The 219,645-nt window shown below is 36.4% G+C and overlaps 20 protein-coding genes and 2 long non-coding RNA genes across 34 annotated transcripts; 9 read left to right on the forward strand and 13 right to left on the reverse strand.

The window, feature by feature from the left end:
- Positions 1-21,025: 21,025 nt before the first annotated feature.
- LOC119074654 (CCR4-NOT transcription complex subunit 9) lies at positions 21,026-26,172 on the reverse strand. The gene is made up of 6 exons (XM_037180933.1): positions 25,700-26,172; positions 24,825-25,205; positions 24,550-24,744; positions 24,393-24,484; positions 24,140-24,329; positions 21,026-23,282 (listed from the first exon to the last, which is right to left on the reverse strand). The coding sequence occupies exons 1-5, from the start codon at positions 25,754-25,756 to the stop codon at positions 24,149-24,151; spliced, it is 906 nt and encodes a 301-aa protein (XP_037036828.1). The 5' UTR covers positions 25,757-26,172; the 3' UTR covers positions 21,026-23,282; positions 24,140-24,148.
- Positions 26,173-27,424: 1,252 nt separating this feature from the next.
- Positions 27,425-30,905, forward strand: LOC119074625 (protein DDI1 homolog 2). Its single transcript, XM_037180892.1, has 6 exons — positions 27,425-28,011; positions 28,076-28,288; positions 28,351-28,552; positions 28,618-28,740; positions 28,824-28,986; positions 30,460-30,905. Exons 1-6 carry the CDS (start codon positions 27,759-27,761, stop codon positions 30,871-30,873), a joined length of 1,368 nt encoding a protein of 455 aa, XP_037036787.1. The 5' UTR covers positions 27,425-27,758; the 3' UTR covers positions 30,874-30,905.
- Positions 30,906-35,121: 4,216 nt separating this feature from the next.
- LOC119074638 (nuclear receptor subfamily 2 group E member 1-like) lies at positions 35,122-50,691 on the forward strand. 2 transcript variants are annotated; one of them, XM_037180915.1, is made up of 8 exons: positions 35,122-35,394; positions 44,223-44,310; positions 44,362-44,429; positions 44,500-44,615; positions 49,490-50,065; positions 50,127-50,249; positions 50,323-50,474; positions 50,538-50,691. In XM_037180915.1, exons 4-8 carry the CDS (start codon positions 44,603-44,605, stop codon positions 50,613-50,615), a joined length of 942 nt encoding a protein of 313 aa, XP_037036810.1. In that variant the 5' UTR covers positions 35,122-35,394; positions 44,223-44,310; positions 44,362-44,429; positions 44,500-44,602; the 3' UTR covers positions 50,616-50,691. The 2 variants fall into 2 exon arrangements, with proteins under 2 accessions (XP_037036810.1, XP_037036809.1); XM_037180914.1 differs by having other exon boundaries at positions 44,383-44,429.
- LOC119074634 (protein yellow-like) lies at positions 38,511-39,984 on the reverse strand. Its single transcript, XM_037180908.1, has 2 exons — positions 39,248-39,984; positions 38,511-39,174 (listed from the first exon to the last, which is right to left on the reverse strand). Exons 1-2 carry the CDS (start codon positions 39,975-39,977, stop codon positions 38,675-38,677), a joined length of 1,230 nt encoding a protein of 409 aa, XP_037036803.1. The 5' UTR covers positions 39,978-39,984; the 3' UTR covers positions 38,511-38,674.
- Positions 50,692-57,099: 6,408 nt separating the features above from the next.
- Positions 57,100-59,070, reverse strand: LOC119074641. Its single transcript, XM_037180917.1, has 2 exons — positions 57,871-59,070; positions 57,100-57,794 (listed from the first exon to the last, which is right to left on the reverse strand). The coding sequence occupies exons 1-2, from the start codon at positions 58,708-58,710 to the stop codon at positions 57,339-57,341; spliced, it is 1,296 nt and encodes a 431-aa protein (XP_037036812.1). The 5' UTR covers positions 58,711-59,070; the 3' UTR covers positions 57,100-57,338.
- Positions 59,071-59,943: 873 nt separating this feature from the next.
- On the forward strand, positions 59,944-60,986 carry LOC119074692. Of its 2 annotated transcripts, none has more exons than XM_037180978.1 (4): positions 59,944-60,419; positions 60,499-60,633; positions 60,702-60,812; positions 60,879-60,982. In XM_037180978.1, the coding sequence occupies exons 1-4, from the start codon at positions 60,207-60,209 to the stop codon at positions 60,915-60,917; spliced, it is 498 nt and encodes a 165-aa protein (XP_037036873.1). In that variant the 5' UTR covers positions 59,944-60,206; the 3' UTR covers positions 60,918-60,982. The 2 variants fall into 2 exon arrangements, with proteins under 2 accessions (XP_037036873.1, XP_037036871.1); XM_037180976.1 differs by having other exon boundaries at positions 60,118-60,419; positions 60,891-60,986.
- Positions 60,987-62,982: 1,996 nt separating this feature from the next.
- Positions 62,983-65,675, reverse strand: LOC119074588 (zinc finger protein 2 homolog). Of its 2 annotated transcripts, none has more exons than XM_037180826.1 (7): positions 65,437-65,675; positions 64,356-65,346; positions 64,053-64,107; positions 63,868-63,986; positions 63,471-63,604; positions 63,257-63,416; positions 62,983-63,185 (listed from the first exon to the last, which is right to left on the reverse strand). In XM_037180826.1, exons 1-7 carry the CDS (start codon positions 65,566-65,568, stop codon positions 62,989-62,991), a joined length of 1,788 nt encoding a protein of 595 aa, XP_037036721.1. In that variant the 5' UTR covers positions 65,569-65,675; the 3' UTR covers positions 62,983-62,988. The 2 variants fall into 2 exon arrangements, 1 of the variants encoding a protein (XP_037036721.1); XR_005087210.1 differs by having other exon boundaries at positions 63,143-63,185; positions 63,471-63,643; positions 63,848-63,986; positions 65,437-65,673.
- Positions 65,676-67,574: 1,899 nt separating this feature from the next.
- LOC119074547 (tetratricopeptide repeat protein 28) lies at positions 67,575-134,523 on the reverse strand. 2 transcript variants are annotated; one of them, XM_037180717.1, is made up of 11 exons: positions 133,912-134,523; positions 118,168-118,371; positions 75,244-75,570; positions 75,045-75,173; positions 74,757-74,979; positions 71,408-74,693; positions 71,211-71,350; positions 70,155-71,146; positions 69,965-70,092; positions 69,495-69,901; positions 67,575-69,434 (listed from the first exon to the last, which is right to left on the reverse strand). In XM_037180717.1, the coding sequence occupies exons 2-11, from the start codon at positions 118,189-118,191 to the stop codon at positions 67,678-67,680; spliced, it is 7,413 nt and encodes a 2,470-aa protein (XP_037036612.1). In that variant the 5' UTR covers positions 118,192-118,371; positions 133,912-134,523; the 3' UTR covers positions 67,575-67,677. The 2 variants fall into 2 exon arrangements, with proteins under 2 accessions (XP_037036612.1, XP_037036611.1); XM_037180716.1 differs by having other exon boundaries at positions 71,211-71,362.
- Positions 91,261-99,467, reverse strand: LOC119074731. The gene is made up of 3 exons (XR_005087234.1): positions 99,228-99,467; positions 93,023-93,025; positions 91,261-91,273 (listed from the first exon to the last, which is right to left on the reverse strand). It is a non-coding gene; the product is annotated as an uncharacterized LOC119074731 (long non-coding RNA).
- Positions 121,332-122,292, forward strand: LOC119074684 (piggyBac transposable element-derived protein 4-like). Its single transcript, XM_037180967.1, has 3 exons — positions 121,332-121,430; positions 121,481-121,738; positions 121,901-122,292. The coding sequence occupies exons 1-3, from the start codon at positions 121,338-121,340 to the stop codon at positions 122,186-122,188; spliced, it is 639 nt and encodes a 212-aa protein (XP_037036862.1). The 5' UTR covers positions 121,332-121,337; the 3' UTR covers positions 122,189-122,292.
- A 5,581-nt stretch (positions 134,524-140,104) lies between the features above and the next one.
- LOC119074622 (zinc finger protein 700-like) lies at positions 140,105-141,689 on the forward strand. Its single transcript, XM_037180887.1, has one exon. The coding sequence runs from the start codon at positions 140,203-140,205 to the stop codon at positions 141,598-141,600; it is 1,398 nt and encodes a 465-aa protein (XP_037036782.1). The 5' UTR covers positions 140,105-140,202; the 3' UTR covers positions 141,601-141,689.
- On the reverse strand, positions 141,675-144,202 carry LOC119074662 (Golgi SNAP receptor complex member 1). Its single transcript, XM_037180943.1, has 5 exons — positions 144,042-144,202; positions 143,766-143,929; positions 143,616-143,705; positions 143,256-143,551; positions 141,675-141,975 (listed from the first exon to the last, which is right to left on the reverse strand). Exons 1-5 carry the CDS (start codon positions 144,184-144,186, stop codon positions 141,873-141,875), a joined length of 798 nt encoding a protein of 265 aa, XP_037036838.1. The 5' UTR covers positions 144,187-144,202; the 3' UTR covers positions 141,675-141,872.
- Positions 144,203-147,529: 3,327 nt separating this feature from the next.
- LOC119074709 lies at positions 147,530-148,516 on the reverse strand. Its single transcript, XM_037180996.1, has 3 exons — positions 148,262-148,516; positions 147,754-147,918; positions 147,530-147,696 (listed from the first exon to the last, which is right to left on the reverse strand). Exons 1-3 carry the CDS (start codon positions 148,409-148,411, stop codon positions 147,667-147,669), a joined length of 345 nt encoding a protein of 114 aa, XP_037036891.1. The 5' UTR covers positions 148,412-148,516; the 3' UTR covers positions 147,530-147,666.
- Positions 148,517-150,798: 2,282 nt separating this feature from the next.
- LOC119074705 (uncharacterized N-acetyltransferase YhdJ-like) lies at positions 150,799-152,088 on the reverse strand. Its single transcript, XM_037180993.1, has 4 exons — positions 151,990-152,088; positions 151,294-151,559; positions 151,144-151,225; positions 150,799-151,086 (listed from the first exon to the last, which is right to left on the reverse strand). The coding sequence occupies exons 2-4, from the start codon at positions 151,553-151,555 to the stop codon at positions 150,999-151,001; spliced, it is 432 nt and encodes a 143-aa protein (XP_037036888.1). The 5' UTR covers positions 151,556-151,559; positions 151,990-152,088; the 3' UTR covers positions 150,799-150,998.
- A 3,077-nt stretch (positions 152,089-155,165) lies between these two features.
- LOC119074602 (T-complex protein 1 subunit zeta) lies at positions 155,166-157,336 on the forward strand. The gene is made up of 3 exons (XM_037180854.1): positions 155,166-155,411; positions 155,661-155,949; positions 156,011-157,336. Exons 1-3 carry the CDS (start codon positions 155,275-155,277, stop codon positions 157,175-157,177), a joined length of 1,593 nt encoding a protein of 530 aa, XP_037036749.1. The 5' UTR covers positions 155,166-155,274; the 3' UTR covers positions 157,178-157,336.
- A 7,997-nt stretch (positions 157,337-165,333) lies between these two features.
- LOC119074559 (dentin sialophosphoprotein) lies at positions 165,334-185,167 on the reverse strand. 5 transcript variants are annotated; one of them, XM_037180761.1, is made up of 8 exons: positions 184,739-185,167; positions 174,052-174,153; positions 173,495-173,983; positions 173,100-173,405; positions 170,433-173,034; positions 168,012-168,766; positions 166,894-167,124; positions 165,334-165,971 (listed from the first exon to the last, which is right to left on the reverse strand). In XM_037180761.1, the coding sequence occupies exons 1-6, from the start codon at positions 184,877-184,879 to the stop codon at positions 168,717-168,719; spliced, it is 3,690 nt and encodes a 1,229-aa protein (XP_037036656.1). In that variant the 5' UTR covers positions 184,880-185,167; the 3' UTR covers positions 165,334-165,971; positions 166,894-167,124; positions 168,012-168,716. The 5 variants fall into 5 exon arrangements, with proteins under 5 accessions (XP_037036656.1, XP_037036655.1, XP_037036654.1 ...); XM_037180760.1 differs by having other exon boundaries at positions 166,894-167,127; XM_037180759.1 differs by lacking the exon at positions 166,894-167,124.
- Positions 185,168-185,969: 802 nt separating this feature from the next.
- On the reverse strand, positions 185,970-197,128 carry LOC119074728. The gene is made up of 3 exons (XR_005087231.1): positions 196,718-197,128; positions 191,419-191,427; positions 185,970-185,980 (listed from the first exon to the last, which is right to left on the reverse strand). It is a non-coding gene; the product is annotated as an uncharacterized LOC119074728 (long non-coding RNA).
- On the forward strand, positions 186,350-189,930 carry LOC119074679 (CDP-diacylglycerol--inositol 3-phosphatidyltransferase). Its single transcript, XM_037180963.1, has 5 exons — positions 186,350-186,508; positions 186,644-186,778; positions 186,949-187,102; positions 187,318-187,478; positions 187,560-189,930. The coding sequence occupies exons 1-5, from the start codon at positions 186,451-186,453 to the stop codon at positions 187,730-187,732; spliced, it is 681 nt and encodes a 226-aa protein (XP_037036858.1). The 5' UTR covers positions 186,350-186,450; the 3' UTR covers positions 187,733-189,930.
- On the reverse strand, positions 192,902-196,060 carry LOC119074580 (xaa-Pro aminopeptidase ApepP). 3 transcript variants are annotated; one of them, XM_037180810.1, is made up of 13 exons: positions 195,943-196,014; positions 195,665-195,850; positions 195,327-195,459; positions 194,959-195,259; positions 194,699-194,899; positions 194,444-194,640; positions 194,296-194,385; positions 194,045-194,226; positions 193,834-193,983; positions 193,464-193,771; positions 193,304-193,393; positions 193,148-193,233; positions 192,902-193,083 (listed from the first exon to the last, which is right to left on the reverse strand). In XM_037180810.1, exons 2-13 carry the CDS (start codon positions 195,796-195,798, stop codon positions 192,967-192,969), a joined length of 1,989 nt encoding a protein of 662 aa, XP_037036705.1. In that variant the 5' UTR covers positions 195,799-195,850; positions 195,943-196,014; the 3' UTR covers positions 192,902-192,966. The 3 variants fall into 3 exon arrangements, with proteins under 3 accessions (XP_037036705.1, XP_037036706.1, XP_037036707.1); XM_037180811.1 differs by lacking the exon at positions 195,665-195,850 and having other exon boundaries at positions 195,943-196,060; XM_037180812.1 differs by lacking the exon at positions 195,665-195,850 and having other exon boundaries at positions 195,327-195,447; positions 195,943-196,001.
- A 3,344-nt stretch (positions 197,129-200,472) lies between the features above and the next one.
- Positions 200,473-204,393, forward strand: LOC119074561 (zinc finger protein Xfin-like). Of its 3 annotated transcripts, none has more exons than XM_037180770.1 (5): positions 200,473-200,536; positions 200,598-201,146; positions 201,294-203,910; positions 203,980-204,066; positions 204,132-204,393. In XM_037180770.1, exons 2-5 carry the CDS (start codon positions 200,653-200,655, stop codon positions 204,306-204,308), a joined length of 3,375 nt encoding a protein of 1,124 aa, XP_037036665.1. In that variant the 5' UTR covers positions 200,473-200,536; positions 200,598-200,652; the 3' UTR covers positions 204,309-204,393. The 3 variants fall into 3 exon arrangements, with proteins under 3 accessions (XP_037036665.1, XP_037036666.1, XP_037036664.1); XM_037180771.1 differs by having other exon boundaries at positions 200,478-201,146; positions 201,294-201,428; positions 201,939-203,910; XM_037180769.1 differs by having other exon boundaries at positions 200,478-201,146.
- Positions 204,394-208,513: 4,120 nt separating this feature from the next.
- Positions 208,514-210,594, forward strand: LOC119074591. The gene is made up of 2 exons (XM_037180831.1): positions 208,514-208,612; positions 208,846-210,594. The coding sequence occupies exons 1-2, from the start codon at positions 208,534-208,536 to the stop codon at positions 210,474-210,476; spliced, it is 1,710 nt and encodes a 569-aa protein (XP_037036726.1). The 5' UTR covers positions 208,514-208,533; the 3' UTR covers positions 210,477-210,594.
- A 2,720-nt stretch (positions 210,595-213,314) lies between these two features.
- On the reverse strand, positions 213,315-216,108 carry LOC119074631. The gene is made up of 2 exons (XM_037180897.1): positions 214,687-216,108; positions 213,315-213,455 (listed from the first exon to the last, which is right to left on the reverse strand). The coding sequence occupies exons 1-2, from the start codon at positions 215,902-215,904 to the stop codon at positions 213,372-213,374; spliced, it is 1,302 nt and encodes a 433-aa protein (XP_037036792.1). The 5' UTR covers positions 215,905-216,108; the 3' UTR covers positions 213,315-213,371.
- Positions 216,109-219,645: the final 3,537 nt, after the last annotated feature.

Genomic DNA, 219,645 nt, shown 5'->3' on the forward strand with positions numbered 1-219,645 from the left:
TGGAAGCGAAGAAAATGATTTAAAACCAGGGTTGAGGTTGAATGAATTAATTTTGTGAAATGGCTGACAAAAAAGTGGTTTCTTACTCACGGAAATTGCATTTGCATGCAATATTCAATCGTACTAATATTTTCGTCATGCGCCATTTTGTTTTTAAAATGGTAAAACTATGAAATAATAGAGGTTGAACGGTGTTGCGCGTTGGTCAATGAATGGGTGGGACAGAAAAATCTTAGGAAACAGTGGAACAATGTACTTTTGAACAACTTGTAAGAACGAACTTGATTTTTTCAATTTTCGTTTTTTTAGATGCAGACACAGACGTGTAATAGAAAATCGAAAGCTTCTATCGAAAAGTTATTTTTTTTTAAACTATTAACTCTTTATTAGTCGGTACCAAGTACCAATCCATTTTGAGATAAACTTCAAATTAAGCCATTTCTTAATCGGGAATTTTAGTTCGCACTTCAGCCGTTCGATTTTACCTCGTTTTGCCACATTTTACTATTTTAAACAAACAGAATAGCTGACAGAGTGCTGATCAGAGATGTAGAATGTAGACTAGCAGACCCTAAGGCTCTGAATTGAACTTATTTGTTATTAAAAAAGCACTATGCAGAGGCTTCAGTGCAGAGTTCTTCTTTGCTAGCCAAATATAAAAGACAAAGGCTCAATGTAAGACTAACAAAATATAATCTCCCAATCCTGGAGTTGAATTAAGGCGCTTACTTCCATGATATAACAAACTTAAGAATTAACTTAAGAATTAAATGCTGTATGTGACAACAGACACAATGTCTTCCCAGACTGAGGCTATCTTTCTATCAAAAAAACATTTCGATGAAAAATGCTTAATATTGTTCGAGTCATGTAGGTGACAGGTAGGAACATCAATAATACCATCAGTTCGCAACAGTAAGACAAAAGAAAATTCAATTAAATTAACCTCAATCCATTGAACGAAACTAAACGCCATCTTGAAAATACTGCGACACATTATAATTCGCACGATTGGCGAATTCGCTGGTCACGTGACATGGTAATACGATCATGCGTATGTGTGCAAAAAAAAATCTTTACACCACACCCACATTATACTACTGAAGAACGATTAAAAGTTTTAGACCGATCTTAAACAATGGATAAATTTAGTGTTACACTACGGAGTGATCCTGGAATGGGTTGTTGAATGTTCTCTGGATATTCTACATGCTTTTATTGAACAGAAAGCTTGAATTTGTGATAGTTCGCTCTACTAGAATGTGACTACTGATTTTTGTGAATTTATGGAGCAGTTCGAGAAAAATTCAGAGGAAGAAAGCTTACATTAAATAAGGTTCGGCCAGAATCAAGGGACTTTATTATTTGGTAGAAAATTATTTTTAAAAAATTTCTTTAAAAAGCTCCTCAATTTTTAGGGAAATTTCCCGTACTTCATATTCCAAAAAGTTAGGTCTTGAGCCTGGAGTAGAGATATAATTGTGTTGGAAATCCCTGATCCGAACAACGTCAAAAGGGCATTCAATCGTAAAGTGAGTAGTCGGCAAGAGATATTTAACAGAACTTTTTTACTAGCAGATTGTGCGAGTATTCGATAGAAGTATGTTGATTAACGCGGGTCCACAGGAATATGCGAAATATTCTCCATGCATTTAGCTGATGACGCGATAGCAAGCTCGAAGTATTTTCTTCAAATTAGGAAGCAATTAAACTAATTGTAATTTATGCGAGACCAAATGATCGATCAAGGACTTCTAGGCGGTCTTAGCTTATTTTCCAGGAGATGAGGAATGTAGAAGAGGAAAAAGTTACCAACAAGAATCACTTGAGAATTTATAAATTTTATCGAACAACCATAAAGTAGACGACCATTTTTGCAGTAAAATTGTTCTGATTTTTTTCTGTTCAAGTAGGAGGAGTACCGAAACCATCAATATCCACTTCTTAAGTATTTAACGCACATCAGATACTCAACGTACATACAAGCGTTCCGAACAAAAATTTTTTGGATCTCAATGACTATTCGGATATTAAGTGTATAACCCCATTGCTGGTTGCGCATACCGTTTGCGCACACTTTTTTTTTGGTCTTCACATGTACACTAGCCGAAAGACACACATTTTTTCATTTAAAAATGTATGAATCGCACACAATCGACGCCGATGTGGAACTATGTAATCATTCACCAAACCTCCGAAGAATATCAAAGTATTAAATCCGTGTGTAGTATACGTTCGGCATTTGAATGGATCTGTTTTTCGAGTATACAGAATATATACATGCCATTAACACATTCGAGAGTAAAAAAAAGTGATTAATTAAATAAGACAAGCGGAATGGCTATAACTAACTTTTTCGCACATTTTTTTTTGGTATACAGACGCAAATGATTTGATAGAAGTTTGATATTTAAATGAATACATAAGAAAAAGTCGTCGTCGTAGGAAATGGGTACCTATATCTTGCTGAAATTACTGATGTGCGAGTGTGTAGAGGATGGTCATGATTTTTTTTGTCTTTGCAAATTTCACAATGATGGCGGATTTTTAAAGATTTATTAAAGACTTATCATAACATATCAGATCATCGAACAAATTCCACATTAACGTTTCAAATCAAATATCTTGCTACTGAACGAGCTACTACAATTCTAAGCTCTAGTCTCATTTCAATTTATCTCAAGTATGCCAAAGGTCTACCGGAGGTTCGCGTCTAGGCGCGAGCTCGAATATGATGAATTACTGATGTCAGCGCACTATTTTTGAAGAACCACCTTCACTGCAACGACATTTAATGGACATTACCAGAGTTATTTCACCGGAGCGCAAAGAATGAAGTATTGACAATATACAAATTTTGTCGCCTCTACTGGCTTCCTATATAGTAAAGAAAAAGGTATTCCCAAGCCGAGCGAAGCGAGATTGTAACTCTACGATAGAAATTTTGCGTCATACACATTTTTCAGTTGTGATTCCGATTTACGATGTTTTTCAGAAAGATGGAAATTTGCCAATAGATGCGAACTCGAGAGGAAAACATTCTTCAAGCGTTACTCGAGTGCAACGCGTTTTTGGGATTATTATATAAATCGCGCACCCCCTCGTACTAACGCGATTCAGAGTGTTTACAGATAAACTAAAGACTTGTGTGGAAGTGTGATCGCATTTTTTGAATAAGTTCGAACTCGATTTTGGGTGTTTTCCGAGAAGCTGGAAATGTGTGAGAACTCGATTTAGAATGTCAATGGAAAATTTACGATTTTTCTGATAGCTTCCACGCGTTTATTTTCTGTGGAAGCATTCTAAATGGGATGTTGAAATGTAAAAATATTTTTTTTAAATTGCGTTTTGAAAGTTCAAAAATAAAAAAATAACCTTTTGATCCAGACGATCGCGACGACCGCTCATAGGTGGATCCTCGCCTGGAAGTAACTTCCGTATCGCACAATTCTTCGTTCTTTTGCAATATAAAGTCCAGTCCGAACCAATTTCGAACTTAAGGTTCTTCTGCCTCAGAAATCATTTGAATTGAATTCCCCCCTTTTTTCCAACATTCGAGCACTCTTCCACGTAATTCAATTCGCATCCATTCCCACAATTATAGATTTAAAAAAAAATGCACGCGAGTTTCCCTCCGAGAGTAGGAATCTCCCTCGGCGCGAGATTCGGTACGGTGCTATTTTTCAGTCATTTCTAAGCTTCGGTCAAACATTTCAGCGAAACGGTTATTAATGGGACTATTAAAATTCGCTTATCCCTTCGGGAATTTGCCCTGTACAAAAATAATCGAATTATTACTTGTTATCCTCGTTTGGCGCATAAAAGCTGCTTAGAACATGAATTATACGAATAATTTTAATTTTATATCGTAGATAATGGACGTACACAACAAAGGCGAAAAAAAGTTACTTTCATATTATAACTAGAATGATTTAATGTTTTCTGCAAACAACCTTCAAGTATCATCCCTTACTTAACGTTTCAAATAAACGAAAATTGGTGTTCAGTAAAATGATGTCAAGATATCCGTAATGAATATTTGATTAATGAATTTCAGCAAAAGGTAAAATTGTCTAAAAAAAAATTAATTAAAATTTTTCGGCTGAGAGACAGTAAATAAATAATAATCAAGTGAAATTAGAAATATGGAAAAAGTCCCATCACCGACCGAAGAGGAAACCCAAATTAATGGATCGAATGTACTTATAAAAATGAGAGGTCCTACCAGAGAATGTGTCATGAAAAAAAACGATGAAATGTGTGTTTTCTATTCCAAATAAAATGTGTTCGCAAACGGGACTACATTTCTATTCAAAAAAAAAATTGTATTTCAATGGATTAGGGTACGTTTCTATAATACAATACAAGAGGGGTCGTAACACAATATAATGAAACTTTTTGGTCTAAGCTAGTTAAATGATAGAATGTGTACAGAGCAATTTTATAGTTACGTGTATGTTTAGCTACTAACATGTTCGCTTGGATTATAAGTAAATATAAATATTTATTTGATGAGGTTGGATATGGACATGGGAAAGATTAAAATTTATCTGACAGTAAAAAATCTGAATTAGGATTTTTGGAGAGGATTTTTTAATTTGTCATCGTTCTACTCGTTACTCGTTCCACTTCAATTTCATCTCATTACAGTGGTCTGTCTATTTTAAAATTACAAATTGTTATTTATGCTACTAAGTGACAACTCGGCTTCGACTCGGGTCGCACTTGAAAAAGAATGTATGATCAGTGATCATCACTCTTTCACCCTCAGTGCACTTGAAACTATTGAAAATACAATAAAATACTTCCTGAACATTGGACAAAACTCAGATACTTTCTCTATTTTACATAAATCTCTTAACGCACTTGCACGAATGTGTATCGTACTAAATAGTGCATGTAAATGCTTCGACTGTTATTTGAAGACCGAGACTTACAACTAAGTACGAGTCATGGAATTTGAACTACTTCCACTACTTTTACACAATATTTAACAATTCACCCAAAATATTGGGAAACACAATTAAAGCCAGTCCGGTTCATATTGATGAATACTATTTTTTAGCCTTCGCGCTGACTGTTTGATTATGAAAATACAAATCATATGAATGTGCGCAAAATCTGTTACTTTCGTTATAAATGTTTCATAGGAAAGCATATCGCTCGTGTAAATTTCAAATCTATTACTTCATTGACCATTTTGAACTTTTGCCTGATTGCTATAAAACTCTCTCACCATTAATAACTTCGACTAGTTGCACAACATTCACAGTATTTATCTCTTTGTATTTCAATATTGAACCGACAGAGACAGGCCTGGACTGGGCGTTCGGCCGATTCCCGAAGGACCTTTTGCCTTAGTCGGGCGAAGTCCCGACGAGGCTTTTTTTGAATTCCAACCATTTATTGTTCAAAAAAAATTAAGCTTATTATAGCGAACATAGACAAAACCTTTAATTTCCTTTACAAAAATTTGTACTTAGGCCTTTCCGTTAATTCTTTCTTCAATTTCCAATCAAAATTTTCTTACTGAAGCCTTTCTCTCAATTTCTTCTTTGTTTTCCGATCGAAATTTTTCCACTGATGCCTTTCTGTTTGTTTTGCAAAAATGCCTCAGTAGAAAAATTTTGATTGAGAAGGGCCCTCTGTAGGAAAATTTTGTTTGGAAGTCGAAGAAAAATTAACAGAAAGGCCTCAGTGGAAAAATTTCGATTGGAAATCGGAGAAAAATCAACAGAAAGGCCTCAGTAGGAAAATTTCGATTGGAAATCAAAGAAAAATTAACAGAAAGGCTTCAGTAGGAAATCAAAGAAAAAATTGAGAGAAAGCCCTCAGTAGAAAAATTTCGTTTGGAAATCGAAGAAATCAAAGTTTATATACTTTCACTAGCGAGCGAGGTGAGCGAAATTTTGTAAATAAATTTTTCGTTAGTTGTAGTTAGTTTCCACAATCTTTATTTTAATTTTGCACCTCCAAATCGCTGCGCCCTAGGCAAACGTCCCAATTGTCCGTGTGATGTGGCGGAACTGTGTGATTCACTTACACTGTGGAGTGTGGAAGTTACACAATATTAATCAGTGATACGAATCGAGGGCCTAATTGGAAAAAGTCGCCCGAAGTTAAATTCGAAGTTTAAGCTGTGTACATGGCCAAAGCTAACAATTGTCACAGTTTCTAACGTACATCTTCCCCGGTAAAACCTCATCAGCAAGAAGTCATTCCATTTTTGTCGTCGCTGTCGAAAATCGATGATAATAGTCGTATGGCTCTAAATCATATCCTGTTTATTTATCTCGTTTCTAGCGCCTTTTACCGTCAGATGGAACGAACAATGCCATGCCATTCATAAAAAAAGATTAAAATTGAAACGAAGTGTTATTTCTCATAGTATAAAACAGCTATGAATAATTGAGTATAAGAATGTCCTAGTAAAGGATCCTCACGAAAAAGAGGAAGAAGAAAAAAAAAACGGAGAATAAATCAAAAGTCAAGACGATAAATAACCGCAATCAATAACGGATTTTCCATGGTTTATTTTGATTTGTAGCTTTTGCTTTTATAATTTTTCTGCCGTTTGAAACGAGATATAAATGTTGAATCATCTGCACAAACATTATTTTCGCATATAATATTCCCAAACAGGACATGTCCCATTGTTTGTTGCAAAAAAGAAATCATTGTTGATAGTACACAGTATTGTAACCGTGTTATATATGCTCGGTTCGCAGACCATACAGCACCATATATACATTGTAAATTAACTTAAAAATAATAATTCCAATTCACATAACTGGTTTATTTTGACCGTTTTACTTCTTTGAGAATATCCTTAACGTCAGAGCCGAAAAAATTTTCAACACCAGAACATTCCTCTGTATGCTAAGTCCATGAACGATAAGTCTAAAAATATCTGTGCCATGTCCACTCTGTGCACCATTTCATATTTTATAATATTTGATCAACGATTCAAGATGATTGGGGTGACCAGGAAATGCGTGTATACACGACCAAATACTCGCTTGACCTCATCAGGGGTCAGGCCATACAGGTTTTCATCTTATGCTATTCCATAGAATTACCAAAAAAAAATTCAATTTTTTATTGTCATTTTTGTAGCAAATTAAACCGGAAATTGATTTGAAAAGAAAGTGACAATCGTTGTTACGTGTCATTTTGGGAAGGCATCAAGATGGATGTGAAATGCAAATGTATAATGTGAGAGGCTTAAAGGTTATTGTCATCCTATAAAAATTTACATTTTTTTCCCATTCATTCAACGATTAAATGATTGTCTTTGCTTCTTAGATAAAAATAGACGAGAAAAACCCTTCCTGACATACTGTAATAGGTATAGACAAAATGGTGCATTGTTTAACTATGACTTGTTTGAATTTAGTTGGGAAAAGGTTGTTTTTATTTGACTGACAGAATACATTGTCACATGATATGTCCTTGCTTTTTTTAGAATTTGAGTAACGAATTACAGCCCAGACCACAAGTGAACAAACGTATAATACTTCTGTCATTTCTCAACACGTCATAGTTGAACAGTATCAAAGAGTTTCTTGAGGACTAACGGGATCCTACAGATAGAGAGTATTTTGTATTATGCGTTTGTTCACTTGTGGTTTCTGGTCAGTAACTCGTTACTCAAATTCTAAAAAAAAACAAGGATACAACATGCAAATCCGGAGTTACTTTGTCGTTGTTATTTTGACCGCAGTTACTTTGTCCAGGGTTTTTTTTTGACCATGCACCCTACATGCGTCGAAACCCGTACTTTCTCAGGAAGTAAAATCTATTACATAACTCGGGATCTAAATGAAAAGTCTCGTTGTCGTGTGGTTATTGACCTCGGCCTCGCCTCGGATCAAAAAAATGCACACGAAAACTCTATTTTTCATCTTTTTATCCCTAGTTATGTAAAGTACTATATTTCCACCTTTGCGAAGAAACCATCTCACTTTTTAAACAACATTCGATAGCATCCCAGAAGGATCATTGTACACGGATTGCAGGGGTTAATGAACAATGATTTGTTTGTAAGAGTAAGAGCATATTAATTTGGGAATGCAATACCGGATTTGTTATTCATCAACTGTTTTATTCATAAGACATTTAACTCTGCACCTTCATTTGGTAACAGAAATGAGAAAAGAAAATAAACAAGAAATCAGCCCACCCCATAGCCTCCCAAAATTTAAAACATTATTTACAGAAAATGTCGTTTTACTGAAGGTGTGTGTGCTGGTCATGTAAAAAGGCCTGGTATTCATTCAACATTCATAATGAAGAAGTCGAATATTTATTTACGAACGAATTATTGTTTCATTCAAACAATTTTATCAATGGTTCCAACTACCAACGTAAAACTGGAGAGTGCACTATATACTTAGCAATTAGATGTACCTAAACCATAGCATAAAAAAAAAACACCAAAACACAACATTTTATACATGACGAGGTATTGTTCGAAAGAATTTCTTGAAGAAGAAAAAAAAACCTTTACAGCGAGCGCGGCATTTTCGTCTAGATATTGGACGCAGTATTTGCTCTCCATTTACAATGTCATTATCATTAATTATATTTTTTACAGTTGCATAAGCACATAGGAAAATATTTGTGAACGATACCTTGCATTGTGCACTTTGTAGGTGGGCCTATTTCATTTTAGACGGTTCTGTTTTGTGTTTATATTTTTTTTATTCATTCAAATATTTAAGAAGAAACGAAAATATTTTTTTTTGTAGCTCCAATTTTTCATTTTACATTTTTCTGTTGTTTAAGTTTTTTCAGATTTTTCTTTTCAGTCATTTTCATGTTCAGCCAAATAATAAAACGGTTGATGAAAACTGACTCTTTTGAACGGTCTTAAGATTTTCTCGAAACTTGGTATGCAAAGGATTTTAATGTGGGTTCAAGAGTAAATGTGAACCATATAGCTATTTCCCTAACAATTTGGACTATTTGTGCAGAAGACTTGTACATTGGAAATCCTAGTAGAAACCAAGATCTGTGCGATCTGGGCAAAATTTCAGTCAAAACGCAAGCTAGACCTAATTTCTATGTATCCTCATTTTTACACACGTCCACACAAGTGCGTTCATCCATTTACAATACTACTTCAATGGGACTGTTATACATAATAGCTATTTTACTTACGTGTTATAGCAACAATATTTGCAAAATATTGCAAAATATTGCAAAATATGTACAGCAGTGGGATCCTCAATCTTTCAAACGTTAATTTACGCACTAGTGTGTAAATATATGAAAATCCATTTACGCACTACTTAGATCGCGCTGCTGTACATAAAACAAATATCGCACCCAAAATACATACATTGATGTATATCTAGTGTTTTCTACAATGTGAGCGCTCCTCCCATTGAAGTAACTCCATTTATGAGACAAGTCGTGAAGTTGTGACCGTTGCATTGAAAAATGGATGAAGTATATCATTTCATTTTTACGATGTGTTTTGTTTAGCCTTTAGCCACCGCAAGCACCATTGTCACCATTGTTATGACGAATGATTTACTTTCGTTCGAAATTAAATAAGGCCCGTCATTGGGAAATGACAGGACAGTTTCCCGAAAATGTATGGAAAAATTTATCACAAAAATTCACCGAAAAAATTCGAAGAAACTCACCTCTTATGCTTTCCATTGTATTCGGGCATAGTCTCTTTAGGTCACCAAGGCATATTTGAACACTAAACACTTTTTACTCGATGCAAAAACAAAAAGTTTTTTTTTGTTTTGTCGCGACAAAAACACAGAAAATATTTCGACACAACTGTGATACTACTATAAGTACTAGAATGAATGTTTGCTGTGTTCACTTCGGCGGTAAAATATTTTCATTCAAAAAAGTGGCCAACACTTCAACGATGGTAGACATTTATTAAAATTGTAACCTCTACCACTTCTTTAGTAAGCTAACTGATATCAAATGTGTTGGAAGTTTAATTTTTACTAGACTAGCGTCACCTTTTCCTCTTTTGAGGTTTTTGTGGGATTCTCTATCACAACTCCAACAAGATACAAACGATTCGCTTATTAGCTGAAAGATGTCGACAGATGTCGTGGCAGAGTTGTGACAGTCGTGGCAGAAAAGTTCCTGAAATACGAACAATACGGAAAACGAACGAAAAATTTTCTCTGTCTGTCTTCAGATTTTTTTGAGTAGTAAAATCATAGAAAATCGAGAAAATTTTGGAAAATCCAGAAATATTGAAGAAGTTTCTAAATATTTTTGATTTCTAAAAAATTAAGTAACCTTTTCTCAAATGGATATTGGGTGAATATTGATTGCCACAAACATTTATGTTTCAAAATCTAGAAAAAGTTTGCTTAAATGATCAAAATGAAGTGTTTTTCTTCGAACTTTACATGAAGATATACCGAAAAATAGTAAAATTCGTCAAATTTAATCATATTTAGTAATTATTTTCCAAAAAATAAACTTTAAAATTAATTTTTTATTGGTTCTTAAGCAAGAACACAGCATTTCCATCCAATAAAAACTCATTTCAAACAAAATTGTCGAACAAAATACTCGAAAGATCTGCATAAAATTTCCTAGGAGTCGGCCATTTTTCAGCGTGCCGAAAAAAAAATTGGGAGCAGTGAAAGTTTGAAACTTCATTTCTGGCGAGTAAAAAAACTTTTTTTTGTCTTTACGTGGTTTTCGATACTTTGGAGTGTTTAGAATGTGGGAAAAATAAATTTTCAAGAAAATTTTTTTAAACTCGAGTTTTGGTAGAACAACGAAAACAGGCTTGCACTTGGCCTAAATGTTTTCGGTTTTTCGTGAATAACTCGATATTTTCAAGTGGAAATTTTTGGTACCCTTTCCACAAATATTCCTACTATATTCCTATACATAACCCAAAAACTCAATTTGAGACAAACCAAAAGTGTATCTTTTCCCATACAGTCGGCGAAAAATAGATTTCCGGATTTTAGGGATATCATCGTTTTGCTATATTCTCTCATTTCGCATGTTATTTCAAATGGCAAGAATCAGAGAAATGATAATATCTCTAAAAAAATCTGTATTTCTCCAACTGTACATTGTGGACGTTCACACGCGCACAGATAATGACTGCAGTATATATTCCTAGCTTCAGAATTTAATAGGAAGATCGTTTTTTTTATGCATCAAAAGCTTTGGCATACGACATTGACAGCCAAGCGCCAAGCGTATGACCTCTCATTTCCGTTGTCTGATACCTAATAAAACTGTTAACCGCAATAAATCATCATTTTTAATATTCAACATATTTTTAAGAAGCACAATCAGTGATTTTATTTGTCGGTTATTTATATATTCAATTATTATTCAAAGTTTTCTTATCTTCGTAGATCTCACCAAAAATCTGAACTAATTAAAATTTCATTTTTATTTTATTTTTTTATTTTCGGTGATGAATAGTCATTGATAACTGAATAACACTTTTGTTAAATGGTGATTATTATTGGAGAAAGACTGTGGTGTTGAAAAGCTAATTGGTCAAAGTTCATTGGAATATTTTCTTTTTCTGTCGTTTCAATATAAAAATTCCGTTCTCATGCTCATCATAAACCAATAATTTTTAATTTATTCTCGAGTTCATTCAGATCGTTAAATTTATATATTTCATAATACATATACAGAAAAGAGTGAAAACGAAAAATATTGTTTTCCCATACAAACATCATCTAGGCTTTCATTTGTTGTATTAAAATTAGATTTAATTCAAAATAAAATCCAGTCTATAATTTGAATATAATGGATAAGTAAACCTATTCTATAGTTATTAATGCGGCCATAGAGAACGATATTTTTTCCCATATCCAAACAACCGTAATATACACACATCCCCTTTCTATGAACTGTCCCAGATAGTATTGCGAAATTTTGGGTTACACAAAAGAAACAATTTTTTTGTGTGTCGTTTTTTGTATGCTGTTAACCCATCCATGCCGTTTTTTTTCTCTCCTGTCACAGACCCACGGAACAGGATAAAAAAAAGTGTAACCGAAAAAAAACGACGGTTTTTGTTTGAAAAACAAGAAAAGTATGTGGAATTGAAGAGACGCTACAACAAAACTCTTTGAGATGAGAAAGGGGTGAGACTGAGAAGCGGGCGATTAGACAGATTAACAAGGAAGATAAAAAAAAAAGATGTTTGTGCCTGTACTGTACCAGAATATTAACGAACTTTTGGGTGTTGGTCCGGTTGGTCATGATGGGTCGAAGTTTTTTTTTCGCATCATTTAGATTTAGATTAAAGATGTTTTATGACCGTTGAGTGTCTTTGAACCAGAAAACTTAAGAAAATCGGTATGGTTTTTTGTCGGTCTCTGTTGTTCGTCGAAGGATTTATAGGTTGGCCTGTCGCAGGTTTGTGCACAATATGGTTTTGCAGGGACTTTGGATTGAATAGTGGTTTCTATTAACGTTTTTATGATTTTTTAATATATTTAAAAAGTTGTTATTTGGACATGAATGGCAAATAAAAGAAATTCAAATTTATTGGGATTCTGTGAGAAATCTTGTAGCGTCTGTTTTATGAAGTACAAAAAAGCCATTCAGTTAACGAAAGACATAGATGTTTTAAAATATGGAGGTTGGCCAGTGTCTGCGTGCATGGATGAGCGGATAAATTGAATCATTCCTTTGTTAGAATGAAATTGCGAAATTATACGATGAGAATAATAAGTAGTGAGCTGAGATCCACTCAGAAATACAGGAAATGTGTGATTAGCAGCAATTGTTCGATTTTTTAACAGAGAATGAATGTTGGTTCGAATAATCGTTATCGAGACTGTAGATTTGAAGAGATCAGACACATCTTTTTTCTTGTCGGAACTTTGCCAGGTGACAACAAAATCTTAGATTCAATAACGCGATCAGACTGGTTTTTAACTGTATCTCTGAATATCATGTACCTATCACAGCTCCTTTTTTAATATGTTCCAAACAGAAAATTTTGAGCAGATTATGTGAAAAATGTTAATCAGAGGTGAAGCCTCGTATGTGAAGTTAAGGCACAAGTTAGCAACAAGGTATGGCACAGTGTGATTCTCACTTCGAAGAACGTCTCTTTTACGCACTATTTCATAAGTTTAAGAGAACACTGATTCATCGAACGTTTGAAGCGAATTAACAGCGTGAGTTAGCCATTATTCATCTATAGTACATTTCGTCCTTCGTTCAAAATTTTGAATTCGGCGGTATTCTCACTCGTCAAAAAAAAAATGGAATCACGTACGTACTGTACTTTATGTACTTCTGGTGGGTAAGTACTCATTTCTTTGAAAAACATAAAGGTTTTCAAATGAGAAATGCAACTGAACTGTAAGAGTTGTAAATGGGTTACAAAGTATGTAAAGCAAATCAGATCAGGTGCATTCTTCCTCGGATATCCCGTATCCCAGTGAGTAATAGTAGATTACGTAACTGTTTGGAAAATTTTATGTTTGGCGTCCTACGACTTTCCCATCTTCTAATTGTTTTCGGGGATCCTCAATTCATAAACAATAGTACATTATTGGCTTAGACATTGTCAAGGGGTATGGAAGGTTTATTTCGAGCCGAAAGCAATACTGTGTTGTCTTGTGACAAGAAAATGCGAAAAACCGGTATTGAGCAAGACAGTAATGACACATTTTTTGGCCGCAAGACAACAAACTCCTTTGTTATTGTTTTTGTAGCTTTGTACTTCCTACACATCTAAGCGTTACATAATTTACATCACTATGAAATTTTTAAAATATCTTCCTCAAAATTCCTTCCTTTTACAAAAAGCCTTACTTTACGCTTTGAAAAAGGATGAACGAACACCTTGAAAAGAACAAAACCCTTTACTTAAACGCTTTGTAAAAGGAAGAATCCCTTAGGAACCAAACGTTCACGGAGTAAGAAAAACTTCTTCCTAAATGTTTTGAAAAAGGATGAATCAATCCCCTAGTAAAGAATAAAATGACTTCCTGAAAAGATTTGTAAAAGGATGAATCTCCGAGGAAACAACAAAAACGCCATCCTTAAATGCTTCGTGGATGGCGAAGGATGAAATGGTATGCATACGAGTCACAGTTAATAGATTATGGTTAGCTCGCTTAGTGTGTGTTTACTACGTAGGTGGAAGCACGGATTTTCAGGGGTATCAATATATCAATGCATGTATGCCAACTTCTAAAAACTAAAAATCAAAACCCACTGGTGGTGGCTCGCTTGACAAACGAATAAAGCGAGAACATATTCCTTACTCTATTGTTTGCAATGTTCTCTATTATCGAAAATTCTCTATACGCTACGTAAGTGCCACCTATAGTTAAATAAACGTAGAATAGATTACCTATATGGGTAACTCCAGGGTTAGTTGCGTTACAAATTTCGTCATTTCTGAGGAATAAAGTGAGCTGTGTTGGCTGTGTTTTGCGGTAACAAATCAGTCTATAAATTTTCTAATACTCAGGAGACCCAGTGCTTTCATGCCAACAAGAATTGGAATTTTTAGTCTGCGAAAGGTGACTTGTGTTTTCGAAATATTTCCACCAAATGTAAACTGATTTCTGTACACTTCTTTTTCCCTGAAAGTTATGGTCAAGACGCGCAGTTTAAGCCCAATATGAGGTTGGTAGCCCGAAATTAGTGGGAGATATGTCTATTAAAGTGATATTTAAAGCCAGAATTTTTTTTTTTTTTTTTTTTTGAAATCGGTGGCCACAGAAAATGTTGCTTTGGCTCAAAACCGTTTAAAAAAATGGTTACAAAATTTTTCGAGATAACCTCGACGAGTCAAAATTCGAGGATGACACTTATCACCACTGGGAAGCTGATTTCACCTACTTCACTCACCCAACTAACCTGATCGACCCAAAGTTATTTTTCTCGTGAAGTCACAAGCTGTAGCTTTCGAATGGCACCGATCTTCAGTTTTTATTTGAAAAAAATGTAATTTTGGCAACGTTTGGGTCGAGGTGATTTCACTTTACTTCGAAGCAGAATGAACCAAAAACCTTCTAAAAATTTAATTTCGTGTCATTTGGTGCAATTGTGGAATTACAGCGTTCGTTTCGACAGGGAAACAAGTTTACAGAAATCATTTGACATTTCATTTATTGAGAATATCTTGGAAAGTCGAATACAAAAAAACTCTTTTTGGTCATTTCTCCCAGAGACGTCTTGCCAATGACCTCATTTTGGTGTCGAACTACGCGTCTTGTCAATAGATTTCATCAAAAAAAATTTTTAGTGAAATCGGTTCAGATTTCGTGAAATTTCAAAAATTTGCTAAAAACAAGCATACACTTTTATGGTAGAATCTCCCCGAGATTTTCGGTGGCATATACCATACGACGCGCCTGGTCAACAGCTTTTAAGGAAAAAAAAAGTTTACTGAAATCGGTTTTCATTTGGTGAAAATATTTCGAAAAGTCTCAAATTAGCTGGAATTACCCATATAACCACCCAAATGTGAAGTTAGTTCAGGTGAAAATAAGCCGCAGAGAATGAAGTACTATGAAAAAAAATGTGGCGCCTCTACGAGCCAACCAACTTGTCCCATGAAACTAAAGTTTTATAATAAAGACCAATGTTCATTCGAACTATTTTTGTCATTCGGGTGCGAATCGGGTGTTTAAGAGTAAGGGAATGGGATAATCATTAAAATTGGCGATTCATTTTCAGAATACTAACTTCCGAAATAATATCGAACTGGCGCTATTTTTGTTTATAAATAAATGTAATTAATGCATACCACACGTACACGTACAATCAGTCATCATTTATCTGATGTCTGATGCTAACACCGTTATTTCTGAAAATTTTCATAAATCATTAATGCCATGTCTACTGCCATGTGTGTTTTATAATATTTCGAATCGCGCGTTCCATTTTTTTTTTCTTCTTCTGGTAATCGAAAATATAGTTAACCATAATCATCGTATATAATTCATAAACAATCTCTTAAAAACTATCAAAAACTATGAATGAAAAGCATATATTATACGTCTCGTGCATATAACTTAAAAACTTAAATAAAAATAACATTTATCCACCTACTTGAAAGAATGCGATCCGTAAATAAAACCGATTTGAGCAATGAAAATTGTTTTAAAAAACATTATTTGTTTTCATTTTCGGATGATGGAATGTCGCTGCGGTTAAAGATCTTAAATAAAAAAGAAAAGAAAAGAAAACGAACTGATTAAAAATGAGAAAGAGATGTGAATTGTTTGGTATTATGTATATATAATACCTCTAGACTTATTACACTCATTCTACTATATATGCCATGTACGCATTCCTTTCAATAAAAATGGTATGATGCAACTTTATGTTACTGCCTAATTACTGATGAAATGAAGAAAAGAAAAAAAAGATTGAGGAATGCGTTATGTAAATATTTGTCGGTTTCTTACCGTTATTAATGTGCATTTGTACGAACCGAAATATTTACGTTTTACGTGCCGATAAACATACTTTCTTCCTTATAAGCAAAATGTCTTGTACCAAAAATTTCAATCCAACACAATATGTACAATTCGATTTGCATTAATTAAAAATTTCCATCGCTCACCTCATTTTGCTCACCGGGACGACATTTTTGCTAAAACAAACAAAATATACCCTCAACCGATGCGTGTTACATTCGATTATACTCTGTCGTCATTGGTTCGTATATAGCTACACACAATGCAATTTTATATTTACATTGCAATTAATCTGCATATAAAAGAGGCGCATATTATACATACAATTCGCATTATAATGCACATGATTCGCTGCCGATTGCGATATTGTCACCAACACTTGAAAAACAGTAAAACAAAATGGAGTTCAATCTCTGCGCGTTTAATTCATGATTGTGATGATTCGTGATACGTGACATTATGTAGGTCTATTTTCATGCTTTGTGCCAATGTGCCACGGCAGAGTAAAGTAACCCAGGCATGGGCGCTTGTTTGACTAGGGACCTGATATATCTAGTAGCCTTATTTATTTTCCGAATTAAATTTTTTAACTTATTTCAGTGTTCATTTGAGTTCATTTTCATAAGGTGTATTAGGTCCCTTAAGTGTCCATTCCACTCAACAAAAGGTACTCCGTGAGAGAGCCGTGAGAGAGCAAGCTGTCAAATAAACAAATTCTCTCACTCTCTCAATACTCTCACACGGAGTACTTTTACTTGGTAAGACGTAAGAGGAAACTAAGCATTGTTTGACGTTTCAAAAATGAACCGCTACTGCCTGGTTTATTTTACTTTGCCGTGTTTGTGCATTTTGCGCTGATCGAGTTGTTAACGTTGAGGCTCACATTTCGTTAGAAAATCTTTTAGAAATGATTAGCCATGTGTTCTGAGCGTTGAAATTTGCTCAAGAAGGGTTTGCTTTTATCATGTCACATACGACTACTCTCTATTCATCTGTTATCGATAACGACGACAAAAACGGCTGCTAGGAATTTCGCGCCACGTCATTCACAATAATTGACAAAATGACACATTTTGTATAAGGAAAATGTCACTTTGTGGGTTATTGTGAATGACACGGCGCGAAATTCCTCAACACCGACAAAAACAATGACAAGCTCTGGGTAATATGGTTAGTTATATAGTAAAATGCATGTTAAAAAAATTGAAGTACAAGATTTTAAATAAACCGATTGAAAATACTTTCATCGACTTTCATAGACCCGATAATAATACTAGTGATATGCCTGCCGTCTGTAACATGCTGTATGAGAAAGTATTTTGAAACTAAGGGATCAAACGCTAGGCAATATTTTCAACAAACGAGAGATTTAATAACTGCAGGGAACATCAGCGAAATTTTGATATGAATTATGATAGGAATAGTTACACGCACACGCGTGGTAGTGGTAAAATCGTATAAAAGAGTGCAAGCAGTTTTGCTTGTGTGAATGGACCAGCTGAAGTAAATTCGTGTACTTTCACTGACTTCCCTTGTATATATTATGGCGATGGCAATCATTTCGCTTTTTTTAATATAATGTATTTTACATCACCTATTAAAGAGAATATGTAGAAGTGTTTATATGTAAGACTGAGAGGCTTTTCGAGCAGTGTTGTACGAGCTAGAATACATTCATGACTATGCACGTGATTTAGTAAGCTTTACAAAACTATTTTATTGTTGGTCCTACATTTTACTTTCTCTTTATTCCACATACACCCGAAAATTTTAGCTTAGAAACTTTTATTCCCATTACCTGCATACCACAGTTTCTCAATCCCTTAGAGTAATTATACCTAGAGAGGAAATTACGAACAGAATTACGTAAAATTTGTGGTCCCGACATGAAATACGTAATATTTGATAGTGTGGGTTTTTCCCTACTAAATTGGTGGGCAAATTAGCGCAAAAATTTAAATAGAAGGATTTCCTACTAGAAGGATTTTTTTCAAAATGTGAACCTTTTACATACCACTGATATGAACTGATATCAACGAACACATTGTGTTTAACAGGTTTAACACAACGAAAATGATAGAAATTGACCCGTGTTGTTTTATGCAGCAAATTAGTTGGGCAATCGGTCTCTTGAAGGAAAACTACAAATCAACAAACAGATGCAAATCGCGCAATTTTTTATTAAGCGCATAAAATCACCAGAAAAATGAACAGGTTGCCCTTGACTCCTTTACTTTGGCATCCCGTAATAAATCACATTTGCACCATATTTAATTATTATTATTGCGAATGATTTCAAACAAAATTTCAAAATAGAGGGACGCGATTTAGAAAACACAAAACTGACAACTATCAAAATTGTCAACGCCTACATGTGTTAGTAAAAGCTCTACGTAAAATTGTACGAAATGTGAATCTTATACAAACTGATGTCGGGACCACATTTTATCGTACGAAATACCTCTCTAGGTATAATTACTCTAAGCTCAATCCACATAAAAGAATTCCTACACACCAAGTACGTACTTCGTACATGTTACGCACATTTATACTGATACTGTCTTCATAAACGCATGTGTAATCGACCTTTGCTTCAATGTGGATTTTATGGATTGCATCTGTGAATTGAATAACGTTGAAAACAGGAAAAAAAATCTAAGCTAAGTTCATCGGGTGTAGTCACATTTACTCAGCTTCATAAGTTTTCCTTAGAGAGCTTGACGAAATTAGTTCTTTATAGATGTTAGTTGATGATCTTCCTAGGGTGCTAGCTTAGCCAAGACCGTTGTGCTGAATTCATGTCATTGCCATGTACAATACATAACTTCTGTAAATTACGATAATTCCATGATGAGAAAAGTAGTGATCATGTCACAATGAAAGGTGCATCACAAATTTCCGCGGGTCAACCGTTGCATAAAGTTATCTCCCTATTCTTCGTCACGATCTTCATTATTCCCTCAATGTAAATTGTGGGCTTAAGTTCTAAGTAATGGAATTGGTTGTATGAGTCCCCAGCGAGGGAGGAAATATCTAAAATAGTTGCAAAATGTCGAAAGGAAAAGCTGAAAATTTACTTTATCGTTGCATTGCTGGTCAATTGCTGGACTTTGTGTTGCCTGTTTTTTTCAAAAAATTTCAAGCTGAAAATGATTTATAGATTCAGGTAGTTTCTTCGGTCCGGAGATATGGTAAAAAAAGGACAATTTGTTAGTGGTTTTTCAGTTCCTTCGCATATATTGTGAGAGAAGTGTCGTCATTAAAACAGTAATGAAAGGTCCAATACGTCCAATGGTCTTAACGAATCAGGGGAGAAAACCTTGATGAAAATCGATCAACTAGATCATGAACCTGATTCCTTGGAATGAGAGTCGATACTGCTTCTCAGCCGTAGTATGAGCAGTTTCTTTTAAATTCCCAAGTAAATTTTAATCGACTTTCAGATAGACTTTTTCTTTAAAGGTGAATGAAAACTGAGGAGTAATAATAATATGAAAATTGCGAAAAAAATGCAATTTGAAAATTTTAGTTTTATTTCGTGAAGTCCGGCCAGAGCCTATTTGTGGGCAGTTATTTTATGAATTTTCCAAAAAATCCTAAATTGCAGCAGATCTTGGAAAATTGCAGCAAATTTCAGCATTTATTAATTTCCCCAAAATAAGCTCTGAGTACGGCAGCTAGAGTATCTCTTTAAAGCGAAAATTATGGAGTTTTCTGAGCACAAGGAATCTTTTTCTAGGAAACAAACAAGAGTAAACATTTCATTTTTATCCCAAATTGTGCACCCACGAACTACAAAATAAGAATCATAATCCAACTCGTGCATAGCAAAGATAAACCCAAACTCCCTCTGCAAGCTGATGCATAATGTTAGTCTTACCACGCAGATACATATATTAATGAAAATCCGTTACGCCACTGTAGGGAGATATGCATTAGAATACGCTACGAAACGTATACCGGTTCGGAGATTTTTTTTTTTTGACAAGTACGACGTTTCGTCAAAGTAACATTCTCTAAACCAGTGTAGGATATTTTAGTCAAGAAGGCGCCCGAAAACGAGTTTCAACGTGAAGAAATACTAGTTTACGAAGGGGTGAAGCGAGTAAACAATATTTTACGCACTTCTTATAGAATTGCTAAAAGTTTCCAATGTGCAGAATGAGCACCAGCTGGTGTGAAGCAAAAACACTTTGCATTGTAAACAATTCAAAGACAACCTACACACAGTGAATTTCTACGTTAACGTCATCTATGCGCGCACATAACACATATGAATGAAGTAAACACATTGTTCAGAATGTGTTTTGATTGTTTAGCATACAATAAGTGTGTGTTAGTAGATCCAGCTGGTGATATTCAGCTGGTGCTCATTCTGCACATAGGAAACTTTTAACAATTGTAGTTAAAATAAAACGGAGAGTTTTCATTAATTATTTTCTCTTAAAATTTTTATTTTCTCCTTTACGATATCCTACAATTAATAAACTGGTATATAGTCTAGTATTTAACCAAATGTACAGTTATTACAGATAATTTACAGCTGAATTTTAACATCTTTTAGTTCACATTTTTAATATCAATTTTTAGTTTTAATTTTTTCTTCTTGATGATTTCTATTTTATTTTTTTTAATGAATCTACATTTTTGCTTATATTGACGGGTGCATTTACCGGGAATTAAATTTATTCCCATTTATCTTTGTGTTGATATAGAAATTTTTAACATTACACTTAGCATTTGTCCAACTAATTTTTTTTTCAGTTTTTTGTTTTGTAGAATTTGTCAATTTCTTAATTATAAATAATTTTTATAAAAAATTACCACATATTAAGAGGGGTGTCGCCCATTTCCTTTATATATATCATTTTTGTCTAAGGATTTTTTATAACTTCTTTCGTCAATTTTGTACAAAAAATATATCAATTTGATAAAGTCAATAATTTGATTGAATTTCATTATTTGTCGTTTTAAATTTTACGGTATCTCCTGTACATAATATAATGCCAATTCAACAATTTCGTTATTTCTAATCCAAACAATTGATTTAAAATGGAAAAAGTAGGATACAGTGACGGTCAATCGAATTTAAGTCGAAATTTGCATCAAGACCCTGGATCCCGGTCACCAATGGACACTGTTGTACGACTTTCGTTATTGATAGTTATCTTTACTTTTGGTTAAAAAAAAAAATCGGTCGTGCCTGACAACACAAATTTTCCAATTTTCCCTTTTGTCAGGAACAACAACAATTTTATTTTTCAATCGCATTCTATATTGGTATCCAACACCTTCCTTTTGATACCAATTTGGAGTTGTTACGGAGTGCGAAAGCTGAGATATACTCTACGACTACCCTCGATAGGGTCCTTCTACTGAAAACAACAGTCGTAGAACAAGTATTTTTCTCATTTCAAAATCTTACAAGGTGTAGTACAAGATGTACAAAGCCCATTGCCTATGGATCAGCTTTATTACCAGCTGACTCATACAAACAGGCTTATACGTTTTTATAATAGTCATACACATGTCCGAAGTAGTGATAAAACCGTTATGCACAAGTGCACTAGCTAGTAAGACAGCTGAAGCAAATTTCGATATAAAAATTGACAGTTATTGCAATTCAAAATAATTTTTTTTAAATAAACCGAACTGAACCGAAATATTTTTCCACATTTTTTTTAACGAATTTTATCTAAGATTTTTGTCGATTTAAAATGTAAAATTTTTCAAATTTAGGAATAAATTTGTAGCTACAATCATAAGGCTACCATTTTTCAGCGAATCGTTAAGTTATACTTAAATCATACGCATAACAATTTTTGTCAATCGACAGTATTTAGTTACGTCATTTTGTTGGTGCATGTTTTTGTTTCTCTCGAATCTAAAATATTTCTCTTAAAAAATGTCAAAAAAATTGCTATCTACACAAACTGAAAGGACCCCGGTGAACGTCAAACAAAGGTTCGATCATAATTTCGATGATATATTCCAAACTTTTTGCGAAAAGTACTGACACGTGACACCCAGTAGGTAGTATGAAAAATTGTAAACTTTGAATAAGGTACTGTGAGACTGGCATGCCATACATCCTCATTCGAGTGTTATGATATTGAAATTTACTTGTGATTTCACAGTTCAGATGCAAAGTAGACTTTGTCAATGTAGCACCGGCAGTAGTGAATTAATAGTTTTGATACTAAATCATCCACTTACATCACGCTCACGATTCCACTTTTGTGTTCAGTAGTCACAAACGTAGCGGTAGCGGAGTTATGTGACGCCAGTTCCATACTCATATAAAAAACCAACCAAAGCATGCATGGAAGTCAAAATTTGGCAAAGATTTTCGAATTGAAATTCAAATATCAGACTTTTTGTTGGAGCAAGTAGACGCTGGTGAGCTAGTCAGACCATCAGTAAACATAAAGAACAATATGACAAACGGTAAAGGTACCACGAAATGCAGAACGATAAACATCTGGAAGGTTTTCGGTCATTTGAATGAAGTAGTAAAAGAGTTTAAGAGCTATCACTGTCGAATCATTTAAAGAAATTACGGTGAAATTACAAATCTTCATTATCCATTAAATTTAAACAGTTTTTATACGCTTGTGCCAAGCGATTAGTATAACAATACAAACAGGTTAACTATTATTTGCTACATTCTGTCTCTACAACTACAGCAAATGGCTTAGTAAAGTAAAAAGAAGGAGAAAAAAAAACTTAAGCAAAGCTGACATGTCACTTAAATACAATATTGTTTCATTAAAAAAATATCTTAAATTCAAGTAAGTGCATCGGCGGCACAGAGAAAATGATAAAGGATACGGCCTTGGAGGTTCATCACTATTCCTGAAATGTTGAAGAAAAATTCGATTAAAGATTTTATGTGGAGAGTGGCAGGTGATATCGCTGTATTTACTCCACGGGCAGTTGTTCTCACAATTTCTATTTCGCGATAACTTTTCGAAAGTTTACACTTCAAGGACAATTAATTGGTAGTATTTCGTTGAACGATGATTTTTGCTTAACGAGGTACAAATAGCATCCACTTCAGTAGTGACACTATTTGCACCCGGGTCTCCGGTTGCAAATAACGTCTACGTCTAACAACATCTCATATCATGGATATTATCGTTGGAAGAAATGCGAACACTCTTCCCATTACCAACTGTGACAAAATCAGTAATAATTGTCCACTGATAACGCAGTAAAAATATCAAATTTCTGATCGGTACAGCTATTCGCCAGGAGTCGGGGCAAACAAATTTATGTTTGAGATTGAACTTTGCATACTTCTTAAGGCCCTCGAAAAAGTTTTATTTTTTAATAAGAGGAAATCTCTCCAGCGAAAATAGCAGTAGCGGAGCGACGGAGTTCAACGACTCAGTCTGAAGTATTACTTTAAACCGTCAATCTGACTCTTTGGATCTGGTAATGTTTTCGTTAGAATTTCCCATCGAATCTGTGGTAAACTTGCTTTAGATCACAGACTATCGCTGATTTCTTTGTAAAAATTCATGGGTGACATTGTGACTCTGCATTGGACGTTTAAAAATTTAGAAAAATTATTTCTGCAAAATGATCGCTTTATCGATCGGCGCGGAACGAAGACATTGCCCCATCAACGGAAAATTCTGAATTCTAAACCGTAACGATCAACCAGCGAAGTTGACGCATTCAATTTGATAAAATCAAAAACCATTTACCTTTCCGGCTTATGACGGCAACGGTGACATTCCCATTTGTCTGGGATCTGGCGGTGCCACGGAGCCCGGTTCCAGATTCTTTAATAGAAGTGACATCCAATGCTTCGTTGATTTGTCCTCTTGAAGACAAACAGCGAACGTTGCGTCACGCAATTGATCGGGTAGACATTGTCGTAAAGCTTCTCGAGCTCTGGTGAAGAACAATCAAAAAGGTCAACAGATGGCAAAATGAGATGTTGACTTTGTCTCTTACCTGACATTATCCGATAAGCGTAGATAGCAGCGTACAACATGCTTTAAGAGTCTGGCCGACGGTTCTTTGGCTAATTGTAAGACCATTTTACCCTGAAAATGTTAGAATTAGGTCAATCGGAGCGTTACTGAATGTTTAATGGCCTTGTAGACCTTACCAGTATTATAGCTACATGAGAAAATCTGTCGTACGTTTGGCATATATACGACAGACCACTGTCATCGAGTAATATTTTCTGCAATATGAATGTGGCCACCGTTTTGCTGAGCTCTGATCCGGCTTCCATAATTCGTAAACATAACGGAATGATTTCGGTGGTCAACAAAAAGGTGATAACTTCTTGTTCGTCAGTCTGTTGAGAAATTAATGTGCAAACCAGTTGAGCAAACGTTTCGCTGAGCAACTGCACTGTCACAAAACAAATCCACCTACCTTCACTAGTGCTCCAATAACACCTAAGCTCGTTAGACGAAGATACTCAAACGGACGAGTTTTCGATGTTGTGTGGAGGAACGGATAAAGGAACAGCGGAATCTGAGCCTGCAGGAACACAGTCCGTGTTTCCGGATGTGATGCTACGCATTGTAACAGGGCCAGAGCGTTGCAAACTCGATTTGACTGTGGGGCGGTTAATGTGGCTGGACTGATGGTGGGATAAATGTTGACGATTTCCTGTAACAGTGCACCGATGGTTCCGAACGAATGCCATAGCATTGGGGCCAAATCGGGCACACTTTCACGTTTCTTGCTCAGTTCCAATAGAGCCGTTTCACGTGTATCTGGATGTGATAGTTCGTTGATCCACTGGTAAACCTGCAAATCGAAAAAACAATTCAAAGACTGCAGTAGGTAGCGCGGTGTTTTGTATCAATTTGCAACAGGAATGAATTAATTGCATCTTCAAGTTGTTGCACTGTTTACACAAGTGTTCATCAAATTTAAAATTTAGCAGAAGTCTCCGGTAAAACACAAACGATTTTTCATACAAACATGGTGCGAGCTACAAGTTAGCTAAATCGAGCCACACTACTGGACGTATAGTAGTGTATCCTCTCGATTCAAAAGCTTTGACATTTAATCAGTCCAAAATACTCCACTACCGAGAAAATCAAACGTGTTTGAACGTGATTATTATTGCGCAAACAGAATCTACTCAAAATTACTCCACGTAAATCAGCAATTAATTAATGCACTGGCACAACCACAACAACAACATTGCCAAATGAAAATGAAAAAAAAATGAAATTACGCATTTGAAATTACCGAATTCAATTACAGAAACATTACAAAAACAAAATTCAACTCACGCTATCCATTGATTCTCCCGAAGACAGCTGCAAATTAGCTGGACTTTGAGTACTCATATTGCGAAATCAACGTTACTAACTGTTCGAAATAGGCTGAGTCACTTTGTTCTATTTGTTATTCAATTAATATTTTTATGCAACTCCTGCACACCAATTTTTCTTTTGCTTAATTACCACAAAAAGAAACTTATTCTTTTGCATGAAAATATACACTGTGCATTGGCGTCAATCGGTCACGTATACAATTTGTGTAACGATTTAACTCGTATTTTGTTCGCAATTTGAATTGGTTTACTTTAAGTTACTAATTTGATCGATTGAATTTACTAAATAATTGATTATTGGATCAATCTATGTGCAGATACACTTCAATTTTTCTTTTTCTCGTTTCTCAAATTTCTTCATGAAAATTCTTTCGTTCAGTCAATTTGACATTTAAAATTTGCGTATACTACGACTACGACAGTTCGAGAAAATTTTTCGTTCGAACGTTTATTAGCAAACATAGCGCCACCTGTGAGGAAAAACCAAAAGTTTACGAAGATTTAGAGGATTTTGAAAAAAAAAAATTAAATTGTTCGAATGTTAGGATGGGTTGGAGTTGTAAGTCTGTTTTGTACTGTAAAAACGATTTTTGACAAGCCGAAACGAGAGCATCGGTTTTGCGAACATTTTGTCAACATTAATTATTTGATTATACCTATACCATATACTGTAGACTCTATAGGTTTGTTCCAAATCAAGTCTGTAAACTTTGGGGAGGTCACGCAGATCGCAATTTTGTTAGATACGTGGGAAGACACCACTTCTGATGATTCTACATATAAAACTGTAAAGTTTACAGCCTTGGTTCCATCGTACTGTAAAACTGATTTTTGACAAGCCGAAAACTAACGATAGCATCCACAGAGCAATAACCTCAACGCGTTTTCTATGATCACTTTTGCTTGAAGTACATTGGCGTAGCTGATGTGAATTCGGAATATAAATACAACCTCTAAACCAGAACATTAGAACATTCAAGCAAGATTTAATTCTATTCACGTGTAAAGTAGAGGTAACTAGCAGCAGTGCGGTCTGGAAACGGCCGTGGTATCTCTCGTTGAATTGCTACTTTTTAGATACAAACACAATTGTTTATAGTGCTCGTGGTATAACTCTGGTTAAGTTACAAATAAAAAATTCAAAGATCAACGCAAAGTTAGCAACTTTTTCGATTTTTTTCCAAAATTTCAAGGCTTTGAATACTCGCTATACCACTAATGATGAATAATTCACATTTCGTCAAACAAAATTTTGAAAATCTGCGCCATTTCTCGAATGTCTACAAAAAATCTACTACAATCCCGTCAGTGACGTGACAGATTTTTGATTAAAAGAACTCGTTCAGCAACTACAATTCTTTCACCAGTTTCGTTAAGTGTCAAACAACATCGAAACTTTTTGTTGTGAAGTGACAGTTTTGACATTGACATTTTTGACGTTGTCATTGTTAACATCTGAAATTTTTTGTCATAACCTCAATTGAAAACGTGAACTGAACACAAAAATTGTCTTAAAACAATTAATTTTGAATAATCGTTCATCATTTGGCCTAGCGATCTGTGTTCATTGTTTATGTTTTAAGCAAGGTAACCTTGGTTTGAAGCAAAGAGCAAAAGGAGAAGCTAAACTTCTTTGACTGAATGCGGGAAAGAAAATATTTAACGAAACTCATCGATTAATTCGTGAACGATCCCCGCCAAACATCATAATCGTCATTCTCTACACTGTTGATGTGAACTCAAATTTGTTTATTTCTTATCTTGAACACTTTTGTCATAATGCACACATAGTATACATACACCATCCTACGTACAGCATTTTCTGGTGAAGAAAGAAAGAATAAAATTTCGTTTGTATTAACGCTAAATATTGTAGTGATAAAAATAGAATTTGTGCACCACCAACAACAACAAAAGAACAGCCGATCTTCATCTTTTTTTTGTGTGAAAATATTTGCCAAGTCATTCGTCCGCTTTCCCGTCGAACTTCCTTCACAAAAAAAAAAACTTCAACCATGAAAGTCACAATAAGCACACTAACCGACTACATTTTCACATTGGATGTGTCGGAAGACCTGGAATTGGAAAACTTTAAAGTCTTCTGCGAAGTGGAATCAGGCTTCCCGTCAGCCGAAATAGTCATATCGTTCAACGGTGTGTTGATGAGCGACGAGAAAAAGTCGCTGAAAGACTATGGCATTGTTGACGGAGACGTTGTTGTGCTACAACACATGGGTGCTCGTTCACGAACGAATCAGGGAGCGCCAAGTAAGTTATCGATTGAATCGTCGGGATCATTGCAAACAAATTGATTTACCGGTACAATCCACAGATTTGAGTGGAATCGATTTCAGTTCCATTAGAGTACCTGCTGCAGCGGGCAGTGGCAGTAGCAGTGGCAGTGCCATCCGTCCGCCCATATCCGTTCAACCTGAAGACGATCCGGCAACGGTACGCGACATGTTTCATCAAAATCCTGATCAACTGGCTCTGCTCAAACAGAATAATCCTCGGCTTGCCGATGCACTGTTGTCGGGAAATTTAGGTATAACGCTGACAACGTGGAGATTGATTAACTGATGCTGATGTAACCGTTTTGTCATTTAGATACGTTTGCGAAGGTACTCCGCGAACAAATAGCTGTACGAACGGAGAGACAACAGCAACGGGTGCGCATGATGCAGGCTGATCCGTTCGATCATGAAGCTCAAAAATTAATTGCCGAAGAAATTCGGCAGAAAAATATTGAGGCTAATATGGAAGCCGCTATGGAATACAATCCAGAAACATTCGGAACGGTTGTGATGCTGTAAGTACATAACCATCTGTCTTGAGAGCAATGACGTAACGACTAAAAAATGTCTATTAACACAGGTACATTAATTGTCGCGTTAATGGTACACCGGTGAAGGCATTCGTTGATTCGGGTGCACAGACAACCATTATGAGTGCTCGATGTGCGGAACGATGCAACGTTATGAGACTGGTAGATACGAGGTTCGATTTGTTTATTATTTTTTAATTGAATGGAACGCACCTTTGAATCGTTTTACCAACGGAAAAAATTGCTTGTTTTATAGATGGGCTGGCATTGCCAAAGGTGTGGGTGTGCAACGTATCATTGGTCGCATTCATATGGTGCAGATTCAAATTGAAAATAATTTTTTGACCACAAGTTTTTCGGTGTTGGAAGAGCAACCGATGGACATGCTGTTGGGACTGGATATGTTGAAACGACATCAGGTACGTGGTATACATACGTAGTTTATTCAGATTTTCTAAATTTCTTCCTGAACACGTGAATAAATGCTTACACTAGGACATTCGAAGGAAATGTCTTACTGTTTCAGATCTTTTATTTGTCGAACAATTGTTGATCAATATTTACAGCAAATGCTGTTAGGTCAGGTTCTGCATGCCCTTTTCAGTTTCCATTCTTTCCTTCAATCTTTTATGAATCGCTACTTTATGGAAATAATGGAGGTGTTGGGTTGACTATATTACACTGCTTTTCATAGCAACATAATACTAGAGAGTTCTGACCTGTTGATAGTTACCACCGAGAGTGTAACAAATTTTTAATAGGTCGCGGTCGGTAGTTATATGCCACTAGTCTTCAAGGAGTAGGAGTCGACGAGATTATGGTTGCTTGGGAGAGAGCGGGAGAGTAACCTTCGAGAGTTATGAACCATGACTTGCTCTCCATTCCATAAAAGAATTACCTGACAGTGTCAGGACCTATTTTAAGAAATCGGTTTCTGAAATATTTCTCAAAAATTTCTTGAATTCAGGAAAATTTACTAAATTTCTCAAGGATTTTTCAAATAATTTCTTTAAAAAATTCGTCACTGCCTTCCCCGTAAAATGAATGGGTAATCTACTAAATCATAAAGTTTACGTCGAAGTGAAGTTTATAAGTGCATCATATAAGTGAAGTGAATCCTTGCCAATTTTCATACAGGTGACGTCAGTGAAATTTCGACATAAATTTGCTTAACCTATTTTCAGCTGGGGGGAAATACATGCATGTATGTGTTTGTAGTAGAATCGTTCGTATAAAGACGTAAAGATCAGTTTTGTGTGTATGAACCAGCTGAAAAACAGCGGAAGTAAATTTATGTCAAAACACTGATGTTTCCAGATAAATAGTCTTGGGGCTTTTGAATTTGAATTTTTTGCAACTTTTGCTTTGAACACTACTGAAGACATTCACGCAGTTACATGCTCTTTGGCGTTGAATTTATATCCGTAACATGATTAAGTCGCAGAACACGAAGTTTTGTGGCTATCCAATTACTGACACAAATCCTTGCTTTTGAGGCATTCAATGTGTGTAGTACACATTCATTCATTCGCATTAGTTAAACGGTACGACATGTATGAGCGCTCACACGTTTAAAAAGAAGGATCGCTCACTTGGAACATACTTGTCTTCACCCTCTATGGGGTTACTTTTTGCACGAACAGAGAAATAAGGAAGCTTACCAACCGGAAGTTCTCTTAAATTGTCAAATTTTCCTTCTAGACAACATTGTCCAGTGAATGGTCCTCTTAGATGTCTCAACTATCGTGCTGAGCAAATTCCGAAACGTCAATGATCGTTTGCCTGAAACTCGTATTTCTTGCATCGATTTCGATCGATATCTCCGTTAAAAGAGTCCGTTGGACAAACATTCCTTCCTTCTATATTAAAGCTTTCCATTCCAAACTTTGCAGTGCAACATTGACCTTCAAACGAATGTTTTACATATTGGCACCACCAACACAACAACACCGTTTCTACCTGAAAACGAACTGCCTGAATGCTCTCGCCTAACCGGTAGTCCCGAAGAAGAAGCGAAGCAAATAAATGATACGGCGAAGCAGTTGGAAGAACGCGAAATAAAGGAAGCCATCGAAAAGAGCAAAAGAGAACAAGGATCTGGCAGCTCATCGACAGCTACCACACCAGGTACATCATCGACAAATTCTGCAACTATTCGGCCGAGTGATAATTTCACTGAAGAATTAGTTAAGGAAATCGTAACGATGGGCTTTCAGCGAGACAAAGTTTTAACTGAATTGAGAACAGCTAATGGCAATAAAACACAAGCCATTGCAGCGTTGTTCGCGAAATCGTTTAAATTTTAGGCGATTCGTCATTTTGTGATGGACGAACAAAAGCAGAATCGATTTTTCTTCATACAATACTTTGATTGTTTCTCTACTTCATAAACTTGGTTTTCATTTCATTTTTCTTTATTGCTTTGTAAAATGGGGTGCTGGAGCACATTAAATAAAAACGAACATGCAAGACTGAATGTTATTAACAATTTTATTTTTTCTTATTGTTTCAGTTTGTAGTTTAGTTGAAAATTATAAATTACTTTCCAGTGGACAAATAATAAAAACGATGAATGAATTTTGAAAAATTTCGTTTCTTTTCATTTATTACAGATTATACCCACCTGAGTTTGCATAGAAATAAAGGTATTGTCGTCCGACGACGACATTAATTATAGAGGCAAATTAATATCAAATTGTACCACAATAATAATTATTAAATGCAAAAATAAGAAACGCCGTTCGGGACATCGCCGATACATCTTTTCTTTAGTTTTATTTTCTTTCATTTGTCATTTCCTGAAAATCCTCAAATCCTGAAAATTATCCATTTTTCCATCAGGAACACAGAGTATGTATAACAATTATTTAATGAACTGTCGTGGCCTGTACATGGTCTAGGACTTCTCACCAATTTCTCTGCCAAATGCCACAAAATCTCACTCTAAGTCTAAATTCGAAGCTTCAATTTGAAAGGCATTGGCGTAGTTCTGAAAGTATACGCAGATATTGGCGTTAAACCTACTAACCGATACGAAGATTTAATGATTTTTCATCTGTACGTGAGTAACCGTTTTTATCCTCAAAACAACGCATCAATTTGTTTCACCAACGCACTGACAGTGCATTGGTTTCACAATTTTTCAAAATCAAAACAAAAGATTCTTGTTCAGCGAAAAAGTGGCAGAGAATGTCGCTTTGTCAATCATCCTTAAAAAATTTGATTTCTATCCAAAAATTACATAGTGTCCCATGACCGTCAGAGAGCATCCTGATGATTTTCTAGAAGAACTTTTATTTTTGTTAATTTTATCACGGCAGAGTAAAGTAAACCAGACAGGAGCGCTTGATTTGACTAGGCAACTGAATTATCTTCTTCTTCTTCTTCTTTTTCAGCCTGTTTCTATCCACTGCTGGATGTAGGCCTCTCCAACTTCTTTCCATTTTGTACGATCCATTGTCATTTGCTGCCAGTTTGTACCTGCAATATTCTTAATTCCGTTTGTCCATCTCTCTGGTGGTCTACCTATAGCTCGTCTTTTATATGGTCGCCAACTCATGATCTTTTTGGTCCAACGTTCGTCTGTCATTCTTGCAATATGTCCCGCCCAGCTCCATTTCAGAGATGCTATTCTTTCCATGACATCAACGACCCTGGTCTGTTGTCGAATCCATTGATTCGTCATTCTGTCTCTGAGTGTTATTCCAAGCATACTCCGTTCCATGGCTCTTTGTGTCACTCTCAATTTATCTTTGGATGCTTTCGTTAAAGTTAACGTTTCCGCTCCATAAGTGAGCACTGGACGGACACAAGTGTCGAAAACTTTGCGTTTCAGACTATTATTCATTTTACTTTTGAAAATTAGTCTGAGTTTTCCGAACGCTGCCCATGCAAGACCAATCCTAAGTCTTATTCCTGCAGTTTGGTTGTCCAGACCTAACTTCAGTTTATGTCCTAGATATACATAGCTGTCGACTCGTTCAATGACAGTGTCACCAATTTTGATCTCTCTATCGTCCCCGATGTTGGTCATGACTTTTGTTTTCGATAAGTTCATCTTGAGGCCAACTTTGCTTGCCTCTTCACTTAACTGTTGTAGCATAAGCTGAGCCTGACCTAGATTCGCTGCTATCGGTACAATGTCATCAGCGAATCGGAGATTGCTCAGGTACTCTCCATTTATCTTTATTCCTATTTTACTCCAGTTTAACTTTCTAAAAAAAACCCTGCAGAATCGCCGTGAATAATTTCGGTGAAATGGTGTCACCCTGCCTTACACCTCGGCCAATTCTGAATTTCTTCGTGCTCTTATGAAGTTTTATACATGAAGTAGCATTTTTGTACACATATCGAATTGTGTTGGAGTACCTTGAGTCTACTCTACATTCGTCTAATGCGTCCAATATCGACCATGTTTCCACTGAATCGAAAGCTTTTTCGAAGTCTATGAATAGCAAGACTATGACGATGTTGTATTCACGACACTTCTCAATAAGTGTTCTCATCACCTGCAAATGTCGTTTGTGCTGAAACCAGATCTAAAAGCAGCTTGTTCAACAGGTTGGTAGAAGTCGAACTTGTAAGTGTTCCTCTTCGTAATGATTTTCATAAACAACTTGTAGAGTGTTGACAATAGGCTTATGGGTCGGTAATTTTCCAGCTTTGTTATGTCTCCTTTTTTATGCAGCAATGTAATTACCGCATTTTCCCAGGCTTCTGGTACTTCGTCCCATTGGAGACATTGATTAAACAAAGCCGTGATTGCCTTTAATAAGGAGTCTTCACCTAGTACTGGAACACCATCTTCTCCGGGAGACTTTTTGTTTTTCATCTCGGCTACTGCGGCCTTGACTTCATCAACAGTTATGTCGGGAATATCCTCCGATCCCACGTTTCTTATTATTGGTCTATCTTCGGTTTCTTCCGTTGGACTCTGTCTTGCTGAAGAAAACAAATTCTCATAAAATTCTGTTGCAATGTTTAATATCGCATTTCGATCCGTTTGAACTGAATTATCTAGTAGCCCTTAAAATTATTCACGGTTCATTTGAGTTCATTTTAATACAGTCTATTTAATTGGCTTTTCAAAACTTAACCGCTCCTGCCTGAGGTATTTTTCTGCCGTGATTTTATGTTTTAAACCTACCGCCCGAGCAATTTTTCACTAACAATAAAATACAAATATCTTGAATTTTTCCATCCAATTTTCAAAAACTCTTTTGTTGTGGATTACTCATGAAATTGCGACATAAACAACGTTTAATTTGACCTAGGTCATCTGGGTGAGATTTCACTTCAAAGTTGACCAACTTTTCGCTGGAAAAATGTGAGTTCTTTCAAATTCGACGTAATAGCAAAATAAACTTTGGGTCTTTCCCGACAATTTGTGGCTATCTCATTGTACCTTGTACCAATTGGAAAATGTTTCCACGAAAATATTGCCCTTTTTTGGTCCTTATCATCTCCACTACTACTCAAAAATTGCTCGGCCCTTAAAACATAAAATTTAAAAAAATTCTTCTAGAAAATGATCAGGCTCTAAGGGTCATGGAACACATGTGATTTTTGGATTAAAATCAAAATTTTTAAATCAACTCACCCTACTTTGACTCAGAACTCAGAACCTAATAAGTCTATAAAGCTCACCTTTAGAACTTAAACTATTAAGGATGACATTTACTTCAAGTGACTAACGAAACTTCAAACGAAAACAGCTCGAAACTCCGTCGACAAGTTAATTAGACAAAGTTCCATGAACCTCGATTCAAGAAAAAATTAGATTTTGAGCTGATTTTTCATGAGTAAGGCAAACGCAATACGTTGGTTGAGGCCGAAAACCGGAGTTTCGCAGACATTTTATCGGAATTTCACGCGTGAAAGCCTACAGCCCGTCGGTTAAGAAAGACACGTAAATTGCCATTTCGTTCATCATGGCAATGGAAAATTAACAACAAAATCCACCCTTTCGATAAACTGTAAAGGTGATACTCTCCACGTATTAACTTTATGGTAAACGGACACATTAAATGGGTGTCCACCAACAAATAAATAAAATGAAACGTTAAATATTGTAGATGCGACTAGTTCCGCTGTTTTACTGTAGAATTGAATCAAATTCCACTTTACATAAAATACTAAATTTAATCCATCAGGTTAACGCATCCATTGTCCGACTAATATTAATGGAAAATCGACGAAAACTAATAAATATTTGATCAACACTTTGCATATATTATTTGACCATGTAACAAACAACACAGGTAGCACATAAGCACATTCTAATTTAATGGTCAGTGTTCTATGTCATATCCCTATGCTATAATGGTTTCGGAAGTAATTAACAAAGGGCGGGATCATATGATTGTCGACTTATCCGTGTTTTATATGCAATAAATGGGGTGAAAAGTCACGACTATATATAGCTTAGCCACACCCCCCAGAAATCATTGATTTCATTACACCGTACGATCAACCTATAAAACACCATAAGTATATAGAAAGGGAGTTTAATGATAAATATGATTCGATGATGCAGTTAAACTGTGCAGTTCAATAGTCACACGCACAACCTGTGGTAAAACGCCAACCTCGGTCGGTGTTTCAATTTTGTTCGTCGTTCAGTAGAAACTTTCTAATCGTTGAAGTTTCACTTGAGACTCTTTTTTTTCGATTAACACTTCTTTTTTCAAGTGAGAAAACATTTGATTGGACAATTTTCTAGTTGATGTGTGGAAAATAATATTGAACTGATTTGTCAGTCTTTGAATTGTGCAGTGAAGTTAATTAAATCTTGCATGGAAAACAATTGGAATATATTTTTAAACCAGGTAAATATTAGCCCAGAACAGCCCATAACATCAGACACACCAATTTTCATTGTCTGTACGGAGACAGATAGATTCGATTTCAGAATTTAACTCATTATCGGTTATCGATTATGACAAATACAGTTTTATTACCGAAAAAATAAATTCAAAAATGAAGTAAAATATTTGATATCCAATCGTATCCAATGAAGTAATAGATTCATTCATATAAATTGTCCTGATTTGAATGAATATGTGAAACTGTTGGATAATTGAATGTTGCAATTCCAGTCTAACTATTTTAAAAACACCTTATCTGAGAGACTTAATATGGAAGGCATGTTGAAATCTTGGTCCTCCACTTAAATCAAAGCACTAAGTTTTCGTTGAGAAAATAAGTAATAGTGGGGCTGCATGTCCGACCAGTTTGAAAACGTAGGATTATTATCCAAAAATTGAAAACATATCCAGAGTAAGTTCTTTTCATATGATGATAATTGTTTCGCGTAGCAGAGTCGGTCTTTTAAATCTACAACGACACTAAACACACACCCTAAGCATGTGTCACGACAAACCTAATTCTGTGTTTTGACATTCTAGTACTCATTAAATTATTAAGTCGTCTTAATTGTGAAAAACCGAACTCATTTGGATGTGGTAGGTGCGGTAGGTGTCAAATAGATGTCAAGTAGAAAGGAGGTAGAATTTGCTGAAAAAATCAATGTGGGTATTGTCTAGTGAAGGACATCTGGTTAGACTTGTCAGTTTAAAACAATGACAGTTTTCGTTGGTGTAACAAATTTTATGGGCTTAGATCACTGGTAGAAAATGCTAGCTAGCTCGCGAAGAAATGTGGGCTCGCCATCATTTTTTTTTATTAAGCGGGAAATTTGTATTATGATTTTGCTGAAATCGCGGGAAGAAAGTGGACTTTTCCACCATCGGTTTAGACCTTCAGTAATAACACATAGACTCTTTCAATAAACAGCACACCCATCAAGAAGGGTTGTAATCCTAATCTCATAGTCAAAATAACAATGCCCCCGGAAGTGAGTTTTACCGCTCATATCTATTAAAAGTAATGACTCACTAGTGATAAAAGAGTCACTTCCGCTGAATATGCCACTCTCGCCTATTATAGTAAAATATGTTTCAAAATAGACCAATACACACGCGGGGTGTGCACATTCCTCGTAATTCACACCTGGTGTACACACACCTCACAAACAATTTACTACTTCCAGAAATTCCGTAAAAAGATAAATCAAGTGCAGGTAGTGCTAGCAGAGATTGGCTACATCCAAATTGATTGTGTAACTTCGAGAAATTTTGTTTCAAAAATCTTTTTGTTTGTGCGTCGATCTGTTTTAGGTACTTCAAAACAAGTTACAGATTCGATTGTTGAATTTGTTGAAATGTTTCTCGTCTGTGAGTAGGAAGCCCTAATCAATATAAAAACGTCCAGACAATTTGAAATTAAAATTACCGCAAATATCATAATTTACGAACGCTGCGACAATAAAGAATTTGTTTAGATGATGATTATTGGCTCGTATTTAAACGTACCGTAGCAGAGGATTTATGCAAAGCTAATAAGTAAAATTTAAATTTATGAATAAAAAAACGATCATTATTCATTATCGGTCTATTATTCGTTTCGTATTCGATGCAATAATACAACAACCCATCCAGAATATGTCGATAGACCCATTCTAGCCGAAAAATTGAAAAAATAACATTTTCTTCCGAATCATGGTGACAATTTGATTTTTTTCAAACATAATCAAACATTTTTCAATCGAAACATAAATAATTGAATTTAATGGGTATATACGCTTTTCTTGTATATGCAAATGACATTGTACGCGTAAATGCTAAACCTGGAAATATAATGATCTACTCTGTGGGTTCCACAGCTGCAAAATTTTCCGCAGAGCTCGTATAATCACTTTCTATTTGACTTCTCCAAGAATTTCAAGAGTTTCTTTATCGTAGGAAAATTTTGTTGAAAAATTCTATTATGGATTTTATGGAATGAAACACTATATTACGTGAGCGCGCAAGTGTTCGCTTCGATACGCAAAATGTCTTTCTCAAAAATTGTCTTGCCATGTTGTTGTTCAATGAACAATGTTCATCTTCTACGTGAAACTAGCCATTTAGGCGCTAGCTGAAAGTACATCATGATGAGCTTGTACAAATTTTAAATAAAAAAGTTTGACTGTGCAAAAGGGTTTATGGGGTCGAGGCAAAACTTTTTTTGTTCCGACACAACACAATATTAACGGTAAATTTAAAAAATATTTTTCCATCATTTTCTGGAACATTTCAAAAATGTATAGAGAAGACTCGTTTTTGTCAAATATTTTTAAAATTCCATTGCTCTAAATCAAAAGGGTGAAGGGGTTACCGACTAGAGAATGTCACGCCTCTACGAGAAAATACCATACAAATGAGGAATTGTCTGTAAATGTTCAGTAAAATATTATCGAAAATGGGCAAATGATGTCACAAAATTTTGAATAAACGGTGAACAATCGGAAAAGTGATGTATGGAAAGTTGTAGTATTTTTCAGATGATCAACACATCGTCTATAGATATCCACTATGAATTTGATGCATTTTGACTCGGCACTTTGAGTGTAACTTGTTTGTATTGAAGCTATTTAAACGATTGATATTTCATTTGTTATATCACACGTTTGATTGTAATAATTAAAATATTATCAGACTTTACCGCCATGGTATGCAAGGCATTTTTTACCTTATGGGCGCCACGGGCTTTTTGGAAAATATATAGATAAATTGTCGGTTTTTCTACGGCGCCAGTTTAGGCATGTTCACTTGCGATAAGCGATACTATATCAATCGAATGTTTTTTCGAACGACCCTTTTCCTAAGTCGGGTGAATACCCGAGTGGGTGGTTTAAGATTTTTCTATGCTATCACTTTACAGCTTATATTCGTGCGAATCAACAATTACTTTCAGGTCGCCCACACTTTGAAAATCCAAATAACTTGGTAGACTTCTTTCGGACTTTTGTTATTTTGTTATCATTACTTTTCTAAGGAACACTTACTCCCTAGTGTGGATTATGCAGGACAAAAAAAAAACAAACAGAAAATACATAGTGCAACATAACTGCTCAACTGTAGATGACGATCGCTGCTGTTGGTGTTATTGCATTTATATTTTACCACCAGACTTACTTCTATCGAGTATTGTCGATCAAAAAATCGTCAAAACAAAAATTTGGACCCACTGACGTAATCTACTATTTGTTCATAGAAAACTATAATTTTAGCGACTATTGTAAGCGTACACATGTCCAGTATGTCTCAAAATTATAACACGAAAATTATATTCAGTGGGATTAGTTGCTTGAATCAGATGAAACTTAGTTGATGTTAGAGCTAGTTTACCTTTGCCATCAAAAGCAAAGTTTTTCGGCCACAAAAGGTCTACGTAACTTTGAGCTACAGTTTTTTGTTCGGCAATGTGCGTCATTTCAGGATCTGTGTCTGTTGATATTACACTGCAATTCGGCAAATCTGCGTAGTACAAACGACCTTTGCTGGTCATGGCAAAACCATCCGATTGGCCTGGTTTTTCACCCAAAGCGATTACGTCGTTCTCGTTTAAAGTTCCGTTCAATTTCAAATGTGGATTTTTCAGAGTGTCACTTTCAACCTTGTACAAAGTTTTGCTGGCCAATGGAGAATATAACAAATAACTAAATTTGAATTTTATAGGAGCCAGACCGATTCCAGTTATCCCGAAAAGACGTGATGTTTGTACTCCTATTTAAAAAAATAAAAATTTAATTCGAAGAATATTTTACTAAAATTCAACGTAAGTTTTATGCGACGTTACCATTAATAAAAAAAATTGATTCGTTTGGATCTGGTGCCATTGATGGATGTTCAGCTGTCCAGGATTCTCTTCTTTTGTGATCGTAAATAACCAATCTGGACAAAGAAATATCAGCTATGTAAGCCCAACAATCATCTTTCGTTTCACAAGCTACTTGAATGTCCTTTACAATATTGGATTCTGGTGGAGCCACGTCGTCCGGAAACGTATAAGTAAATATTTTATCACTCCGACCATTTTTAACGTCAAATATAACCAATTTGGCTGGACACAAATTGCGAGTCGTTTCTTCCAAAATATCTATTCTACCAACATCGACTACCCACAGTCTTCCAAACTGATCGATGTCTAGTGCATGGGCCAATTGTAATGCATCACAATCACCGATTTTATTCATTTCATAATTAGGAAATGGTTGCAGTATCGGACTCGGGAAGAAAAATTGGTCCCACCAATGTAATTTGTCTTTATATGGAATGGTACTCAAAGTAACTGGGACACCTCGCAGGTATCGAGGGGTTACGAGCCACATACGATCTTCGTATATTGCCAACAGCGAAATCAAATTGTTCTGCGGTTTATATTCTGCAGGATTCAGTTGAACGTTAGATGGAATATTATATTGGATTATTTTCCATTGGTACAGGACATTGTAGGCCCCCCAGCTCTGCACTATTGACAATAATGATAGAAAACTAGTAACTGTTGCGAACACAAAGTCTGACTTCATTTTTGAACTTATTTCCCGGAATGATTTAGAACATAATTGGTGATTCCATTTATATACTTGCATCTCTAACGCATTTTCAATTGGAATGTGCAGTGGAAATGTTGTTAGTTAATCAATGACGTAACTTGGTCAACTATAGTAGACCCGAATGATTAATTTAGTAAAAGTGAAATAAACTGTCCCTGTGAAAGCTTTCGCTCAAGTTCCTAATTTAACTAATAAATCAACCTAACAATATAAAGGTAAACATGCAATATGAAAAATACTATTCCTACCACGGACTAAAAGTCTTTTTTAGCATATTCGATTCCAGACCTCGCCTTCGGCTCTTCTAACACGCTAAAAAAGACTTTTAGTCCTAGGTACGAAATGTGCTATTTTGTTGAACTGTTGATTGATATATTCAGGATAAAAACAATATACAGTTAATCGAAGCAAGAAAACAATAGAGGTATACCGATTTGAACACGAACAAGTCTAGCGAATCATAGTCGAAATGAAATTTCAACTCGTCACCAAACTTACTAAGAGAACATTGGCTAATCGAAAGTATAATTTCAATTAAATTGTTCAGTGACACCTTCAATCAAATTGAATTTATGTTTTCAAAATGAATACATGACAACACCAACATAATTAACAATGCATTGAGATCAAAACAAAAATCCGCACCAGCATTTAACAGCCCATAAATTGCACAGTTTGATTACGGATTGAGAAACAAGCAGGTTCATACTAAAAAAGTGTGGATTATTGATTGTCGGAATATTTCTCCACATCTGCTAAAATAGTTATTTGCATAACAAGGACGGAATACAGAAAGGCTTCAATTACCTATAACGTTCATGCCACGTGTTCATACTTACATTCTATGTGCACCGAAATAAATTCCCATAAAAACTCTACAAAATGTCTACTTACAGTGTGCACGAAATTCCTTTTCGGAGAGTTGCGGGAATCGTTAATAATTTGTACAGTGGCTCGTCATCAACTATAGGTACAATCCGAGGAACAATCCCACATTTAAAAAAATGTAAATCGAACTTCCGAAGATTGTTCTATTCAGTCAATGGATAATATGAATAAACTCGATAGTATGAACGTGATAAGTCTGCATTTTTAAAGCCGATAAGTTCAAAAGAATGTAATGTTTAACTCTTTCTCGAAATTATTTGATGTAAAACTTTCTTTACATCGGTTACATAAAGAGTGCGGGTGACACCATTTACACTGTAACTATAAACAAGTTTCTAATTCCATTCGCCTAGGCGGTTGGCCTGTAGAGGCGCCACATTTTTAGACCCGTACGAAGTACTGGGGTCTTATAGGTTTACGCATACGTTTGTAACACGTCGAATTGGACTCCCTGAGTAAGGGGAAACCTATTGTGGTTGTCCAGAGATGCCAAATCAGCAAGAAAAAAAATGTCCGTCTGTCCGTCCGTCCGTCCGTCTGTCTGTCTGCACGATAACTTGAGTAAAACGCATCCGATTTTGAAAATTCTTTTTTTTCCCGTTTGGTAATGTCAAAAGACAGGCTAAGTTCGAAGATGAGTGATTTTGGATCGACCCCTCCTGAGCTGGGGCCCAATAAGTGCTTTACGGTTTTTCGAAGATATCTCCGGACATTTAAACGCTGTACTCGTAAATGATACATCGAATGAAAGATATTTACAATACCGATCGACAAAAAAAAAGTTTATGGAAATCGGATGACCGACTTGTGAGTTAGACCCCTTGGTGTGAAACAGGCACAGGGCGGCAAGCAGTTTTTGCTTGTAGGTCGGCCAAATTTGAACATATTTCGTTCGTTTTAGCTTTATTAGATAGGTATTGACCAATCAGGGAAAAAAAAGTTTATGAAATTATGTTCTCCGGAGCGTGAGCTAGGTCTCTTGGAGTGAGCTCTTATCTGGTATTAACGAATGTAAAGCGTCGGTACTATTTTCGGTTTCCTAACAAAATGGCTGCCGGCGGCCATATTGGATTTTATTAAAAGTGATATAAAGTGGGAAAGGGAAAGTGTGAGGGGTTTCAGGGATTCCATATATGGACATCTATATATACCTATATACAGCTACATTGAGCTATATACAGGCATATAGAGCTATATAATAGCATATTCCTCTCTGAAATGTTTATTTACAGTGAAATATAGGTAAATATAGCGGTATATAGCTGTTTAAATAGGAATTTATGAAATTTGACTTCGTACGGGGCTGTCTATATTGCCTCCGGCAATTTAATTGTATATGATAACAAGGCAAAGAGTGGATAATGTAAGTGATTTAAAAGGAAGAATAGTTTTTCAGCAGAGAAGAAAATGAAGTAAGAGAAATGAAGAGTTTCACATTAAAGGCTTTTGATACGAATAGGTGTTTCGTACGGGTCGGCGTTAGCTATGTTTTTATAGTACTTCAATCTCACTGGACTATTTTTTTGTGTAACAACTTCACATTGATTCATCACCATGAAATGTCACGTCACAGCAGTGAAGTTTGTTCATGAAAAAATAATTCAGTGACAGCAGTCTTTTTATGAAGAAAAGTACTAAATTGTAATAGATTTTACCTTTAGTTTCTAAACTTCATTCTCCTATCGCAAGACAACAATAATTAACAGAAAAAAAACACTTTTTGACCACTTTTGACTGTTCTGGCTTAGACATGGCACATTTGCCACATTTCTTGGATGGAAATACTTTTTATGAGTGCCACAACAAAATGTGGAACTGTGAAAAAATGTGGTTCACAAATGTGAAATGTGAAAGTCTGGACAGCACAGTACCCACGACAAAACACACCTCACTTCATTTCCGACGAAATAATTGGACAGATTCTGATACTTTTTCCAGATCAGATTAGACTAAGAAAACTGATCGACCCGTTTCCCACCCAAATCGTTACTTTTGACAACCAGGTCATACAATTTTCTTGTCCTTATTATTTTATACTTAAAGGCCAGCCTTTTTTAATAAAAAGAGCGTTTAGTTTAACTGTAACGATTTCAATGGATTGCCGTCGTTTAACATTTAAATATTATTTACCAAGTCAGATATCAAAGGTGCGTGCCACTTAGGGCGGAGGGTTCACGTTTCGAACACTCGCACATGTGTAATTAGATAACTGAATATTTTATTAAAAAATCGAGAATAGAAACGCACTTTCCAGCATAGCTTTCGATTTTTAATAATAGAAAAACCGCATTTTCTCCGGTAAAATAACGTTTGTGTGTTTGGATGAGTATTACGAACATTGTGTATTATATCACATGTTGTTCAAAAACTGAAACGTTGGTATGGGTGGTAATTTGTGTCGCCGTTATCCCTCTTCACAATTTATACATACTTTTACCCTTTTTGTGGAAAGTCCAGGAGGGTTGTGGTATATCGACAGATTGTTTTTGTTTTGTTTTGATTTTTACTACACATTTCCGATTATGTTTTATTCAACAAAACGGTAATTTCCTTTTAAAGTTTTTACACACACGCACGCAACAGTACGTTAGGTAGTTAAAAAGTCATTTTTTTGATTATAACAAACAATATATGCAACCGATTTGATTGACAATAATTTATTAATTTATTGTATAATATGGCTCGACTTCAATAAACCGCATATTTGATTTAATAACAAGTGTTTGACTTATTGTACGGTTATAGTGTGTTTGATATAACAAGGTATCGAACGCTAAAAAAAGGGGATTTTTTTTAGTGGTCGATAATAGTGTGCATGAACCCTCACATGAACCATTTGTTTTCTCGAAGGGATTGCGATATTGGAACAATATTTCAGCGAATATCTGAGTACCCGCGGGTATTGAAATAGCTGATCATTTATAGCCTGTAGATGTAGGAAAGACAAATGGCTCTGCGGTACCTTAGGCTGGCCATAATACTAGGTTGAAGGTTCAGGTGGGCGTGATTTATTCAGGAAGTCATGCTTTCTTTAGGAAGTCATGGTTTCGTCGGAAAGTATTGACTTCATCAAGAAGGTGTAGTTTTTTTAGGAAGTCGTGGTTTCTACGAGAAGTCGTGTTTCGTCAGGAAGTCGTAGCCTCTTAAGATTTTGTAGGGCAAAATTTACTTCACAAAATTTGAGGTGAAGAAACGACGACTTCCTAAAGAATCTTCGCATTTCTTTAAGACCCTCCGTTTTTTTCAGAAAGTCTTCGGTACACATATCGTCGAATTTTCAGTGCATTAGTAAAATCATCCAATTTGATTAATCTCTAAAATCTTTCACAGAGCAATGGACGATTCAAAATCTCGAACATCCTTTCCAGCCCTATGCAAGGTGTGTGGCGATAGAGCATCAGGAAAGCATTACGGTCAAGTAAGATTTTTCATAGAGCGACTAACTGTGTACGTGAGCATTCAATTTTAGAATTCGATCTTTTCGATATAGTTAAGCTGCGATGGTTGTAGAGGATTTTTTAAACGAAGCATTCGAAGGTGAGGATAACATTTTTACTGAAAACAACCAATCGAATGTGAAATTTGATTCATTCTTTTTCTAACTTAGAAACCTAGAATATGCATGCAAGGAAGGTGGAAATTGTGTCGTAGACGTATCGAGACGGAATCAGTGTCAAGCATGTCGCTTCGCCAAATGCATCAAATCAAATATGAGAAGAGAAGGTATGTGTTTCTTATCCCATTACCAATCATTTTTACAGAAGAAGCAAAGTTATATGCGAAGTGCTTTACCTTAAAATTGTGTTGACACAATATGTATCTTCTCTATACGTATACAAACGTTTGGTGAAAATCCAACAAAAGACTGAACTTAAAATGAAAGTATGTTTCTGACTTTAAGTGTTATACCACTGTCTGTTGCACACTTTGTTTCTCACCATAACATTTTTTATCCAACCCCAACAACAAAAATGTATTGGAAATGCATGTTTGGAATTCCTCAAAATAATGCCTACATGTGTACAATTTACCAGCAATATTGAACGTAATCACGGTGTATGTACATAAATGTACCATACCCTCAATTATACTACAAAACACGAAACTTCAATGATAATATAGAACGGTTAAAATGTGTACAAGGGAAGCTGAAAGCGTTGCATTGCAAATTGATGTTTGAAACCGATTGTTACACATGTAATGTTGATCGCTTGTATGTGACACATGCATTATATCACGGCGTAGTAAAGTACTGTCTGGTTTAATTTACTATGTCGTAACGATATCCGACAGAAAAAGGCTGAAAACTTTGTAATTTACATTTGTCAGCTCCACTTGTAATGTAATGCGATATTTATTGAGCTTCTCTTGTTTTAAAAAGAATGCTGCGCTCGAAACTCGGGACTCTCTTGTTCCCTCACTAATTATGTACCTTGAATTCACTGAAGATTACAAGATTACATAGCCCATATGTTGATCGAGAACATTTAATTCCCTCAATCTAGGCGACTGTATACGAATATGAAGAAGTTGCAGCCTGGAACTAGCAATATTAGCCGTTTTACTATGCAATCTAGCACTTCATTATGATCGCAGTATTTTCAAATTGATTTCAAATCTTTTACTTCATTTGTTTTGAATAAACGTTGACCTATATAAGATCGCATTAGTCAAAGCTTGTCGATTATTATCGAATTTGTTATCGATCTAATTGCTTCCCGTTTGAAATTGTTAATCCGTGCAATGGCAATCTCCTTTGCTTGTGTAAAAAAAGATTTCCGAAACCAGTCATTTAGCTAAACGAGCCATCAGAACAGTCGGAGCGTTTGCTGCGACTGAGCCCCGTACAAACCCGTATATCTATTGCGTACGTGACCCTAGTGCGTCTGTCACCCTACTTTGACCGTAAGCCTATGCGCCGGTTAAAGTAGTTAAAGTAAAATTATTATGTAATGTGTACTGTACATCTTAGAAATTGCACATAGCGCAATTACGAAGCCCCGTACGACGTTCCTTTCAAATAAAACCAAAATTTCAAATAGCCCTAAAATTTTAATTTATTGAGTATAAATACACATAGGGCCTAGTATCGGCCTCAGTCCGAGGATCCAAATTTAATTTATTTTTCAACTACATTCTATTCGGCCTTTGATTACCTTCCAAATGAAACAAAAATTACGAAAAACGGATGAAATTTGCTCGAGTTATATGTAAAATACACATAGGACCCTAGTAACGGCCTTAGTCCAAGGACCCAAATTTAATTTTTTTTTTCACCAACATTCTATTCGGTGTTCGATTATCTTTCAAATGAAACAAAAATTACGAAAAACGGATGAAATTTACTCGAGTTGTATGTAAAATACGCATAGGGCCCTAGTAGCGGCCTTAGTCCGAGGACCCAAATTTAATTTTTTTTTTCAACAACATTCTATTCGGTGTTCGATTATCTTTCAAATGAAACAAAAATTACGAAAAACGGATGAAATTTACTCGAGTTGTATGTAAAATACGCATAGGGCCCTAGTAGCGGCGTTAGTCCGAGGACCCAAATTTAATTTTTTTTCAACAACATTCTATTCGGCCTTTGATTACCTTCCAAATGACACAAAAATTACGAAAAACGAATGAAATTTACTCGAGTTCAATGTAAAATACGCATAGGGCCCTAGTAGTGGCCTTAGTCAAAGGGCCCAAATTTAATTTTTTTTCAACAACTTTCTATTCGGCGTTCGATTACCTTCCAAATGAAACAAAAACAAGAGGAGATTGACGCGGCAGGCGCGTTAGCAATAGACTCGCACGTTCCGAAACTACAATTTTCGCAATATTTCCACACATTTAGTATAGTTGAGTGTAACTGCTATTACAATCACAGTAGTCCTTATTACATAAATTAAATTTCGAAAATGGTACAATTGTGAAATCACATAATATGAAGAGTACTTACTATTAATAGTTAAATATTGATAGTCAAATGTCGAACAACGTAGGCGCAAGCGGATCATACATTTTAATCAGTCAAGTCTTGACGCTCGCCTAGTTAACATCTCCGCTAAAACATTCTCTTTCAACTATCAACTATTGATAGTTGACTATCAATAGTTGAGGAAGAATGTTTTAGTGGAGATGTTAACTGGACGAGCGGATCATACATTTTAATCAGTCAATTCGTGACTCTTGTCCAGTTGACATCACCGTTAAACATTCTACCTATCCAATATTGATAGACAACTATCAATAGTTGATAGTTGAGGGAGAATTTTTTGGCGGAGATGTTAACTGGACGAGCGTCATATATTGACTGATTAAAATGTATGATCCGCTAGCTACTAGATTGTTCGACATTTGATAGTCAACTATTGAATGTCAACTATCACACCATTATGTGATTTCGCAATATTTCCATATATTGCGTAATTGAATTTATTACATAATATTACAAAAATTTACAGCAGCACTAGTCTATGCGCAGCGCTCGTTCGGTGAACATCTTTGTTGAAGCATCTTAAATATTTGAGTTCTCATCGAAAAGGCTCACCCTCTATCACATATCAGACATACGTGAGAATGGTAGTTGGGCAGAGTGAATTCGATTGGGACTAAAAATCTTAATGGAGTGATGTGTGTCGTTGCGCGAGACGCTGTGACCTATAAATTTTTGAGGTCTGATCGAAAAGGCTCACCCTTCATCAATATACCAGACTCAAGTGATAATTGTAGATGGGCAGAGTCAAAAAGATCGGGATCAAAAGTTTGGATAGTTTGAGCGTGTCGCTTCAACCGTCCTTTCATATTTTTCTAAAGTTACGACACACGGACAGACAGACGGACGGACGGACGGACGGACGGACGGACGGACGGACGGTCGGACGGACGGACGGACGGACGGACGGACAGACGGACGGACGGACGGACGGACGGACGGACGGACGGACATGGCTCAATCGTCTTATAATATCATACTGATAATAATTGCCCACTACGATATAGGCCGTTTTCGATTATTTCACTTACTTACACGATGGTGGGCAAAACATAAAGACTCTCACGATTTACTTCGTATCGTGCGAGTCTAATTACGAAAAACGGATTAAATTTACTTGAGTTCTATGTAAAATACACATAGGGCCCTAGCAGCTTTTCACTTCTAAGGCCCTAACTCACGGTCCACTCACCCGATTTTAAAAAACTTTTTTTTCCTGGATTGGTATTAACAATACCTATCATTTGCCGTGTCATTTACATTTCCATCGTTTATTTTGCCATAAATATCACCAAAAGACCTTAAATCACTTAGGTGGCCCTAACTCACGAAGGGCCGACCCGAATATGCCCATCTTCGAACTTAGCCTCACTATTTTGACTATCTTTCAGGGAAAAAAAAAATTTTTGAAATCGGATTTGATTTACTCAAGATATCGACGTGACGGACAGACGGACAGACGGACAGACGGACAGACGGACAGACGGACAGACGGCCCAAATTTTTATTGCGGATTCGTCATCTATGAACATAGGCAAACACTTTGCCCTTACCGTCTGCTTCGAATTCCATCAATTACACACGGCATCGTAATCCTATAAGCCCCTTCGTACTTCGTACGGGGCTAAAAAGCATTTCAACTCCAGATTCTTCTCCGTCGATTCTGCCATATATCTCGGTCCGTAACAAAATCTCCGCTAAACACTAACTGAAGTGCTGACCAAAAATTTCGTACTATAATCCTCACTCGGCTCAGCATCACTTCCACTTAAATAAACAAGTCAAAGTAATGTTGTAACAGTAAACAGAAATATAATTTTTATTGTGAGAACTTATACAACTGATCAAACACACTTTTGTGCATATATAACAAATTGACGAATCAATTAGGGAAACCAACTACTGTGTTGGATGGTGTTTATGCATGGGGTGAAAGACAACACTTTACCGAACGCCAACTTTTATTTTTAATTGTTGCATTCGGTCAATGTGTCTACTAAAGAATACCCTGAAAGTGATTCAGCAAGAGAGTAATTTATTCCATTTCCATTGAGAGACTATCGATTCGATTTGTAGGAGAAGGTGAGGCAGCATGTTCTCTCTGTATACGAATTCCCATTACTACTATTGAGTGGTTTCCCTCTATAATGATGTACACAATTTTACACGATTCATTTTACGAGAAAGACAACAGAAGCAGCAACGAGAGAGCGAGAGAGATATATACCGCATCCGTAAGCATCGATTCAAATAGTTATTTACGTATTTGTTCTGGACGGCATATTTCAGGCGATTTCGCGAGTTGTAGCCGGAATGAACAGAAGGCGACAAGTGAAACTGCCTAAAATAAACCGTCCACAACGGATGCATATACAACTTTTCATGTAAGGGGCCGAAAACCCGAGAACATTTTTGCCGTTTTCGGCCCTGACACATGAAAAGGTCTTTTTGACTCCTTGGACTGCTTGCGCGTACTATATCGTAATTTTCCCTGCTAAAAAACAATGGTATCGAATTTCGGCGTTATCTTTCGTCTGTTCTAACATGGCGCGTGTAGTTATTTTGAAGTGGATTTTGAATTATTTAAATATTGATCAAGACTCAATTACAGCCGTTCAACATGAAAGGGCACCTCGAACATGCAACAGTACACACCATCCCGACGTTTACAGAGTTTCAATGGATCCATTTTCACAAAATCGACTAAGCACACAAAATCAATTATTTTCACCACTGCCACTGCATCTGCAAGCCGCCAATTTTGTATCATTTTCGCCGATCGACCTACCGAAATATCCTCCAACGAATTCGTTGATGGATTCGTTCAATTTCGGTAACTCGGGCATGTTTCCATTTCCAAGCCATCGACACATGCCGTTTTTACATAACAAATTTGATCAGACAAAATTACCGCCACTGTCACTAAGCGACCGGAAATCGAATTTTCGTGGCAAAGAGGACGAAGTCAGCAGTTCAGAAGAAGTGCGTAGGGAAAACGACGAGATGAATGATAAGCGTGAAGTGATTTTCGAGTTTGCAGCGAAATTACTGTTCTTGGCAGTGAAAGAAGTTTGCGAAATGCCATTATTCACCCAAATACCAGTGAGGGATCAAACAATTTTATTGGAAGAATGTTGGTCGGAATTGTTCGTTATCACTGCTGCCCAATATGGATTTTCCATCGAAAGTAAGTGACTGGATGAGGTTTTGAGTGAAGAGGAAATAAGTTGAAGAAACCGAATTTACAGATGTTGTATTGCAACCAGATGACAAAACGAAGAGACTTCAAAAGGCTATTAACCAAATCGTCTTTCATCAAATTGATCAAACAGAAGCTTCGTGTTTGAAAGCTTTGGTATTGTTTCGGCCAGGTATTGTTTACTATACTACCGAGCACTAGAGTACTTAGTGTAACTAACGTCTCGCTACATTTACGCCTTATAGATTGCCCGGATTTATTAACTACTCACAACATAACGTTGCTGCAAGAACAAGCGCTCAACATACTTCTCACAAAAAGCGGTCCAACTCGAATGGGTCATCTTTTGCTGGTGCTACCATGCATTAAAGCTGCTGCTGATCGAAATATCGTTCAAGTAATTTACATTTAAATGAGTCCAGTTGAAATTTTTTATTTTTTAAATGATCTTGATTTGCAGGAACTTCTGTTCAAAAAGACTGTAGGAGAAGTGGCAATCGAACGGTTATTGGGAGAATTGATTAATTTTAATTTTTAAATTGTAAACTTTTTGTATGTGACATCATTGTCTGAAAGTGCTAGTCATGAATATATATCTTCATTGTGAAAATTATTTGGAAAAATATTTTCAGTTCAAATTCCATAGACGGTATCTATTTGATTCAAGAGGCTGAAATAAGGCCTAAAACACACGAGCAATTTTGCTGTGATGTGAACAACAATTTCATTTTTGTAAGATTAGGATGCAAGTTGGTAATGGTGTTTCTTGTGTGAAATCTGTTGATCCGAGCCGAGGACGAGGCCAAGAAACATTTCCGGCCTAATCAGAATTCAAGTTCACAGGTCTCGATGTAAATCTAGCGCCTAAAATCCCTATGTTTTCAACAACAGCTTCTTCGTCACCAGCCGAACTTTCTCGAAGTGTTTGTTGGTTTACTCACTCACACACTCGTATCATGTGAGCAGTATATATCACTTAATTTAAATGTCCAATGTCTATTATCATCGCAAATTCGACAAGCTTGTCAACTAAGAGAACTTGAAACTTGTTATATCAAAACTTGGGAACTTGAATGTTGATATATGTAAAGAAAGATTTACGTTTCCACATCTTGAATCAAGCTTCAAGTTCACAATTGAATTTACTGTAATACCAACGCACTTCAAGCAAAAGTGGTACTCTAAATAGGGTACTGAAACTTGACAGTGCTACATACAAAATTTTACACTGTAAAAAGAGTGTGGATAAAATTTCATACAAAAAGTACTCTATTTGACAGCTGTCATTAATAACACTTTTGCTTGAAGTGCGTTGGTAATACACATAATACACGTGCGAGTGAGTATACCAGCTTATGCAAACACTTCGAGAACGATCAAGGAGCTGTAGGTGATTGTGTCAAGTGTCGAGATTTTGATATGCCAAAACTCGAGAACTTGTTATATCAAGCGTGACACAAATCTTGATATATGAATCCTGTGCTAACATCATGGTAAAAAATCAATGTGCAGTTTTATGTCAGAAGACCAGAGAGCATTCAATCTTATACGAGTGCCAAAGTACGCCGACGACAAAATGACTAAGAACAGCTTAGGTACTACAATTTCGATCGAAGGCGTTTGGTTTATTCAACCAAGTTTCTTGAAAGTTACTATTTGATACCAGTTCACTTCTCAAAATAATTTATTGATTTTCGAGGCAAATTATGTAAAGTATACGAGAAGTGTTGTCAGTATATGAAATAGTTATGATGCGTATGCAAAGTATTTTAATTCTGCAATAAGTGATCCACTAAAGACAATTTTTAATCGTTAGTTAGATGGACTGTACACCAATTGGGGTCACTAATTCCGCTGACAGTTCCATAAATAAAAATGTCATTTTGTGGCTTACGACGAACTCTGAAAACAGGATCATTTTGATTACGCTGCAGTGCTCCATAGATTGCTATAAAAAATGATAAATTTGAGAGAAAACTTCATCAAACTACGTCTAAAAGCGGTCTAATTTCAATAGATGGGGATTCTTTGGAAATCTCGCGACGAGCTCCAGCAAATAGAAGTAAATTCGAAGAAATTGGAGACTTGGAAAAATGGGAGAGATATAAAAAATTGCATCTAAATGTGTTCAGAGTTTTATAAATGAGTTGTCGTTAGAAAGCCTCGTCAAATATCAAACTGGGTTGAAGCGAAAGGTGTTTTTTTACCCATCATGTAGTTTAAAGTTGGGGTGGCAAAAACTTGATTTCAATAAATTTTTATTTCCGTTTTATATATAAAACCAAAACGCAATTTTCTTATCTCATGTCACGGTAGACCATCAAACTTTACATTGATAAGAGTGATACGATTGTCTGACAAATCCAAATTACCGAAAATTAGCGGTGATGGATGATCCTGATTGTGCGGCGTTAAACTACCTAAATCGATTCGATGATCCACATTTTTGTTTAAACTAGTTCTGAATACCTGCATGTGAACCTCATCTTCGTCATAAGGAAAAATGCTGCGAAACCATTGCATTTCACCTTTTTCAATATCGTCTAGTTCCGGACTTTCCTCAGTGTAAATTACAGTTTTCGTACGCAAATCAACGAACTGTGGGAATGCATTCAAATCTATAGTGGTCAGATGGCCACCTTGGCTACTCAAGTCTAATTGAATCAAATTAGGTAAAGCAGCGAATGTGTTGATATTGATGGTCGCAATGTGATTTCGTTTTAAAGTCAAATAGTGCAAATTTTCAAGTCCCTCGAAACTACGTTCACCCAGAGTGGTGAGTCTGTTACGAGATAAATCTAATTTCTTCAAATTTTTCAAGGCCGCAAATACACCGTCTTCTATGCGTTGAATGTAGTTTCGTTCTAAATACAACGATCTCAGGTTAGTCAATCCACCGAAAATATTTGCATTGAGCTCTTCCAATTGGTTTCGTTTTAAACTCAAAAGAATCAAATATTTTAGATTCTTCAGAGTAGAAAACGTCGTCGTCGAATTTATATTTCCGTTAAAGGTTAGCCATTTCAGTTGTTCCAATCCGGTAAAATCTACACCATCAGTGTTAAGAACAAGCATCAATATTTCCAAATTGTTTAAATCTCGAAAAAATCCGGCATCCAACGATGTCACTGATGGATTCCACAAACTTAAAGATTTTAGTTGGGGCCACGTAATGTCTTCAAACACATCGTCAAAACTACAGGCACTAATATAGATGGAGGTGATGTTATCCCTTAAAATGTCGCTGTCGCCATAGCTGCTATTGGTTTCACAGCTAACACGTTCATCCTTGATAACGATACTCGGTTTACTGTTTACCGACCTACAATCCAGGTGCAATTCCGTTCCACGTTTAATTTCACAATATTCAGCGCGTAAAAGCAAAAATATCCAAGTCAATGTCAGTAAAGTTAAGTATTTCATGTCGTACACTTTAAATTAGCAAACGAAGACTAATCAAATTTGGTTTTTGCCAAATTATTTTACATTTAGCTCTATCTACAAGTCTCCTGACCTTAGATTAAGTGCTCCATCAAACAAATTATGCTGAGATTAAGGAGAAATGTATTCAAAAATCGTGTGGCAAAATCACGTCTTTTTATATGGAAATAATTGCCAAACAGCATCGTACAAAACTCAAAATTTCAGTTTTTAGTGAGGCTAACTTTGGATCTGTGTAAAATATTTACATATAGATGTATGTACTAGCACTTGTAGACCGAGAGCTTGCCCATAACGCTAAATGCATATAAGTCATGATATACTATTAAGAATGTGTTTTCGACGATTGGGTTTAGGCAATTATTCGAGTTGTAGCCTACAAAGTATTTCGTGTGTTTAATTGACCTCATCCACGCCTCGGATCAACCAAATTCACACGAAGACTCGACTTTTCAAATTTGAACATTTGAACTTCAACGAGTGACTGCAGAAAAATTTGTTTATTTTTTTTTCGTGTTTACGAGGTCATTTAATAGGACAAAAAGCTTACATGCGAATGGCCAATTTCCATAAAACAAACGAGCTAAACTTTTTCACTCTCTTTCGGCGAATCTTTTTTTCGACTATCGTCCCATAGCTGATCGGCTTTACTAATCATTTTATCTAAAGCGGATTCTTTGTGCTTCATAAAATATCCCTGGATCTCTGCTGGGCTCACTGGATCTCTGCCAAACGACATCACCTTCTTGGCAAATTCGACCGAGTTTCGTATCGAATCGGCGGTCGTATAAAATCGCTTGAACATTTCCTCGATCAGAGATGTTGACTGCAGCATTTAATTTCTTGTTTGAAGTCGATGCGGTCTGGGTGGATTAATGCCTTATCGAGTCTTTGAGGGAACAATAACATTGAAAATCTAATAAATTCGATCGCAAAAGGTTGCTCTTACCGATCGACGTGATTTGTGGTCATGAATGCGGCTTTCTGTACTGATGTCTCTTCACTGGAAGCAAATGATGCATCGATGTCTTCCAACAATATGATCGAATTTTCTGGCACAACACTGGGATTAATGAAAAGAAGAAAATGGTAAAAATGGTACCCGATGTAAATCTACCTTCAGTTATTTTCTTTAATAAATGGTTCAGCCGATCATCAGTTAGACCTTGTTCGCTTAAATTCAGTGTGCAAATACTAAATTTAAGCTGGAGCTGTTATGAAACTCGATTTGCCGCAACCAGGTGGACCGTACAAAAGGTAGCCGCAGCACAAAACTGACGACTCTTTTCAATTCGCTTTGCAAGTTTTCGAAAGTGAACAATTTGTCCGGATTGCTTCCAAGTAATTTGACCGTTTGCGACAGAGTCTGGTAGTACAAACGAAGCAAATTCTGTTATTCGGTGTCACGCAGAGCTTTATCCGTTGAAATTAACAGGCTGAACAGAATGGTCAACTGTTTGCCAGTCTAAAATGCGAATGTCGTCGGCAATGTCCGTCAGTAGGGTAAAAAAATTGAAAATTTTCGATTAGTAAATTAGACTCAAGGTCGAAAGAGTCATGCCACACTCACGTCGTTCACGAAGCGGTACACGCAATTGTTAGTGCAAGGGTTGCCATGGATCAGTATATCGAATTTACTTTGTTGGAAACATTCTGTACATTCTGTACTACTTCGGAGAAAAGAGCCTTGTCCTTCTCCAACTGAAATTAATTTAATGACTCTTGCATAGTGGTATAAATAAGAGCCATAAAATCTCTGTTTTGCGATCTGTTTAAACTGTTTAAAGAGAACGCAGTCAAAGCCCGGGTAAAAATATAAGTCTCAAAGGTTCTAAATACGTAGTCTCTCTGTATCAAGTCCCATGTATTTTGAGACCATGAGACTATGCATTTCGAACCTTTGAGACCTTTATTTTAACTCGGGAGTAATGACCGAAAGTAATAACGAAAACTAAAAATGTTGAAATGTTGAAATACATACCATTCGTATGAGAGAACACCAAGTGTTCGCTATGAGAAAACATGTAAGATTCCTGACCCATGATCAAAGTACCAATCAGGTGGTACAATTTTCAAAATTCGTTAAGAACAGAATTTGCCGATCATCCTTCACAAACATATTACCTTCGTGCAAAATGTAAAATGTACCTTTTCCTGTTCTGCTCGAAAAAAAAGTCATTTTACATTGTCCTTTTCCTGTAGTTTCATTTCCACCACTTCCAGAGCATTTGCAACATAATCGTAGAGCTGGTGGTGTGTATACTCAAAATGTGCGTCTCTTCAAGGCCTACAAGGCTAGCTGAAAACGTTCGACTAATCGCGAGAAAACGATTTTGGGCCCCTTTTGGCAAACCCTTACTTCATGACCTATTGACCTCGAGCGTCAACAACAAAATAAAGTTCACTAAACGTAGTACTACGTTTTACTCGCAAAAAGTTCAACGAATCGAATGAGCTATAAGTCAATAATATCTGTGACCCCTTGTTCCATAATGTCTGATTTCGTTCTATGTTTTGGCGATATCACTCTTAAGTCCCTTACGCAAATTAGGACAGTCTAGAACTTGAAACCGGTATCTTAGTTCTCGATGTCGTGAACAAAGTTCTAGACTTCGTCTCGAACCGTTTACCGAGATACCTTTTTACAATTCTAGCAGCATAAATATCTATTATTGTAAATGAAAAACTTTCTCATAATGAGAAGACGAATGTAGCCCGTATGGAATCGTGAAACTTTGCTTTCTCCATCAAGGAGAAATTTCTACTTGCAACATCATTTCAACTACGATTAGGTTGCGCAACAGTTGCAAAACCTTCGAACAAGAACCTTTACCAATCAATGATCGGCGATCATCTAGCCACCAGATTTACAATCAGGAGGTCACACCAAGAATCTGTTCGTTATTTTAAAATTTGTTTCGACATTGTGTCTTGCAGACCCATTTGATTGCTTCCCATTCCGTTACCGGACCGGTGAAACAAAACTTTATTCTGAGTAAAAATTCTTTAGTCTGTTTTCGATTCAATTGACCCGTGGTGTTTGATCAGGCCGTAAATACACAAACAATTGTGCGTTGATCGGATCGACAATTATGCTGAGAACAATGTCATCTGACATTTCCCACAGGCAATGGGGAAAATACAGCATAATTGTCGATCCTACCAAGTCAAAATTGATCGTGTGTTCTCGACCTTATCCTTTACTTTACACTTGTGTGATCGTATTAACTGCATGAAAATTCGACACAAGAATAGTTCTTTGAGAGAGGAAACACAACCAATCAAAACCGAAGTTCGTTCAACAGGCCACTGGTACAAACTCATCCGGCTTTCGCTTGTCTGTTTGTGTAACGATGAAGAGCTGATTTTTTCGCTTTTACTAATGGACACTTATCGTTATTTGACCTAACAGTCATGGAGTTAAATCTTTCCGCCATAAATGGCGCCATATATGGCAATATAAATATTGTACAGTTTTTGCTTGTATGGGTGTGTGTGTGTGTGTGTGTGTCTTTTTACAAGGACACGCTGTTTCTTTTGCACTTTGACCAGTTATAGGAACCAAATTTTTTTCAATTTAAAAATTTTCACTTTATTTGTGTCACATCATTTACAAAATAATACAAAACAAATTTAAAGATTAAAAATAGCGAAATAAATGTGTTGTTCCACCCACTTTACAGCGTAATGGCGGTCGAGTGATCACAAAAGAAATTTACAATTATGGAAAGCGACACTACCGTTACTCTAGTTGAAATTACAAAACAAAAATTATCTGCCGCCATTCTTCTCCCCTACAGCAAACAAAAACTTACAACTTTCAATTCCGATAGTATCCCATTCGAACAACGTCACCGACGACATCATTTAAGGTTCGCTCGTAGGCGCGTTTTCCCGCCTCGCTCAATAGTGTGTACAGTTCCTGCTGTTCGCCACCTTGACCCACATTGTCGCACATCACGTTCCAGTTCGTAAGTTCGGTAGCCTTTGCGTGAGACAATTGCTTATAGAATGGAGCCACAAGCAGCACAAAACTGCCGACTCTTTTCAATTCGCTTTGCAAGTTTTCGAAAGTGAACAATTTGTCCGGATTGCTTCCAAGTAATTTGACCGTTTGCGACAGGGTCTGGTAGTACAAACGAAGCAAATTCTGATATTCGGTGTCACGAAGCGCTTTATCCGTTGAAATGAACAGGCTGAACAGTACATCGATGGCTGGTGTTGTGTATCCAACTGTTTGCCAATCCAAAATGCGAATGTCGTTGGCGATGTCCGTCTGTAAGGTGAAAAAAAAATGAAAGGTTTCGATTAGTTAATTAGACTCAAGGTCAAAAGAGACACGCTAGACTCACATCGTTCACGAAGCGGTACACGCAATTGTTGGTCCAAAAGTCGCCATGTGACATAACCCCAAACTGAGCATGCGGTTTTTCCTCGAAACAGTCCACAAAATGCTTCTTGATATTTGTCCTGATCTGACGGTAGATATCCTTGTGCTCATCCGATTTCAGCACTGAAATACTCCGTTCGAAGGAAGTATCAAACATTTGCAGCAAATCTGGAGTGTCCAAGAATTTTTCGGCAATTTCCGTGAGTTTTTTGAATTCAGCAAATCTATCCGGATGTTGGTCTTTCATTGCAATGGAAATGGCGTGAAATTTGCCAATCTCACGGATTCCAAGCCGGATGTTTTCAACCGGGCACGCCTTTGATCTGTCCCACATACTAAAGCCTTGTGAGCGCAGATCTTCGAATATCAGGGCGTACTCTTCTTTGTTGTCGTCGGCCACAGCAGCGTAGCATTTCGGGATCAACGAAAATTGATTTTCCTTCGGAAGATTCTTTTCGACTTGGAATTTGGTGAAAATTGGCATCAGTTTGTTGTAAAAATTCGCTTCGTTGGCAAATGTAAAGCTGGAGTTGAATCCATTTCGTTGACTTTTATTTTCCGGAGCTAATTTGTACACCAGACGCAGATTCTTATCAGTATTTCGTTCCGAAATGATTGCCCGAACAATATTGCTGGTGAAACCGTCTCCAGGATTTGAACCATTTTCGAACCTCATTGTAGGATTTGCGAAGCCATTTTTTTCGCTGATCTCATTCAGAAGATTTCGGACAAATACAGGAACTTGACGTTCAGACATTGTTTGCCGTAGCGAATTTCGTAAAACACCAGTATGCAGTTTCATAGTTAGTTAAAACCGGCGACGTAATAGTTGCTTTCAAAAATTACAAAGAAATTTCTAGTTTAACAATGACTTCACAATGACTGTACAATGATTCGACTAGACGCTTCGAGTGTTCTCACGAGAATGGTTCTTATTCTATCACCAATTCAACTCAATAACTCGTCACTCTACCTAAATGCCTAAGACCTCACTGGTCCGTGTTACCGCATGCATAATAGATCCGTTCTAGAACAATTGCCTAAAATGTTGCATTACGATGAAATCAATTAATGTTTTGCGAAAACTGTGCCATCTGTTATCGACAGGGACGACGAAAAATAATCGATGAGCTCGGCTTATGCGGTCATTTAGCACTTTTTTACTCTTCAGGTTTGAATATTCCATAATTTTCAAATGTAAAAACGATGAAATCTGAAAAAGAGGAAGGTCTGAGTTTTTTGTGTTTTTTACTGACAAATTTATAAACGGACAGATATTTGTTGTTTAAAACGACGAGATTCAACTTTATCTCTGTATCGCTCTTAGTTCCAATTAGTGTCTTCTGATATTGAAGAAATGAAAAGAAATGTTAGAACAAACGAAGTAAAAGATTTTGTAGCAAAGAAAGTTACTTTAATCAAAAGCAATACGCTTGCCGTTACTGAATGATTGCGAGTGATGGATCGTTTTAGGTAAGGCAGAATAGGTCGAATGCGATCTTAAACCAGTTTCACCTGAAAGTCATAAAACGGCCTGACCTGACCTGAACCCTGGTTAAATCAAATCTGTGAGACTTCAGGTTACTTAAATTTTTGATTCAAATTTGCAGGTAACCTGCCCTGCTGGACCTGACTATTATATTCTGGTTTCAGGTCAGATCAAAACTTAATCAAAAAATCGCCTGAGTCGCCTTCACTTCAATCATGGACATTTCTAAATCCATGGTCAGGTCATCTCAACTCGAAAACTTTTCCTGATTTTAACTCTGTAGACTGACATGAAGCGAATACTCATGCGATTTAACGTACTATTGAATTTTGATGATACACAGTTAATGTCCAAGTTCGCATCGGCTGGTTTACCAGCTGCTCCATTCATACAAAAGTTTACACGCCCGTAGATGGATAAGCGCGCCGTATAAGCACGAAACAGTGAGATTCAGATTGTATTAGTGGACCAGCTGAAGCAAATTGGGCACAAATTCGATTGACATTAACTGTAGTACTACCAGAAACTCGACATCTTTAGAAACTAGGTCTTTCCAGTCGTTAGGCGCTTTTCCCTATATTGTAGAAAATGAATTATTTATCCGAAAATTTAGTCATATTCAGTATGTGCTCAAGTGTACGAAATTCTCTAGTGACGCTAATGATGATTTTCGTTTATTCATTGTTAATATTGACTACGAAATTTGGTATAAATATGAATTCAAATCGATGGTTTAGCTCAAACGTTCGTTTTTCGCTTATCTTCCGTGTAACAGTGTTTCTCGAGAAAAGTTAAAAGAAAAACTAACAATGAAAGTGGTTCTGTTCCTTTTAAGTTGCTGTTTGCAACAAATGTTTGCCAACGCATCTCTAGCTGCATTCTTGGGCTTGAACCTCGGCCCTGAATGTATGACATTAACGGAAATTTACAAAGCTACAGAGTATATGTGTAGTCCCGACCAGCGCAAAAATACAGACCTGTGGAATGCTGTCATCGACTGCCACAGACCGATGGATGATGATGTAAGTGTATAAAATGTTACACCACTTCTCCCTTGATGCACGACTCACAGTAAATTAAACCTAGTAATTTTGTCTGTAGTTCATGAAAGCCAGTGGTGAGGCACAATGCCCAATACCGAAATACGTCTTAGAACCGAACAATACTCAATCCATCAATGACGTTTTCTTTAATATCTGCGGTCTAGTAGACGGAAGTTGGTGGGAATTCGCTAAGGTGAGATTGAATTCGCCGTAATTCAGTCCAATAATTGAAAAAGCAAAAAAAATGATCTTAATTGACAGACTGGTTATTGTGTGATTGCTGGACAAAGTGAACCATACATTATGTCGCACAGTGAGGAGGTACGAAGAGTAAAAGAAACATGGGGTGAAGGAGTACCATGCGCAGTTGGGGTAATATAATCGCATATTATTGTTCAGCACGTCTGTGACAATGATTAAAAAAATTTCATTTTACAGGAATGCGTTAAGGCTCTTAACATACCGTCGTTGGAATGAGTTGTGTTGATAGAAAAATTGTGTTCTCATTTTTTGATATACTGAATAAAGTCGTTGTGACGAAAAATATTTTGATTCTCCCTTCTTAACCTTATCTGCTATCGCCAACCTAGCCAAGTATAAGCTCTGGCTAGTAATTTACTTTGTTGATCTTACTAGTTGGAGGTATGATCCACATGCATCTGATAGATGTTGAATCAAACACTAGAGAAATACTGTTATGTGTACAGGTGAAGTAATGTTGCGATTTACGGTTGGCGTTTCTAAAATGTTCGAAGGACGACCAGTCACCAGTGGTTCTGATATGGTTCTTGTCTTTGTTTTTTGCATTTTGCATTTAATACTTCTCGATTGTTTCGACAATAACAACCTACGAAATTGAACAGAAAACTTAATGAACACTTGTTGGTTCGAATATATAATTTAATAACACCGCAGCTGTATGTAAATTACCTTCATAGCTATTACTATTTGCAAACTGAATCAATTATTTTTTTTTTCAATTAATTTGTTTTAATGGTAATGCTATACATTAAAGGTATTTTCTGCTCATCAATTTTTAGTTAGACTACATAATTGCATGTGAGTGAGAGTTCATACTGCACTGTACATTCCTAACCACTTTGCTCTTTTAAAGTTTTGACTGTAGGTGATATAGGACAACGTAGCCAGAATTTAATAATGTTCTGATCCCTCTTTCCGGAGGAGTCTTTTTTATATGCCTAGAATCCTAAAGCATTTTCAACAAAATTATGGCTCACGCTGTCTGATATGGTGATCAAAGATCGAACGAAATGTATTTTTATGTCATTTTCTTTTAGAAGTGACATGGACGTTGTGCCAATAATGGAAAGATGATGTAATTACGGAGAAAACAGGGCATTATTGGAGTCATCTACTCATAGACATGACGAAGTTCTAGGGCCTCGTCTTCTACAGATCTACTAAAAGATAATCGGAGCGATGTCTACCGTGAGGTAAAACAATACCGAAAAATGGAATACGTAGAGATTACAGACGCTGACTTATTTTCTCGTGCATAGACAGTATTTTCATCTTTTAGTTGCTTGGTCGATGTAGGGAAGATCTAAGAATTTCATCGATGTAGCAACATTTTTCCATTTTTTTCAACTATCCGTATGTCAGAGTAGATAAGTTCCACACTCAATAAGATGTGGTTGCTTCATAACTACATGGACTCAGCTTCCCGTTGACATCCTTTGTAGCGTGTGCAAGGAAATCGCATAAGAAAAATTAACTTTATCGGTGTTCGATCATCATCCACTGGCTACACATGACCAGAAAAAAATAATTTGGAAATTTGGCTTTGCACCGTAGGGTTCCATATCTTCCTGGGTTCATAAAAATGATTTCTCTGGAAAATATGTGGATATCGGTGGGATGTTCTTCAAGAGAATTCGGGGAAATACAGGCTAAAAATCAGCCAGGTCAAAAAATCCTTTGCTTCGTGCCTGCATTTTCCAGGGACTATTTTTGAGAAATTTTTTGAGATTTTTGAGAATTCTTTGAGAAATTTGAGAAATATTTCTTTAAATTTCTCAAAGTTTTACAAAATATTTTTCTAATTCTTCTGAATAAAATTTAGGAAAATTAACTTTGTTACGTGTCTAACAATGTAGACAATATTTTTAACGTTTTTGGAACTGATTTAGACAGCTAAATACTTGAAAAATTAATATCGAAGGCTTTAATTACTTCTTCTTACACTTTTTCGACTGTACGAGTTCTCTGGTTACTTTTATGTCTGTCTGCACATAAAATTACATTGTTAAACCAAGTTTTAAACTTTGAAGAATTTGAGAATTTTTTGAGATTTTTGAGAAATTTGATTTCTCAAAAATAGTCCCTGCCATTTTCTGTAATCAATTGTAACACCGAATGTAATCATTCACTTTTTGGATATTGCGCTGATAGAATTACTGATTAACCGAGCCAAAAATGTGATCCAGGTCGAGTCGGGGAGATAACAATTTTGTTTTCTTACCTTTTATATCATCTCGATGAGGTAGAAGAATGACTTTCTAAACGCTTGGAAACCACTTGACTAATTTCAATCGTCATTTGCTGCGTATATTTCAGTTACATATGCAATTTTAATATCATTATTGTTACCGGTGGTCCCGACAACCGATGGTTTGCTCGCTACTCGATCTAATTCGTCCTTACGATGAATTTTCATGTGATTCCTGAGCCCACTCCTTTTGTGAAACGATTTGTAACACTGCTGGCAAAAGAACGACTTGTCGGCTGTTGAAGTAATGAGCAATCAAGATTGGTTTTTCGGTAACGAAAGCAATCGTCCGGTTTCTACATATTACCTGTATGTGTTTCTTGGTGTGACAGACAATCGCTTCGCTGTGAAAACGTTCGACCGCATATGCCACAGGCAAATGGACGACAACCGTTGTGGGTGCGAGTGTGGTTTTTTAGTGTACCTAATGCAGCGAAACGCATTGGACAATATTCACATGCATAGGGCTGGAAGAGAGACATTCAGAACCAATTTTTCGGAAAAATATTGGAATTTATCACCCGTTCGCCGGTGTGAATTCGATTATGTTTAACCAGAGAGCTGGATGTTGTAAATGACGATCCGCATAATTCACACACGAATGGATGCAGTCCGCTATGCTTCCGAGAATGTGCATCCAATTCGCCCTTCGACACTGAAATTTGAGATTTGTTTCAATCGCGCACTTTCCGACAATTAAATTCATCGAAGTGGCTATTCGCACTCGAATCAATTGTGAGACTATTCTCACGCGAGAAAATGGAACATAAAGAGTTCAAGCTCCCTTTTCAACACGCAACATAAGGGGTTATTGCTTCTTTTTACAACATGGAACAAAAGGATAAGTTCCTCGTTCCCACAATTGACTATTCACACTCGTGTGCGAATAGCAACAGCCCAAATTCATTCCCATTTTACCAAACGAATACGAGCATATCGGACATGAATACGGTTTCGTTTTGTTGTGTCGCATCACATGTTGATTGAGGTTGGTGCTCTGACTAAATCCTTTGCCGCAAATCGAACACAGGTACGGACTATGGAAAATAGTTTTTCGTTTAAGACAAAAAAATTCAGCAAAAAAATAATGTTGCGATCATCACCGTTCACCGTTATGAATCCTGATATGATCTTTCAAAGATGATGAGACACTGAAGCCTGTTGGTAGGAAAATTATGAACAGTTAAAGATGTTCAAATCCTGTAGCACAGTGTAGCGTTTGCGACTGTTGTTACGAATATTAAACGAGTGACTAACCCATTTCATCCGCCAGCAGGCTATCTTAAAAGAGCCGACGTACCAACTGAAAACTGAAGCAGTCTCACCTTTTCCGTTATTTCCGAACAGTACAGTCACAAACGTCGTTCACACTGTGCTACCTTAAAGTCCTCAAAATGTGTACCAACCTTTCCAACAGTGAGGACACAGATATTTTCGACTCGGTTCATGTTCCGTTTGAATATGTATGGCCAGTTCCTCAGCTTGCTGAAACGTTTGACTGCAAACTTTACACGAATGTTCCGACGGTTCGTTGTGCGTCTGCATGTGACAATCGAGATTCTTTTTGCGAACGAAAACTTTCTTGCAAATGCCACACTCGAAACTTTTTATCGTGCACTTGTTCAGCTTTATGTGGATGTTGAGCGACCGTTCCTTAGCGAATTTTCCGCCACATTTTTGGCAATTGAATTTCAGTTCGGCTGTTTCGTGTCCCGTCACAACAATGACCGGTACGATTTCATCTTCAGCCTTTGCCGCTTCTTCGTTGCTGAGAGTCTCTTCATCATCCAGAACGGGGATTGTGGATTCGTGCAGATCGACGACAACAGGTAGAGTGTCGAGTTCTGGCCCATTACAAAAATCCTCTTTTGAATGACTGTGATCACCAACTATCAAATCGGCTGTACCATTGTCATCTTTCGCCTCATTTTCGGGCCCATGAAATTTAGCCATGTGCCGTTCAGACAAAGCGATGCTGCTAAAGGTGTCAAAGCATATGTGACATTCGTATATGACGTTGATCGGATTTGGTAAGCTTGTGCTCGATGTCAAAATTAACACTTTGCGTCCATCCAGGACACTTGGCGATAAACTACTTGCACTTCCATCATTCTCCGTTTCCATTTTATAATCTTCAACCAATTCGGTACGCGCTATTGTCCGTTCGTCTTCGTCCACCTCGATTATTTCGTAGCCTTCGTCATCAGTTGTACCAGACAACACAGGTGAATTGGTCGTAATCTTTGACTCAAGTTCTGATTTAACGTTCAGTCGACTTATGTATTGCCTCAATGTGTTCTCGGATCGTTCTGATCGACTCTTAAAGGTGAACGCACGATTAATCTCTGCCAAGCAACCAATGCAAACATTTTCGGGAAGACCATCATCTTTCAATGCCTGTTTGAAATTCAGAAATTAAGATCGTTGGGTGTGGAAGCAAGGAAGAGAGAAATCCCACAACAAGACATTTCGTAAGTATTGACTTACTCGAATCGAAGTAATCGATTGTAACATCGAAACAACATCATTTGCAGATGAGCTTTGCTCGTCAAAAATGCACAATAAAGCTTGTGATTCGGTCATGCACGTACGGCATATCGTGTCAAAGTTCAGAGTCATCGTAGGCGTACTTTTAATTCATTTAGTTTTAGTCACAAATTTAAGTTTTGTTTGTTTATTATTGACTCGGGAAAACAAAAATAAATCTGTGAAAAACAGAAATATGTCACCAATGTCATTAGAGTTCGGTGACGGCAGCTAGCGACATCTGACGCAAAAAAGACGTTTGCTAGTGAATATGATAGGGGTATTCAAAAGAATTTACAAGAAAAGGTTGAGTGTTACCGGTTTGGTGATATAATTACTGTAAATTACGTCGCCTAATATTGGATTAGAAGATTAGTACATATAAGAAGAATGTAAATAACAAACGAAATGGAGACGATGGTGACGTAGAAAATTGTTCAATGTGCAGATGTGTAGAATTGGATTTAATTGATTGAATGCAAAAAATAATCAAAATATTCCTAAGTAATGCTCACTACAGCTCAAACCTTGTCTGAAACGATAAAATCTAATTTGAATCAGGTTGGTTTGAGGCTTTAAAACGACTCTGCCACTGTTACCCGCTTCATCGAGGCTGTTTACTATAGTCCAGCTGATAGTGTGTATAACAATGGAGTTGGAGTAAGTCTAGTATCATAATTAAAAATCCTTAGGGCTTGACAAAACCTATATTCATTCATAATTTACGTTAAGCAAGATGTCCAACAAACAGATTCATGTTGATGGATAGTCACTCACACAAATGTCCTCGTATCTAGATTGTGATATTTTTGCCACGGATGCGGACTGCTTCAGGGTATGTATAGATGTATTGTGAGATAAAAATCGTATGACTGCTGTAACAAGAACTCTCTAAGGTATACAGAATACAATGATGAGAAGTTCTTAAGAGTGAGTCTTTGAACAACTTGAAAACAAACTATCGGCGATTTTTAAAAGCTAAACGTTGAACGATTCAGGGGACTTTTCTGAGTAAGTTACAGGACAAAATTTGTATTGAAATAATTGCGGTTAAATGCTGGAACCGGTCAAAAATTGATCTACCGGAAGTATTCGAAAATTAACCAAATACAGAAAAGCCGAAAATTTTCCGAATCCTTCCGGTTAGTGGCCAAGTGTAAAATATGGTTATGAAATTTAATACAGTGCCGCACTGGCCATATTGAGAAGACAGGCGTGTCCTGAAGGACCTAAGGAACAGTAATATGACAAATTTTTTTTTTTGCAAATTTTATAGACCTTAACCACCCGGAGATTCTTTTAGCAACCAGTCCGTCCCTGACTTGATATTGATATTGTCTCATACGCGATAAAACATAAAATAGAAGCGATGGAAATTGGAGTTCTAGAGAATTTTTGTAGTAGTGTACACTTGACCCAAAATTGTGGATTCCTAGTGGAGTTGCCGCGCTAGGTTTATGGTGTCACGAAAAGTAGAGGTCCAACAACATCAATATGTCCCCAGGTAAAACACTTCGAGAAGTTGGTAATTTTTTCGTCTTTGAACCAATTTTTGACCGGTTCCAGCATGAAAATGAAATACAAAATTTGTCCTACAACTTACTCATAAATAAAAGTCCTCTGAATCGTTTGAAGCCTAGCTTTAAGAATACGCGATGGCTTGTTTTCAAGTGTCATGCAACTTGTCCGAAAGAATCATAAAATTGAGTTACATATTTCTGGCCAAGACATTCTTCAAATCGATTTTTTACCATGAAGCCATGATGGCTCATTTTTTGCCAAATGGAGAAAAATGTAGATCTGGTTGTGTTCTACATTTTTCTCCATTTGACAAAAAATGAGCCATCATGGCTTCATGGTAAAAAATCGATTTGAAGAATGTCTTGGCCAGAAATATGTAACTCAATTTTATGATTCTTTTCGCAAAATGACCGCAGATGGTAATCTTATAGAGTGTTCCAATTGTGGTCCTCAGCCTCAACTGTTCGAAAACTGTTGACTTCATATGCAAACAATTTATACCCACGGACTCAACAGTTCGAGAACTGTACTAACTGTTTGAAATGGAAATGATAAATACCCAAAACAACATACTTCATGCTTCAAAATTTATTGCAGAATGGTCTATGGCGCATTTATACATCATTATATGTAAACTTTCGGTTATAGGCTTGTTTGTCCAACCTACACCATATCTTCGATCTATAAATTAAACTTATTTCTAATTTGTTTCACCTGAACCGTACTATTTACATCGGTCTTATAATTGCCCGAACACTGCGAATCTGCCACACTCCGGCCATCGCCTTCATCACGGCGAGACAGATCGGTGAATGGACTACCACGGCCCGTTCCACTCTTGGAAACCGGTCCGTCATTTATTTTATTCACATTTTCCATCAGTTCAATGTCGTTCGTTTTGGCTTTAATTTTATTTTGTCGTTCCAATATATCAGCTGTTGTTAGATCACTCGCCTGTATCACATTAGGAATGACGTTGCTCAGCCAGGGTTTGCTTGACTTTTTTATCGTAGCACTTGCTGACTTACAATTACACACCGAATCGGTGCTGTTGTTGCTGCATTTACTGCATCGTTCACTGTTGCCATTACTTGTTGGCGTTCCTCCATTTACCACCGTTGGCAGTGACAAATCCAAATCATTTGTGTTGCTGCTTTCGCTCGATTTTTCCACGTCGCCTTCATCGTAATTTTTGCTCAACAACAATTTGGTCAGTGGTGGTGCTAGTCCTAGGCCTATGTTTCGTTCGTGATACACCTCCGAAATGGTTGGTGTCATTTCGCGGTTCATCTGTCGCATAATCGAATCCTGAATGTTTTTCGTGTGATTCGACATTTTGTGCTCTTTAGAGTTGATTTTCATGAGGGCCATACTCTTTTTTGGATCTATGGTGTCGGTGTCGTTCGGCGAGAAGTACAAATTGTTGGTATTGAAGGCGACGGAATTTTGATCGTCGGGTAAGGTTATCGGTTTCCTTGCCTTATTCGAATTCGTCGCATTTATCTGTGTGTGCGCATTCAGTCTGTCTATGAATCCAATCTGATCGGAGATTTTGCGTGAGAGGAATTGCTGTAACGGTTTCTTTCCCCTGAAAGCCGTTAAGTTTGATGAAGCCGGTAAATCGAATCCCTTTTCAAATTCGGAATCGGAACTGGTTGATTCGAGTCCAAGATTGTTGTACACAGGGCCTAATGGAGTTCTTAAGTTATCCATCAATGGATGCGTTTGTCTCGGTGGTGGTAAGGGAGGCATGTGGTGCGGTTGATTAGCGCGACGTAAAACGGTTGCATGACCAGAACCTTCCCAATCAGTAGTTGAACTAGCTGAACTGGAACTATCAGGACGCCTTGAGTTCTGCGTTTGACCATCGCGACGCATTCCATGGTCCACTGAAGATGATGATGAATACAAATTTCGAATTCTAGTTTGATGAGCCAACGCCAACGAAACACTACTGTCAACAACAACTGGAGGACTCGGTGTGAATGCTGCGTCACTTTCGCCTCCACCACCTGGCCGACTAACTTTTACAGGTCGTAGACTTGAGAAACCCATTTTTGGCTTTGGTTCAAATTTGTTCAATGTCTGCGACATGTAACCATCGGAGAGTTCACTGTCGGTTGTATTTGTTTGCCGGGTGTCGAATGCCGGCATTTTCATCGATAATTCGTTTTCTGTGCGTCCACCATCGGGTTCACCTCGTCTTCTAACGTACGATGTGAATGCTCCGCCTGAAGTGATCAGTGCTCGACGAAATGGCAACGGTGGACGTGCGCTTTTAACGCTACCAACTGGCGAAACACTTCGCTGCTGATTGAGCGCTGATTGAGGTTGCAAGCACACTGAATTTGCAGAACTTTCTTGTCTTTCTTCGTTCAACGACTCACAACTACTACTGGAATCCAGACCAAGACTCTTCGGTGCACCATTTTCAGTATCTAAATACGAGAGTACATTAGAGTCATTCCCCTTTGCTAACACTCCTGCATCACACTTACCGAATAGAGCTAAAAGTGCTTGTAACACAAATTGACAATTTCGTCTGTTCGCTTGTTTGCCTGTACGAAGTGTGACCTGGTCCTGGCCAACTTCCATTAGATCGAATCCAAGTGATGCCAACAATTCGTGCATGTCTCTCCACAATCGGACACTTAAAGGAATATCCACACTCGTCTCTAGGTCAGGACTACCTTTCGGCGGGAACTGGGCGATTATGTTCCTCATGACACCGATAATATCATCAGATATTTCCGAGTTGTTGACCAGCTTGGACAGAGCATGAAGACTGGTGGTTGATAGACCTAATAGTGCTTGCAAACTAGCTGAACATTGGCTTAATCGATCTTCCGGGTCTGTTTGTGGAAAGAAAACGCTCGCTGGTATGGCGTTCGCAGCTGGTTCAAACCTTTAAAATTGATTCAGTTTAGAGGAGTGCGGTTACATATCCGTAATAGGTGCAGGTACTTACCGAAAACCTACGGCCATTAAGAGATCTTTCCATCCATTTACCGATCCGGCTTTGTTGTCGATGCTCTTTTGAGTCGTGTACATGGCATTCTTTTGTCCTCGATGAATTCGTTGAAGACTTTTCTCCACCTACAGCAACAGATCACGTTGTGGAATTGAATTTTCGACAAATTTATTCGGTCAACACTTACCAAGTGCAAGCAAACTCTGAGCGCATCACGACACTTGTCTGGCGATCTCATTAATTCGCCAAGAGCATGCCCTATCAGTGCAACTTTGTTCGACAGACGAATGTTTCCACCGATCAATAGAAAACCTGCCCAATTCGCTGGATGTGCAAAGTGTTTTGTATGCTGAACCGTTTGCATCGCTTCTGCTAACGCACGTGATGCTCTTGCCCCTTGGAGTAATGCCGAATAAAAGGCTCGGAGCAAAATCTTTGCAGCTGTTTCTGGAACAGGCCATAACGAAACCAAAATAGCTCCCGCTCCAGCACTCAACCAACTTCCAGCCAATTTGGCTACTCCGCATCCACTAATCGGCTCGATTGAGTGGTATGAACTGAGTACAACTAGCTTTGCATTCAATTTCATCGACTGAATGTCCGATGATGAAAGCACAAAGTCAGACAATGGTGGAATTTCCATGTTCGAAACCGCCAAATCGTTTGCATCGTCTTCATTTTCAAGGTCCACTGATGTCGGTTGATAGAATCGTTTTGACGATTGTGGTTGACCGCACATCTCACCCGGGCTTAGAACAACAGCTCCAAGTTTCCAGCTCAAATTTGCAGCGATGTGAACACATTCAGCGCTAGGCAATTCTGATAACACAGCTTCTTTTGTGGCATTCGATGAAACCAACGCCTTAGCACTTAACATATCGGAGACCATAGCAGCCTCTTGGAGTGCAGCTGGTGATTCTGTCCATCCCCATGTCTCCGATAACGTTGCCGGTATTCTTGGACCACCCACAACCAGTGAACTTTTTAAATTGTCCGGTGGTTCACGAGATTTCATTCGACTTTTTTGTCGTAATGTTTGCAGGGATGGAACAGTAATCAAACTGCACCTTTCCGATAGATACTCTCCACCATCTTCTCCACTGCGTAGAACCGCGAACGGAACTAAATAAAGTTCACTTTCCAATACGAGAATCAAGTCCTTGTGACCAACGCGTGCAGCTGAAACAAATCGTTTTAATTTCATGTGCCTAGAAATGACGCACAATGTGTTTGGTATACTCACTCATTGCACTGTTGGGTAACAAGTCATCGAACGGAGCTAACAATAAGTTGTAAAGTTGATGTAATGAAGTCGGTCCCTGCCATGGGGGAACTATGGGAACTCGTCGCGATCTGGTTGATCCCTGCAGACTACCGATCGATCTGAAAGACATACTTTTCTTAGAAGTTACTAGTTACTGTCTCTGTCTTTAGACTTACCTTGTGGATCCTTGGAGACTAGCCACCGATCCACCGACACTTCCCAAACTGAATAACGAACTGAGCGAATAATTACTGGAATTCATCAAATGATTGCGATTGACCATACGCAAGAAGCCGTCTCGTTCACTAGCAAAGTCGTCCAATAAATTTTCCGACGAACGCCAACCACTTCCATCGCCTTCATGTAGAACGGATTCAGAATTGACTCCTAGACTATCACGTACCATTTGTATGTATCGCTCAAGCAAACTGGAGGTGGTTTCACTGTCTGTTCCTTTACTATCTGCAGTCATTTCTAACGTTTCCTCGTTGATTTTGGACATGTTGAAACGAACAATCCTTTTTTGCGGTTGCAAGAACCACGTATACAACTCATCTTCGGCAAGACTGAAGTAAATTATATTTTGTTTCAATTTGTTCACTGTGTCGAAGATCGACTCACTGCAAGTGACCGTTTTTCTCGATACGAATCTTGCATGTGCATTGGATCGAGCCTTACATTTCTCGGCTACAACCAAAGCCTCTTCGTGGCGTCCCATCATGACTAAGGTTTTCTGTAAAACATGATAGCAGGCAGTTTGTAGATCGAACAGCATGGATCTGCACTCCGACGATCTCTGATCATATCGGATAGACTCTATAACATCAGCGGCTGTTTCCAATTGCATCCGAGCATTTTCGTTATCGTTCGAAGCCAGCAATACCAAGCCCAGTCGATGACGGATTTTAGCCTCTTCAGTCTCACATCTGTTAAGGGACTGTGCAATGGATAGGCCTTGTCGCAGAAAGTTAATCGCTTGGGGTAGCTGGCCAATTGTGTGAAATACTCGGCCTAACGAGCCACAGGCAAACGCTTTCGTCAAACGGTCAGTTGTTAATGCCAATTGTTTTTCGAAAAATGTGATGGCTTCGGGGTACGATTTTAATGCTTCGTATACTGTTCCCAAGTTACCGCAAGCTCTAGCCTGCAACGATTGCATTTCCATGCTGTCACATAGTTCCAAGTCCATTTGATGGAGTTTCAGTGCACCATCCAAATCACCCATTTGAAGAAATACGGAACCTAGTCCCGCTGTTGAGTCAGACGTTGTCAGTCGATCACCCAGTTCATTTGCGATATCTCTCTGATGCTCGAAACACTTAACAGCTTGCTCGTAATTTCCCAATAAACTGTGAATGCTACCCAAGTCTCCATACGAGGCGGCTTTAGCCTCTAAGCTTCCAAGTTCATGTGAAACTACCAATCTCTTTTCCAAGCAAACCAGCGCTTCCTGCAAATTACCCAGCGCTCGATGACTGTTACCCAGTCCTCTGTAGGCAATTTCTTGATCTCGGAAACTGGATATCGTACTTGCTAGTTGCAAGTGTCTTTCATGGCATTTAATACCTTCTTCAAAGTCACCTAATGCGTCGTAACAATCTCCGAGATGGCCTAGTGCTCTTGCTCTATCGTGTTGAACAGTAGGCAGATTAACTTGTTCCAATGTTGCCATTTGTTGCTCTAAGTAGCCAATAGCTTCTTCAAAATGCCCCATGTTCAGTCTGCCAATGCCTAAATTGCCATAAGCTTGTGCTTCGATAGCTCGATCCTGGAGCTCTTGTGCTCTTTCTAACTGTTCTTGGTAGCATTGAACGGCATGATTATAATTACCGAGTGCCATATGAACAGCACCCAAATGGCCGTGAGCACGTGTCTGACCATAGACGTCCATCAGTTCCTGTCTTAATGTCAACTCTTGAGTATGATAACCGAGCGCCTTATCGAACTTTTTCACCAAACGATGTGCCAAACCCAATGCTCCACATGCTGCCGCTTCCATAGAACGCTCTCGTCCGTGTCTAGCCAAAGCCAGTTGCCGTTGATACATTTTCGTGGCTTCGTCAATATCACCAGATCGACATAGAACATCACCGATGTTACCCAGCGCTCGGAATTTTCCCGGCAAATGATTGGTCATGTGAGCGATAGCAAAAAAGTATTTCTGACATTCTAAGGCTGCCGTGCTATTATTCAGAGCAAGATGTGCCAATCCTAAATTGCAATACGCTCGGCCCATATTCATTTTATCTTGCAGATCTTTAGCTAGTGCAAGATCTTGATCGTAATATCTGATTGCTTCTCGGTAGTTACCGATGCAATAATGAGCGTATCCTAAAAAATGGCATGCCTTTCCTTCAGCATTTACATCGCCCAGTTCTTGCGACAACATCAAATAAGACTCGTAGTATGGAATGGCCTGAGAGAATTCTTTTCGGGAACTAAAGCAATTCGCTATGTTGAGCAAAGCACATGACTCACCGGCGGTATCTTTGAGTTCTCTAGCAATATTCAAATGAGCTCGATAGTGAATCAGTGCCATATCGTGTGCAGCTAGTGCTTGATACGCTACTGCGAGATTGCCATGTGTGGATGCTTCAGCACTTCGGTCATGTACTTCTTTACTTATTGTCAATTCCTGTTTGTGGTATTTAATCGCTGCTTCGTACAGACCGGCCGCTGAATATGCATTTCCAATGTTCCCATACGCTCGACCCATTCCTCCTCGGTCTTGAAGCAATCGAGAAATGGTCAAATGCGCCTGGTGTAATTTCAAAGCAGCATCATGTTCGCCTAGTAGTTGATAAACGATTCCCAGATTAGAACAGGCTCGTCCCTCGCCAATTTTATCCCGAGATGCAAGTGCCATTTCCAATTGTTTTTCATGCCATTTTTTCGACTGCAACGTATCTCCAGCACATCGACATGCATGTCCTAAACCAGCATAGGCGCGTTGCTGATACGATCTGGCCAAATCACGATCACCCAATTGCTGTGCAATTCTCAAAACTTGCTCGTGATATGTTATCGCTTGCGCAAAGTTTCGTCTATAATGATGACTAGAACCAAGATTACTGTACGCTCTCGCCTCTTCCACTTGATTGTTCAACTTTTTAGCCAATCTCAAATGTTGCGTATGACAATCTACAGCTGAATCAAATTCTCCCATAGCCAAATATACTGCACCCACATTGCCAATCTCACGTGCCTCTTGCAACCGATCTCCAATCTGTTTCACCAACTGTACACATTGCTTATGACTCGCCAACGCATTCGGATAGTCACCAACGGCCGTATAGACATGGCCGAGAGACGTTAAAGCTGCTATACCTGCTTGGGTGTCCTTACATTTCATAGCCAATACAAGTTGGTAGCGATGAGCGGTCAAAGCTTCCTTAAATGAACCTTGACTAAAATAAGCCGATCCCAAATTTCCATGTGCTCGACATTCACCAGCGGTGTCACCTATTAATTACAAAATGTTGGATTGGTACAAAGGTGGACAAGAAATCGAAACACAAAACGTACCCAGACTTTTAGCGACCGCCAAGTCTTGTTGCATGTATCCGATTGCTTTATCCATTTGATTTAGTGCCCAGTTTGCCGAACTCAAAGCGCTGAAAACCGAACCACGCAATTTCAGCGAACATGAACCGATACGTAATGCTGCTTCAAGAACTGACACAGCTGAATGATATTGACCAGCCTGTAGTAGCTCCTGTCCCACAACTGATATGACCACGAACGGTGACTGTGTCAAAGAGATCAATGTAAAAATTCAAATGACTTTTTGATTTAAACAAACTGTAACCATACCTGATCCAACTTCATAGCTCTCAGCTGGGAAAATGTGGGTTCCAACGAGTTTCTTAGCGGACTTTTGATCGTTGCTTCAATGAGACCAGCCAACAATTGTTTATTCGTTGAGTCCTCTCCCAAACCGGTCTGTTTGATAAGTAGATTATGTAAAGCCTTCGAGTCAATATAAACATTCAAGTGAAACTTCTATACGTACACTAAACGATGCCAGAGCTTCTCCATATCTACCCAGACATTGCAGTGCAACTCCCTGTCGAAAATATGCTTTCGGCCACTGTGGACACAATTCACGCGCCTTCGTTGCATCCTGTAGAGCTAACGAAAACTGGCCCTGCTTCAGTCTGGCCGCCGATCTGTTGCTGTATATAATGTGATTGCCGGGATCCAAACTCAATGCATCCGTGTACAGCAGCACAGCCGTATTGAAGTCTCCATTTTGGCAGGCCGCATTCGATTGGCGAACTTTTTCTAGGAAAAGCGCACGGTTTGCCACAGGCAGTTCGGGTGTTCCTTCGGGTTCATTCTGTAACACAAAAATGTAAAGAGAAAAATCACATTCCGAGATCACTTTCGATATTTTTTCTGATAAAATTCTTTTCGTTGAGCAACATTTTAAACCACTTTTCTCAGATTGAATATGGCAAATGGGGCATGCATTGTAACTATTTTAATTACTTAGATAATTAAATTATTATAGTTCGATAGAGTGAAACTCTAAATGCTCGACTTCATGCTGAGTATGGCTTGTCGATATAGATTTTCATTCTTGTTAATTTAGCATCTCTGATCGTTGCCATTTATTTATAAATAAATTCAATAATTCAGTGGAATTGTAAGCTAGTTTTGCCAGTTTTTTTTTTCCTTCTCTTCATTTCTGTTAGACTTTAACAATATGGTTATGGTTAATATAGCGTTAACGTGATTCCTTGTTTACAATTAATTAATTAATTGTTTGGTGACTTTGGAAAATGTTTCGTTTCTTTATATATGTGGATTTTGAGTTAAATATTTTCATTAAAACCGATATTTTATGTAATTAAAATGTTGATGGTATATTTAAGCCTCTCGATTTAATCGGAGGCAAAGTTTTACTTTATATGCAAACATTTCCTATGTCTTCTTGGAAAACACAAAATAGAAGCGAATAAACCACTCGGGACCATGATTTCTATCTGATAAAACTTCCGTTCAATGCTTGAAGAACTGAAAATTTTTCATTTATTTGTTCGTGCACGACCACATTCCAAAATAAGTGGAGAACATAGCAGACGCTGCGTCTTTAGTCCCGTACGATCCCTAGAGAGTCGGTAACTCTCAGGCGTACTTGACCCTATTACCCGCGTAGTCTATGAACCAAAAACCACTTATGATCATGAATTTATAATGGAATCTTTGGAAACACCTTTGTTGATGTGGAAAACACGGGTGCATAGGCAACATATGAGTGTACAAATTGAATAAAACCAAAGGCTCTATACCAGGCAAAAGTTGACCGATTTTTAAACTTCGGATTCGTTCCTTACATCCGCCGTTTATACAATGACAACAAATGAATGAGGGTGATATGGATTTTTATTGTGCGCGAAATTTTTGAAAGCGCAAATGATTTTTGTGGAAATTTTTTTATTTTTATATTTTTTAAGGTATTTTAGGTTTTAGGTATTTAGAGTGATATATATTTGATCACCCTAAATACCTAAAACCTGAAATACCTTAAAAAAAATAAAAAAAAAAATTTCCACAAAAATCATTTGCGCTTTCAAAAATTTCGCGCACAATAAAAATCCATATCACCCTCATTCATTTGTTGTCATTGTATAAACGGCGGATGTAAGGAACGAATCCGACGTTTAAAAATCGGTCAACTTTTGCCTGGTATAGAGCCTTTGATAAAACTTAACCCAGCATTCTACAAAGACGACGTTTCATTCAATTATACAATAACATTCCCAAAAGTACAGAAAGTATAATCCCAAAAGTACAGAGCCCAAGAAAATCCTCACAAATCCTTTAAATCACTCGAATTCTAGACTGCCACCTCAATAATCGCAAAAGTTCAGAACGGAACCCAAAGAACAATCACAAATCCTTAAAATGCCTTGATTTATTGAACTGGGAAGTTCTGGAGTTTTGAGAACAAACTTACTGCCTGCCTGCCACCTCAGTAATCCCAACAGTGCATAAGAGAACCAAATCTTAAGTTTTAGAATACGTCTGAGGGTCTGCCACGTATAAAGTGTGGTAAGGAAGCTATACGCCAGACACGTATGCGAGCTAACGTACGACACGTATTGTTATACATACGTCTTGTATAAAATACGAGTATCACGTTTCTTATCTTAGTCATCGTATATTATACAGTGACTATGTATACGTGACTGGTGTATAACTACCTTACCACATTTGATACGTGTCAGACGTAATTCTTCCTCAAGTGGTCAATACATCTCATTCGCTTCAAACGTTAATGCCAAGAACCTTGACCAGTTCTGCAAAATAGCATTTTTTTCACCATATCTCCCAACGTACTCGACCGATTTTTCCCATTTTTTTCTGTGACACCACAATTCACACCGTAAGTGTGCCTAAAATTTAAATTTTAAGTGAACGATTCGATGAAAAAGTGAACCGAAAGATACATGTCAACCATGTCAACGCTTACCGTGGATTTACATAGCAACGTAAAAGTGACAGATGCAATGTTTTTTAAATACTGCAACCCGAAATTTCATTCATAAAATTAAAATTATGAATGAAATTTCGAGTTGCCGTATGAGAAAATTTTTGCATCTGTCACTTTTACGTTGCTATGTAAATCCACAGTTACTTGTATGAAAATGATGCTACGTTAGAAAGACCTCCGCACTTGCCATTTTGAATTTCGACCGCGCTTACGGTGTGAATTGTCATTACCATTCAGGTAAAAAAAATCAAAATCGGTTAACATTTACTCAAGCTGTCGTATACCGGTCTGCGTCAAATTTTATATGTTATATATGGCATAGCGGTCATAGCGGCCCTACATACCACCAGTACTTCGTACCGGGATTAAAACAGACCACTGACAAAGAAGAATTTTTAATTTATACCTATCCGTTGAAATTTAAAAGTTTACCCACAAAAAAACGATACGGGACCCATAACACAATTTTCTTTGTCACGTTGTTGTATAGAAGTAATTTTCTTTGAAATAATTTATTTAGTTTCTGTTAAAAAATCATTTATTTCAAAAGACCATACCTACATTGAATGCGTATTTCAGCAACAGCATCCCATCAATATCGTCCGTGTGTGTTTTCTTTTTACATTTTCGTTTACCTACAGTACTTTATATAATTATGAATTATACAGACAGATGTAATAAGAAAATAATTGGTTTTCATAAAATCAGAGGCTTTTTTTCAGCGAAGTATAATATTGTTGTGGTATAAGATTATTAAATTATTGGGAGTTAAGTACATTTTAAATCTGTGGAATGCTGAATATTATTCTTTTGTTCTTTTTGTGGGAATATATTTGTATATATGTGCAACTCTAGCATGGGGTTTTGTTTTATTCGTGAGCTATTAAAAATATGAATTGCTATCTACATTGATCGCTATCTTCTTTTTGAAAAAAAAATGGCTACACAACAATAAAAAACAAACCAAAAAGACGAAGAACAATTCTTAGAAAGGAAATAAATGCCGCATCCCAATGTAGTTCTCTCCACCGACAGTAGAGATGCCTTGCTCAAAATCTTCGGTGAAAGTCACTTTAGTTTTATCAGGTGAGTATTATATAAGTGAAACGACGTTTGAGTTGAGTTGAGTAGATTGAGCCTTATTCCGTACTAGATTCCGTACCGTTTCGCTAACAATCCAAATATTGAAGTGACAAAGCGAAGATGTTCCCAGATATACAAAATTTTTACTTTACCCACAGACGAGAAAATATTGCTCGCTGTAGATCGATTGAGGTCATAGATCCAGTTTAAACTGAAGGTTCAGGTCAGAAGATGCAGTTATAGGAAATGAAAGGCTCAACTTTTTGGAAAAGATTGTGGATTTAAGTATAAATCAAACTGCGACAGCGTACCACAACCTATTACACAATTACTATAAGTCTTCTAACTTTTATCCATTTCAAACATTTTTACATGCTACATGCGTCGAAAACCGTACTTTTCATGTTTGAAGCACGTCTTTTGACGCCCTCAACATGTAATAGATATTACACACTTCTCACGAAGAAGTCGAGGCTTGCCGAGACTGATAGTGACAAAAGTGTACTCTATTTTAATACATAAGCGAAAACGAGACAACAACATAGAACTGAAGTGTAATTTTGGAATTATTCTTCTAGTTAAGTAGTTTTGACATCCGAACACCGCGCTATCACTAAAGGTGAAAAGTAAAGTTTTCGTGTAAATTTTGTTGATCCAAGGCGAAACCGAGGTCAATAAACACACGAAAACGAGACTTTTAATTTTTATCCCGAGTTATGTAATGGATGCCCTCAGTATGTAAAATTATATGACTCGTGATAAAAATGAAAAGTCTGGTTTTAGTGTGCTTAATGACCTCGGCTACGCCTCGGATCAACGAAATTCACACGAAAAGTATACTCATGTATAAGTCATGTAAAATACTGTTGATTCATACAGAACTTTGGTACTTTATTTGTTAATTATTTGCATTATCAGACAGCATCAACCCGACCGAATCGCTTTATTCTTGTCGTTGCTAGAGAGAAACAGATTATATAGTCGTCCCCACAAGGTTGAGATTAAACATAAATCCATCCAGATAACTACAAATCATTCAAAGAATTTTCTTACTTTCTGTTGATGCTTTGTGAGCGCGTACACATTTTCAATCATTGAAATTAAAATGTCTGCATAGCAGAAAGGAAATTACATCGAAAGCATAAAATCGAATGTAAATGTAAAATAAGATTGCTTGCACGGATATTATTTCGAATGGATGTTATAAGCAGCAGTAGAGCAAAACAATCTTGAATTTCAACAATTTATTAAATGCCTTTGTCGTATTCAATAGTCAATGTGACAGGCAAATGTTTATTCATTTACATTTAATGTTCATCAGTGGTAAAAAATTTACTTTAATTTGTTGCAACTGAGTCTTAAATTGCAACAAAATTACAATGTTGTACTGTTTTCAGTTGGATATGGCAACAATTGCAGATACACAACATTATGCCATTAATAATCCTGAAAACATTGAACAGTTTCCGAGGAAAATAAATATTATTTGCATTGAATCAAAGGTGCAGGGAAAACGAGACACGGGTTTACAACAATAATGTTTCGTTTTTTTTTTGATGAACAGAATCCCAAATGTACAATCATAGAGAATTTAAGAATGTTATTAGAAATTCTAGGTTCAGACTTTGATTAAAAGCATTCACCTAGTCGGTTGGCCTGTAGAGAGGCGCCACATTTTTTTTATAGTACTTCATTCTCACTGTACTATTTTTTTGTGCAACAACTTCACATTGATTCATTCCCATGAAATGTCACTGCAGTGAAGTTTGTTCATGAAAAAATAATTCAGTGACAGCAGACTTTTGATGAAGAAAAGTACTAAATTGCAATAGATTTTACCCTTAGTTTCTAAACTCCATTATCCTATAGAGAGAAAAAGAGAACTAATCTAGTACTTTAAAGAGCATTCGTAGATACTATGAAAAATACTAAAACTTTTAGATCATAAAATATGGACATCTTTACTACGTTAAACGTTAACACTTTTACTGTGATAAACCTGATACATTTGTAATCGAAACTTTTGCATCTAACATAGCACTGCTAAACATTTGCACATCAAAGAAGTGCCATCAACGTTAATTTTTCATCTATCACAAGGTTTGTTTATTACGATTCGCGTATCGCGTGCAATACAAAGATCTTTCGTAATTCTCTTGACTGAAAGTCATGGGTCTTACGGATGATAAACACTCTAAAATGTTTGTCACACAATGTTCACTACTATGATTGAAAATACATGAATGTATGACCAAAAACCTTAAATACAGAAAATGTTTGTCACACTTTGTTCATTCCTTGATAACACGATAACTCGATTAATTCTCAATGGATTTGCAAAAACTTTTTTTTATTCGACGGGTAATTAAATTCCTGAGGTTAAGTTCGAAGATGGGTTATAACGGACGGGTGATCTCTGAGATATTCTTAAAACAATTTTTGTCTTGTCGCTTGATAACACGATAACTCGAGTAATTTTCAATGGATTTCCAAAAACTTTTTTTGTTCGACGGGGAATTACATTCCTGAGGTTAAGTTCGAAGATGGGCTATAACGGGCGGGAGATCTCTGAGATATTCTTAAAACAATTTTTGTCTTGTCGCTTGATAACACGATAACTTGAGCAATCCTCAACGGATTTCCAAGAACTTTTTTTTATTCGACGGGGAATAAAGTTCCTGAAGTTAAGTTCGAAGATGGGCTATAACGCACGGGTGATCTCTGAGGAATTCCCAAAAGAATTGTTGTCTTGTCGCTTGATAACACGACAACTTGAGTAATTCTTAACGGATTTCCAAAAACCTTTTTTTTATTCGACGGGGAATTAAGTTCGAAGATGGGCTGCAACGAACGAGTGATCTTACAGATATTCCCAAAAAGTTTTCCTCTCGTCGCTTGGTAACACAATAACTTAAGTAATCCGCAACGGATTTCAAAAAAAAAAAAAATAACTAGATTATCTGTCTATATAATAGTCATAGAGGTAGACTACCTAGAGGAATTATGCCCCGAAATTCATTGAAAAATTATATCACACACACCACTAACACGAAAACGTCAACTTTGCCTTATTTTGACATTATGGGTCCCTTTACTTTTGACATTAAGAGTCTCCTTATCATACGGAGTAATTTTCGACTTCCCAAAATTTTTTTATTCGATAAGTACTGAAATAACTCGGGCTAAGTTCGTTAATGGAAAATACTGGAATAATAATCTGTGATTTATTCCAAAAAAAACTTTTATGTGTGATTTCTTGCTGTCTATGCTAGAAAAAAATGAATGAGTGTGAATTTTGCAGCCAGAGCGAAGCGAGGGCCGTAATCACACGAGTTGCATATGCACACCTTATTCATAAGTAAATGGGGCCGATTTTCAGTAGATTTATTTGCTAAAAAGTCTCAGAATCTAGAAAATTTCAACAAGTGTGAGCTTTACAAACAGAGCGAAGCAAGGATTTCCATAAAAAAAATTTAATCGACGAGGACTGAAATTCCTGAGGCTTAGGATCGTTGATGGAAAGTATTTGAGCAATAATCTAGACGTTATTTCGAAAACATTTTTTTGAGTGATTTTGTGGTAGTTGTTTATATACAAAGACATTGAACGAGTGTGTGCTTTGCGACCAGAGCGAAGCGAGGGCCGTAATCCACACGGAACGTGAACCCGAAACGTGAAATTTTTGTTCAAGCAAGAAAATATTTTCACCACCGTTTATAGCAGACAATATCACTTCAGATCGTTTGAAAATGTAAGGCATAGCTCGCCTTGTTTTTTAAAACTTTGTTTTGAATAAAATAAAAGGAATGCGCAATTTATAAGAAAATAAGTAGCGCGCCGATTGCCGTGAATTTAAGAATTCTTAACGCGTAAAGGTGACAACTGGAATTCTTAAATTCACGAGAATCGACGCCCAGGTGCAGATTTTCGTATTTTCGCAACTGCCAAGTTACGAATATTTAGGGTTACGATCGCATGAGAATCGATGTCGCAAAAATTGATTGGGAAAATCAGACAGTCAAGGGACCTGACCCACCCATAAGGTGGGGCCTAGTAATTTAGAAAAAGTGTAATTGTAATACGACTCACCCATAGTACATAAATTGTAGGCCGTGTATGAACCATTACGGAACGAATCTATGTCTATTAAACACAGCGACAACTTTCATATTTCTTCAACATACCGAGTAGTGTATTTAATGATGTAGTTAGGCGCAAAGCGAATCAGGATGAAAAGCTCATCATGACTCATCATGACTTTGTGTAGGCTTAAATCGATGTTTTTTTAGATCTATCAGGTCCTATTCTTTAGTCAGTCTTATCGGGCCGGTTGAGCTTTTTCGGTTCATTTATAAAAACGAATTTTTTCTCTACCAAAATATAAAGGGTCTTAACAAGCTTACACTAAGTGTAACACACTTAATTCTAATCATAGATTCATTTATACTCAGTTCGATCGAAGTAGTGCAAAATGCATTTTTATATATTTTAGCACTAGTGCTAAAATGTGATGTTTGTAAAAATTAAGATCCCACAACCGTACATAGAATATGGTTCCAAAGAGCGCGGAACTGAATTTTTCCGTTTGTAATATGTTGTCAACTTCGGTTTCGCCTTAAAAGTTTCACAGATATTGCGCAAAATGCACAACGTCCATTAACGCACATGTTTGAAAATCGTCATTTATGTCCGTGTGCCTAAAATAGTTATTTTCCTAACGCATGCTAAAATGCTCGCCTCCGGCTCGAGCTGGACGAAGTCGCGATATTTCAACACTAGTTAGGAAAAAGGATTTTCTGCAACGGCGCTGCGAAACTTTTTCATGCGTGATTTGGGTGGCGATCGAAGGGTGTTTTTTTCTCTGGCTTTCTATGTTTTACTTTTCGCCACTAGTGGTGAATTGGATTCACTTTTCACCACTCCTTCTGAGCGTCTGAATTATAAACAATAAAAAATTATGCTGTGACCAAATTTCGAACCACCGACACCAAAACCCAATGTTCATCGAGCAACACCTCTAACCATTCGCCTATTGAGATATAAAATAGCAGTGAACCAATTTTTGAAGCGTCTACTTGATCGTTCATACAGTAGAATGTATGCTAAGTAGAGTTATGTTTTGCATTTCAAAAGTTCATTTTTCGCAGATGGTTGCAGAAAACGTTGTATGCAACACGTTGCGAAAAGTGGTAGTTTTTGTCACTAGATATTGACTAGTTGTATAAATTACTATATCACCGAAGCACGTACAACATCTTTCTCAAAAAGGCAACCATTTCTGAACTCAGCGACGAAAAGTAAAACTCGGTGATGAATGTCACTCGGTGACGTAAATGACTATTTCGGCATTGAGATTTCGAACACTTTTCATTCGCCAAATACGAAAAAACCGAATCGTCAACTATGATCCTATAAGGCGTTATGAGGGATACATCCGAATATATTCATCCATCACTGCGGAAAGCCGGCTTATTGAATGAGTTTCATCAATACACAACTCAATTTTCCGCAATAAATGTCTGTGCTTCACGTATATTTTAACCGGACGCCCTCATAACCTTATTGGATCATACTCGGCCATTAGGCTATTTTTACTCATCAGACATAAGTTATTAATTTTTGCACAAAAATTATAAATTTCCGATGAACTTAATTATTGCTTTTGAAAAAGATATATCAACATTAAAATGTGTACAATATATAAAAGAAAATCCAACGTTATATGCGCAACATCGTGCTCCTCTTGCTGAAATAAATTTTTATAGACTTAATTTCACCCGTGTGTATTGATATTCGTAATATCAGCAATCCTTACTTTAAAAACCTTTTTTTTTTCTTTCGATTTTTTTTTTGTTTAAACCGATATACGTGCTTCTTATGCTCGAAAAGCAATAATTTTTTTTCCTCTTTTAGATTTTTATCTTGAAAAATTGTTGTAAAGATACATAATATGTGTTCGAATCGAATTTAATCTGCAAATTAATTTTAAATAAGATTGAAAACAAGCAGGTTAAAACAAATTTATGGGAGTAAGGTTGTAATAACGCAGTAATGCAATACTTAAAGGAAAACGAAAATAAATAAAAGTTTTTTGTTTTGTATTTTAAAAGAATGAAATTAACCGAAATTAAGTGACAGGTGGTAGGTGTTGAAGCGATTGCAATATTGATAGAGTTGAAGCTACAAATATCATACCTGCACTTCCATTACTTTTTTATTATTTCTACGATACGAGAAATTTCTAGACATTTTAAATAACACGAAAAAACCCGACCCGAACCAAAACCCGACCCGATTGACCCTTGGATTATCGGGTTTTTTAAGTTTTCATTTGGGTTCTGCTTTCAATGGATTTTAACGTTTTTAAACGAAGTTCCGGAAAAGTCTATTTGTAAGGAATTCGGCAGGCCTTACTTCCGCCCTTCTTTTTTTTCTTATGAACTGATATGCTGTGATCTTGGTCGTCAACAGAGTCCAGAGTGGAATCAAAGTGAACAAAATTTTCATAGTTTTAGGGCACGGAAAACAGTGGTCCAGGAAACTTTACAGTGCGGGACAGATTTTTAGACCCGTACGAAGTACTGGGGTCTTATAGGTTTACGCATACGTTTGTAACACGTCGAATTGGACTCCCTGAGTAAGGGGAAACCTATTGTGGTTGTCTAGAGATGCCAAATCCGCGAAAAAAAAATGTCCGTCTGTCTGTCTGCACGATAACTTGAGTAAAACGCATCCGATTTTTTTTCCCGTTTGGTAATGTCAAAAGACAGGCTAAGTTCGAAGATGAGTGATTTTGGATCGACCCCTCCCGAGCTGTGGCCCAATAAGTGCTTTACGGTTTTTCGAAGATATCTCCGGACATTTAAACGGTAAACTTGTAAGTGATACGTCAAATAAAAGGTATTTACAATACCGATCGACAAAAAAAAAGTTTATGGAAATCGGATGACCGACTCGTGAGTTAGACCCCTTGGTGTGAAACAGGCACAGGGCGGCAAGCAGTTTTTGCTTGTAGGTCGGCCACATTTGAACATATTTCGTCTGTTTTAGCTTTATTAGATAGGTATTGACCGTACCAATCAGGGAAAAAAAAGTTCATGAAATTATGTTCTCCGGAGCGTGAGCTAGGTCTCTTGAAGTGAGCTATTATCTGGCTACTAGGAAGTACAGTGAACGTGGTGTATTTTGACAATATCTCGAGTAAATTTTGACCGAATTTCATGAATTTTTTTTTGTTTGAAAGGTATTAACGAATGTAAAGCGTCGGTATTATTTCCGGTCTCCTAACAAAATGGCTGCCGGCGGCCATATTGGATTTTATTAAAAGTGATATATCTTGGGAAAAATGGTACTTAGAGAGTTTCTGTTAACATGGAAATAAGTTGTTATGTGTGTGGGGTTTCAGGGATTCCATATATGGACATCTATATATACCTATATACAGCTATATTGAGCTATATACAGGCATATAGAGCTATATAATAGCATATTCCTCTGTGAAATGTTTATTTACAGTGAAATATAGGTAAATATAGCGGTATATAGCTGTTTAAATAGGAATTTATGAAATTTGTCTTCGTACGGGGCTGTCTATATTGCCTCCGGCAATTTATTTGTATATGATAACAAGGCAAAGAGTGGATAATGTAAGTGATTTTAAAGGCTTTTGACACGAATAGGTGTTTCGTACGGGTCGGCGTTAGCTATGTTTTTATTGATATCTAAAATCCAGTGGAACCGTTTTTGAGGGCACCACAAACACCTAGATAATAAAATATAAATGATCATTGAACCTAAAATCTATTGAGTAGTCAATCAATCGTATTTATTACACAGAACATTGTGATCGTATGTTATCTCCTGCCCCTGCTTCTATACGAAGATCGTTAGAACGTCCGGTTTGAAAAATTGAATTCGGGTTAGACCAGGTTTCAGTTTAATCCGGTCTTAAGTTGTCTAGTCTAAATAATTTAATTCAGTCTCGAGTCAGGCTTCTAAAAATTTAATTCGGGTTGGGTTCGGGTCGCGTCGGATTTCGAAAAATGTCGACCGAGTCATCTCCAAATTCTACATTACCATCATAAATCGTTAAAAACAAATTTATTTTCCAAATTGTCCCTCTTCATACGGCATCATTTCAATCAACTAATTAAATTTTTAGTTCTTTCCGTACATCGACGACAATCTAAACAAATTAAAAATTCGTTAATATTGCATAAATATGCAAATTTACTCTTAAGTTAATTTGTATTTTTAAGCTGTCCTCACACAAATCAATTAAATAAAATATTAAAAGGCGAACCGCACATCTTGCACATATGAATGCATTAATGCAAAACAATGTATCTGTGCATAAATATAGTATACATGTTGCAATATGTGCTGTATACACATACCCAGGGACGACAGTTTAAAAACAAGTCAAACCGAAATGAAAAAGAATTAAAATTTACAGGAAAAAAAAACTACGAAAGAATCACAACGAGGGAATCAACAAATTCACAACATTTATATACGAGGCATTTACATAAACACAAGTAAAATTAAATCGCATTTATATTAAATTATCCGAGCCGGTGCTATTAAAATTCCTTACCACGACAACTTAACAGCTATTGAAATTAAATAAAATGTCCCGGAGAACGTTTGTATGAGAACCTTATTAGTTATACGAATTAAGAGAAAAAAACAACGACGAAAACGTTTCAGTATAAAATGCTGTGGCTGTGTTTTAAAGCAAATGATTAGATAGAAATGGAATTACTATAACAAATATTTATTCGTATTACGTTCCGAACGAGTCTTTATAGATTTGTAGACCCAAGGTATACATAAGTTGTATATGCATTACATAGAAAATCATATGAAGAATCTACATGAGATGTTATTGTGACTATGGTTGGAACACTCTTATGACCCGTCCATCAGCGCATTAAAGACATAGATTTAAATAAACCGTTGACATAATCGCTAGAAAGATGATTAAAGAGGATGACTTATAGAGCAACACACAGCATGTTTCGAATGTGCTTATAAAACTGTCTATAAAATACGTCTCACTGTCTGAGATGCAAGTGGATTATATGAGATTACGAGTTGCATTAAATTTGATTGAAATTTCAATTTAGAAAAAAGGACATCCCTTTTTTAATTAGAAATTCTTGGTTTAGCTTAGCAATGAAGAAAAACAAACGGTTGAAATGTTTTCCGTTTTTCGACACGTAGGAAATACAGGGGTCATATAGGTTTCGAATCCGTTTGTATTCCACGTCAAAATCGAATCCCTGAGCAATAGTCTAGTCGATAAGGGCAAACGTTTACCAAAATCAGTTGCTCAAACAGCACTTAAAATTCTTCTAAACTTTTTCTAACAAGAAGAGACAAAAAAATTTTGCCTAAAAATTTAAGTCTCTTCTTGTTACAATACTTTTAAGTGCTGTTTGAGCAACTGATTTTGGTAAACGTTTGCCCTTATCGACTTGACTACAAGGAGAAACATTCTGTGGTTGCTAGAAAGAAATATCCATATGTAATCTAACTGGAGTAAAACGCGAATGATTTTGATAACTAATCGTTTTTTTCGACCATCGCTAGTTTCGAAGATGAGGAAAATCGGTCGTGTTACGTTAGGGGTAATTTTCAACAGAATTTCCACATGGTCACTAACTCTACAAAAATACTTGTTCAGCCGCACAGTGACTCTTTTGCCAGATGAAGAAAAAGTTCCTAATTTTCAGGTCACGTTTAATCAGTTTTTCTAAAATAAAGACAGGTCAAAGTGCCTCCGTTGTTTTAATGGCCTTTATGACTAAAATTCAGGAGTTTTTAGTAAAATTTAAAAAATTGTCACGAGCTTTTGAAATTTTTTGAAAATTTTGGATTTTTTTTGGAATTTAATTCACTAGGATAAGCAGACCCTGTCTGATGCCTGCAAAAAAAAATCAATGGGAGAAAATAAAAAGGGAAATTTAAAGCTGCAGTGTGGCAATGTGGAGTCAAAAAGCCAAAACTTTTATGACCAACTAGCATTGCATATACTATTCCTTCGGCTCCATTATTATGTTCTTCTTTTCTTTTTTTTTCAAATCCAACACATTTAAATCTCCTTCTTCAAAAAAGAATATTGTCGTCGAATTCTCAATTTCATTTTGTTTTAATTTTATTTTATTTTTCAAATTGCTGACTCGAAATGGAATTCCGAAACAAACGAAAAAAGTCTTGGCATTATTGTGGTAGAGATGATGATGATGGTGCTGCACCAAACCATACAAAATATACCATACAAAAGCAAAGCATCTGGAACGTAAAATATGTTATGCATATTACCGATTGGTGTTGTGCGGCTACTGGCTTTTTTATTATTGTATTATTTGCATATAATTCGCAAAGGAGTATTCTTTATATAAAAGATAATTACAGTAGATGTGAGTATAACGTGCTGCACAGAATTTTGTTTTTATTTTTACTTTTTTTGAACGAATAATACGAAGTGAATATTGCACTGCGCAAATAGTGTGAGTGTGATAATAAGTAAACGTAGAAACGGCAGATTTATGGAACGAAAAAAAAACATAGCTAACGCCGACCCGTACGAAACACCTATTCGTATCAAAAGCCTTTATTGTGAAACTCTTCATTTCTCTTACTTCATTTTCTTCTCTGCTGAAAAGCTATTCGCGCTTTAAAATCACTTGCATTATCCACTCTTTGCCTTGCTAATCATCAACAAATAAATTGCCGGAGGCAATATAGACAGCCCCGTACGAAGTCAACTTTCATAAATTCCTATTTAAACAGCTATATACCGCTATATTTACCTATATTTTCCTATAAATAAACATTTCACAGATGAATATGCTGTAATATAGCTCTATATGCCTGTATATAGCTCAATATAGGTGAATATAGATATATATAGATGTCCATATATGGAATGCCTGAAACACCCCACACACATAACAAATTATTTCCATGTTAACAGAAACACTCTAAGTACCATTTTTCCCAAGATACATCACTTTTACTAAAATCCAATATGGCCACCGGCAGCCATTTTGTTAGGAGACCGAAAATAGTACCGACGCTTTACATTCGTTAATACCTTTCAAACAAAAAAAAATCATGAAATTCGGTCAAAATTTACTCGAGATATTGACAAAATACTCCACGTCCACTGTACGGCCGAGTAGCCAGATAAGAGCTCACTCCATGAGACCTAGCTCACGCTCCGGAGAACATAATTTCATAAACTTTTTTTTCCCTGATTGGTACCGTCAATACCTATCTAATAAAGCTAAAACGAACGAAATATGTTCAAATTTGGCCGACCTACAAGCAAAAACTGCTTGCCGCCCTGTGCCTGTTTCACACCAAGGGGTCTAACTCACGAGTCGGTCATCCGATTTCCATAAACTTTTTTTTTGTCGATCGGTATTGTAAATACCCTTTATTTGACGTATCACTTACAAGTTTAACGTTTAAATGTCCGGAGATATCTTCGAAAAACCGTAAAGCACTTATTGGGCCACAGCTCGGGAGGGGTCGATCCAAAATCACTCATCTTCGAACTTAGCCTGTCTTTTGACATTACCAAACGGGAAAAAAAAGAATTTTCAAAATCGGATGCGTTTTACTCAAGTTATCGTGCAGACAGACAGACAGACAGACGGACAGACGGACAGACAGACGGACAGACGGACAGACGGACAGACAGACAGACAGACGGATATTTTTTTTCGCGGATTTGGCATCTCTAGACAACCACAATCGGTTTCCCCTTACTCAGGTAGTCCAATTCGACGTGTTACAAACGTATGCGTAAACCTATAAGACCCCAGTACTTCGTACGGGTCTAAACAAGAAAACGATGCATGGTAAAAATGTAAATGTTTTCTTAGGATTGACTGTGCATATTTCTGTTTCCGAAATATTTGCGTCCAACTTAACCTTGGATTCGGAATATAAGCCCCTGAAGGCTTTTAGATGGAATTTTCGTTGATGATACATTCAAATGCGACGTGTTAAATATACAGATGGATGAAGAACAAGCGAGAAATGACTTGATAGAAATCCTGCTAAAAATATTTTTAACGATATGTGAATCCATCGTCTACAATTCCCGAACTATTTTTTATATTTATTGTCACGGTGAATTGTCTTCGTTAACCCTTTCACATGTAGAAGATGTCTTTGTTTTGTTGAATCATTTAAAAGAAGCATCGAAGCCATTCCACCATTTTATTCTGAAATAATCATTCATATGTCGTGTCGTGATTCATTGAAAAAGTTAATTAGTTGAAAATGTAATTTAAACTTTAACTTAACAAACACTTTCGAACCGTATATAGACATTGTGTGATGTTCTTTCCTCCTATAAAATTTAATAATAAAAAGAAGAGAAGAAGAGAAGCGAACACGAAAAAAAAGCCACCACACCGATTGATTGATCTCATTAAATTTTCTGAGCCGAACCAATATTGGAATGAAATCAATATAGCGGTTTGCCAGTGTGTTGTTGTGTGTATATATTATGTTGATCGCCAAGAACTTCAACATCTTATCTTGGCTCTATAATCAAAATGAATTAAAATAAACACACCTTTTGTGAAATAGATTCTCAACCATTAACTGAACGGTTTTTTTTTCTCTGGTCGTCGTTTTCATTGCACAAATGCAACACTCCACCTCTTATCAAACCTTATTGAAGCATAAGTTTGCATACAAAATTTATAATCGAAATGCGAAATCTTGTACACATCAATCAGTGACTATCGAATGATGGTAGAGATGTGCTCAATAATACCAAGCCATTTCGATTCGTTGGATCGTTGGGATCGTGGTTGTATGTATATCATTTCGGTAAATGATTTTTCGTGTTCTCGTTTTGTATATGCTTATAGGTTTCCAGAACGAATTTCGAACCCAGAGCATACCGAACTCGGAGATACTCAAATTAATTGTCGTTATGGTATACAATCGGGACTAGACATCTGTGAAGGAGATCACAAACCGAAGAAAATTTTTAAAAGCGAAAGAAAAAAAATTCAACAACAACACACACAGAAACGATGTTTTTGTATAATTAAATAAAATTGATTTTCATTTTAAAACTGAAAACACGCCTATACCATATACCATTGATGCATTGAATATATATTGCGCAAAAACCATTGGTAATATTAAAATGCAATTTTTTTTTCGGTTATTATTCTGTGTAATGCGCAAACCAGCAGAAAAAAACAAAACCTATCGACGGTAAATGTTTTATGGCCGATGTATAAGTAGTACTGAAGCAACGGACGCAACAAGAACAATTTTAAAATTTAATCAACATTCCATTTTGATAGTCCAAAGTAATATGATCTGTATGGCAGGATGATTATTATCTGTTTTAAAACCGTAATACGAGTGGTGTAATGTGCACATTGTGCAGTGTACTCATTATTTAGTACGTAAGTCGTGTGTGTGTTGTGTATCGAAACGCTTTATCACTGAATTTTATTTTAACGCCATATCCTCATTACTGAGCCTGCACATAGCGATGTCTGCGAAACTTTTCACTTAATAACACTAATGCGAAATTCTATTATGGCAACCCTTACTGATGCTTTACAATGTGTTGAATTAAAATTACTTCAAAGCAGAAACACCAAAATCCAATTTTTAGACCAGTAAGAAGTATACTGGATCCTTCAATCTGGCACTTGAGTAAAATGTCGCCGATTTTAATAATTCGTTTTTAACTGTTATGTAAAGACGATGAAAAGTTTACGTTCGAAGATAATGAGCAAAATCGGTGGAGTATGTCCCAGGGCCTATTTTTGGTAATTTTTTTGGAAATTTTTACCAAAATTTGCAAAAAATTGCCAAAAATTTCCAAAAACTGAGATCGTCCAAAAACCGAATTTTTCCACAATTTCGAACAGTTTCGGCAACTCATGAGCTCAGCCTTGTGTTTCAGCCGGCCCTCAATGATTTTGGTTGATTCTTGACACTATCAGCTTTCAAATGAAGTCGAAAATGATTAATTTGATAGATGAGAGCGTCAGTAAGCAAATAAAATCATTTAGAGCCGGCTAAGACACAAGACTGAGCTCAGGAGTTGCCGAAACTGTTCGAATTTGTGAAAAAATTCGGTTTTTGGACGAAAAATTTCCAAACAAAATTACCAAAAATAGGCCCTGGTATGTCCTCAAATAGGTTTGAAGACGTGCTACTTCAGAGGACTGGTAAAGGTTTTCTATATCTGTGACATTATGCCTCCAATAACAGCGTTGAATCAACGAACTGTCGCTAGGTATATGGATCTATATACTAAGATATTTAGCTGTGAAATGTTCATGGATATATAGCATTTTCTGCAGTAATCTGCAGTCATATTAAAAATTATTATTCAGAATGTGGCAAAGGGCTGTCACCTTTACTGTATGCAATTTTAATATAGCAACTTGCCGCAACAAAGTTTGATGTAAACATCATCGACGCTGCGTAAACTTTGTGTTGTATCTCAAATTCAGTGTAGCGGTAAGATTTAGGAATGCAAAATTTTAAAATCTCGTGCCGCAATTGAGCATTGGATATCTTGCATTTCTCGTTGTGTACAGGCACAGTGTCATTTAACTAATTTTTCCGAAAAATGTAAAGTGGGATGACACATAAATTTCAGTTCGGTTTACATCGATAAATGTCAAAAGCACAAGTAAATTGGTTTGGATTACATTGGAAGAACGTATAGACATATTTAACATCATCAAAATAGTATATTGAACACTGCATTTTCATTTCCAGTATATTACGTAAGTATATAATGCTCCGTAATCATCAATTTGTCAGAGAAATACTTCCTATTGAAGTGAGAAATAAAATCAAATTTCTATGAGACACAAACCATTCATTATGTAATTCAAATGGGAAATGTTAATTCATTCATTCCACTCAAATGAAGAGAATGAAGAGGAAAAAAATACCATCAACCTAACAACACCTAGATAGGTATATATACAAATGCCCATTTTAAAAAACATTAGTAAAATATAGTAAACATGCAAAAATTCTATTTGGACTTTCACCACATATACAGCCGAGAAATATCCATAAAAATGGAATCCTAATACACGTATTTATGTGTATTGATCATGATCGTGGGAATTAATGGTAAAATCGTGCTTTACGGTCTGTTATATACATACATATTTTCTGCACGCATTTGTAATACACTTTGGAGCTTCGAAAAAGCAAAGAGGAAAAAAAAATTGTACAAAATCTATATAAAAAAGAAAACATAATTTTCGCGCATATTTTACTACCAACATAAGATGTAAAATTGTATACAATATATGCACTTTGTGCACAGATGGGAAGCAAACGAAGAGGTGATTTTCTTTTATACGGTACTTATGCACTCTATATGAGTGTTGCAAAATGAACCATCATCAACGTCTCGCTTTTTTTCTTGTACATAACATTATATGACTTGCGTTGCGATTGCATATACGTTTATATATATATATATATATATATATATATATATATAGGCAACACCAGAGTGCATTATTATTGTACATTGCACAGATATAAAGTTCAATTATAATGTATTTAGATTTTTGCATGCAATTCTCTTTTTGCCATTATGTGTGTTTTATTACATAAAATTGCTAACCACACAAAAAAAATATTGAATTTTTCAGAAAAGAACAAGACAGTAAAAGGCGCCGTTGGTAGCAGGTCAACATTCGCAGAATAAAAAAAAATATTATTTTTTATTATTTTTATTGTTCTCCACTCGACAGACACAATATATATGAAATGAATCATTGCATTAGGTTTGATTAGTTCTCTTCAATCAACATGTTGATTGAATGAATTTTTCATTTGAGCTGACGTGCCCGCGATTATATATAATCTTTCTTGAAAATAAGATCTCAAACGAATTTGATTGGTCGGGATTGACCGATGGAATTCACAGAATTAGACAGAGGAATTTCTAATCCTATTAAGTTCAATTACTGCATATTCTGTAGGCACGTTCACTGAGAAATATCGACAATCGATGATAAAATTTCCAAATAATCGATACAATATCAATCGAATGTTTTATCGATAAACGATAAATGTCGACCACATAGTCGAATTATCAGTCGATATTTACCGATTATTGTCAGTCGATATTAATCGATTATCGATAAAGCCTTCAATTGATATTGATTTTTTTGAAAATAACGATAGTCGATTCTAAGTAAATAATCGATATTTTATCAATCGAACGAATTATTTATCAAACATGCCTAATTTTAAGTGGTTCTAAATTGTTTTTTAGTTGTTTTGGAGATGAGAGTGTTCCAGTTCGAATTCAGCACAGAGACAGAATAAAACGAACGTAATGACCATTGCACCACCACAGCCGAACGATCGTTTTGTTCTGGATTTTGACAGCCGTCACCCCAGCGAGTTTGGTGTCCGAATTCGAACTGGAACACTCTTCTATACCTTCGTAGACCAATAACAATTTTTCTCAGTACCTTCTCTTTGATAGTAAGACTTTGAAATTTTGCAACCAGAAGAGAGATATTCCAACGAAAATCGTAGTGAAATCGTCTCTATTACAATTTCTGTGCTGTGACATGTCCTATTCTAGATCAGGTTCCCAACAATTTGTTGTGTGCTGAAATCTAGCTGCTCGAATGTTGTCTACAGCCTTTTGCTTGCGTCAAATTCGTTCATGAGATACAGTTTCACTTTTAGCTCGATACCGTCATACGAGACTCTCTCGATTAATTACAAACAGCATGATCATAATGACAGAAACTAAAATGCATCTGGTGACAAAATCTATGCACAAAGAAACTGATTCCGCTGAGAAGTGTACGAAAAATACGAGACAGTATATTTATCTAGACCTAGGCCATCATTCATGCAATGTACACATAAATGGTTTCACAATTCAAATGAAACAATATCATTTTCAATGCAACATTACCACAAACCGTCTCATGTCCGATATCATGTATTAAATGAATTCGACAGGTCGATGAAAATCAACTCCATTTTAAGTGACAGCTCAATATGCACATTTTATAATATTCTTAGTGGGTACACGACTAAAAGAAATAGAGAAGAAAAAAAATGAGGAGAAAAACAAAAAAAAAAACAACAACAAAATATTCCAACCGCAGAGGAATAAATAAAAGTCGAAAACTATGTCTGAGATTACATTGATTGAAATTGATTCGGAAATAAAGAAAATCGAAAAAGATGAGTCTCTCTTCATTATAGATTTATTATAAATTCATCGAAGTCGTTATATACCATGCATTGGGTGCAGTCTATCAGTGGAGACAAATATCGATGTCAGATCGTTCGGTTTCACTAAATTCACTGTTTTATTTTTGTCCAAGAACAAAGATTGAAAAAAACGAGCCATCAGAACAGTCGGAGCGTTTGCTGCGACTGAGCCCCGTACAAACCCGTATATCTATTGGGTACGTGACCCTAGTGCGTCTGTCACCCTACTTTGACCGTAAGCCTATGCGCCGGTTAAAGTAGTTAAAGTAAAATTATTATGTAATATGTACATCTTACAAATTGCGCATAACGCAATTACGAAGCCCCGTACGACGTTCCTTTCAAATAAAACAAAAATTTCAAATAGCCCTAAAATTTTAATTTATTGAGTATAAATACACATATGGCCTAGTATCGGCCTCAGTCCGAGGACCCAAATTTAATTTTTTTTCAACAACTTTCTATTCAGCCTTCGATTACCTTCCAAATGAAACAAAAATTACGAAAAACGGATGAAATTTACTTGAGTTCTATGTAAAATACACATAGGGCCCTAGTAGCTTTTCACTTCTAAGGCCCTAACTCACGGTCCACTCACCCGATTTTAAAAAACTTTTTTTTCCTGGATTGGTATTGACAATACCTATCATTTGCCGTGTCATTTACATTTCCATCGTTTATTTTGCCATAAATGTCACCAAAAGACCTTAAATCACTTAGGTGGCCCTAACTCACGAAGGGCCGACCCGAATGTGCCCATCCTCGAACTTAGCCTCACTATTTTGACTATCTTTCAGGGAATTTTTTTTTTTTTGAAATCGGATTTGATTTACTCAAGATATCGACGTGACAGACAGACGGACAGACGGCCCAAATTTTTATTGCGGATTCGTCATCTATGAACATAGGCAAACACTTTGCCCCTACCGTCTGCTTCGAATTCCATCAATTACACACGGCATCGTAATCCTATAAGCCCCTTCGTACTTCGTACGGGGCTAAAAATTGTTCTTCAAACTGGCAATTTTCTGAGACCATGGTACAGGGTCTACTTTTGGGAAATTGAATTTGCACAATTTTGCCACAATATGCTGATGTCTGAATCCGGAAACAGAGGAGCAATTTTGCGTTGGGATCGAAAATCATTCTGCGTTTTCCATTGCTGCGGTGAATATTGGTTGACACTAAAAAACGCAACATAATTGTCGATCTCAGCAACACAAAATTGATTCTCTGTTTCCAGCCTAACTATTGAAAAATTCTGACAAATTTAGAAAATGAATTTTCCCAAAAATAGGCCCTGACATAGTGATTATAGTTTTTGCAATATTCGACTGCAACACGACATCGTCATTATCTGTCCCATCGCGATGATTGTTCCTGTTAATTAGGGTGTAAAAAAAACTGTTTAGAAATGGAGGATCAAAAACGACCATTTCGTCGTTTAAAAAAGTTCTATCAATAGATATCGATCAAAACAGCATGATGCTGTGATTGCATACCCTACAGGTGTATTTTAATAAGTTTCAGCCGAAGAAATATATGTGTTTCTCACCACAAAAGCCGGTTGAAAGAATTGATTTGAAAGAGTTCCCGATAGCGTATCCCCGGTCTTATATGAAATATCTCTGCGTGTACAGTACAACAAGGTGATGAATGAGTTGCAATAAATTAATTAAGAAATGTTTCTCGCTAGAATTAAGGTCAAAGTTGTCTTTATAGATTGTGTGTATACGGAGCCATTAACTATCGTGTCATGTTTATAGTTCGATTACCCGATCATCAACTAAATTTTCAGCCATTGATATCAGAACCTAACTGTAAACATTTTATAAAATACGCCGTGGATATGTGTGTATAAAACACAATATAATTCTTAATTACTACTTTACTAACCTTAACCGATACATTGATCCTTCGTAAATGAGATTTAGTTATGTGTCGATTGGCACATCAATAAATGGATGTTATAAATCCATATAAATACCATCGATGATTAGCGGTAAAAATTCAATGTATTTCTTATGTTATAATAAGTTGTGATTTCATGGCATCATCACCGTCATAAAGATATTATGTGGATATGTGTGTAGAGATGTAGATGGATAGTGAAAAGTCATCAATTGTACCATTGCTAATCATTTGAATTTAACTCCTATTGACAACAAGGCATCTTAATGTATATATTAAAAGTATAATTTTATTATTATTGCATATTAAACATGTAATTATGTTTTGGTGAATCGAAAGACTGTGGAATGGAAGAAGAAGACGACGAATAGAAGAAAAAAAAACCTCTGAATTCTATGGAAAAGGGAAGTGCCCATTTTCAAAATGTGATTCTTCGAAAGCGTTTTTTTTTTACATTCATTTCATGATACTTTAACAGTAATTAGGTGACGCATCATATTTCTTTCGATTAGATATATACGAAGGAATTTATATTGTATACACTAACCATCCAACACAACATCGAAGAAAAAAAAATCATCTCTATCCATTACATCTGCTTTGTAGATAATGTGAATACAAATTATAATCATTATATTCATTATGGTCATTGGTCGTATGATTTTTCTGTGGAATCGGATACAATAATTGAGACCAATGTTAAAATAAAAATTAAAAATTTTTACACAAAAACGAACATTGCTTTGGAATAAAGGAACAACGCCATACCCTATTCCCATTCATTCACAACGGTACAATTAATTCCATTCAGGAATAGTTCAGAGACAAGATCATGTTAAACATGGAGGTCGAATTGAGACGAGTGACAAGAAAGTATTTCATTCAAAGATCCCCTCAAATATCGCAATATCATGGGAAGATGTGAAAATAGTATTTTTTTAGAAAAGAGATTTTATATCCAAGCTGAGCGGAAACTTCACATTCTGTCACTAGATAGACAGTCAAAACGAAAAAAAAATTTCCGCTTTTTCTTGTCAACTTTGTTTGAAATTAGACTTTTCGCTCGGCCTGAATACCTTTTTGGTCCTAGTGATATATTATTTCTCCAGTAATGTTAAATTATGGACAATATTATGCCCAGAGCCCGCGGCCTCTTCATCATACCTCATTGGTTCGTAGAAGGACAATGATGTGATATTGCTAGATTTTGCAACATTACAAACATATGTGACAGTTGGTATCAAATGTCGGTCTATTACATCTGTCAAAGTGACGTTTTAAACGTCAAAACAAAAAAATTTAGCCTAATAATCACAACATCGTTTATTTTTTAATGAGTCTATTCCACTGATAGAATTGAGGAAAAATAAGCGAGTTTGTAACTATTTCGCATACAAATTTTGGTTTGACGTTTAAAACGTCACTTTGACAGATGGAATAGACCGACTTTTGATCCCAACTGTCACTTAATCTACAATTATTAAACCAATGGCTTATGCAGAACAGCTGAACATCTACAGCTGGTCGACAAAGACAATACCTTTGTATCGAAAACAATTCAAAGGCAAGCTACATACAGTGCATATACACATTAAGGTCATCTATGTGCACACGTAACACGTATGACTGTAGTAAACTCGTAGTATAGAATGTGTTTTGATTGTATGTTATACAAGTAGAGTGTGTTTTTTGATCAGCTGGTGAAGTTCAGCTGTTGCTGATTCTGCATAAACCTTTGGTTTACAAGCTGTACGACTTTTTGATTGCTAGAAATATATGGAAGCTTGAAGTTAATTCTAGAACACACAGAGAACCTCAGTGAAATTTGGCCATGAATTTGCTTCAGATGTTTTTCAACTGGTCCATTCACGCAAAGAGAAATGCTTTAATATTTGTCTAATAGTTTCTGTTTTATATTTCTGTTTAACAAATGAAAATCTAGATTTCATTTTTGTTGTGAGCGAAATTGGAATCTAGATTACCATTTGTTCACCGAAATTATTATGGGGTCAATTACAAGCCACAAAACTCCCAAATTAGAAAAAATATCGAATTTCACTTCTGTATACCATTCCACTCAATCATCGTAATCAAAGCATCAATGGTCTCAAACTTTTTAAGGAACGTAAATATTCATAAAGTTATTACAGTTACGAATTAAGTAATTTATATCGTACATGCAACTTTTCACTATCGTTGTTAATGTTTTATCGATAAATATCGACTGATAATCGAATTGTCAGTCGATATTTACCAATTATCGCCGATATTTATCGTGTATCAGTCGATATTTATCGATTATTGATTTTGATTTTCTGAAAACGTCGATCATTATCGATTCTTAGGAAATAATCGATATTTTATCAATCGCATGAATTATTTATCAAACATGACTAGTTCTCAGTCCATCTGACTCCGGTAAAAGTCCAAATAGAAGTTGTTGTTACAGTGAGTAATTCTCTAAAATGTTTGATTTCAGTATATTTAGCTAATCCTTCTGTCACATCTTTTGACAGCTTTTTACGTTTTAGTACGTTCTCTCTCCCAGTAGCAAAAACCCAATCCCAGCAAAAAAAGAAACTATATCGAATGCCGCAAATGCATTTAAAAACGAACATTCGGTGAAATACTTTTTTATCACACCAAATGTTTATCATTTTATACAAATATGTTTATCTTTATAATAAATCAACATCAGTGATGTGCATGTAATTTAAACAAAGCAAAATCAATTGTTTATGTGTTACATTTACATTATGGAAGAGAAATGTCCCATTCTTTTTCCAAATTTGTGTACTCAAGCGAAAGAAATTGTCATTTATTTGCGTTAAATGAATTTTACTAAACAATTCGACGTTATTATCATCTTATTGACATTGAAACTATATAAAAAATAGTAGCTTCCAATCTAGGTACTTTTACTCATCGTGATACGAGATAACAAATTATTTTCCGTGTATTGTACATACCAACTTTCCTGTAAGACAAATCTTACGGTGTTTGTACTTGTCTTCTTTTGCTATGCATAAAAAATGCATATAGATCGTCGACATATTTTGTGATCGGCAACTTTGTCAGTTTTTCCTTTTACATTTTCGAGTTTTTTTTTAATGTTAAAATTACAACCATAAGATACATTTTGAAATGTTGCATTGAATGCAAATAGAATTACTTCGAATTACATGGATTACTTCGGGGGGACATTTTTGAGATCTCGTAAACAAAATAAAAGTTGACAAATTAATTTGTCGTCGATTTTATGCATTTTTTATGCGTGGCAAAAGAAGACAGTAACATACAACGTAATATTTGTGTTACATAAAAGTTGGTCGCACAACTATAAACACCAAAATCGTTTTGTGAGCATTCTAGACAATTAAAATTTGGATTGAAATGAAAAATATTTTTTTTATAGTTTCAATGTCAATAAAATGATATAACGTCGAATTGTTTAGTAAAATTCATTTAGCGCAAATAGACGACCATTTCTTTCGTTTCAGCACACATGTCGTCGATTTGTGTGCATTTTTTGTACATATAAAAAAAGACAAGTAAATTGAATACCGCAAATACATTTAAAAAGGAACATTCGGTGAAATACTTTTTAGCAATTCAATTGTTTATTTGAATCATTTTATTAATTGAATACACAGAGAAAAAATTCGGATTTAATGTTTAATCTACGGAAAGATTACGAATATTTTAAATATTTCGAAAGATTTCGTTTCAATCTTTTTTCAAAGATTACAAAAATTAAATCTTTCGATAGATTGAGTTTCGGTTTAAAATGTCTAAAATTGATAGTAGCAATTAGAAGTGAAGATTTTGCCACGAAAATGTTTTGTTTTTGTTAAAAGTTCATTGTCCTGGTATCTAGAGTTTATGATTAGAAGCTACTGCCATGTGTAATTTTTAGTCATCTGTTAGCGATGCAAAAGTAAAAACCACAGCATCCAAATGTTTCAGATTTTTTTTTTTTGCTTTTCTTAAAGGATATTGATTTTCGAGTAAAGAAAATCGGTGAAAAAGTAAATAATTCTTCCATGCAAACTGGTCTGTTATACTTCTTAATCAATGGTACAATTAAATATGGGTGAAAAATATCGTTATTATAATATTTTCCATACGCTTATGGTACTTTTCAATAGTTTTGCCAGGCTCAACTTCCTTATCGTTGCTCATACAGATTTATGAAGTATGATAATAGTTTATTAAATAATTGGTAAAATGAAAAAAAATGTTGCCTTCGATTAGGATTTGAACTCGTCTACTATGATGGTTACCTCAGTTGGTACAAATTTTTCGTTCAGAAGATTAATTTTTTAATCTTTGAAAGAGTAAAATCTCCGTAACAACGGTGCGAAAATAAATCTTGCTAAGATTACGAACCCAATAGCTCAGTGGTAAAGTACAGGACTGGAGATACGGAGGTACCGAGGTGAACGAGTTCAAATCCTGATCAAATTAAGTAAAAAAAAAACATTTAATTTCAACTAAACAAATATTTCCAATTTCAGAATAAATAAAACAATTAAATCTGACTCAATATTTCAAATAAATGTTGGAAAAATTTTTTTAATTTCAAAATAATAAAATTGAAATCCCTTTGAAGATTTCGATCTAATCCATCGACAGATTATTTTCGAAAGATTAAATGCAAGTAATCTTTCGAAGATTTGCAGGCAAAAATGCTAATTAATCGATAGTTAAAATTCAGTTTAGGGCAAAAAGTCTGTTTAAGAAATATTTAGAATGAATGAAACTAATATTTAGTCAAATTAAAGCAAAATCGTCCAATATAATTTCTGTAGGGATAAGCTCGCGGAAGCTTATTTTATATTTTCCATTACGTATAAGGAAAATTAAGTTCGCCCGAATGTAAGAGGAAAATGACTAAACTGAAATTGGTCTCCGCGGAGGCTTATTTTTACAAGGTTCTCGATGAACTTGTTCAGCACTCTGAAAACTTGCAGGGCAATCTTTATTTCATGGTTTTTTGGGCTTCGAAGGCACCGTGAACATTGTTTGAAAAAACTCAAAGTATTTTAATGACAATTGATATGTTTTGCTCCACATGTTTTTTGTTCATAGTTCTCAAACCACTGGACCGACGTCGTTCAGACTTCAGTACTCTCACTTCCGATCGGGTGAAATGTACAAAAATTCAGTAAACAATTTTATTTTCTTGAGCCAAGTGTACTTGCACTCAAGCCAAGATAAGTGACTCTCTTATTTTTCTATGCACAATATTAATGCGAAGCGACGACAGCTGCCAAATTGTTTAGTCAAAATTCAGCAAATTTTACTATTTTGAGAAAAAAGCGTCAATCGAAAATTATATTGCAGTTTTGTACTACAAAACATTTAGAGATTACCCGGATGATCCACAAAGTCTACTTTTCTCACTTGCTTGCACATATCAAGATTGTCTGCCTGTCTTTTTTTCTATGCACAAATCGTGCATGCAAAGCGACGACAATTGTCGTTTTTGTTGATTTGTTCTTTATTTCATGCGGCATGCGGGTGAATTTTTATGCGTACATTTCAGAGACTTTCGGATTTGTAGACAAAAATGCTCGTTAAATCGAGAGTCACTTTAGGGCAAAAATTCTGTTTAGGGAACTTATTTTTAGTCGAATTATCTACGAGTAATTATACCTAGAGGGAGGCAGCCATCACAGCCCACAAACCTTTTTATATTTTTTTGAGAAGGAATTTGTAGTTGGAAACATTTAAAATTCCCCATTTGATATAATAGTTATTTGTTAACCAAGGAAAAAAAATGGAAATTTCATTTCGACTGTGTTTTCTTTGTGGCCAGAGCGTAGCGAATTTTTCACCCGAGAAAATGAAATTTCCTACTTTTTCCCCGAGGTCGACACATAATTTTTCACAAGGCATCCGGAGGTTCATCGGAGGTGAGAAAATGACTATTGTCTCTCCCATCGAAATCAAATGGTATTATATCTGAAGTTATCTCGTACGCGTACATTTTCTTTTTGATTTCACAAAGTTGCCGATCACAAAAATATGCCGTCGATTCATATGCATTTTTTATGCATAGAAAAATAAGACATAACAGGAACAAGCAATTTGTCTTACAAGAAAGTTGGTAGCATAACAATAAACACCAAAATGGTTTTGTGAGCTGGGCTGTTTATAGACGGTACATTCCCTGCGAGAAAATTGTTTAGTTAAAATTCAGCGAGTTTTACTATTTTCAGAAAAAAGCGTCCTTCGAAAATTGAATTGTAGTTATGTAGTACGAAACATTGTAATTTTAGAGATTACCCGGATGATCCACAAAGTCTACCTTTCTCACTTGCTTGCAGCACATATCAAGATTGCCTGTCTTTTTTTCTATGCACAAATTATGCATGCAAAGCGACGACGATTATTGTCGTCTTTGTTGATTTGTTCTATGCGGCATGCGGGTGAATTTTTATGCGTACATTTCAGAGACTTTTCGGATTTGTAGACAAAAATGCTCGTTAAATCGAGAGTTAACATTCAGTTTAGGGCAAAAATTGTGTTTAGGGAACAGAATGAAACTTTTTTTTAGTCAAATTGTAGAAAAATCGTCCCCTGTAGGAATGAGCTAACGGAAGTTAGATTTATATTTTCCATTATGTATAAGGAGAATTAAGTTGGCTCGAAGACAAATAATGTATTTCATGTTTTGTAAAAGGAAAATGACAAAACAGAAATTGGCTTTCGCCGGGGCTAATTCTTACAAGGTTCTCGAGGAACATTTTCTGTAACATTTTCTGTTGAACGGAACCTGCCTGTACTAGCAATGTAGTTCAGTGAGAAAAGTCGAATTCATCCGTGTACAAAATCTCTGAATTTTCCAGAGATTGTTTGAGAAGAAATTCGTAACTTTTTAAATTCCCCAGTTGATATAATAGTTATTTCAGAAATTTTGTTTGAAAATGATTCCAACTTATTTATTTGTGGGAATTCAATCCCGTATGATTGCTAACAAATATCATCGCCCGTAGGCATATACGATGACAAAGAGTTTTACTTATAATAATTCCTAACCGGTGGCGCTATTAACGTTATTGACCCGGAGAATGGCCTGAACCCTTCAGTGAGGAAAAGAAAAGCAAGATATTATACAAAATTGAATTGTTTCCCACGATTGTTTCGTTTGCTCAGCTGTTGATATCGCATACAGGTCATTGAACTAAGCCAATTGATCAGCTGTGAGGTGGTGATTGACATTCGTATTCATAATCATAACAAAGGACATCGTTGACCAGTTTCCACTCGAAACACTTGTTTTGACGCCGCGTTCTCTTTGATTCAACTAAAATTGTGCTCGATAAATTTGTCCTAAACGGATTGAAATTTAAAGGACCTTGTTGGATAAACCATAACCAGATCGACCAGAAAAATGAAATTCTCAGCGAGAACCCATTTGAAGTGATGAGTTTGGTTTTTGCTTGACTAGTGTGTGACGAATATTTATTTCATAAATGGAGCACTAGTTGATGGGAACGAAACGTGCTTAAGATGAATCGTTTGGTGATAAAGGAAGGAAGCGTTCGGTGGAGTAAACCAACGGCCAAGTCCTGTAATTCGACACCAATACTGCAACGTTGGATGATTCAGTTGTTTATTAAAGCGATGAACCAACACAAAAATTTAACTGAAACTCGATCAAAGCTAAGTGTTTGTTGATATTTTATCTACATTTGTCAACTTCCCTTTTACTTAATCCTAGGTTTGCAAGTGGGCCAAGTTAGGGACTGAGTAGTTGGCACAGGTCAATTAACTATTCGAATGCAGATATCCTTTTGTTAACTAGAACAGTTGTTGACATGAAAGAGTATGATTGTTAATCAGTTTCAGGCGAACCGTAGATGAAGAAAGATTTAAATAAAATTTGATTCGTTTACGTTGAGAAAAGTCGGATGTTTTATTAGGCTACGGCCTTGCCTGATCCTATATGGAGGCTCAACCGCTTTTGGACCTTTAAGGGATGTAAATTGTGAGAAAAATTAAAAGACAATTGAGAAAATCCATTTAAAGTTTGCAAAGTGAATTGTGTAAAGACGATTTTGAACAATAGAAAACCGAAAGTAAATGAAAAGAAGCACGTGGAGAAAAGAATCGCAAAGAGTCCGGGTGAATGCTGAGTAGATTTATGCCGAACAAATCGCAAAGAGTCCGGGTGAATGCTGAGTGGATTTACGCCAAACTAATCGCGAAGAGTCCGGGTGAATGCTGAGTGGATTTACGCCGAACAAATCGCAAAGAGTCCGGGTGAATGCTGAGTGGATTTACGCCGAACAAATCGCAAAGAGTCCGGGTGAATGCTGAGTGGGTTTACGCCGAACAAATCGCAAAGAGTCCGGGTGAATGCTGAGTGGATTTACGCCGAACAAATCGCAAAGAGTCCGGGTGAATGCTGAGTGAATTTACGCCGAACAAATCGAAATGAAGATAACAAACAACTGCTAAGAAGTAAAGAATGAGATGGGACGAAAAGAAGCTGGAAAGAAATCGAACACGCAACGCGACGAAAAAGTAATTTTAAAGTTGGCATACGAACTTTAAAAGTTCCAGAAACATCGAATCGACAGCAACGTGGTGTATACAATTCGAAACAATAAGCAGGTTGGCGAGACAACAACAAAAAACAGATCGAACAGTGACTTGCAGTACAATTGTCGCTTATATGTTGAACTTCGATTTGGTTGGTAAATCGGAATCGTGCGGCAAGGCTGGTTGTATAATTTTCGGATCATACGATGCGACGACTTGGATAATTTTGAGTTTCGAATATACGAGGAATGTGGACGATTTTGATGTGAACATGAAACGTTGCAATGGCGATGAATATGGCAAAAGTGTTTGGATTTATCATTCGTTACATTTGTGAATTTACCATTCGTTATATTTGTAAAGAGGGTTGTGTGGTTGAACACATTTGAGGTCAAATGTTTTGTTAAGAGGGGGTTGTGTGGGAACTGAGTAGTTGGCACAGGTCAATTAACTATTCGAATGCAGATATCCTTTTGTTAACTAGAACAGTTGTTGACATGAAAGAGTATGATTGTTAATCAGTTTCAGGCGAACCGTAGATGAAGAAAGATTTAAATAAAATTTGATTCGTTTACGTTGAGAAAAGTCGGATGTTTTATTAGGCTACGGCCTTGCCTGATCCTATATAGCGACCCCAAACATGGGTACTGGAACAACCATGTTCGTGGGTTGTTTCAAACGATTCGGTCATCAAACTGTATCGGATGACCATGATATGGATGTGACTCGAAAATTTGTATGACTTCATGAAACGCTCCGGAATTTTTGTGATGATACGGTCAGTGAGTTTGTTTTTCTTTTTGTTGTTGAATGGCTGACTGGATTGTATTTATTGGTTTTTGTTGATCCGATATGACCTAATTGTCCTTATAACGTAGCTATTGTTGTCGATATAATTATTGTTGCCGGATGGAGTTTAATCCAATAATTTGGTGTTGGTCTTCCCGACCCCAAGTACGTTCATCAGCTCTACAACCGAATTTCTTTTGATTGGCCACCAACTCATCAAGGATTTGTTGAACAATTTTCCAATAATTTCCAAACGGTAACGCCCATTCTATGATTTCGAAAAAAAATTGTCACGTTCGGACCAAATTTGAAATACGTTGAATTAAACGCAACGCCTTTAAATGGAAAATCTTCGATTCTGCTTGCTGCTAACGGTTGATTGATTCAAATACGACGTAAGGGTTTCGTCGATTGTAGGTGCGGTAGACTTTCGCTAATTGATGCTGCTGCTTGTTGAATTCTGGCGAGTTTGCCAGAACAGTGCCATTACATTTTCTTTTTGTTGTTCGATGACCCTCACTACCTCGCTTATTTGAATTGATTGATTGGAACTTTGTGCTTCCAGAAGGTCGAAGTATGAATATGTCAGCACAACGGAAGCATCGAAAATACTGAAAGCTACGTCATACTTTTTCGATACAGTTTCTTCATGTTTGATTTGAAAACTAAAATCTGTTGACTCCATCATCGTTGTATTAGCATCGTAAATTTTGTCCCATAAAGTCGTGACGACCTTGAGTTTTCTATCGAGAAGTATCTTTGTAATTTCATCGACCTTCAATTCCTCGTAGAATTCCTCCAAATCTTTGATATTCTGTTCATGTATCTCCAATAATCTTTGCATTTTAATATTTTCTATTCATTTCCAGATATTCAAACACAGAACGTTGATCAATTTGCTCATGATGACGAGGTCAACTCTACGACCGTTTAATTATGAATTTAATAGATTCCAATGTACGGTTGATTTTAATAAAATTGTTGAATTAGTTGCTGACTTCGTTGTTCCTCTTCACCAAATTAGGGAACCCTTGGCCAGATGAACTTACGTTAATGACCGTCGATCCACAGAAAAATGTTATGCTGGCAAAGACTGTTCTCGTACTGTGTATAGTATGTGTGGCGACTTTCTTTTGTTCGTCGCAATTCGTTTACTGATGATGGTTGCACTTTATGTGATTTTATTAAAAAATTAATCTTGTGCGGCCGTTTAATATGCTGTTGCCGATTATTTGATTTTATTACAATTATTTGTGGCCGTTAATTTTTCAGTAGCCGTTTCTTTAATTTCTCGGTTTTTTGTCTGTTTGGCCGGAACTTTTCACTGTCGGCGTTTTAACTTTGTTTAGCCGATAGTTTTATGTAATTTTATTTTAAATTGTTTGGTGTAATTGATCGATATTTAATAAATTTTTAAATTCGCAGCCAAATTACAGATGGCCTTCCTTTGTTCTTTAATTCAATTTTTAATAGTGGACTGTATTTTATTTTATTTCACTGGGGAATTAAAAAAATTTGACTATTGTCTCTCGCATCGAAATCAACAAAGTAGAAATGTATGACAAATCAACAAGCACGACCACTTTTGTATGCATAATTTATGCATAGAAAAAAAGACTTGTGTAAGTAAATAAGAAAAGTATACATCTAATCCGGGTAATCTCTAAAGTTAAAAAATTTTCTCACCAACTAATTTGCTATAGACCAGCACTTTATTTCTATATGCATATTTCTTCATACATATTTATCTTGAAATCGTTAAGTTTTGTCCTATTGAAGGCAATTTTCTTCAGTCCATCTTGCACACGCAAATTTAATGCTTATTATCCCTTTTACGAAATTTTAGTGAAGTAAAACTGTGTGTGAGTTCACCTATTACGCAGTTGAAAATTGCGTTATTTTGCACCGTGTGCCAAATTACCACACGCCATTCAGCTCACTATTTTATAGAAAAAAGCAAATCAAATTTTACGTCTAACGTCTTAATGTCAGTCTTTATTTCTATGCACAAATTATGCATACAAAGCGACGACAGTTGTCGTGTTTGTTGATTTTTGCTATAGGTCAACGCACTTCAAGCAAAAGTGATCATAGTTGACAGCTGCCAAATAGAGTAATATTTTGTATGAAATGGTTTTTTACAGTGCTGTACAGTTGTGTGACACACTGTCACGTTTCGGTACCCCATTTAGAGTACCACGCATGCTTGAAGTGCGTTGTATCGGTACATCTCATAAAAGTGAATTTTTGAACGTAACTTTCACAGAATTTTTGGATCTGTAGGCAAAAACGGTCGTTAATCGAGAGTTAAAATGCAGTTTAGGGAATAAGTCGTAATGAAACTAAGTCAAATCATCACAAAATCCTTCGCTGATAACATTTATGTAAGAATTGGCCCGCGAAGCCTATGTTATGATTTTACTTGAACAAAACATACGCCTCTCTGGAAGACATTGTAAACGTTCTGGTTAAGGTACTGCGAAATTGTGCAACTTTTTTTTTATTTTCACATTTGGATCAATTTTCATAAATTATTCTGTGGAAAGAAATTTGTATCCAAAACGACGGCCCATTATAGACACTCGGTGGCTACATGCAGATTTGCAACAGATTTGTTGGTGTAGTCTTCGTTCTTCACTCTAACACCAGCTCGAACACCAGCTTTATGTTGCGCAGAGGCATTTCGTTTTTAGATGCGACAATTAAATGAAGCGGAGACGCTTAATTGAGATCGTGCACAAACGACTCCATATATCCACTTGAATCGACAGAACAAATCAAACATTCTTCAGGTCATCTTTAATGATCGCTAAACGTAGGAAATTGCGACTTCCTCTGATCCATCTGTTCAGTTTTTGATAACCACATACAAAGCTCTCTTTTTGTCACCGTCCGATCGAAGTTTCAAGCAGTCGCAGAGCAGATGAAGCGGTGATACAAATTTCCTTAGCAAGCTATCTTCTCTCTTCGTAGTTGACGCAGTGAATCTAAATCACAAGCACTTCTTATCTAGAACACAGCATCTAACTCCGGTCCCAGTAACAACAAATAATATTGTCATTCTTTGGCTGGCACTATGCGACCAACTTTCATGTAAGACAAAAAAAAACCCAACCCGCTCATCTCTAGTCGACGGAATAATACATTTAACTATCAACAGAGTAAAAACCTGTTTTTCTGGAAAAGTTTCTAGATCCGTAGGCCCATCTTTGAACTTAATCTCGGGAATTCCATTCTTCGTCGATTAAAAAAAATAATAATCAAAATCGGTTTTATTTCCATAAGATCGGGGGAATAAACAGTTTTGAGATATCGTAAACAAAATTAAACAAAATTTAAAATAAAATTACATAAAACTATCGGCTAAACAAAGTTAAAACGCCGACAGTGAAAAGTTCCGGCCAAACAGACAAAAAACCGAGAAATTAAAGAAACGGCTACTGAAAAATTAACGGCCACAAATAATTGTAATAAAATCAAATAATCGGCAACAGCATATTAAACGGCCGCACAAGATTAATTTTTTAATAAAATCACATAAAGTGCAACCATCATCAGTAAACGAATTGCGACGAACAAAAGAAAGTCGCCACACATACTATACACAGTACGAGAACAGTCTTTGCCAGCATAACATTTTTCTGTGGATCGACGGTCATTAACGTAAGTTCATCTGGCCAAGGGTTCCCTAATTTGGTGAAGAGGAACAACGAAGTCAGCAACTAATTCAACAATTTTATTAAAATCAACCGTACATTGGAATCTATTAAATTCATAATTAAACGGTCGTAGAGTTGACCACGTCATCATGAGCAAATTGATCAACGTTCTGTGTTTGAATATCTGGAAATGAATAGAAAATATTAAAATGCAAAGACTATTGGAGATACATGAACAGAATATCAAAGATTTGGAGGAATTCTACGAGGAATTGAAGGTCGATGAAATTACAAAGATACTTCTCGATAGAAAACTCAAGGTCGTCACGACTTTATGGGACAAAATTTACGATGCTAATACAACGATGATGGAGTCAACAGATTTTAGTTTTCAAATCAAACATGAAGAAACTGTATCGAAAAAGTATGACGTAGCTTTCAGTATTTTCGATGCTTCCGTTGTGCTGACATATTCATACTTCGACCTTCTGGAAGCACAAAGTTCCAATCAATCAATTCAAATAAGCGAGGTAGTGAGGGTCATCGAACAACAAAAAGAAAATGTAATGGCACTGTTCTGGCAAACTCGCCAGAATTCAACAAGCAGCAGCATCAATTAGCGAAAGTCTACCGCACCTACAATCGACGAAACCCTTACGTCGTATTTGAATCAATCAACCGTTAGCAGCAAGCAGAATCGAAGATTTTCCATTTAAAGGCGTTGCGTTTAATTCAACGTATTTCAAATTTGGTCCGAACGTGACAATTTTTTTTCGAAATCATAGAATGGGCGTTACCGTTTGGAAATTATTGGAAAATTGTTCAACAAATCCTTGATGAGTTGGTGGCCAATCAAAAGAAATTCGGTTGTAGAGCTGATGAACGTACTTGGGGTCGGGAAGACCAACACCAAATTATTGGATTAAACTCCATCCGGCAACAATAATTATATCGACAACAATAGCTACGTTATAAGGACAATTAGGTCATATCGGATCAACAAAAACCAATAAATACAATCCAGTCAGCCATTCAACAACAAAAAGAAAAACAAACTCACTGACCGTATCATCACAAAAATTCCGGAGCGTTTCATGAAGTCATACAAATTTTCGAGTCACATCCATATCATGGTCATCCGATACAGTTTGATGACCGAATCGTTTGAAACAACCCACGAACATGGTTGTTCCAGTACCCATGTTTGGGGTCGCTATTAGTCCCTAACTTGGCCCACTTGCAAACCTAGGATTAAGTAAAAGGGAAGTTGACAAATGTAGATAAAATATCAACAAACACTTAGCTTTGATCGAGTTTCAGTTAAATTTTTGTGTTGGTTCATCGCTTTAATAAACAACTGAATCATCCAACGTTGCAGTATTGGTGTCGAATTACAGGACTTGGCCGTTGGTTTACTCCACCGAACGCTTCCTTCCTTTATCACCAAACGATTCATCTTAAGCACGTTTCGTTCCCATCAACTAGTGCTCCATTTATGAAATAAATATTCGTCACACACTAGTCAAGCAAAAACCAAACTCATCACTTCAAATGGGTTCTCGCTGAGAATTTCATTTTTCTGGTCGATCTGGTTATGGTTTATCCAACAAGGTCCTTTAAATTTCAATCCGTTTAGGACAAATTTATCGAGCACAATTTTAGTTGAATCAAAGAGAACGCGGCGTCAAAACAAGTGTTTCGAGTGGAAACTGGTCAACGATGTCCTTTGTTATGATTATGAATACGAATGTCAATCACCACCTCACAGCTGATCAATTGGCTTAGTTCAATGACCTGTATGCGATATCAACAGCTGAGCAAACGAAACAATCGTGGGAAACAATTCAATTTTGTATAATATCTTGCTTTTCTTTTCCTCACTGAAGGGTTCAGGCCATTCTCCGGGTCAATAACGTTAATAGCGCCACCGGTTAGGAATTATTATAAGTAAAACTCTTTGTCATCGTATATGCCTACGGGCGATGATATTTGTTAGCAATCATACGGGATTGAATTCCCACAAATAAATAAGTTGGAATCATTTTCAAACAAAATTTCTGAAATAACTATTATATCAACTGGGGAATTTAAAAAGTTACGAATTTCTTCTCAAACAATCTCTGGAAAATTCAGAGATTTTGTACACGGATGAATTCGACTTTTCTCACTGAACTACATTGCTAGTACAGGCAGGTTCCGTTCAACAGAAAATGTTACAGAAAATGTTCCTCGAGAACCTTGTAAGAATTAGCCCCGGCGAAAGCCAATTTCTGTTTTGTCATTTTCCTTTTACAAAACATGAAATACATTATTTGTCTTCGAGCCAACTTAATTCTCCTTATACATAATGGAAAATATAAATCTAACTTCCGTTAGCTCATTCCTACAGGGGACGATTTTTCTACAATTTGACTAAAAAAAAGTTTCATTCTGTTCCCTAAACACAATTTTTGCCCTAAACTGAATGTTAACTCTCGATTTAACGAGCATTTTTGTCTACAAATCCGAAAAGTCTCTGAAATGTACGCATAAAAATTCACCCGCATGCCGCATAGAACAAATCAACAAAGACGACAATAATCGTCGTCGCTTTGCATGCATAATTTGTGCATAGAAAAAAAGACAGGCAATCTTGATATGTGCTGCAAGCAAGTGAGAAAGGTAGACTTTGTGGATCATCCGGGTAATCTCTAAAATTACAATGTTTCGTACTACATAACTACAATTCAATTTTCGAAGGACGCTTTTTTCTGAAAATAGTAAAACTCGCTGAATTTTAACTAAACAATTTTCTCGCAGGGAATGTACCGTCTATAAACAGCCCAGCTCACAAAACCATTTTGGTGTTTATTGTTATGCTACCAACTTTCTTGTAAGACAAATTGCTTGTTCCTGTTATGTCTTATTTTTCTATGCATAAAAAATGCATATGAATCGACGGCATATTTTTGTGATCGGCAACTTTGTGAAATCAAAAAGAAAATGTACGCGTACGAGATAACTTCAGATATAATACCATTTGATTTCGATGGGAGAGACAATAGTCATTTTCTCACCTCCGATGAACCTCCGGATGCCTTGTGAAAAATTATGTGTCGACCTCGGGGAAAAAGTAGGAAATTTCATTTTCTCGGGTGAAAAATTCGCTACGCTCTGGCCACAAAGAAAACACAGTCGAAATGAAATTTCCATTTTTTTTCCTTGGTTAACAAATAACTATTATATCAAATGGGGAATTTTAAATGTTTCCAACTACAAATTCCTTCTCAAAAAAATATAAAAAGGTTTGTGGGCTGTGATGGCTGCCTCCCTCTAGGTATAATTACTCGTAGATAATTCGACTAAAAATAAGTTCCCTAAACAGAATTTTTGCCCTAAAGTGACTCTCGATTTAACGAGCATTTTTGTCTACAAATCCGAAAGTCTCTGAAATGTACGCATAAAAATTCACCCGCATGCCGCATGAAATAAAGAACAAATCAACAAAAACGACAATTGTCGTCGCTTTGCATGCACGATTTGTGCATAGAAAAAAAGACAGGCAGACAATCTTGATATGTGCAAGCAAGTGAGAAAAGTAGACTTTGTGGATCATCCGGGTAATCTCTAAATGTTTTGTAGTACAAAACTGCAATATAATTTTCGATTGACGCTTTTTTCTCAAAATAGTAAAATTTGCTGAATTTTGACTAAACAATTTGGCAGCTGTCGTCGCTTCGCATTAATATTGTGCATAGAAAAATAAGAGAGTCACTTATCTTGGCTTGAGTGCAAGTACACTTGGCTCAAGAAAATAAAATTGTTTACTGAATTTTTGTACATTTCACCCGATCGGAAGTGAGAGTACTGAAGTCTGAACGACGTCGGTCCAGTGGTTTGAGAACTATGAACAAAAAACATGTGGAGCAAAACATATCAATTGTCATTAAAATACTTTGAGTTTTTTCAAACAATGTTCACGGTGCCTTCGAAGCCCAAAAAACCATGAAATAAAGATTGCCCTGCAAGTTTTCAGAGTGCTGAACAAGTTCATCGAGAACCTTGTAAAAATAAGCCTCCGCGGAGACCAATTTCAGTTTAGTCATTTTCCTCTTACATTCGGGCGAACTTAATTTTCCTTATACGTAATGGAAAATATAAAATAAGCTTCCGCGAGCTTATCCCTACAGAAATTATATTGGACGATTTTGCTTTAATTTGACTAAATATTAGTTTCATTCATTCTAAATATTTCTTAAACAGACTTTTTGCCCTAAACTGAATTTTAACTATCGATTAATTAGCATTTTTGCCTGCAAATCTTCGAAAGATTACTTGCATTTAATCTTTCGAAAATAATCTGTCGATGGATTAGATCGAAATCTTCAAAGGGATTTCAATTTTATTATTTTGAAATTAAAAAAATTTTTCCAACATTTATTTGAAATATTGAGTCAGATTTAATTGTTTTATTTATTCTGAAATTGGAAATATTTGTTTTGTTGAAATTAAATGTTTTTTTTTTACTTAATTTGATCAGGATTTGAACTCGTTCACCTCGGTACCTCCGTATCTCCAGTCCTGTACTTTACCACTGAGCTATTGGGTTCGTAATCTTAGCAAGATTTATTTTCGCACCGTTGTTACGGAGATTTTACTCTTTCAAAGATTAAAAAATTAATCTTCTGAACGAAAAATTTGTACCAACTGAGGTAACCATCATAGTAGACGAGTTCAAATCCTAATCGAAGGCAACATTTTTTTTCATTTTACCAATTATTTAATAAACTATTATCATACTTCATAAATCTGTATGAGCAACGATAAGGAAGTTGAGCCTGGCAAAACTATTGAAAAGTACCATAAGCGTATGGAAAATATTATAATAACGATATTTTTCACCCATATTTAATTGTACCATTGATTAAGAAGTATAACAGACCAGTTTGCATGGAAGAATTATTTACTTTTTCACCGATTTTCTTTACTCGAAAATCAATATCCTTTAAGAAAAGCAAAAAAAAAAAATCTGAAACATTTGGATGCTGTGGTTTTTACTTTTGCATCGCTAACAGATGACTAAAAATTACACATGGCAGTAGCTTCTAATCATAAACTCTAGATACCAGGACAATGAACTTTTAACAAAAACAAAACATTTTCGTGGCAAAATCTTCACTTCTAATTGCTACTATCAATTTTAGACATTTTAAACCGAAACTCAATCTATCGAAAGATTTAATTTTTGTAATCTTTGAAAAAAGATTGAAACGAAATCTTTCGAAATATTTAAAATATTCGTAATCTTTCCGTAGATTAAACATTAAATCCGAATTTTTTCTCTGTGTATTCAATTAATAAAATGATTCAAATAAACAATTGAATTGCTAAAAAGTATTTCACCGAATGTTCCTTTTTAAATGTATTTGCGGTATTCAATTTACTTGTCTTTTTTTATATGCACACAAATCGACGACATGTGTGCTGAAACGAAAGAAATGGTCGTCTATTTGCGCTAAATGAATTTTACTAAACAATTCGACGTTATATCATTTTATTGACATTGAAACTATAAAAAAAATATTTTTCATTTCAATCCAAATTTTAATTGTCTAGAATGCTCACAAAACGATTTTGGTGTTTATAGTTGTGCGACCAACTTTTATGTAACACAAATATTACGTTGTATGTTACTGTCTTCTTTTGCCACGCATAAAAAATGCATAAAATCGACGACAAATTAATTTGTCAACTTTTATTTTGTTTACGAGATCTCAAAAATGTCCCCCCGAAGTAATCCATGTAATTCGAAGTAATTCTATTTGCATTCAATGCAACATTTCAAAATGTATCTTATGGTTGTAATTTTAACATTAAAAAAAAACTCGAAAATGTAAAAGGAAAAACTGACAAAGTTGCCGATCACAAAATATGTCGACGATCTATATGCATTTTTTATGCATAGCAAAAGAAGACAAGTACAAACACCGTAAGATTTGTCTTACAGGAAAGTTGGTATGTACAATACACGGAAAATAATTTGTTATCTCGTATCACGATGAGTAAAAGTACCTAGATTGGAAGCTACTATTTTTTATATAGTTTCAATGTCAATAAGATGATAATAACGTCGAATTGTTTAGTAAAATTCATTTAACGCAAATAAATGACAATTTCTTTCGCTTGAGTACACAAATTTGGAAAAAGAATGGGACATTTCTCTTCCATAATGTAAATGTAACACATAAACAATTGATTTTGCTTTGTTTAAATTACATGCACATCACTGATGTTGATTTATTATAAAGATAAACATATTTGTATAAAATGATAAACATTTGGTGTGATAAAAAAGTATTTCACCGAATGTTCGTTTTTAAATGCATTTGCGGCATTCGATATAGTTTCTTTTTTTGCTGGGATTGGGTTTTTGCTACTGGGAGAGAGAACGTACTAAAACGTAAAAAGCTGTCAAAAGATGTGACAGAAGGATTAGCTAAATATACTGAAATCAAACATTTTAGAGAATTACTCACTGTACTTTGGCTACAATTTATGTTCGAAATGTTGCATGAAGTGCCAGTCTACATTCTACTATGTTTTTGGTTAATAATAGAAAAGAAACAATTATTTAGGACATCTCGGAATAACAAATAGCCGCTTGCCATTTTATATTTTATAAATCTTTTAAGTCTAAAAAAGGCGCCCTTGCCTTGTCAGAAACGTTAAAGAAGTAAACGTTTGCTCCTAACAAAATGATTATACACGAATAATAGCTGGTTCATTTTCATATAAATTGCCTATCAACTTAAATGCATACACACGACGTGAGTTTGTGGGCATATGAAAACATTGAAACATTAATCTGTATACCACTTTCAAACACGAAGTTAATTTGTTATAGCGTAAAATTCTGATGACCTTCACTTAGAGTTATGTGAACTGAACATGATGTGAAAGCATTAGCTTTAATAGCACAAACATATTACGGAATTATTCAGCAAAAAATCAAATCGATTTCGTAAAGGAAAAAAAAACGCCATTCAGGTAAGGTGTTGAATGTCGTCCAATCAATATTTATGGTAAATATTTATTATTTGGATTTTAAAATATGTTCAACGTTATATTAGATTAACTTTGCCGTGTTCATAACTTATTAGAGCATTTTATTAATGTCACTTACCTCTGAAAAGTCTCTATGCGACATTTTCAATTGATCGTTATCCAAACAGTCTTCAATTTAACGATGGAAGAAAAAAATATGACTTTGATGACATAGTTGACATGGGTTAGGCATGTACACAATTATATTTTCTGATTGGACAACTGTTTGACATTAATCATGATTTTCTCACGCTCTCATTAGCTTGATTAGTTCGAGGATGATCTGGAAAGATATAGAAGTGTTATGTATTACATAAGGATATTGCTGAACAGTAAAAGTTAGTCGATTATTTAAACATTATGTCACTAAATAGAACTTCTAGAGGTCACAAACAATCGATTGTTGCTTAATCAATAGGATAATTGATAGACTTAATACACATTTGTTATTAACAAAAAACAAACGACAGTCTAATGCGGCCTTTAATATAGTAAAATACAAGTTCAAAGAATCGAAAGAAGTAATAGATCCGATAACAAAAAACTGCCGATATGCTTACCATCATGTTCACATCAAATGTTCAATTGAATGTTGCTCGCAGTTATTTCATTAGAACCTACAACTTGGGTTGGTCAGGTCCCTTGACCTTTTTTTTTTAAATTTTTTTAAATAATAATAGTGAAGGGACCGCCAACTGTGAGTTTTGTTTGTACAATGAGTCCCACATATACATAGCAACTCTTTTTGCTCCCCTATATTTCCTTAAATTTGTAGGCTTAAACAAGTGAAAAAACATACAAAAAGTGTCTTTTCGTCTACTAAAAATCGCTGAAACGATCTTCTATAATTGTTTAAAAAAAAAACTCATTTGAGCTATGACACTCGCTTCGCTCTGGCGGCAAAGTTCACACTAGTAAATGTTAGGGACCCTTATTAAATTATAATTACAGAAGGTATCGTGTTATCGGTGAACGGGAGCACTTACATGTTATTCCAGACCTTTTATTTTTCATTCTGAGTTTTCCCATTTAACGAAAATTCTAATGCTTAGTTTTCTCTTACGAAAAAAGTACTCCATGTGAGAGACAAAATTGAGTTTTTTCAAAAAGCTATCTGCGCTCAAAACCAAAAACAAACATAGCTAACGCCGACCCGTACGAAACACCTATTCGTATCAAAAGCCTTTACTGTGAAACTCTTTATTTACTGACCAAGCAATACAACAATTTTATTAATAAATTTATTTCTTTTACTTCATTCTCTACTGAAAAGCTATTCGCCCTTTAAAATCACTTGCATTAACCACTCTTTGCCTTGCTATCATCAACAAATAAATTGCCGGAGGCAATATAGACAGCCCCGTACGAAGTCAACTTTTATAAATTCCTAATTAAACAGCTATATACCGCTATATTTTCCTATAAATAAACATTTCACATATGAATATGCTATTATATAGCTCTATATGCCTGTATATAGCTCAATATAGGTGAATATAGATATATATAGATGTCCATATATGGAATGCCTGAAACACCCCACACACATAACAAATTATTTCCATGTTAACAGAAACACTCTAAGTACCATTTTTCCCAATATATATATCACTTTTATTAAAATCCAATATGGCCACCGGCAGCCATTTTGTTAGGAGACCGGAAATTTTACCGACGCTTTACATTCGTTAATACCTTTCAAACAAAAAAAAAATTCATGAAATTCGGTCAAAATTTACTCGAGATATTGACAAAATACTCCACGTTCACTGTACGGCCGAGTAGCCAGATAAGAGCTCACTCCAAGAGACCTAGCTCACGCTCCGGAGAACATAATTTCAAAAACTTTTTTTTCCCTGATTGGTACGGTCAATACCTATCTAATAAAGCTAAAACAGACGAAATATGTTGAAATGTGGCCGACCTACAAGCAAAAACTGCTTGCCGCCCTGTGCCTGTTTCACACCAAGGGGTCTAACTCACGAGTCGGTCATCCGATTTCCATAAACTTTTTTTTTGTCGATCGGTATTGTTAACACGACACAGTAAATGCTCGAGCCCTCGATCCTGTAATAGATTTTTTGTTAAACTAATATCTAAGTAGCCGAATTTTTAAAATTTCAAAACAAAAAAATGGCCTCAGGGAGACGAAGTCTCAGTTGTAACAATTATAATAATAAAAAAATATTTGTTGATGTGGACGAAAATTCTGATTTCTCCGAAGATTCAGACTGTGATGCCAGTGAAGGGACTGACGAGTCTGATAGTGATGATCCCCTTTACGACGAAAATCTAGCAGAGAATGATCTTCGCATATACGAGAATTCGGATCGAGTTAATTATGATCTGGATAGAATCTGGTCATCTGATGTCAAGCCCATTCGTCAATTTCCATTTCTCACTGATCCCGGAGGAACTGTTACCATTAACATTGCAATCGAAAGCACACCACGAGACGTTTTCAATCAAATTTTTACTGAAAACATTATGGAAATGGTAGTAAATGCTACAAACGAGTACGGAAGGAATTTATATGCAAAGCCTGTGCCACATTCAAGAAAAAGCCCGAAAGTCATATTTCAAGACACGAACGGAAAAGAAATGTCCAAATTCTTCGGACTATCCTTACTTATGGCTCAGTGTAAATTTCCAACTATTCGTAATGCATTCTCAAAACATCCACTTTACTTTCACCCAATTTTTCCTGCTACGATGTCTGGACGACGATACCAAATGCTGCTCCGTACGTTCAATTGTCACACACCGTTCCGTGAGGGTGAAAAAAAAGATAAATTGGTTAAAGTGAATCGTCTGGTAGACGCACTTATTAAAAGTTTTAATGATGCGTATACACCTGGTAAAAATCTTTCGTTGGATGAGTCCCTTCTGTTATTTAGGGGAAGACTCAGTTTTCGACAATATATCAAAAACAAATCGGCCAAATACGGAATAAAATTCTATGAGCTAACGACTTACGACGGCTATGTTTTGAACCTCACTATTTATCAGGGAGGTCAGGGAAGCAATGCAAATTCTAACGAGTCTGGTGGAAAAACTGAACAAATAGTGCAGACACTAATGGAGCCTTATCTCAACAAAGGCCATAATTTATTTATGGATAACTTCTACAACAGCTTCAACCTGTCCACTTATTTGTTGTCAAAGCAAACACACGTCACAGGTACGCTCCGAGCTAATCGCAAACATAACCCTAAGGATGTAATTGAAGCAAAGCTGAAGAAGGGTGAAATGATATGGAGAAGAAATGGGGAAGTGTACGTCACAAAATGGAAGGACAAGCGAGATGTTCTATCAATTACTACAGCACATCATCCCCAATTGGTAAAACTACATTACCACATCGCTAATTATGGCTCATCCAATTTTTGCAGGTTGAAGCTTCAAATCGTTTTGGTGAAACAAAATTGAAACCAAAGGATATAGAAGATTACAACAATAATATGGGTGGAATCGATCGTCTGGATCAAATGACTGCATACTATAGCTCTCCCCGTAAGACGATAAGATGGTACAAAAAAGTCCTGTTTCATTTACTTGACATGGCTGTGTGGAACTCATATTTTTTGTATAGAAAACTTCATGAAAAGACCACTTTCCTCGAATTCAGAGACTCGCTAATCATGTCACTGGTAATTGAATACTATTCGAAAGGAGCGGGAAACTACGCGAACAGACCAACTGTTTTTGGCGCACTATTTCCTTCTATTGGTTGCACATTCCTAAGTGTTTGCTCGCTTAGTTTCCCCCTCGATTTAAAAGCAATTCAAATAACATCACAAACAATTTATCAGATACAGCTTCCACGTAATGTCTTAGAGGGAAGACAACTTGTTGACATGATACCCTCCTTGGGTCGTCCCATTTCTAATTTGGGTGAACCACAACCTGGAGTTGGACAACTCACAGATCCACACATCATGGAGAAAATACCTATGCCGGAAGCTCACCAGCCGTCATACTACCAACGTTGCAAATTCTGCGCTGAAAAAAAGATACGCAAACAAACCTGCTATCGATGTAACAGCTGTCCTGCGAAACCACCAATTTGTGCCGAATGTTTCAAAGAAAAACACGAATAATTTTAGGTTGTTTACATCTATTATCACATTTGACTCGAGCAAAATTTGCTCGATTGTAATTCGAATTGATTTATCGAAATAAACATTTAGTGTTTCCACTAAAACTGAAGATTTTCTAGAATATATATTCCAAATACCCTCGGCGGGTCGCCCCATTTCTAATTCAGGTGAACCAATTTATGTACGCCATCAGGTCGGCCCATTTCTAATTGTTGTGGGTCAATCCATGTTCATCTGTTGTCGTAGCGTACTCTGGATTGCCTGACCAACAAAAATACCGGTGTGCGATATAAAAACCCATCAACTTTGATGGAAAAAATAAAAAAATTCGGGAACTTTATCCCACAAAACGTTGCCATTGTAGCAATTATTTTTTGCGTCAAAGTTATGTCATTATCAACATGTCAGAAACTCAGCCGTCGAAAGTAATAAGCCAAGGGATTTATACGATAGTAGCTCTAGTACATATTTGAGATTTACTTGATCGTGTTAAAACCTTTTATTTGACGTATTAGTTACAAGTGTAACGTTTGAATGTCCGGAGATATCTTCGAAAAACCGTAAAGCACTTATTGGGCCACAGCTCGGGAAAGGTCGATCCAAAATCACTCATCTTCGAACTTAGCCTGTCTTTTGACATTACCAAACGGGAAAAAAAAGAATTTTCAAAATCGGATGCGTTTTACTCAAGTTATCGTGCAGACGGACTGATGGACAGACGGACATATTTTTTTTTTCACTGATTTGGCATCTCTAGACAACCACAATATGTTTCCCCTTACTCAGGGAGTCCAATTCGACGTGTTACGGACGTATGCGTAAACGCATAAGACCCCAGTACTTCGTACGGGTCTAAACAGCACGGAAAATATTTGTGAATTAATCGATGCAACGTATTCAATTAAATCTCGGGAAACAAAACATCAAATTTGTGTTACATTCCGTATTTTATTTCATTCAATCGTCGTCGTCATTTATTTATAATAACTTCTGTTCACGTCCGCATAAGAACAAATTTACGAAATTTTCTTCTATTTACAATTCTCACAATATATTGTAATACGAAAATCGTCGGCACTTCTTTTTCGGCGAGACGAGAAAGAAAATAAAATCAGGTAATAAAACATCAAACAATAATGCAATAAGTAGTTTTTATGTTAAACACAATTTTTAGTTAAATTTTAAATTACCCACAGTGTCGGGATGGAAAATGTGTATGATGGCATGGCATTAACAAAACTGAGAGAAGATTAGATACCTTCGAGAGATTGTTTAGTTTAAAATGAATTATTTTCTATTGTAATATTGTTGTGTATATAATACCATAAATTGATGTTAATAATTAATGTCGATGAAATGTATCAGATAGATGGATTACCGCTCAATATACTCATCCCGATATTAATCATAAAATTTGTCTATTTATTGTGCGCATATGTGATGTTTTAGAATATTTCATTTAGTCTGAAATGGGAATACTTAAGAGTGAATTGGCGAAATTTGCAAAATTAGAAATATTTCTTAAATGTTCGTATGATGATTGTCTCAAAATCTATACATATAAAACCCAACGTCGGTGCACTACGACGCCGCTCGGTGGATCTCGGAGCATCTCGGTGCACCTGGGAGCATCTCGCAGCATCTCGGAGCCCCCAGCCTCCAACTGGTGAGCTGAAAAATCCTCCGAGGCCGTTTTTCAAAATCGACGTCAGGCGGATCAGCTGGTGAGCCTTACGAGGCCGTTTTTCAAAATCGACCTCCGACGGATTCGCCGGTCAGGACTACGAGGCCGTTTCGATGGATTAGCTGGTGAGCCCTACGAGACCGTTTTTCAAAATCGACCCCCGACTGATCAGCCCTTGTAGACTTTTCTTCAAAATCAGCTTCGAAGTCAACCTCAGCCCTCCAAAGCAGTTTTTTAAATCAGCATATGATGGATCAGTGTGCTAGGTCGTCGAGGGCGACTTTGAAAAACTGTCTTCAATGCTATTTTTCGAAAATCTGAGGCCGATTTTAAAAAACCGTATGAGATTTAGATGCAGTTTTCGAAATGTGACATTAAAAATCGTTTCGTATAAAGGGATCTAAGGAGGGCACAGATATCAAATAGGTATGTCTTTAAACTGATCGATATTTAATAACGTTTTTATAAAAAGAAAGGAAGAATTGATAACAAAAAATAGAGAATTGATTTCGAAAACGCATAAAAAGTGATCGCTATGACACTCAGCGATCACTTATGGTACATCGATCAACTCTTGAATTTTTGCTAATAATTCTTTTTTTCTTATGTTAGAATTATAGGTTTTTCGTTTTTTGAACAATATTATCGTATAAAAAACGATATAATCGTCCCTATCGATATTGACCTTGTTGAAAAGTCGCCTCACCTGTAAAAACCGCTAAAACTTCCTTTGTAATGCTAAACCAGGCGTGTTCATAAATTCTTTCGATAGATATAATATCGCGTATTGTCTCAGAATCGATTATCACATTGGAATCGATTACAGATACTTTCCAAAAGTCAAGCAATCGACCGTTTAACGTGAATCAATTAAAATCGACTGACAATCGGTAAAAAATTACTGTTAATAAGTAAATGTCGACCATCTGTCGATATGTATCGATTATCGATTAAACGTTATATTGTACCGATTATTTGGAAATTTTATAGTCGACTGATGCGCCTACATCAAACCTTCCTGGGCTCAGTACGACCCGGCCGAAGGCCGGGACACAATGCTAGTTTAAAATATTTCTCAAATGTTCGTACGATCATGGCTAAAAATTTAAGATTTCAGATTTCCCAAATGTCCAACCATAGATATACCAAAATGTAAACGATTTCGGAAGAGTTCGAACGATTATAAATTGCCCATAAATTCAAGTACAAATTTGGGTTATATTCATTTAGTTTTTACATTTAGCCTTCAAATTTGAAAATCTAGTTTGAAAAATATGAAATATTTGAGAACATTTTCGAATTTGGCGCCTTTTTGAATATTTAGGCGCTATTTGAGATTATTTTCAATAGAAGTTGATAAAGTATCAACTTCTCGAAATTTTGCGCTATTTCGAATTATTAGCCGCCATTTTGGATGTTTTTCAATAGACCAGTAATTCTTTACTGAAAATTTTGAGCTACCACACGCCTATAGCAGATGTAATTTAGCTTAGCTATGACCATTTTTGCGCCGTTGGCCGCAATCTTGAATTACAGCGCCATCTGAAACTTTTTGATCAATTTTATATTTTTGTATGGTTAAGAGTCAATTCGCCAATTTTTCGACCACTTCGAAAACAAGCTATCCCCGATATTATTGAGTTATAGCTCATTCGATTCGTCGTTCAATTCTAGCGAAGGGGTGTCTACCATTTTGTTTTTCAAAAAAATCCATTTTGAGTGTAATGTGTCTAAATGTCATATGATGTCAGAGGGTGGTAGAAACATTTTTTTAGCATTTACTTGAGGAAGGAGCAACACAAAGAGTTGAAACTTTGTGGGATTGTTGGCCTATCAATGGCCGACAGTTTGAGCCCACTCTGACGTCCGCACTCACCACCCATGACCAGCCATCAGTCAAAGTATGGTCAACTTTCAAATAGGACGGAATCTCTACAACATCATTGTTCAACTCGCACCAGACTACATGGCTAGATATCCCAAAATTTTAAAAGATTTAGCTCTTTACAAAATTTTTAGTCAACATTTGAGCTAACTTAACCGTCATAAGACGTTTCACTCTTAAATATTCGAGCTAAATTTAGCAACTCCATTGTTTAAATATTACATATACAGCTGACTCCTACATGCCTTTGTTATTATTTCTTCATTCAGATTTCTAATGTTATGATTAAGAAAAAGCGATACAATGAGAAATTACACACCACCCATCAGATATGAGATACACTGGATGCACTCTATAAGATCAACATAGCATTCTAATCGATGAGATTCTAGCAATAAAAATCTTATCGACCGATCAAGACAAAAACTAATGTTTAATGTTTACAAAATAACAATAAAAATTGATTTATGTACTTGCTACCTTAAAATGCAAATTAGACTACAAAAACGAAAATTCTGTATCTCATTAACTATTGTTAAAATATTGTACAAAAATAAATACAGAAAAAAAGCGAAATAAACTTCGACAGCAAAAACGGCGACATATAGAATATTATATTATGTGTGTGTTTTCAGGTTGGGGCCCTACATCTTTTTCTCTCATTGAAGGATGATGGTATATATATACGAGCATAATATGCTTTGAAAGGTAGAGAAAGAAAAAAACACCGAGTCTCAATAATAATTTATTTATTCCTTAACAAAGAAATCGCGATCTTTATTTGCATACATTAGGTTCATATTACAATCCTTTGCATGTATATGGCAGTCGGTATGCATATATATACACAAAATATTTGCATACACATGTGAAGCATTCAGAGCAAGAAATGTACGTATAAAATACGAAAAAACACAAAACATCAATAAATTATTGACTGCCTCTAACCGCCTTTTTTATGTGTCAATGATGTTTTCCCAAAGATATGCATTTTAAATATTTTGATGTTTTTTATGCTTTCTGTTATTTTTTATGTGCTTTGTGTGTCTTTTTAAAGCACATCTTTGTTCTGTCATTTATTCTGTCAGCGCCAAATGGATTCAATTTATCAGTTTAATTGTGAATAAGTTTTTTTTGGCAGATAGTCGGTGGATTGTCGTCGTATATTTAATTTAAATATATTCAATCGGAGATATAAATGATAAGTTTTTACTGACTATATGAAACTTTTTCGAAGTGGCTAGTCATCTGTTCAAAACAACAATAAACGATGAGGTTCGGATAGAAGTACAAGATCTTACACTGAGCTATATACTAAACAAAACAAGTAATAGATCTAATAGATATACACATGGCGATCAACTGCATATTGCCGTCTGTAAAATGGTGAATCGAACCGGTAAAAAATTTGTAGGAAATATCTGGTACATTTCATACATTTTTACCGGTTGGATACACTACTGTAAAAGGTTAAAAGCTGCAAGTTTCAAAATCGTTTTTTTCTTATTTCTGGTCAAAACAAGTCTTTTTGAAAATATCAGATAATATTGCATTTTAAGGCTCTGAATCAGGTCAGGTTGTCATCGGCTAGAAGTCAGATTTTCTGAACTTGATTTTACTGACATAAAACCCAGAAAAAAACCCAAAACCCTTGAGCCAAGTGCAAGCAAATGTATTGCAGAAAATTTGTGAATAGGATGTGAACATTAGAGGTTTAGGAGCCTTGACAATTGTCCTAGTCCATGACGTATTAGGTTGACTTAATTGAATAAAATTACGTTTGGAATGTTAAGCGTATATCAATAAACTGACAACATTTAATTTAATATTTATTTTCGGACTTATTTCGTCCACTGGACGGATTTCCTATGGTATAATGGTCAAGACAACTCAGACCAAATTGTTCAATTTATTTTTACATCGCTGTGATCATACGTCCATTTTCATTAGGTTTCAACATTCAACACTGTTATTTGGGTAATAACTTGTATTTTCTACGATTGTATTTTCTACGATGGGTAACGTCTTATATACCCTAGCTTTCACAAAAGCAGCTTGTAACAATTCTTAATCTCCTCCCTATTCTAGAACTGTTTCTTTATCTTTAATTTCTGTAGTTCCGATCGCATTTCAATTAAAACAGTGTCCAATTATGTTCATTAGCTTGATTATCTTATCTATAGAGAGCAGGTACTACAGAGTCCAACTACAAGTGTACACGATCCTCTGTTCTAAAACCTTCCTTCCATCGTTTCTCGAAAGAAAAATTTGCACAAGAAGCACGAGATGCAACAGTAAAAATTGTGTGTGACGAGACACATTCTGTCAGTCTGTTATTTTACTTAAAGTCATCAGAAGTCTATACTGCGGGATTTGCACAGGTTTCACGATTTCTTAAAATGTGATGTACTCACCGTAGAATGATAAGCAAGAAATTTATGTCTTTGGTTGTTTGCATGAACATAGCGAAGTATTTTCAAGTGAGTGTACAATAATCTCTTGTTAGCAATTTTAGCAATATGCAACTAAAGCTTGGTAGATGACAGGCTCACCTGAACCTGACCTGATCAATTTTGACATGGCGGTCGATCTATTCTGAGCTTTTTATGCAACATAAACTCAACGACACATAGACATAACATCTACAAAAAAAGTACTTATAACTATATCATCCTATGTCACCAACAGTCTTTTTAAATGTTTAAAATGTATGTTACAGAAAATGAAGTAAAAGATTTCAATCTGCTGAAAATTCTCAAATTTAAAGAGGTTGTAGACTCAATAAAAAATACTGGTGATATGCTTGCAGTTTATGCAGTTGTTATTAAGGTCTTTTCGAGAAAATGCGTTACTTCATTAATTTAATCTAAACAAATTCAAAGATATTGGTAAAAAATCGTTTATTTCATTAGTGTTAACGTACTACTTTTGACATATACAAATATGTTAGCACGAGCAAGAGCTCATCGTTGTATATAAAATTACCAATATGACTATGGCTCACATTTCTAAAAAGTTTAAATTAGCCTGTTGTGTAGATTTTCAATATCAATGTATTCCCTAAATGACTGCGTGCCTATTGCACTTTCACCACATTTTAGGAATTGAAAACCTAAATGTTAACAAAAGAAACAAGCCCAAAAACTGTGGATTGAGAAACAATACACTCTGCCGATCCGTACAAGCATCTGTTACAAAATCAAACCTGATAAACATCTAATTAACAGTTAAACAAAAACCCACGCCACATCATAATTCCACATTCAAAAATAAATAAATATTTTTCTGTTAATTTTTCCAATTTTTCGTCATAATTGTTGAATAATAATTAACGAAATCAATGAACTTCATCTACCACAGTCTCTTTTGGTAATCAAAATATAATATTAAAAGAAGGTATAGAATGGTCGAAAAGAAGTTTTAGAAGACCGCACACCATCTGATTACAAAAAAAGCGGACCCAATATTATAATTCTTCCGAAGATTTTATTATTGTTTTTAATAATTTATAAATGAAAATGGCATGTTATTCGAAATTTATTCACCTTTTTCATTACATAAATAACGTTTGTGTGTACATTAGCAACAGAATATATATATAGAAATAAGGTTGTTCGTTCGCTTTTTTCTTCAGTTTTGAAGCTCCATTATGTGAATATGTAAAATTCTTCTCTCTCTTTACATATAAATAAATTGAGATATGAAACAGAAATTGTTGAATTCTTGTCCATGTTCTTGTTAATATTACTCTTTTTTTATATAAAATATAAATACACGTTGCTTTCACAAATGTGTTTGTGTATAAAATCGTACATTACATTCATTTCCTTTATGGAATCAGTTCACAAAAAAAGCGAAAAAAAAGAAAAAAAGAAAACAATTTTCAGTTCTTTTCTTATAAATACGGTTTAACGAGTAATGTGAATTCAACGCATAGACAAGGAATGCCACACATATATTCGCTATTTTGTCCACCTTTTTTTTCATAAAGTTGGAATGTTAGCTTTTAAATAAATACTTTGCCGTGCGGAATTCGAAAACAAACTTGCGTTTGTATAATCGATGGGGACTGGGAACACATCGATTCTCTAATTTATATCCGTAAAGAATTGCATTTTAAGCTACTATTATGTCGTTTCGAGAAAAGGCGTATCACCGGTATATAATTGTCGAGTCTGTTACTTTCTTTGGTCTAAACCGATCACGGCAGAGTAAAAGTAAACCTGGCAGGAGCGGTTCATTATTGAAACGTCAAATGAGGGACCTAATACACTGTATGAAAATGAACTCAAATGAACGCTGACACGCTCCTGCCTGGGTTACTTTTACTCTGCCGTGAAACAGATTCAAACAGATTGGTAGAAAATCTTTTACTTCATTAGTTTTAACATACAGTTTTTGACACATACGATCACATTAACAGGAGCTCATCGTTTACGTACAATATGTCGAAAGCAGATGAAATAGCATCCATTACTGACGTTAGTCGACGAATTGGATAGAACTTCCATGAGTGTTCCTTTCAAGAATGTTCGTCATTGAAAGTGTAAATGTGATAATCGTTTTCTATAGTCAACTGCAATGGTAAAAGTATCCTCTGTAGTAGGTTACGTTTTCTTAATGAACGTGGATAGGACGGAAGTACATTGTGACTAACATTCCAAAACCAGCCAATGAGTTTATTTTTCTCGAGTGTTCAAAACATCGAAGCACATCAAGCTCACTGCTCCCAGCATGAATATAAAAAATATTGGGAGGTTGATGAAATCACATTTTGGACTACATTTCTTTTGTAACGATAAATTACTTGTTTTCGTTATATGAGTTAAAACATAAAATACAAACAATCCTAAGCGGTAGCTCTTATCACTAAAGCCTTCAAATTTGACACTTGTCAAGTCAGTGTTTATGCTTGGAGCAGAGATAAGTTACAATAATAGTTACAGAATGTGTATAACGTTTTGGCACAGCTTACCAAAATGTTTATTATTGGCAGAATAGTAGATAACATTGGATGTCTTTTCGACAAGTGTAGATACCTAGCCGCAACCTGTCGAAAAACGGTTACAGAGTGAAAGTTGCTCAAAAACATATGATGGAGTCTTCGAGTAAAATTTCAACATGTGAGAGTTGATTATCAAAGGAATTCAAGTAAAATGAACCGAAAAAGTTTTTCCTGTAATGGATCATTTTCATATGGGCCAAACTGCTATACAATGATGAATTTTCGCATGGGGTATAACCGCAACTATTAGGATGCTATCACCCCACACTATATGGATTCAATACTATAATAAAGAGCGTGCCGGAGAAAGGATAGGCTAAAATGTTTGAATATAGAGATTGTTGAGCGCGCGAATAGCGAATAATTGTAAAGGTCGGCTAAGTAACAATTACATTAAGATGTAAAGACAATGATCATAAATACTTTGAAATTGTTCCATGAATTTTTCATAAGAATCTGATACTCTCCCAATTACTGGTGAGTTTGTAAAACTTTTCTTGCGATCTGATTGTCGCATCGTCGACTGCTCATTTCTATAGTTAACGATCCATCAGCCATTACCCATCATTTTTGTTTTGTCCATCAACGATTGCAAATTATCACGGGTCACAGTAAACTCTATTAACGAGAAATCGAAAAACTGCCGAAATGTTACACACATCCATATTATAATTGGCTAATTAAAGAAGGATTTTGCTTGAAAGCCGCAAAATAAAAATTTTTATTTCACATTTATTCCATCGTAAAAACTAAATATTTTTATTTTTTCCAACCAACCTAAATAGCACCAGCAAAATGAATAAAGCAGCCAAAAAAAAATCAGTCAAATTATTAGCTTCCTTTTATTGTGTTGTTGTGGTAAAAGGTTTGAGTTTTTGTTTAAATGTAAAAAAGAAATTCAAGATGACCAATCCATAAAATACACACTATAAACAAATCATTGGATGTTATATGGTAAAGAAGGTAGCGTTGTTATTATAACAAGAACCGGAGTGGATATAAAAAAAAAATTGAAACGAAAACAAAGAATATATGTACACGACCGGACTCATGAACGAAAAATGGTAAAAAAATTCCTGATTTTTTTTAATAATAGCATGGGAGTGTAATTTAAATCAAGATTGACCATGACCATTCCATATTTTTTAACCAAAATTATTTTTTTTTTTTACTTATACACATCCACATAATATAGCATTAAAGTTTGAATTAGGCAATTATATACCGAAACAACTGACGAAGAGGAAGACGATATTTATACATCCACGGTTCACTCGAATCGATACATTATCGAATGAAAATTACGTATATACACCATAACAGAAAGCAGATAAACAATAAACTGATTCCACATGCGTAATTTTGAGGTGAAAGGTTATAATATTCACGAAACTCTAATCTTTAAATTTTCATTTTTTTTTCTTTCTTTTTTTTTGAGAATGTCCGAAACATTGCACCGTTTTTACAGCCAAGCCATATTCGCTTCGTAGTATGTTCCTTTTTTTATCGTTTCGTTTTAATAAGCATTTGGGGAATGAATATTTTACAGTTGAATGATTTATCTCTTAAAAATGAATGCACGCAAAATCGATTTAACAACAACAGGAACAAAAAATAAGGCAACAAAAGATGCGCATATATGCGAAATTTTAACATGGAATGTGATAGATTGTGACTGTTGAGTTTTTATTAATTAAAATTGGTTAACGTGAGCGATTTTGGCGCGATCATTGCAATGCCAATGGTTCGAAAATGTTTTAATTTGGCAAATTTATTTTTTTAAAGATAATTAACCGGTAATGGCATCAATTTCCGACAGTACGATAGGGTTAAAATTGACGAAAAGGAATGGATATTCTACGAATCTGTTGAAAATACTTGTGGAAGATAAAGAATGAAGAGATTCGGTAAAATACTAAGATATTGTTGCCGTCTGTATAAGTTGAAAGAAGTGTTACGGTCTTTAGGCACACGTTTGCTTGCGGCCTCGAGTCACAATGCACACATCTTGTGCGTAAAATAGTTATTTGTTCACCGATGGAAGAAAAGTTGGAAATTTCATTTCGAGGATGTTGTACAAGTCATCCGAGAAAACGAAATTTTCTTCTTTTTTCCAGAGGTCAACACGTAAAAAATACGGTAAATTCCGATAAAATTAAAATATTTAAAAGTTTCTATTCTGTTTGGCTGGAGTAATGTAACGATTAGAGTACAATGTTGATTAGAAGCGGCTATCACATTCCGATATACCCGTTAAATCTGTTTCCCTTTCGTTCAACGGAATCGCAGTGTGTTTGATACAAAATCTTTTACTTCATTTGTTTTAACATTCATTTCACTGTCCAAGATCAGAAATATCATTGCTACTTTTGGCCGTCGGTATTGTGAAAGCTTCTGTTGAATACCTTAATTAATATAATACAATTCACATTGACTTAATCGACGATATACCAATACCAGTAAAATTAATCGCTCGATACACGTGCTGTATGCATTCACATAATATAATTTAGATTATGGATCCTCGAAGTTAAATATTGCAACTATCAACTAAATGCAATCTACTCATTCTTATCGTTTCCCATTAACCTTTCACAGCATATTAACAGTTTTACTATTCAAACTATTACTTCATTTGATCGAATATTTTCAGAGATTGATTTCAGAAATCTTTTACTTCATTTGTTTTGAACATGATTTTTGCTATACCTCATCAGCCAGAGCCTGACGTTTATTCTTGCTATCGTTGTCGATAACAGATGACAACTGTCTGTAACAGATTCATTTTTATTGCCTGTATTGAAGCGACGTAAGAACCACATCAAACTAACATTCCGTGAGCATCATAAGCCGTTTTTCAATTACATGAACTTTTTACGACTGAACTTCCTCTATTTAAAAAAACATTTGAATTATAAAAAAGTTTTGCCATTCTCGAAGGCCACCTTTCTTCAAATTTGTATTTCTTTTAGTGGCAAAGAAAACAATTTGAAAGATGTGAAAATTAATTTGCCGACTGACAAATGACGTTAATAAAAAAAGTAGATCTCGTCTTAGATGGTAGATAAATGAATAACAATGGAGTGAGACGAACATTCTTATAAACTTACGCGAATCGGAACAATAAGAAAATATGAGAAATGACTTACAATTACTTGTTTCGAATTTTTCAACGAAAAAATCACACAAAAATGTATACTGAAACGAAAGACATCAATGCTTCATTTCCAGACACGAGAAACCTCTTTCAAATTCTTTCTCAATTCAAATACACCCACAACACAATCGTACAACAACTTTTTGATTTTTTAGATTTTTTTAAACTTTGTTTTACCACACCAACATTTTGACAATTACACGGTTAAGTCCATTGCAAAGACTTTTTTGTTTAATTTATTTGCAAATATTTCTCAAATTCTAGAATCAACAAAATCATGAAAAAACACACACGGACTTTAAGAAAACACCTGCACCATAAATTTATTTCTCTTTCTGTCACTTTTAAGTATGGAAAAGTATAATCGATGGTTACGTCTAAAATTCAATTTTGTTTCCAAATTTTGTTGATTTCATGTCACGAAAACACTTGGACATTTTTTCCGTAACGAAATTATGTGACGGTTTTCCAAACTATTTACGAGCAACCGAAAAAATAATGTCTTTCAAAGAACAGGAAAAAACAAAACAGCAAGACAACAAAACGCGAGTCAGCCATATGCTTTTTTCTGAATTTAAACCGCAACTTTAAGAACTTCTGACAGTTACGATGGATCTCAAGAAACTGTTCGGCCGAGAGAAACTTGTTGCATGAGTTACCTGCAACTCCTACACATATACATACATACATTTTGTTACTTCTCCCGTTTTGACACTCAAAGGTGGAGAGAATAACTGAAATTATAAACTCAATTTTACCACACCACTATGACTTCATATAATACATAGAATGTTATCGGTATAATGAAGAAAAGAGCTGCAGGGGAGTTGCGGGAATCGTTACTAATTTATACAGTGGCTAGTCATTAATGATAGGAATGTAGGAATCCTACATTTAAAAAAATGAAAATCTGAAGATTGTTCTGTTCAGTAAATAGATAATATGAATAAACTCGATAGTAGGAAAGTGTTAAGTCTACATTTTTACAGCCGACAAGTTCAAAACAATGTTTCGAAATTATTTGATGTAAAGCTTACTTTACATCGGTTACATAAAGAGTGCGGGTGACACTATTTACCCTGTAACTATAAATAAGTTTCTAATTCCATGGCAAAAAAACAATGAGAAACAGTTACAGCTAAATTAGTATAAACCACTTTGGACCACTTTTGACTGTTCCTGACCTAGACATTTCTTGGATGGAAATACTTTTTTTGAGTGTCACAACAAAATTACCGATCAAGCGTGGAAATGTGAAAAAATGTGATTCACATTTGTTTCACAGATGTGCTCACAATATGAGCCTCACATCTATGAAAAAAAATTGTGAAATGTGAAAGATTAGACAGCACATTCTCCGTTAGAATAGCACCTACAACAAAACGGACTTCACATTTGGTAAGTACATATCCAAATGTTCCGAGATGTGACTTTCCAAGTTATGGTATGGGAAAATGTACCAATCCCATCTAGCGAAAAACGCAAATGTGAAAAGATGTGATTGGCACATTTTCCCGATCTTCGAAAGTTGAATTTGAATTTTATTTTTTCTCTTTTCCAACCTATCGTTAATGACGAGCCACTGTACAAATTATTAACGATTCCCGCAACTCCCTTGGTCCAGCCTGTTAAAGAAAATTGAATTGAATGAGAGCGTAAAAGAAGGAAATCGTCCAACTGAGTTAAGGCCCGAGATTAATTCAAAATTCACTCATATCCTAACCATTGGCTATTTCAAGATTGACCTGAGCTTATCACCACACGTTTCGAATAGAATGTTATTTCGACGAGAAAAAGAGAGAATTCAACGAGAAAATTCTCCGATAGATCTTTCTAATTGTTTTTATTCAATCCGACTAATAGGCATATTATATTTTGTATGTAAAGTTTCGGTGTGTGTATAAAAAGTATAGGCATGCCTTATATATAAGACGACTGGCTTGACCACATTCCAACGAAATTATGCTGCCAATTTCAGCCTTTCGGTATAGAGAATTGAATGAACGTTGAAAAAAAAAAACGAATCATAAAAAATTGTTTGTTTCGATTGTAACCTCCATATATATATATATTTTGCTCGAAGCTTTTAAAGTACATAATCGTATATATCTGGTAACATAAGAACATTAGGATTTTATTTATTATTTATTTTATTATGCACGCTTGTTACAGCTGGAGTTATGCAACCGTATAGTATGAGTGGACGGATGTAATGTCCATAGGAAGTGCCTTACTAATTGAAGGATGTTAATGTTTGTTATGAGGCACTGAAAACGACTATGTGTGGTCAGTCCATTTGTTTCGGATATGAATTATTTGTAAGTGTTCTAGAATAAGAAATTCGTAGCAATGCTTTCCCACCCATTTTTACTTTAGCTGACCTAATTCAAATTTTTCTTCTGTTCTTCTCTGAAAATACAGATATCAGTGTCTCTTCTTTTGACAAAAAAACTTGAAACCGGATAGATTTCTCACTTTATAAATTCCTGAAAAATGTGATTTGCGTCATTTTCTATACAAATTCCAATTAAGGTCTCAGGTTTGCAATAAAATTACAGTATAGTATTGTTCACTCAGTTCACCCAATGAAAATGAACTCAAATGAACACTGACATAAATTGAAAAATTTTATTCGCAAAAAATATAGGGCTACTAGATTATTCAGGTCCCTAATCAAATCAGCACTCCTGCCTGGTTAACTTTACTCTGTCGTAAAAGAACACATACTTACGACATAGTGCGCACTATGACGATAATCTTCCCTTTACTATTACTTTCTTCATAAGAAGATGAGAATGAGAAGTTTTCATATAGAAGCAAGGGTCTTTTTAAGCCGATACAACCAATCTATAAACGAGCCGTCAGAACAGTCGGAGCGTTCGCTGCGACTGAGCCCCGTACGAACCCGTACATCTATTGCGTACGCGACCCTAGTTCGTCGGTCGCCCTACTCTTACCCTAAACCTACTAACCTAAAATTCTTATGAAATGTGCACGTCTTAAAAATTGCGCATAGCGCAATTACGAAGCCCCGTACGACGTTCCTTTCAACTGTAACCCAAACTTAAAAATTTTTGCAACAATTTATATTAACCTATATTTACCTATAAATAAACATTTTACTAATAAATATGCTAGTATATAGCTCAAAAGAACTATCTACACCGTTATATAGCTCAATATAGCTGTATATATTTATAAATAGATATCCATATTTGGGATGCTTGAAACACCCCACACACATAACCAATCACTTCCCACTGATCAGTAACTTTGTAAGTATCATTTTCACCGATTTCTATTGATTTTACAAAAATCCAAAATGGCGGCCGACGGCCATTTTGTTAGGAGGTGGAAATTAGTACAGCTGCTTTACATTCAATAATACCTTTCAAACAAAAAAAAATCCATGAAATTCGGTGAAAGTTTACTCGATATATTAACAAAAAACCCCACGTTCACTGTACGGCCGAGTAGCCACATATAAGCTCACTCCAAGAGACCTAGCTCACGCTTCTGTAAACCGAATTCCATGAACTTTTTTTTCCCTGATTGGTACGGTCAGGTAACCTACCTATCTAATAAAGCAAAATCCATCGAAATCCGTTCAAATTTGGCCAACCTACAAGCAAAAACGGCTTGCCACCCTGTACCTAGTTCACTCCAAGGGGTCTAACTAACGAGTCGATCATCTGATATCCATAAACTTTTTTTTTGTCGATCGGTATTGTAAATACCTTTTATTTGACGTATCACTTACATGTTTAGCCTTTGAATGGCCGCAGATATCTTCGGAAAACGTTAAATCAGTTATGGGGCCCCAGCTCGGGAGGGGTTCACCCAAAATTGCCCATTTTTTGAAATCGGATTTGATTTACTCAAGATATCGACGTGACAGACGGACGGACGGACGGACAAAATTTTTATTGCGGATTCGTTATCTATGAACATAGGCAAACACTTTGCCCTTACCGTCTGCTTCGAATTCCATCAATTACACACGGCATCGTAATCCTATAAGCCCCTTCGTACTTCGTACGGGGCTAAAAATAAGGTGTGGTAAACATTGACAGTGTGCGCTGTCACAGAAAATTTTTCACTTTTAAAAATAAATTATCTGTCTAGAACGATAATCTCGAGCTTATCTCTCTAGGGAGTTTTTGTTTATCTCGATATATCTGTTCTCGACAGATAAAATATGATATGCACCTATTGCCAAACTGTTATTTTGACGTGTAGGCATTATGGCCCACGCCTTCGGCTAGGGCAATAATGTCCTACACGTCAAAATACCAATTTTGGCAACAGGTGCATAATATATATTAAATGAAGTATGAGCAGCGATGACCTTTTTTGTGTTGAAAATATTACGTCTACTGTCACCGTTTTGGTGTTCGAATGTCAATAATTTGTGATTGTGATGTCTTTTTTTGTGTGTTGCTCCGTCAGTTTGGTGTTCAAAAATGAAAGAAAGTTTAATATTTGTCTTTTTCGTGTGACGTCGATATTGCTTAAAAAAAAAGCGCGGCACGGCAACTCCATTACAAAAAAAGTCAGTGTCAAATCTGTCAAAATAAGGTGGTATATTGACTGCGTCAAAACGAAGTTTGGTTGCAAGAGAGGGTATTGACCGATATTATAAATAACTACTAATGAGATTAACATTGACGTAACAACTAGGGTGTAGCGGTTTTGACAAAATGTCTTAGTTCATTTAGGGCTCAGCCTGAAATCTACTCAGCTGGTCCATCTGATCATTTTATGAAAAAAAAAAAAATTCAAACTTTGATTTTGTGCTGCCGCCAAATCGATTTTTAAAAATTTTGTCGTTTATGGTCTTCGTCACATATATCGATTTTTTACGGTGGGTTCAGTATACATAAAATGTTGGGTCTATATGGTTATCTTATCTCCACACTTCATATATAGATTATTTTACAAAAAAGATCAAGTTTAAATTTTTTTTTTTTTGAGTTCGTGACTGATTGTCAAAGTTCCCCGATGGTGTTTTTGAAACTTTAATTTCGCAAAATGTGATGAAAATGTGCAAAAATGTAAATTAAACGTTAAATACGCTAAATGGACGAAGACCATAAACGACAAAATTTTCAAAAATCGATCTGGCGGCAGCATAAAATCAAAGTTTGAAAAAAAAATTCTTTCATAAAATGATCAGATGCCCTAAATGAACTAAGACATTTTGTCAAAACCGCTACACCCTAGTAACAACCGATGGGTTGATAAACTGTCAACCAAAAAAAATATTTTGAAAAACCTTAGAAAGCTAAAAAAACGTTACTAGTTACTAGTTATTTTCCTAAAGCATGCTGAAAGGCCGCGGAACCAAAGATGCTAAGAAAGCCTTTCGGCATAAGTTAGGAACGTTTTTCCTAAACGACGGCAGAAATACGCGACGAAGTCGCGGTATTTTAGCACTAGTTGGGAAATAGTTTTTTATATTGTTTTACAATTGTGTGACACACAGTCAAGTTTTAGTACCCTATTAAGTGTACCCCTCATGCTTCACTCATGCTTGCTTCTTCAAGTGCTTTGTTTCTTTCGAAAAAGTTGGTATCATTGAATTAGATCAACACACTACAACAGATTGGAAATACGGGGCCTACAGTAGTCAGAATTTTTGTTATAATTTTGTTTTTTAATGTGTAGGTAAAAGAGGTAAAAAATTGTTCTAGTGCCTGTTAATAGCGCGTTATTAGAGTCATCGAAATTATTAGTTTTAGTTAGATTCATTCCACATGTATTCCATCTGACTGAAAGAAAATTAATCTTGTCGTTGCTGTACGAAGATAGTCGTTTTTAAATCGGCAAGAACGAATAATTTATTTCAATTCGTCGAAAAGTGAACAGTCTGCAAAATGCTTTTACTATATGCGGCATCAACTCGTTGGAATATTTGTGGAGGAAGTTTACTCATTTGAATTGTGTATGCAAAGTGATAAACTTTTCATTAGCTTCCTTATGAAGTGTATGGTTTAGTTATGTTAACTTATCCAATCACATACTCAGACTACTGTAAGCGATATTAAGTAAAAATCAGCAAACTAAGTCGTTGTTAATGAAAAATTCAAACGCAGGTATCATTTTTGACAATATTAGCGCCATTTTCTGACATAAGTCGATGCCGTTCATGTCACTCTAGAGGGTGCGTGTGTTTGTGTAAAATAGAATATTTTCAGTAGTGTGTTAAGTGTTTGACAGACGCCAGATTTTGTTTTAGTAAAATGGATAAAATCTAATAATTTCTCAATTAATTGCTGCGAAAATGCAAACTTTCGAATCGGAATCGAGAATTCTCTTCAAAAATCAAATGGCAAACCTACAAATTAAAATTGAACCGACCAGTTACGATTTCCCTCCAAGATCGGGAGATTTGTCACAGATTCACGACGAAAGCTCTACATCTGGTGACGACTTCAGTGTGGCATTTTCTCAGTGGCCAACAGAATCATCAACTGACAATGATGATAGTTTCCGGATGGTGGACCTTTTTTGGCCCATTCTTAGCAAAAACGTTATCGACGACAAGTGTTGTGTTTGTACCAAACAAAATTGCGATAGCCGACGTCACTCAACAAAGTCGCAATGGATATATCCGACCTGTGAGAATTGTGGCATTGAAATGAATGATCTGGTTGAGTTGATCATTAACCGGTCCGCACGGAATGTCGACAGTTGTGAAGTTTGTTTAATCAAATACCAACCGAATGATCCAGATAGCAGCAGTCATGTGTTGAGGCATTTCGAACGCGAAAATGTATCCTCAATTGATCAACTGTGCGCTGACTGTTCGAGTGCATCGAATGAGGATGAAACGAATGATTATTTGTTCATGGAAAAATTGGAAGAAGTTCAGCTGGTCGATTGTAAATGGTGTTGCAATACAGTTTGTGCCAGTGCGATAAAACAACATCAACGGCGGTGCTACAAGAAACCGGAGCGAATAAAGAATCCAGACCCACGTCCCCAGATATTCGACTGTTCACATTGTCCGAAAAAGTACAGCAGTTACAAGAACCTGTGCAATCACATCATGAGTGTCCACGATCCGCCTTCGAATCAAGTCGGCTTTCAGTGTAGATTCTGTGACGAGTCGTTTACGCGGGCCCAGCGATTAATTCACGAAAAAGAAGTCCACATGCATCCGGTTACCGGCCTGTATCAATGCGAGTACTGCGATCGGCAATGCAAATCAGCCTCGGAAATGGAGTACCACCGGTTCAAGCACACGGTACCGTTCAGTTGTGACATATGCGGTCATCGCTGTGGAATGAAACGGCGCTTGGAGGAACACATGCTCACGCACAGTAATGTTCGGGACCATTCGTGCGAAATATGCGGAGAAGCATTCAAAACGCCCCATTTGCTGAAGCGCCACAAAGAACGGCGTCACTCGAACGTTAGACCATTCCAATGCAAGCAGTGCGATAAGGCGTATAAAGATGCGACCGATCTGAGGCGACATGCGCGCAGTCACGGTGGCGTGGAGAAAAATTTCAAGTGCGATTTATGCGAAAAAGCTTTCTTTGAAGCTAAGCTTCTTCGGTACCACAAGCGGACGCATGAACGACATGGTCGCGTGAACAAAATCAATGCCGTGCTAATGGTGAAAGACCTTGAGGCTGATGAGGACGAAGACAATGTTTTGATAATGGACCACTGACCCATTTGGCACCGGTAACCACATTTTATTTGTAGTTTAGCATATGGAAATTCGACCGGAAATAAGACAATTAATTTTACGTAAATAAAGTTTGCATTTTCTTTCGTCGTGTTAAATTGAACAGTCCAACATCTTATTTTTATCACAAAATTTCGAAGACGACGTCCGTTATTATGGGGTGTTGTTATATACATTACATCCAACTTAGGTTTGTTTAGGAAAATTAATTATTTTTTTTGTTTAGTTTTGCCTATAGTCAACGGAACAAACGGCTAATGGAAAGCGTATAGAAGTAATAGAATTGTGCATATTCCAATGACACCACCCAGGATCAGCGAGTCTCGTCGTTTTCGAATGTTGATGCGTTGCATTAAGCTGAAAGTGAAAAAAAAGGAAATTTCTTTAAAAAAAAATGGAAACGAAGAACCAGAAGCGGTAGTTGTATGGGGTCTAGGATAGGTGTTTAGAATATTAGTAAAACGAAAATGGAGTGCCTCATCAATCATTCCCTGAAGATTACACTGAAGTTTCATGACTTTCTGAAGAGTTCCTGAAGAATTGACGAGTTGTCGACGTCAGGACGGTTCTTCAAATTTCCGTCAAAATTTCAGTGCAATTCTCTAAAGTTACATTTTCTGAGATATGGATGCTCCAGAAACTTCTATAATGGAAACAGGAAGTGTTTCTGTCATCACTTTTAAAATATTGAAAAGGTGAGTACTAAAGATGTGTTAAAGAGCCGTATCTGATTCACTCGACGTAAATGTTAAACTTATGAAATGTTCGCAGATGGTGTCATAGCCCGTTTATCTTCATTTCCACTTACGAAGAAAACACTCCGTTTTCTCTCCGTTCACTCTTGAAACAATAGAAAAGAGGCGTAGTTTAGCTTAACGGAGGCAACACGAAGTGTTTTTGTTTTAAGTGGAAATCAAGCCTTAAATATATCTCAGTAAATAGCCTCAATGGCCGAGGAGTATGAGTACTGTTACTACCGTTACTCTTATTCTCCTCTAAATTTGGTTTCACTTCAAATGCCCTGAGGGCTGTTGTTCTTATTCTCCCACTTCAAAAAAAATATATCAAAAAGTGATGGGACCGGAATCATTGTCGGAATCAGTGAGTCACCCAAGTAGTTCGAGTTCAAAATCTATCGTTTCATCAATATTTAGGCAAAAAAAATCTGGACAAATCCGCGAAACCTTTTTATCCAGGCTTCCGTTGAAACCAGCGGCGTTTGGGATGAACTGAGGTGGTCTTTCATCAGAGGCATATCGGGAAAATGTTTCGAAATATTGTTTGAAAAGTTCATAGGCTGATACGCATCATCGTCCTCTTTAAGGTGGCTTGATAGAATAATCTTTTGAATAAAAACGTTCATTTGGGTCGAAAATGACCTATATTTCGCTGATTCAACAGATGCAACAGATGGTTGTCCGAAAAAACGTTTTAGAACCGTCCCAAAGACCCAAACTCATACGATACGAACTGACAACACAACAAAAAAAAATCTAAACGGAGGCAGCTCTGCACTCCCTATACCTAATACATGGAAGATTAAATATTGCACATTCGGCTTTCAACTACGTCAATGGACATTGGACAACACGACCGGCTACCACGATAAAATGATTATTGTAGGCCAACCAACATACCTGGATATAACCGGGAAACGATTTGATAAATCATTGAATCTGGTCTGCAGCCGCTTGAAGCTTTGACGCTGTGTCAACAAATGCTCTTTGGTTTCCATTGCGATGCTAATCTGATCGTTTAACATGCTGTTCGAACTATGTGCATGGGCACTCTCTTTCAAATACATGTCCCTGCGACTCAAAACCGAATTGGATGGATGCAGAGACGAATTGATTCCAGAGCCGCGCAACAATTCTTCTCGTTCGATACGTGTTGTGTGATTTGCTTCGATTTTGTTGAATTCCTGCCTATAGCCCTGTGAATGAGGTTCGAGACATGTAAACGGGTCATTGAATGAATATAGTACTCATGACAATTACATTTAGGATATCTCTGTGCCGTTGTAGTGTGTGCATCATTGCTGTACCGGTAGTTGGAACTTCTGCCATCTTTTCGTTTATTCCGGATAGCTAAAACGACAGTTTAAGATAGAGTTGTCTGCGAATTGCACCGGCTATCATCGACTGTACCTTATCTAACATTTGAACAATCTCGACTGAAAGCGAGTCAAATAAATTTTCACTTAATAGTGGGGCTGTGTCCGCTGTGTTTGCACTTCCAGCTCCGACTTTGCTGAAGGCGACCAATTTAACATCAATATCATTTTCTATATGACGAGCTTGTTTACGAAGCGCTGTGAAGAACAAAAAGAAAACATTTCGCTTGTAAATCACTCTCGTACATCCACCATCACCATGACAGTGTAAATTGAAATTGTTAATTATTGTCACGGTTAAAATGCTTACAATCCCAATCTAATAGGCCCATTGTAAATATTGAAATTTGTTTCGATTTTAGAAAATAATTTTTTCTTAGCAAAGCTGTGACGTGTTTATATGAAATGAAATTATCCAAATATGTCAAGCGATTTTGACGAAGGATTGCATTCATTACAAACCATTCCGCATTGAGTTTCGTTAAGCTATACAACCCACTGCAGTAGATGATGTTTAAGTATAGTTTCCACTCAAAAAGAGCACTCCGTTTAGCCTCCGTCTACATGACAGTTGTAAAATAGAACAAAAGAACTGTCACGCAAACGGAGTGGAAATTGAATTTATTTCAATTTTTTCCTCCGTTTACGTGACAGTTTCTTTGTTCTATTTTACAACTGTCATGTAAACGGAGGCTAAACGGAGTGCTCTTTTTAAGTGGAAACTATACTTTATGATTATCTTTCGGAAACGGTTCGTCATATCTTACAACAAGTACTAAATAAGCGCAAGCCGTTAGAGAAAAATTTACCACAAAACTATGTGGAAATTAGCTTTAACCGACTCCTGATACACGTAATTAATGTAAGAATTTTTTTTTTTTTATTCTTTCATCACATTTTACATAAATACATTGTTTTCTAAGTTAATATCACCGAAAGTATCACGGATGCTGCAGGAGTTGCCCCTCTGAATCGCTATTGAAATGCGCTGCAAGAGGAAATCGAGCGATCTATTCTCGCCTGTCTTCTTTTTCATAAGGTTACCCAAAATCTTGAGGAAAATTTGTGTTTCGGGCCCGACGGCGCCAAAAGTTTCGAAAGCTAGTGGCGTGAACTCATAGTGTTGTTTGAGGTCTAAGTAATTATTGTGCTTAGCTCGCTCAGCTTGGTCAGCCGCAGATCCACATTGCGCCGATGTCAGGTTCAAATAGGAAGAAGCGGTTGTATTGACCACGGTAACGTCCCATATTAAAGATCTACCACGGCTCCAAGGATAGCACGTTAAACCGTCTGGTCTTTTGCCATCACGACGAGAGAGTCCATAAGGTTCAAGGTCGGTGGGAACACCCGCTGAACTGAAGGCCATCGAAAATATTTTGTTTATTTCGGCATGTTGAGCGTATTTACCCTTCGTCTTGTTACAAGTGAGTGCGTGGTAACCCTTGGGATCGACCATTTCGCCGCAGATGCATTGATGCGGTTTGCATACTTTGGTGCCAAGACGTAGCGCGACCGCGAGTCGTTATCCAGCAAGAGACCTAATTGATGGGATGGAACTGCTTGAAGCCACTTTGAAGATGTTTTAGATGATGACGCAAGCAGTCGGGCCCGATCGGTAGGTCCACTAGTCGAAATTAACTCAGCAAGAAAAGCTTTACATCGGAGATTGTCCCAGGCTCCTTGTACCATTTTTGTTTCCAGAGTCGCCGGAGTCCATTCAGCTGGGTAAGCCTCCACCAAGGCCACAAAATCTGTGTCGATGATGTGCACGTTTGATTTTTGATGTGTCGTGAATTTTGTTGTTCGTAATGGTTTCCAGCGTACTCCGATAAAATTCGTCGATTTCCGTTAATCGGGATTCATGTGTAAAAGTCGGGCTGGTGCGAAGCAAATACTGGAACCTTGGTGATGACAGCGAACACCGGAGTAAACGCAGAGCTGGATGAGTATCCAACAACGGGAGTCGCGAGCATAGTGTTTTCACTGTGACCAGACCGGAAGATAAGGCCTCATCTAGTCCTTCATCCGAAATCGGCGCACCAAGCAGTTTGAAATTAGCAGCATCAATTAATCTGATTCCCGGCAGCAGAACATTCAACTTTTCAATTATTTCTTCCTTAGCCTCTGGCGATGAATTGATGAAGTAAACTTCACATTTGGATGTATTCAACGTTAGGCCAGATACTTTAGAAAAATCAATCACTTTCTTGATGTCACGCAGAACCGCTTCGAACTCATCGCCAATTACCAATAGACAATAGCGAATGAGTTAATGGCATCAATCCAATGCTAAATGCTGCCGGCGCACATGGGTCGCCTTGTTGAGTGCCTCGTTTCGATGAAATTATTGAGTCGCCGAAAAACAGACAAGAAGCATTACCGTATGCCTGTTGCAGCATTGGAAATAACGATGGAGCTGTTCGTTTGACTTCTTTCAGTAAGAACTTTCTCAGTAATTCGTTGAATGCGTTGCGGAAGTCAAATTTTACAATTGCTGTTGGATTTTGGTGATTAGTTTTGCAAAAAGCACGTACGGCATGAACAATTGCCTCCGCGCCTCCACGGACCCCGAAGCCATTTTGTATAGGGGCTAGTATTTCGGAAAGAGATGTCTTCTCAGCAAAACATCCAATCTTGCCTGCCAGTCTGCGCCAAACTAATCCGATTGCTATGTAATAATCGCTTCAAGTAACTTAATCCACTTATTTATGAAGAATGGATAACCATTCCAAGGTAAATATAGTGAGGAGGTAATGCCATATACAACCGAATCAGATGTTCAGTGCGTTCAGTGGCACGAAAGTTTGCTATAAACGCCATCTCTCCCTGTCACAACAAAATTGCTTAGAAACCTGGGCCATCTGTTTTGTGATAGGCACAACATTTTGTGAAACAGAAGTAAATCTTAGTCAACCATTTTAAAAAAAGATGTCAGTGGCAACGAACTATTGTGCTAGGCCTCGCGTCTGAATAATAAATTGAAAATTTCGTGATAGAGTGACCTTGCTGGAAACAAAATGTCGTAACAGATACTTGTTGAGGCTGGTATGGCAAGTTTGGTATCGTTGTAAAGCATAGACTGCAGGCTGATCAGGCATTATTGTTTTGTTGCAGACAGGGTCAACCTGTGTATTGCAGATGAGTCCTAGTTTCGCCGAGGATGGTGAAAATAAAATTTTTCAAATATTGAACAATTCAGGTAAATTTTGTAAAATCCATTCTCGCTGTTTAATAGAGCATGGAATCCTCTACCACTATCGCCATTCACAGAGTTTCAGACTCTCTTCATCTTGGACATATCACGATTTAAAAATGTCGAAATTTTGACTTTAGCTGACTGTAGCTACGTTGTCAGGTTGTCGGTGGAAGCCATTTTAACACAAATTAGCTTAGAATTAGGTCCACTATCCGTTGCGATAACAATCTGTATTCAAATTGACTCGTCGCCATGAGTGCCGGTTCTCCGAAACGGCTGGATGGATCCGCGAACTGATAATGTAGTTCCTTATAGTACTCGAGTACCCTCAATAAGAACATGAAAAAAAAATCAGAGGTTGTGTCGCGACTCTTATTTAAGTTTTGTTCAACCCTACCGTGAGCTATTAATAATAAGCAATCCAACCAAACAGCGTCATTTGCCTTGATGGAGAGAGTGCAGTGCGATTTTAGCTTTAAACGTAATCGCCGAATATCTAATATAATATCGAAGTCGGCTTGTGCACTTTGTACACACATTCCACATGACTCTTGTGGAACTTACGGTCATTGTAAAACAAACTCCAGAAATACTTTTTACAAACAAAATTATTTTATTTCAATTTGGAATAATTCGAAATTCAATATTTGTAACAATAAAATCGATAAATCAATCAAGCAATAAGTCAAAATTTGTTGGAATACACCACTTTCCTTTGGATGAAAAATTGGAACTGTCCTCACCATGGTTTGATAGCAAGTTGTTGAGCCTAACAAATTAAAATTTCAATCACATTCTTCGCTGCGCTCAAACAATTTCAAATTACCCGAACGAGTGACGGGGTTCGTAAAGACCACCAGTAGCTATCAGAGAGTTTGTTGCGTAGCCAGTACGGAACTTTTGAATCGTCTGTAACGCGCCAATGTTCTTCCGTGACGGTCTCGTTTCGGAGTGGACCAGCATTTTCAGCTCGATTGTAGTAGTAGTCGCACTGTGTTTTTGAACAAAATTCCGGTTAGTTTGCAGATTCTTTTTGATTTTTTAGGCACATCATTTATAAAGTATGTCACGCGTGACGACTATCTCCATCTCTTTCTAGTACTATTTTATTCATACATTGAGACTCCTTTCACTCATGTGACGTACTCTATGAACGATTCCTTAAGTGTTAATGGTGTTAATCATTAGATCAGGCTTTAGAACATCCGTTTGCACATATAAATTTTAAAATCTCTGATTTCACCATAAATTTTTGTCTTGGATGTATCAAGCTCTCGTTATATCCTGATTGTGTCACTATCACTTGTGTTAATTGTAATCCTGACAATACTCACCCCATCAGATCGATGAGTCACTGAAACTGATCGATTGCCAGGATAAGCACTATCACGAGCTATAGCAGCACGAATTCGACTTTCGGTGCTGTTTGTCAAGTCCCATATTGGTCGGTTCCACCAAAGTGATCGATCGATTTCGTAACCCATTTTCTTGTTTTATTCGGAGAGAAAAATGTGAAAGAATACAACACTGTCGTCGGCTTGACTGATATTACTTTACTCTATTTATCGATTGTTAAACGAATAATCGCAATGATCCAGATGCAGTTTTATTTATACTAAAAATTAAATTGCATTGATATCCCTCATATCATGACATAAGCTATAATCATTCGGTTAAAATAATTTATGCGACATCGCAGATAGACAAATAAAGTCGCGAAAAACAGAAGAAAATTTGTAACAATGAAAAATAATTCAATTAATTTGCAAACTAGTTCGCGCCTCTTAATTAGGTAATACTCAATTTTACCGGTGTTGCTCGTGACACGTATTGAGAATTCCCACATAAAATGTATCGCTATATTGCACGGTGGTGCCACAATTGCACAATTTCACGGCATTATCGAGTAGCTTTTCGATAATGACGTCAGTTTTTCTAAGTGGAAAGCGTGGAAAGGTAGCACCGCCTTGCTCTTTAGCATCAAATGTTATGATTTCCCCTTTGGATGATGCATCATTTATAGAAGTTCTAATCAGACAGTGGCTCAATATTAAATTCACGTTCACAAATCACGTCACATTTCAATTAGATTTAGCAAATCAGAAAGTTTAAGATTATTCAATGAAGAGACTTAGGGAAAATGTTAAACAGTTGGAATGGACAGTTAGACTGATGTGGTTGCTGTTATGCGAATCAGTTACATTTTTACTGCCTTAAAAGGCTAGAAGTTGAAAAATCGGAAAGATACGAGATACGAGGAATTATGTAGCAAATTTTGTTAACTCTTAATTTCAAATCTATCAAAATACCAACACATCGGGCATTCGTACTCAAAAAAGAAAAGAAAAGAAAAATATTTAGCGCTAAAATACTCCACTCCACTACATCAGCCTGTTTTATATGACCATTCCATAGCAAACAATTAATTTGTATATCAATTATTCGGTTGAAATGATTTCCGTATGTCCACTCACACACATTCTATATAGTGCCCCTGATTTGCTATACTTTTTTGGGAAAATTGATAGTGAACGATGCGTGGGAAAACTAAAATGCATTTGCATTCCACATTTGAGTGCATCAGTTATTTGAAATCTCAGGCGGTATGTAGTGAATGATTTATAGTTGATTTGTGAATTTACTGCAAGGTAGATTTGTGCATTTTTGCTGAGGTTTTCAAAAGCTTTCGACAAATTGATTTTACATTTTATTTGATTTTAGTTTCGTATTATAAATGCACAAGTGAAAGGTTAGTATCGAATTATACTTCAAAGGGTCATTATCTTGATTCAGTGTAGGACATAAGAAATATGCCGCTCAATATTTGACTTTCACCGAAGTCTGACGGGTCAATTTCCGATGAGGTTTTTCGTGCAGAGAGATTTCTAGATTTTAAATTATTATTTTTAACCTTTTCCTTTGAATCGGCTTTCAAAATGTGAGAAGCCTGAGTACATTAGTTTTCCATTCTTGTTCAGCAGAGTGCCATTCAAGACCTTCCTTAACATCAGATTTGAAATTTACTCTAAGATTCAGAAGTATCCGATAGTTCTGCGTTTTCAGGATAAATTGTCAAATCTCTAGAAGGCGCCAAAAATCGAAATGATCCTGCATTTTCACAGAGGATTGTTTTTTTTTGAAAACTTGAACCGTACCATTTAAGTGGAAATTAAAAAGTTTTGTGATATTTTCAGTTTTCTAAATGATCAAGAACAACGTTGCTCCTCGATTTTCAAGCTTTCCAATACGCCATCTTTTTTTAGAATCAAGTACTTGTCCGATTTTTGGTGTCCTCTCAAATTTTGGTAATTTTTACTAAAAGCACAACATTGGTCAATCCACTTACTTTATATTAGACAGTTTGCGCAAATGACATAAAATTCATAAGTTGGAAATGGAAATTATAGTCACATCTTCATACAAGAAGTTCTGAAAGGTTACTTATAATTTCCAACTTATAAGTTGACTTATCAATTATACGTCATTTGCGCAAACCGTCTATTTGTTATTCAGTTACGGTGAAAAAGACTTTTTTCCGAATAAGAGCAGGAATCACCCATTTAACTTGCTCAGTTACGACAGCTAATGGATAAGGCACATAAGGCAGGTACGTTAACAGAACTACAGAAAGAAATACCGCGAGCAAGCGTCCACAGTTCATAATTTTCGGCATTTACTCACCTTTTCGTTTGATACCTTGTCCCTTTGCGTTTCACTTGGCTGGTCATTAAACTTTACCTTATATTTGTAAAAACGGAAAAATTCGAAAGGGTCGAGCATTTATACCGATCGATCAAGATTTTTTCTGCATGGTTGTATGTGACCAAAAATTGAGTTACAAAAACAGTCTTCAATTCTGAACGTTTATGGCTTGTTATCTTTTATTCGTTTAATTCGATAAACCATACAACAATCATTATCGCATTATACAAAATCGTAACTCAAATTCACAGAATGAATTCATTACAAGCAAGTAACACATATGAGTGTGGGTGTCGTCGTCTTATTAGTAAATTGATTGAATGTAATTTTATGCAACAACAACTCAACCGATCAAAGTTGAACAGTAATTTATTTCAGTTTCATTGCAAAATGATGAGAATTTATATTAAATCCAGAGTTCAGATATAAACGATGGGCTGTGTTACGGGTGTAACCACTGTAATTTTCAGGTGGTTAGACTAACGTTTTGGTGATGACAACTGTTTTTACATACCTGTCTAAACTAACTACGTCACAGTTCTCATTTTTAGCCAACTCTACAGTCCAATCTATCAACGCTCGTCCATGACCTCTACCTTGAACACAAAAATACAAATTTTCATTGACGAGATAAACTCATGGGCCAAACACTATCATTGTATACCTCTAGCAAAAGGTAATGTGCAAAGATCGTCTATATAAAGAGTCTTGCCCGTGAATAAGTAGTGCGTTATGCGAAATCCACAAATGCTTGCAACTTTCCCCGTCTCCTTGTCCTTAATATACATTAGGCGATATCCCATTTCATTTTGCAATTTCACTTTTGTAACCAATTCCGATTCGGTTTTAATGTGTGGCCGTAATTCCATGATCGCATCGTAACATGCGACTATTTGTTCATCGGTTAGTGCTTCCTCGATTTCCATATTGCTGTCGGTTGAATTAAATAAAAAATTTCAAGGTTTGCAATTCTATCTTTGATGTGTTTCGATTCAAGTTTGTAATATACAACGATTTGAGTATATTTTGTTCGTCGAGTTTAGATAACCGAAACCAAAATGAACCTTTGTTGCCAGTGGTTGATAACAAACTATCCGAAATGAATGGTTCTCTTAAGTTTTTTTTAGGAAAATTATTCGTGAATCGAATACAGTGTTTGAGTAGATTTAACGAAAGTCTGAAATATTCAACGCTTAAATTGATTCTCAAGTGGTTTGAGTTCAACTCAACGCTGCTGATTCGAAGTTGTGGTGTCGAAATGAATTTGGAAAATGATGGAAAATTCGGTTGCCATTTTTAACTAAACCTTATATCTGATATGTCACGAGAAAAATAACAATCAAATGCACAATCTACTTACCAAGTGTTTTCTTTTTGTCAAATTGTGTAACATATATCAGTATGTTAAAGCCGGGCTCGCATCACCCCCATTATTATTGGTGATTTATCACTTAATTGAAATGTCAGAAAAACTTTTTTTTGTATCTGTCAGACATGAAAAACAAACAAAAGAATTCAACCGAACGAACGCAAACATATTAAAAACCTCGAATATTTTTTGTGTTAATGAATGACTGGATCTAACGATTCTTACACCAAGGACAAAGAGTTGAAAATCTCACCTGTAGCTGGTAACTTTGGCTCCAGGTAATCTACAATAGCTGCAACAGCTGTAGCGCCGCATACAAAAAAATACAGTTGTCGCAGCTATTGTAGATTACCTGGAGCCAAAGTTACCAGCTACAGGTGATATTTTCAACCCTTTTTTCTCAGTGTACTCCAATCCAGAATCGTTAATTTTGAATAGCATCATCCATAACGGTAAGATAAGCGTTCAACTCGCTTATGGTATATTTCAACGCGTTGTAACGCAGTGAAGATAACAGGGATATAATAAATCTTAACAAAAATCTCTACGATATAAGTGTGGCGCTGTCTTTGAAATACAATTTTTAAAATGAATGATATCGATAGAGTCGACGCTTTCAGCTTCGTTACGCAAAAATTAACTTTACACCCAATTAGTTCAGAGAACAATTTGGAACCGTTTTTGCATAAATTCCGTGAAAAATATAAAAAAAAAGTCGTATCATTTTTTACACGCCAGAAGGTCAACGAATCTGCAACCCGGTGAAACTTTACGTCGAGTCTTTATTCGTTTGAAAGCTCTTGAAATTCCCTTTAAAATGAGCTACGACACGACTATATTGCTTTCCATTCACAGATTTCAGAAAGCTTTAAATCCAGAAAAATTCTCAAAAAGTCATGGTCGGGAGCACTTTTTGTAATTTTCATCGGTGAGTAATATATATTATGCACCTGTTGCCAAGATTGGTATTTTGACGTGTAGGACATTATTGCCCTAGCCGAAGGCGTGGGCCATAATGCCTACACGCAACGCACTGCTCCTAGCATGAACATAAGAAATATTTGGAGGCTGATGAAGTCACAGTAGGCACTGCGTTTCTTTCGTGAAGATAGGTGACTTGTTTTAGTTGTGTGAGTTCAAACACACAATACAATCAATCTTAAGCGGTAGCTCTCATCACAAAAGCCTCCAAATTCGACGTTTGTCAAAGTAGTGTTCATGCTAGGAGCAGTGCGTTGCTACACGTCAAAATAACAGTTTGGCAATAGGTGCATATCATATTTTATCTGTCGAGAACAGATATATCGAGATAAACAAAAACTCCCTAGAGGGATAAGCTCGAGATTATCGTTCTAGACAGATAAAAAATTTTTAATTTTAAAGTATGCCAAATTGAAGCCACGGTCACCATAACTGATCTCACTATGGCTTTGGGACCAAAAAGTCGGTTTTCAGAGGCGCGAATGGGAGCTTCGAACTTCAAAATTTTGTTTTTTGTTATTTTCGTGATCATTCTGCATCGAACCTACCCGCAGGCCTTTAAAAACAAAATACTTTCGTCCAAATGCTATATCCTACTGTATATTTTGGACCCTGGTTATAACTGCCCAATTATTGGCTAGAATGGGCCAAGTACATATTGTCGGCAACATAACTAAAGGGCGCATATCCGATATCTCAGAAATTACTGAACCGATTTTGATTTTTTTTCCTTGAAAGGCAGTGAGAAGTTATGAATTGCGAGCCCGACGTAAAGTCAATCGGCCATATGGTTCGGAAGATATTGTCGAAAAACTGAAAAAACCGTTTTTTTAAACAAAATTTGTAAGACATTTGAGCCGATTTTGTTAAAATTTGATTTTACCCTGAAAGGTAGTAGAAAGTTATGAATTTTGAGCTGGACAATAAGTCAATCGGCCATACGGCTCAGAAGTTATTGTGGAAAAACTGAAAAGCCTCTAGAGAATACGACGAAACGTGCTGATTTCACTGAATTTTTTTTATGCTCAAAATTTACAGCTTGGTACTACCTTTCACGGAAAAAAAAGTTTTTCAAAATCGGTTTAGTAGTTCCTGAGATATCGGAGATACGCCCTTTAGTCATGTTGCCGACGATGTATACATGAAACCAGTCTCACTAAGGTTTTTATGAACCGAATTAATGGTAAATTACTCATACCAGCATATTTCAGCAGCATTTTGCAATAACCATGTTTAACATTTGTACAGATGGACCAATTGATTGACATTTTTAGAATTTATGAATTAATTAATTAATCGTTCTTATTTCATGAGTTAAAATTGATTCAATACGGTCAACTCAATATATAGACCAAACTGCTATCATCTGTTGTCGATAAAGAACTCAGTAATAAGCGAAAAATATCTGACTAATGCGGTCTGATATACCATAAATCATGTTGAAAGAGATGAAGTAACAGATTTGAAATCAATCTGTTGAAAATACTTAGATGATCAAATGATGTAATAGATTCAATAATATAACTGTTTATTTGAAAGGGTTAGTATTGTTATAAGGTAAAACCTTAGTACTACCATAGCAATGTTCAAATAAAACAGACTCCAATCAAATAACACAAAATTTGAAAGATACACGAAAAGACGATTATCAGTTGTGCTGCTCGCAGCTATTCCTCTCACTGTTTAAGCTTAAATTAGAATTGGAATTCATTGAAATTCCTTGGAATCGTGATTTTGAAAAATTCACTATGGCCAATCATGTAAACAAACAATACTCTCATTTGGTGTGATGTGAGTTGCAAACGAGATGCCCAGTTGCTATTATTTAAATGTGTGTATGTTTCCGGTGAAATAAATTAGTGCGAAAGCTTCCACTTTTGAGGAGCTTTACAATAACATCTTTAGTTAGAGGTGTGTCGCATTCCTAATTTGCCACGTACTTGGTTCCACTTTTAACCAGTACAATCAGGAAACTAATTCCATCAAGTAAAAGTGGTGCCAATTTGGTCAGCAACCCGCAAGAAAAGCGATTCGTAACGATTTTTGTCAAAATGTTCATATAATGTTTGTCTTTAGTGCAACACAACGTGCGACTCAATTTAAATTTTCGCCACATTTTTCTTTTCGTTGAGATTCGAAAAGTACGCAGCCAAACGAACATCGTACAAAATCGGGTTCTGTGCGTCGTGACTTATCGCCACAACTGTCAGATTCTGTGACTCGTGAGTGAATACACAACCTTCTTTCTCTCGAATATTCCAAAATCTGATTTCGTTTCAATAATTCTGCAAAAAGATGGCTTCAATAAGTTTACTCAATCCGAAGGCAGAGTTTGCTCGTGCTGCACAAGCATTGGCAATAAATATCAGTGCGTCGAAAGGTCTTCAAGATGTGATGAAAACTAATCTCGGCCCGAAGGGAACAATGAAAATGTGAGTAACCGAATTTCTTACGAGAAAAATCTGTGTTTTCGCATGGATGTTACATGACTCCATCAAAGACCGAGTGTATGTTAATGCAAGTCGATGACTTTTCCATTGAAATGTGAAGATGAAGTGTGTTGTCTGAGCTGGAAAAATAGTTTTGTAGAAACAGATGCCGCAGACACATAACCTCAATGTGTTTACATCGACAGGGTGGAACTATGTTAAATTGATTTCTTCCGTTTTTGACTTATAAAGGCTGGTCTCCGGTGCTGGTGACATCAAGATAACAAAAGACGGAAACGTTCTGTTGCACGAAATGCAAATTCAACATCCAACTGCTTCGTTGATTGCTCGTGCCAGTACTGCACAAGATGAAACAACTGGCGATGGAACTACGTCAACTGTTTTACTGATTGGTGAATTGTTGAAGCAAGCTGATATCTTCGTGACGGAAGGCCTTCATCCACGTATATTGACCGAAGGTTTCGATATTGCTCGGAACAAAGCATTGCAAATTTTGGATTCGATGCGATATCCCGTTGAGGTAATAGTTGCCGCATGCAGCCCTGCGAATGAATCGAAATTTGTAATTTTATCGTTCTCAGATTAACCGAAAAAATCTCATTGATGTGGCCCGAACGTCGCTTCGTACGAAAGTGGACACCGAACTTACCGATGTTTTAGCTGATGCCTGTGTCGATGCTGTTTTGGCCATTTACAAAGACAAACCGGTCGATCTCTATATGGTTGAATTGATGGAAATGCAGCACAAAACCGCCCTCGAAACCCAATTGATCAAAGGTCTGGTACTGGACCATGGCTGCCGGCATCCGGATATGCCTCGTCAGTTGAAAAACGCTTACATTCTGACGTGCAACGTTTCCATGGAATATGAAAAGTCCGAAGTCAACTCTGGCTTCTTCTACAAAACGGCCGAGGAACGGGAAAAGTTCATTTTGGCTGAGAGAGACTTCATCGATCAACGCGTCAAGAAAATCATCGAATTGAAGCGGAAATTGTGCGACGGTACGGACAAGACATTTGTGGTTATCAATCAGAAAGGCATCGATCCAATGTCCTTGGATCAGTTGGCGAAAGAGGGAATCATGGCTTTGCGTCGTGCCAAGCGTCGTAACATGGAACGATTGGCGTTAGCTTGCGGTGGCACAGCATTGAACTCGTTTGATGACATCGACGAATCGTCTTTGGGCTATGCCGGTTCAGTGTACGAGCACACATTGGGTGAAACGAAGTACACCTTTGTCGAAGAGTGTAAGACTCCGATGTCAGTGACCATTTTGATAAAGGGTGCCAACAAGCATACCTTGGTGCAAATAAAAGATGCCATCCGTGATGGTCTACGCGCCATTAACAATACCATTGACGATAAGTGTCTTATTCCCGGTGCCGGTGCATTCGAAGTCCGAGCTTACAATCAGTTGATGAAGTACAAGGACGAAATTAAGGGAAAAGTGCGTCTCGGAGTCCAAGCTTACGCCGAAGCCTTGTTGGTCATACCGAAAACGTTGGCCGTCAATTCGGGCTACGATGTGCAGGACACAATTGTGAAATTGCAAGAGGAAGATCGTCTGAATCCGGAACCAATTGGATTGGATTTGTCTACCGGCGAAGCAATGAAACCGATAGATTTGGGCGTTTTCGATAATTATATTGTTAAGAAACAAATCCTCAATTCATGTTCGATCATCGCCAGTAACCTGCTGCTTGTCGACGAAATAATGAGGGCTGGAATGACTAGCCTGAAAGGATAATTTGTGGAAATTTTGAATATTTTTTCCTTCATTAATTTTGTTTAAGTGCTTCTAACAAACTAATCATTTTCTTAAAAAAAAAAACAATTAGCTCATCGCTCACTACCCAGCCTATGTACTTGCATTCTTTTGTGAACAAATAAATCACGTTTTTGTCTACTCTAAAAATCTGAATTTTTATATTTTACAAGAAAAAGTCGCAGCTGCGCTTATCAAGCGTGACAAAGAAAAATTCTAGTAAAGATGGAGGTATGAGGGCGGTTTTTATTTCCCAATTCTTTGGGAAAGAATCATTTGGACTGCTGAAACGAGGATTCGTCGTACATTCAGAGGAGTCCATCCTCATCAAATGCTGAAATTATGATTTAAAGAGAGTTACAGTATGTTGTAGTGCTTAAAGGGAAATCATTGAGGACTAAAACGAAAAAAAAATTGATGAATCAGTAAATTCGCACACTGTCTTTTCAGTATGAATCAGGTACCTGGTATATACTTCAACCTGTTCAGTATGAATCAGGTTCCCCACATATACTTCAACCAGTCAAGAATGAAACAGTGTAAAATAGTACATTTCGTACCTAGGACTAAAAGTCTTTTTTAGCGTGTGAGAAGTTTCAGAAAGAGGCAGTAATTCAGTAATGATATTTTCAACTTGCTGGTACATGCTGGTAAATTATCGCACAAGACTTCTTGCCAACCTCGGCTTCGCCTCAGATTGGAAATCTGACATCTAGTGCGACAATATATCTCCATACGATTCTTGTAACATAAATAACTATTGTAGTTATGCTTGCGTTTCAATGTGCATTGATCTATCACTGAGGCAACATCGCTGCTCTTGAAGTCTGATGAAGTAGTTATTTATCTACCAAGGTAGGTATGAAGGTATTTTTTCGCACTAGATGTCGATTGTCGACCCGAGGCGAAGCCGAGGTCGACAAGACGTCGTGTGCGAAAAAATACCGGCATACCTACCGTGGTAGATACAACGTTTTTCGCAATTTCGGGCCATAATCACCTTTCCAATGCAAAACATGTCCTACATTTTGTTCCAAAATTCTTGTGTATACAGAAATTCATTTGAACGATCAAGAAGGCTGCATTATAATACACATTGCAATGTGATGTAAAGAGACGCGTTGAATGAAATCGAGTAGTCAATGCTTAGTATATACGCTTCAACAATACGTTCGGTGTAATTGTGTGACTCTATAGCCGAATGGCTATAGTCGCTGCTTTGTGTTCAAAAACCTTTTGGTGTCGGGGGTTCGATTTCTGGTCAATGTAAGATTTTTATTTATAAAAATTTAGCCTTCGTTGAAGGTAATAGGTTCTTTAGCGTGCGAAAAAAAGTTGATATCGCACTGCGTGCGAAAAAAAGTTAATATCGCACTGTGTCCAGAAATGCAGTGAAATAAACACCTTCAAAACGACATTAAATGGATGCATGGAAAGGTGATGATTATGGACCGGAATTGCGAATTTTTCGCATTGAATTAGCAAATAAAGAGATCAATCAAAAAAGCATGGGGAAAGTGACGCAAGTTAAGTTCTTCTACGTTTTAAGTTCTTCTACGTTTACTTCCAAAATAATTAATATCGCTGATGGTGACGAAATTTTCGTTTTCCAAATACATTTCGACGATTTAGCTCGTATGTAAAAACTTTACACATGTCGAAAAGACAGTTACCGAAGAGATTGCATTTGTGAGTTTACATCTGTTACAAAATTATTGTTACCTCATGCAATGGGTTCCTTTCGCAGCATGTAATGTAACTGCTTCAAGCTGGTAGATATAACTCGACAATATTGATGTATACATTGTATGAAGGATGAGATAAATATCAATGAAAAGTCAATTGATTATTTTTTACTTTTTTATTATTTTCAGTTTTTTGTTCTTTCATTTCGTTTTTAACCATTGAATTTTTGTTGTTGATTTTTACAAAGAATTTCTTAATATTTTAAAATTTTAAATAAACATTAAACATTAAATTCACCTCTTAGAAACGGCAAACGTATTACCAAACAACAATCTGTTACTTCTTTTGTTCAACGTAGCGTCTGTTGCTCAAAAAAAAAGAAAGAAAGAGATTCTTTCACCAGTCTGCTCTCAGTTTGCTACTGAAAAGTAACTTTTAGTAACATCTGTAGTCAAATTATCGACTATGAAAATAAGAGATACAATTCGGACTAGTGTCCTCTCATACAAAGTAGAAGTTAAAAGGTCCAAGGTACTTTATGTATCACCTGCACAATGACTACTTCGTCAGCTTTTTCTTTATCAAAGACCTCCATTGGATAAAAATTCCAGGGAAAGAAAATATTAGAAAATTTTTAAATTTCAAGCGACTTCTGAGTAAATAATAGAAAGTTTTTGTGACCCCACGTTGTCTAGCTATTTCCCTCCCACAGTTGTCATCGATAACAGATGATAATAGCCGAATGCAAAAGGTTACTCATTTACAATATTTACCAATAAAAAGGTTTTTTTTTATCACAGATTGAGAGCAATTCTCGAATACTTTCACTTCTTTTCTATTTTGAATTTTGAACTCTGTTTAAATCGGTTTATAGATTCGAAACTTTTTGAAATTTGTTATCGACAACGACGACAAACCTAGTGTCTCCTACCCATTAATACTCAAAACTGTGTGGCAAATCGTACGGTAAAACTAATGAAGTAATAGATTTGATATCAAACACTACGTGAGACTTGAAACAACAGCAGTAACTTTGATACGTTTGCCGTTCCTTAGCAGGCAAAATTATAAACAAAAAGATGAGTTCAATGTTTTTCAATCAATTTGCGAGATAATCAACAAAATGAATATTGTAATGCCAAAATATACAGAAAAAAAGATAAATAAAGTGGCTCTGGCTACCAAATCTACCACATTGAAACAGTTGATCAAAAAAAAAAATTGTTAAATCTAGCACCTTGATATTCGATTTATTCGAATGAAACGTTCGATTTTTTTGTTTGTATCTTATCATAGCACTGCTCCTAGCATTAACACTGAACTACCGAATCAAGTGTCAAGAAGTGATAGTAGCTACCGCCTCCGATTGTTTGTATTTTATGTTTTAACTCATTCAACGAAAACAAGTCATCTACTTTTCAAAAGAAACATTGATCCTACTGTGATTTCATCAGCGTCTGGCAATATTTTATGTCAAAATGCTAGGAGCAGTGCTATGATCTTACTTTTTGATACACAGTTCTTCATATGAACCTTTTAGAAACGGCAAGCGTATCCCAACAAAATCGTTAAACCTCTTACACTTCGTTTGTGTAAAGTATTTTCTAGTGTTTGATACAAAATCTATCACTCATCTCAGTTCAATGTTTTTTTTTATCTTCATATTCTTGTCGATACGTCGGATGATGAGCCAGCCGTTTCTAGAAGGTTTTAAACAATGGCGTTCTTCAATGGTTTTTTGACTTTTGCTTTTCACTTTCACGTAATATTTTTACGTTCACTTTTAAATTTGAATTATGTAGTTTTAGTATGTTGTTCTTAACCTTTCTTTTTTTTTAATTTTTATTTTCTCAGCCACAAAAACAGAATGGCCACAAGGCGATTTTTTTAATATATTTTCTTTTTAAATTTTACTTCCGATTCTTTAGTTTCTTATTCTGTTTTTCCATTAACTTACAATTTTATTATTTATTTCATTTTGTTAAGCAGAAGCCTAATTTCCTTTTACTTTAGGTGTATTGTATGACTTAGTTAATTCAATGATTTATACCGTTCAATTTTATGTATATTTTTTGGGCATTTTTTCTTTTCATTTTTTTATACATAATTTACAAGACCAACCTATGGTTAAATTGGTTTTTCCATCCATTCCAATCAACTTTGGGTAGGGTGTACTGAACTAATAACTCTACGACAATTAAATTAGAAATTGCTTCCCGAACCATGAATTTATGTTCTGTGTTAAACAGACGTATTTTCCTCTAACTAGTTAGCGTAACAATTGAGTATCTAACTATCCAATGTCATTTTTAAGCCTGAAGACGGTCGAAATCAAATCATGCCTAATGCCGGAATCCGATACCACGGACTAGACAATTAAATGGAAAACGCAGCATAATTATAATTAGGAAACTAGGCAACAATGGCTTCGCGGCCTGATAATGACATAGTGCGTTAGATCGAACCCATTAACACAAAATTTCTTGAGTGTTTTCGGCCTATAGGACTGAAATAAGTCGTATTCCTATGGGACACACCTTGGTACTTTCACACCATCTCAACTCAATAAAAGATGTTCAAAGCTCTCATACATTCATACAAAGAGCTCAAAAATGTAAATATCCACACAACTGCTTCTAGCATGAACACTGAATTGACAAGTGTCAAATTTGGAGGCTATTTCCAATGAACGTCAACACAAGGTATGGTCGAATGTCAAACGTTGTATGGAGCGTAGGACATAGCGATTTCATATAAACAAACTCACCTCTCATGAGGTGGTGAGTTTGTTTATATGAAATCGCCATGTCCTCCGATTTGTATGAACAGACCATTCCTGGTTTGTACATTCATTGGCTATTTCATGCCGCTCGTTTTAGTGATTGTCATTTTTATCGATTTTGGATTATCTAAGTGTGCATCACATGCAACGGTGACTTACAATTGGAATGAAATTTTTTTAATTTAAATTCTCGGAAAGTCTCCCACATCACTTGCATCTTACAGCTGAGAGCATATGTTTCGGTATCGAATTTTATGCTTCGTGTTAGCATTTCTTATCATCTGTGCTCGTTTTATTATTGAGTTAAAGTAAAAGCAAGATCGTAATGTACTAATCAAGGATACGTCAATAACTCTTCTATTTACGCAACATGCGTAAAGTCGAACACACTCTTTGCAGACGACTTTCACAATCATTTTGTCTGCAAAATAGTTCTGGGGAATGAACTTTTACGATATTATCGAAATGTATTTAACAAGAGAATGGTCATAGGGTTTCATCATATGCGAAAAGTATTTTAATGTTTTCGAAACGTAGAAAGCGTATGGCGATATAATCATAAAATCTATTACTTCTTTCATTCAAAATACCAAGGCTGTAAACTTTGGAGAGGTAATGCAAATGCAGATACTCGGGTGACACACCACGTTTCATACAAAAAATTCACCATACAAATTCAATTTTGGTCAATTTGTTTTTATGGAAATGATGTGTTCCCGCGTGTATCTACACCCAAAAAAATGAGATTTTGGTTGTACATTAAAATCGCCCAATTTTAACGAGTAACTCGTAGAAAGTACGTTTTAAATGTACAATTTACGGATGAGTAAACCATTGGTCTTATCGTGTTTTTGGGAGTTTTATCCGTACATCGATGTACACACTTGATCCGTACACTGCTGTAAGATTAATCTGTACTTATCAGGTGACAGTTGTGATTTATATATTTGACACGTGAGACGCCTACGACACTGTATATTCTCAAACAAGTTAATTTTGATGTGGTTAGCCAATGCTAGATTTGATGTTAGATTTGTTAAGTAAAAACTATTTGCTGGCGGAAGACTGCCAAAACGATTCATAGTGTCGTGTCAGTTATCAATATAAACGTTCCTTTTTATAGATTTGGCCGACCTTGATCGGTAATTATATGTTTGATTAGTTGGGAAAAATTCAATTGCAGACCAAAACTTTAATAAAATTTAAAAAAAAATCGACAAACATTTTGATAATTAGAAAGTGAAACTTGTTAAAACGCAAACATGTTACTGCCCAATCAATGGTTCACTTTGCTTTTCAACCGTACATTATAAACTGTTCGAAATTATATTCAGTATTATTCACAGCATCCCGTTAGTTCAGCTAGTACGTCTGAGCCGGTGTTAGGGAATCTCGCGCCGCGTCATTCAAAATAACTCACAAAGTGACATCTTCCTTATACAAAATGTGTCAAAATGTGAATTATTGTGAATGACGCGGTGCGAGATTCCTAGCAGCCGTCTGAGCCTGGCAAGTAAGAGGTGCGGGTTCAAATCCAGTGCAAACTTTTTTTTTTGCTTGTTTTCTCGTCAAAAACCATAAAAATAGATGATGTGATATGATTGTATCATTATAAATCATCAATTAAGTTGCCTTTATTCTTAAATAAACATTTAAACGTCATTGTCTGTCTGACATTTACTGTACGTTTTAAATGTGCATAGTGTACGGATAAGTAAACCATTGCGTCTTTGGGCGGTTGAAGCGTAGAACTTTTTTTTTGGTGTAATAAAATGATGTTCCGCGTGACCTCCCCAAAGTTTACAGCCTTGAAAAGTACGACCTAGTGTTTGAATCAAAATCTATTGCTTCATTGTTTAAGCCCATCATTTATCGTTGAGTTCATCGGTTATTTTTGTTGCTATCGATAACCAAATGATATTACGAAAATAATGGACATCCTACCCAACATGATTTGTTCTGTTCTCTATACAAATTAATCTAGATTTTCTTTGATTTTTTAAATTAAAATTTTATGTTTTTCATTCTTAGCTACAACATTTTCATTTCATTCTTATTTTATGTTTCTCGATAGTTTATTTTGCATTTTGCCTTCAGTATACATCTCGTCAAGATTATACGCTAAAGGTTTCATTTTTTTACAATTTTTACATTTCTGAGTTTTCTTCTTCTTTTCCTTAAAATTATAAGAATTTCTGCATTTTGATGGGAAATAAATTAGTTTAGATAAAAATGCCATTTTTATTATTGTTGTTGGTCGGTATTAAATTGAATTTTCATTTCAATTAAATAGTTACGATAACATTTGAATATTTTTTCTCTTTATATTAGCGATGGAAGATGTAAAAAAATTGTAATCAGCTAAAAAACCAATTATTAACCATCTGGAAACGGCAAGCGTATACCTATGGTTCAAAATCTTTTACTTCATCTGTTTCACCATTTTACGAAATTCATCTCTGTCGGTTTAGAACAATGAACCTTTCACCGACGGTCAGTCACTTCGTATCGTGTACGTATCGAATCTTCTTCAATATACTTCTTCCGCCTTAAATATTTTCAATGGATTTTGGATCGAAATCTTTTACTTCATTGATTTTAACAAATGTTTCTCAATGAATTACCAGGCGACCTGTTAAACTGTTCAACTGTTTAAAAAAAATATTGTGAAGCAATGCAAAGTCTGTGATATGCAGGAAAGAGTCGACAAATCATCTGTTATCGATAACGATGATAAAAATAAACGATTCGACACAAACAGTAGTCTCATTTATATAAAAATCTAAGTTACAATAAATGAAGTAAAAGATCACGCATTTCAAACAAAAGAAGTGACAGATTTAACGAATTATCGCGATACGTTTCGGTTTGACTCCACGCACACGCTTCAAGGATAAATGTGAAGTAGGTCTGGTGTGGATGGGCTCAACTATATAATACTTACGCACCTTCAGATGAAACTTTACCGTGCCTTCAATTACAGATCGATTTAATCAAGAGAGTTTGTGAATATTAGAACGAAGAGAGCGTGGTCTGCAGTATATGACGGCAATTTTACTTCTACGGTATTGTTACTGAAACTAATCTTTCTCTATCCTTCCCATTGTCACAAAAATCGAACAAAATATGATTGATCTTCAACAGTCGAAAAGCCGAATTTTCTTTTCAGTTTCTTTATTTAAATTGAAACAAGAAAGGAGTGTTCGTAGAAATTGTGTCTATCTTCGATGCTGCCTCATAGATCAGGACTAATGTGATGTCATTAGTTGAAATAACAATGCCCGAATGATACACCGACTGCCTTTTTTGGCCTTGCCCGACAAGATGTCCGTGATCAGGACCAACGAAGTAGTGTTTAATACTCAGGACGCCCTATGTAATTCCACTATTCAACCAAGAGTGAAAAAGTGAGTTACCTAGTGAATTTGATGGAATGGTGACCATAAAGTAGTAAATATAGGATTCAGTCGAGGTTAGTCTTTTTCATCAGAAACATCAGAGTGCAACTAGACATTCCCACAGTACGGATGCGTCTACTTTATGTAGAGGAAAGAAAATGTGGGAATAAAGTAAATTTCCGTTTTGAGACTGTTAGGATGGCTTTGTCAGGAGGGCTATCGCTTTAATAAAAAAATGTCTTCAAAGAGGAAAAGAAAAGGCTTCGTAGATGTATCTTCCATCGAAACGAATTTCTCTTTATTGTTTGCTTTTTTTTCTGTTTAAATTATAAATGTGGAACATGAGTGAAACTGGCTGCGTGATAAATGAGTTACGAGTATATTATAATACATAACAACAAACTAATAATAAAATTCTAATTTTTTCTTTTCTTTTTTTAATCAAAATTAATGTCTGGACAATCGTTCTTCCGAATAATTTAATGATGCTAAGCAAAATGTTTACATACATTAAAAACAAAATGGCCCACCAATTTATGTATGGTTCTCCATTGTTTGGCTCTGTATTTCAATGTAAATAATTGGTTCATTGACAATTTAAAAATTTGATTTTTCGATAACAAAATTCGAAGTGCTAGATGCTTTATCGCCGTATTCCATTAAAACTGAGTGTTGGTTTTTCATCTTCTCTATTTTACAACAATTTTTTTCTTTTAAATTTTAAACAATGCGTCCAGCCAAAGTGCGATTCTGTGTGATAAATTGTATAATAATAATAAACAAACTAGCAAAAAAAAATTGGTTGATTTCGGTTTCGGTTTTCTAGTTGTCGAGTTGTCTTTAAGACGATACGATAGTCATTCTGATTTCACTCCCAATTTTTTTGTTGTTGTTGAAAGCAGCATCGATTCTAAATATGGAAAAAGAGAAGTAAAAATTTCGTTAATTTCAAATGGTTATGGAACGCATTACAATGCAAGAAATAACTGATGAAACGCCCAAGGTAAATATAGTGAGGAGTTAATGCCGTATATAACCGAATCAGATGTGCGGTGGCACGAAAGTTCGATACAAACGCCATCTCATCCCTTCGTTGAAAGCAAAAAATGGAGTAGAAAGTCAGGCCATCTGTTGTGAGATAGTGAAAATATTTTTGTGAAATACAAGTAAATCGCAGTCAACCATTTAAAAAAAAAGATGTCAGCTGCATCGATCTTATGTGCTAGGCCACGCGTCTGAATGGCATTACCTCCTCACTATATTTACCTTGGAAACGCCTAGTCATTTGCTGTCAACAACGATGACAATAATAAACGATAAGATCAAGTACAGTGTACAGCCACTTGGGCGATGGATGCTTTAACTACACAACTGATTTAGCAGATTTAATGATTTTCACCTCCTAAAATAATTCACCTCCTATAATGAGATGGAATTTTTATGTAGAATGTTTTATGTTGTATCAGTCTATGCAAAACTATAAAGCTGACGAGCTTCAGTAATGTTTGACGGTCTCGGTGAATTAGAATCCAGTTTGAACTTAGTATGGAGAGAGGTTTTACTGTCATTATTCTCTGCTGTTAGAGTAATATAAGAACCCACTCTAACTTTCTTGTTCAGTTCACATGACTACAACGCATAAAAACCTTAGTGCGAAAACGAAACAACTTTTTGAGAGAGCTACTGTATGAAATTCTCTCACAAAATCGTGCATCTCTTTTGCACCAAATTTTTAGAAGGACAGATGAGAACAATATATCGCCTCCATGTCTACTAACGTTAAAACGGTATATGAATGAATTGGATTGAAATGGTCGGTTCTTATAAATTACCTCAACTACTTTATGTAAATTGAACGACACTTGTTCATTGAACAAGGCAACTCGGTCTGTATTGTCAATTCAATGCATTGAATTGTCTGCTTCGGGTCAGAAATTCGCAAATTCGTTGATCATCAATTATTTCCCGCACAGTTCATTGCACATATTCTGAAAACGTTGTCCGTAAGGTTTTACATTTAAGAACCAAAATCGACTGGATTTGTCTGCTGCATCTCCTGAACGCTGCTTCATAATTGATTCAAAAACATCAAAAAAAGAGAAATGTGCGGTCGGTGAAAGTACCGAATAATATTAGGAAAGGCCATTAAACACCTTCCATTATTAACCATCTTCGATTCATTAGTTTTAAGAAAATGTGCGCAACAAATGGATATACTGTTTTGCACACGTAAAAAATCTCGCTCTCGTATCTAACTGTGTATTTACACAGCGATGTATGTGAGGTTTTCAGTGTTGAATTGCGACGCGAGACTTTACAATTTTTCACTCATAAAAGCTTGTTGCCATACTGAGTCTACTCTACAACACAAAGTCTGCACTACACGTCGATAGTATTTACATCGAACTCTTGATTTAAGTATAGTTTCCACTTAAAAAGAGCACTCCGTTTAGCCTCCGTCTACTTGACAGTTGTAAAATAGAACAAAAGAACTGTCACGCAAAAGGAGTGGAAATTTAATTTATTTCAATGTTTCACTCCGTTTACGTGACAGTTCCTTTGTTCCATTTTACAACTGTCATGTAGAACGAGGCTAAACGGAGTGCTCTTTTTAAGTGGAAATTATACTTTACTAAATTTCTGTATTGGAAAGTCACTGGAAAGATACGTTGGCCAAATTGAATCTATTTTGCCAATGTGTAAGTGACAGTTTATCTGATTTTATAAATGATTTTAGGAGATGTCATAACAGAAAAATTTGGCATTTAATGTTGTTGTGGCGGCTATTTGCGCATATGACGTTGTGTGTAGGCACAGTGAGAGAAATGAGAGAATTCAGAGAAACGGAGAAGAGCGCCAGTAACAACATAGATACGAAAGTGGCATTTTTTACGTGTTACAAAGCAGTACAAATGCAAAAAGTAAAAAAAAACAAGCGAAAATCACTTACATTTGCCGCACAATTAGAAAGTGGTATCCGTGATATCCGCAAATTGTAGACGGGTCACAGGTGATAAGATGCTAATAATTTCCAAATTTCCAAGTGTGGTGTATTGCTTCATCATTAGATATACGGCAGCATAACGTTGATTAAAAATATAAATCTGGATGTGTGTCTGATAGTATTTTGATGTCTCAATGTCTCACATGTCTTTTATGATTTGTTTAAAGAGCTCACATTTCTCATTTCTCACATCGAAATTAACGGGTTTTTTTTCGTTTAGTTTTTTTTTTTAGATTTTTTTTTATAGGATTTTTACTATTATGTTAGAAACAATTAAATCTTTTCATTATTTCCTTTAAACAAACATCAATAAATATTACTTTAATAAATTTGGGAAAGTCTGATTTCTTTCGTGTGTTTTTTTAAGTAATTTTTTTGTTGTCCTTCGTAGACAGAAACTACAAGGAAAGCATTTCGTTTTTGTTTTTGTTTTCTTTAAATATTAATTTAACAAGTTTTACTCTCATCCACTTAAATAGAAGTCTTTGCTTTTTGAAATTGTTTTTGTTTTTTAGTTCATTTTCATTTATCTACACATTTACACTTATAATGTTTTTGTTTCGGTTTATTTTGTTAAAAATTTATTCTCTCTTTTTTTAGTTTAATTTTATCATGTGTGAGTGACTGCTCCTTCCAGCGAAGAATTGATTATTATTGTCCGTTGTAAAATTCGGCTGATCCATACTTTATATCTTCCCAAGCTGGAAAGGGGATGATGAACGTCATTCATTAATTATACTTGTCGTAACATTGCACCATAAAACGGTGTTCTTTGTTGCATTTAATCTCTGATTCGTTAGTTTCACAATTACACCATCAAATTCGCAAGAACTACTCATAAACGATGTGGAAATTCATTGGGTGGAAAATATGTTGTAAAATAAATGTTCGTCGGTATGGTAACGACAGAAATAATAAAACTCGTTAAAAGGGTAACTTTGAATGGCAACAACTTTGAAGTAGAATAACACAAAAAGCTAATGTACATCCGGAGGAAAGTTTCCCTATACAGGGCGCTATGTAATTGGATTTTTTTTAAACTTTGACTGCAGACATAGGTATTGATTTTGGAACGAATACAACTAAATTTCCTGTATTATAATTGCGGTAATGGAGTCCGAGTACATTACTTTTTGTTAAAGATCCAATTTTCGTTTTGCAATTAATAATCTCAGAAGAAAATTAAAAGCCGTTACAAGCATATATTGGTATAATAATGGCTGGTAATGTCCCAGGTAATGCCTTTAAGATACGACTTTCAAATCGCAACCCGTGAAACGTACAACCTGTACATTGTTTCTGACAACCACCAACGGTTGGAACTAATCAAGAGAAACTTTACGAAAATCAAGATCTTTATTTAAGGCTTCCAAACTGTGGAATCCACAGGCGCTAGCTGTGAAGTCCGACTTTTTCAAATCGTCACATTAAACGAACACAGAACAAAAGGGATTAGGTCATTGTCAACCAAAGTTCCTAAGTTTGCTTTAGCTCTAGTTGGTCTACTCATTCAAATATACACGCATAGACAGTCTCATTTTGTGAGTGTAACACTTGCTGAAACAAGCTAAAACAGCTGAAGTAAACTTCGACACAGATTTTGTTGACTTTAACTGTTTTTTTTGTTCATTGAATTCTTTGGTTTGGAAATCGTAAATGGTTTAAGCAATTCAAACGTTTCACAGAATTCTGTGAGTAGTACGGTATCGTATAGATTAAGCCGCACTAGCTAAGAAGGCAGTAAAATACGAAAGATATCAAAGGAGTGATTAAAATCGAAAAACCGTAACAATTGATTTAACTCAAGGACTAATAGGTATAGTAAGAAGGACATAAAAGACGGCATTCAGAAAAAGTTGGGATTCTATCGACTATTTTACAGAAATCTTCAGAGATGAATTTGCTGAGAAAATTTTCTTTAAAAAAAAAGTGAGATCGGTTGACCGAATGCGGACTTAATTACACGTTAAGGGTTGTTATCCCTTCTGTTCTAAGTTGCACTTTTGACAAAATAAATGATGAACTCGATGAAAAATGTCTGTCAATGTTCAGTGAAAAACTAGATTCAACGGGAGAATGGTGTCACACAAAGAGTGGTCCGTCACAGTAGTGGCTTATTGTAAAGCTGACGAGATTTGGGTCAACATTTGAAAGGAAGCAGTTTCGGTATTTCGACGAAGAGACCGGGATATGTCGAAACTCATTTCTTAAAGAATGGCTCGAAATGAAAGCTTTTGGAGCTTGCCTCCTAGTAAATATTCAAAAATCCTATTTCGTTCAGGGACTTCACTTAATTGTCTGTCATTTCACACATTCCACACACAGCTTATATCAAAAAAAATTTGTAAACATGTCAAGCCTACTCACCCAATCCAATAAAATCAACAATTCTCGCGTGATTGTAGTTGTCCAAATTCGAAACAGTCGGCTTAATGTAACACAATTTCAAATCACCCTCGCACACTATGGTCATTTTGTCTCGACCGGACAGAGTCACCGCAACGACATCGCTCTTATTGATCGGGCTAACACTGCTACTGTCAACACTTGGTTCCGTATTATTGTTCACTTGGTCTAGTCCGGCACTATTGCTACAACTACTCGAACATCTAACGTTTGATTGCATTTGATCACTAGCTACGTCCAATGTCTGTTCTACAGACCCTGTATTGGTAGTATATTCACAACATAATTCTGTTGTGTTTCGACTATACGAGGAAGAATAACCAAGATCGGATTGCGGTGACAGTAATTTGTCGTTGGCGCCTGTTGTTGCTACTACTTCGGTTTGATTGGATTGAATAGACGGTTTGTGGGATGGTTGTGTTTGATGCTGGCTCGTTAGCATGATAAATGGTGGTTCAGAATCTTGGTCCCATTGACGCACTTCGTCTTCTTCGAAATCACCGAATAACAGTGGGCTCACATTGTGGCCGTATTTGTTGTTATTATCTAAAATAATCACAGCTGGACGATTACGATCAAAGTTCAAATGGTTTTGCGTTGCGGTGAGTTGACTGGATTTTTCACGTTTAACTGGTTTTTTGGTGGTGCTGCTTGTATGCAATGGTTGAGGCGGATACGTTGCACAAAAACTAACATCACACAATTCGACGGATGGCTTAGCTTTCAATGTGTCGTCGTTTTGATGGAATACGAATTCGGGCTGCGCTTCCAATTGACATTTGTCCCTGGATGCCGACTGATGAACTGCGTTCGGTGACGTCGTTGACTTAGCTTTCTTTGATGGATTTGTGGTTGTGGTTGTGCTTGATTCGATTGATTTGACTACTACCGGGCTCGATTGAGATTGTGAAGACAATTTAGTGGATTTAGACGAGGTTTTGGTGGAAGAGATGGCTACGTTCGTTTGATTGGCATTGACGTTGTTTATTTGTACGGCGGGCATACTTTGGTATTGCTTTTGCGGTTTCACTGTCTTTTCCAAGGCTGGATATTGATCAATGTTCATGTTCACATAATTGTCATTGTCAACACTTTTTGATTTTTGCAGCGGATTTTTCTGATTGATATCACTAGCACATTTGACGATAACGTCGGCATTATTGGTCGCGACACTTAAACTGTTTGACGATCGTTTGATCACCTCCTCGTGCATGTTTACTGGATCGGCAATTTTATGCGGTTTATCTTCCGTCAGACTTTGCGAATAAGATATTGCCTTCGTTGCGTTGGCGGCCACCGAATTCGAATTGTTTGACGAAACGCATTCTTGAGTCGTATCGGTGGCATCGGGGAAAAATTTATTTCCTCGAACGGAGCCTTGACTTTTGGCGCTTAATGTACTGCAAGTGCTCACATTTGAGTTGTCCGGCGATTCGGGATTTTTACCATTGGATACAGTCGGCCACTTATCTAAAGATGTGGCCAAGACACCTTGCTTGCTTTGCTGCGATATTCTCGCAATTTCCGCATAGGATGCAGGAGAAGTGTTGTTAGCTGTTGGTGGTGGAGCGGTTGGAACGTTATTGTTCGAACGACTGCTCGATTCAATTGGCAATGAATGCACTGAGTCGACATCACTGCTATCTGATTTTTCAGATGGAGGCATCGACGATGACGTTGATTTTCTTCGTTTGAATTTTAAATTTAGTGGCGTTAAATACGGATCGCGGTCGGTTGAGTAGTTTTGACTTGATTGACGGAACCGGTTGCCCTGCATCTGTGAATGTTGACCGTGATACAGTGGCTTCTGTCGTATTTCTTCTTGCTTCTTCTTAGGCTTTTTCTTCTTGGTGACTACGTGAAATCCAGCTGTTTCGTTAAGCGCTAATATCGATTCACTGGAGACTAGAGATTCCGGTTGCTCGTCCTTTTTCTTATTTGCTTTCTGATGATCCTTTGCCTTACGAATCTCCTTTGCATCATTATCCCGGACAGTGGTTTCTTTGACAATAGCATTGGTGTCGCCCAAATAGGTTAGCTCCTCGGTGCCCCACGAACGACGTTCACCGCGTTTCTGATGTTGCTGCTGTTGTTGCTTGTTTTCCTTTAATTCGGCCGCTTTCTTCATTTGTTGCTTATGACGCAGCACGACGGCACTTTCTCTACCATTCTCCGATTGAGAATTCTCCTCTTCCAGCTTACTGGCACTCTTCAGATTTTCCATTGAATTGTATTTCTTCAATTTGTTGTTACCGGAATTCTCTTTCTTGTTGTCCGTGCCACCTTTCTTGCCCTTCTTGTCCAGCTGCAACATCCTCTTGCTAACGTTATTGTTCATGACACCGTTCTTATGCGTATCATCATTTTCGATGAACGATACCAGATCTTCGATACTGTCATCACCACGGTTCCCTTCAATATCTTTAGCAGCAATGGTTGATTTGATGTTGCGTTCCGTTTTCTTTTTCTTGCCGTCCTTTTTGGCCAGCTGACCCGACGGCAATGTTGAATTGAACGTTTGCAAGGCATTACCGTTTTCATCGGTATTCTTTTGCTCAATCAACTGCAATGGAAAGAGGAAGCTTGTCTTCAAATTTGGAATTCAAATTTTTCGATCGAACAACTTACATGAATATTGTGAGGATGGTGATACGTTGCAAACTTTGGATTCTGTCCGGGTACCAATGGAAGCCCGCTCATCGAATTGCTGTCAATGCAACTGTTAACGGCCACATAAGACTTATTCAGCTGAATGTTCACATCCGATGGTTTGTTACCACTTTTCAACGAATTGAATTGAACCGTTTTGTCAATGCGTGACACTTCATTCATCATCTCCAAATCGAGATAGTGGTGACCCGTATAGTTCACACCGAGACGTGGAAGTCTTTTTATAGTGCTCATCTCGGTGCCTTCATCGGAACTATGAGGATCCTAAAATCAGAATCAAAACAAATTGGCTCAAAAATCTACTCGGAAATGGATCTTGCAAGGAAAACATTCGGGTCACCGAAGCTACTCACCCGAGCTAACGAATCATGCGCTAACAGATGGCACGTTTCGTCCACTTCCCCATCACCCATCTCTATGACAGTGTGACCAGCTTTCCCCTCTTGCTGAGAATCCTCACCACGATTGAAGCCGTCCTGCCTCGTGGTGCCACCACTCATTAAAATTGCTTTTTCGTTCTTTATGCCCCGTTTACCGAAATCGTTCGAAAAGTGATCCTCATATGGATTACAGTTAACGTTGCTCGGTAAGCTGCCTCCTTCACGCTGCCGGGTCGACACCGATGAGTACTTCTTTTGACGCGAATTATGCTGCCGACGCGAATGGCTCCCGATTATACCGTCACTTTCCAGCAATTGATCCTGCTTGTCCGTTTCGGCTAAATCCTGTAATGATCCACCTTGCGTATGACGATTGGAACCGCGCACAGAACGACCCAAAAAGCGATTCGATACGTAATTGTGGTGGAGTTTGTCTTCTTGTTCAACGTTTTGAAGAAGTTCCTATTGAAAGACGGACGCAAATAAGGGTTAGAAAGGAGATCAAGGTGACTGGCATAGCGTTTACTTACTCGGAAAATTTCACTCTTATGCTCCCGGTCTTTGGGTCGCTTGTAAGTGAAAGCTTCGTCAAGCAGCTTTTTCAGCTCCGTATCTTCCCAACTGCCCAAGTTCTGTAACCAATAAGAAAAACGTTTTATTTTCAATGTCAGAAAGTACACATTGTAGCAAGATTTTCATTGCAACTGATTCAATTTCAACTAAGTATTTCATACGAAAACAAACGAACAAATGCATTCTGCTCTAAACCATGATCGAACAATCGCCAGCGGTACATTAAATCCAAAAGAAAGTTCACCTACTCACACTTCTACCGGGTATATTGTCTGAATGCTCTAAATTCAATTTACGCTCACCACCTGCCAACAAACAATGTTGAAATATTTTTTTTTTTGCGAAACGATGCGGAATCTTGCAGTAACGTTTGATTGCATTTGAGTTTATCGAACGATAAAACTCTGATAAAAAGAATTTTCCAGTTAAAATGTTTCGAGCAGATCTTTACGAACGATAAAGAACGACGACAGAAGGGGGTAGCAAGTCAATTTTTTCGTCATTGAGCTGAATCGATGTGAAGTAGTAAATAATACGAATACGGGAGACGCATACATTTATGTCACTATACTCACACTCGATCTCTACATGTTTTTATCGTACTATATACACTTGAATTTGATGGGACAATTTATATACAAAGAACTAGTCTTGAATGTGCTAATAGGACCGAGTAAACGTTACGTATGCATATCGTATGACATAATTTATCTCAAGATATCGCATTCGTCAGATATAGTTTGTAGCACACTTGACGCCTCCTATACCGAGTCATAGTCGTTATATATATGTTTATGCTAATAATACCGAGCGCAAGTGTAATTATAAATTAATGTTTGATTTATTGAAGTGACTTCGAAAATTATTAAAATTTTCGCAATAAAGTCTGATCGTCGGATCCTAGTCAATTTCAGATAAGATATGAGCTTTTTTGATAACAAGAAACATGTAGAAAGTTGCTATCTTTACACCCATTCTACAATGCAATGTAACGTAAACATTTATGATTCTTATCTCATTTCGCTTTACATCGGAAAAGATATGAAGATGATAAGTCGTAGTATACACTCATTGGCACAAAAAGAAAAATATGACGAACCGTGCTGAGTCGACAGTGGATGAATACACCGAAAAATGTATTATTTTTTTCTCTGAGATAAACTTACATTAATTATAGAATATGGAAATACAATTGGTATACCGGATGGTATGTTGTAGTTAACTATGCAATACCCGACCGATTCAGATTATTTGGAGGAAAATATTTTCGAATTTAATGCAGACTCTGCTCATCTTTATGGTTCAGAATAAATAAGGATTGGCCCGTTCGGTATGTGTTTCTTATGTTGATCGAAGCACGGAGTTTCGGTGTGCTCTGAAATTAAGTTTCTTTATGTTGCACACATTGCAGTGTCAAATATATGTCCAAGGTCTTTAAATTGTGCGAGGTGCCAAACTCAAATCCCACTCGAAACTGGTGATGATCCACTTGTCAAACAGACAACACAACAACAGATTCACACAATCCATTGAACGAGTTCCAACAAATTAATAGGAAAATGTGCGAGTATAACATTTAGTGCTATTTAAACTCCAAGAACTGAAAAATGATATCTTGGATCGAGGCATACCCCAAGGTATAAGATACTATTTGATGGTCCATGTCGCATAAATAGTTTAATAGTTTTTTTGATAAGATTAGGCGCCCTTACTGTCAGGGACGCCAACTTGTGTTTGGGAGTAGTGGTGCTCATACAACAAGCGAATCTGGGAGTAGTGGTGCTCTTTCAAGTAAAACTGGAAAGATGTAGTGGTGCTCATCATTCGAGTAGTGGTGCCCGAGCCTCACTTGTCCTTAGAAGTCGGCGCCTCTGCTTACTGTAAAACACCCGACGCGTCTTTCGGTAGTTGGTGGAGGCACTTTCCAGGTGAGAATTATCTGAATCTACTGTATAACCTTTCCCAGATGCATATCAGTGCTAGTAGTTTCAGTATTGAATCTATTACATCGTTTGATCTAAGTAATTTTAATCGATTGATTTCAAATCTTTTACTTCATTTTTTTAACATGTTTTAACATAAGGCCGCACTAGTCATAGTTTAACGTTTGAAGCCGTTATCGAAAGATTCCATCCGTCTGTAACAATTAATAAAATTGTTGAATCCAGTCGATGTCTTTACAATTTAAAAGAATCGCCTACGATTTATAATAGAAACGATGTGAGTTAACTATTTCCGCTCGAAGTAACTTAAGCAAACTTCTTTCTCCTATTTTTTTTTTCGTTTTGATAACAGATAAAAGAGAAATGCGACAAACAACCAATTGAAATCGATCTTCCATCGTCTACATCATTTTTCGTTCCAATTAGACGTTGGCAAAATAAATTTGTTTGTACAAAGTCTTCCGTCGTAACAAAGAACTTACAATGTCCTCTGTTTAAGACAAATTCCGAATGACCGACCAGTCAAAGCCAAAACAAACAATTTTTCAAAATTTTCAAACACAAAATGAACGAGAGAAAAAAAAAAACAGACGAACGGATTGATTTTAAAAGAATGGATCCAACAGCAATGTAGCTCCGTTCAAAGACACATTATTATATATACACACGAATTGTTCGTGAGTGATGTATACGTTCTGTTTGATTTTTTATTGCATCATCGATTTATGATTTATATTAGACTTGTTGGCTGTTTTTTTTCTGTTGTCGAAAAAATAAAATTATCAAGACAATGAAGCGTATATATCGGCTCACACATTGTTGAGTATAATTTTTTCAATTTTTTTCTTCTTCTTCAACTTAAACGTATTTTTTGTTGACTTCGTATAAACGAGTGTTATTTATGTGGTAGTTGGTTGATGTATGTGGAATGGATGAAGATTATGCATTTATTATACTGACAAGTTATGAGTACACGATTTACTAAAAAAAAAATACGAAAAAGAAAACCAATTGTAAAGAAAGTATCACCAAAATGGATACACTGTGAACGTGGTGGGTGTAACTACACATTAATTGTTTCTGATCGCCACTTTTTAGGGAGTCAGTCACATTAACCGGTCGTAATAAACAGAGAAATTGTTCGATCACTTGCGATCGAATCGAAATGATTTCATAATGAAGTCATTGAGTTTGGGAAAACGATCTACTCAAAAATCACTTAATAAACATTTCAGAAAAAATGCGGAATATAGAACCGAGAAATCTGATTTAAATGGAAAATGTAAAGCAGCAGTTGTGTGTCATACTCTAAATGGTGTACACCAGTACCTACACCAAAAGAACAATAAAATGTATCGCATAAAGTCAATGTCAAATGAATATTTTTTGTCAGAAAGAGCGCGTAAATCTTATTCGCAGTTGGTTGCCGTTGTTTTACCAATTGCAGTGGTAAATTGGTAAATTTATTGAATTTACTGAAAGTTACCAAAGATTTACCGAAATTTACCGGAAACTTACTGAATTAATCGAAAAATAAAATGGGTAAATTTTCGGTAGACTTCAATAATTTTCGGAAAATTTGTTAAACAAATTTACCAATAATAGACTCCTGAACAACATTTTTTGGTGACACTTTGTAAATGAATGTAAAAAATAGAAGGAAAAAAATCTGTTCTATTTATCGCGTCGTAAAAGTAAAATGGCGACATTAAACACACTCCGAGTCAAATGATGTTATAATATGTAACGGTTGACAAGGGCACTTGCATTTTTGTTGTTTAAAAAAAAATTATTAGATAAAAGCCGAAGGCAGCTTTATGTGCACTGACATTAAGTAACACGTTAATTAATCTAGGTTGAATGTGTGTACAGCCAGTGCATTTCTTATCAACGGATTGCCGTTTTTTTTTCTGTTGTTGTTGTTGTATAACTCATTTTATAAAATTGCATTGAATTGGGTTAGAACGTTATAGGCAATCAATAGGCGAAAATAGATTTTGAATTGTAAATGGAGCACATCACACACACTGTATACATAATATTAATCACACACACAAGCCGCGCGTCACCTTTGATTTTATATGCAATTAAAAATTATGTTTTATTCGGACAATAACTTTGTGTGTTATTAATGAACAAAATTTATTCATGAAGATAACGACCAAATGAGTGTAGATCAATAGAATTGAGAGTGAAAAAAATTCATTAAAAAAAATTAATTACCAAAATTTGTTATCGCCCTGAAGTCAATAGACCGGCTTTCAAACGGAAAAAAAAATTCTTTACATTGTTAACGAAACGGATTTGAGGCGCAAGTGATTATATATGTAATTTAACACATCGTCACCATCATTTTCAATGCGAAATATTTTATTTTCTTTTAATTTATTTCTTGTTGCCTTCTCATTATAATGAGAAACTGCCGAGAGGTGTATCTTGGGGCTGTTTTATGATCTTGGAACAGATCGAACCGTTTTAATGTAAAATTGCGGGAAAATGAATTTTGAGAACTGGTAACCAAATGGCAGTTACGAAACCAACATAAATCGTCGCTTTTCTTGATAAATTTGTTTGTTTCATTTTGCGGTTGGATTTTTTTTATCGCAAAATTAATTGATAAATAGAATTCTTCGGTTGAGAAATTATCTGAAACCATTTTATGTACACACCACACATAAACCGCAATTTCATTTTCGATTATGTTGCCAGATTTTGGTTAGACAATTATTTTTTTAAATTCTAATTGATCGCCATTTATACGAAAAATTGAGTCACAAACAACGATTAAAAAGCCACAAAAAATTTAAGAAATAAAAGATTTTACCTAATTCAGCTCACGACAAAAAAACACCTCATTTAAACAGAAAAATTTCTATCCAACGATGAAATTTATAAAAAACACATGGAAATTAACAATAATTACTTGGATAAAATTAAAAATTTGAAAAAAAAATCTTTTTTTTTTCAATAATGCACTTTCAGCACTTCGCTTCGTTAGAACTGGAATGCCTTTGATTCGCAATAAAATGATACCATATCGTGATACGATCGAACCAAAAAAAAAATTTCAACAGTAACAGTAAAGCACGAACATTTTTGCAAACGAAAAAGAGCATTTAACAACACACAAAAGTTATGTAGAATAAAAGAACGAAAAATTTGTAATAAATGATATGAACCAGTAGTTGAATATTTTGAATACCCTTCTGGAACCTTGTGCGTTTCGTGAGTAGAGGGACATGGTAAATTTTGTCGTGCGGATGCTGCATTTTTTCGTTATTTTATTTTTATTGATGGATCAGCACCAAAACGGTTGTTAGAATGACACAAACGGTATTTGTTTTCTTTTTTCTAGACTTTTTTCCGTGACGAATTCTTTTAAATTTTCAGCTTTTCAGCTTTTCAGCTTTTCAGCGGTGTTCTGTGTGTTTAGAGTTTCTGAAAAATATATCGATATGATGTATACTAACTAACACATCTAATTGAGATTGAAATATACATAGAAGAAAGAACAAACACATCATGTGTTGTAGCAACGGTTCAAAATTGGATTTGAAATAAAAATGTCCATGGTAACTGAATTGGTTAGAGTCATCAGCCCGGCAAGTTGAAGGTTGACGATTTCGACGAATTTTGGCGAATTTTGGCGAATTTCGGCAAATTAATTCAACTAAATAGCCCCTGGCCGAAACAAGGACAAATCGTGTCTCTTTCGTAGTGGCCCGGTTTGATATTTTATTTAACATGTGAAGGACTAGATTTATAATTTACAATTTTTTCTCGCCTCGACGCGAGTCGGTACGAAATGTCAAATCATAAGGATATCATAAACATACAGGCCACAACAGCGTTTAAATTAGATAACACGTCGGTATTCAAATTTCTTCGTGTGTAACACAGATTGAGCTTTTAACTGGCAAAAATAAGCTCTGGTGAGTGTATCTGTCCATTTATCAATAATGTCGCTTATGCCATAACAAACGAAGTAAAGGGATAATTAAACTCACTTGATGAAAATGATTTCCTTGCAGTTTAACTTGTAGATTTTATGAGGTTTTGGCAGCAGAACCTAGTAATGCTAAATCTTAGAACGCAAATGTTTCTGGTCACATAACAATTTGAAGGTATGGCTTCTCCGAAACAAACGTTGGAGTGTTCTAACTATGAATGCTACTACAATCGGAAACATATCATATCATCTGTCAACGCCAACAATGACAAAATTAGGCGAACTTCGGGTAACATGATCCTATATTGTGACATATAATGATAAAACGAATGATGTGATAGATTTCGTGTCAAACACTAGGCTTACAATTTGATCAAAAAATTGAATGGAATGAATTGAATTGTTGAATTTTCAAGAATCTGATATGGGAAAAATGTTCGAAAAACGATTCTTTGCCTGAGCTGACAGTGATTTTTCAAACGACATATTTACCGAAGAAGTTGTATTGCCTTGTTTCACTTCAGATTGACCCGAATCGAATTTCAACCGAAACGTGAACTAACTTTTTAGTTTCGCTCCGAACTTAAATTTTCGATTTGGGGTTCAATTCAAAGCCGACCGGAACCTGAGTTGGTTCAATTCGAATTTAAAATTTTACTTTCGGGTTTGACATCTTACAAATTTTCACGAACAATTTCGAGTTACCCAACTTGACCTGATCTAATCTGAAAATTTCAGGTTCACGTCAAACCCAGAAGTAAAAGTTCAGGCACAGGTGGAACCAATTCCTGTTCGGGTTGAACCTGAAATTTTCGAATATTTATTGCAGGGAATATTTATGAAGAACCATTTGCTCATATTTCATTAAATTTATCGGCATTTTCATAAATTTTCCAAAAATTTTCAAATGTTCCAAAAAATATTACCCAAAAGTAGGAAAGGTGTGAAAATTTAAGAAATTTTAGTTCAAAATAGTTCCTGGGTTGAGGTCAAGTTCGAACCTGACATCTTAGTTCAGACTGGGTTCGGATCAAAGTCAGGTTCGGGTTCCGTTAAAATATCATATGATGATTATCATCGCCGTGATGATGTAATGATTTTTTATCGGAAGCATATCTAATAAAATGGCCACGTGATCTCCCCAACAGTATACACACAGCCTTGATATTGACGACTTGTCGAGAGGAAATCGTATTAATTTTAACAGACAATTCAATTGTCGACTGACTATGTTAAGGTATCTTATCGCTGGCACTCGAAAAAATATAATTGAAATTTCATTTTAAAACACAAACAGCGTTAATTGCATTTTTCGAATATAAATTTTATTAGTGGCGAATGTTGCGGTGCACCACTTTATAGATATGATTCGAAAATTTTTATTGTTTGAAAATTATAACAGAAAATCAATTTCAATTATGAAATAACAAACAGGTAATCCATGCGTTTTGATTCGGTCTGTGTAATATATTTACCATCCCAGCATTAACAAGGCATTTACATTTAATAAACTTTCACACGCTGCGATTGGAAATTTTCAATTGTTTCTCAGCTGTTTTGTAAATCCAATATTATACAGTGCTACAGTTGAATGTTTCTGTACTGGCGTCACAACGGGGTTGATTTGATATTGTTTTATCGCAGGCGAGAGAGATTTAAATCAATCGAAATTTTGCTCTATTGAATTATGTATCCGTATTCCATTCAGATGCATTCGGTCGTTACATTCTTGTACTGAAAGACACTCAATTCGTTTATGTAATGTGATAGAATTGTATCTGTTTTGTGCTCGTGTTAAAACATATATATTCAGATGATTGTTCTACGAATATTGTTGGTTTGTCGCTAACCTCTTTTGTCGTTCGTTATCGGGAAAAAAGGCTGTGAACTTTGGGTAATGTTCTGAAAGGTTTCATATCAAACCCTAGGTGATACTTTTAACAAAAGTACACGAACAGTCCTTTCGGAACAGATGTAATGACGAATTGGCGATACATTTGCTGTATCTGACCTGAATGGTTATTGGTAACTAACGGGATGTCATTTGGGGAAAGGAGAGTTTTTCAATCGTATTTTTATATTAACTTTTCATAAACAGCTACTGTCGATCTGCTATCAACATCAGCAGAAAGGTTCAACGAATGAAGTAAAATATGTGATAACGTTTAACAAAGAAGTAGCAGATTTAACGATTTTATACCGAGATAAACGCCTGCCGTTTCTCAATGGCTAAGAAAAAAAAGATCAACAAATACAGCAATATATTCACAAAACGCAATTTCCGAAGATTTATAACATCCATGGACAATAGAACGAGCGAAAGCTGCCTCTTAATAAATGTTCTCAGTTAGAGGCAGTGAAATTTCAATACGACATTGCTTCAGCTGTTTTTCAGCTGATACACCCATACAATCAAAACTGTTTATACGGTTGAAGCTGCTACACGCACGCGTGGTAGTGGTAAAACCGTATAAAGACTTTTGAACAGTTTTGATTGTATGGGTGGATCAGCTGAAAAACAGCTGAAGCGAATTCATGTTGAAATTTCAATGCCTCTAACTGTATTTGATGAAATTTTAAAACAAATTGTTGGGACGTCTTGCGTGCTTGACAAGTCAAATTTTTAGTATTTGAAAATTTCAATCTTCATGCAGCAACAATAGCTTAATTTTGAAGCTACCTTGGTACCTCTGCTAGACATATCTTTGTTAGAGCCCTCATCCCTCGTAGGCGCATTAAGTAAGTAAATAAGTAAATCATACGCGGAGCAATGAAACATTTTTAGGTTAGTGAAACTAAATAGCAAAAGTGCCAGACCATAATGCCCAAAGACTCCTCGGTCTATTACTCCTGACCACGATTCAATGAAATATGAATTTTGTTTAGAAAATAATGCACCACGCTGATGTAGTCGCTGCATTTCCGAGACTATTTATGCAGAGAAGCAGCCCTCACACAGTTTAGGGGCAAGGAAGAATTTTAAGAAAAACATTCCAGTTTTTACTAGATAACAGATTATACCTTCGAGGCTGACCGCTTTTAAAAAAGCTATTTCCAATATTTCTATCTACGTCAAGATTAGATTTACGATAATCTATGAATATAAACCAGCATAAGCGTGGAAAATGTTGGAAACATAACATTCGTTTTTTTATTTACATTTTTTCTCGGTTGCAAAAGCTTTCAAAACACCCTCCGGCTTCTGGGCAGTACAATTTTCCGCACTTTTTACACATAAAAACAAGATCGAAGAATTCGATTTTTCACAGAAAAAATTTCACATTTTTCTAAATAATAACATCATGATGGGCTGAAGGTCGTGTACGAGAGACGAAAATTTTTTTTTTAATGAAATGGAAATTAAGCATATGCGGCAGTATTTAATACACCAATCGATGTTTGTAACAGAAAATCGGATTTACACAAAACCACTTAACTTTACGTTGCACAAAATGCGGAAAAATCGTTCTGAATTGGTTGGTTTTTCTTCACATTAAACGTAATCTTGGTCGGTTTCATAGAAATAAAACCGAAAAGAATCCCGCAAAGACCACTTTCATTCCACCTATATACAGGAAATGAGCATTGATTTTCTAACCTGCTACCATTAGACTCTCTCCGGTATGACTCATTTTCACGGAAACTCGATTTTCATTAAAATGATTTAATTAGACAAATTGTAATGTAATTTTAACAGCACCGAAATGATGGGACTTGGAGACGCAGGGATAGTGCTATGTAATTAGTAATTACGTGTTGAACGTAAGACTGAGTGAACACGGTGGAAACGGAATGTAAATATTGAACCACATCAGTGACTGACTGTTCTCTTCTGTTGTTGTCGTCGTGTTAAAGATTATAATTTGCAAATAATTAAAATGATTTTTTGAACGAGAAAAGGTTATCGTTTGGAGCTGCAAAAATGCTTCAATTTTTTTTTGATTCAATTAAATTATTTTCCGTTCAATTAATTAATGTGAACGCACAATTTCACTACACACAGTCAATCTCTGACTCGGAAAAATGTCTTCATAACCAGTTCTATAACACTTATTATATGGTCAACGCAAATATTAATCTAAAATTAATGAAAAAAATCAGATAATTTGTCAATGTGCCAAAATTAGAAAATGATCAACGAAATGTCTTCTCTGGAATAAAAATACGCCCCATATGTAAAGATCGGTTTGAGTATAGGTTATATGTTATTTAGCGAATTTATAACCACTCTCATAAATGCTATACACACACACCATATGCGATTGGATATATTATGCTGAAGAATCAGAATTTTTCTTCGTCTCTTCCATTCGTCTTTAGTTTTATCATTTGGTGATAACATCAATTGATTTGCAATATCGTTGAAAATAAATAAAAATAAAAAATAAAATAAAATCCCGTGACGTCACATATCGAATCATCCGCAACATATATACACTATGTGTATATTATGTGCAACTTTAGACATAAGAAAAATAAAAGAAAATATATCGGAAGCCATGTTGAAAAAAAAACCCAAAGAAAACCTGTGGAACATTTTCGCATAAACCAAGTGTCTACTGACATCCCGATGTACTATTGATCACTGAGTCAATTTTTTGCACCAAAAAGACAGCACATTCGATCGAGAAAATTGTATGACGATGGCCAAAAAAATTGCATTTTCATTGCCCAAATTTGTTGATTTTTAATTCTTCGAAAATCTTTCGCGAAAATTATAATTGACAAGGGAAAAAAAATGTTGAACATTACCTCAGTGTCCTGTTGGGTGGCGTTGGCCGATTTCTGGATGTCCACACTATTATTGGTCGTCCCGTCGGCCGGACATTGTTTTGTGTCCACTTTATCGGGAGCTTTTGGCTTTGGTTGACCGAGTTCTGGAGACGGGGCCATCTTGCTTATTTGATCGACGACGACGACACAAAAAAGACTTAGCTCCGTCTGTCCACTTTTTTCACACACCCGATTTACAAAACAATTAAATTCTTATTAATCCAGAATATCGTGCCTATGATCCATTCGATCGAATAAACGCCATTCTGTTATAACTCCGATACTGTGACTCGAAAATTTTTATTTTTCTGATTTTTAGATTTTCACCGTCGTACAAAATTTCAATTTTTTTGACACTTGATGACACTTTATACGCTGAAAACTGGATGATAGTTTCGTTTTTGTCAGGTTGGTTTCTATATTACATCAATGAAGCACAAAATGACTGGTATTCTCAATCGGTATACCAAGTTGTTGTCCGAAATTCGCTTTTTTAATACGATCGATGAATTGCTTATTTATTTTTCAGAAAGATAGGTAACAGACTTTATGTAAAAATGAGAGGAGGAATTTTTGTGAGACCTCTCCAACGTACGGAATTATTTTTGTGTCTTAATCACTAATCTGTAGCATTTCAATTGTCATCCCGGCAGACAGAACTTTTAAATTTTATTTTTCTTCAGTTGGCTGTATACCGGATGACACTTTAACAGCGCATATACCAAATCATACTACGCCATCTGTGGTTTTATTCAACAACATTGTCCCGATCATCCGATTCTTCCTTGGTCAAGAAATTCTTAAAATCAGAATAACAGTGACTAATGACCTCACTGCATAAAATATTGTCGGATACACGTAGTTTTTAAACTTGTCATTTTCCAGTTAGCTAAAAGGAGCCGTCGCATTTTGCTAAAGCAATTTGGTAGTAGTCATACTGATCGAAGGAGTTTTTTGGTTATCTTATCGTGCAGAGAGTAAATGCTTACACTTGTCACTCCAGTGTAAAAGAATCATATTTGATTGAAAGTCTATAGTGGCTCTCTAGCACCGACACAACACAGCCCTGACAAAACTTGTGTCTAATATAGAGGTCCGAGGCCTGCTCTCTTACGAATTTTTCATACAACAAGACCTCTATTTGACGTAATTTTTGTGTTGTACCGGTGGTAGAAAGCTGCTATGGTGCACTATGGTGCTACAGCAGTACATATCAATAAACTGTTAAGTATAGTTTCCACTTAAAAAGAGCACTCCGTTTAGCCTCCGTTTACATGACAGTTGTAAAATAGAACAAAAAAACTGTCACGCAAACGGAGTAAAAAATTGAAATAAATTCAATTTCCACTCCGTTTGCGTGACAGTTCTTTTGTTCTATTTTACAACTGTCATGTAGACGGAGGCTAGACGGAGTGCTCTTTTTTAGTGGAAACTATACTTAAGTCTAATCATGTTAATCACAAAAGAAAAAGGAACTCAAAAATTATTTTTAAAAAATTCAACCGATTACGTGCTTACTGGGCCCACCTGATGTTTTTGTTGCTGTTATTTACATCTATATTTTGACGTATGATACTCTATCTCACTCTGCAATTTTTTTCCGTATACAAAAGAGTTTTGACATTCGATAAGATAACATTGTATCGTTCGATTTTCCGCTGTTGGCTTTACAAAAAAAAATCACTGAAAAAATGTCCACAGCCATTGGAAATCAGGAGAATATCTTTCTCTTTGTGCCAAATTTAATCGGTAATTAACATTTTCCTCAAATTAAATCGCAATTCCGTCACAATTTCGTACTGAATCGTACCCAATAAGTGAAAACTGCGTTTCAAATTTTCATCCTGTTGTCATGTTTTTCATGTGTGATTGCTGCCCTTTCAGGATATGGTCGTATCGTCTTGGCAGTCATTGCATTCTATTTTATGCAAACAAACTATGTGATTGCCGGATGGTGCTACATCATCAGTGCACTGCTGGATGCGGTCGACGGTCATGCAGCTAGGGCTTTCAATCAAAGTGAGTATAGATGCGATTCGTTGACAACATTTTCCCATCATAATTCAATTATCGATGATAGGCGTAGTGATATGCTGTTTCAACGATAGATTGTAATGTATTGATTAGGGATTATCTCGACTTATTGCACGAAGTCAAATTTGTAATTCAAACGTTGTATGGTGGTATAGGTACAAAGTTTGGAGCTATGCTCGATCAATTGACCGATAGATGTGGAACTATGGGTTTGTTGGTGGCATTGAGTTACTTCTATCCGAAGTATATGTTTTGGTTTCAATTATCTATGGCCATAGACATTGCATGTCACTGGATCTATTTGCACACGTAAGTTGCATTACTGACTGGTTCTGCCATACAACGCGTTAAAACTTAGTGCAAAAGAGATGTACGAGAATATCGTATGCTTACTCTCAGCGAGAGAGAGAGAGTCTCTCTCAAAATCTTCCATCTCTTTGCTACTTAGTTTTTTAAGCGTTGTCGTGCAGGGCTGTGTTGTTGGTGGATAATTTTTTGATCCACAATATTTATCGCCGGTTCAGATCAACGTTGCAGGGAAAAACGTCTCACAAGTTCTTTGATCCAAACGATAATCCAATCATGAGACTCTACTATCGAAAGGACATTTTGACATTCATGTGCTGTGGCAATGAACTCTTCTATTCCGCTTTGTACGTGCTCTACTTCACTAATGGACCGACAAGTGAGTGTTGACTGATTACACAGTAGAAAATTCAAAAGCAATCTCGTTATGATATTCCACCGTTACATTTCTCTCGAACAGTTCTCGGACTATCATTGCTCAAAGTAGCCGCTGTTCTATCAGCTCCAGTTGCTTTCGTCAAAGCATTGATCTCATTACTACATGCGTATGTTGCTGCGCAGAACCTTACTATCATTGACGCCGCCGAACGTGAAAACAATCGAAAGAAGGAACTGTCGAAAAAACCTGAATAAATAAAGTTACAGCAACAAAGCGATGCGAATCGAACAAAATTAAATCTAGAATGAAGAGACATTCTGTTTCCAATTAAATTAAACAAAAAAAAAAAATATTTTTCTGTATGTTAGCTGGTCCATACACAAACGATTTTGTCGTTGAAATTTGTTTAGTAGAATCTAGCAACTAGTAAGGGGACTACCTACCATTGGAGTGGAAATGGATAATTTGATGCTAGATCAAGGCATTCCATTTCCCCTACAACAGAACAGTCTCGTTGCATATTAAGTATAAATATTCGTGTCGGTGTATCCCCTGGGTTAATAGAAAAAAATTCTAATGTGGAAAATAGTCTTAAGCTTATAACGTTTATGGATGAGTGTTGTTGGTTAATTATATTGCTTGTTTTTCTGTTGTTTTTCTTCTTTAATTTAATTAAATAATTTCATGGTCACTGTGAAGTGAACTAGCGTTGTACTAGAAAATGCTGTGTTAATCGTAACTCATTTAACTGATGTAGATGAACGTACTGTTGTCGGTGGACGAAATTAATTGAGTTAAATAAATTGTAAAAAAACGGAGCCACAAAAGGAGAATGTTGTTAAACCATGGAACAGGAACTGATATTCGGTCAGAAGTAGTACATATTCTTACAGGCAAAGTCCTCACGCTTAACTTATCTAAAATTGGGTTGATTTATCGAGCTTCCTTCTTCTACGGGAAGAAAAAATAGACAAAAATCGGGTTGCTGTTACCGAACCGAATGGTTGTTCTTCGTGTTGAATAGAGTCTCGACCATACAATCCGAGGAATTTAAAGAACCCAAGCGAAACAGCTTCGAAATGTAAAGAATTTCCGTTGGTAAAGGTCATTGACCTTAAACGAAACATAATCCAAGCATCGAAATCACCAGCAAGAAGAATCATGTTCGAGATTCAGCCTTGTTAATTAGATCGGTGCTTAGATGCTTTAATGAGAATTCAAATTCCGAATTGCAATTACTCGGTATGAGGCGTCCGAACCTTCCATACAGTGTTCCATTTATTGTAATCATTTTTAGTGATAGTTGATCCAATGATTTTCGGCCATTCACGTGATGAAGGAGTTGTCAATTAAATTCAATCTTCAAATCAACAGAATAAATTACTTGATTGTTAGTCGGTAGCTTCCAATGGCACATTTGTTAGCGTAAAGTCTATCAGTTAGTTAAAAACCTGAACCATGAGTTGTATCTGAAGCTCATGTCTTTTGAATTTTAACACCGTACTAATACCTACCGATTACTAATCATTAACAGTCATAACATCAAATCCTATGTTCTGAAACAACAGATTCTGAAACACGCTCGAAGATTGGTTCAACAGATTTCTCGCATATAAAATGTCCTTAAAATGTCAATTTTTGGCCTAAACATTCTTAAAATTGATTTTTATAACTGTGAAGCCATGAAGCTATTTATGGCCAAATGGTTAAAAATGTCGATCATGAGGCCAAAAATTTAAGTTTCTTTTTAGTACACAAAATATCTCTGAGTTCATCATGAAGGCAGTGGTAGCAAACGAATTTTTAGCGGCTCCTTCTTCACCTTAAAAGAGTTCGTTTTATGGAACGAAATCTGTTGAATCTTTCGAATCTGGGTACCAACCAATATCGAGTGTGTCTTAGCCTGTTATTTCAGAATATTCATTAAATCCCTTGAAAACTACGAATACGTTCTCTGTAATTTGTGGTACGTTCTGATCGAGTTTTTGAAAATACCCGTATTGATGTCAGGGCAAATGAGTCGCATTTATTTTAAACAACGAACGAAAGTTCGATATTAGACTTGTTTTTGCATAAGCGAAAATCGATATTTTTTATGATTTTTTAGTTTAAACACTTTGCAAAACGAATTGCGCTTGCATATGAATTAAAAAGTCTTAAGTTTGCACCTGGAAACAAAACTATTTTTGTAATTGAACTCACAGATATATATTTATTGAAAAATGAACAATGTGAAAAAAGAGGGGACGGGGAACATTACCAAATGTGAAGCAGAGCAGAAAATTCAATTTATTTTCTAAGTAATAAGAAAAGTCAAAATTGAAACATTGAACTCAAAAAATGAGATGCATGTACCTTGTATAAGTAAAACAAAACAAACAAAAACCAATGTCTTTGTAGTCATTCAGTCGATTTAATGGTGATTGTTCAAATATAAAAATGTTTAAAAATATTAAATTCGTTTTTCATTGGTTAACGACAGAAACTAGAAACGACGACAAAGAGAACGACTCAACTCCATAGACTATTTTTGCAAAACAATTCTTAAAAAATTCCAAATTTTATTTGGGTTTGCTATTGGATAACAACTCTGCTAGAATTGCTGTTGGTCTTCGTTTAGGTTCTGGTTTATGCGAGGAACATAAGTGTGTTTGTGGTGGAATGGTTCAAAAGGATGGCTTACACGGCTTATCATGCAAAATGAAAATTAAAAAAATTGCTGCGCATGATAAAGTCAACAAAGTTTTTTCTCATGCATTTTCTTCAGCAGGATTTCCAACCATGTTACAACCGCCAGGTATGTCTAGAGATGATGGTAAAAGACCTGATGGGATGACCCTGATTCCATGGAGCCATGGGAAATCTCTTATTTGGGATGTAACCATAAGAGATACATTGGCGCCTTCATACATTAATGAATCTAGCAAGAAACAGCGGTCGATTGCGGATAACGCAGAAAGATTTAAACACAATCATTATAAGCGTTTAAAAGAAAATTATTTGTTTACTCCTCTAGCTTTCGAGACTTTAGGCTGTATGGGACCTGAAACAAAGAAATTCATTGAGAAATTAGGAAAAATTATGAAGGCCACTTCAGGCGAACCGCGATCAATGGATTATTTATTGCAGAAAATTTCAATTGCGATACAAAGAGGCAACGCTGCGTGTATTTTGGGGACTTTGGGACCGGATAGAGTAGATGATTTTTATGTTTTGTAACCTTTGATTTTTGAAAAGATCGTTTTTTTACGGGCTGCATCATTGTGAGCAGCCTTTTTTTTCGCATATTTAAATAAAGAGAACCTCTGCCTTAAAAAAAAAAAAATTAAGAATTTAATTGCAGAAATAGTCAACGATCTTCTCTGTCGTCTTATATAGTTACGTTTTTGCAGGAAAACTTCCTTATCTCCGAGTACACTACACATTCTTCCACATCGAAGATAATCAAATTTTCCAGTATTTGAGTAGTATACGAGAATTAAGATTGTTTTGTCGATTAGTTGAAAATGTTAAGATCAAAAGAAGTAGTAGATCAGATAAATTTGTTGGTGATACACTTCAAGGTTCTGAAAGAACCTTGATACACTTAACGTATGTTCAAGTTAATTTACACACGACTAATTTAATGAGGATGAAAATGACCGATCTCCTGTCCAAGACATAGTTTCTATGTTAGTTATCTTATCCGTACAACAATTTTGTCCTTAGAATCTTCCTAGAACAACGCAACCAAAAGTGAACATTGGATCTGGACAAATATACAAGTAATTATGAGTAGAGCAGCAGACCATTCAACAATAACGACTAGACTGGGGATAGTCCATATTTTCTGTACATTGTAAAAATGGTGTCGGTAGCAGTTATCTATAAATCATATGCGTTTCCTAGATGGACGAATATCAAGAATTTTTTTAAATAAATTCGAACGCAGGGAAAGTACTCTGAAAAACTAGAACAAGAATAGACCGGCTATAAGCCTAGTGAGGTCTTTTTTCTTTCTCTCAATTTTCTCACTTCTCGAGATACCAACTACCAAATACGTGAGTTACAAATAGGCAAGCAGGAAGAATAGTTTCTACAGTCGATATCCAGCTGTTGAACAGTAAACATCGCCACCATCGTTCTATCAGTTTCGTAGTCAACTACCAATTTTGTATTCAACTACCAAACTCAACTATTCAACAACCATTTTGGTATTCAACTACCAGTTCGGTAGTCAACTACCAAATTATCGAATTATAAATAGGCAAGCAGCCTAAATAATCTCATCAGTCGGTGTGCAGCTCTCAAACAGTTAACATCTCTACCACCTCTCTATCAGTATGGTAGTCAGCTACCAGTTTGGTAGTCAGCTACCAAAAATTCAAGCTTTAAATAGGCAAGCAGGCAGAATAATTTTGTCAGTTGGTGCGCAGCTCTCAAATAGTAAACATCTCTGCCGAAAATTACGTTTGGTAGTCAATTATAATATTGGCAGTCAGCTACCAACTACAAAATTTTAGAATTGCAATGTTAACTGTGAGCTATCGGTTATCAGATAACAAATAATTATTATTTGCCTGGTGTTGATTTGCTCATAGTTAGCATTGCAATTTTGAATTTCAGCTGGCAACTACCAAAAATATCAACTACCAAAACTATCAACTACCAAAACTACCACCTACAAAATCGTTTTATAAATCGGCAAGCAGGTAGAATAATTTCGTCAGTCGGTGCGTAGTTCTCGAATAGTAAACATCTCTGCCGAAAATTACGTTCGGTTGTTAGATACCAACTACCAAATTTTCGAATTGCAATGCTAACTATGAGCGATCGGTTATCAGATAACAAATAATTATTATTTGCCTGGTGTTGATTTGCTCATAGTTAGCATTGCAATTTATCATCATGGTAGCCAACTACCAAATTCTCGAGTTATAAATAGACAAGCAGTCAGAATAATTGCATCAGTCGGTGCCCTCGAATAGTAAACATCTCGCTGGTAATTAATTCGGTTGGCAACTATCACCGTGGTAGTAGACTACCAAATTTTCGAATTGCAATGCCAACTATGAGCGATTGGTTATCAGATAACAAATAATTATTATTTGCCTGGTGTTGATTTGCTCATAGTAGTGCAATTTTGAATCAAGGCTGTTATTGTCTCATTTTTTATTTGTGACACAGACACATGGACGGACAGACAGACAGACAGACGGACAGACAGACAGACAGACAGACAGACAGACAGACAGATGGACAGATGAGGAATGACGCCTTCAAATGACGTTTGCAGTGTATAATGTAGAAGGATAGTAATTAAACTCCTAAAGTTTCTCGTCCTCCTAGTTGATAGTCGAACTCAAATTCTTACTCACTTACAATTTTTGCCAAGCGATTCCCAGGTTATATCAGGCAAAATATCACTCAAAATCGATAACATTTTTCCACAAAAAAAATTCTTTTATTCTGAAACGAAATGTTTTACGGTTCGCCGTTCAATAAAAAATTAAATTGGTTCGGTTTCCTTCTTTAACCAGGCCACGGTAAATGTATCGCCGACATTCCACATCAATGGAGCGAGGGTATCGTACACAGTTTTGTGATATGCGTTCAGGTGTAATTTCTATACCGGAAATTATCAAAGTTTTACTATAAGAGAGGGACTAACAGGCGCACAAAACAATTACCTCAGTTGCAGTCATTAATTCTCTGTCAATCAATTTTGTCTGAATCGGACACATTGTAATTGTACGGAATGTTAGAGCACCAATGCCTAAATTAGAACAAACAATTGTAGTGACCAGAATATAGGGCGGTAATGTATATGGTAATCTAGCGTGTACCTTTAAAATTGCCTTTCGTTTCCGCACCGACAATTTGCACAATGTCTTCAATGCGAATACCGAACTCACCATCTTCGTAATAACCAGGCTCTGCGTTAAAAGAAAAATGAATGGAAAGTTGCTCACTGACACCCGACCATAAATCTTAAATGAACGTTACCATTCGACACAAACATATTCTTCTGTAGGCCGGGATCATCGGCAAAGTAGCGGTAATGAATTGCCATGGGTCCCTCATGAACATTCAAAAAGTGACCAACACCATGGCCTGTTCCATGTCCATAGTCCAGACCAACGTCCCAAAGGTATTTGCGCGCTAACGTGTCCAGCGTATTTCCCTTACTCTTATTCGGGAACACTGCCGTTCCCATATTTATCTGTCCCTTCAACACGCGTGTGAAACATTCCTTCTGGTGTGCAGTTGGTGTGCCGAAGTGCCACGTTCTTGTTACATCAGTTGTTCCATCCCTGGAGTTGATAGAAATTATAATTTTCTGTTTTTCCCATTCACCGAATGTTCCCCAACTCACAAATATTGGGCACCGGAATCACACAAATAGATTTCCGACTTGGTGATCTGTCGCTTCGTTGATTCTTCGGGATGGTAATGAATTATCGACCCGTTCGGACCGGAACCACTGATTGTAGCAAAACTCAATCCCATGAATTTGTCCTGTTTCCTGCAAACAAAATGTGTCACTTGCGCATCTTAAATGGGTTCATCGGACGGAGTCGGTATACTTTCTAAATTCTTCCAATTTCGTGGCTCCACTGATTTCGTCAACATATTCGCCCAATTCGAGTGCATTTTCCAGCCATGCAAAGTATTGACATAGCGCCACACCGTCTCGGATATGACAGTCGATCATTCCTTGTGCCTCGATTGTCGTTTTGACTGCTTTCATTTTACATATCGGAGTTATCTTTGAATTGAAAAGATCATCGAGATTGATTCGACATTATTTTGAGTAAAACCACCAGCTCTGCCTTACCTCTTGAATTAGATTATTTAGTGGAATGAGAGCCGTCAATGCGTAGCTCGATGACGAGCTTATCCACACACGAGAAGATGATGGCTGAGCCTGCAACAATGTTCAATATTAAACAGTAAATTAGTCGATCTTAGCACTAGGCACTTACCAAGGCCGTGAGCTTGTCTCGGATACCGTCATAGTTTAACAGTTCAATTTTGACTTGATTTTGCTCGAAATGTTCGGTAGCATTAGATGGGAGCTTGGCCTGATCCAAAAACAGATAGATCGTGTCCAACGTTACAATTACATAGGCGAAAAAGACGGGATTATACTCAATATCACTGCCACGCATGTTCAACAACCCTATAAAGAAAATTGGATTTTTTAGCGACCGACCTATGACTCAGTTCGAATTGCTTACAAGCGACTTCATCCAGCGCAGTCACCACCAACACATCAGCTCCTTTCTCCGTCATTTCGCCGCGAATTTTTCCAATTTTCTCATTGATTGTCGCACCAGTCATTTCGGTGGTTAGAGTGATTATCGGATTGGACGTTCTTTTCGGTCTGTCCAACCAAATGCGATCGATCAAATTGTCGTCGATTGAACGCAATACATTTTCTACGAAGTCGAAATTTGGAAATGTGGAATCAACAAAATGAAATCTGAAATGGTCGTACCGTTTCGTTGCACTTCGACGTGCATTTGACTCCAAGCAAGACTCGATAATAGGTTTCCGTCGCAACCAATTTGCTCGCCCTTTTTCAAGTTTTTCGCCAGCCATGCTCCGATTGTTGGCGTATCAGCCAGACCTTCTTTCATCAACGTCCAATTATTGTCCATCTGTGAACGAGCTTGTTGGTAGTACCGTCCATCCGTCCACAGCAGAGCCTCACTCTGTGTAATAACGGCTGCTCCTTTCGATCCATTAAAGCCGGAAATGAAGCTTCGACGTTCGTCCGCTTCACAGATGTATTCACTCTGTTCGATGAGATCAAATTAGGGTCATGTTTACGGGTATGGTGGTGTCATAAATTTGCTCTATTACCTGATGAGCGTCTTCAGATGGCACAATATAGGCACTGATGGTCCCGATTCCATTTGGAAGGTTTTTCATCAAATTACGGAGCTCACTCAAAATCTTCGATGTTTCTTTCATGGTGGAATAGCTACGACAATAACTGTAAATGGTTACTAGGTCGGTGAGATCTTATAATATGTGAATTCGATATTATTATGCACACAAAAAAAACAAGTTTTACGGATACGTCAGTCATAAAGACGATAAGATTATTTTGTAAAAATCAACAGACTGAATATATTAACCACCCCAGGACAATCAAAACAAAAACCAATTTTTGGTTACAAAAATAATAAAAATCTTACGACAAATGACTCGGTGATTTTCTTATTTTGTGGCCAAATGCACTGACTTTTGTGAAATAATTTACTTTCTGATTTAGCACGGACAATGATGACAATGATGATTGAATAGCCGCATACTTTCGACTTAAAATCATTGTCAGTGGAAAATATAATCGAGAGAGAGATAGCAATTTGTGTGGTTATAATCTATGGTAGATAAACAAATGAATAACAATAGCTCAATTAAACTGATAAGTAATCGGACATTATGAAAAAATTGTCGTTAAGCAACTGTATACCTTTTGTTTTGATACCGATATGCCTTTGAACAGCAACAAAATATACAAGATTAGAATTTCTGGAACTATTTACTATAGAAAGTCAACTTGACGTTTCAGAAGAGGTTTGGCATGGAGTGCGTTCCTCTATGACTCAAATGTAAGCGGTTTCATTGAACTGATGCAAAATTACCAAAATATTTTTTATTTTTTTTCATTTATTTTGCTAATAAGACTACATAACCGAGAGAAAATGATTAGCACAAATATTCAGTAACATCGCTAAAAAATAAAAATTGCATCGATAAGCCTTCCTCTATGATTCGAGCAACCAGATTTCAGTGCAACAAATTGTTGCGATCTAGAATCTAAAATGTGAAAACTTACAATAAAATTGATGCAATTTCAAAATCGTTAAATCTGTTACTTCAATTGTGTACAGGGTTTGTTACCAAATCATTTACTTCACAAGTGAGCGGCCAGGCCAGATCCGCAACACAAAACTTTTTTCTTGCACAAAATCTCAAAAACGAAATTCGCCAAACTATCAATAATGTCCTAAGTATAATTTCATGTCTACTAACAGCCATTCAACTCCCTTACTCATTTTGGCATATCCACCACACTTACGCTGAAGGTTTATCCAAAATGTCTTTCAAAGGTTTGATAATTTTTCTTTTTCGTTGTCTATTGTTACTCTGGACGATTCCGGCCGAGTCAACAAAGGTTCTACTGTTTGAAATTGATACTTTTGTCCATGTCCAATGGACAATGTGTGTGAAGTATCTGCCTTGACCTTGACCTTGACCTTGCACATTTCGAATAGGACCCTGTGGTCTTTCCGGAAGAGCTTGAACGTTGAATCACTCACAGTGGAATGACCCACTTGGATCCCCCTTTTTGCCCTCCTTGTTCAATACTTTGTTACTCTGTGTGTACATCGTGGGTATCGATGTGTTGAACAGCGCCATCCGAAATGTGTTAAACTTAAGACTAACAACAATCACCGTCGCCGGACTAAGTGACTGGACTAGCTACTTTTGCATATATCATTCATAGGCTTGCAATACAGTCCGACACAATATAATGCCGCAAGGAAAATTTACCTGTTACCTGCTTTGTCATCCCACTGCATTCATTAAATTACCTGTATTCGTCCAGTTACCTGAGTCCGTTTATAAAGCCGACGACGGGCCTACGGGTACGGTAATAACAACGTTCGTAGACCCGAAGATTGGCAGCAGGGAGATGAACCGCTCGCCGGAGCCTTTGCTTGAGATGATTCTTACGTAGGGTCGAGGGGTCAGTTTTCATACAATATACATGTTAGAAAGATCATTCCTCCTTCCACAAAACATCCGTCAGCATCTCGCTTCGATGCCATGGGCGAACGTATACCATACCGTAGCAATCTCAGCGTTTAGCATTGTGCAGTTCACTCATTTTGCATCGCATTGTCACGGCGCCAAAGACCGACTCAACCGGCTATTCATGCAGCACTCACGCTCACACTTCATATTATTCACACACGGGACAGTTCCAGCTAACTTTAAATCGTACTCACATCCCTCGGAAACAATTTTCACCCCAAATAAACCGAGAAATTCACCTAATGTGTGTGAAGTATCTGCGAAAAAAAACTGCGAATTTTAAATATCCAAAATTTGTTTCTTTGTACAAAGGCTTTCCCGCAACTTTTTGTACAAGGAAAAATGGTTTTTATACCAAATACTGCGAAAGTTTGTATTTTCGGTCCTCAAATGGTGACCGAAAGTAAAAAAATTCAGGCCTTGGGCCGAAAGTAAATGTCACTGTCATCATTTTACTTTCGCCCCGTGGGCTTGCGTATTTGCGGGCCGAAAGTAAATGTCACTGTCATCATTTTACTTTCGGTCCTCATATGTCTCGAAAACACATGTTCACTTGATTGAAAGTACGAATTGAGTGTAGTGTTGTGTTGACGATAGCCAAATGTTTTGTGAGCAAGTGAATGTATGTTTACAGTAATTTCATTTGTTAAATTGTTTTTATTTTTATACCAGGGGGCTGCCGCCCCCTGGACCCCCGCGCTTTTCGGCATTTTGGTGTTTCTACAGCAAATTTTGTTGATAACTCAACAGTTTAATTAAAATTATGTTTTGTTTCGGACCGAAAATACAAATCTTCCGCAGTATTTGGCATAAAAAATAGTATGCATCACTCGGGGCAAAAGTAAAAAAATTCAAATCGTGTGATTGCCGCCCTTGCCTGCGGCGCGGGCTGCAAACTTCACACGTTTGAATTTTTTTACTTTCGCCCCTTGTTATGCAAAATACTATTACATCTCCATATGTATTCCAAAAACCATTCTCCATTTACAAAAAGTTGCGAAAAAGCCTTTGTACAAAGAAACAAATTTTGGATATTTAAAATTCGCAGGTTTTTTTCGCAGATAATTCACACACAAAAATGGACATTGTCCATTGATGTAGAGATGAGCGGGCCGCCCGAAATACATCGGCCCGACCCGGCCCGATCGGGTTTGGGTCCGGGTTTTGAAAATTCATTCGGGCCGGGTCGGGTCGGGCTTTGAAAACAAAAATTCGGGCCGGCCCGACTTAGAAATACTCATCTCTACATTGATGTGATCAGTGATCACTTGGTGTGAATTAGAGATGAGCGGGCCGACGTTTTTTCAATACCCGACCCGACCCGGCCCGATCCAATTTTTTGAACCCGAGCCCGACCCGACCCGAGACTTTTCTCTTCGCGGCCCGACCCAACCCGACCCGAAAAAATCATCGGCCCCACGTGACCCGACTTTTTTTTACTATAAGAAATTTAATGGAAAATCATTTTCTACGCATAAAAGCTTTGCAATAATCTTATACGCGAAGTAAAATAATAAAATAAGTTAGTGTTTCATGCTTTATAGGCTTTTATTGGATTACTTTAAATTTGTATTTCTAAGTCGGGCCGGCCCGAATTTTTGTTTTCAAAGCCCGACCCGACCCGGCCCGAATGAATTTTCAAAACCCGGACCCGAACCCGATCGGGCCGGGTCGGGTCGGGCCGATGTATTTCGGGCGGCCCGCTCATCTCTAGTGTGAATGATTTATTGTTAATAAACTTCCATACTCAAGTAAAACCAAATGGACTATTCAATTAAAGTAGATCCGACTTAGGCGCAGTTTGAGAAATTTCGACGTCTTAATTTTAGTGGAGTACTAAACAAGTGCGAAGTTTAAAGACTTTGCAAAATCTTTCTTAAAATTTATTCGCTTACCTCACTCTTATTAATAGTATTTTGCATAACAAGGGGCGAAAGTAAAAAAATTCAAACGTGTGAAGTTTGCAGCCCGCGCCGCAGGCAAGGGCGGCAATCACACGATTTGAATTTTTTTACTTTTGCCCCGAGTGATGCATACTATTTTTTATGCCAAATTCTGCGGAAGATTTGTATTTTCGGTCCGAAACAAAACATAATTTTAATTAAACTGTTGAGTTATCAACAAAATTTGCTGTAGAAACACCAAAATGCCGAAAAGCGCGGGGGTCCAGGGGGCGGCAGCCCCCTGGTATAAAAATAAAAACAATTTAACAAATGAAATTACTGTAAACATACATTCACTTGCTCACAAAACATTTGGCTATCGTCAACACAACACTACACTCAATTCGTACTTTCAATCAAGTGAACATGTGTTTTCGAGACATATGAGGACCGAAAGTAAAATGATGACAGTGACTTTTACTTTCGGCCCGCAAATACGCAAGCCCACGGGGCGAAAGTAAAATGATGACAGTGACATTTACTTTCGGCCCAAGGCCTGAATTTTTTTACTTTCGGTCACCATTTGAGGACCGAAAATACAAACTTTCGCAGTATTTGGCATAAAAAACCAATTTTCATGTGTCGGGGCCGAAAATGAGGGAGTTTCGAAATTTTTCTCGGGTTTTCGACCCCTTACATGAAAATTTTTTTGAGTATCTGTTTTGGACGTTTGATTTTAGGCACTTTCGCATGTAGCCCTCACTTCGTTCGGGCTACAACAAGCAACATTGCCTAAAAACAATCGTCCAAAACAGATACACAAATAACTATTAGGGGGAAACAACAACGGAAAATCCTGTCCCATCATTCGCATGACATTCGTTCATGTTCTCCCTTCATACTACATTCATTCGCTCTTTTGCTCATATTTCCCTGCTTTCGTTCCAACTGCGAATGAAGCCTGTCCTACCATTAGCTCGTGTTGTTTCCCCCTTGAATTTAAAGCAAATTATCACTGACACTATTCATAATTCTTGTGGTGTGACACTAAGGCTCGTTCTCGATATAGGGGAAATTTAGGTCATATAGAGTTAGTTAGGAATAGAATTAGGTATGATCGTTGTTACTGGAACCAGTCTCTTACCTATGTATGTTGCAAAAGAGTCTATCAATGCTCTCTCTACTCTGATTGACTACGTGCCAGACGATTCATTCAATATCACTTTTAAACGAAATTGCGCCTAATTGAACAGAACAATTTTTGAATGTTTATTTTGACAGTGAATGGGATTTGACAGTTCTACTGCTAATCGTTTTATTGTTTTCGTGGTTTTCAATATTTGGTAAAGAAACAGATTTTTGGTAAATAAATCGTGCCGATGGGTTCCTAACTGTTCTAATGTTGTGATCATTTTGCGTGTAGCTCGAGGTTATCCCAAAAATGTGACCCATTTCATCTTTGCATATCTCCAAAACTAATGCAACCATTTCAAAGTCCCAAGATGACCGAATTTCAATTTGTAAACACCGACCACTTCGACCAGAAAACATTGACCGATAATCGGTATTTCTGTGAGATTTGCGATCGGAAACTAAATGACATCCGGCTGACCGATGACGATTTTGATCGATTCAAGACCAAGCACGGATACAATTGCAATATCTGCTATAAAGTCTACCGCAACCTAAACGCGTTAAAGGAACACCAAAGCCAACATTTCAACGGGAACGACTTAAAAGTTGCATGCATCGAGTGCACGAGCTTATCGAAAACACTCGACACAGGCTGTGATATACTGGAAATCGGGGAAATTTACACGAAAAACGATGTCCGATCAGAATTTCATTGCGAGAAGTGTGATCGCTTTTTCGATGTTCGGAGCAAGTATGTCCAACATTTACGCAATCATTATGACCGTACGGTATACACCTGTGATTATTGCAATGGCATCAAAATTATTGGATGGGAGAGGTGAGTGACTTTCCTGTTACAACATTGGAACAAAATATTTGTGTTATGTCTGGTTGAAAGCTGCTTCCTTTACTCCCTAGTCTCCATAATAATGACGTCCTCATTACTCCACTACTCGTTCGGATTTTGAAAATTAAATTTTTTCAGGTGGAACATCCACAAAACTACCGCTCACGAAGAAATGGAACCATTGGCCGTGGACCTTTCATATAAGTGTAGCGTCTGCTCCACAGTCATTTTGAACATATCCGAGTTTCAAAAACATCTATCCCATTGCCAGTCATCGACCATCGTAAGACCGATTAACCTGCACGATGGTGATTCCACGTACTGTGGCGTCTGCTGTGTGGAAATGCCAGAAATACGTTCCATTCAACAGCAACTGCAGAGTGAAAATCATGACAGTGACTACTACCGGACGAGTTTCGAGACGATGAATTGCCTAATGTGCCACCGGGTGTTTATGTCTATGGGGGATCTGTACGATCATCAACGCAAAGACCATTTTGCCAGTAAATATGAAAATCGGTTCGCGTGCAGTCGATGCCTGAGTAAATCGAATAAATTCGCACACATTTCCAATGAAAGAACTTCAACCGGTTCGACGACAAAGGGAAAAACCTTCTGTTCCATTTGCGATAAGTCAATTAAGGTGACATGTTGGTCGCGACACGTACGCAATCATCGCGATCGTGTTGTCTATCAGTGTGAAAGTTGCCGAAAGATTCGAATCGGTTTCTTTCGCTTTCAAAATCACTTTCGTCAGAGTTCGAAGTGCAGCAATTCGATGGAATTGAACAGTGAAAAGGCGGAGAAAGAGACGAAAAACTACATTTTCCAATGTGGCCGATGCAAGGGAACGTTTTCGCGGCGATCGTTTAAAACGCACATCAACGAAAGTGATTGTTACGTGGAAAATCGGTGCCAGAATTGCCCGAAGCGATTCATCACAAAGGCCGCACTAAACAAACACCGACTGGTCGACTGTGGGAAAATTAAGAAGGAATTGAAATTGGATTGTGCGACATGTGAAAAATCCTTTCACACGCGACGGATATTTGCCTTACATTCGACTGTGTGCCAGGGGAAACAAAGGACCATCCGTTGCACCATTTGCAGAATTGTTGTAGAATCCAATTCGAATCATTGGAATGACATTCATCGTCGAAGGTGTGTGGTCAAACTCAATCGTACAGCAGACCCGGTATTAGAAACTAAAAGTTTAGCTATCCGTCCGGCACCGACAACAGTTCAATTTGGTTGCTTGTTGTGTGATGATACATTTGGCGATCGTCAGCAGCTGAGATTACACATGAACAGTCATTATTGCGATAAATCGAGTCAATGTGACACGGCTTTAGATTCATTGGATGCAGAGGCTAAGTATGTGGACACTCTAAAGGATGAAAAATTGATGTCGTCACCGACAACCACCGGCGAAAATGATGACAAATTAAAAATTTTGACTTCAACCGACCTTGTAAAGACAGAGACAACAGTTAACATTGATGACATGTGGACGTCCAATTCCGATGATTTTAACGATTTCGCGAACGACGATTGCGAAGAAATCAATGACGTAGCCAACAGTAACGATGTGATACAATACTATGTGACGACGGGAATGACACAGTGTTGTCTGTGTAAGAACGTGATTCCTGACCTAGTCAACACGGATGAAGCGGTGCATGAACAGATCTCCAGATTCGGCGAAACAATTTGTCTAATTTGCTTCCAGTTGTTTAGTCTGCCGGAAAAATTGCGTGAACACGAATCGACTCACTTTCAAGAAAATCTTGATGGACATTTAATCGCTTGCCGATCATGCGCCTGGTCGTCCAACGTTTACTACACGGACACGGACTTTTTCCGCTTGGAACAGGACCTTCAGTGCTACATGTGCTCGGCGAAAATGGCTGACCTGCGAACTCTACGACGGCACAAGCGATCACATCTCAGTCTGTGCGTGTTCACCTGTAAAGTTTGCAACAAGAAAAGCATTTCCGACGAACGGCATAAAAATCATTTGCGAAAACATCAAAAACCCGAACTGGCTGTTGTGACGAATCAAATTGTCCGGAAGTGTACTCTTTGCGGCGAAGAGGCGACAAATTTGTACCGTGATGAGAAGGATATCGATCGAATGTTCGAAAAGTTTAAGGGCGGACCGTGTTTGATATGCTTTACCTACATCAACGACAAGAAGCGCTACGTATCACACGAACGAAGCCACATGGAAGACCAGCAATTAGTTTCCTGTTTCAAGTGTTGCAACACTAAATCCTACACTGATGACGAATACCATCGACTGGAAGACGAGAACACCTGTTTCCTGTGCAAGGCAAAACTTTCGTCCAAGTACAATCTTCATCTACACAAGCGGAAACATTTGGATCGCGTAGTCTATTCGTGTACGATATGCTTGACGCTAGTCGTCGGTACACGGAACCACAGCCATCATATGTATAAACATGGTCTGCGTAAGAAGATTCGCGAAGAAGTGGCCGGTCGATACGAATGTGACTATTGCCAGAAAATATTCCCTCACAAAAGTTCACTGCCCGCTCATTTCAAGCAACACTTGAATAAGGAACGTGTACCGTGTCCGCAGTGCTCGTTAACATTCGCTAGCAAGGGAAATTTGACGCAGCACATCAAACAAATTCACCTCAACATTCGGAAGCATATATGCGAACTGTGTGGTAAGGCGTTCGGTCATCCGCATAATTTGAAGAGTCACATGGTCAAACATTCAGGCGAAAAGGTAGGCTCTGACCCTGACCAACAAAACGTAAATGCTCGATCAAATTCGATTTTAAAATTTTATTTTCAGCCGTACCAATGCCCGATTTGTCTGAAACGGTTTGGATACTACAGTCGCATGAAAACACACGCTTGGATCCATAGCGGACTCAAGCCGGTACAAGTGAACTTCTTATTTCCGAAAAATCGTGATATTAATTTGATCTTTTCTTCTCGCTTCAGTACAAATGCGACCAGTGTGACAAGTGCTACAACGACTCGACGGATCTGCGTCGACACAAGCGAATCCACGGCGGTGTGGAAAAGAAATTCGAGTGCGAACTGTGCAAGATTAAATTTTATGAGCATAAGTACTTGCGGGCTCACAGAGCATCGGCTCATAAGTTTTTAGTGCAGTAAGATTCGGCTCGATCTTCTTATCGCAACGCTAACAATTTGTGTTGGAGCGTTGGTACATTGAAATAAAACAAATTGAACGAAAGTATCTTGCGAAGGTGTTTGTCTTTCTTTGGAAGTGAATCAGACAGACTAGAAAGAAAGTCTTGAAATTGAGCAGGTATAATTGCGTCCTGTACTGTTTATCACATATTACATTTCATTATAAAAACCAGCGCCGATTTTCGTATAAAGACGAGTCGCGAGTTTGTTTCGTTGGACATTTCAAAAAGAAGAGCATATTGAGCGCAAGCAAATAAATTTCAAAACCTGATCGTTAGCCTGATCGCGGGTTTGTGACATACCGCGGTGTGCTTGAACGATGGCTAATTAAAAGGGTAATGTAACACAAATTTTATTGTAGATAAATGTTAGTCGATGTCCACTGATCATAAATCAGGGCAAGTGGTCGGAAAGTGGACGGCAACTTTTTGAAATATTTTTGAAAAACCATATTTTAACGGGTAGAGCGTCTCTCCTGCACAACAGTTTCAACATGCAGGTCGTACCATACAGTTCAATTATCTTTCGAACGGTACCACTGTTTCTATATTTGTATCTATGAGGGTGATGTTAGAAGAATAGTTCACGTTCACGTTCAAATTTATCGATAATATCAATCGAAAGAAACTATCGATAATCTATTAATCATATCGTTATCGATAATTATCAAAATATCGAAATTCGATAATTATCAAAATATCGATATTTTGATATGGCCCAAAACCACTTGCAGTGGAGGTGTGACGCAAGTCCTGTTATCCACTTACAAAAGAACTGATATCGGTGTAGGTGACGCTTACAGATTCGACACGCAAAAAGATATGCGTCACAAATGGCAGCTGATGAGGAAAGATCGCGAAAGTTTTATCAACAAAAATCTTACCAGAAAGATTTTAGGAAGAAAATTATAATAAAAAAGTTTGCGTCAAAAAGTGGCAGATGATTCGGCTTTCTTCCGTTTGAATTCCATTCATTAAAGGAATATATTTCACAATTATAAAAATTTTCCTTCCTCAACATGTGCCACTTGTGACGCAAACTTTTTTATTATAATTTTCTTCCTAAAATTTTTCTGGTAAGATTTTTGTTGATAAAACTTTCGCGTACTTTGCTCATCAGGTTTTAGGGAAACCATGAAACACGCATCGACTAGAATCTAAAACTCTATAACTTTGTCTTTTACACGAACTTTCTATCCGCAGTATTTTCCGAGTTATGGCTGACATAGCTCGCACTTAAAACGCTCATAGCTTCCAAATAGAAGACTTTTTAGGAAAACCATGAAACACGTATCGACTAGAATCTAAAACTCTATAACTTTGTCTTTTACACGAACTTTCTATCCGCAGTATTTTCCGAGTTATGGCTGACATAGCTCGCACTTAAAACGCTCATAGCTCCCGAATAGACGACTTTTTAGGAAAACCATGAAACACGTGTCGAATGAAATCTGAAACTCTATAAATTTGTCTTTTAAACGAACTTTCTATCTGCCATATTTTCCGAGTTATAGGTTCCATAGCTCAATAACTTAACACACTCATTAGGTGGGTCCAAAAAATTAAAGTGTCGAGGAAGTTGGCGGACCCCGAGGAAAACAAACCTTTATGGCCTCCTGATAAAAACTGTATAAGGGGCCGATGCGATCCGAGTTGGTTTATGGGTAGCTCAAGGACGAAATATGTGAAAAAACGCTGTGATTTTCCATACATTTTTTCCATTACTTTCTATGGAAAAAATTTTTTAGCGACAATATTAAACTTTCTTGGTCCAGACAACTTAGATTATATGCAAGAGCAACAAAAATGCGTTGGTTTCATTTTTTGGAATTTTTATATCGTCTGGGCACAACTAACAATATTGATATATACAAAAATCGACAGATAATTTCCAAGTAATACAAAGTCAGGCGAAGTCACTCTTTAAATTAAGTGTTAGGTGTCGTTGCAAAGGTAATGACAGTGGCTTTCTAACGAGCCCACACACAATAAGTTTCAAGTTGGTGTCTTGACGTAACAGTCATTTGAAAATCGTCTGAGTTCACGACCGTGACATTTTTGTACCAAAATCGATTTCTATATAGCTTCAAAAAATTGTTTTCAAAAAAATTTCTTTTTGCGATGAAAGCTTATGCCATAAGCTCTCGTTAGATATGAATATATCCGATGCACATCCCATAAATGTTTTGGAAGAACCCAAAGACTGGGTGAACAGATCGGGAAACTTTGACTGACTTGGGAGATGCGAATGCACTTACAAATCATTAAATCGGTCTCTTTGGATTATTCTGAAGTGAAATAATCCAACTCACCTTAAGAAGTGACCTCAGCATCTGTTAGTTACGTTCAATTTTTCTTTAACCCTCATTTTCGTGGTTTTTCACATATTTCGTCCTTGAGCGACCCATAAATCAACTCGGATCACATCGGCCCCATATACATTTTTTATCAGTGGGTCATATAGGTTCGTTTTCCCCGGGGTCCGCCAACTTTCTCGAAACTTTTATTTTCCCATACGATTCTGGACCCCCCTAACGCTCATAACTCCGAAATTATAAGCTTTTATAAAAATTCCTTCAAATTAGTTTCTTAGAATTACGTCCTTAACATACCCTGAAAATTTCAGCCAAATCCGCCGGTAAATTCAAAAGTTTCGGTTAACAGAGTGACAAAGTGACAGAGTGACAAAGGTTGGTAAAATTCATCAATTTCAAAATGTATGAAAATGAATTTCTTCATACAAATTTCTGCAAATTTCCAAGTTTTGAAATTTAATATCTCGGCCAAATTTTAACCTTATGAGGCGTGTGATTTATTTATTTATTCCAATGGCTTGTAAACCACAAAATACAAACAAAAGCACAATACAACAAAATGTTGTATCGACAATGTAAAAACAATTCAAAATTCTTATCCATCCGGCCAGCATGATTTCAAATGACAAGTTCCACTGATGGTCACAGATTTCCTGACTGGGAGATCTCCGAAGAAATGTTCAGCCATATTCGAATGGGATACGAGACCATGTGAAACGATGACAAAATAATTACTTGAAGAGATGTGTACGGTGAATATGACCAGCCGCCTAGCCGGTGTAGATCTGTTCCTTTGATATGTTGGTAGGCTTGATTTCCATTGACCGGGAGATTTCAATGAAATGTTCGGTCATCATGAATTGAAAATCTAAACCATGCGAAACTTTCATATCGTTGCGTTCGACCAAAATTTGGGGTTGCGATAAATTAATGTTTGACTTTGTGATCATTGACTGGGAGATTTCGGATGAAATGTACAGTCGCCGGTTTGTTGACATTCGATAAGCAATCTTCAAGGACCAATCCATGGGAACGAAACAAAATTGGTTGTCAACATCCTTGATACAAAGCCCATCAGTTGATCATAATGCTGTGTTGGCGCGAGTTGAGGTTATGTTGAGGCGTGTGATAGCTCGTATGGACGCCCAGATTACGAATAAAATACTTTGGGGGTAGTAGGAGCAAAGGGGGAAAAGTCAAAAAGTTCGTGTATGTATGTTCCTCAGTCCTGCGGAAAATTTTTTTTGTCAAATTTTTCAGTGTGAACGGACTTGCGTCACGGCCCTTCACTAACGTAGGGCCATGACCTCAGTCCTGCGGAAAAAATTTTTTGTCAAATTTTTCAGTGTGAACGGACTTGCGTCACGGCCCTTCACTATCGTAGAGCCATGATTTATCTGAAAATTCATGACATGCAATTACCTTTCTAATGACACCCCACCTTGTATACGTTTCTTGGCCTACGAGAAATTTCCATAAGAAAAGTGCATGTTTTCGGTTTTTGGACACTAACCACACAAGCTTAGACGAATTTATTTGAAAGTGGTTTTGGCTTCTAGGGACCAATGCCTATCTAGGCACATATTAAAAAGAACACTGGAAAATGCGTTCGATTATAGGGGCTGTTTTGCAAAAGAATTCCTCATGATTTCAGACAACATCAAAATTTCTTACCGAGGTTTCCCGTAACTCTCAACTGATAAACATTCCAAATAAATTTAAATTTTCCGCAAAAAATCGAAAAGCCTAAAACATTTGTGAGAAGTAAACAAATTTTGCAAATAAGAAAATTTGCAGTTTATAAAAAAATATTTAATCTGTCTGACGAACGCACAGTCAATAAGTTATTATTTCAGTTTGCAAGCAGCCAGCATGGTAACAGTTTCGATGGCGACGTTCTACATTTTTACTTGGTTTTTATGGCTCCAAGTAATTCGAATTTACGGTGATGGTAATTATGACTGGGAATGGTTACCTATTCTACATAGTCGAATCAGAGGCGCCGATTTTAAATTCGTTCATGGGGGGCTCATGTGGGGCAAAGAGCACAAAATGATAAAAAATGGTTGAAAACCCTAGGAATTTAAAGAATTTTTACATTGTCATGGGGGGGAATCGCCCCCCTCGCCCCCGTATACTCGGCGCCACTGAGTCGAATTGAAATAACATCTTCATAATACGTAGATAGCGATCCACCCGTCAACTTTCCACCAACAATTCCAATAGCTCAAGGTGATTTTCTGAACTGGGCGGGTGACATACAAGTGTCAGACTTGTGGATTGCGACGCCAGCAGACGAAAACGATGTTCTCACAATGGCTAATTGGGCCGCACAGAATGATTTCAAACTGCGTGCATCAGGATTCAGTCACAACTGGTCGCCACTAACGGTGACCAATGGTGACAATGGAAATATTGTTCTGGTCGACACAACATCATACCTGAATAACATTCAGGTACCAACGCAAATTTCAGCTTCTCAATACGCGGTAAGAGCACAGACTGGTGCTAGTATGCTTCAACTACTGACATTCTTGGAAAAATACGGCTATGGATTATACGCATATCCAGCTCCGGGCGATATAACTATCGGTGGAGCTTTGGCTATTGGTGGACATGGCACGGGAGTGCCATATAAAGGAGAAAAAGTTCCACCCAGTCAGGCACTCGGGACACTCAGTAATTTAGTGATTTCTTTCACGGCTGTCGCCTGGGACGAAACTGAGAACCAATTTATACTGAAAACATTCCAAAGATCCGATGTTGAAGCGAAAGCTTTCCTTGTTAATTTTGGACGCACTTTCATCACAGAAGTGACCTTATTGGTCGGATTAAACTACAATCTTCGGTGTAAGAGCACTACATTAGTGACAAAAGATGAATTATTTTCGCTGATTCCAGGACCAAATGCCTTATCAACCTTGCTTGACGAAACGGGACGTGTTGAAATCATAACTTATCCGTTTACAAGCACTCCATGGTTGAAGATATGGTCAATTGAACCAACTAAGCCTCTCCTTTCTCGAGAAGTCACACAGCCGTTCAATTATATTTTCTCTGACAATTTGCCGAAATCCGTAACTGACATTATAGGAAATATGACGAAGGGTGCGTGGGCATTGACCCCATTGTTAGGTACAACTATGTTGACTACGACAACGACTGGTTTATTAGCCACACTCACCGGAGATATATGGGGCCCGTCGAAAAATCTCTTGCTGTATGTTAAGCCAACAACGTTAAGAGTCACTGCCAATGGTTATGCGGTTATTACAGAACGTTCAAATGTTCAACGAGTAGTCAGTACATTTAATACATATTATGATGATTTGGTTGCAGCATGCCAAAGTGCCGGTGAATATCCATTTAATGGACCTGTGGAAATTCGAGTTACATCCTTGGACAATGCAAACGTTGTAGCTAACAGTGAAGTGCCGTCATTTTCTGCAATTCATCCGATAAACGATCATCCCGAATACGACACCGTTATTTGGTTCGATGTTCTGAGCATACCCAATACTCCCTATTTGAATGAAGCCATGCGTTTATTGGAGCTGTTCATGTTGAATGAGTATAACGGAGACTATGCAAGTATCCGGCCAGAGTGGTCGAAAGGATGGGCATACACGGATGAAGGTGCCTGGACAGATATAGACTTTTATAGACAGTTCGTTCCATCTACATTCCCCAGTACAACAAATGCGGATGGATGGAACTGGGCTGTGGAAACGTTAGACGAATATGATCCGAATGGAGTATTTACGAATTCGTTCATCGATGCATTGGTGAAAACTGTGCCTCAAGAAATTCAATAAGTTTTGAAATGTTTCGTGTTTCGTGTAAGGACACATTTTACGTGATTTTGTTTGCATTTCCAGTCTACTTATCTATAGTTCGTAGAAGTTTTCAAGTAACAGAAAATGTAATTCGGTTCAATAAATGTTTCGGATGGAATTTTTGAGCCAACGAAAAGGTCAGACAGTTACTATAATTGCACGATTGGACAAAGTGCGCCTTTAGTAATTTTATTGAATTTGCTGTATTGTCGCCTTTCCATAGAGCTGTTTGGCGTCTTTTTTCACTTTAAGCACCTTCTCCTACATTTCACAGTGCGGCTCTGTGATAATCCTATCTTTAAACCCGAACGCATTTAATTTATTTCATTATTAGATTCGTCGATGGTTGATTTCCACCTGTGTAAATAGTGATGACACAGGCAATTTTCCCCAACAATATCAATTCAATTGCTTTTAATGAAACTTTGCATATTCACAAATGGGAAGTTAGAAATATTTACTGCAAATTAATGCTCCTTCCTGACGTAATTGCGACGATATTTGTATTGGTTGTGCGTCTAATCATTTGCATTATTAACGTTCATTGATGTTTAATGCAAATTTATTTTTAATACAGAACCGTCTGTGAATGGGAAACGATTTTTTTGTTGCGCCGAACGAACGAATATAATTGGACCTAAGTGTCACTATCCGAGTGGATTTTTTTTGCATTTTGAACCGGATTTAGCAGGCTCGTTTCTAAATTTGTGAAAGTAACCTCATCTGTAACATTTGAAAAATTCTTTGCCCTTACCGTCTGCTTCGGATTTCTCGTGTTACAAACGACATAGCAGACCTAATATAACACCTAGTACGTACAAATAAAAAAAAAATATCGAAATTGGCCGATTGGTCTTCCACTTCTAGAAGAATTTTTTGTGGAATCACCATCTATCACCAATGACCATATCAGTCAAAAACACTCAAAAGAGTAAAAGTGACGCAAGTTCATGTGCATACTTCCAAAACAACTGATATCGCCGGAGGTGACGCATTCTGCGCTTGTACGCAAAAACTGTAACAGCAAAAATTTGACCAAAGAAATTCTAGAAACAAAATTTTACCAAAAAAATTTTGGGTCACAAAGTGGCAGATGGTTCGGACGTATTAGGACATATTCTTGCCTATTTTAAAAAATTTCTTAAAAGTACTTTCCTTTGCCGCAAAATTTTTTTGGTAAAATTTTGTTTCTAGAATTTCTTTGGTCAAATTTTTGCTGTTACAGTTTTTGCGTACAAACGCAGAATGCGTCACCTCCAGCGATATCAGTTGTTTTGGAAGTATGCACATGATGCACATGGACTTGCGTCACTTTTACTCTTTTGAGTGTTTTTGACTGATATCAGTTCTTTTGGAAGAATTAGTAGATTGAACAAATTTAAAAAATTTGAAAAAATTAAAAAAATTTGAAAAAAATGAAAAAATTGAAAAAAAATTGAAAAAATTCAAAAAATTTGAAAAATTTGAAAAATTTTGAAAAATTTTGAAAAATTTAAAAAAATTTTGACATATTTTGAAAAATTTAAAAAAAATTTAAAAAATTGAAAAAATTAAAAAATTTGAAAAATTTGAAAAATGTAAAAATTTTTGAAAAATTTAAAAAATTTCAAAAATTTTAAAAAATTTAAAAAATTTAAAAAATTTGAAAAATTTGAAAAATTTGAAAAATTTGAAAAATTTGAAAAATTTGAAAAATTTGAAAAATTTAAAAAATTTCAAAAATTTTAAAAAATTTAAAAAATTTAAAAAATTTGAAAAATTTGAAAAATTTGAAAAATTTGAAAAATTTGAAAAATTTGAAAAATGTAAAAAATTTTGAAAAATTTAAAAAATTTTAAAAAATTTAAAAAATTTAAAAAATTTGAAAAATTTGAAAAATTTGAAAAATTTGAAAAATTTGAAAAATTTGAAAAATTTGAAAAATATGAAAAATTTAAAAAATTTGAAAAATTTGAAAAATTTTGAAAAATTTAAAAAATACTAAATCTAGGAAAAAAAATTGAGGCGAGCAGAGCTTACCAAATACCACAAGCGAACAAATTTGTTCTACCATACCCATCCACACACACTTAAAGGTGTTCTTATATGGGGCCTATATGGGAACTTCGAGGAGCCCTAGCTACGAAACGAAGCCGGTTCCCCCCAAATTTTTTTTTCTGGAATGTCTTAGAATGATGACTAGAATCTACTCCCAAAATTTCAACAAAATCTAAAGAAGACTTTAGAAGATAGGAAACACGGACGGACGGACGGACGGACTAACAAAGTAACGTAGGATTTTTTCATTTCGTTTAAAGTACTGAAACTGACCAAAATGTATGGAAATGGGGCTTCTTGGAAGATTTTTTGCGTGGCCAAATTTTAAGCTGCAAGAACGTGTGATAGCTCGTTGAACTCGTACGGACGCCTGGTTTTTTTTAATGTTAATTTGGAGTCATTTGTCTTTGAATTGTAGAACTTCAATATTTGCTGTATATATGGTTCTGCAGTCTACGACAAAAATTTTTTTTTGAAATTTTTTCTAGCAATAGGACTTGCGTCACGGGCGCTATGCTAACGCGCGCCCATGATATAGATTTTTTACCATTTTCTTCGCAATTTGACGTGTTAAAAAGTACTTTGTCAGAGCAAAAAAAAAAACGTAAGAAAAGACATGTCACTCAAATAAGTCGAATCTTCAATAGGGAGGAAGCAGACTCCGATCTTTACGTAAAATGTATTTTCTATTTTGTTGCTTTCTGCTCTAACATTAAATGATTCTTATAAGAAAACTGAATGATCAAGCGATTTGACTTATTTGTGGCAACATGTACTGGATTTTTCGAAGTTAATTTTTTTTATTCAGAACACAAAATTAAGATTAAATGAAGACCATTATTGAAGCCAGTTACTACTACCCACAACGTGCTCTTCTGCGACTTTCGTCTTAATTTGGTAGTAGCGTCTGTTAAAGAAAATCTGAAAAAATATGATTTTTAGGCTTCTAACTTACAGTTAAATGGGATGGGTCAGGTCCCTTGACTGAAAATTTTGTCAATAGATTTTTGAATCGTTCTATTCATCCCACGTACCATTTAAATAATAGTAGCGACTCTCTTGACATTTCCATGCATTTACAAGGATTTAGCCATTTCATTTCCTTTCCACTCTATTTTTTAATTAAGTCCTTAGAGCTTATGGTTTAAACAAGAGGCAAACAAAAAACATAAATTTCATTCTTCGTCAACTACAAATTACATGCATGGAATTTTGAAAACCGACACATTTTCCGTTTCATTGTTTTACTTGAGTTTTTGATTTCTCCACATAAAAACACATGAAAAATTCACAAAACACAAGTAAACAGGCCCGAACTAGCCAGAGAAGGCAACATGTAAAATCACAAGTGCGCCTTTTGTAATTTCATCTATTGGCGCCTATTTAAAGTGTTTTTTGCGCCTTTTTCTCACTTCAATCGACTTCTACTACATTTCGCAAGAGCACCTTTTAGTAGCCGCGTTCAGGCCCTGCTACTAACTACAGAACAGAAAATGTGTCGGTTTTCAAAATTCCAATCGTTGCGGGCGATTTCTTTATTATTGAATGTTCTCACCAATAATTTTCGATAAAAGTCATTGTAACCAACGCACTTCAAGCAAAAATGATCATATAGCGGAGGCTGCCAATTAAAGTACTATTTCTATGAAATTTGTTAACAGTTAGCAGTTGTCAAGCACATTGTCAAGTTTCAGTACAGTATTTAGAATACCACCGACGCACTTCAAGCATGAGTGTCAAACTTGATAGTGTGTCACACTGTTAAAAAACCATTTCATACATAATACTCTATTTGGCAGCTGTCGACTATGATCACTTTTGCTTGAAGCGCGTTGGTTACAATGACTTTTTTCGAAAATTATTGGTGAGAACATTCATGCTTGAAATTTGTTGCACTGCCTTTCCCCTGGTGAAAAACTTCATTCTCAAAGGCTTGAAATACGTGTTCTCACGGTCTCAAATCTATTGTCTTTTGAGGCGAGTGACCATGCATTTCGAATTTTTGAGACATTTTCACCCGGGTCGTTACGGTTTACGAACATTTCACGTGACTTTCTGTCGTAGGACTCTGACTTTCAGTCAAGGGAATAAGAAAATGTGACCCTGAGTATTCCAAAGATTATTTCTTAATTTTTTGTTTATTTCAATTTACCTCAATCTTCATTAACGGAACCATTGAATATATTACAAGGTCGGGTCGTTTGGTGTTCTTCATGCTCATCAATAATCGACCTAATTTTTCCAAAAATGTATCACGATCATATGGCGCCAACAACGACAGGTACATTCGTTCCAAGCACATTGAATGGGTGATCAAATGGTATAGAGTTTCAGGATCAACTGGTGCTTTGATGATGTCTAAATGTCTCAATGTTGCGAACGAATGGCGTTGTAGTTTCGTAGTAAAATCGTTAAAACTGATTTGCTGATCGATCAGGCGCAGTGAATCTAAATTTAGTGATGCCAGAATGTCGATGAGCTCATCGTCGTACTTCATACATTTCAGGTCAAGGGATTTAAGAGTTTTCCTTGGAACCAGTGTCTTCAGAAACATTTTTATGTGGTTAGCAGCACCAACAGCCCGCACAAATTCACCATCGTCAACAATATTAAATCTGACGAGTGTGAGTGTCAGTTTAGTTAGATTTGTTACTTGTAGCACCATCCCCAAATCTCTGTAATTGTTTCCCAATGTTAATTCCAATATCTTGAGGTTTTTAAACTTTTCGAAAAAATCTTCGCCAATCGAACATTTCAATTCGTCACACAATTGAAGACACTCAATGTTTGGATTCTTTTCGAGAAACGAAAAGAGTTCTCCCATATTTTCGCCGTCACTTACCGAACCCAATTTTATTCGTTTCAATTCGGTCATGTCGCGCAAGAACTCATTCAAATCACTTTGATTCAATTTAGATATTGTCAACTCTTTAATATTATTCCTGTTGTTGATCCATTGTAACTGATTCGATTTGAATACGGCCAATGATTTCAATTTTGAAAAATCAAATTTTTTAAATATGCAAAGCACTTTGCCACGATCAGCAATACTATCGAAATCTAATCTTTCAATGACCGGAGAAATTAATCGCATAACACTGACCATGTCTGATCGACGTTTCACTAAATCATCGTCTCCTTTCGTATAGTAGTCAACATAGTCTACCATACTGAAATATCTAAACTGTATGGCAGCCCATGCAGACACTGTCTCTAATCGTTTACATGTACGGCTAAGGTTTATCATGTCCCATAATTCCAAATAACTGCACACTTGCAACAAACAATGATCATTTAGATCCAAAAATGATGTACGAATTTGCTGTTCAGCAACACTTTTGCCCGAATCGATTTGATATTCACACTCCATAATGTAAGTTTTATTTGTTTTTTTTTTAACAAAAACTATTCCAATAATGTCACTTAAACAAAAGTTACAACGACACAACAGCTCGACGCGACTAACGAAAGTACGAAACAGATGAAAAACGGCGTCATCAACTTCTTGTACAGTTGATCAAGGTGATATACTATACGTTACATTGGTTGCGTGATGATTATGAACCAGAACCATCTTCTTCTTCTTCTTCTTCTTTTTCAGCCTGTTTCTATCCACTGCTGGATGTAGGCCTCTCCAACTTCTTTCCATTTTGTACGATCCATTGCCATTTGCTGCCAGTTTGTACCTGCAATATTCTTAATTCCGTTTGTCCATCTCTCTGGTGGTCTACCTATAGCTCGTCTTTTATATGGTCGCCAGTTCATGATCTTTTTGGTCCAACGTTCGTCTGTCCTTCTTGCAATATGTCCCGCCCAGCTCCATTTCAGAGATGCTATTCTTTCCATGACATCAACGACCCTGGTTTGTTGTCGAATCCATTGATTCGTCATTCTGTCTCTGAGTGTTATTCCAAGCATACTCCGTTCCATGGCTCTTTGTGTCACTCTCAATTTATCTTCGGATGCTTTTGTTAAAGTTAACGTTTCCGCTCCATAAGTGAGCACTGGAAGGACACAAGTGTCGAAAACTTTGCGTTTCAGACTATTATTCATTTTGCTTTTGAAAATTAGTCTGAGTTTTCCGAACGCTGCCCATGCAAGACCAATCCTACGTCTTATTTCTGCAGTTTGGTTGTCCAGACCTAACTTCAGTTTATGTCCTAGATATACATAGCTGTCGACTCGTTCAATGACAGTGTCACCAATTTTGATTTCTCTATCGTCCCCGATGTTGGTCATGACTTTTGTTTTCGATAAGTTCATCTTGAGGCCAACTTTGCTCGCCTCTTCACTTAACTGTTGTAGCATAAGCTGAGCCTGACCTAGATTCGCTGCTATCGGTACAATGTCATCAGCGAAGCGGAGATTGCTCAGGTACTCTCCATTTATCTTTAATCCCATTTTACTCCAGTTTAACTTCCTAAAAATACTCTGCAGAATCGCCGTGAATAATTTCGGTGAAATGGTGTCACCCTGCCTTACACCTCGGCCAATTCTGAATTTCTCCGTGCTCTTATGAAGTTTTATACATGAAGTAGCATTTTTGTACACATATCGAATTGTGTTGGAGTACCTTGAGTCTACTCTACATTCGTCTAATGCGTCCAATATCGACCATGTTTCCACTGAATCGAAAGCTTTTTCGAAGTCTATGAATAGCAAGACTATGTCGATGTTGTATTCACGACACTTCTCAATAAGCGTTCTCATCACCTGCAAATGGTCGTTTGTGCTGAAACCAGATCTGAAAGCAGCTTGTTCAACAGGTTGGTAGAAGTCGAACTTGTTAGTGTTCCTCTTCGTAATGATTTTCATAAACAACTTGTAGAGTGTTGACAATAGGCTTATGGGTCGGTAATTTTCCAGCTTTGTTATGTCTCCTTTTTTATGCAGCAATGTAATTACCGCATTTTCCCAGGCTTCTGGTACTTCTTCAAATTGGAGACATTGATTAAACAAAGCCGTGATTGCCTTTAATAATGAGTCTCCACCTAGTTTAATGGCTTCCACTGGAACACCATCTTCTCCGGGAGACTTTTTGTTTTTCATCTCGGCTGTTGCAGCTTTGACTTCATCAACAGTTATGTCGGGCATATCCTCCGATCCCACGTTTCTTATTATTGGTCTATCTTCGGTTTCTTCCGTTGGGCTCTGTCTTGCTGAAGAAAACAAATTCTCATAAAATTCTGTTGCAATGTTTAATATCGCATTTCGATCCGTTTGGATCGTTCCTGTTTTGTCTCGTAATTTGAAGATTTCTTTTTTGGCGTTTGTCATTTTTTTCCGTAGGACTTTCATATTGCAGTTAGCTTCAATTATGTTTTGAGCCAATTGAACATTATATTTTCTTTCATCTGATCTCCTTGCTTTGTTGATACTTTTAGACAGGTTCCGGTATTCCACCGAATCTCGTCCTCCGTTTTTTACCAACTCTGCTCTGCTTGCGATCAGGTCTAATGTTTCTCTGCTGAGTTTTGATTCTTTCCCTTGGACGGATTTGCATTTGGATTTCATGAAACCCATTATTGTAACCAGAACCATGGCCATATGTTAATTTATTGCATTTTTTTGCCAATACACAGTGCTTCCTCTAGAACTGAAGCTACAGAGAGAGATAGAGAATATTGCAAGACAGCATTTAATTATAAGATGATATCATACGAGTTATAAAAAAGAAAAATAGTCTGTACGAACTCACACAACGGTTCAAAGAGGGTATCGTATTCAACTAAAGCATCTATCTAGCAACCACGTACACATTGTTTACAAAATTAGTAGAACAAAAATTGAACAGTGCCCACTCATACACTTCTAACATAACGTATTTTAGGCATCCTAATTTTGTAAGCAATGCGTATGCGGTTGCTAGAAAACTGCTTTGATTCAACGGTAGATACGTTGTATGAAAATCGCCAAATAAAAGGTTATCATTTTTGAACCATTGTGAACGCTCGTACAGATTGTTTTCACAAATTTCTGTTTTGTAATCGATAGCAGAGATGCACGTCTATCAAAGATGACCTTCCGAAAATCGTAATTTTTAAACGTGGACGTGTCTTTACCAGTTTCGCTTATACCCATGGGACCAATTTTTTGTACGAATGATATTACAAATGAAACTTCTACTGATTGCAACCCCAATAAGTTTTCCAGCTTTCTCTCCGTTTCCTAGGTACCCTGACTACTAGTGCACCAAATGGTGAATAGAGTGTTATGATGAAAGAGAAGTAGATATTTTGACAAGTACCCCAAGGCAAGTTAAAATAAACTGGTCTTCTGTCCTCTCGCTCTCAACGTACCACGTTGAAAGAGAAGCAAATACTTTGACAAGTACCCCAAGCGCGTGTGCAAATAATGTGTATCCTTGGTATCTGGGATACCGGGAAATTTTTTGGCCGAAAACCGGGATACCGGGAAATCCACCAAAAGAAGACGTTTTACCGTGAAGCCAGGGGAAATTGAAATTGACGGGAAATCGAAATTGATGAGAAATCATACTGACTGAGAAATCGAACTCACCGGGAAATCGAACTCACCGGGAAATTGAAATTGACTGGAAATCGAAATTGATGGGAAATCATACTGACCGAGAAATCGAACTCACCGGGAAATTGAACTCACCGGGAAATCGAACTCACCTGGAAATTGAACTCACCGGGAAATCGAAATTGTGGAGAAATCGAACTCACCGGGAAATCAAACTCACCGGGAAATCACAATAGACGGGAAATCGAAAAAACAGGAAATCGAGAAAAACGGGAAGTCGATAAAAACGGGAAATCGAAATAGACGGGAAATCAAACTTTCCGGGAAATTAAAAAAAAGGGAATCGAATCGAAATGGCTGTGAAGTCAGAAATAGAATGTTTTGAAATTATAAAATCGAAAAATTTTCTCGCTCGCTCCGCTCGCGATCATTCCCTTTCTTCTCAAATTTCACAAAGTAGAAAATTAACAAATTTTCTCGCTCGCTCGCGATCACTTACTATCTTATCAAAAATTACAGACGCTGAACGTCATAAATATAGGGTTGTAGTCAGAGAATAGAATATTTTCAAAGTATAAATCGCTAAAATTTTTCGCTCGCTCCACTCACGATCATTCAGTAACTT

The sequence above is a fragment of the Bradysia coprophila genome, unplaced genomic scaffold (assembly GCF_014529535.1).
Source record: "Bradysia coprophila strain Holo2 unplaced genomic scaffold, BU_Bcop_v1 contig_151, whole genome shotgun sequence".
Taxonomy (NCBI): domain Eukaryota; kingdom Metazoa; phylum Arthropoda; class Insecta; order Diptera; family Sciaridae; genus Bradysia; species Bradysia coprophila.

Excerpts from the sequence above, each read along its gene's own strand:
- LOC119074654 (XM_037180933.1), bottom strand. The coding sequence starts at position 25,756 with ATGAGTACTCAAAGTCCAGCTAATTTGCAGCTGTCTTCGGGAGAATCA. Across the intron at positions 25,206-25,699 it reads CGGGAGAATCAATGGATAGC|GTTTACCAGTGGATCAACGA; the intron begins GTGAGTTGAATT and ends TTCGATTTGCAG. Across the intron at positions 24,485-24,549 it reads CTCATGTAGCTATAATACTG|GGTAAAATGGTCTTACAATT; the intron begins GTAAGGTCTACA and ends TAACATTTTCAG.
- LOC119074625 (XM_037180892.1), top strand. The coding sequence starts at position 27,759 with ATGAAAGTCACAATAAGCACACTAACCGACTACATTTTCACATTGGAT. Across the intron at positions 28,553-28,617 it reads TTCGGAACGGTTGTGATGCT|GTACATTAATTGTCGCGTTA; the intron begins GTAAGTACATAA and ends CTATTAACACAG. Across the intron at positions 28,987-30,459 it reads ATATGTTGAAACGACATCAG|TGCAACATTGACCTTCAAAC; the intron begins GTACGTGGTATA and ends CAAACTTTGCAG.
- LOC119074634 (XM_037180908.1), bottom strand. The coding sequence starts at position 39,977 with ATGAAGTCAGACTTTGTGTTCGCAACAGTTACTAGTTTTCTATCATTA. Across the intron at positions 39,175-39,247 it reads ATCAATTTTTTTTATTAATG|GAGTACAAACATCACGTCTT; the intron begins GTAACGTCGCAT and ends TTTTTTAAATAG.
- LOC119074638 (XM_037180914.1), top strand. The coding sequence starts at position 44,227 with ATGGACGATTCAAAATCTCGAACATCCTTTCCAGCCCTATGCAAGGTG. Across the intron at positions 44,430-44,499 it reads TTTAAACGAAGCATTCGAAG|AAACCTAGAATATGCATGCA; the intron begins GTGAGGATAACA and ends TTTCTAACTTAG. Across the intron at positions 44,616-49,489 it reads ATCAAATATGAGAAGAGAAG|CCGTTCAACATGAAAGGGCA; the intron begins GTATGTGTTTCT and ends ACTCAATTACAG.
- LOC119074641 (XM_037180917.1), bottom strand. The coding sequence starts at position 58,710 with ATGAAACTGCATACTGGTGTTTTACGAAATTCGCTACGGCAAACAATG. Across the intron at positions 57,795-57,870 it reads TGTACCGCTTCGTGAACGAT|ACGGACATCGCCAACGACAT; the intron begins GTGAGTCTAGCG and ends TTCACCTTACAG.
- LOC119074692 (XM_037180978.1), top strand. The coding sequence starts at position 60,207 with ATGAAAGTGGTTCTGTTCCTTTTAAGTTGCTGTTTGCAACAAATGTTT. Across the intron at positions 60,634-60,701 it reads GTTGGTGGGAATTCGCTAAG|ACTGGTTATTGTGTGATTGC; the intron begins GTGAGATTGAAT and ends CTTAATTGACAG. Across the intron at positions 60,813-60,878 it reads GAGTACCATGCGCAGTTGGG|GAATGCGTTAAGGCTCTTAA; the intron begins GTAATATAATCG and ends TTCATTTTACAG.
- LOC119074588 (XM_037180826.1), bottom strand. The coding sequence starts at position 65,568 with ATGACTCTGAACTTTGACACGATATGCCGTACGTGCATGACCGAATCA. Across the intron at positions 65,347-65,436 it reads AATCGATTACTTCGATTCGA|GCATTGAAAGATGATGGTCT; the intron begins GTAAGTCAATAC and ends AATTTCAAACAG. Across the intron at positions 63,186-63,256 it reads ACACCAAGAAACACATACAG|CCGACAAGTCGTTCTTTTGC; the intron begins GTAATATGTAGA and ends TTACTTCAACAG.
- LOC119074547 (XM_037180716.1), bottom strand. The coding sequence starts at position 118,191 with ATGTCGCATAGAGACTTTTCAGAG. Across the intron at positions 74,980-75,044 it reads GAGCTATGAAGTTGGATCAG|TCACCGTTCGTGGTCATATC; the intron begins GTATGGTTACAG and ends TCTTTGACACAG. Across the intron at positions 69,902-69,964 it reads TTAATGGCCGTAGGTTTTCG|GTTTGAACCAGCTGCGAACG; the intron begins GTAAGTACCTGC and ends TCAATTTTAAAG.
- LOC119074684 (XM_037180967.1), top strand. The coding sequence starts at position 121,338 with ATGATATGGAGAAGAAATGGGGAAGTGTACGTCACAAAATGGAAGGAC. Across the intron at positions 121,431-121,480 it reads CAGCACATCATCCCCAATTG|GTTGAAGCTTCAAATCGTTT; the intron begins GTAAAACTACAT and ends CAATTTTTGCAG. Across the intron at positions 121,739-121,900 it reads ACTCGCTAATCATGTCACTG|ATACAGCTTCCACGTAATGT; the intron begins GTAATTGAATAC and ends ACAATTTATCAG.
- LOC119074622 (XM_037180887.1), top strand. The coding sequence starts at position 140,203 with ATGCAAACTTTCGAATCGGAATCGAGAATTCTCTTCAAAAATCAAATG.
- LOC119074662 (XM_037180943.1), bottom strand. The coding sequence starts at position 144,186 with ATGAATGCAATCCTTCGTCAAAATCGCTTGACATATTTGGATAATTTC. Across the intron at positions 143,930-144,041 it reads GGGCCTATTAGATTGGGATT|CGCTTCGTAAACAAGCTCGT; the intron begins GTAAGCATTTTA and ends TGTTCTTCACAG. Across the intron at positions 143,552-143,615 it reads GGCACAGAGATATCCTAAAT|GGCTATAGGCAGGAATTCAA; the intron begins GTAATTGTCATG and ends CCTCATTCACAG.
- LOC119074709 (XM_037180996.1), bottom strand. The coding sequence starts at position 148,411 with ATGGGTTACGAAATCGATCGATCACTTTGGTGGAACCGACCAATATGG. Across the intron at positions 147,919-148,261 it reads TGACTCATCGATCTGATGGG|TGCGACTACTACTACAATCG; the intron begins GTGAGTATTGTC and ends TCAAAAACACAG. Across the intron at positions 147,697-147,753 it reads GAACCCCGTCACTCGTTCGG|GCTCAACAACTTGCTATCAA; the intron begins GTAATTTGAAAT and ends TTAATTTGTTAG.
- LOC119074705 (XM_037180993.1), bottom strand. The coding sequence starts at position 151,555 with ATGGAAATCGAGGAAGCACTAACCGATGAACAAATAGTCGCATGTTAC. Across the intron at positions 151,226-151,293 it reads CACATTACCTTTTGCTAGAG|GTAGAGGTCATGGACGAGCG; the intron begins GTATACAATGAT and ends TTTGTGTTCAAG. Across the intron at positions 151,087-151,143 it reads GACGTAGTTAGTTTAGACAG|TGGTTACACCCGTAACACAG; the intron begins GTATGTAAAAAC and ends TGAAAATTACAG.
- LOC119074602 (XM_037180854.1), top strand. The coding sequence starts at position 155,275 with ATGGCTTCAATAAGTTTACTCAATCCGAAGGCAGAGTTTGCTCGTGCT. Across the intron at positions 155,412-155,660 it reads CCGAAGGGAACAATGAAAAT|GCTGGTCTCCGGTGCTGGTG; the intron begins GTGAGTAACCGA and ends TGACTTATAAAG. Across the intron at positions 155,950-156,010 it reads CGATGCGATATCCCGTTGAG|ATTAACCGAAAAAATCTCAT; the intron begins GTAATAGTTGCC and ends TATCGTTCTCAG.
- LOC119074559 (XM_037180759.1), bottom strand. The coding sequence starts at position 184,879 with ATGGCCCCGTCTCCAGAACTCGGTCAACCAAAGCCAAAAGCTCCCGAT. Across the intron at positions 173,406-173,494 it reads CGCATGATTCGTTAGCTCGG|GATCCTCATAGTTCCGATGA; the intron begins GTGAGTAGCTTC and ends TTCTGATTTTAG. Across the intron at positions 168,767-170,432 it reads TGTTGATTTTATTGGATTGG|CTTGGGAAGATATAAAGTAT; the intron begins GTGAGTAGGCTT and ends TCCCCTTTCCAG.
- LOC119074679 (XM_037180963.1), top strand. The coding sequence starts at position 186,451 with ATGTCCACAGCCATTGGAAATCAGGAGAATATCTTTCTCTTTGTGCCA. Across the intron at positions 186,509-186,643 it reads CTTTGTGCCAAATTTAATCG|GATATGGTCGTATCGTCTTG; the intron begins GTAATTAACATT and ends CTGCCCTTTCAG. Across the intron at positions 187,103-187,317 it reads CACTGGATCTATTTGCACAC|ATCAACGTTGCAGGGAAAAA; the intron begins GTAAGTTGCATT and ends TCGCCGGTTCAG.
- LOC119074580 (XM_037180810.1), bottom strand. The coding sequence starts at position 195,798 with ATGATTTTAAGTCGAAAGTATGCGGCTATTCAATCATCATTGTCATCA. Across the intron at positions 193,234-193,303 it reads AACGAAAGGCAATTTTAAAG|GCATTGGTGCTCTAACATTC; the intron begins GTACACGCTAGA and ends GTTCTAATTTAG. Across the intron at positions 193,084-193,147 it reads AATTAATGACTGCAACTGAG|AAATTACACCTGAACGCATA; the intron begins GTAATTGTTTTG and ends TTTCCGGTATAG.
- LOC119074561 (XM_037180770.1), top strand. The coding sequence starts at position 200,653 with ATGCAACCATTTCAAAGTCCCAAGATGACCGAATTTCAATTTGTAAAC. Across the intron at positions 203,911-203,979 it reads TCAAACATTCAGGCGAAAAG|CCGTACCAATGCCCGATTTG; the intron begins GTAGGCTCTGAC and ends TTTTATTTTCAG. Across the intron at positions 204,067-204,131 it reads TCCATAGCGGACTCAAGCCG|TACAAATGCGACCAGTGTGA; the intron begins GTACAAGTGAAC and ends TTCTCGCTTCAG.
- LOC119074591 (XM_037180831.1), top strand. The coding sequence starts at position 208,534 with ATGGTAACAGTTTCGATGGCGACGTTCTACATTTTTACTTGGTTTTTA. Across the intron at positions 208,613-208,845 it reads AATTCGAATTTACGGTGATG|ATAGCGATCCACCCGTCAAC; the intron begins GTAATTATGACT and ends CATAATACGTAG.
- LOC119074631 (XM_037180897.1), bottom strand. The coding sequence starts at position 215,904 with ATGGAGTGTGAATATCAAATCGATTCGGGCAAAAGTGTTGCTGAACAG. Across the intron at positions 213,456-214,686 it reads TTCCGTTAATGAAGATTGAG|ATTTTCTTTAACAGACGCTA; the intron begins GTAAATTGAAAT and ends ATATTTTTTCAG.